The sequence below is a fragment of the Rousettus aegyptiacus genome, unplaced genomic scaffold, assembly GCF_014176215.1.
Source record: "Rousettus aegyptiacus isolate mRouAeg1 unplaced genomic scaffold, mRouAeg1.p scaffold_m13_p_6, whole genome shotgun sequence".
NCBI lineage: Eukaryota > Metazoa > Chordata > Mammalia > Chiroptera > Pteropodidae > Rousettus > Rousettus aegyptiacus.
Window position 1 is genome coordinate 44633228 of NW_023416309.1, and position 288358 is coordinate 44921585.

Sequence of the window (288358 nt, forward strand, 5' to 3'; positions counted from 1 at the left end):
CAGTTCCAGAGGGCTTTTTGTATCTTTAGACTGCTTTAGACCTTGTGGATTCAAGATTCTAAAGTAAGGTTTTAATGTCCTTTCTTTACATGTATTGTCCTTATGCTGAGTCTTATCATGAGTGTTATTTTTGTCTCTCCACTCAGAATACATGTTAGTTTTTGAAGGCCATGGTAACAAAGAGCTGTAAACTGGGGTTTATCATCTCACAACAGACATTCACCATCTCAAAGTTCTGGAAGCTAGTAGTCTGAAACTAAGGTGAAGGCAGGGCCATGCTCCCTCTGAAATCTGAAGGGACTGCCAAGGCAGGCATTCTTATTATAAGGGCACCCATCTCTTATTATAAGGGCACCAGTCTTATTGGTTTAAGACCCACCCTAATAACCTCATCTTAACTTGATTTAATCTGCAAAGACCCTGTTTCCAAATAAAGTCACAATCACAGGTGCTCAGGGTTAGGTCTTCAATATATCTTTTTTGGGGGACAGAATTTAACTCATGACAGACCAACACACATTAGACCATAAGCCCTTTATAGGCAAATAAGGTGCTCTTGTATTCTCGTAGGTCACCTCTGTTTTCTAGCATAATGTCAGTCACACTAATATTCATTATTTGGTGCACTACATTGATTATCATTTGTTGAAAATCAATTTATGGAAAGGAAAAGGACTCATAGATGAGAAAACTGCTTTGGATAGGTGAATAACAAGTTTGGGGAATGCTCAAGTATATAATAAGGTACATCCATTAATGGGAGAATCAGAGACTTGGGCAAGGGATCAGCCAATCAAGGCTTTGGCTCTGTCTGTGGCACTAATTTGATGACCTTATCATTATATTTCTTCATCAGTCATAGGATATAATATCTCTTCTGACTATCTTCCTCGGATATTGGAAATTGTGAATAGGAAAGAATAATGGATGTAAAAAAAAGCTTAATGCAATGCAGATTCCCAGGCATCAGTAGTAAGCTGCTGCTGATGCCATAGTACTTTCTGGATGCCAGGAAAACTATGAAAGTATGGCAGATGCTGTTAGTGCTCTTCCCAGGTTCATGTTGATCCCCTTTTCTGCTCCCTCGGAATCATATCCCAGCTTCCATGAGCTTTCTTGTTAAAAGCTTCTACCCACAACTATCTTCAGAACATGCCCTTGGGCTACAAGAGGCAGTTTGCTTTTCTGGAGATCTAGAAATTTGCGGGAGGCATACCACTCACTCTGCTCCACAAAAGCTGACAACCCAGTAAATAAATGGTAAGGGGTAAAAAATCTCAACTTCTTTTTATCGATGTAGGACAGATTTTGAGTTGTTTAGATTCTAGAGTTCCTTGTAAGATCAGACAGAAATAGAATCATTAGTTGGCTTCTTTCATTGATGTGCTTTCTCCACTCACTCACTAGTTTCACCTGGGAACACGTACTTAATATATCACTTGAATATGTATTCTAACTTTAGACACCCTCTTAGAGCATCTGACCTAAAATGTCCTATGGATACTGGAGTTGTAGCACTCATTATCTAACTGGCAATGGGAAACCCATTACTGGTGGAGAATGAAATGTTGATAGCCATAGGCATGTGATAGCATTACAATTGCTAAGGCTTTTATCTTCGCTGAACTGAAGAGGGTTAGTGATGGAAGGAGTTATCTTCCTTCCAGGTTTGAGAGGTATGGGGAAAAATATAATGATAAAGGCAGTAGGACTGGGTGATTGCTCCTGAGCACCGCTGAAGCGCCAAAGAGAGAAAATGACAAATGGGATAAATACCTCAAGGTTACATATGAAATCCTAGTAGTTTATGTGACAGCATTCAAATTTCCCTTGCCAGTAGCCAGAGAGCAAAATGTAGTGACCATCTAGGATAGGACTTAATTATAGAAGTCGCTGAATCTCAGAGAAGACTGAATTTGTAGGCTTGGTAAGTCCCTAATGCCAAAATCAGGGCAGCCCTGACAGGGAGTAAGTGGAACATTTAGAACCAGAGTAGGGATATTTGGTTAGATTTACTTATGAGCTTTAACCTTCCAGATTTCCCTGAGCCTCTTGGCCTGTAGAAGCAATCTGCTTCCCCTTGTTAGAGACTCACAGCACATATTTTGGCTGAAGACTGTAGAGACTTCAAATGAAGCAGATGTCTGTAGGGTCTTCCTTCAGGATGTCAGAACCACAGCTGAGTCAGGTCTCAGCATGGTTCACCTGGGAGAGACAGGGATTATATACAAGGATTATCCACTGTGGAAGACTTGGATAATAAATCCAGGCAGGAACTGAGAGATTACGTCTAGTAGTAGATTTTACCTATTTAGGAGTTATCTTCTGAATCTTGAGACTTGACACCCAGTCTAGCATCCCTTAAGCTGGTTTTAATATGCTTCTAGGATGGTTCTTAAAAAGCTGGAAAAAAAAAAAAATAGCCCACATTAAGCAAAGCAGAGATGCCAGAATTGCTTTGGCAGAGTATTCAGGAAGAGATTAAAAGTCTCAGAACTGGAATACTAGAGACTAGAAAGTTGTTATCTAGCTATGCTTTTTGAGAGGGCCCAAAAGATACTCCCTCTGCTAAGATGATAAGGAATATATTGGTGAAGAAAGTATCAACATTGGTGAAGTCAGCCATGGATATATTTTGCAGGCCAGCAATGACAGTAGGAAGTACTCTTAGGACACTAGGCTCCATGGTATCAATGGAGTTGATAGGATTCTGGAATAGCAGAAGCCAGGTGATTGCACATAAACATCAAAAGTAAAGTGGATATAATTATAGTAGAGGACATTCAGTGGACCCCGATCTGCAAGGATTTGTGGAGATGACCTAAAGGTGATATATTCTTGAGTTCAAGTTAAATGGGTCGATCACAAACCTTTATTTAATTTAAAAAAATAATAAAAAAAAAGGTTTTAACAATACTCCCTGTCAGCCACACCAATAAAAGGCATGATGCCTTGCCTTGTGTCCAAATCAGAGCCATGCCTCAGACATAGAATACATCATTTGAAAGTCAGGCAAAACCAACTCGAGAAAACAAAAACAAAACCTACAAATGGCACAACTAATGCAACTGTAGTGATTCTTCCTAAAAGGGACTTTCCTGGAATTATTCAACTCTCTGTACATAAGAGAAAACAGGATGTCCAGATCTTTCAAGAACTGTTGGCTATAAGAGGTGGCCTTACAGACATAGGGGGAAACAAAGTGCCATAGCGCTCTGGGGTCTGTAATTTTATATGTCAACTTAGCTGGGCACAGTGCCCAGACATTATGGTCAAACATTATTCTCGATATTTCTGTGGAGGATTTTTTGGATAATATTAACATTTGAATTGAATGTTGAGTAAAACAGATAGCCCTCCATAATATAGGTAGGCCTCATATAGTCGATTTAAGGCCTGAATAAAACAAAAGACTGACCTCCCCTGAGCGAGAGAGAATTCTCTCATTTGGAGCACCTTTGAACTTGAACTATAGCACTGGCTCTTCCCCAGGTCCCCAGTCCGGATCTCCTGAAAATTATGAACATCCTATTGGTTTTGTTTTTCTGTAGAACCCTAATACAGACTTCCTTTGAGAAAGTAACACACATAGGGTCAAAATTATAAATAGAGACCACGCCTAAATCTGTGTCATAGGTAGTTATTTCACTGGTTCACAAATGTCTATAAATCCGGAAAAACTGAAATTATTCAGGAGATGCTATATTACAACACTGATTTGATATGATGAGCTCAGATACTAGGAGAACCAAAGCACTGTTAGGACCTCTGGTAAAGTAAAAACCTATGAAAGTCAAATAATTAATAGATTCCAGGCCTAGACTATAACACAGTAGTAATTTTCTGTTTCCTAAATGCATAATCGTAATAGACATAATTAACATTTGGCAGAAGCCTCACATCGTTTCTTTGAAATATTAAGGAATTTTTGTTATAGGAAAGGTGGAAGCTTGTGAAAATATCCATTTTGGCCATATTAAATCAAAAAGAACTCAGTTGGAGAGGTAGAGATAAATGCCACCTTCAAGGAACTAAAGAATGTAGGAATGGTGTTCCCATTATATACATATTAGTTCACCTGTATAACTCCCATGAAAACCAAGTGATTCATGGTAGGTACTAGTAGACCACTACAAACTAATTAATAACTTCAAATGCTGCTTTTGTGCCAGATAATTTTTTTTTTACTAAAACTGATCACTCTGACCTATGTTATATAAAATTTGGCTGTTTATGTGCTTAATACATTATATATTCATGAAAGGGAATCAAAATAGAATCACATTTACCTGGGGATGGACAATAGTAACCATTTACTTTCTTGCTTAAGAACTTTGTTATTCTCTTCCGTTACAGTATACAGTCAGGTGCCACATAATGATATTTTGGTCAATAAGGGACCACATACAGGACAACGGTCCCATTAAATTACAGTGGAGTTGAAAAATTTCTATCATTTAGTGACATCATAGCTGCCATAATATTATAACATAGTGCATTACACAAATACCGTTGTGTTCAGTATTCAGTACAGTAACATACTGCACAGTTTTATAACCTCGGAACTCTAGGGGAATAGAACTTTTCACCCTAAAATATGTCTATTTTGTATAAAGATTATGATAGGCTGGTTAATTTTAAGAAATAGTAGACATGAGAGAAGCTCTGAAAACCAAGTAGAAGTTACCGTTTTATAGGATACAATTACATTGGTAGGGAAATTGCCATTTACAAGGGACTCTCCCTCCCAATATCAGGAAGAAGGGGGCGACCTTTTCTCTAGAAACTCTTATCAACGTATAAGACAGTGACAAATCTGCATAACTACCTTAACCTAGTTGATTGTCCTTTTCCTGGTAACCTCCCATAACTGACTCACCCCACTCCAAATATCTTTTGTCTTCAGCTGAAGACAGTATTTTAGGTGATGGCTCCAGCCATTTTGCCCAGTTAGGAAGTTTCCCTAGGTCTCTCACGTATACAGGAGGTATATATGTTACTCAATTTTTGTTTGTTTTTCTCCTGTAAATCTGTCTCTTACTACTTAAATGTTTAGCCAAGAACCCAGAAGGATAAAAAGAAAAATTACTTTTTCTTCTTCACAGAGTAATAAATAGGCTAGCAGGCTATACCATCTAGGTTTATGTAAGTGCACTGTGCAATGTTTGCACAATGATGAAATCTCCTAATGACACATTTCTCAAAATGCATTCCTATTGTTAAACAGTGCATGACTATAGTTTGAAGACCTGGATCATCTAGACATTCTCAAAACCACCATGGCGATCAACTCTATTAATAACCTTAGACCCATAGAACCTGTTCAAAATTCCCAAGTAAGACACATGTACTGCAGATGGTAGGAGATAAATCCTGTAATTATTTAGGACCCTGCCATGTTGGAGAAGTTATTAGGGATTGAGTGGTTGGGAGCATGCCGGGACATCCACCCTAAGCAACACACAAGGTACTGCATGTGGTGCCTCTTTTCAATAAAAAAGGAACACAAACTTGTTAGGCCAATTCAGGTCCTATATACTGCACTGTGGAATACTGCTATGTCTCATTTACTAGGTGACGTGGATGACTGTCAGCTTCTCACAAGAGCTAGAGAAAGGAGGAGCTGCAATAGGTACAGACTGTGTTTCCCTCTAGGGCACTTCTGGCACCTCTACATTATTCCTCATCATTGGCAACAGTCTGTGGATTCACAATCAAGCATCTGGTGATGGGCCTGGAAATGTTATTGAGGAGGGTAATCCATCTAGAAGATTAGGGGAGACTAGAGGAGAAGGAAGCTGGAGCAAGCTAGAACCTGCAGGGGCATTCTCACATCTGTCCATCACCATGACTAATTGTGAAAACTCCTAAGAAAAATATTCGTTGCTGTGCTTCTGCCTTCCAGATGCTATGCAAGTTTCTTTGTCTTCTCTAATCCAGAGTGAAGCAGCAAAAAGGGGTTCTGTGAAATACAGTTTCTAGCCTTAGACAAGTTGTCATAACATAATCCAGAACACTGATGTTTTATCTTGGCTTGTTCCATCAGCTGTTGGGAGAGATTTGTTTTGCGTTGCCCTCTTTGATTATGAATTTTTCCATTCTTCCTTTTAGTTCTGTCAATTTTTGCTTAATATATCCCCAAACTATGTTACTGGGTAGATTGGAATTTGATAACATTATGTTGTATTAGCCCTTTATCATTATACCTCTTTGTCTTTAGTAATCATTCTTAACTGAAGTGTATTTTATCTGCTAGTCTCCTTTTCCTATTCTTATAAAAAGTGGTCTCAGTCATCCACTAGATGTTTGACAGTGGACCCACAGAGATGTTAGCTTGATCGTCATAGGTACGCAATTTCCCATAGACCTCTCCATGAACTCCTTCTTCGTGGTCCCATGTCAGGGGGTGTAAATGGTTTTTAATTTTTTCCCTGGATGTTTCACCTCATCCACCTCTACCAGTACTTGACCCATACAGTTTAGTGACTCTTTCTCTGGTGCTGTGAAATGCTTTTCCAGATTTTATGTCCATTAGCTTCTCCCACCTTATTCCTCTATGTCCTTAAGACGTACAGTGGCTTTCTCTGATACAATCAATAAAAATATCGAAAATATAAAACTAACATGCTTGGCCTAATTTATGTATAAATACGTGTATATATGTATAATACTAATCCCTATTCCACAATGACATACTTCACACAATAGGATCATCTCAACAGATAAAGCTGAAACTTTTGGGAAAGTAATACTTATTAAATGTAAAACTCTTTAGCAAACTAAAAATAGAATAGAACTTCCCTATTTGATAAAATATATTTATTTTTAAAAATCTGTAGCAATCTCTTACAGTCATACAATAATTAAAATTTCAGAATACAGAATTTGCCATTCAAAAAAATAACAAATCAGGCTATATAAAATTTAAGACATTTATCAAAAGGCATTACTAAGGAAGAAAAAGCATAATCCAAGAAGAGAGATAATATATTTATAATATATATGAAAAAGGCTTGCATTGATTATATATATATATAGTGTGTATCTATATGTATATATGTACACACACACATATATGTAATTTATAAATCAATAAAAAAGAAAACAGTTGAAGAATGAGCAATAGCATTAATGATCGTGTCACAAGGGGGCATTTTAATAACCAATAAACCTATGGAAAGCTGCTCAGCTTTAGTAATAAGAAATGCAAATTAAAAACATTGAACTAGACTTATTGTGGTGATTATTTTGCTATGTGGGTATCATATCATTATGTTGTATACCTGAAACTAATAGCACATGTCAATTATACCTCAATAAAAAATAACCACAATGAGACGCTACTATACAACAGAGAAAATACACAAAATGATAAAGCTAAAAATAGCAAATGTTATAGAAGAGCTACTAGAACTCTCAAAGGGGGTTAAATTGGTCCAATCACTTCAGAAAATTTTTTGGCAGTATCTACAAAAATTGAATATATATATTCCAGGTGACCCAATAATTTCACTATTATGTTACTCAGAATAAACACACGTATGTATAAATCACAAGACATCTACTAGAATATTTATAGTGGCAGTACTTAAAATAGCTACAAACTGGAAACTACCCAAATGCTAATCAACATTTAAATGCATAAATAGCAAAATACACTTAAAAGCATTAAGAATGAACAATCAACAGTTACACACAGCAATACCGATTAACTGTATAAACTGTTGAACAAAATAAATTGGACACAAAGGAGTAAATACTGCATGATTACACTCATGTAAAGTTCAAAAACAGTAACAAATAATACATGTTATCAGAAGTAAGGGTAGCATTAATTCAAAAGGGCCCAGTGATTGGAAAAGAACACAAGGGAAAAAATGCCAGTGCTAGTGATGGTCTGTTTTTTAATCTGAGTGCTGATTGCATGGGTGGGTTCAGTTTGTAAAAAATTCATGAGCTCTGGACTTCTGTGTGTAAGCCGGTATCTATCTTCATTATATGTCTAATGTATATGCCATAGAGTATACACACATAAAAAAAAATTAACTGACTTCCTAAGCATTAAGAGACAGAATAAATCTTTTGTAAAGTAAATGCAATGCATGCTGCACTGCATTTCCTGGTTTTCCCTAAATGCAAAACTGCATAAAACAGCTTCAGTCAGTTATTGTGAAGCTAATGGAGTTAATGGGATTCTTGGTCCTACAGCATAAGCCTTTCTGATGACATCAAGCTTGCCCCAAAACAAATGTTCAAGTGGCTGAAAAGCAATACTCTTAGATTTTCTTTTCCCTTATAGTCAAAAATCAGAATAAGAAAATGCACCTCATATCTCTCTGCCATATATTATAAAGAGAAGCTAAATCTGCCATCTTCCAACCTTTTGTTTTGAGCTAGATAATTTGTATTTCTTCTGATTACCGCTCTTATTTATGCTTTGCAGCATAGATGAAGACATTTATATATGAGAGAGAAGGGCCACTATGCCCCTAGAAAGGGGTAAGCAAGATCTGTTTGGAAATATTTCCTGAATAGGTGTCGTGGTTGATGAATCCTTCATGCAGTAAACAGCTACAGCACCTCTCATCTTACCTAGAGCGAGAAGCCATAGTCTTCATTTTCTGGCTTAACTAAACCAAGACCCTGGCTGCCAGGAAAAGAGAAGTCATCTTATTTTAGAATCATTCTCTTTCATGAAAAACCTAATGAAAGTTTAAATCAGAATTAGATGTAGCACCCTGAGAGCAATCTCCAGTAATTTGGCAATACTATACATGTTCGTACACAATGGGAAACACTTTTCTGTGGAAATATGAAGACCAAGGGTCCGAGCTCAGTGCTCTTACAAATTGGTTGTCTGAACTTGCTGTTTACCCAAACTGGGTCTCAGTTTCCATTTCTGAAAAATGACTAAAATTTAGAGTAGGAGATCCATAACATCCTTTCTCCTTTTCTATCCATGAACATGAGAAGTATAATTTAAGAGCAACATGCACAGTATTAAATAATGTACATGCGAGAGGATAATCATGTTAGCAACAATAAGCTACTACTATAAGTTCCATATGTCTAACAGGCATTTAAAAATAGAATGGCATTAGTATTGGCATAATCCATTTGGGGGTTATCTGTCTGCCATTTAATGATGATGGATATTTTAAAAAATATTTTTAAAAAGTCACATGTACTGCACTTTATTCTCTTTTTGGTTTTGCAGATGAATACATTTTCTCATTAGTATTATACAAGCTGTAAAAAATAGCTGCACATTTTTCAGATATATTCGAGTGAATGTTATTTAATATGTGCTCTCTTTTCTTTTCCTTCTCTCTGGTGTCATTCGTTAAGCAGCTGAGAGACCTTGGGTAAATCACTCCATTTCTCTATGCTTTAATTTCCCCTTTTCCTTATTAATAAGATTGGCTTAAGCTGGTATATTTCCACATGTATTGGGCAAGGTACAGCAATATCTGAAAGAATTCCTGTGATCAAACAAATCTGGAAAAAAATGTATTCAATATCTCCTGTATATAAGCTTAGAGAGCAGCCATTAATATTCTAAAGAAAGGCTCTGAAAATTTCTACAGCACAGAAACATTCTTCATATTATTTCACTGAGCTCATTTCAGGCTCATTTGTTCAGGGGACCCTTTATCATTGGCTGACAACAATTAATAATGGCTCTCAGATGAAGTGACCTAATGGACTTTGTAACAAATGTGAGGTGATACCGCATTGTGGTTTAGATCTACAGTTCCCTGATAATGATGCTGTTTTTGATTGCCATTTGCATGCCTTCTTTGGACATAAGTTAATCCAGATCCTTTGCTCATTTTTTAACTGAGTTCTTTTATTTGTTTATTTGCTATTGAGTAGTATGGGTTCTTTATATATTTTGGATATAACCCCTTATCAAATATATGATTTGCAAATATTTTTTTTTGCTCATTCTACCTTTGCATTGTTTATTGTTTCCCTTATTATGAAGAAATTTCATAGTTTGATGTAGTTCAACTTATTTATTTTTGCTTTTGTTGCCTGTGCTTTGGTATCATATCCAACAAATCATTGCCAAGACCAAAGTCATGGAGTTTTTTATTTTCCCCTATATTTTCTTCTAGGAATATTAAGGTTTTAAGTTTTAAGTTTAAGTCTTTAAAATACTCTGAATTGATTTTTCTGTATGGTATAAGATAAAGATTCACTTTTACTTTTATTTCATGTACATATCCAGTTTTTCCAGCACCATTTATTGGAGATGACCCTTTTTCTATTGTATGATTTTGGCCCCTTGGTTGAAGATAAGTTAATTATAAACACATGGGTTTATTTCTAGGGACTCTAGTCTGTTCTCTTGTTCTATGTATCAGTTTTCATGCCGGTATTTACTCTTTTGATTACTATAGTTTTGTAATATAATTTAAAATTAAGAAGTACGATGCCTTCAGTTTTGTTCTTAAGATTGCTTTAGTTATTCAAATCTTTTGTGGCTTCATACAAATTAGATTTTTTTTTTGTATTGCTGTGAAAAACACTATTAGAATTATAATAAGAAGTTTATTGAATCTATTTTGCTTGGAGAAATGTGGACATTTTGACAATATTAATTATTCTAATCCATGAACATAGAATTTCTTTCTATTTGTTTCAATTTTTATCAGTGTTTTATAGTTTTCACTGTACAGATATCTCACCTCTTAAATTTATTTCTAAGTATTTTATTATTTTTAATGCTATTGTAAATGGGACTGTTGTCTTAATTTGTTTTTCAGATAGTTTGTTTTTAGTGTATAGAATTGCAACTGTTTGTTGTATGTTCATTTTATAGCCTGTAATTTTGGTGAACTTGTTTATTATAACAGTATTTGATGATATCTTTAGAGTTTTTTATATATATGTTATGCTATCTATAAGAGACAATTTTACTTCTTTCTTTCTGAGTTGGATGCTTTTTATTTCTTATCCTTGTCAATTGCTCTGGCTAAGATTTCCAAGACTATGTTTGCATAGGAGTGGTGAGAGATGGCAATATTGTCTTGTTTCTGATTTGAGAGAAAAAGCTTTTAGCTTTTTAACATTAAGTATAATGTGAGCTGTGACTTTGTCATATATGTTCTTTACTGTGTTGTGGTACATATATTCTATACCTAATTTTTTGAAAGTTTTTATAAAAAAAGAATGTTGAATTTTATTAAATGCTATTGGTATAATTATATGGTTTTTATCTTTTTTCTGTTATTGCGGTATACCACATTTATTGATTTGCATATGTTAAATTATTCTTTCATTCCAGGGATAAATCCCACTTGATTAGGGCTTAAGATTCTTATAATGTGTTATTGAATTCAATCTGCTAGTGTTTTGTCGAAGATTTTTACAACTATGTTCATTAGATATATTGGCCTGTATTTTACTTTTCTTTTTGTTTCCTTGTCTGGCTTTAGTATTAGTGTAATGGTGGCCCCATAAATTGAGTCTGGAAATGTTTACTCCTCTTTAACTTTTTAAGAAGAAATCGAGAAGAATTGATATTCATTCTTCATTAAATATTTGGTAGAATTCAACAGAGAAACTATTCAGTCCTGGGATTTTCTGTTTGTTGGAAGATTTTTGGTTATTTAATCACCTTATTCATCACTGGTTTGTTCAGATTTTCTATTTCTTCGTGATTTGGTCTTGGTAGGTCGTATGCTTCTAGGAATTTATCATTTTTTTCTAAGTTGTTCGATTTGTTGACAAATAATTATAGTAGCCTCTTTTGATCCTTTTTTATTTCTGTAGCATCAGTTGCAACATTTCCTTCTTAATTTTTAATTTTTTTGAGTTTTCTCTTAGTCAAGCTAAAGGTTTGTCAATTTTGTTTCTTTCAAAAATACTCTTAACTTTGTTGATCTTTTAAATTATTTTTCTAGTCTTTATTTCATTTACTTGAACTCTGATCTTTGTTATTTTCTTCCTTCTACTAACTTTAGGCTTAGTGTGTGCTTTAATAAATTTCATGAAGCTTAAAGTTAGGTTGTTTATTTTTGAAATCTTTGGGGATTTTTTTCTTAATGTAGGCATTTATTGCTATACACTTATGTCTAAAACTGCTTCTACAGCTCATAAGTTTTGGTATTTTTTTTCCATTTTTGTTTGTTTCGAGATATTTTTTGATTATGCTTTTCATTTCTTTTTTGACCCATTGATTTTTTAAGAGCATGTTGTTTAATTTCCATATAGTCTTGATTTTTTTCAGTTTTCTTCTTATTATTGATTTCTAATTTATTACAATTGTGGTTGGAAAACATGCTTGACATGATTTCAATCCTTGTAGATTTGTTAAGGCTTATTTTGTTGCCTAACAAAGATCTCCCCTGGAGACTATTTTGAGTACACTTCAGAAGAATGTATGTTTTGCTACGGTTTGATTAAATGTTCTGTATATGTCCTCTTACTTCTATTTAAAAATATGTAGTTTAAATCCAGTTTCCTTATTGATTTTCTGTCTGGATGATCTATTCATTGTTGCAAGTGGGATTCAAAATCCCTTAATATTATTGTATTGCTGTCTATTTCTCCCTTAAGATCTATTAATATTTGCTTTATATATTTAGGTAATCCTATGCTGGGTGCATATATACTTGCAATTATTATATCGTCTTGATAAAATGACTCATTTATCTTTATTTTAAAACCTACTTTCTTTCTTATTACAGTTATTGACTTGAAATATATTTTGTCTGATGTGAGTATAACTTCCACTGCTCTCTTTTGGTTTCCGTTGCATGAAATATTTTTTTTTCATTCCTTTATTTTCAGTCTATATGCGTCAAAGCTTCAGTGAGTCTCTTTTAAGGAGCATATGGTTGATACTTGTTTTTTAATCTATTCAATTTCTCTATGTCTTTTAACTACAGAACTTAATTTATTTACATTTAAAATAATTAGTGATAGGTAAGAACTTACTGTTGCCATTTTGTTATTTATTTTCCAGCTTTTTAAAAGATCCTTTTAACTTTATCTCTTGATCTCTTTCTTTGTGATTTGATGGTTTTCTGTAGTAGTATGCTTGGATTTCTTTCTCTTTTTGTGTATCTGTTTTTTAAGCTGATCACCTCTGAACTTTGACCAAATAAAATAACTCTATACTTTACTTTCTTCTTCTACATTTCTTATATTTATAGCCATAATTTTCACCTTTTATATTATGCATCTATTGGTAATTATTGTAACTATAGTTATTTTTAATACTTTTATTTTTAACCCTTATAGATAAAAATGATTTGTACATCAACATTACAGTATGAGTATTTGGAATTTGACCATAATCTTCCAAAAAAACAGTGAATTTTATACTTTCATATGTTTTCATGTTATTAATTAGCATCCTGTTTCAGTTTTAAGAATTTCTTTTAGCATGTCTTGTAAGACAAATATAGTGGTGATAAACTTTCTCATCTTTTGCCTGGGAAAATTTTTATGCCTACTTTATTGTTGAAGTACATATAGTATTGCCAGATAAAATATTCTTGGTTAGCTTTTTTTTTTTTTTCTTTCAGTAGTTTGAATATATCATTCCACTCACTCCTGGTATTTAATATCTCTGCTGAGATATGTGAGGTCCCTTCATTGGCGTTTCCTTGTATGTCATGAGTTTGATTTTTCCTACTGCTTCCAAAAATCTTTATCTTTCATTTTCAACAGTTTGATTTTAACATGTCTATGTTAAGTCTTCTTTGGGTTGAACCCCATTAGGGACTTTTGATGTTCATGTATTAGGATGTCCATATCTCTCACCAGATTTGAGAAATGTTTGGCCATTTTTTAAAAAATATGCTTTCTGCCTCTTTCTCTCCTCCCTCTGGGATGACCGAAATGTGAATGCTTTGTTGAAGGTGTCCCATATATATCATAGGCTTTCTTTATTCCTTCTTTTTTCTTATTTTTCATTTTTCTCCTCTGCCTGGAGAAACTTGTCTTCAGTTTCACAGATATTTTTTTCTGCTTGATCCAATGATCCACTGTACCATTAATGCTCTCTATTGTATTTTTCATTTTATTCACTGTATTCTACAGCTCCAAGATTGGGTTCTTTTTAAAAAATGTCTACTTCTTTATTTAACTTCTCATTTTGTTCATGTAGTGCTTCTTTAATTTGGTTGAATTTTCTGTATTCTTTTGTAGTTCATTGAGCTTCTAAAACCAATGATTTTGAATTTTTTGTCAGACAATTTACAGATCTCCATATCTTTCTTATTAGTTACTGAAACATAAGTTGTTTCTTTAGTGTCACGTTTTCTTGAATTTTCATGTTTCCTGAAGTCTAGTGCTGCTGTATTTGCAATGAAGAAGCAGTCACCTCCTCCAGTCTTAACTGATTGTTCTCAAAAGAGAAACTTTTTCAACAGCAGACCAAATGGGGATTCTGAGGCTCTCTAATACATATTTCATTGATGCGCCACTCCACATCTCTTGGGGGAGATGTCTTGAAATTTTATGCCTTCTCTCAATCTTACAAAGCAAGGATGTGTATGAAAAGTCTATTTATCTTTTCTAAGGTAGTGTTGTAAAATGCTCAAGTTTGTGTACCTTCTTCCAATCCCATAGAGTCAAGCTGACTCTGAGATACCTGTGCTTGCTTTCCATGGCGGCATACTTCGGGAGTTAGCCTTGGGGAGGGAGAGAGTGAAGCATGCAGAGGATCTGGCGTATTCGTGGGAAGGGTCTGTATTCAAGGTGTCCTAAGTTGTTGGTGAGTAGGCTCCTCACTGAAGTCTGTGACATAGATGGCAGGGTATCTGGCCTTTCTTTCTTAGTCGCAGCCTCTCCAACCACTCAGCTGTGCTAATCATGTCAGTAATCTGAGTGAGATATGAAAGTAGTAACATACTGGCCAGAGTCCTGTATGGCTGAGGAAGCTGAGTACTCACTCACTACACTTTCATTTTCCCTCGAGGGAGAAACCATAGGCTGAGGGGGTCGCTCTTGACACTGAGCTGTGTTGCCTTAGAGAAGAGGTGACATAGGTAAAGTAAAACTGTTTTTCCTACCTTCTCTGAGCTGTTCTCAGGTTTGTTTATTGTTTTGGGGAGGCAGGTGACTCCAACAGTGCTCTGGAACTTCTCTTCTGGGCTACCAGACTCCCACAAATGTGCTTTGTGTGTGGGTCATTTTCAGAATTGATGCTTCTGTAGGGAGATGATAGTAGAAAGCTCCTATTCCGCCATCTGGCTATCACTTCTTGGTTCCTATCTCAATATAAAACTGAATGATAGTTCTCTAGGTGGATTAAAAACCTGGTAAGGAAGTCTTAAAGCCAGGCTTTCTGATTCCAAATTCAGTTTTGCAATGCTACCATGTGATGTGAGACAAAAATCATAATCTCTCTGGACCTCAGTTTCTTCATCTAAGCCTCCCTACTTAAACAGGATTTTATAAAATAAGAATAAAAATATTAACACATATTTCAAATATAACTCAAAATTAAATAACTTCCCATGCACTAAAAGTGAAAGGAGAGGGAGTAGCTGGGTTTGAAGCTATGACAAGTATGGAAAGCTTAATTAGATAATCTCAGACATGTTCACCGGCCTCCAAACATTTTTCAGAGAATTTAAAGAATATTAAAATATTAGAACATTAATGTTTCCTTGAATCTTAAACTAAATTATTTGGGGACAGGGAAAAAATAAGCCCTTCCCATCACTGTCATGTGAATGGAGGTCATTTTTGGAGATTGTTACTTCCAGGGTTATCCAAGGAATATCTTACATAAGCAATAAAACAATAACAGTGTGACAGATCATGAGGCTTAGAGAGACTCATGGAGGGCAATATCACAAACATTCTCAAAGACAGTCAGGGACGTTACAACACAGCCCTCACCTCTGAGAGCTGAAGCTAAGGGATATCAATATTGGTTGTTTTTCTATGGTCTTTTAGCCTTTCCCAAAGGAAGTAAATCCTATCTTAGGTAATCCTTAAGAAGTAGTTATCAAGGACATAGACTTTTCCTGAGTAAATCACTCGGTTCTCCTGTGTAGAGAAAGATATGTTCTGGTATGGCCTCATGTGTTCTTATAGGAAGAAAAAAAAGTTCTTTGGTTAAAAAAAAAGTAGCTCAAATATTATCTAACACAAATTATAATAATGATTAAAACAACTCCTATCACTGGTATACCTCCAAGAGAAGAGTTGTGATACTTAGACAAAGCACACATCATAGATGGAAACCACTCTTGGTACAGGATTTCAAGCCATTGTAAGAAATAAAATAGCAGAAGCTGAAATGTAAGCGCTTGTCAAGTTAATAGATCCTTCTGCATTCTGCAAAGGAGGGTGAAACCCTCAGCAAGGATTTTCTTTTTCCTGTGTTCTTGTTTCACACCCCTGCTTTCTCTTATTTTTATCCAGGTCCTTGAGAGACAGTCTTTATTATGAACTACTGCCTAAAGCTGCATCTTTACACACAGGTTCCTCCGTATAAATCTTACAATATTATCTCAATTTCCTGTGTACTGTATTCCCAACTAGAGTAAAGCCCTTTGAGAGCAAGGGCCATATCTTATGCTTCTCTTGTTTTTCTCTTAGCATTTAGAAGGACGCTCATCTCAGAGTTTGAGCTCCGTTAAAAAAAAAAATACATACATATATATATGTGTATGTGTGTGTGTGTGTATATATATATATATATGAATAGGAATGGATGGACAAATGAATATATGAAAAATTCAAATGCTATTTTTTCAGAGTAAATTGTTAAGATTCTTGAATAAAATATATCAAAACATTTGTAAAGAATAGTGCGAGTTATTAAATGTGCCATCTAGACACCTAGATAGTAAACATCTATGTATACCTCCCTTTGTACGTAGAAGTAACATAATTCATTTGATGTTTTCATTACCATTCACCTTTTTATATGTTTTTTTCCCCCTTGTTAATGAATGTCTAACAGCATATATCACTGTTTTTGCACGTTCTTCAATGGTGTACAGTTATTATGTTGCATTTTTTGATATTCTTATGCAACTTGCTTTTTGCATCAACATCATGTTAGGAAATAAAACCATATTGATACATTCCTATTCTGGATGCTCTAGTATGTTGCTCAGATTTTCTTTCAGAATACTCAGAATTGAGACACACATTTTCTCAGCAGCTGCACGTGTTGGCTACTGATCACCTTCAACTGAGACCTTTTCTAGAGTTTGACCTCAACAAAGGGTACTTACCTTGCCACAGGTTACACCTCCCAAGGGGTAACTATCCGATGACTGACTGATTAAGGTATAAGGGTCTGGCCCCCTTGTCTGGATTTTGTATGACTTTGAAAAGCTGTCCCCATTTCAGAGCTCTACATGGGGTTAACTGAGGTCTTCGTCGTGTCTACATTACAACAGAATATCTCCTTCTGCCCAGTCCTGTTCTTTATTCCCTTGCAGATATTCTCCCCAAGAACAATGCCTACTAAGCTTTCTGTGTGCAGTGTGTAAATCAGAGTCCATTTTCCGGAGAATGGACCCAAACCCAGATAATGCTCTTCTACTTAGGTTGTTTTCACTGCTGAAATAAGCTCCATTGTATGACCATGCTACAATTTATTTATTAATTCTACTATATATGGAAATCTAAATTGCTTAAATTTTTATAAAAATATTGAACACTCTTAGATGTCTTTGTATGTATGTATATGTGAGCAGATTTCTCTAAGAATACACCCAAAAATTTAATTGCCAGGTAATAAGTTTTTTCATCTTCTACTTTTCGAGGAACTATGAAGTAATGCTTAAAAATTGTTGCACTGTTTGCTTTCCTTCGAATCCTCATATTTCAAACTTTGGTTTTCTAACACTATATCTTGGTACTTGGGGCATAGTCTTCTGTTAGTGGAAGCTTGCCTAAGCACGGTGCCTCAAAGCCCTTAAATAATATTTGGTATCTGTTCAGGGATAGGGGATTTGTCCTAACTTGATCTAAAGGATTCCAATTCCTCCACTACAGCTGCATGATATGAGACTACCCTGGTTGCTCATTTACTGGGGTGTTAAAATTTGTTTTTTTTTAGCATCAACCATTCAGTGAATATTCATTTTATACACAGATTTTGATATAATTGAGTTTTGCCTTTAAGAACAACAGAAAATGCTAAATGCTATCCGTGTTGGCAGAACTTTGTGGAATCCAATTCATATAGTCATGGCTTTCCTGGTATCTGACACCCTTAATATCCTGTTTTATTATGTCAGATCATAGAACCCCAAGCAATAACAGGCTGTTAAGAATCTGTGGTCATTGTAACTAACTGGGTTTTCAACTTAGTGCCTCTTATCCTCAATTTATTAATATTTTAGTGTTCAGAATATAGTTTATTAAAGCAATTTGAATCCTGTAATAGTTAGTCTATAATTCAAAGAGAAACCTATGTTAACTGATCATTTAAAAATTTACTGCCAGGAATAATCCATCCTGTTTCAGAGCTAAGATTATTACTGATATTTCTTTCTTTACTAAGTGTTCATTTTGTTCCCAGAGTTTCTATACCAACTGATAATACCTCCAAATAAAGTTGAAATTCATATAGAATTTGAATAATTTTTATTTTACATTTATTTTTATATGTTCATATTTAAACTTAGCCTTTTTTTTTTTCAAATAAGGTTTTGTTTGTTAGTAATCTTGTTTAACACTTGAATGAATGTATATGGGAATTAAACAAATTATTTCTTCTACATGTGACTACACTGAGACCCTTGTTAGGTCCCTTGGGGAGCTCATAAAAGATTTAGGGGTAAATAGTTGGCCTCCCGATAGCCTCGTGCGCTTCCAATTTGTTGTGTCTGGTAACCACTATCCTGACTTTCTCTTCCACTGAAATGTAATAAGAAATGCTCTGATCCCTGGAATGACACCATTGTACTTCTATACTATAGAGGCAAAGACTGTCCAGTTTTTTTTCTTGACTAGTTTCTCTCTGAGAAAGAAATTATCTTTCCGAGAAGGATAAATATAGCTTTTAATACTTTATGGGAAAAGAGTAAAATATGAAAAAAAAAAAACTGATACATTTTTTATTAACTCATATGATAGAAATACTAATGTAGTGTTTTGCTACCCATGCCTTTTTCTGAGAAAAAAGAAACATGGTAATTATTATAAAAAAATTTAAAAATACTTTTGATCTGGAAACAGGACATACACAATACACCCAATTTTTCTGACTCCGAACAAAGTCCTCACTGTGACACCAACCTCAAAGTGTTTCATTGATTGAGATGTGAGGGTACAGTGGTGCAATAGGCAATGTTAAAATTTCAGAGGCAGGTAAAATAGAGTCTTCATTCCAGTTTTACCATGCATGACCTGCGTGATCAGCTCAGATCTATAATTCTTGGATTCTTTTACCGAAAAACAGGAAAACATAACATTGACTTAAAAGTGCATAGATAAGATTAATAATAATATATAAAAGTAATTTAGCCCAGTAACTGACTCATTAAAATGTGTTGGTAAATGAGAAATATATCTAAAATTAATCATGTGAATACAAATACTTCCATTGCTTCAATAAATATTCTAAATCTGTCATTGAAACTCAAGTAGGATCAAATAGTCTCTATTCTTAGCACTTGTCTCATATAAGACAGTATAAGTATCAAGGGCCATTTTCTTCTCCAACAGAGAGATTCAGCTGACAGAGATATATTCTACATAAATGAGCGATGGTATGTTTATAGTGTCTCTAGGAACACTGAAGGAAAGAAACCTCATGGAATTGTTAACAAGTCATGCTTGACAAGAGAGCATACAGAGACAGTGTCTGACATTCTCTCTGAGTGGTTCTTCCATCCCCTAAATAAAAATGGCCACCTGAGCTGCTGGGGGCCCCAACATTCTCCTGTAGTCATATCGATGTTGGAACCTACACAAACTCCCAAAGAAGTGTCTGACTGCCAGAGATGACTCACTGCTGTGTGTTGATTTAGATGTCCAGATCAAGTCACTGAATAGTTAGAGACTTTGTATACGGCCCTCTTTCTCCCTTCTTTTGCACTTTATTCCCCTTTTCTCACCCTTCCCTGACTTCACAATTGCACCCTGCATCCACACAAAGTGGACATAAACTCCGCCAAGAAAGTCATTAAGGACTGGCCGGAGTGACAAGGCAGCAACAGCTCACATTCAGGAGGGAAATATTCATTTCCCACCTTACCTGCTCTTGCTGTGATTTCTCTGGGACACAATTCATACCTCAGAAAAGGGAGATACCCAGAGAGTTTAGAAAGACTTACAGACTGTTTTTTGCTAAGGGCACCTCCTACGGCTCAATTCAGAGCAGGCAGAGTCAGGAGTATTTCTGAGTATTTGCTACTAAGAGTTTTACCTCCTCCCACCATTTCCTCTCGATTTTCAGAAAAGACAGGGTCACTTTAGGACCAATAACTTTCTTTTCAGAAAATTGTGCCTTTTCTATACTACTGCCTAATTAATCTTTCTTTAAAGGGCCAGCCCACCCACAAGGTAGTTGGGGGGTATAAGTTAAGTGTATAAAAGATAGAAGATACTTTATAAGAATTAGCCAAAGTTAGTGTCATGTCACTCTTCTGCTGAAGAGCATATAGTGGCTCCTGATTACTTATAGGTATGGGCTCAAATTCCTTTGCTCTTCTCTCTTCTGACACAGGCATCTACAACCTCTGTTGCTTGTACTTTTCTGACCTTGGATCTCACATTTCTCCAATACACATATTACTCTCCACTGGCTGATCACCATTGTCTGCCAAGCATGCATACTGTGCTCTGTTTCCCCTCATGACCTTGAATGACACCCCCCCACAAGGCTGACCAATCCTGTCAATAAATTTATTGACTAAAAATGTCACAAGGCCAAACTCTCCAGTCACTTCCAGAGGGAGGTGTTTCCTTAATTTAATCATTAACTTTGCATTTATTCATCTACTCATTCAATAAATTATTTCCAGAACTATGTCCCAGACACACTGCTGAGAAAACAGGGGTAAGGCAGACACAGTACTGGCTTTCATGTAGCGTGTAATCTAAGGAAGGAAAAAGGAAATTTGAATGAGGCAGAGAAAATTGCTTACCTTGATAAGCACCAGCTTCCCTCCTATTGGGAGACTGATGTGTTGGATCATTTTTGTTAGGTGTTCCATGTAAAAGGTAAAACTCTCAGTGCCTGAGGCCAAGTGAGAGTCATGCTCTGCTTATAAAGGAAGAGGATTTGGTACTCCCAGGACATTCCCAGAGGGAGGAGATGAGAAACAGAGTAATATGGAGCTAACAGAGATGGCAGACTGTGTCTTCAGATCTCTTCCTCTAATTTCCCTCAAGCATCCAGTAAAGTATATTTTACTTATAATGTGTATGGTGAATGTTTTTCCCTAGTGATGCTTATGCTGCTGGTCTGGAAAACATACTGAGAGAACCACTGTCTTCTGAAGGATTACAAATCTGTTTCTAAAAGGATGAGCCATGTAAAAGCCTTGGGAAGAATTATCAAGATAGGAGGCAGGGGTGGCCCCAGTGGTTTTGTGAAATTAGCTAAGTTTGTTTCAGGTTATCCATTTCTACAAGTATTATCCACTAACAACTGTGCGGCGCCCAATGTTTGTCCATTGTGGTTCCCAGAAGTACCATGAACCCAAAATTTATGATTTTGACATGTCAATCCTCGAAGATCCCATGGCCCCTGTAATTATTCTCCACTGTTGGCAAGTACTAAAAACCTGGTAGTTATTATCCCATTGAGCATTTGGGAGTTGATCCAAATTTTCTGTGACTTAGAGAACACACTTCTCTAAGGAGTATTTCTATTTAACACAAAGACATTTCAGGTACAGAGTTAGATAGGGATATTTTAGGGCATAAGTTCAGTGTAGGAAAGTATTCATTCCATAAAGCTGACTGACTACCTATTACAACCTCTTGCCACTGAGACTCCTCAACATTAGGCTACATGTTAGTGAGACACACTTTTCTTTTATGATAAGCCAAACTCTATATGCTCCCCTGCTCACTTGCTCTCTCTTTTACACACACAAACATACACAAATACTGAAATCACATGCACACATACAAATTAAAACATACATGCATGTTCACACATACTCATACTCCATAGGAAACAAGGCACATGATTGTGTCTCACTTCTTGATGACAGATTGATTCTGATTTGTGACAGATGAGAGCACATCTAAAAATAAATACCAGAGGTTCTAAGCCCTACTAACATTTTTACCCTGTACCTTAAATAATTTGAGAGGAAGTTACTGTATTTATTAAACAAAATATATGATTTATCAGGCATATCTTAGACTTTGAGCATTTTAAAGCTTGTGATATTTAATAAATAATTTTTCATTAGGAAAATATTATATCTAATCAATATCTTTTTAGCTAAAATATTTAGAAGACTTTTTAACTAGAGAAGCAAAAGAAGTTATTAAAAATTTTACTGGATCAACTATATACTTCAAGTTTTATGAGAGAAGAATAAAGAAAACTTAAATATATTTTGTTTTATATGCCAAAAGTTTGTTTTAAATAGCAGCAGATAATGAGTGTGGGGAAAGGCGTGATCTGGTTGGCTTCTCGCTGCCATCCTGGTACAGCACTAACTTGAGATTCAATGAACACAAAGCTCTTTTGCCTCCTCCTTCTCCAGCAGCATCCTCAGCTTCAGCTTAGGATGGATATATTTTATTTCTATCTTTGTTGCCACCACTCCAGGCAAAGCCACCATCCTTATGTAGTTTGACGGCCTCCTCGCTGGTGTCCTGTAACCATTCTTACACCCTCCAATCCATTCTCCTCACTGGGTCTAGAGTTGCATTTTACAAACACAGGTATTGTGATAGGAGGAAGAGCTCTCTTTAAAACCCCTCAATGACTTCCTATAGTTCTTAAGATAAAAGTTTCTATTTTTAATAAGTACTTCAAAACACACACACACTCTCTCTCTCTCTCTCTCTCTCTCTCTCTCTCTCTCTCTATATATATATATATATATATATATATATATATATCTCCGTTTCTATCCTGAAATTGCACAAAATCCTCTGGTATGCGATAACTGCTCTCTTTCATCATCTCCGAGGGAACTTGCTGTAGCCTCCTTGTGACCTTTCAAAGGATCTTTCCACTGCTTTGAGGAGTACTTTTCATTTAGCATACCCATTTCCCCCGTCGAATAGTTATTTTTGCTTTATCCTTCCGATCTTTGTTTAATCATCCCATTTCAAGATAAGCTTTCTCTGAATCCTTTGCCTAGGTCAATATCCCAATTACACGTTCTTATAGCACTTATAACACATATTTACATTTAAAAAAATAACATGCTGCTTCTCTCATAGACTATAATCTCCATTAATTCAGGCACAAGTCTGTTTGTCCTCCTATTGAATCCAATTACCTAACATGATGGTTGGCAGAGAAGGCATCCATAAAGCATCATGAAAAGAATGAAACTCCAGTTAGTCCTCTCATTGGCTTCTTATGAGGATGAGCACATTGTGATCGTATTCTTCATCCTTGAGAGACATCTGAGGGAAATCCAAGTTAACAGTTAAGTATAACCTCTCTTAGTAACTATTCCCAGTACTATTATTTATTAATGCAATATATGCTGCCCAAAGATATTACAATAAGCATCAATTATCTCTTTCTATGTATGAGGAACTTCCAACCTCTTAAGTCCCGATGGAAGGCAGATTTCACTTCCCACTGTATAGATGAAATTGTTAGATGCTCACTCTCCCAACTTCTTTCACAGCTAGGAATCAAGGGTGTGACCTAGATTCTACAAATCAGTTGCACCCACCTCAACTTTGATTCTCAATCTAGTGAGCTGAGAAATCAAGAACACAAGAACATTTGGGAGTCCGTTTTGGTGAGGGCAGCAGCAGACAAAGCCACGTTCAGGGTCCAGAAGCAGTCAGTGGTGGCAGCAGTAGTACCTGAGCACATGGGACAAGTGGCATGACTTTGGTCTTTTTTTAATTGTTTTTGGAAGAGGGGCTCTACATTAGGCCCAGCAGGCTAGGAATAATAGGGCCCACATGCCCTTGTGTAGCTCACTTAAAGGATAGAGTTCCATACTGGGAGAGGCAAGCTGAGAAGACCGGAAGCTACTGACCGCCCTGACACAGCTCCTTTCTCATAAAGCACGGATGTCTCCGTAAGCGAAGCAGACCCCTCTCCCAGCACCTTCAATTCCAGATCAGCAGCTCTGAGAATTTCCCCGGAGGGTGGAGTTAGTCTGCAGTAGCAGAAAACCCTGAAGCTGTCCACAAATAAATGCAATATTTTTGAAATACAATGTGGGACAGTTCAGGCTTAAGGGTATATCCACCCCATCCCCACCCTCATCCCTGCCACCAAAAAAAAAAAAAAAAAAAAAAGATGACTATTTTGATGGTAAGTAAATAAAAGGAGGCACATACTTCCATGAGAATAAGAAGCTAAACCGTAGGCCAGCTAGTTTACCAGAGAGACCCACAGAAAAGAGATAGTTCAGAAGAGCCCTCCCTGCATCCCCCACCCCCCAAATCAGAACAAACCTCAAAGATTAGATGTAAAAACTACCTCAATAAAAAGACTCGAATTTAATTGGCTCAAACTGCACAGCAATTTACTCCCCTGGCATTGTCTATGACAATAGAGCAATCAAAACAACAAAGACTGGAGACTAACAAGTGGGTGTGGCACTAAAAGAGAATTTAACAAAGAAATCAGGGAGAGAGAAGGAGACCTGCTAAAATCATCCCTGGTGACTTTGCACATGCTGAGTGTCCTCAGTGAGCAACTTCAGAGGCTTAGCTGCTTTTGTTTTAAGCAACTGAGTTTAGGATGGTTTGTTCTGCAGCAAAATATGAAAGCTAGAGTGTTCATGAGAGTAAATCAGTTTGTAAAGCATTTAACACAGTGCCTAGCACAGAGCATGGAGTCAATAATGTGAGCTGCTCTCTTGAATCACTGAAATAAAAGTTTATAGATTCCATGATAAATACTAAAATATTTATCTATGCGTGTGTGCCAAGTCTTAGGTTGGATTGCAGAGAAAGAAATAATTAAGACGTTTGGTTTCTATCATCTAAGAGCTCACATTTAATCCAGGATGAGAGTAAGTGGATATTAATACAAAATGATAGGTGCTAAGAAATAAGTATAGAAAGCCATGAAAATATGGGAGAGAAAAAAAAAATTGGCCAGGGAATACATGAATTGTAGGAGATCTTAGTGGGTTTTGATTTGGAACTTGAGTTGTATAAAAGTTGTTGTCAGACAGAAGTGGAACACACTTTTTTTCATTTTTGATCCTGCAGACAGTGTCTAGGTGATTATTGAGATGGAATAGAGCAGGCAGAAATCAATAAGAGTAAGGATTACACAAGAAAATTGGAGACTGCACTTTTATGCTCATAGTGCGCTTTGGCTGATACTCATTAATCTCTGCTCCCACCTTCAGGTGATCTAAGTGTTTAATGCCTAGAGGAGCTGAAATATCCACCCTCTATACACTTCTTTCCAAGAGTCAGCCTCAGGAAGGTCAACACTTTTTAAACCTGCACAGAATTAATTTCAGTTTGTATTATTTTCATTTTTCATCACTGCTCATTTTCAGTGATTAGAAATGAAAATGCAGAGAGAAAAATGCAACTGTCAGACACAGTTACCTTATCCTTAATAACAGACGTGGAGAAAATGTCCCTTGTGTTGCTATTGGTCTTGCTGAAGCCTGAGATTCTCAATCTCTGGTTGTGTAGTGCTCTATATGTAGCTGTGATTCTTCCTCTAGGGGAAGAAAATGGGATAGAAGTGATACAGGATTATGAATCATTCTTCACACTATGTAATTAGTGTAACAATCAAAATAATAATAATGCCAGGAATAAAGATAATTGTCAAGAATTGTGCTATGTTCATCAAATATACTCTTCCTAATTAAGATGTGAAATAAGTATTACATCTGAATGATTAAAAATGATTAGGTACTTGTATAAGTCTGCTTCCCCCAGAAGCAGACCCTGAGACAAGTACTCTAGGCGAGGAGTTAATTTGGGAGGTTTTTCAGAGGAGGGAGAGTTAGAAGGAAGGCAGCTATAAAGGAAAATTTGCCAAGGAAAGTATCATATTTCCATTTACTATATCCTATTATATATAAAGATTCAATCACATGTAATCATCCAACACACATAATGATCTCTATCTCTCTCTCTCTCTCTATATATAATATCTTTATGTTTATATTATATCACATATAATCACATATTATTCAAAACCCTACTTTTTGGATATGTATTATTTTTGTTTAATATCTTAGCAAAATTGCAAGGAGAGGCGAAATGATTTGTACAAGATCAAGTTTATAATTAATAACAGATGAAAATACTCTGAACCAGTAAAATTGTATGGTTTTAAATTTATAAACTTTCTAGTTATTAGAATTTTAAGCTACACTTTACAACCATTAGAATCACTACTATAATAAATAACAGAAAACAAATGTTGACTAGAATGCAGAGAATTTAGACCCCACTGTTGGTGGAAGTGTAAAATGGTACAGCCACTATGAAAAGCAGAATGGTAGTTCCTCAAATGGTTTTAAAAATAATTACCACATGATTCAGAAATCCTTATCTAAAAGAATTGAAAGCAAAATTTCAGAGATATTTGCACACCCATGTTCATAGCAGCATTATTATTCACAACAGCCAAGAGGTAGAAGCCACCCAAATTACCATCAATAGATGAATGCATAAACAAAATGCAATATATACGTACAATGGAATATTATTCAGGCTCAACAGCCTGTCATACGCTACAACATGGATGAATCTTAAGGACAGTACACTAAGTGAAATAAGCCAGTTACAAAAAGACAAATGTATAGTATCCATTAATATGGGCCATTTAAAATAGTCACATTCATAGGAACAGAATGGTGATTGCAGTGTCTGGGAGGAAGGGAGAAGTGAAAAGTGGCGTGATGGGTGTAGCAATGCAGTTTGGCAAGACGAAAAAGCTCTAGAGATCTGTTGCACCACAGTGTGAATATACTTACTACTACTGTACAGTATACATGAAAATAATTAAGATGGTAAAATAAATTTATCAAATTATAAATTTGAAATATGTTCAGTTTTTTACATGTCAATGAAACTTCAATAAAGCTATTTTTTAAAGTTTAAGCTAATTTCCTAGTTAATGTCTTAGAATTGGACAAGGCCTTACTTGGCAGCTATTCAAATTACCCACTGGATGCAGGAAGCTTTTCTTAATTCCCTGCCTTCAAAAGAAGCTAGCACATTCTGGACAGCTTCAATTACCTGGAAATAAAAGTTCACCATTATACTGAGCTGACATTTGCAAGTAGCTGACAATTGCTGCAAAGATGAAGACCTAAGAACAGTGCCATAATCCCTGCCCCATAGCAAGGCTGGTCCTGTTGTAGCCTAACCTCAGAACACATCTTTTGTTCTGTGGCGTAGCTACTATAACAACCCAAGCATATGTGGGACTCACTCAAAAATGATAGATGTGTTCAACTGTCTAAGGATTGTTTGGGAGTTGACCAGGATGTTTAAAGTTGTTCGGAAAATAGACACACCTTCCATATTTCACACATTTCTCCCTATTTCACAAATTACACACTATAATTGAAGCCAGAAAGTAGAGTAGAAAAGAATATTTTGATGTGTTTCTTATATAGAAACATTGATAAATGAATAATTTACAGGACTACTAGGATATGTAACAGTGCATTGTTACTGAAATGTCAGATCACAGCGTTTGCTGGGTGTTGTGTTCTGTTCTCTCTTTTAACGGGTCTTCCTCATGAAACATTACCATCAGGCCATGACTTCAACCCTAATACCTCAAATTTGTTTTCTATGCACTATGCCTGCCTCAATTAAAATTGACATATTATCTATGTCCTTAGTACAGTGAGGATTAATTAAAACACGTACTTCACTGTCTTCTTAAAGATACGAGGTGAGCACATTATTACTATAAATACAATTGAAAAATAAAATCACATCCTATCTTTAGTTATCTTAACTGGAGAATGCTGCTTCCCGTTCTACAGTGCCCATGATATGGTGACAACACAAGCAATCCGACATCAAATTTTATTTTTATCTTTATTCTGGAGTAAAGATTTAACCTCTTTACATTAACCATTTTAACAACCCAAAGTTAAAATGAATATACAAATTTTTTCCACATGTCAACTCCATGTAGTTAGATTCAAGATGATAGATTTTTTTCATACTTTCAATTTCCTACAGGCAGAAATAAACCAAGATAGACATTGGGTCTCTCCTGTACAAAATATATTTTAGTATCTAATCTTAAAGCCTGGAAAATGATTTGTGCCAATGCCGAATAAGTTATTCCGACAGCAAAGGGTTCTGTGCCTATCGAGATGAACTGAAAATGCAATATCATAAAAGGAAACAAAAAATAAAATCCAGAAACTGATCAAAACTACTCTTAAAGGTATTGAGACCAAATTTTCAGAATTTGGTTTAAAATTAGGTAATATTATCAGGGCGATTTGGGACAAATTGCAAAATCCACAAGCCTCATTTTCCTCACCTAGCCTTTTGTGTAAAAATGAATTGAGGAGATGCTTGCCATGGCCCAAGGGCAAATGCTCAACAATGGTAGTAGCTATTACTGTGGAGCAGTTTATGACACCGATTACAATGATAGGTTCTGAAGCCAGACTGTCCAGATCCAAATACAGGTTCTGACATCCTGGGGAGTTACTTAATATATTGTTGCCTCCTTTTTCTCTTCTATAGAATAGAATAGTAATATCGCTTATTTCACATGATAAAGAAATGAGCTAGGACAATTCCTAACACAATGAACATTTCAATGAAGTCATATGTCTTTATTATCATTGCCATCATAGCATTACAGATGCATTGTTTTTAGTATAAACAAGATATGGTATTTTATACAATGGAATAGTATTCATCAATGAAAAATAAAAACTATTGATCCACACAATGTAAATGAATCTCAAATAATTATTCTAAGTGAAAGAATCCAGACCCCGAAGTTTGCATACTGTATAATTCCACTTATAGAACAGCAGAAAGCAAAGCTGTTACTGTTTGGGGTATTTTTGAACTCCAATGTCAGCCCGGTGGCATGGGGAGGATAATTACACAGAGTGCAATTAACATTTTTCCTCGATTTTTCTCCAGTGATGCAGCAAAGAATTACAGGTCAGGAAGATTTAGAAGAAGTAAGATTTATTAAAAGTACATTTTAGAAGGAGATGGGCCACACTAAGAAAGCTACGGCCCTGCGGAATTTGGGAGGTGTTAAGATAAATAAAAGTCAGAATACACTCCAAGGGAGGAGCGGGTTTTCAGCCAATAGAGCTGTAACAATGCAGAAGTGTAAGGTCTGTTTATATTTGGGCCCTGATAGGAGATCCTGGATGATCCATATGTGAGGTTACCTTGACAGACTACATAACACATTGCCTAGTGCACATGTGCTTGCCTAGAATTCAGTCTGTTATAATTAGATTCATGAACTTCTGGGCATAAACATGGTATTATAATGAGAGTGAGGTGGTGGGCAGGTTAGGGTAGTAACTTCTGCACAAGGGTCTATGGCCGAATTAAACCATGTATAAGTTATGGCCCTCCCATAACCTTTGTCTCCCGGGCTGCAGGAGGGATTCTTTAACTAAGATGGGGTGTGCTTTAGGCAGTCTCTGTGCTGGGCCTCCATTCCTTTGTTCCCCTGTCATTCATGTCTGACTAGCTACCTAACAAAACTGTAGGAACAGAAAACAGATTAGTGATTGCCAGGGAGCTTGTGTAGGGAAAGAGGTTGATTATAAAGGAAAAACAAACAAACAAACAAACAAAAAAACAAAGGGATTTTGGGACATGAAAGAATTGCTCTGTATTTAAATGGTGGTTGTGAGTACAAGACTGAATGTGTTGGTAAATCCTCATGTTAGTCTATACTAAAAAAGTGAATTTTACTTTATGTAAATACATTTTTAAAGTCAACTAAAAAAGTAAAAATCTCCCATTGTCAGCGTACTTTAGCTCCAAGAGAAAAGTCTTTAAAGACAAGGCTTTAGATTTGTTTAGAAAATAAACATAAAATAATACATGTCTGTTTCTAGAGGGAAAGACTCCTTCCAAATAATAATTGACTCACTTCCTAAATTCTTTGCAGTTCAGTTGCTGACTATCTGGGCTCCAAGTATCAGACAATAGATCCTTAGTGCAACCCCCTTTTCTCCTCAATATCCTTCCTACATTGGGACTGAGGTATTGAAACAAACATTTCGAGATGAGAGAACTCTCAGGTTATGGCATTTCATATACTCAGTGAATTAGCCATTTTTAATATAGAAGTTCCTAAATTATTAACATTTCTGAAAGTGCTATTTGATGGCAAAAGTAATATCTTTGTGAAGCATTAAGTGATTTTTATGAAAAAGTAGAATAAGCTGACAGAGAGTAATAATTATACTGTCAGAGAATACAAGAGTCCGTTTTCTCAATCTATATTGCTTAGTTTCGGTTGCACAGGCTGTCATCAAGATGGTAAGATTTATTTCTCGTTTAATTGCACCATGGCAGCCAGTTTTGTGCAAAAGATATCTATGGTGTTCACTTTTTCAGCAGCATGTAATTCTGTGGCGTCATTTATGTAGAAGATTGGGTACACAATTAAGACAATGGCTTGTATGCCCATGGAACTAGAGAATAAAGCCTTTACAGAGCCCTGGGGTGCTGTTCAGATGTTTTAAAATCTCAAACAACTGGTGATATACCTATTAGCTATAAGATGAAAACTATTCTCCTTCCACAGTAGTTTGTTCCAGAGTCTAAGCTCAAAGAAGCCGTTCACCAGAAATGTGAGTTTGACCTCTTTTGTGTAATATCTGGAGTTTGCTTTCTCATGCATTAAATATGGAGTATGCATTATTAACCCATTATGGTTGTATTAAGGTCTGCATGTGGCCTATTCTTATAACTTTGGAAATTTCACACATAAATTATTAGAGAAGTATAATGAACTATTGCTTGAAACTGGGTAACATAGTTAATGACTGTATTGCTTTTCAGTCTGCTACTTGTGTCATTGCAGGACAATCTGGCTGGTCTGCCTTTAACACCTTAAATGCTCTTGTCTCTTTAATATAACTTATTGAATAGAATTGACAGAATACCTATACGTACCTTGTTCTGGGCTAAAAACTCGTGAGAACACACAGAGGCATATGGCATGTGTCCGCCCTAAAGATGCTTCAAAACAGCATTGGATAATTAAAATTTGTGTTTATAAAGATAAATGGAGGGCAGAACAAAACTCTATACTGTCAAGTGCTGAATTGAAAATAATTCGATGTGTCATTGGATGGCACAGTAGAGCTTAGTTACTCACAGTGCAGTTTTCCCCCTCAGCTTTTATAGTTCTAAATCTGAGTTTTACCCCTAACTAGTTGTGTGCTCCTGCATCAGTTATTTAAGCTACTGTTTCTTCATCTGTAAAATGAGGATTGTATTACTTGCCTCATCAGCTGTTGTATAAACTAAATGCAATTTTCCTTGTAAAGCAAACTGCTCTAATTAAGGCTATGGATTCCTTCCTAATTGCACATCTTATCAATACGAGAACTTCATCACTTGACCCCTCATTTGCATCTGGTGGGGCTAGAGAGATGACTTTTCTATCAATATTTACTAATATGCTATTCAATTAGAGATCCATATCTTCAGCTGAGAGATCTCTCCTTAGAGACCAGTGTGCTCAACACCCTGCTGAGCACCATCACCCAGAAGTCCTAGAGTGACCTCCAATTCAGTGTGTTCCAATTGCTCACCCCAATCCCACAACAGGCTGCACTGTCTTCTGTTTTACCTTCCTCAGTGTGTGCTATTTCCACCCATCCAGTGTTGCAAGCCATCAAATTGAGAATCATACTCAATTTCTTTGTTCATCATTCTCCACGTCAAATCGGTCACAGAGAACTGCTGATACTACCTCCAGATTGATCTTAATCCATCTTCTTCATCTTGAATATTCTCTCATGGCTGCCACCATGTCACAAGCAACTAATCTCAGCTAGCGACGTAGCCACTCCTTCTCAGTCTCCAGACGACTAATTCAGTGGAAGCACTCGGCCGTTCTACGTGGACTATTGCAACAGGCTTCTCACTGAGCTTCTGTTTCTTAACATTGCCTCTCTCTGTTTCCTTTTGCAGAATAGATGCTTCAGAGATCTTTCTAAGGTTCCATTTAAACTATTTTAAAGACTTCAAAGACTTAGAGTATTTATAATAAAGTGAAAAAAAAAATCTTCATATCCTGCATCCTACAATCCCATAAACTCCCTGGGAGTGCAGATGCGTCTTCTTTATCTTTGTAGTTACACTACGTGACACAGACTAGATGCAAAATAAACATTCTATTGATTGTATTAGAGAGTGAATGCTCACCCTTCAATTCAAACCCTGCCTCTCCAATTCCACAATAGGCATCCTTCACTTCAGCTATAAAAACTACTTGCAAGTCTCTTACATTCCTTGCTGTTTTCTTTCTGTCCATATCTTTGCATATGATACATCCTCATTCAACAAATGGGCATCATAATATATCTTGAGGACTAAACAAGTGGGCCTTAGGAAGATTATAGTTTACTGGGAGAAAATTAAATAGGTACTTAAAATATAAGTGAAAATAATGTTATAAATTCCAGCAGATTTGGTTACAAAAGAAGGAAAGAATGGTAATGCCCTAAATGTCATAAATAAATAATAACTTAGTGTGCTTTATTCCAGAAACTACTATGTACCCAATAAAAAATGATGCATATCTTTAGTAATTAACATAAAAAGATATTTTTGAAATCTTATTGGGGAAAAAGATTAGATTACTACCCCTATCTGTTTTATTTACTACTCATTTTAAAAAAACTTTTGATTTAACTGCCACTTTCTCTTGAAAATGTTCCCTCACTATCCTAGTCATTCTCTGTACCCTTGCCACACTAACCTAGAAAATTTATGAGAAATTTTAAAGTAAAATTCTTATTTTTGAATAATTTTAGATTTACGAAAGAGTTGGAAAAATAACACAGAGGGAATTCTGTATGCACCTTTGCCACATATCAGCTTAAATTACCACGGAACATCTGTCAAAATAATGCTCCAACTGAGTGATGAACATTGTTGTTGTAAAAAAGAGTGGAATTCTCTGAATTATTTGTGTAGCCTGGACCCTCCCTGTACTACCAAATGCAAAGCCTGCCCTGTGTTAGTCGCCTGTTGAGAATTTCAAATGTTCTTTCACCATTTGGATCAAATTACTTTAGAGCATTTTTTTTTTCTTGACCTCAATTAAATATGTTTTTATAACAAGTGGTTGTTATAAGACAGTTTGTGTTTTCCAGGTCTCTGCCTTTTTTACCATATCCTATGAAGGGGAAGACCAAGATACTCTCATAAGTGTACCTTATCTCAAGAGTTAATTACCAAGATCATCACAGTCATTCTTGCCTGTCAAGAAGAGTCTGGGCATTTACTTCTTTTGTCCAGCTCTCTTAGTATTGAACACCAGACCTTATTGGACTTTCCTTAAAAATAACAAAAGCAAGTAAATTAAAGTTATTTGAGGATATTTAAAGGGTCAGTGGATATTTAAGACCTGTGATTTTAAGCAAAGCTTTTATGAAGTTTGTGCAGTATCTATATTTAACGAGTCCTGTGTTTTATTTGTATATGTTTGAATCAAGTTATTAACTTCTTTTCGATAGTAATACGAATATTATCCTTGCTTTAGACCTACATGGGCCTCCAAACCAAGGTTTTACTATGGCCTCTATAAATCAGCTACATAAGCATTTAACAATATCGACCAAGCACCTGCTGTGTAAGCAGGCCTGCAGTAGATAGGGCTGGGGGAAGTAATCTGAAGCATTAAAGTTCTCTGTCCTTGAGCTCAGGGTTAAAAGCTAGCAATCACTAGACTTTTGCGAGATTTGGTATTTTAATCTGTTCATTGGAAATTTAAAAATCCACTGTGCCTATTTCACAGTGTGTTGTTGTAAGAATTAAATGAACTAACAAATAATATAGACAATTACATTAATACTAATAGCATCTGAGATTCATGTAGGACCTATCATGTACCAAGCTTTCTTTCTAGTGTGCTGTATTTATTACTGGATTTAATAAGAAAAAATTTCTGTGAACCACCAAATATAATGAAATTCAAACTGTGGATATTATCCCTGAGTATGAGAATACATCAAGCAAAAGTTAACTCTTCAAGATGAATGTGCTTCTTGAATGATTTTTGCACAGATTTTATGTATTGTGGGAGGTCTGACAAAGCAGAGGTTTGAGTGGCCTGTAGATACTGGCCAGGCCTCAGTGCTGTACTTGGAATATAGAGCTGGAAGCTCCTGCATCTGCAACTGACCTAAGTCACCTCTACCATGCTCATTATCCTTTCGTTAGTTGTCATTAGCACCGTCATTATCACTGCTACTGTCATCAGGCTTTCCCCATGTCATGATCACCAGTTTCATGTCTTTCACTTTGCATACATTATTTCATTTTCTCTTCACAAAAATCTTGAGAAGTTGATATTATCACCCTCATTTAATGGATGATGCGGAGAGAATGTTACTTGCATAAAATTCTAAAGTTAATAATGGGTAGAAGAAGAATTTGTATCTACACCTGGATGACTTTGACTCAAAGTTCATTTTAGCACCTTGTATGGCCTTTTGTGCATGAGGAAGGTGATAATTCTCAGCAGCTAATTATAGCTCCAATAACAAGGTCGTCATCCATTCTAACTTTCCTTAAGAAAGCTAAAGGATGCCGAAAAGAGCAAGGACTAATGGATGTAAGGTGGTTTGTTTTTCTATAAAAAGAATGGCATTTGTCTTAATAAGGGGTAATTAACTCTCCATAAAAGACTTCACAGAATTTGCATTTACACCATCATCATCACAGCCTTGCAATTTTAAAATGTCTCTTCCTTTCTTTCATTTGCTTTTCCCAAATAATCAAAGATGCAGAATAACACCTAACTCTTAATTTGCTGCTAGTTACTTCATATTTTCTGTCATATCAATGTGAGCTTCTTGAGGGCAGGTATAATGTCTTCTTTTATATCTTTATTATTATAATATCTGGCAGAGGGCTGGGTATATATTGGATGTTCCCATCAATCTCTTCTATAAAAATTAGATAGGTGTAGCATGTGTTTCTGAAATAGGGCTTTTGAATTAGAGGTCATGAGGTTAATCCTGCCTTTGCCATTTATTGTGTTCTTATACAGGAAGATAATTTAACAATCTCATTCTCATATGAAAACTAAATGGGATTGATTCACAAACATTGACCGTAAAAGTTAAAAAATAGACACATAGTTCTAACATAGTACCTTACGTATAGCAGGTGCTCAGATAAATATGGTTCAATCATGTCTTCTAGTATAAGGAATACAGAAATGTGTCTCTTGCTGTCTTGTTTGGAGCAGACAATAATAATCTTTTTTTTTTTTTTTTTTTTAAGTGAGTCCAGTCATTCTTCAAATACCTTGCCAACATAGAGCTTCAGACAACATCTACCAACTGATTGGATATGGTGAGTGATCATCTTTATATTATCCCTTGTCTAATTGGAGAAACCAGCAAGCAAATACATAATTTTGACACTGTGAGTAAAAGGAAAGAAGGATAGAAAGGGATACTGAATACATAGTAGGAAAAAAGGGAAAGAGGTCAGGAATGGCTTGCCAAGCAGTTGACATGTGAAATTCAAAATCAAGGCAAGTTCAGTGAAATAAAAATGATCCTATATGAACACAGGAAAAAAGGGCACAAAGGGAAATATATAAAGAAAGCTGTGGGGTCAATCAAAGGCCAGATGACAAAATATTTGTAAACCAAGTCAATATGTGTTTTGTAAGCAAGAGAGTGGATCATAACTGTGCTTTGGTAAAATTTCTCTGGCTACAATGTGGAGAATGAACTGGTTGTGACAGGATTCAACCTTGCAACAGGAATATAGGTAAGAAAGGAATTATCGCCTCAATTGAGATGATAGCAATTGTGGAAATAGGAAGAAATTATACTTGAGAAATACTAAGAGGCAAGAAAAGAGTAGGTCTCGTGACTGATTAGCTCTGAGAAGTATGAGAGGCGAAAAGTCAAAATGAAGGCGCTGGTTTAATGCCTTTAACTCCAAGAGGGGTGATAGAAATCAATGGACAAAGGGAACTTTTGTTGGAAAAAGACAATAGGATCTGCTGTGATGATTCTGAGGCAGAGATGCCTAGGTGACAGCCAGCTGGAGATGCCCAGCAGTCAGGTAGAGAGATTTGTGTGAAATCGATGAAAGAGATTGAAGCCAAGATATGCATCACTATGAAAGTGGAAGAAAGAGGGAGAAAGAGCATGTAAATTTATGGAAATGAAGACCCTTACATGTGTACTATGCAAATAGAGTATAAATATGCAAGAACAACAATTATACCAAGCCTGCTTCATTGATTTATATTTCCTCATTAGTCAGAGTCAGTGAGGAGATGGAAAGGATACAACTGCAATAAGCAGTTGCCACCTCTGAGGCGGGGAGGAAAACAAGGAGGAGGTTGGATTTGTTAAACTTTAAGGTCTGTGGGAGGGTCCCTGCAAAACTCAAGTGAACCTCTGCCAAGCCTTCTGAGGCTGCAGTCTAGACTCTTGCATGAAGGTCATTGGCCAGTGTGGATATCTTTGAGGAGGTGCAATGATGCTCATTCTGCAAAAGGAAGGACAATCTGCAAACGCAAATCAACTGCTTGTTCTGGAATGTGTACTTCTGTTAGTGGGGAGGAGAAATGTTGTCATGCTCATCGTGATAGAAACGGAGATCCAAAAGGTGGAATACAACAAAAACAGAAACGGAAATAAAAGAATAAAAGAAAGCAAATTAACAGGAGAAAGTTCTTTCATCCTCTTTTAGCCTTGCCGCCTCCCTCTAGTGCCCTCAGTAGGCAGAGTTTATAGTGCTTTGCTAAGCCAAAATGTGGTTTTCAGACTCTTCTGTCACAAAACAGTGTAGAGAAAGGTGGATTGGAAGTTAACTCAATAGCTTAATAGATGGTACACTCCTTAACTAATCCTTTAACCACTGAAGTTAGTAACCTTTGCCTTAAAGGTACCATTGAAATTTGAATTTCAGATCAATTAAAGATCAATTGAAATATTTTTTAAAATTCTTATATTTTATATAGTACATTATCGTCTATAATGTCCTTTAAGAACTTTTCTTTTTTGGGAGGGGGTCTATTTAATGCATTTCAGCTCCACAATTATGAAATGCAGAAATGGCAATAACATTACCTCGAGTTTCATATGAGGAAATTGTAGATAGAAGGCTATCGATATGCTAAAATCACAAGTCACAAGTGAGAACTGGAATCAAGGCATCCTGTTGACCAGCCCATTGTCTAATCACTATAGCAGGGGACTTCTATAAATACCCAAGTAACTGAACTCCTAAAACTAGTGAGGTATGTGAATCCCAGTGTCTTGGGGAAAAGAATTCTGGTGTTTGACATGGCTCATTGTCCCAGGTCAGAGATAAAACTCATTTGTTTGCTGACTGGTTTTATTACGTTTTGAGGAAAGGAAAAAAAATGTGTTTCCAGTTGAAAGCACTGGGATATTTGAGGGCAATTGAATTTTACGTTTCCCGGAACACCAATTTTATGTCTTTAAAAAACCCTGAAGAAACACAACTCAGCTTATTATCTTAAAAGAACCATGTCTTGGTTTGCAGTATATCTTCCAGTGCCAGTGAATAGTATGTCTCTGAGATGAGTGATGATATTTTTTCTAGTGTCTATAAAGGGTGAATTTAGGCGAATTAGGAAAAAATAAGCTATCCTATCCTTAAGAAATGTATTGCTATCTGCTGGGTAACTATAATAACAGCTGCGCTAATCTGTGAGAATGAAGAGGTGAAAGGCATCTTCTGGACCTGTGCAGTTTACAACTTGAACAACGGTAAGTGGAAGCCTGTACTTTCTCAGACTAGTTCCGCAGACTACGGGAAAGTTTTATATGGGGAAATGCGTGATTCGTTGTTATGCTTAGTGTTTGCTTTACTTCAGTTGTCGTACTTCTCATACCCTGTAATAGGCTGATGGGTATTATAGATTTCCAAAAAGAAAGATAACTGCATTTTCCATAGTTCCAAGCCCAAGGCGAGAGGGAATAAAACCTTTTCTTCAGGGACTTATTACAGGGAAAATGTCCTGTGGAACAGATCTGAAAGTACATTTATCAAAAAAATAAAACCCCCATCTTCCCTTTCATCCACCACCCTTTACTTGAGTTCTGCTAAGGAAGAGGGTCCACACTTTTTCCCAAGTGATGATGTGTATCTGTCGGGATGTGGGTAAGATATTTTCTTCTTGTGCTTTATGACTCCCTGAGGAGATTTTAATTTCAGCTTCCTTGATCTACAAACATGTGCAGGCACACACACACGTGCACAGACACACATTTACATGCCAAATTTGGCAATTCTGAGTGAACAATTTCATTTGGCAATTCTCTTATCTCTGCCCCTTCAGAAAAAAGGAATTTCCTATTCTGAGAAGGGATATTGGGGAGAATCTGATATCAACTGGGTTATCTCAAACAGAAAGGCGTGGGTACTGAACTGAAATATGGTATGTGACGGAGGGCGGGGGTGGTATCTAGCTGGCTCTATTTTTTTCTCTCTTGAATGTGGAACATTTGCCCCACATTACAAAGCTTTCCAGGACCAGATCATTTTACTCTATTGTCCTTCACACAATAGAGTACATCTCTCATTCCCAGTCTCTTCACTTAAGATTTGGCAGGTAAATTTAAATCAAGGTCTGAGATAGGAAACCTTAAATGTTTCTTCAGTCCGGCATTACCAGTAATAAAATAAGTGTACTGTTAACTTCATCTTCATTAGATTCTTGTTTTTGATTACCAGTTTGCTGGTACTGAGATGGGTGACTGGAAGATTAGCATACCTGAAATTCAGGAGGATCTTTTGGGTTTTGACTTCATTATGATTATGAAATACTTTTCTACCCTAGAAATGTCATGGGCTTTCTAGTAAAGTTGTTAGTTCCTGTATTACTGAATGGATTACAAAAATAACCAGGTGAGTCCTTGTCAAGTATACTGTTGAGAAGTTTCAAACTTTGGATGTTAAACTAGATGACATTTAAAGTTGTGTGCAATCCCGAGAATCTATTTTCGCAGATAAATTCCGCTAAATTTTTAACTTCAAAATTCCAAACAAATCTATTTATGAGAGCCCGGATGGCATAGTGCTTAGAAAATAAGTTTGGAATCAGATAGTCTAGTTTAAGTCCTAGTTCTGCAACATAACATTGAAAATATTACTTAATTTTTCTGAGTCTCAGGATCCTAGCCTATGAAATATGAATAACAATATTACTACATAGAACTATTTTGAGAATTAAATGTAATATAAAGATATATAGCATAGTGCCTGCCATACTGTAAGCATTCAACAAATGTTAGCTGTTGCTACCAATATCATTGAAAATAATTAAAAACAGAAGGGACAATAAACAATTTCTCCAGCAGACAATTTACAAGCAAACAAAACAGAAGCAGATTGTTTTGTTTGTTTTAAGAAAGCAAAGGGATAGAGACCCTTCCTTGAATGCGAACATGAGATTTGGAAGAAGATTATCACCTTAGCTCAATTTGTTTGTAACATCCATCTGTGTTTATAACCTGCACCTCTACCCCAGGTTCTTCCTTCTGCATATCTACAAAGACTGTGTTCTAGGGCCATTTTCCAAGTGTTGAACAGGAGTTATGAAACCCAGGCCTAAATGCATTTCAACCATTAGCCATCCATTTTTTCAACAACATATTTATTGATATTTATGTTACAGTCACTAGAGGATTAGGCAGTAGAGACCAATGGGAAAGCAAAGTAGGCTTGGTTCCCCTCATGAGGTACTATAACTCATAGTTGTCATGGTGGCAAATGAGGGGATGATATACTATACAGGTAAATAACTCTTTCTCTCTGTATTTAGTAGGAACATCCCATTGTAATGTGAGTTTGCATCTCATTTTGACAAGAAATGGATTCTATTTCTCCACTCTTAATCTAGGCTTGCTTATATTACTTGATTGGATCAATGTTATATTGGAAAAATGTACCTCACACAGAGCCATGTAAACTGCTTGTCAATGAACCAGGCCATCTCTTGCTGCTACTGGGAGCCTTGCAATATAATGTTTATAGAAGTGAGAGTAATGTTTGATTTTTTGAGCATGAGTGTATTAACTGGGAAGTAGCATATGGGAGCCTTGTGAAAATATTCTATAACTTTATCTGGGCGATAGTTACATAAATATATGCATATGTAAAACTTCATTGAGCTAAAATATTTACTCTTATGTATATTGTCCCTACTATATATACATATGTGTGTACAAGTACATACACATAACTAAGGGGGGATGATCCATGAATTATAAAAATAATTGGGTGAATGTAACATCACAGGAGCTAGAAATAATAATGGTCACCAGTGTTGAATGTTGTCAAAAGATTGAGTAAGATAAAAACTGTAAGTTTGTTGGATCAGGCAACATAAAGTTATTGATATATTTGATGAGAGCAGTTTTCATAGAAATAATGGGGGGGGAAATCCCAATTTATAGTAGGTCTAATAATGATTAAGAGGTAAGAAATTCGAGATGGTATTATGTTTAAAAGACTCTCCTGAAAACTTTGTCTTTTGAGAATAATAGAGAAATAAATTGATGATGAAAGGAATTCCAGGACAGTGTGTTTTAGATTGGGAATACTAACACATGCTCGTATACTGATAAGATTTAAGAGACAGGAAGAATTTGAGATAGATAAAGACAATAAGCATACACAAAGGAGAGGTATTTTTCTTTAAACTTGAGAATGTTAAGAGAACTCATCTTTATGTTATATTATTATTGGTTATCTGCTTGTAGGGGATTAATACATGTCAGGTGTTATTTTTAATAGTCCTGATCTGCACTATAGTAACTGGGAAACCTAGACCTAGTCCACTCCTCTGTAACCCCTGTCAAGGAAGAGGCCTGGCATTAGGATCTTTTAAATTTATGACAGAGTCATAAACTTTAGTTTTTTTATTTCATCTTGGTTACTGTGGGTAACATGCAGCCAGTTTTCTCATAAAGACCATAAAAGATTACAGACAGAAAATAGGCTAAAGAGCTCCCCCTGGAAATCTAAGATTTATCAGTCAAGTTATCTTAGGGTAGAGTTGTCTTTAAAATTCTGCAAAAGGCCCTTGTGGCTCTTCAAGTTTTAATCTCTCTCTTTCATTCTCACAAAACAAGTACGTGTCCTCCTTCCCCTATAAAATTGTCTTGTCACTTGTGACATGAATGTAGAAAGGAAATCTGTTAAGGCAGTCTTCGCTTCCCTTGATCTCACAGCATGCCTCAGCTCAGACTTTGCTCCAGTGCAGACAGAAATACAGGGACAAGAATAGATTTGCTTCCTGGATTTCAAGGAGGGCAGGGAAAGGGAGTGGGGAACGGTGTTGACCAAGACGCCTGTATCTTTCCATTTAATACTGCTTTCTCTAACCTAGATCAAAGAATATTAGGGCTGAACAGGACTTTGGAGATCAGCTAATCCACCACCTCATTTTTTTCTAAAAAAAGATGAAGAAACAGAATGGTGAAGTGATTTGCCTAGAACCTTAGTTAGTTATTGTTAGACAAGGGTCTTCTGTCCCATGCCTTTCTGTGTATTCCTTGGAAAAATTGCTTTAGGTGGCAGGGCTCTGATGAACTGCAAGCGACTTAAGTCATCAGACTTAGCTATAAATCTTTTAAAAACCTATAGATTGCCAAATCCCACTCCATGCCTTGTTATATCTGAATCTGTGCCAGTGTGCCCATTCCAAAATCTGTAATTAAACTGGAAAGAGCTAATATAGCAAGATAATCTTTAGAAGGATCCACTTGTTTGGCTGGTCCTTGCTTGGTGTCTGAGTACTTAGATTTTGTAAAGTTCTCTAAGGGATAAGAATATTTTGTCTACGTGAGGCACCAACCACGATCACAATTTTCTTCTAGAACTCTGTAGCTTGATAGTTATGACTGGCTATTGTGCTTATGTAGCCAGTCTCTAATAAAAATCCTGGGCTCTGAGTTTCGAATGGCGAAAGAACTGCATATGCGTCACTGTATTTCAGGGCCAGAGGGAGCGTGCACTCTGCGTGGCCTCTCTAGAGAGAGTGAAAGAGTCCACACGAGGATTTAGCAGTAGCCACTGCTCAGTACGTCCTTTCCCCTTACTGATCTGGTTGTGTATTCTCACTGCGTCACTACAATAAATCTTGGCCATGAGTAAAATTATATGCTGAGTCCCTTGGGTCATTCTAGAGAAGCACCGTACTTGTGGTCATTGGCCTGCTGAAATAAATTGTGTTAGAAGTAGTTACATAACTGTTGACAAAGAGATATAAAAATGCCTCTGTGTCTTATGAGCAACTAAGTTTGGAAACCTGTGGAAAAGACCATGTAGTTTGAGAGTCATGAGGAGATACCATTTGCCCCAAACTTGTCTTTACAGAAAATTATTTAATCGTAGGAGGAATCAAGGTGATGTTCTTCACTTGATATCTTAGAGAAATCTCAAAATTAATAATTTCGACAATGAAAAATTTTGATTTTTCACCCCAAACCATCTCTGCTCAGAGCCTCTCTCTTTCAGTAAATGGCATTTTTAGTTTTCCGTTCTTAATTTTCTCAGACTTGGAACTTTAAAATTACTCTTAATTCTCCACTCTTTCTCACACCACATGTAAACTATCACTATTTACTTCAAAATAGATCACAAAATGTCATTCCTTCATACTAACTCCACCTCTGCGAATCTGGATTAAATTACCCCATCTCGTCTGAAGCCTTACACGACTGTCACACTCATCTGCTCCCACTTACCATTCCACCGTCGGCCTGTACGCTTCACAATATCCCATTAAACTGCTGATCACGTTATATCTCTCCTTATAAACCATCAACGGCTCCGCGTATATAATCTAAAAAAATTTTAATGACACAGGCTTCTTCATACATAATCTGATCCAAACTATTGCTCTGACTAATCTCACACCTCTTTCCGCCACCCCCAATCCAGCCATATTGTTCTTCCAGTTCTCAAACCCCAAATGTGCACTTATCCTGGTGTCCTTGTAACTACTGTTCCCTCTGCCCAGTTAGTTTGTTTGTTTGTTTGTTTTCAAATATTGCCTTGTTTAATGACTCACTTTCTCTGGCCTCAGCTCTGATGTCACCTTATTAAAGAAATATTACTGAGCCATGTAAGCGAACTAGCCCCCTCCTCTCCTGCCCTTATCTGTTGCCTCAGCTTTCTTTCTTTTTCCTCAAAGCACATTTGAATTCCTGACATAGTGTATATGTGTTTGAGTATTTGAATATTGACTTCTTTCTCCTAGAATATAATGTAAGCTCTATGAATTGACACGTGGTTTGGTTCCATGTACTACCGTCCATGTCTAGGACAGTAACTGACTCAGAGGAGGTGTTAAAAAGTATGTTGAATGAATGAATGAATAAAGCAGTGACTGAGCCAAGATATGGAGGGTGAGGAGAGATTTTCCAGTAAAGGGAGATGGTAAAGGGAAGGCTTACTGAAGCAATGCTTCAGTGAGAATCAGGACCCAAGGGAAGGGCACGTGAGACTGATTATTTCAGAGACCAGAGGACAAAGCAGTTAATGCAGTGACATTGCCCCAGAGAAGTCCAACTCTTTTTGGTCCTTTTTGTTTTCTTTCACTATGTTATCCTTTAGAGTCATAAAGATTTCCTCAATTCTCAATTTTAAAGCTGTGACCTGACACAGTTGATTGACACAAAGGACATGGGAACAGCTCTTTCTAGCATGTTTTTTACTATGGGGCCTTTGGTGAGACTGTGAATTTCTCCTTTCCAGGGCTTCATTCATCCATTGATGATGTGTCTCAGGCTGCTCCTCTGGGGTCCTGCTGAGCTATATTAATTAATGAGAGGGATGGTCTGTGACTCTCCAGAAAAAAACATGACAAGAAAGTGTATTTCTCTTTCTTTTTTCTTCATTTTTTAAAAATAAGATTTTAAATTCCCCAAATGCCAAGGCTATAAAGAAATGCAAGTGATTATAAAAAAATCTGGGGGACAGGACCAAAAAACTCTTCAGATATTGACACATCAGTTAGAAGGGGGGAAAGTGGCATGCATTTTTAAAACAGACTCTCTCTCTCTCTTTTTTCTCTCTCTCTTTCCCTCCCTCCATCCCTCTTTCTCTCCCTCCCTTCTACCCTCCTTCCCTCTCTCCACTTTCCTCTCTCTCCTCTCTCTCACTGCCTAAGGGGATAATAGGACAACTGACATTTCAATTGCAAATAAAAAAATGAGTTTTAACCGTGTTCTGGAGATACTTGCCAGCTGGCCTATTATGGCTAAAGGAAACTGTCATGGCAAATGAAATTCCACTCAAGTTATTTGGACATTTGCATGTTTTGCAAGGAAGATACATGTATAAATATGAAAAGGGGATTTGGGGCTAAACTTGATGGGAGCAAGTATAAACCGAGGTGTTTGAGGTCACTTTTTCTTTCACTGTAGTTATGGCAGAATCTAAACTGGATCACACATTCTCTATTCAAATACAATTACATTCCAGGAATCCAAGATGGGAAGAGCTTTCTTCCATGGCATCTTGCCAGTTAAGACTGTGATCAACAACAAAGCCCATTTACGAGTACCTACTGCATGTAGAGAGATGCCAGGGTCGACCAAGTACCAAAGAGTAATATAAAATAATAGTTAAAAAAGAAGTCGGACCACCCGATATCGGAGCTCAATTGTACCACTTTACCAGACGTGTGCCTTTGAATGGCGTACTTAACCTCTTTTCCTCTGTTTTGTCATAGGTCGAATTATTGTAATTATAAAATCAATAATCTCTGCAGAACATGTAGAACAATATGTCAAACAATGAAAGTCCAATAAATGGGCCCTTTCATTATAAACTACATGGTACACTAATTCTGTGCTAAATCAATCACAATGCCAAGAAACATTATACTCCTTTTTAATTGAAATGCTGTATTTAATAAATATTTATCAAATTCTTAATATGCACTAGGCACCAGTCTATACAATATAAGTGACAACAAAATAAAAATGATTGTTCCTTTCTTTAAGGATCAGGCAACAAACATCCTTAGGACAGCATGACATGAATATATGTTAGTAGTGACAGAAGCCATGCTATGATAAATTGCCAGACAAATTGTATGCCATGGAGGACAGATGCCATGGAAAAAAGCTCTTCTCACCTCCGATTCCTGGAATGTAATTGTATTTGAACAGATTTCTAATCCATTTTGGATTTTGTCATATCTAAAGTGAAAGAAAAATATGTGTTTAAAACCTTCAAAGGAGAAAGAGATAGGTATGAGCTAGGGAGGGACCACCTATGTGGAAAAACTTAAATTAGACCTTATAGGAGGAATACATCTGGTCTGGATGAAAGGGAAGACAAGGACAGTCCAAACTGAGGAATGAACTCAGCAGAATGTGGCCCTTGGGAAGGTGGCTCTTTAAACTGTCACCAGTAGATTCTCTTGGGTGGAGCAAATTCCTCTTGTTGATGAATAGAGGAGAGAATAAGGTTGGCTTTGTAGATTGATAGTGGAATTTTGGCCTAGAGGCATGTTTAAGCACCATTAAGCAACAAATGAAGAAGAATTTTTTCAAGGAAAGGGCTCAGTAAGACTGTGGGGAGATCCCCAACACCAAAATCATCGCAGTGGAGTAGTGGATGCAAGATTGGTGGATGACTTCCAACCTTGTCCTCAAGCTCAGATTCTGTGGCTTGGCTGTAGAGGCTCTGCCGATAGGGGCATATTAGGCTAAAAAAGGTGATTTCTTGGCACTCCATATCATTCATTCCATGGGTTTGTCCCTCTCCCTGTCTGGAGGGGCATAGCAGAACACACAGTATGGGTAGTATAGGAGCAATATCCCTCCTTCCAGTATCTCATTTGAATGGCCGTGAAGATTTAAGAAATCGATTTCCCTGAAAGTCTCTTCTAAACTGTCATTGACAGTGTCAATGTAAGATTGAGAGGATGCAGAACAAATTTGACATTTAAACTCACAATCACTTCTGGGAACAAGAAAGTAGGTACAGTTAGACTTTAACCATCTGCATACTTCTTTTCGGTACCAGCCCACACATCATCACCTCCATTTGTACACAGACCCTCACTTCATTCACCCTCTCTTTAGAGGCAAATACTGTATGAGTTTCTGACGTGTTTACTTACCCCCCACCACTGACTTCTGCAGAAGTAGGTCTTATTGTTTCTTCATTTTCCAGGTGAAGAAAGTGGTACTGAGATAACGGAGGCAAACAGTCCAAGGTTGTACATCTTTAATGAGCAAAGTCAGGCCTTGAGTTTAGTCCAATTCTGTTAGATACCGAAGTCAGATTTTTGCTGCACGACTTCTTTGGCTGTACCAGAAAGACTTTGCAGCCAGGAGCCTGCAGCCCACATTCTGCTCCTTGGGACCTGGGCTTCAAAGTGCTCAGCTCTCTTCATTGTGGCTACCTTCCTTTCACCTGCTTTATCCCTGTTCCCCTTAAATAAACTTTCCCCACTCTTCTTAGTCAATTATGTGTTCCTTTGGATGCTTGTACAACCACATTTTCTTGCCATTGACAGAAAGAGACAGTATGAAATGTAACTTTCTAGAACAAATGGCTACATAGTAGTGCACTGGGAAGAAGAGCTTTAGGTCGTGACTCAGCCACTCACTTGCTAAGTATCCTCAGATGAATATCTGCTTAAATGTTTTGGACCTCAGTTTCTCTTCCTGTAAAATAAGAGAACCTACCTTCCCTAATCATCAGGGCTGCTATGAGGATAAAGTCAGATAATTTATATGGGGAAAATTTTAAATTTTAAAGCACTAAACAAATAAAAAGTATTATTTCACAGGCACCTTTGCTATAGAGGAATACTCAGATTAACAGGAACTGAGTTCACACCCTAAATGATGCCACTTATCATCAGAGTGAGTTTGTGCTTGTCACAGTCCCTGAGGTTCAGTATTATAATCTGAAAAATAGAGACATGGGGTCATTCACAGGATTTCTGTGAAGATTAATTAGGGTTTTCTCTTAGAACTTGGTTGTTTGTAAATCATCCTAATCTTTACCACAATCAATTATTTGTAGAAAGTAGATATTTATAAATTCCAGTAAATATATACAAAGAATAGAGATGAGTGTGATTTGTTGAAAGAACTTCAGGCTACTGGGGGCCTTTTGGAGGCTGCCAGATAAGCCTGTATAAATCACGGAGTCACCCGGCCAAAATGGTTATGCTCCACAGTCTGAGCAACAAAAGGGTCAACTGCCTGAGGTATAAACTTTCCTTCGGTGACTTGGCAGACAGATCATTTACCACCACTGATAACATCTTGACAGGAGCATGAGCTAGGCAAGCTGTTCCTCTTATCAAGAAGAGGGCAAATGGGGAACCTGTCTTTATTCAGCCTCGGTCCTTCATCCTCCGGCAAGCAGAGGCAGCAGTGTCTTGCTGTGAGGGATGAGCTGGGCCGCCAATCACTTGAAACAAGGTCAAGGACTTCCTTAACACCTGTGGCACCCACTTCCTTAATTTCGTGTACCCCAGGCTTACTCAGTGGCTGTGTCCTGGAAACCCACTGGCCTGTAAAAGGATAAGTCTGTCCCTGAAATCCAGATTACAGAAATAATGATAGTAAGAACGATATCATTCTACCAGAAAGAAGCCGTACAAAAAACTAAACAGGGACTTAGAATCTAGTATCCAAGGGTATAAAACCACGCTCTGCTGTTCACTGTCTTTATATTTCTGGGCAAACGACATATCCTTACCGAGTCTCAGGTTCCTCATCTATTTATGGGGATAATGGTGCCAGCCTTTCTTGTCTGTGGTGACTAAATGTTATTAAGTGGGATAATATGTATAATGAGATGAGTATTATGATGAGCACATACTAAAATTTCAGCTATAAAAGCTGTTTCTTGGACGTTTCTCTCTTTTTTTGGGGAACATAGAGTAAAACATGAAATATGTGTTAGGACTCTGTCTGCTGCGTCAAAGTGAGGGCGTTTACTTAGTGCTAATCTTGGGCAAGGCAGTTCAGTGGAAGCTGTGGGGAGACAGAGATGTTTGCTTGGTGGCGCTTGTCTTTAAATAGCTTCCGAGCCAGTAAAATAGAAGCAGGCAAAAAACGAGTTGTGAAAGGTTAGAGACACATGAGGCCTAATGAATGGTCCAGGAAGCAAGTGCTATAGGAACTGAGATGAGGAAGTAAAATGATCTGGAAAATCATTTCACAAAAAAATCACTTTCTTTGTTTTATTAGTTTATCAGTCTGCCAGTTAGTCTGTCAATTACTAATATTAGTGAATGCCAATATTGTCCCAAGAACTGTGGTAGAGATCATGTTTGAGTTGGCCCTTTAAGGGTAAATGGAAAATACATAGAGAAGAAAAAGAAAGTGAGATTCATTTTTTTTCATATGTTTAATTGAGTAAAATAAACAAACAAACAAAAAATCTAATTGATTTTTTCCTTAACCGTGGCCTATTGATAATGTCTGTCTTCAACGCAAAACTCTCTCTCACTGGTTCAAGGAAAGTAGCTGTCTCTAGATGTCCTAACATATCTCAAATTCAACACATTCTGACACATATTGGGACAATGATCTTACCTTTAAAAATGAGCACTACATATAATTCCCATTCTGACTAAGATCAACACTATCTGTTAGGCAAGTTTCCCTGTCATGGCCTGAGTGTCCTTGCCCATTCCTGCTGGGCACGCCAAACCTCAAGGCCTAACTGTTCACTCCCCCTGGGCTATTTCATGTTGCAGTTAATTAGGCCAAGATGACTGTTGTCCTGGGTTCTTTAGCTGCAGTACAACCCATGGAGTACGTAGCTGCCAGCTGGCCACATCACATCATTCTGTGGGCCTTGGGGACCAGGAGGTTGGTACTGCCATACTCACACTCGTGAAAATTGCTGTACGGTGATTAATATCCCATTTATTCTGGTTCAACTGAGTCTCATTGTCTACTTTTTGTGCCTGTAGAGGTGTTGCAAGCCAACCTCCTTAGCCATGTCCTTTGGAATCTTGTTACTTCCTCCTTGCTCTATGAGGTTAGGGCGCTTCTCTGACGTCATCCATCCAATAGTCCAAGTTCCAAACTTAAAATGATCACCAGTTCTGTCTCCTCCCTGAATCTAGCAACCATAGTGCTATATAATGAGAAAATCAAAACCTTGCCACTCCAAGATGTACCCTATATTTTGTTTGTCCACATTTCTCCTAAGGTTATTCTCCTTAGCTGAGGTCTAATTCATCTCAGAGAGGTTTTCTAATTTAGTGATTCTATGTGAGGTTTGAAGAAAAAGAGTCTGGATTTGAAACTTGGCAACCTTGTTTGCAATCTTTATGACTATGAACTGTTCCATATTTCTTAGTGCCTTGTTTTTCTCCAATACAAAATGTTTGTAAGAGTAAAGCATAACTAATCCATAAGGTTATATGAGAATTATATGAGCTAAAACATGTAAAGCACCAATGCACAGAAAGTAGGAGGAGCCCAGTAAATGTTTACCTTCATTATTTTCATCTTGAACTCTAGCCTCATGGTAAACCAGCCACCACGTAGTCTTCAGAACCATATCCTCACATATTCAAAGGCCTTCCTGCTGACTAAACTATAGATATGAAGGCAAAATTCCAAATCTTTGACTTCACAGAATCTTCTTTCCTTTAAATATTCCCTACCTTCATGCAACATTTAAGTCATAATAGAATTGTTCTTTAAAAACATGACATATCCTTTTGTTTTCCTTTCAATTGTCTCCTTCCTGGTTCTCTCATTTTTTTTTTTTCTCTTTAAATGCTTATGACCAGTCTGTGTCTCAGCACAGTGAATGAAACATTAAAGATTTAATAAATATTTTCTTAATAAATGGAAAAATTAAAATAAAAAAGGAAGAAGGAAGGAAGGAAGGGGAAAAGGAAGGAAGAAAAAAAGCAAGCGAGGAAGGAAGCAGCATTAGATTTTCCAGTTAAGAATCTGTGCATTGAAAAAGAATTATTTTCCAGAGGAATATTACAATGACTGCAAAGTTTCTTATAGCCATTATCCCCATGAAAATTTAATGTTTCATATCTATTCACAAATTATTATTTTTTCCTTCAGAGAATTAAAAAACTCACTGGAGAATACTTATTTATGGTTTCTTTTTATATATTCATACTTCCCTTTATTATTTACTTTCAAGAGAGGAGAAATCAAAATTGTGTATCATTCCAGGGATTTGAATAAATAAGTTATACATGAATTTATATCAAAAATCCATATTTACATGTAGGGAGAATACATACATCTTGAGTTTTGCTCAAGAAAGTCCCAGTTTATGCATGTTATTATAGTATAATTACTAATATCACCTCCTTTACCTCTTAAAAGTTTCTCATTTTGATGATAAATCATATTGTCATCTGAGTCTTAAGGAAGTTTTGATTAAGATTGTAGGAAAAAAATCAAAGAATTATATTCAAGTATTATTTACATGATAAAGAATATGTAGCTGATGCACCAAAACATTTATTGAGCATTCTCTGGGTTCTAAGATCAATATTATATGTTCCTTTGACTTATAACAAAAGATGACAGAGAGATACCCTGCCACACACCTTCTCTTTCCACATTTACCTTTATCTGGGTCCACTTGATTCTCAAAAAGGCTACCTGAACTTTCTTGAAAGAAAAGTAAATTTATTTCTTTATACATAAAGAAAAAATTCAGAGCTACCTTAATTTAGGAATAATTGGGTTTGGATGTTCAAACAATGTCATCAGGAAGCTGTACCTACAACTATCTCAGTTTTGCTTTCTACCAAAAGGAGTCTTCTTTCACATTGATTCCAGCAAGTCTCAAAATTTATTTTAATTGAACCATTTTAAAGTGATGAATCAGTATATAACTGGGAGGCTGAGAGATTAAATACTCTGATTTCTAGACCTGAGTCATGCCACAACTGAGTTTGGAGAATTTTGGGGTCAACCAGTCCAAATAACATGAATTGACACTGGGAATTGTTTTGTAGGAATAGTGAGGGGCTTTACCAAAAAACACACTGAAAATGTCAAAACTGGAAAATCACCATCAACACATGTTCATTTTGAGCAACCTTGCTGCCAACTATTCTATGATCCTATTTTTGTCATGTTAGACTAGTTTCTGTCCTCTGCTTATTTTCCTCCTAACATGAACGCTTATCTCTTATTCAGTCTGTAGCCTGACCAAGGTTTTCTCTGTGATTGTGATTGGGGATGTGTCCATGTGCATGTTGGTCCACATCCTTTTCCCTTTTCTCGCAATGACGTTCAGGAGTAACTCAGTTTCCAGACTTCTTCTATCTTAAGACCCACTATTTTCTCCAATTAGCCACAGTGTAGGGGAAGGTATAGAGAATTGGAGTATAAATGGGAGAGCTTTATGAAGCAGGCATGGAGGTACGTATATAACCTCTACCTATATTTTTTTGGTCAGAACCTAGAAACATGGCTAAACCTAACTGCAAAGGGGACTGAGAAATGTAGTTCATCTCTGAGCATAGTAGGAACTTGACCTCATTCACTGAATGTAGTAAGTGTCTTCTTGGGTCTTTGAAAATAATCTATACTTCAGTCCAAAAAAAAAAAATAGTGTCTTCCCTTTTTCTCTATTTCCAATACTTTAAGACAGGAAACTCTGGTAGTGTCTTCCATTTTTCTCTATGTTCCAGTACTTTAAGACAGGAAACTCTGATAGCTTCAGAAAAATCTTTTAGCCACCACTTGTCCAGGGACCAACTGTCAGACCCCCCATGTTGCAAACTGTCATCCTGGACTCCTGACCAATCTTTGTCTTATCCTGAAGGTCATGTCTCCGTGCCAGGTGAGAGTCTATTGTGACAGTCCTAACCTTGTCACAACTCTATCCCCAGACTGACCACAGTAACTCTTATTGTGTTGGTTGCTGTTTACCAACTTGTTTTTGCTGCAAGAGCCATTAAGTATTTACTCTCCCATGTTCAGCAATTCTTATGGCAATATTTTCAGCCTTGCTTTAGTTAACAAGCTGTCAACCCCTTGATAACAATTCCAATTTATCACTCAGCTGTAAATATTGTCTCTAGGCAAAGCTTGGCCTATGTGGTCTGAGCCCTGAAGCAATTTTATTTTTACTCATTCTAAATAAAACTGAATTACTCATTGTGTGTGGGTGGGTGAACAGGAGAAGAGGAGGATGAGAATGAGTAGGGGGTGGGGAGCTGACTGCACAGCCAGAGAAATTTTTTAAAGAAGGAAAAGCAGAAAAAGTATGTCACTAACTTCAAAGGATGGAAGGAAGTGAGAGAATGAAACAAATAAAAAAGATAAACTATAGAGCCAAGAAAGGATGAAGAACAAGTCATAACTGAGAAATCATTCAGAGAAAATATTAAAAGAAATAGGAGATGGGTCAAATAACAAGCCCGTTAAAGTACATATCTCTGTTTTCCCATTTTCTCTTTTTCACTAAGTATCATTCAATTGATCAGTAGGCACTCAATGAACATCTGTTATCTGCTGGGCATATAGGTCTTCATAAATGCATGTTTTGAAATACGTATACAGTACTTCTCCAATTATATCCTTGGAGTAGAATTCTTAGGGTAGAATATTTTAATTAGAATTCTTAGGGTAGAATATTTTAATTAGAATTTCAGTTTATTAACATTTTTAATTTTCTTTCTTTACCATATGCTAAATCTATAGCTTCAACTTATGTCATGAATTTATATACATGTAAAAACATGAAATATGTAAAACCTATAAATATAGGACTAAACTTTATTTAATTTCCCTTGTCAGATTAAAAAGAGCCTTGGTTAATATACTTCTGACATTCATCTCTCATTGTTAAATTGATTAAATGAGCCCTATCCTACTAGCTGCTGAAATCACCAGTACTTGTAATAATGTATGGACATAAGGAGCTTTTGGAAAAAACCTTTGACCACCTACACCTGGACTGCATACGACTTGTGACTCAAACTTTCAAGAGCTGTATAAGTTTGAAATTTCTGCGATATTAACACAAAACTCATTGAGGGCCAATGAATTCCTGGATTTCTGATAGAAGAAAATTGAAAACTTCTGAACAGAAATACATGAATACACGGACCAATTTATTTTTTACCATAGTATAGTACACAAGCATAAAATTTACATCGTAACCATTTTTTTTTTTACACCTACAGCACCAGGTCTTCCTAGGTGGTTTCCCATCTCGCTTCTGACCTTGTGGTCTCCCATCTTCCTAGGTGGTCTCCCATCTGACTTCTGATCTGCTTAGCTTCTGAGATCAGGCTTGTTCAGGGTGGCATGGCTGTAGACCATCTTAATCATTTTTAAGTGTGTAGGTTGGTGGCATTAAATACATTCAAAGTATGTTAATATCTCTATCATCCATCCCAGAACTCTTTTTAATTTTGTGAAACTTCAACTTTATACTCATTAAACAATAAGTTTCCATTCTCCCCTTCCCTTCAGCTCCTGGCAACCAATATCCTATTTTCTGTATGATTTTGCCTACTCTAAACACCTCATATGAGTGGAATCATACAATATTTATCTTTTTGAGACTGGTTTATTTTACTTAACTTAATGTCTTCAAGGTATATCCATGTTGTAGTGAGTATAAGAACTTCCTTCCTTTTTTAAGGCTCAATAATATTCCATTGTGTGTATATGCCAAATTTTGTATATCCAATCATTCTCGATAGACACTTGAGTTGCTTTCACAATTGTATGGTTATTTTTGATGAGATGATAAATGATATGAGATAAAAATATAAATATTAAATAAAATGTGTAGGATGTAACCAATCATTATTTTAGTAAATCAAAAGAAAAAATACCAAAGGGGCTATAAAATAACTCTTAAAATTTCAAATGGATAAGAGAAGAAAAAATGGCAAATATCTATAGAAAAGATAATGTATTTGAAAAAGTAGAAAAAAATACAGCACAATGCAGGAAGAAGTTTAAGATAGCAAAATGAAAGAAGAAGAGGAAAAAGTGAGAATAATAAAGCAAAATAATAAAGTAAAGATATAAATGCAATAGTAAATTGGTAAATGTAAATTGATTACACTCAAATGTTTAAAAATGTATCCCAGATTTTTAAATGATTATTTTATATAATGATAAATAGGAGAAAAAAATAAACCAAATAAGTATTAAGCAGAAATTCAGTTCATTAATATTTGATGTCAGAGAAAATTGATTTAAGTATAAAATTTTTCAGTATATAAGATGTGCATTATAAAGCTGCATATTTTATGTTCAAACACACTCTTTAGTCCCAGGGATCCCGATATTACTTGTATTTGTGAATAGTCTCGTGATAGTATCTTAACACAAACACACACATTTACTATCTCATGGCAAAATACATTGCACGCTCCAGGGGATAATACATATTGAGAAATCAAAATGGGAAAAAATTAAGAGATTAATGGAATCGAGAATGATCTTCTTGATGACATCTGAGTATTCCGCCCAGCCTAAGAATTATTACATAAGAAAACACCTCAGGCCCAGGATGCCAGAGATGGTGTTCATTGTGATCTGGACAAACCACTCTCTCTCAGTATCACTTAAAACAGTGTTGTGTACATAGACCTCTGAGCACTCACTTTTTCATCTATTTAATCCTTCATTTATACATCCTGGTCTTCAACTGTGAAGGACTATTTAGGTGTTTTCCTTAGTGAACAGAGTAGAGATTTAAGCAGCCTCTCTGCAGAAGTTTATAGCAATATAAAGGTAAATGGTTACCTCTGAATAGGATCAGAGAATCTGTGTAGTTCATTCTCCTCAATTTACATATGGCGTGAGTCATGTGCAAATCTCTCTCTTATTTACAATCTCTCGCTGAATCACATAGTTGATTTGAAGCCACATGTGGAAAGATCCTTATTATGAGTTCAATGATGAATATGATGATTGAGAGTTTCAACAATGAACCTGAATTTAAAATCTGTCTCCATGACTTGAACCTTGCTTTGTGACTTCAGTCATTATCTCTATTTCCATTTTCAGATTTATAAATAGTTTCAAGAAGTTTGCACAATTTATAAGGTAACGATGAAATGAGTTGAGCTTGTAAAGCCTGGGGGGGGCAGTGTATTGACACCATAGTTAATAGCCCTTCATAAATGAGGGCTATTATCAATATGATTATTATTTTGTTGACATTACGCCATGACGTCAGCTGCACGTCTAGTTGGTTTAATATCTTACAGTAATCCGCATTCAGTGTTTCCCTTTTGTTCCTTCTCACGTACACACTGGCGCATGCTTTCTCAGCCTGATTTCCATTTCTGAGTCACATTCACTCCCTTTTATAGTCGATCCCATTCGTGCCCCAGTATCAGCTCCTGAGCTACTGTGCTTCTCTGGGGCTTATGAGTTTTGCTGGTTAGATGCTAAATTACTGCCACCAGAAAGTGACAAGTCTCAGTTTGCAACCTTTTTGCCACAATAAACTTCACTCAATAAAAACAAAAGGAGCCATAGAGATTCAGGGTTTGGGGGGATCATAAAGAATATATATATGTCTGTTTCTAACAGTTTGTGTTTATTCAAGCGGCAGCATTATAGTGAGTTAATGCTAAGAAAGTAGACAGCCCTCGTTAATGAGACAGATTATTTAGGAAAACAGAGCTGTCACTATTGTTTGCCATGTAAAGCAGTGGATTTGTTACTTTTTGAATGCTGGCTGCATTAGCAAAAACATCATTTATTCATATTGAGATGTTCCCCAGAGCCGCACTTTGGTTAATAAAGATAAAACCCTTATGTTAGTTGTCAAATGTTATCTTTCTATCCTGGGAACCCTCCCAACATCAACCTGAGCACTTACTATCTGAGATGATCTGCTACTTGTGGCATTTCCGTTTGTATTTCAGAACCCAGGTGGGGTTTTTTTTTAACTGATGTCTGGGGGATGCTACTATGAGAACCTAAGATCTGCTCTTACGTGATTTGATAAACATAGAACTAAAGGAAGAAAAAAAAAAAACTTAGAATCTCAGACCCAGAACACATTTGCATGTTTTCATTGAAAAAATAAAAATTATGCAGCTTTTAATTTCCCATTTTTCCTTGTGGCAGCCAGACTTCTCCATACCCTCAGTCTCTTCTCTTCTTCCTTAGTCCCCAGTTTATATACACATACACATACACACGTACATCTCACAAATGAAGAATTAATATCCTTAAATATAAACAACTCTGAATATGAATGAAAAATACCAAAAACACATTGGAAAATTAGGGAAAAGATATTAATGGATAATTCGCAAGAAGGATATAAATATATGAAAAGATATTTATATCTCCCATAATAGGGAAAACATAAAGCACAACTATTTTGGGTTACCAGTTCTCACGTATTAGATTAGCAAAAAATAAAGAGTACGGCATTCTCTCTTGGTGAAGATGTGGCAGAATAGTCACTCCAATACTCTTGTGTTGCTCTTTGGAATACAGTTGGATGATAAAATTATGGAGGAGATCTTTGTCATATTCAACAAAACTACATGTGTGCTCACATTGTGTCACAGAAATTCAATATCTAGGAATTTACCTAGAAGATATATCTTCAAAAATAAAATGCACATGTATAGGGTAGTCATTGCCGACTTGATTATAAATGTAAAATACTGGAAAAAATGTACATGTTTGTACATAGAAAAGAGGTTCAGTAAACTGTGGTATATCCACATAATGGAATACAATGCATACAGAATAAAATAAAGAGGATGAGAAAGATATCCATGATATGGAGTGATTTTCAGGACACACATGAAGTGAAAAAGACAAAACATAAAAGATTACACAAAGTATTCTATTCTTTGTGTAAGAAAGATGAGGAATTGAGAAAATATGTCCATATCTTTTCATAGTACTTGTAGAAGCACAGGAAGAAAAAACTAAACTTAATGAAATATGACGTGGGTGAGAAACATGGATAATATCGAAGTACAGGATGGGAAATGATGATTCTCTGAGGAGAGCATTTTGAGCTGTTTAACTTTTAGGACCATGTTATAAAAATGTATGAGGGGAATATAAGGCAGAATACAAATAGAAGCACATCTTATAAACCATATTTGGAGAAATAGTGTAACTACACTGGGGGGAGAGAAAAAAAGGAACTAAATTCGGTAACTTTTCTATAGTATTTAGATTATGTGCCTCAAGCTAAATTCAAAATTCTAAAATAAGCTGGACTCTGATTAGTAGGTTTATTTTTTACAAAGTGAGGGTTTAACAATTCTGAAAACTACTTTCTGTGTGTCCTGGGTCTAAGCAACAATATTGTAGAAAATGGAAGCCAGGTTTGCTCATTGTTATAAAAAGAAGTTATAAATATTTAAAGCAAAGATATTATAAACTCTCTAGCATTCGACTGGAACTGGAGGTGCCGGTGTGAATTTATCATTTCAACAATAATAGGCAAAGAAATAGTTATATTTTTGGTTGTGTATGTATGTTTATGCCTACATGTATGTGTGCATATAGTTGGGTGTATATACATATACCTAAAAATACAGATCTGTGGAGAGATAAATAGAGATACAAATGTATGAGTGTATATGTATGTGTGTGTACATATTTATATACACATATAGTTCCTAACTCTATGCCTCAAAAGAGCCTGGAAGCAATGTTCCCCTGGTGGCACACTTGGTGAACAGATCTTGATTTTTCATATAATTTTCCACTTAAGCAATCTAGGATTCTTTGGAGAAATGGCTGATATCAGAGATATGGTGAAACAAAACAAGATGTGTCTAGAATATTATTTTGTACCATAAAGTGAAAAAGTGCTCAAACAATACCAATTTCATGGGGCTTCAGTTGCTAAATCTGGAACCACTTGAGCACATTTAAATAAATAATGATAGTAATGAATTTTTAATCCATACAATAAAATAATAATTCATGAGCCCACTTAGATATAAATACATAAATAAATACGAAGAAATAGTTTTTGTTACAATAAGAATCCAAATGGTAAAAGGAATGAGGAAATGTAGAAGGAATGAAGAAATTAGAAAATCACTAATTGGCAACTGTTGTTATAAATCATTGTTTCTAGCAAAAATCATTAATAGATGCTGACACTGGTGGAAGAAATATTGATGAGTAAGAGAATATTTGCATAGTTTCTTTTTTAATCTGCTTGGGCTGCCATAACAAAATAACAAAGCCCGGGTAGCTTAAACAACAGACGCATTTCTTACAGTTCTAGAGGCTGGGAAGTGCAAGATCTAGGTGCCAAAAGATTTAGCTCCTAGTGAGGGTCACTTTCCTGGCTTGCAGATGATCATGTTCTTGCTGTATCCTCACATGGCTGGGGAGGAAGAGGTGGAGGAAAGAGAGAAAGAGAATACACTCTTGGTTTTTTTCCCGTTGCTTATAAGGACATTTACAGTTCCATCACGAGGGCTGCACTCATTCCCTCATTTAAACCTAATACCTCCCAAAGGTCCAGCCTCCACATACCATCATACTGGGGTTCAGGTGTTCAACATATGAATTGGGGGTTGGTGATATAGTCAGTCCATAATAGTTTTCAAACATCTCTTAACAAGTTACTAATTAAAAAGGAGGAAGAATAGTAACTACTTTGGAGATACAAGTGATCCTAGTAGCAACAGAAATGTAATAAATCCACCTAATGTGTCTCGGGACAGGATCTGAGAACAACAGTATATTGCTTATATAGAATTTTAGACAATAATTATCATATCTAACTGTTTGGAAACATCAGATGCCCACATTTAGAAAAATTCAGTAAAATGCCACTTTTGGACTCTTCAAAAATGTCAGTGTCATAAAAGAAAAATGTTAAAATACTTCCAGATTAAAGACAACTAAAAAATATGACAACTAATTACAGTAAATGACATAACACTTAACTTTGGACATTATTGGGGCAATGATGAAAGTAAAGAATATTGTATCGATATTAATTTCCTGATTTTGATCACTGTATTGTGGACATATAAGAGAATGCTCTTGTTCTTAGTGAATGTACTCTGAAGGAATAAAAGGGCATCACATCTGCAACTTATTTTTTCCCAGCTTTATTCAAATATAATTGGCAAAGAAAAATTATATATAATTAAGGTATACAACATGATGGTTTGATATACATTTGCATTGTGAAATGATTAGCACAATCAGGCTAATTAAAACATTCTCAAATCACATAGTTACCATTTTGGGCGTGTGTGGTGAGAATACTTAAGATCTATTCTCCTAGCAAGTTTTAAGTAAACAATACAGTATTATTAACTATAGTCACTGTGTTGTATATTAGATCCACAGCACTTAGAACTGAAAATCTGTACTCTTTGAGCAACATCCCCCTATTTTCCTCAATCCCTGGTCACTGGCAATCACCATTTTACCCTCTGCTTCTGTGAGTTAGACTTTTTTAGATTCCACATACAAGTAAGATTATACAATATGTGTGTATCTATGTCTGGCTTATTTCACTTAGCATAATGTCTTCCAGATTTATTCCTGTTGTCACAAAAGGCAAAAGTCCCTTCCTTTTTAAAGCCAAATAATATTTCAATCACATTTTCTTTATTTATTCAACAGACACTTGGGTTGTTCCCATATCTTGGCTACTGTGAATAATGATCCAATAAACTTGGAAATGCAGCTGTCTGTTCAAGATTCTGATTTCATTTCCATTAAATATACCAAGAAGTAGGACTACTGGTTATTTGGGAGTTCTATTTTTATTTTTCGTTCTTGAATGTTTCAAAATTATACACATGTATAACTATGCGTGGAGATAGATAATAGGCAGATGTATAGATAGAGACATGAAAGAGAGAGAAGAGAGAAGATATAGAGGCAGAGACAGCAAGTGAGAATAAGAACACACTTGTGTGTGTGAACACATAAAGAGAAAACAAGAGAGAACATGTTAACATTTAGGCTTCTGTATAAAGGACATATGTAAATTATTGCATAATTCTTACAACTTTTTATAAGTTATAAACCTTAAATTATGTCAAAATAAAATTTAAAAGAACATAAAAATATTCTATGATCATACTATTTACATTAGTAAATAGTCTTCTACATACTAGTCAAACCCCAAATGATCACATGACTTGACCAAGTTCACACAATTTGTCAGAAGCAGAGCTAGACATAGAACTGAGTCTCGGATATTATTTGTACTAAAAAAAAATGTATTCTTTCTATTAATCCACAATCTAAGACATCAGTTTTCTACCTCATTCTTATGCTTATGGCAGATGTTGATAACTGATTGGCTCACCCACCCCTGACCCATAGAGCCAGGACAGAATCTCAGTATCCTCCTAACCACATTGCTTCAGGCAGCTATTAATGACCAGTGAAGGCATTCAAGTTAAAATCTCTTTCCCATTCTAAAGATCAAACTGCCCACTCTAATTCATATTGAAGTGGAGAAACCAGAATCTTTAGAGAAATTTTCTTTCTATGGGTGACAGAAAAAAAGTAGAAAAAATACAATTTTCTTCTTTGAAAGCAAAATTTCTACTATGACCAGAATTCTGCTTAGAATTCTGTTGGCCTGAACGCATGTGAACCACCCCTTGTCTTGTCCCACCGAGGCAGCCATGCCACCCTATGGCTCTCCCCTTCCCCACTAATGAAGTGGAGAGAGGTCTAATAGAAGTCCTTTTGAAATTTGGCTTAAAGTTCTGAGACAGTAGAGATTGCTTTTGTGAAGAAGGGACGCCTAAACTTATAGTAACCATGGGTAATCGATAATTGCATTTCCTTCACAGCCCTTTATTTTCCACCACAGCCCCTACTTTGAGTCTAGATATTACTTTGGAATCTCTCTAGCGCCTCAGATGAGGGGTTCCCAACCCCTGGACTGTGGACCATTACCGGTCCATGGAATGTTAAAAACCGGGCTGCACAGCAGGAAATGTGTGGCAGGCGAGTGAGTGAAGCTTCCTGTGTATTTGCAGCCACTCCTCAGCACTAGCATCATCACCTCAGCTCCACCTCAGATCATCAGGTATTAGATCCTCATAGAAGCACTGGTCCCTGGTGACAAACACATTGGGGACCACTGACCTAGACCATCCCTACTGGTTTTAGTTGACACTCACAATAAAACTCATGCTTTCACAGTGATTCTACCTTCATAATTCAAAGTCACTATAAAGGATAAATGACATAAACCAGATTCTTGGGATGTTATTTCAACTAGGTGTAGGGGCGAGCTCAGTGAGAGTGTGTGTGTGGGGTGGGGTGGGGGCGGAGGGAGGTTAAAGAGGGAAGAGGAAAACAGCTGGAATTGTTCTTTCATCAATGGGAGGGACATCACTGATGGCCCGGAAGGGAGCATCTGAGAAATGTGCTTTGGGATTTCAAACAAATCATCTGCTGATTTTATAATATATCAGGATGTCTGTGGTAGAAAACTCCATTTACATCTCAAGATTGGGGATCTTTTATCTCAAAAGCTCTCCTGGACTAGGGCATGTCTTTGCAGCATATTCTAGCCTCAGGCCAAGGATCGATACATTGCTCAAGTAGCCAAACCTTAAAACAATCTGTAATGGGTTTCTCCCTGTTTCACTGGGGGTCATATTTTGGCAAGGCTGCCTCAATGGGACAAGGCTATAGTTGTTTACATGCATTCAGTAGAATGGAATGCTATGTGAATGAATGAGACTAGTCCTTAGTTATTGAAATGTATTTAATAATAACATGAGTCTTGCAGGGAAATAAACACATTTACTTATTGTTTAAGTGGTGGTCTTAGTCTCTAGAAGCTTGGAAAATGCAAATTGGCAGACCTTATTACTTCAATCCAATTTCCCAGTCTGATTTTCCAATTTCCCTCCATTGGCAACTGCAGATGCCCCAGGTTTCATATTTCACATAATTGAGCTTTGTACCTGGAGCTTTCTTTGAGAGAGTTAGCTGCTTGAATCCTATTAAAAATGCAGAGAGAAGAGAGATCGTTTGGTAGATTCACACTTTGGGATAATCAGAACTGCCCTGGTTGCTCTATGATTTACAACTGGAAGGGAGACTCTAGTTCTGCATTGAAAAGTAGTCAGAAGATAGGAAACCTCACCTGTGAAAAAGGAAGTAAACCTCTGACTAGGACCCATGTAAAATTAAAGGCTACTATCCCCCTCTTCTGAACCTTTTACAGAACACACTGTCTAAACCAGGGATCACATATATTATTATTACCAAAGTTTGCTCTACATTTTAGCATTTTCCTGTATCTTATTGGATGTTATCTTAGATGCAAGGCTGTAATTGCTACACCGCCCATTTTTCAGATTAGAAAAATTAAAATTAGAGAAGCCAGTGGCTTAAACTGTATAGTCCTTCTAGTGTGACTTCAAGGTCATCTTTTTGACTCCAAGACCAATGAGTTTTTTTTTATTATACTTTCTAATAACTTCGTTTTCCCTAACTCCTTAATATTTTCACATACATACATGCACATGCACGCACACACATACACAACCTCTCTCTATATAGACTATAATCTCCTAAAGTGCAGGAATAGTGTCCAATGATTCCATGTTAGGTGAGATACAGCTCAAGACTGATGGTCTTAGACTAGAAAGAATGACACATGTAAAGCTGGAGACAAGTGCCCGATATCAACAGATAGTGGTTCTAGTGATCAAAGGATAGTTAGCTTTGGCTCTAGGGCAAATTTGGCCATTGAGTGGATCTGAGTCCACAGATTTAATTGTAACTTGGATGAAGAAAGAGTTTCTTGGAACATCAAACACTCTCTATCCCCTACAGTACTAGCACATGGCAGCCCAAAATAAAGATAGTATTGAAGCAAGTGGAGAGATTTCCAACAAAGCATGTAGCCAAGGTTTACTATTTTAAACCTAGTATTAACTGAAGCCAAACTTTCCTTGGAAACATAAAAGAAAAGACATATTCACTTTTATAAGGATAAAAATGATGGACTATCAGATGCTCAGGTTAAACCTTCCATACACTGGGGACAAGATTGCAATAGCTCCTCTCTTATCCCTAATCTCTTTTCTCACTCTGGCTCTCATAGTGTGGTCATACACTATCTTTCCTAAGGGTAATAACTTGATTTTAGGGCTGTATGTATGTATACTTTTTTTTTTTTTTTTTTTTTTTTGGCATGAGGAAGGATCGTCATCATTTAGCACAAGGCAACCAAATATATTTTAAAAAGAAGAAGAAAAAAAAGTCACTAAAGACTTCAGATAGCACAGGTTTGCTGATAATGGGGTCTTCCTAGACCCCAGGATCATCTTTGATTTTATTTGATTTACTCTTTAATTTTACCTCTATGAAAAGCCATCAAGGGTGGATCAGCCTCCTAAAAGGCTGACTTGAAGGGAAGTAATTGAAAGAAATGTCTGAAGCTACAATTATCCTTATACCAAAAAATCCGATGGAGGAAAAGTAAAGCTGACAGATTTATGGGACTTCTCTTAGAAAACGAGATCTAACTGGGCCACAGGTGGCAATATAATCCACTCATTTCTCACACCTCAGGGCCTTTCTTTATACTAGAGTAATAGGTTTTATAAACTGAATCTCACCTCCATCATGGTAATTCACTAAAGCAATTCAATATTTGAGAAAAAAACTGCAGTGAATATTCTGAACATTTAAAGACTCATTTTGTTTTTATTATTTTTTAAATAAAAGATATATCTCTTATTGAGATATAATTCACATACCATACAATTCACCCTTTTGATGTGTATACTTTCATGGCTTTTATTATATGAATACAGTTGAGCATCCATCATCACAATTAGTTTTAGAATATTTTCAATGCCCCAAAGAGAAATGATATACTTCTTGGCCATCAATCAGATCTCTTCATTTTCTCCCAGCCCTCTTCACTAATCTAGATCTGTCTTTATAGATTTGTCTGTTCTAGGCATTTCATACAAATGAGATTGTAAGTTAAGTGGTCTTTCGTGTCTAACTTCTCACTTAATGTAATGTTTTCAAGGTTCATCCATGTTGTAGTATGTATCAGTGTTTTCTATCTTTTTTATTACCAAATGATATTCCATTGGGTGATTATGCCACATTTAATTTATTCATTCATGGACATTTGGATTATTTAGAAATTTTGACTGTTATAAATAATGCTGCTATGAACATTTATATGTACATGTTTGTGGACCTATAAAAATCTTAATTCTCTTGATTATGTACTTAGTGAAAGCACTGCTGGTTTATATGATAACTCTATGTTTAACTCTTTGAGGAAATTTTAAGCTGTGTTCCAAAGCAGCTATACCATTCCCACCAGCAATGCACAGCAATTCTGATTTCCCCATATCTTTAGCCAACACTTGTAATCTGTCTTTTTAATTCTTTTGTACTCTGAGGAGCAAAGACCTTAAAAATGTCTGTATTTGGTTATGCAAGTTTAGATTTTTCCAGTAGAGTGAGAGTGCCCACTGAGCTTTTTGTCAGATCTGGTGTGCTCATTTACGGGTTGAGGGTTAATTGACATGTTTCTTTCTTTTGTGGTCACATGTTTGTTTGCTTGCAGAAATGCAGTCCTTTAGGTTGGCATCAGTGGCAGGCTCCCATTTCCCTTTAGGACCCAGAAGATTACAAGAGAAAATTATTGATCCCACTTGAAAACAAGAATGAATTTCATGAATGCAGGGACCGTGCATATTTTTGTACATCTTTGTGAATTTGTCAGTCAGAATTGGGACTGTTAAGGCAGATGTGAAGAAAGAGCAAAAGAATCAAATCAAAAGAGGCAAGAATCTGAGAGCCTAACAGAACGCTGATGATGTTGGAGCAGAGGGAGAGTCTGTGGCCTTAGGAACAGGGGCTGATCAGTCATTTGGGCTGGGACTGTCAGAGCCAGCCTCAGGCAAGAAGCCCTTTATGTGGTTGCAGAAAACAATGATCCACCCTCTGAACCTCAGGCTGCCTAGTGCCTAGCATAGGGCAGGATTTTCAGGCCCAGTACAGTTTAAACACATAGCAGAACCCTGGACAAAGAGAAAATGGGATGTTAGACTAAAAATCTTTTACTGAAAAATACCTCTGTCCGGTCAACCAGATGTATCCAGATGGATCTCAAATGTAGCCTGTAGAAGCTGTGCAAGGGACCGTAGTCCATAGTTCTACTCTTATGAGTAAGAGAAGTCAACACCTGATCAACATAACACCTATATCAGAATCCTTTTTTTATTAAAAAAAAAAAAAAAGTTAAATGAGTGTTGAAGGGACTGGAGATTGTGGAGGCAGATGAGAATCCTTTTATGATTATTTGATGAAAATGCACTTGAATATATTTGTTCTTCTTTAAGGACTAAGTTGCCCACTATTATAAAAAAGAGTCATCAAATGAGCTCTCAAAAAATAGGAAAAAATCATTGAGGGAAACAGAGAGCAAAAGGTCCCTGCTCTGGGCCAGGATTATAACAAGTGTATAGGGTGGGAGTTAGCCACGGACCTGCCTCTTCCAAGGGTCTGCATGGTAATCACTCTTTCTAAATGACAAGACAGAGTCCAAATAAAAGCTGCCTCTAGGATAGTGATATCTGTCTTCTACCTGCTTCAGAACACATAAATATATGAATAAGTCATATATAAACATCTGTATGCACAATAAAACATAAAAGCCATATTTTCATATAATCAAACATCTGTATAACTGAATTTTTAGAGCTTATATTTTCATTATCTTTCCTATGATTTTTATAGAAAACTCCAAAGACGATTTAAACATTAAAAGAAGTTGTATCAATCAGCAAAATATTTAAAAAATCAGTGAATCGAAACAACAAGCATTTACTATTGCTAGAGTCTATAGGTCAGTGGGGAGTTCCTTAGGGCTCACTTATACAGCAGCTGGTGTGTCAGCTGGTGGCTGGTTGCCCTGGAATGGCCTGGGATTTTTCTCTATGCCACCTGTCATAATCCAGCAGATTAGCTGTGACTTCTTATCATGACAGTGGTGATGTTCCAGGAGGCACAGCAGAAGCTTGCAAGGCCTCTGGAGACCTTGGATCAGAACTTCTAAAGCATTCTCTTGATCAAAGTAAGTCAAAAGGTAGCCTAGATTTAAGGATTGGGGAAATATACTTCAGTGGTTTATGATGAAAGGAGCTATAAAGAATTCACACACATCAGATGGTGTGAATTCAGGGAGACGTGAAGAATTGGAATCATTTTTTAAAACGCTGTATGTATATTTTTATGATTATTAGGTACATATGTAAGCAGGTATATTACTAAGTATTCTGGTATTGTTACTTAGCTTTCCGAACATAATTGGTCAATATTTGTGGAATATAACCTAAACACCCATCTGATAATTAAATTCCTTCTTTACCAAGGCACTCTCTCTAAAGGTAAGAATTTTAATACATCCTGGGTCATCTCTCAACTGAATCCTAGATCCACATATTTCTGCAGATATTTCTAGACAAATTACTTAGAAACCCTTCTTGATCTGGGGGGCAAAAAAGGTAAATTCATTATTTCCTTCACAAAAATATCTTTCTCCTTCCTGTATTCCAGATTTCAATGATGACCCAATCAATTATCCATTTTGCCCAATCCTGATACCATGGAAGCATCTGAGATTCTTACTCTCACTTATCTTCTGTGTACAACCGTTCAACAAATCCTAGAATTCTTCTTTTAAATGACTTTTATTTCACCTTTACATTCCACTCCTCTGCTTTATTTCAGGCTATCTTTATTTTAAATCTAGATTATACAACAACTTTTGGACATGTCTCCCTACCCCTGGTCTCATCTGTCTCTAATCCAATTATCCACAATTATGCTGAATTAAGTTTACTAAAATTAAGATCTTGCCATGGTGTCTCTTTAGGTAAGTGTCAATAGCTTTCAATTGCTTTTCTTAAAAACCCAGGCTCCTTACTGTGGCATCATTTTTTTTTCTGATCTGATTCTTTCCTTCCCATCTAGTTTATTGTCATTCTCTTGCTTTATTTTATTATTTCCAGTGTATTGTCATTTTCTTCTTATCACAGGTTTTTCTATGTGCCTCCAGTGTTCTTCCTCCATTGCAAAATGACAAGATAGGGCTCAAGATATTTAAGAGCAGATGTTTTAGAGTGAGATACCCTAATTCTGAATGTTGAGTTCACACTTAATCTCACTGAACTGCCCTTTTCTTATCTGCCAAATGAAAATAATGACATCTACCTCATAGGATCGTTTAGGGTATTAAATGTCATAATGTATACCAATAAGTTAGCGTAGTTATTAGCACAAGCACACCACAATGTTAATTATCAATACTAGTATTTCTATTCACTCATTTTTCTATCTCTGAAGAACTTATTAATATTTCAAGACTTAAACCATAATTTTTGAGGACTCATTAGGGACCAGAATTCTACCATCTTACCTACCATTTTCATTCCTCCAGTGGATTCCCATCGAACCCTAGGTTTACCTTTATTATAGCCTTTGTTACACAATATGAACCTCCCCTCCCTGCCCCCCTTTTTGTATGCCTATCTTCCATCAAAAGACTGTTAAGCATCTTAAGGGAAATAACTGTGCCTTATTCAGCTTTAAATCTCTTATGTCAGTGTCTGGTCCATTGCAGATGTTCAATAAACATGAGCTTCCTTTGTGAAGGTATGAAATATCAGGGTGTAGCTTTATTGGAAATGAGTATGTGTAGCCATAGACAAGGAGATTGCTAGGGCATTTACATTTCGTGGCTCAGTGGAGTTATTTACTCAATTGGCTTCCAAGTCATGTCCTGACAATTAAGAATTGACCAGCATAAGAGCTGGTAACTCAGGTAAGCCTCAAGAACCTTGGATTAAAACACTGTGATTTAGCCAAGCCTTGGCTCAAGATAGGGACAGCAAAATTTGATTCTAAATTATTTATTTGATTCTAAACTCAGTATTAATCCAAGATTCCTGTATAGGTTGATTTATTATGAAAAATACCAGCACGGAAAAAAACAAAATTTGGGGAAGTTATCACCATCAACATCTGATGGAAATGTGATAGACAAATTTCATTGATTCTGACAATTTAGAAAAATTTCCGAGAACAACAAATATGGGAAAGAGGCCTACTTCTCAACTTAATCATGCAGGATTTTGAATCAGTTTTTATGAGTTTGATCACATTGCTCTTTCTAAAAAGATCACTATGTTTTATGTTAAGAATATGCTCTTTAACCTTGAGACAATATCTATAATTTGTGAAGATTGTTTTCTCCTATTTTTTATTTCTTATTCAAAAGACCTGAACTTGCTCATCAATCAGGAAATACACTAGAGGGGCAGAGTTTTAATAATACATTCTACCTCCAAACTTCCTAGCAGGATTTTTCATCATGACAAGTCTTATTTCATAAATTTTTGCTTTTGATTCCAAATTATTTCTGTAGCTCTTCCTCATGATTACTCTGGATTATCTGGCATTTAGTAGTGTGCTTATTTGTAGATGAAGATGCTTGAGAGAAACCCGGAATTTCTCCCTGCCAATTTGTTGTTCGATTTTCAAAATCTGGCCTTTGGTTTCCTTCTTATTAATCTCTCTTAAAATATTTCCTGTAGAACCCATTTTTTTCTATATGTCTTTATTTCAGAGAACATGGTTCATATATAATATGTGACTATTACAAAAACACTTCTGATTCCATTCATTTCCTGTAGAGGGATTAATATTTCACTGTCTCCAGTATATTTTGATGGCTTATACAGGAATTATAATGAGACATAGAGTGAGAAATATCAAATAGCTCCACTCTTTTATTACTGGACAAATGACATTGCATTTAAGTTTTCATACATTGTTTCATTATGAAAGATAAACCATTCAGAAAAAATATTTCTTATAATTTCAATAAACTCTTTATCTATTATTTTTATATTTTATATTTGATACCTTTTTATGTAATGACTAGTTTTATTGCTTTAACTTATACTTAATAAGAATTTTATTACAAAATATATAAGAATTGATTCGATTTAGGGTAAATGTATATACAAGGTAAACTCACTGTTTAAACTCAATATGGGAAGGATAAGAATACAGAAACATGCATGTACAAGTATACCTAGATTCTTGGACACACACAACTCTGTATCAGGTTTTTTTAAACTAAAGTCATAGAATAATAAAACCATACCAACAGATATATTATACCTCCATACTGTATATATATATAATGTAAGACTATATTTATGTTTATTCTCTCTGCTCTCCCATACACAACTATACCTCCTTGATACTGTCTGTACCTTAAAGGTATATATTCCCCTAAAATTTCACACAAAATATGTTCGAATGTGATACTAAGCCTTTTTTAAGCCCAAGTATATTAGAAATTATTATGCTAAATAACAGTTAATTAATTACCATTATTTACTCTGTGTTATGATGTTAGAAATTAATATGTTAGATGGCTTGTAATTATAAGAATAAGAATTAGATCGTACTAGTAGAAGTGATGCTCCAGAGGGAGAAAGAAGGATAGAGTTCTTCTTTAATCTGCGACAACTGTCAACATTACCCCAACCAAAGAATTTAACCCAGTAGCAGCACTTGATTTCTGCCTCAACTTTTTTCAACACTCTTAGAACCTGCCTTCTCTCAGCCTCAGGAGTACTAGTACTAGTTAGGCTAAGCAGCACTCTCTTCTTGGAGATTTGAACCCAGATCCACAGGACCTCTTCTTAAGATCTCCCAAATTTGAACAACAGTTAAGAAATGATTATTTCAGAAAGGTTTCATTCTCTGTTTGGAGAGGTCTCTTTTTCAAGCTCTTATGATAACAGGAGCAACCAGGGGACAACCCCTCCTCATTGGCTTCAATTTCATCTCTTCAAGCTCCCTCTTCTGAAGTCCTAGATTTTGATAACTCAATTTTCCTCCATTTGTTCCCCTCGGGGGTATAATGAGTGATCACTACTTTCTACAGTTATTACTTCTGTGTGATCATAATTCCATTTCTGCTCTTTCATTATTTTACACCTTATTTAACAGTGCTCTAAGTTAAATGTTCAGCATTAAATTATCTGATGCAATTTTCATTTTTTCTTATTGGACCCTGATATATACTATCCTAGTACAAGTAGTGTCCCTAGAGACCAGATATTCAAAGTTTGGGATTCTGGATTTGGTGTGTCAATGAACACAGAATTGACTTCCTTACAAATATGAAACTGGATGCTAGTGATTCATGGCAAGCAGTTTTATTGGAAATTATTTTGTCATCAGTATATTCCAAAATTAATTGAGATGTTGGGAATAGAAGCAGCATCACACCTAGTCTAACAATAACAACAACAACAACAAATACCTCAGACAAAAACAAAATTACATAAGTTTTTTTCGACTTCATCAGAGATTTAGTCTTTAGGGTGAACAAATACCTAGCCCCAAAATGAAGGAAGGACAAATGCCTATAGGGAAAATTGAGATATAAGCATGGGCTCACCTAGGATAGGGACAAATGGACACCAGTCATAAAACTCAGCAATGATCATTGATTAAATGGTAGAGGCTGGTTATAAACTATTGAGAGAGGGTAAAGTCCCTGGGAGACACTGAAATTGAGGAATTATATACCCTTTTCAAGGATATAATTTTTCTCTATGAACCTCATTGGATGATCACAGAAAAGACTGAAAAAAAATTTTTTTAAGTGTTCTATGTGGTACAGAGTTGGGGGAAGATAGTAGGAATTAAAGCAGAGCAGTGAATTTTTCCTCTCTATCTTCTCTGGGGGAACAAAAAGTTTAAACTGTGTGGAAAAAGGCAAAACAAAATAGTAAAACAAACTATTGTACTTAGGGCACTGGTGAAGATCCATTGTAATTGAAAGAAGAAAACAGGAAAAAATGAGACAGGAATGTGTGCTGGACTCAGAACTATAGCCAACATAAGAACAGGACCACAGTGCAGGCTATCCCCCCAAGACCTCCTAAGACACAGTACCAGTGAAGCTAAGCATAGGGCAGCATTGAAAACAAAACAAACAAAACCTCCAGATATCAGCCACCTTTTTAAATAAAGGGTATAGCTACAAGGATCTGAAGAATGTGATGTACTAAAAATAACAATAGCAGCAATAATCTCAATATTGGTGAAATTCCTACCTACATTAAATCAAAACCCATCAATAAAGACCAAGAAGAAACAAAAATGTTCTCATTTCCAGGCATAAAAGCTGTTTATCTCAGTCTTTATCATTCTTTGTAAAATTTCTATATTCTAAGAACAAAACATATTGAAAGGTGTGGAAAGCAAGAAAAAACAAGCACCACCAAGAAACAAACCAATCATATGACTAGATTCATATATATAACACAGATGTTAGAATTATCTAGGATTTAAAATTACTATGCCTAATGTAATACAGATTCTGATGGAAATATTGGAAAATATTTAAGATCAGATAGGTGGTTTCAGCAGGAGATGGCAACTATAAGACACAATCAAATGGAAGTGATAGAAATGAGTAGTGTCTTCTACTGGCTCATCAGTAGACTGGACACAGAAAAGAAAAAAATCAGTGCGCTTAAAGATTTGTCAATAGAATTTAAAAATGAAATTTTTCTAAAAAGAAGAGACAGACAGAGACAGAAACAGAAAAAAATCAAGACATATATAGAACAAATTCAAATGATCTAACGTGTAATTAGTAGAATCCCAGAAGGAAAAGGGGAAAAAAAATAGGGCTGAAAGGATACTTGAAGAGATAATAGTTGAAAACTTACCAAAACTATGACAAACATTAAACAACAGACCTGAGAAGCACAGAGAACACTAAGCAGAATAAACACCAAGAACACTACATCTAGGCACATCAAGTTCAAATTTCTAGAAACAAAAGTCAAATAGTAAATCTTGAAGGAAGAATGAGGGAGGAAAAACACATGGCACATGGAATAACAAATATAAGAATTATAGAAAAATTCTTGTATGAAACAATGCAAGACAAGAAAATAAAAATAACACCTTGAAAGTGGTGAATTGAAAAACAACACAAAAACAACAGCATGTCAATCCAGAATTCTATGCCTAGAGAAAATATGTTTTAAAAATGAAGGCGAAATGAAGATTTTCTCATACATGCACTGAGAAAATTCATTTTTACTAGACCTCGTACAGCATGCAAAGTGGTATAAAAATACTTAAAAATCTGTTAAATTAAATATGTTCCATGCGTTAAACTCTAGGGAAACCTCTAAAAACATTTTTTTAGAAAGTTTTTTATTTAAAAAATATGATTTACTATTGTAATAAAAGATGGATTCATTATAATCCTGCAAAATATTTGTAATATGGATGCTGAAAACAACAAAACTCTGATGAAATAAATCGAAAAGACTTAAATAAATAGAGAGCTATCCAAGATTTAGGTCATTGGCAAAATTCAAATCTCCGTGGTTGTAGGGCTGAGATCTCTGTTTCTCGCTGTCATCTAGGAGTTTCTCTTTTCTCCTAAAACCACCTCAGTTCCTCATCGCATTACTCCCTCTTTCATCTTCAAACAAACCTTTGTGTGTCAAGGACTTCTCATGCTTCAACTCTGTCTGATGTCACCTCTGCCATATCTTTTCTACCTCCAGCCAAAGAAAGTTCTCTGCTTTTTAAGACTAATGTGATTAGATTAAGCCCATTCAGGTAATCTAGGATATTTTAAGGCTCTAACTTTAATCACATTTTCAAGGGTCCCTTTCATCACAAAATATAACTTTGTCATCTGCTCTGAGGATTGGATTATACACATTTTGGGTGGTTGTTATTCTACTCACCACAAAAGGAATCAATTCAATAAAAAGATTGAAATAAAAATGCTAGAAATAACACAGATGCATGCACATACACTTTCATATATGTTAATGCTTTCAAAGAACTTTTCAATATCTGATCACAATGGAGGAAGAATTAACATATTTGAAAATAGGCCAATATGAATTAATTAAAATAAAACAAAAAGAGAACACAAAATGTGGAGAAAGTACCAAACAGAACATTTAAGAATTGGATGACAATACCTTACTTACATCTACTATATATGATTGGAGTCCAAATGAAAGGAAAAGAAAGATGTTTGTTCAAGAAATATTTGAAATGACAATGGCCAAATATTTCCAAAATTAATTTATGACAGCAAACTTCAGATCCATGAATTTCAGAAATCCCTATTCAGAATTTAAAAAACAAACCACACCATAACAAACAAAACAGACATGTACACATAGGCATCTCATCCTGTCAAACTCTTGAAATGTATAGATAAAGGAATAACCTTGAATGTAGCCAGAATAAAAAGAAACATAAAATATAGAAGAAAAAAACATGGATTACTACAGATCCCTTTTTCATTACTTGGACAAACTAGAAAAAAATAACATCTTTGAAGTTTTTAACTGAAAGGATCAGTTGGGGAAGGTAGCAAAAAACAGAAAAGATATTTGGTCAGAGTTTTATAATCATAAAAAAAATCATTAAAAAAATAAATCAACTGAAGATTTTTTCAATCGTTAGACCTAGGGGAATTAATTGTTAGATGACTTAACAATAGATAATGTTGCAGAAATATATTCAACCATGTGATTATTTTAATGAAAGTTAACTTGAATAGCTCTATTTTTATACATTATAAAAACTCTTAGAAAGTAAGAATAGAAGGGAATTTCTGCAATATAATCTAAAGCATTTATGAAAAGCCTACAGTATCATATGCTGAATGGTGAAATACGGCGTGCTTTCTCCTTAAGGTTGGGAACAAAGCACGTATGCTCCTTCCCTATTCTTTATTCAGCTTTATACAATAATCAAACTAAAAATAAATAAATAAAATTATTAAAGTAAATAAAATAAAAGTGTTTTCATTAACAGTTTTATAAAACCTATCAAACAATTGCTAGAACAAGTAAATGCATTTAGCAAGACTGCAGGATGATGTAGGTATATAAAAATCAATAGTGTTTTATAGTACAACTGTAAATGAAGCAAATAAGATATTTATGCAGGTTCAAGTAAAAATTCAATGAATGTCTATTTAACAACATTACATATATACATATATACTCTCTCTATATATACACATATATATGTATATATATGTATGTAAGTCTTACCTAGAAGCAGAGAAAAGTATTAAACTTCAGTTAATATTTAGAGTGATGTATAATGTATGCAGTTTATTTAAATGCATCAACAATGAGATGGATAAAGTTATGGACTTATGGATAGATACATGGTAAAGTATATATAGTAAAATGATTGTGACAGAATGTAGATGAATATACCAAATTTCACCGTAAGCTTGAATTTAATAATGCTCTTACTAAGCAGGAGCTTTGGAAGACATAGTGAATAATGTACTTCACCATCACAAATGTAATAATAGCTATAAAAATTGAGGAAGCAGTATGACAATTACACTGGAGAGCTCACAAAAAGAAAATTACAAGCTTTGACTTTTAAGCCTTTAGCTTAAATCATTATCAAGAAATTAGAGTGCATCTTTGATGTTCCCAAAGATTCTCTACATTGTTATATCTGTAAGGATAACTTTATTGATAATTACATTAAAAATATATTAGTTTAGATTGCAGAATTACAATATTAGTTGGATTCATAGATTTGTTGAGTCTGTTATGTGATAATTAAGGTGTTGATAGAGATGGAGAGAGGTTCTGAAATTTGGTCGGAATATAATAGTTGGATGGATTTGGTGAGGCCGAGAATCCTGAAATTTTAAGCCTGAGTCTCTTCAGAAACATCATGCCTTCCGATATCAAAGGAGCTTTGCCTGTCCTTTCTGTGCATAAATATCCTGTAATAAATTTACTCTCTTGCAATAGCTAATGGGGTTTTAACTTCCTGATAGCACTCTAACATGCAATTCTGATAGATATCTTTTTTATTCTTCATAAAACAGTTTCAAGATATGGGGAAATGTGATAATAATTATTCATTATCCTTTATACCTTCTGGGTGTGATTTATTTCTTACTTTCAGACCACATTGTAAGATCACATTTTATTAAAGAGACTAGTATTTTTTTTAAAAAGTTCCTATTTCTTAAATATAGAGATAGTCTTTTGATATAATACTAACAATATGTGATCTATACTTTTATGCCCTATTTTATATGCTTTTCTTATAGTGATAGCAGGCAGCTATTTGTAAAGCCAATTAGTCAAATTTAACTCATTACCTTCTACCCACTCTCACATTTCCTCTTGTGTTTTTCACCATCACTATTACAAACATGGAGAACAGGAACCAGTAAATATTTTATGAAATATCAGAGAGTAAATATTTTAGACTTGTAGTCTTGAAAGCCACGTGGTCTCTGTTATAACTGCTCAAACTCTGCCATGTTACCACAACAGCAGTTATAGGAAACATGCAAACAAAGGGGCATGGTTATGTTCCAATAAAACTTTATTTACAAAAGCAAACATCCAGCTCCTAGGAAGTAGTTTGCCTACCCCTAATGCAGGTACTATACCTGATAGTAATTTTTCACTTCTATGTCCAATCAAATTCTAAATTCATATCAGTTTGACAAACATTTATTGAGTATATGCTATTTATCTGACATGCTGAAAAAGACAAATCTTAAGTCTGAAGCAAGTTTCATAGATGTCTACCACTATACACTATTAAATGACCTAAACGAGGAATTCATTAGACCAAGGCGACTTTAATACCTTAGCAGCCTATCTAAAAGCAAATGAAAACTGAAGTCTGTAATGTCTCAATGTTAAGAAATAGAAACCTACAAACAACCTATCACAACCAACTAGGCTTTCCCAAATAATGCAGCCACTTAAGCTATAGCCAATCAAATAATTTCCTTGATTTATTTCTTCCTCGTCTTTAAAATACTTCTCCCTAGCTTCTGCTGATGGCACGTTTCCAGTGTGACTGAAATAAATTTTGACATAAATTTTTGTTCAAATAAACTTTAATTAAAATAAATTTTTGTTCAAATAAACTTTAAAAAATTTTAATATGCCTCAACTTATTTTTTAATACTCTTACTGTCCCATTATAAAGAGCCTCCCACATGGTGTCATTTTTTCTACACCATCTACATTGTATTATTGACAAGATTTGTAGATACTCTCTTTTGATATCTCATAAATATTTTGTGCCACAAAGACTATAGCAACACAGCCCAATTTGTGGTTAAAGAGAGAACTGTTATGCCATGCTTCGGTTACCATCCGACTCCCTTTGTTGTTATATGATGAAGAATACAAAAGACCCAAGTAAACAGAATTATACAATACAATTGTTCCATTGTTATCATTGTTATTTGCAGAAAGGTCTATATCTTTGATGTAAATGGTATTGTTTAAAACAGTAAAAATATAATTATGATGCTATTATATGAATATATATGTGATGCACACACACACACACATGCATATATAAATATGCATATATAAATGTGGCTCTTGCCTCCTCTGGTTATAATTCTGATAATGTAATGCAATCCCCACTGGGCCCCACTGATGGAATCTGCCAGCATTTCAATTTGATTTAAAAAAGAAAAAAAAAAAAAGAAAAGAAAAGCCTAAGGCAACAACATTGGATGTTGATTTTTGTTGTTGTTGTTGTTAACGAAGAAAGAGGCCCAAGGCCTGACTGACCTTTACTTATCAGAGAATGATTTTAATTTCACAAAATTTGGTCTGCTTTGGAGTGAAAAAAAAAAAAAAAGATTTTATTTTCATTGTCCTCTTCTGAAGAGAAAAGTAAACTAAAGAGGTGAATAGAGCAATCACATCGCCACAAATTCCTGTGCCGCCATTCTGCATCTGAGGAGGCATCAGAAATTGAAATTATAACACTACAGGCACTGCCCCTCCTCTGAAAAAAGGTCACCCTGATTGTGTTTGTATTATTGAATTTGCTTTACATATTCACCACATTCCTGCTCCATCAGCTCCTTTTGAGAAAATTCTGTGTGGTTCTAAGTGCAGATGAGCATGAACATAGGCAAGAAGCCAAGGCATTAATCAGATAAATATCATAGCATTTTGGAAAATACTTTTCCTCTACAGTCTTCTCTCACACCCACGTCTCCATTATTCCTGTACCTTGAATCAATTCCATTCACATACTGTGAGAGGCACTTAGTGCTCAAGGGAGGGTCCAGAGATCAGTAATCACAATCTCTCTGTGAGGTAGAAGACTTTACAACAATCATTGTTCACAAAACTTGCATGGGTGTTACTATCTTCTTGGAGGTACCTCCTTTCTGCTATCACAGATCCCTTGATTTTAGGGGTGACTTTTCGTCGGCACAGTGCAACATGTATTGGGGAATATGTATAGTAGTTTTTCTACTCTGTCACTATATAACCTCATAAAGCAACACTGTTCTCATTTATAAAAAATAACCAGCCTTTTATAACAAATATAACTGTGCAAATCTTCACTTCTTTGAAGTGACTTTTTCTCTTCTCTTTCTCTTTGATTCATTCTGGCCTTATGCTCAATTGCATCTTTTTAAAATTTATTCTTCTACAAAATGCATGACATCTCCCTTAATCATTAAGCCTTTAGGTCTGCATTAAACAGTCTTAGGACCTTAGCTCCAACCAATCAGTACAACCCATAACCCCAGCTCCCTTTGCTGTCATGACTAATGAGTTTTCCCCTATATAATCTATCCTCTAGAGGTCATCAGGGAGCCAGGTCTTTGAGTGCTAGTTCACTTGTGTCTCTGAGCAAGGCACTATTTTCTTAAACCTCTACTTTCTTTGCTGCAAACTCCTGTCAATATCTCTTTAGGCTTTGATGCATGCAGGCAAAATGAACCCCTTTAGCTAGGTAACCCCGTTAGAAAATATAATAAACAGGATGCATATATCATAGTCCATTGCACGGTGTGTGTGCTCAATATAAGGTAAATATTTTGAAAGCTATTTTAAAGAATCCTAAACTTGAAAGGACACTGTTGGAGACTTTAGTCTATTGGTTCCAATGGCAGGAGTTACAACAGAGTAACTGGACATTGCCTGCTCTAAACACAAATTCTCAGATTCTCCCTACACCTAGTGAAGCAGATTCTCTTACACTCGCATTGAAGAGGAGCGGAGTTTGTTATTCCAAAGTATGTTTCTTTGGAACACTAATTATTTTAAGCTGGTTATTTTTAAGGCCCAGAAGGCTCAGGAAGGAACTTCAACCTTCCCTTTAACTTCATAACTGCCTGAAAACTTTTAAGATAGAAGGCCAGGTCCAGGAAGGAAGTATTCATATAGATAGCTGTAGTTTAATTTAAACTAGGTGTTATAAACAGGGAGGAACCTACCAAGGCCCCTTTGATCAAAGTTCTCCTGTGTCCCATTGTCACTAGATGGCCCTGCAAACATCTGTTCACTCAACACATACTCTTTATCTACCTGTGAACTGCTGCCTTTTTGAAGTACCACACCCCAACCTCCTTCCCCTTAGTCCAAAACGACATGTATACCTCATTTTTTCTGTCTTTGGAATTCTTCATGCTTCTGTGAATTCCCCATGCACATTGACTAAAATGTGATTTTTTTTTCCCTGTCAATTTGCCTTAAGTCATTTTAATTATTTGACCAGTCCTAAGAACCAAGAGGGGAAAGGGATTTTCTGCCCTCTCCCACAGCGCGTTTAAAACTCTCCCCATTCTGATGAGCTATCAGGGGCACTCTCCCTGACTGTTAATATTTAAATCCTTCCAGCAGCCCCATTATTTGTTCCACTTGTTTCTCTTTAGATATTTTCAGTAATGAGGAACTCACTACCTCTCAGAAGCAGACTTGTTTACATGGGATAAGTTTGAGAAGTGTTTTTCTTCTCCAAAACAAAAACTGTCCTCTGATGCTAATTATGACCCTTGGAGGTAGAAGGAACAAGTTTAACCCTTTTCCCTATTAGAAAATCCTATGGTTAATTTGAAAAAACCTATCTTCCTTAGTCTTCTCTCCCAACTGGCTATGCGTTCTAAAGGAGTCTGTGACCCACAATCCCAGCTTTGTGTTTCTTAAATTTTGCCAAATATACTCCTACTGCTAGAGCTAGCTTAATCTTGTAGTTCTCTGATAACTGTCCCTTTTGAAGCTTTTTAAAATGTTTTACTCTAAATACTTTTTTTTTCTATACCAAGTAGAAAATAGATTCTTTGAGTAAGCTTTTGGGAAAAGAATCTCAGATCTTTTTTATCTATGTGATTTCCATAACCTGTTTAACGTAAGTTGCTCAAGCTCAAGGGTATAATTTTTCATATAGAATCTGAAGATTTAGAATGGGATAGAGTTGAAGGCATTGAAAAAACATGCCATACAACTTTCTAATCTCAGATCTATTTTAGAGATAAGACATCAGATACCGGGTAGGCTAAGTGTTTTCCTCCTCTCTTCTAGCACAAAGCTACTTCTATTAATAATATTATATTTGAGTTATTCATAGAACTCAGGCTAGCATTCTACAGGTTTGGTGTTTTTTTGTTTGTTTGTTTTTGTTGTTGTTGTTGTTTTTAATCATAGCTAATTTTTAGCTATGTTTTGAAATCAAATAGTTTACTTACTACTCTGGAAAAAATATTGAGAGATATTATAATTTCAAGCCAGCCTTCCCACATAGTAACAGTGGGCTGGAGGTAAATGTTGCATACTCATTCGAACAAATATTACATGTTCCACATTACCTGTCTGAACTTTGTAGGCATTTACATTTACCAATCTCTTCTGTATGCAATAAAAAAAAGAAAATCTCATACTATAGATTAATCTTATTCAACCCCCAGCATTGGCATATACATACACATATATTATAGTTGTGAATAGATTAAGTTATCTGAGATCCCTAACATAAGAAATTGTGACAAAGTATTGTAGTCGTTGGGAATAGTTTTCAGAATTAGCCTGCCTGCTTCAAATCCCTATTTTACCACTTACAAGCTTTGCAACATTAGGCGAATCATTTAATCTTCTGTAACATGGTTTCTCAGCTGCAAAATTGACAATGTAACATTGGGATGCTCAAATGAGAAAATGAATGAAAACTTTTAGCAAAGGGTTTAATAAAGTTAGCTGTCATTGTTTTGTGCTGACTAGGCACCGGAAATTGTGTCTCCTGGAATCACAATGGGGCTATTTCTGTTGCACCATTCTGCGATACCTCCATCTCTCACGGGCCTCTCTAGTCCACACTTTCTGAAGGTTCACAAGTAAAAACCTCATTGGGACTTTTAGGGAAACTAGATGAGGCATTGAAACATCTCAACATTTTGCAGAATAAGTATGCAGAAGGATTTATCCGTGAGATGACAATCGATCATATAAAAAGATGGATCGTGTATTGCATTGGATCCTTTTATGAATATTTAGCATCGATTGGTAAGGAATCAAAAAAAAAATCAAAATTGCATGATTTGTTCAGTTAATGATAGTCTCGAATTCCAGGTCATTTATTTATTTTCTTTTGCAAATATTGGCCACCAAATATATGTATGGCTTTGCTCTGTGGAATCATCAACCTAGAAAATTCACTTTTGAGAGAAACCTGAGCTACTCAGCGTCTCCAGGCCCAGTAGTTAGATGTCTGCACATTCTCAATAGAAAACTCTTCTATTTCCAATCTTGTCTTTCTTTTAATGCTTAGAATGTTGGAGGCTGTGTGGCTGTGTGGAGAATAGAGATGTTCTCATCTTTTAAGACAGCATTTACTAATGCCTCAGGAACAGACAAGAAAGAATCAGCTAAAAGTTCTTCATAATCATTTTTTCAGTTTGTCTTGCCTCAATTGCTTCAGAATAATTTGGGTTAATTTTATGAAAAAGAAATCTAAGTTTCTGAATCTGTCCATGATCTTCTAAATTGAAACCTAAGGAACAAATCTCAATAATGCATGTGTATGCATTATATATATATATATATATATATATATATATATATATATATATATATATACACACACACACACACACACACACACACATATATATATATACATACATATATATGTATATATATGTATATATATATATTTAGAATATTAGATAATATTGAAATACGCCAAATTTGAGAATTAGAAAGATCAGTAGTTCAATAAATGTGAGGGAAAAATTAGAATCTCTATAGCAATAAGTGTCACTATAAACTTAGATACATGAGGAATATAAAGTTGTGGTCTAAGCTGGTTAGGAGTATATAGGTTGCTTTTGCTCTGAAAATGTAAAAAAATAAAAAACAACAAAACAGAAAATATGAGAAATATCTAAGAAAAAAAGGACTTCTATGACTAAGTGTTAAAATGAATTATGCTGAAATAGTAAGATACGAAATAGATCTTAAAATGTGATCTAGATTCAGACTGGATGGATGAAAGAGAAAAATTTTTGGCAGGAGAGGAAACAATAGAAATAAATGTGAACTTGTAATAAATATAGGGTTTAGTTTAATGGAGAGTTAAGAAGCTGTATTGAAGATAAAGGGTACACAAACTTGTGTGTGTCCAAAAGCAGTAATGAGAATGTCTGAAATTCAACAATTTCAAAACTTACACATGTATTTGAAGAAAAAGGCGATCTCTCTTGATTCGGCATAGAGAACATAGATACCTTTCTATAACAGTGAAATTACACCAGGCATTTGACCAACAGAGCCTTACTCAAGACTCTGGTCTGGAAATTAGTGCACCAGCCTCACTTTAGGCACAAGGAGTTGGCAAACATGTCCGAGGCAGAATGTAGCATTTGTGACGGCAGCGCCCTATTCAACGAGCAACGGGAAGTGTAAAAGGGGGGAAATACGTTGAAAGCCAGAGATTTCCCTGTCTCTGCTTATCTCTTTTTCTGTGTCTCAAAGGACTACTTCACTCTGAAGACCTGAGTGCTACCTCTCTGATAATCTGCATGTGCAGTGGGATCGAACTACAAAGCACAGCTTCATAAAATATTGTTCCTGAAATGGGAACTGGCAGCCTCATTCATTTTCAATTAGACTAAAACATAAAATCACATTCTTTCTTAAGGTTTCAGGTTACGTTTAATATTTCTTATGCTAAATCCCAGATCACTTACAAACCCACAGATTAAACATGCCCCCCCCCCCGATACTCTTATAACATTAAAAAAAAATAAAGATTTGTCTTTTCTTTTTAATTTTTTTCCTCCTTAACAAGGTCAATGCCCTGGGAGTGTGCTAGGTGACCAGACTGCATTTAAGGCACTGTGTGGACAAGATTTGGCTGGTAAGGAATTTGGTTTAGATCCTACTCAGAAAGTCCAGTGGTAAGGAAAGTGTTGTATGAGAGAGGCCTCCGGTGGGCATAAAAATCCTGCGTATTGTAGTAAGGCCAACAGTCTCTGTAATGTAGGAAAGATATTTTCAACCTTACTCCATGTGTTGGTCTAGGGATCACAGTGTATTCTTATTTCACACCATAGTTTAAAATAGAATGCCCATGGACATGCTGAGTATAGTGGGTATCAGTTATTGTTTTCTCCCTGCACCTTGAAATCTTCCTTCCTTGATAAAAATGTCCTCATTTCCCTCTGAGGAACTGCAGCCCCTCTAATCTCGAATTGCGTGCTCCAAGGGGACCTGACCACACTTCCACCTCCAGAGAGAGGCCTGGGACTTAGGCTGGATCTTCTCTCTTGATCACAAAATTGGATGTACTGGCAGTAATGGAGCCAAATTGAAACCTATCAAACTTAAATCTCGGGGTGTGGTTAGGACAACCAAGAAAGGGACATGCTTCCTTTTTTTCATTTTTTCTTTCTCCTCCTGGAATCTCTGTGGCAAACCTTTTATCACAAAGTGAGATCCTGCTTGAGAATGGGGCCAATGCAGAGAAGAAGGTGGCACCCACATATAGAGAGAAAATTAATTGATGATATCATGTGCTCCTTGATTTATGCTACATATGAAGATAAATTTTATCTTTGATTTCTTTTGTTTGTGTTCATAAACAAATAGGTATTATTTTAAGCCATCAAGGCAGGATTCAGTGGTTTGTTGGTAAATGTTTTAACTGGCTCTCCAGGGCACAGGGGAGAGGAAGTAGGATGGATTGAAAATAAAACTCGAATCTGCAGTGTTCTTTAATCTCTGTACTGTTAAATTGGGGGTTCCCAACCCCCAGGCTATGGACCAGTACCAGTCAAAGGCCTCTTAGTAACTGGTCCATACAGCAGGAGGTGAGTGGCTGGAGAGTGAAGCTTCATCTGTGTTTGCAGCTGCTCCCCAGCGCTGGCATCACCACCTCTGCTCCACCTCAGATGAGCAGGCATCAGATTCTCATAGGAGCACAGGCCCCTGGTGCCAGAAAGACTGGGAACTGCTGGTGTAAATGCTGTCTACCATGCCAAGTTCAAGCTATCAACCTAATGCCACTGAACACGGACCTAGAAAGAGATGTGTGTAATTAGCTCTTGCAAACTCATACAAAATGGCTTTAAAACAAACTTTTTTTAATATGTAAAATGTTGCTATGACATGATGATGCCTGAAATAGTTCCTCCTTAGTTTGTCAGTAGAGAATGAAGAATAACATCCTCATTAAAACTGGAGTAGAGGTAGAGTGATTCTAATATATCTTACCTTTAATACTTAATATTTCAAGTATTAAATATTTCAAGTATTTAATAAAACTCTTATTAATGGAAGGTAAGATATATTAGAATCACAAGCCCAGGATCAGACATACTTAGGATATGTGTGGGGAGTATTTAGGTTTCTCTGTCACTGTGGTAGTTTTGAAAAGTCGGATGAGTTCTCTGAGTTCTCATTTTATACATTTTAAAAATTGGGATGTACGAATACCTAACACATGAAATTGATAAAAGAAAATGTGACACTCTGTATGAAAGGGCTTAGCATAATGCTTAGAATTTGAGATGTACTTAATAAATATAAGTGATAATTATCATCACTATTAATAAACAGTTGACTGCGTTTTTCCTCCTCTCTTTCTAGGAGTGCTATTACACATACAGTAAGTTGACTGAGCCCTGTCTCACAGGTTACCAAGGCTTTGTTGATCTACTTTTTACTCTTTTTGAATGTGGTCATTTCTGTTGATCTATTTTCATTGCCGCCAACCCTATTTTCTTTTGCTGTTTCAGCTGGCTTTAAAACCATCAGTATGTTTCTCAAATCATACATCTTACTTTGAGATTCTAGAATTTCCATTTGCTTCTTTTACAAGTAATTAATCTATTGATTTTTCACCTTGAGATCTCTCCTTTTCTGCTAATTTAACCTGTGTCATATAGATACTCTATTGACTTTTTTCTTTTAATATTAGCTCAAATCATCCTGTTTCTTCACATTCCTAGAAAATTTTGATTGTATATTGGATGTTTTAAATGTCTTCAGCTATCTTCCTCTAAAGAGTGTTTGTTTTTATTCTAATAAACAAATTATTAGTTAATTACATTGAAATTGTAAATTCTTAGGTTTATATTTTGTAAGAGAGTGTTGTTTTGTTTTATTTTCTTTTAGATTTGTCCTTAGTCTTATGGTGAATTCTTAATGCTGGGACCTAGTTATTCTTAAAGCTTAGAACCTCTTGGGTTCCAATGGAAATCCAATGGGTTCACCTCATCTATCTAATTTGGTAGTATTCATACTCCAAACTCCCTCCCCTCTCCGTTGATTAGTTGAAAGTTTTACTCGGCAGTTTTAGTTTTACAGTTATGGTTTTCTTCTGGGTCCTTTGTAGTTTCTCCCAGACCTGTAAAATTTAAGAGTGAGTTAGTTATAGATTGGAGAGGAGTTTCTATGTAAGTTTTGGGGCTGCCCCAACTGTGGTTCTTTCCTATTCAGTATTTTTTTCTCAATTTTCAGCCACTATGTCAGCTGTGGTCTCCGTCCCCTACCGCATGAAACCAATAAGTCTTCAGCTTTCAACATGAGTTACATACCATAGTAATGCGAAGTGCCCCAAGGGTAAAATTTGTAAAACAGATCTCACACTGTGACATTTCCTTCCTTCAAGAGTCAAAAGGCCTCAAGTTTTTGCTTACTTTTTGCCATTCTCTAGTACCTGCGAACGGTATGTTTACAATTTTCCATAGTTTAAAATTTTTATTTAATGAGAGTTAGTATATGACCAGGCACCCTTGTATTACTGAAATTGTATTTAACCCATTCCCTTCTGATTTCTGTCATTTATAGGGTGTCTCTATGTTTCTCACCCTTTGAAGTCCCTCCTTCTTGTAATCAAGAAACATTATGTTTTTAAAAATATTGTCTCTGACATTTCTGATGACTTAGAGTAGGCAAGGTGATAGCTTGTGCTTAGTTCTTCAGATGAGATAAAACTTGCTAAATGTAGTTATTAAAATGGCTCTGTCAGGTAAACATTTGCCCTTAATTGCACTTAAATATTTTCTAGTAATGAATTTAGTTTATATAAAGCATCAATTTTTTTTACTACTAAGAAAATTTCCTATCTTTTTATTATAATCCATGGTCTTTTTAACTAGCTCCTGAAGAATGAGTTCCTAAGGGTTTTAGTGGAGCAATAATTTTACTTGTGATGTACCTTAGGTTCAGAAGTAGCTGACATTATTATGCGTTCCTGACTTATTTCTCAGAATCAGTGACAGCTGAACCTGTATATAGATGGTAATCTAAAAAGCAAGGCAGTAGCAGGTTCAGGCTCCCAGAAAACAGGTGGCATTTTGCGTAGTGTCAAGGCCGGCCTCTTGTTATGCAGAGATTAGAGCTTGGTTTGTGCTCTTCTATCAGCCTAAGCTTCCCAAGTCACCCTCAATAAACCTGAGCTCTGCCTCGTCTGCTTTCAAACTACCCAGATGTAAATCAGCGCAGGCTGTTAAAAGAATAAAATAGCAGAATGTGATAAAGGAGCAGAAAAAATTCTTCAAAACTTTCCATTTCATTATATTTTAGGAACTATAGCCTCTTCCACCTTTGTGGTTACATAAGAGAATGCATCAGGTCTACACTGTAAATGTTTGATTTTCAGACTATCAGGGAAGTTCTTATCTAGCTGTGATCTTAATTAAGATTGATTTGAAATCTGTAAGCGTTCTCCTTGATGGGAGATACACAGTGAGAAAGGTCCACAGGTGCAAAGAGAACTTGGTGAGGTTGAAAATCTCTTTCTAAGTTCTTTAAGGCATCATTAGCAGGGGAAAATGATAGCAACTTTACCTCCTGATGTTTTGTTTAGGATCCATATGCACTCTGGTATGAAAGTGTGGACTAAACTGTGTCATCTAGGGCCTTTCAAAGGGAAGTCCAAATTGATATTTTTGAAAATCTTGCATGTTAACTATGATTGGAGTTCTTATCCTATGATTCTAGAGAACCTCCAGAGTCGGATGTTACTGTAGGTGCTTTGTGTTTTCTAAGTAAAGGAAATTAAGAGATATTTTGCTAAAAATAGGAAATGAATTTATAGTCACTATCACCTGCATGGTCTGTGGTTTCCTTGTGCATCCTGGTTGTACATTTTATCTATTTTTTTGTGTTTGCTTGGAGATGTAGTCGATTCAGCTGTAGGTGCACTAAAGTATGTGCATGTGGGCATATGATTTGAAATCCATTAATTACATGTGTATACATTGCATTCCATTTCCACTGATTCATTTCCATTCATTAATTCATTCATATTTGATAAGCACTTAATAAATGCAGGACACAAGAGGCAACTTGGACAAACTCTAAATTTGATTAGAAGAGATAGCTGGTTATGATGGTGGGAAATATAAGTGGTCCAGACAGTTTCACAAATTAAATATTATTTTCCTGATTGTCTCTCCCTTGGGGCAGATTTTTTCATTAAAGTTTATTTCTTTTGATGAAGTCATTTGAAAAGAACATTTTTGGGACTGTGGTGGTAGTCGGGAATTTGGAATAAAAGGGTGACCAATTTTATTTTTAACATGTTTATCTTGAATTGTCTGTCAGCATTCAGATGGAGATGTCAGGTGTATATATTGTTCTGGCGTAGGAGGCAGATTGGGGTAGGACATATCTACCAGATAGCAAAAGCCATGTGTGTTGACATAACTGACTAAGGAGAGGATTACAAGGGAAATAAGATACTTGTATCGGAGCTATGAATCAGATAATATTATTGCATTTTCAGTAGAAGAAAATTAGTCCCATGGAGTTTACTTAATTTTCACATGGTCAATAAGTTGTGAAGACAAAAACAGAAACAAGTTCTTTCTCTCATCCAAAAATAATTCAGTAAGCCATGTTTCTGTCTTATCCATTAGTATGTGTTAAGGGCCTACCAGGTGCTCAGTATGTAGAAGGCATGATAGGGGTAAGAAAACAAATACGAGGATGGATCATCTGAGCTGCCAGCAGTCAAACTGGGACTGTTCGTTTTATGAGTTTAGATTGAGTCTCTTTATCTCCATTTTCACCACCCTGTATTTTCAGAGCCTTCATCGTGCTATTCATGAATTATTACAGCTTTTCAGTATTTTTTTTTACCCAGACTTGGTCACCTTTCCACTTCATGGTCCATACACCCTGCCAGAATTATCTTCTGAAAATACCAAATAGTTTACTTTTGTCAAAGAGAAAAAGTTGAACTTTTCAGCCCAACTTTCAAGGTTCTCTTTCAAGTTTCCCCTTAGTCTTGCCGAGCCATGATTTCCAGTTTAATTTTACTATTTCCCTCTTATCCCCAGGATGAAGAGGTATTTTTCCCTTTGTTTGTTTTGTTTCATTTTTTCCTCTCCAGCCAGATCTTGTCGTTGTTCTCCTGTTTTAGTTTCCTATGTAATAACATATCACCAATTTAGAGGCATGAGCTACAATAATAATTTACTGTTATTATCTCTGATGGCTCTTGGGGTTGTCCGAACTAAGGTAGGTATTCTTTGCTCATGTTTCTCATTGAAGACAGGTAGCAGCTAGGGCTGAAGCCATCTAAAAGGCATTCTATTCATATGTCTGTACATAAACTAAGAACACTGTAAGACCTGGGAGATGAGTCAGCTGGGTCTCCTAAGACATTTTAATCTTTCTTGATGTAGCTTCTCCATGTGGCTTTCCCCCATAACAGCTTCAGGGTAGATGACGTTCTTAGGCTTCCAAAATTGCATGTACCATAAAAGAGAAAGCTTAGGCTGAAGCTATAGCACATTTTATGATTTGGCCTTAGAAGTCATACAGCACCATTTTGCCACATTCAATTTGTTATATGTAAGTCACTAAGGGCAGGCCACAGTCAAGGGGAATAGAATTAGACTCCCGGTCTTGATTGGAGATGTAGAAAAGCATTATGCCACCAAGCAAATCCTTTGTGCTTCAAGATTCTCCGTTAAAGAGATACCATTTCCCAGGACTACCCTGTTTTCCACTCATCTAAGTCCAATTTATTTTAACATTGCAGTTAACTGTCACTTCCTCTAGGAAACCTTCACTTATTACAGAAGCCCCTGGTGATGTCAGAACTATAGTATACAATACTAGATATAATTTGCATGTGCACGACCTTCCTCCCCAACTGGAAAGACATAGTGAGGCCTAAAAGAGAAGAACATCTTTATATGGCTAATTCATTGGTTCAGGATATCGGAGGGTCATTTATTATATCAATAATAGAAACCATTATCCTGTAATTGATAAAAAACATAAAAATATATTAATTACCTAGCTGAGTGGAGCTGTAGGTAGAGGCATAGGTGTGGGAATCAGGAAGCTCTAATTTAGAAACTCTTGACAGAGCAAATCTCATCTATTCTGTCTCAACTCTACACAATCATAAAATTCAAATAAGATCCCTTGGGTGGTTACTTGGAGAAAGATGAACTAATTACCCCAAACTGCAGTGTCATTTTTGGTATGATATCCCTTTTGAATCCAACAAATCTTAGAGCCTGTTATAGTTTCAACTCTTCAGCCTTCTTCTTCTTCTTCTTCTTCTTTTTAAATGTAACCGGATGGCAATTGCTTCGAAAACCCTCTAATCTTTGCAAATACTCATTAAAATAAAAGGTCTCTCAGAGCCCCTGGAGGAAAACTTTATTAGGAAACCAATTAGTTTAGGTCCAACCCTTGACTCTCTCTGTTTGGAACTTTAAAACTACTCCCTTATTTCCTATTTTATTTTCTTAACCTGTAATTAATTACTGCCCATTATAAATTCCCAGATGACAGGAAGTATTTATCTGCAACATTTGGTCACTTGAAAGAAAGATTAAATCTGTAAAGAGAGAATGCTGAGTGGTTACAGAATCTCAGGACAAAACATCCCAACAGAACAAAAACAGCTCCCTGATTTGAGGAATAATTCAAGATATCTCATCATCCATCTACAGAGAACCCTTTCTTCATGACTCTGTGACCCAGAGAAGACTAGAGGTGCTCCTGAAAGAAATTCACTACCAGAATTGGATTCTGGGTGGTGGAGGGGTTGTCAAGTTTTGGCCTTGATTCTGAAATGAATATTACTCCCTCCAACAACAAAGAACTTGATAAAGATAGAAAAAGTCACATCTAGGATTATGACACATCAGATTAATCTTTGTTAAATAGTAAATTTTATTCACATTTGATTTCAGAATCTTGATATCTTAGAATCGTGAAGATTTTTGAATATTTATTATTCATCCCTTACCTTACACACAAGCTAGGCTATTGACATGCATCACTTTATTTAATGTCCACCATTAAGAATATTGTTACTCTATATTTAAATGGAGAAATATGAGATTTGGTGAAGTTAAATAATTTTTTTAAGATTGGAAATTATCGGTGGTAGAGATCTGATTTGGCCCCAGGATCTGTTGTTTCTAAAATCTTTGTTCTTTTTACAACATCCTATGTTTACAAATATACACTTGTTAAGACATAAAACATTTACTCCATAAAACATTTATTCCACAGGTTGGAGCATAAGGGGAAGTTCTTTTTCAGATTTCAAAGAATCCTGCTCACATACTTTGGAGAAAACCAGTACTCAGAAAAATGAGCTGGAAAAAGTTCCTACCACTTTAAACCACTATTTTTCTCTCAGTCTGTTCCTCCCTTTCTCCAATTTACTAGTAGATATTTAGGTGTGCCCACTGCATTAGGTCTCAGAGCTTCATAAGATGACAAAGTGGGTATAATACCTAAGGCTACTGTCCCAGGAGAGGAGCCCACAAGAGGTTAGTTGGTGACACAAGGGAAGGAAAGCTGAAGTTGAAATCACATTGTATTACTGGCTGTAAACCATTATAATATCTGGTATTTCATGACACTTTATCGTGTGTGTGTGTGTATATATGTATGTATACACACACACACACACATATATATATACACAATAAGTGAATGAGTAAAATGAATAAATATCATTTTGCCCCCTTTCCCCCCTTTCAAGCACATTAACTGAGCACCTACTCTGTGCTGTGATTATAATAAATAAAACTTTATCCTTGCCCTCAATGACTGTACAATTTAAGAAAAGACAATGTGAAGCACTGTGTCTCAGGATTCAATGTACAAGGGAAAGAATGATTCTGAGGGAGGTTGAGAATAGAGAGTGATCACGACAGTATGCTCATAAAACCTGGGTAAACTCTCAACTCAATAGTTCAGGAGTATTACCTGCATTTTCTAGATGAAATGATAGAAACACAGAAAAACTAAGTATCTTTTTCTAACCAAAAGCCTACTAGCTGGTAAATAAGAAGTAAAAAGCCATCATCTGCCTTCTATTTCATTACTACATATCCTTTCTCAAAAAATAGAAGATCTAAAAAGAAGAAAAAATCTATAAACAAAACATCCTAACGTTCGAATATCTCATAATGTAGCAATGAACAGAGAATGCTAATTGATATCTGGTTAAAATATTCAGAGGTGATAAAGTTTGACTTACAAATTATGACTCAGACCAATCTATTAGTGCTAGAACAATTTAGAACTTCAGCATTAAAGATTCATTTCACAGAAGGTAAAATCCTTTCTCTCTTTCCAGATAACCACCCTACATTGCAATCAAAAGAGACAATGAAATATGAACTTATCAATATTTGCTCACACTATGGATGATATGACCTAATCTTTGATATCCTCTTGCATGTTGGCACTAAGCCCCATCTCAGGAGTTCAGTTCTGAGAATTGCCCTAGCTCTATAATTCAGAGAAAGTGAGGGCTCAGCTTTGAACAAATCAGGGTGTTTAGAACCCTACTATTCTTTGGATTCATTTTCATAGCAGACATCATGAGGAACCCAGTAAGCCTGATCTTCACCTCCCAGGCAACTCTACCTCTCTTGTAATGAAAATGACCTGTTCTCTTTTCCATAAGGCATAAAATGGACAGAGTAAGTCAAATATGTTTGTTCATGTTTTAAGTGTTTCATTGTGGGTTCTAAACACACACCCATGTGTTTGCTTCTTGAGATTAAGGACTGAATCTTTTATTTTCATATCCCCAGTGCTCAGTAGTCTGGGCTTAATAATTGCTTACCGAATAAATGAACAAATAATTCAACAAGAAAAATATGAAAATACCTACAACAAAAATGCTCCACCACACATCTGCCCCAACAAACTGTATCTCCAATCTATCTTAATTTTTTATCGTTGCTCAAATCTCAAACTTCTTTCATACTAACAGCGGTATGTGTGTGCTTCCTTTTCAAGGCTCACATTACCTGCATCGTTTTATTGGCAAACTCTGACCAATCACTTCTCTCTAGGAAGACACCTCTGGCTCTGGGAACCCGGTCTGGGTCAGGTGTCTCTTATCTTTTAGCATCTTGTGCTATATATTAAAAGGTTCATGCTTCAAACATTGCTGGGTCTAAAGTTTCAAATCATGCCACCAAAATCCCTCTTTTTTCTCCCTCTCTTTGTCTTAATGTTAAACTCATTCTGGAGGAAAATTCTTTTTAATGTTGGGGTGTGGCCTAATGTCTCTGAAGAAAAAATAGTCTCCTTTAAAATTTGATTTAACAAGAACAACAGTGAAAGCTTTCATTGGCCAGGGCCTGAATTATGTGCTTACCCCTAGAACCAGCACAATCTGCCCAACCTGAATTAAATGGGGAGAGAATGGAAAATGGATGATTTCTCAAGAGCATATTGGAAGTGGGGGAATGCAGGGTGCAATTATCTAGAAGAAAGTATAAGTTAAACCAATAAAAGGAGTTAGATGAATTAAAGGCAGAGTGACCTTGAAATGGTTGGACAATCTTTCTCAAAACACACCACACACACACACACACACACACACACACACGAAAATAAAATACTAAATACCATTTCTGATTTCACTTGTATTCAACAAAATAGAAGCTTCTCCTGTAGAGTCAGTTTTTTGGCAATTAACAAAAGGTCTTTGCAAAAATGATGGGTTTGGAACCCAAATTAAATCCTTTTCTGTTGAGAGGTGTTGGATACTAATCAGTGGACTGGCTTTTACTGAACACCTACTTTGATGTAGACATTTAGCCAGAGTGCTGTGCATATTATCTCATTTAATCAGCACGGCAGTCTGGACTATCATTATCTCTGTTTCACAGATGAAGAAATAGTCTTCACGATATTTAGTAAGCTGCCCAGGGATCTCACAGATGGTAAATGGTCATAAGAGGATTTGATTCTGAGTCTGTGTTTGGAGCTGCGCTGGCTCATCCCACTGCACCACGAGGCTACTTTTCCTGTCTTCTGTTTCATTTGTGGGTACAGTTCCAGCTTTTCACTTGGCATATTGATATATCCTCTTTTCCATCATTTCTTATATATAAACCTTTTGGACTCTAAAAAGTGGTACAGAAAATGAACCCTTTTTCTGCCAACTGAGGCATCTTTCTCTGAAGTTCACTATGTGGTGAAGCAGCCGTGCTAATTATAGGATGGAATCACATAGCATTAGAAAGCCTCGTTGTTGCCTTTCCCATGGGGACTAATGTGGAGATGTGTACTTGCAATCAGCTTTTATGCAGAATTTTGGCTTTATTACCAAGATGTGCTTGTAATAACATGAAGGCTTATTTACATGGTCTGTTGCTTACTTGAGTGAACTATTGACCATCTGCGTGTGTTGCCTAGGCAATGGATTGGAAATGAGGAGACCAAGATTTATCTGCACTGGTCATAAGCAGAAAAGGGGCTTTTCTAAGCAAAGGTTTGATAAAAATAAATCAACCTGAAACAGATTCTCTAGTCACAAATTACTTAGAGGAAGAAAAAGTGGCTGATGGAAGGTTTTGCTAATACTGTAATTTTTATGAATTTTTTGTCTTTTAAAATAAAGCATAAATAACTGACAGACAAGAAATGAGATACACAATGAATTATAAACACAAATGAGTTCATAAAATATTTACCAGCAGTGAAGTGGATTTGATACTAGTTGACAATAAATATAAACAAATAGAGCACTCTACTTCAACCAGAATTCTTTTTTAACTTGTGCTTTTCAGTTTTTTCTTTATTGAACCTCACCATTGCTGAGACTTAATAGGGACTCGCAGATGTGTTTGGCTTCATGTTTCTACCGCACCCTTCTCCAAATGCCGATATTGTAACTATACTTAGATCTCTCCTTGCTATTTATGGTTGTTAATGGTCACAATATTGACTATTTGCAAGCAGTTCTAAAGGTGCATATATAAGAGTAATTGCAGCTATCCTACTGTTGTAGAGGTAAAAAAAAAAAGACAATGAGAGAGCTGAATCAACTAAACAGTGAGGCTGATATGGAGGAGCACATTATGGAGCTAATAAAGGTCTCTACCTGATTGTCCTTGCTTCCATGTCTCAGGGTTGATTCCCTACACTCTGGAGCCCATATAGCACAGGGCTTAGAAGTACAGACTCAGATTGTCTGGCCTAGATTCTCAGTCCCACTGTGCCCTAGCTATGTGATTGTGAGAATGTCACTTCTCAATGCCTCAGATTCCTGACCTGTAAGGATAATAGTACCTACTTCATAGGGTAATTAGTGGTGTGTGAGAGAGAGACAGAGACAGAGAGACAGAGACAGACACAGAAAGATTGATTGTGTTGAACACAGTTATATATGTTGAGTGTCAGTCATCTTTAAAATGATTTAATGGCAGTATGCAACAACAGCACTACCTCAGACTCCTTTTCATGAAGGAAGCAGTGTGCATTAAATGACATACAAGTTGGTATTCTCTTCTACTCTAGGAATGTCAAGGAATATCAACCCTTAAATTCTTTCCAAATTGAGTCTAGATTAAGACCTCAGAATCCTTCTCAACACATATTCTAGATAGCATTATTAATCCATTCCAGTACCTAAGACATAACCAATTTCCCATCCCTGTGCTGACATGATTCTGAGTTGCAGCTCAGATGGAGTTTAGCTGGAAGAAGGAGGGGAGATTGGCTAGGAGAACGAGGGGAGGAAGAAAGTAATCAGGAAGAGAACAAAGATGGACTGATATTTCCTGTAGCCTCTGCTAATCTCATTCCCTGTCATTCTTCATTAACCCAGAGTGGTGATTTACAAGACTTTAAAATGAGCTAATTTTGGAAATATATCAATGTAAAAGCTAACATAATAAAAGATTCAAATTCATATAGATGTTTCCATAAAAATGACAATAGAATTTATCTGTGCACCTTAGGATGTGGAGGAGGAAAAACGCAGACACTGTCATCTGGCAGTTAGCCTAATGTGTGGGGAAATGGTATGAAATTGGTCCTTTCTCTTACGGGAAGGTTGATTAACCCTCAATGCAACTAATTACTAGATTAATGCTAGGTTTACTTTTAAGTGAACGGGATTTTGGGATATTTCCTCTAGCTACAATTTTTACTTGAATGAGATGTAATGGGAAACTTCTCTCACTATGACTCTCCAAGAAAATTCTTAGCCTAACGTAAAAAAAAACAAAAAACAAAAAACATGTTTCTGATGAGAAATTAAAATATGGAAATAATGATGGAAAAGTCTCTATTACCCTACTTTTTGACTGACAGGTGAAGACAGTAGTCTACCATATTTCTTCTTTGTAACTTCTTTTCTTCAGCACTTTCACCTCCTGTCGCTTCACTTGAACCAAGACAATGAGTGAGAAAAATTGCCACTCACTGAATGCCCTTCGTAAAGTGGGAAACTGTGGGACTATCTCTTTAAGCACTTCTTGCTTATTTATAGTTTATGGTATCTACCAGCTTGTACTGATTTCCATGACCACAGGATAACCCTGACCCTCTGGCCTTAGTTGGTTGACCCATCTATTGGCATTTTATACAATTTGAGTAAATACTGCTTTCTCTATTAATAGATATTTTGAATGCAGACTGGAGATGATTTGGATAGAGGTAGAGCAAGTCTTTGCTTATGTGTTATATGTATGTGTTATATGTGTATTTTAGAATTGTGGCAAGCTATTTTCTGCCAATATATGGACTCCATAGCAGAGAAAAGGATTCTGTAAAGAAAGGAGAGGACAAGAGAGGAAAGGAGAGGAGAGGAGAGGAGAGGAGAGGAGAGGAGAGGAGAGGAGAGGAGAGGAGAGGAGAGGAGAGGGGTGGAAATGAAGAAGTGGAAATGAAGAATGTAGAGAAGCTAAGTAGCCATGTCCTGTATATCCTTGGTTCCTGAAAGTTTTAATTTCTTGAGGTCTGGAATCTTCTGGAGATCTGGCTGCATGTACAGGAACACAGGTCAGAGTAAACCTGACAGAAGCAAACACTGCTTGTTAGGGCGATTATTTGATAGGTTTATTTTGTATGCTTGTCTTGCCTTTTTTACGGTATAATCACGTTAGTAGTTGTTGGCTCTGAACACTTACCAGTTTACCCTGTTATTTTCATCATCTCTAACCTTTAGACATTAATTCCATTGCTGATGAGAGATGTTCCTCAAGTCTCAATGAACATATCACAGCAATTTCTGCATCTTCTTATCAGGGATTGATAATCTTCACCTGGATTTCTTATTATCATTACAATTTTTGTAGCTTAAGTCAAGAAGGGGGATAAGATGAACCAATACTCTTTCCGTATCTTCCCATAAATCATCCCTCTTAATGATTAAGCTGTTCTTTCCTGAGCATTTTGAATAATCTGTATACAAAAGTCACAAGGTATTACTACTATTTCCATTTGCAAATAGGAAAACCGAAGCTCAGGAAATTAAAATGGCAAAAATTAAATAAAAATAGTGGTATATTGAAGGGTTGGAATTTTAACTTGAGGACTGCCTGTCTCCTAAGTCAAAGCTTCTCTAAAACAATATGTTGCTTCTTTCTTTTCCTCAGTATCAAGAATTTAATCTTCAATTCTTTATTTGCCTTCTTCCCATGGAACTTTATAATATTCAATGCTAAGAATCCTATAAAGCATTTTTGTATTTTATTCTGTATTATAATTCTAATATGGATGCACTTATTCACATTTTTAAGATGAGGAAACTGAGTCTTGGAGAGCTTAACAAACTCGGTAAGGCTGAGTGTCCTGTAGGACATCACACTCAGATGTATCCCAACCCGTATCACATGCTCTAGGTCCTTACTCCCTCTGTTTTCCACTCATAATTAGCATGTGTCAAACTGAGGCACTTGGCCCAGCCTCTTGCTGCTCTCAAGACCAGATGATTTGATGCACTGATTTGGAGAAGTAGAGAGGAGAATGGAGGGATAGACAGAGAAAGGTGCTACTACAAATAAATCACAAGAGGAATCAAGGACTCACGTGATAAACGAGGAATTCTTCAGATCTAATTCATTCCCCAACCTTTAGGAAAAAACTGGGATGGCTGCCTTTGTAGTAATATCCCTCCCTAATGTCATACATTCCAGCTGCCACAATGAAGATTGCCACCTCATAGCATGGTTTTCTTACTCCTTAAATACTGTCGATGGTCATTTCAACTTGATTACACCCATCCTGCAGGTCACTGAATGACTGATGCACATATGTGCACTTTTTTCCTGCCTTCCCTGTACCTTCCTTCTTGTCATGCTCTTCCACATTCATTCATTCATTCATTCATCAGCCATGATCTCCTCCACTCTCCTTATTTTCATCTCCTCTTTTTCTCCTCTATGCTGTTAATTAGAGACAGGAAGAGGAAGAACTAATTTATTCTTCCTTATGCCTTCTTGTCAAACACATTTATTTCTGTAGTAAGAAGTAATCATGCAAGGACATTGTGGGACTTTTTACTGCAAATGAGAATCTCTCCTGTCCAGACCTAGAGAGATGTAGCTTCAATTACTACCTCTTGGCCTCCATTCTAAAGCTCTTCACTCTGCCCGGTCAGAAGATTTTACGACCACCTAGGGTAACTTCTTTCAGTCGCACGGCCCACTAATTTCTCTTGCTTGGACATCAGCATTTATTAAGGTTAGTGACTGAACATTTTATTCTACATAAGAGTCACTAACAGTGAATGGGAAGCTCTTCTCAGAGATCCACTTTGCCCTTCTGTAATAGCTGTGATAGCTCCCTCCAGACCTCTCTTCATTCCTAAGGACACTTGAGAACATAGCTGGCCATCAACTGGGACCTCAGCATACTTAACCCAACCTCCTCCCCACTAGGATGATTTCCGAAACTGCTTCATGACAAGAAAATGTACATAGTTATCCTAAGCTCAGTCCCAGCCTAGCTTCAATAAAGAGCTGTTACCGTCAAACTTGTTTATGTTTTTATAACTTCTGAGGGACTTATTTAAATACTGCCTACCCAGAGTTCAAGACTTATTGGGAACAACAAAGGATAATACTCATTATAAGCTTGCATTTACCTCTATCCCACCCATCACCTGAACTTTTATTAGTATAAATTATGATCATAAGAAATCAAAGGTAGTGAACAAAGATTACTTCCATTTAAGATATGGAGGCAGTTAAGTAGTCAGTGCGTTCTGTTTTGTTGTGGAATGAGAAATAGAAAATGTCATTCAGTGGGCATGTAGAAATAATTGAGCCCCTTTAAAAGTATAATTTTCTAGGTCACCTATCACTTATGCAGTTCAGAGTTAGAAGGTTCTCTCTCTGAGATGGAATATGAGGAAATGAAGGGGAAAAGAACGACAGTCACCTAGGCCGAGTGACTGGCGAAGGGATAGAAGAGATCAGAGGAGCGAAGATGGGAGGTAGCAGCTCTCTTGAAGGCAGCAGTATGTGAAATTACTCCTATAAAAGGAATAATAAGCTAGCGGTGCAAGTTAAATAAATGATATTTGGTTATTAAAAAATGCATGTCTTCCCAGTTTCTAACATACTTTAATATTTCTAAATAAGACATAGTGGAACAACACCCATGTTGAATGTTCTATAATAAATATTCATGTTCTCTTGATTTACCTTTTGTTTAGAGATTCCAAAGTTTTTTTTTTTTTTTTTTTTTTTTTTTTTTTTTTTTTTTTTGCTCAATGTAGTTAAAGTTATCAAAAAAGGTGGAGGTCGGGGAATTGAAATTATACCTATGGGCAGGACTGTATCCGGTGACTCCATTACTTTGTCAGAATTCCGTCCCTCTCTGATTCTTGGCTCTGTGGCCTCTGCTTGAATTCCCTCTCAGGCAGCTTCTGTCCAGTGGTAGTAGCACCCTGACTTCTAACAGCTGTAGCTCTAAGGAGTCTTTAATACTCATGAGCACAAAATTGGTCTATCCACCTCAATCTTCAGAGGACTGTGATTGGCCACCCTGGGGCCAGCTTTCTTTCTTAGGGAAAGAATTGTGGAACATCCCTTGATTGTCAGTCAGCCGTAGCAAAGATGCAGGAAGGGAAGGGAATGCTCACAAAAGAGTAATGGTTTACAACACATTGTTTTCTGGAGAATTTTCCCCCAGATTAACTCTCTTTCACTTCAGTCCATCCCTCCAAATATTTGTGTACAATACATAATGCAAATCTTCAAACACATGATGCCATTATATTTCTCCACCCGAATATTTTTGTTTGTGCCCCTGTCCCTCTTGAGAAATATCATCCTTTATCATACTCCCACTAGACCTCCCCTAAGGGAAAACTTCTTGCTTAGAAACTCTTGAACAGCTTGAAACACCCAGCTTTGTGCTTCACTGTATACTCTGATTATATGGTTAAAGGCTATACATTTTGAATCAGTTGTTTAGCTACCCATCAAATGGGAATAACAATACCTGATAGGGATGGTGTGAGATAATGTCTCTAAAGCACTTAGCACTTAATAGGTATATAACTAATAAGTCATGCACATACATATGCATCCATATTTGAAATGATAAATTACTCAAGAACAGGGCTTTTAAACCCAAAGGTGACATATACTGACACTCAATATGTGCGTGTTATTGCTTGATTCTGATACATAGGTTCTGCTGCTTTTATCAGGTTTCTCATGGCTATTACAAAATAACTGCCACCATAAATTTAACTTCTTAATTTCATTCCTCAAAATGAATTGAAGTCTCCAAATTTTATTTGATTTTTGAATATGTAAGTCAAGGTTATAGGAAAATATTTGGAAGTGCATTAAATAAACACAGGCAAGCAATATATGCAAATTCTTCTAGCATTTCTCCCTCTGGTTCCAATCTCTCGAGAGTAATTTAAGATTCCTATGCAGTTGTCTGTAGAACTGTTTGCTTTCCTCATCTTTTAGTGATGCCTGTAAGGGAATGACAAGCTCCAATTTTTTGTGAAGGGATGCAGCGGAGGAGTACATATGACTGATTTTCATTTTCAAAGGTTTCATGTTACGGAAAAAAACGTTCATGGGTCTTGTTCCACTTTTTGTTTGCAAGTTGAGAACATCAGCATGCTAGTCACTGAATTTTAGTTTTTAGTTTGTGGATAGCTATATCCATAAATTAAATGCATGGATTGCTAAGTTTATTTATATTTGAAAAATTGAGAATCCTATAAAACCCATAGGGGTTCAATGAAGCAACAATTTTATATATAATGTGTGTGTGTCTGTGTGCGTGCATATATACATATACATATATGCACACACACACATGCATATATTTGTGTATATATGTGTATATGTGTGTGTGTATGATTTCTAGCACAGAAATCAAGGTCAGAGCCAGTAACATCTTAGTGAGAAAGATCCAAAACTAAAATTGTGTAAGGGAAATCTTTTGAAACTATGAATACTGAAATCTTTATATTATCAGGTCTCTGAGATTATTTTCAAGACAAAGAGGACTGATTTTAAAGAATGCAGTGGATATATATTGGTTGGGGTAGAAATGGCTAACATTGAGAAAATCTGTCCCTCGGTATTTCTGGATCTTGTAAGAACCCTGAAAAAGTCCAGTCATTTGTTGCTCTTACTCTGCATTCATGGGGGATTAGACCTAAGTGAACAAGAGCATGATCTTTAAATTACATAGATCAAACCTAATAAAGATTCAATATTTTTATAATTATGAGATTTTGTGCAAGCTTCATCCAGGTTTCAAGGTATTCTTTGTTTTTTTTTTTTGTTTTTGTTTTTTTTTTCATTTTTTTTGACTATCAGTTGTAAAATTAGGATAATCGTACATCTCTTACTGGATTACCCGAGGGGAAGCTTAAATGAGATAATGTATTCCTGATACATCAACAGCACTCAAGAAAAGACTGAAATAATGGAAATGATGATTTCAGATATTGCACCTACAATACGACACACCACAAAGATTTTTAAGAGAACATTATAAAATTTTCTGCTATCTACAAAAAAATTTTATGACAAACTACATAAAGGTTCTAAATCCCAGAACGAACCAATGTAAAAACTGGAAAAAGCAAAGTCCAACATCTTTATTTACAGTTGTTAAAACCGAGTCTCAATAACGTAGTTATCACTGCATGACTCTAGACTCTTAGTCCTGTGAATTATGTCACATTGAAAAATTTCTGTGAGTTTCTACCTTTCCCCCAAACTCTTTCAGTTTAATAGGGACGAACCTATGACCACGCAGATGGTGACAGTATGGATAGACACCAGAGGCAGAAAGCAGAAGTGCACAGGCAGTAAACCAGTTAGCGTGGTCTCTGCACTACGCAAAGAGCGTTGCCTACTTGGCTGCACACGCTGGCTATAAACACAGGGAATACATTAATTTTTTGAAATTTTAGCTAAGTTAATATGTGACCAATGAGATATATTTTATTTAATTAAGTGTTTTCTACACCAATGATTAGGAGAAAATTTCCAAATGTGCTTTTTCAAAAATCCACCTTCCTGAATTACAGAAAAGTAAATCTTGGTTTTTGGAAGAGCCTGAAAAATAATATATACTTATATATTACATAGGATTACAGACCTTCTGGGATTGATTGACTGACTGCCAAAATACCTTGGTTTTCTAACCCACATCAGTTTGCAAAGTGACTTGCATTCCACCACATCTCCATATTTCCACCATTAAAGGTGAAACTACTGGCACACTTTTTGGCCCCATTATAAAATCCTTTTGTAATTTGGTCAGTAGAATGCAGTGGCAGTGACTGTGTGCCAATTCTGAGATTTGGCCTAAGGAGGCCTTTTCTGACTCTCTTCTGACTCTCTGACCCCTGAATCTGCCGTGAGAAGAAGCCTGAGCTAATTAACTGGAGGATGTGGGAGTACTTGGATTAGAGCAAAGTTGTCTCATCCAAGGCTATCCCAACCCTGCTATCCCAGACCAAGATGGCTCTCATCTTTCCTTCAGCTCACGTAGACTTTAGGCAGTCTTCTTCCTAACTCTAGACTTCCGGCCTCCTTTTTCTTACAGCACTTTTTTATTAAAAAAAAAACATATAATTGTAAGTTTTTTACAATTTGAGACACATAGCTTTTAAAAACCTCCTTGTCAGTTTTACAAAAGAAAAAAAGTTTCTCAAGGATTTAGGAGCCATCTCTTTAAAAACAATCATCAAGTAAGATAAATCTGCCATCTCTAAGTCTCTCAAGGAGAATGGGAACCTAACTCTCATGGGCAATCTTTCTCCAAGTTACAAAGCTACTTTCTGTCATAAAGTTATGAGAAGTTTATTTTTTCCTTGAATAAAGCCAATTAGCAAATACAGAAAGCCTATGAGTTCCTCCTAACATCCTTTAGTACATTTTTACTAGCTTACCCCAGGGTTTAAAAACTCTCCTCTCTTTAGTTTTAGCAAAGTTAAGTTTAGACTGATTTTTTTTATCTTCTCTCTCCTTTTGCAATAGCCTTGAAATAAGTCTTTCATGCTTGTTAAACTTTGTCCAGTGCAGTTTTTGCTTTGACCTTTCCCAGTTGACATACTCATTGACTGCAGACCACAGATAAGTAAGTCCCAATGAGATCAGTTGAGCCTAGACCAGATCAGCGAAACTTTTCAGCCAATCTGTAGATTCATAAACAATAATAAGTAGTAATAATTAGCTGATACATAATGAGATCATTTGTTATACAACACTTCACAGCTAGATAAGAGGTGCCGCTATGATCAAAAATTAAAATATGTTGCAATGAGCACCTCTGAGACCAAGCAACAGACATGGGCTGAAAATTAGGTAAGGAAATTGTTATAAGTGGCCAGAAAAAAATGTCAGCTTACATTATATAGTAATGAAGCTATTGGTAAATCAATTATCTGCAATAACTTGGCAGAAAATGTACCTAATGATCTTCTAGATATGAGTAATGAGACTTTCAGGGGGAAAAAAACCTTACTATGTGAATATAATAAGCAATTAGTAGAACAAATTAAGGAAGAAGGATGAAAGGGAAAAAGGGAGGAAGGAAGGAAAGAAAGGAAAGAGAAAGGGGTGAAAAACAGGAAGGACAAAAAAAATAGAAGGAAGGAAAAAGGAAAATATTATAATAGAAGAAGGGACACATGTAAACTTTAAAATGTAATTGATTTATTTATGCATTTATACATTAAAGTAAATTTTATTAAAAATCATTTATGTGAAACATAGTGACAAAAGTTAAGTCTAGTGGGGAAAAATAATAAATTTTAAAAGTGCCTTTTTTAAAAAATTGAGAGCTGCAGATGAGGGAAAGGGTAACATCTGCTCCAGAATTGGTAAGGTAACATTTTGATTGGATAGAGGATATCAACAGTCAGAAATGGTCAGATATTGAACTAAACACATTTGTAATGGCATCAATGAGCATAGTATATCTGGGAGATGGCCAGAGTGTGATTGTAGCTATGGTTGGAATGTCAGGCTGGAAGAAAATTCTGAAATTTTTAATATGACAAGAAAAGAATTTGGAATGGAATCTATAGGTAGGATAAAGCCAAGGGAATTGTTTAATCATGATGCCGATAGAGTGTAGAATATTTAAATATGATGTCAGTGTACATAATCCAGTTTGGAAAGAATAAGCATTCCCAGATATACAGAATTCTTTGGAATATTATTCTTCTGATAGAGCCACTTAATGAAGATCCTAAATAGAGCCAGAGAGGAAACCAGGATAAACTCTTTTAAGACTTTTAGAAATCTGTCTTTTTTTCTGTAGCTGTGAAAAAGGGATAGAGGTCCTGGCAAGTCCACGAGAACACCTGTCCATCTGCCCATGCCTGAACCTTGGTCTAATTGCTAGATGTTTTTGTTTTTGTTTTTCTTTTTTATACATATCGATGCCCATTTTCATTAGGGTAAGTCCTTATGTACTGACCTAAATATAAATATGCTCTCTTTGTTCATATTGTGACAAAGCGATACCACTTTATAAAATGATTAGGAAGAATTTCGTCACAGCCCAAGGATAGGAACTAAAGTTAACTAGGACACCCAGGAAATGAATCCTTCACTGTAGTCTCTGCATTGGACACCAACCATGGACAACTTAATAATATTGTTGAGGCAATATCTTTTAATTCGTCAGTCCCTTTGACATGAGTAGATGAAGTGGCTGATTCAATCAAGGATAGCTGAGTTTTCACCACTGCACAGCTGACAAGCAGCAGAAAACAGAGACCACAACTTCCCTTGAGATTCAAGATAGAATTGTTGCATGAGCTCTTGAAAAACAGATCCCTTTTCAAGGCCTAACCTTGTGCAGTAAACATAAAAAATAAGAGGCTCTTGCTAGAAATTTTTAGTCATGTGTCTCTTCCTTATCCTCTCAGTAGTCCCTCCATCACCCCATCTCATACATACATCCTGTTAGTTCCGTGATGGATTGAACAGTCAAACGTCTCAGCCTGCTTCTCTGTTTATTATGGAGACTCCCTGGTATTGACAAAATGCCTCAGTGAAATTCCGATGACCTCGGTGCTCCTCCCTTGCTGCTTGAATGCTCACACACACACACAAAAGCAAACGGCATCAAAGGATATTGATGAAATGAGTGACTTCCCCTGAATGATGGTCCTGTAAAGTAAGGGAGAACCTCACAGAGAGCACTGGAGATGTGTCAGCAGACCTTAGGGAAGCTGTTCAGTACACCCAAGCACAGAGGCAAATATAAAAATTAATGGAGGGTTTGTAAAGGGACTTATGTTGACCAGGATGAATAGCTGAAGAGAAATGGGTGTCCCAGCAGGAGGGCTGTGTGTTTCATTTAGAGATAGAGTTTAACTCAGGGAAGGACACAAGCTCCTTGAGTTTTATGAATGAAAAGGGGCTGGGGATTAAGACTGAGAGGGTTGAATCATGTTGTAGACGCTTGAGGTTTTTGCCTGCTTAACATCCATTTCCCTTTTAGTGGTCATTGCTTCCTCCTTTTCCTTGGTGAATCACCCCTTTCCTGCTTTCACGCCATGTTGTTGTGTTAGGAACTATGTGTCCCTCCCCACCCCCTTTGGTCCAGGGACTGAAATGTAACTCAGAAACCATCAGTCAGAACATCACATCATCCCAGGATATGATTTTTTTCCTGGAGTAGGTACAACTCAGGCCCAGCTAAAACAATATGAGATCCAATTCCAAGCCTTTTGCTGAAATTTCTGGGAAAGAAAACATCGTTTTACGCTGAACTTGAAACTATTCAATGCCTGTAGCTGCAAGGGGCCACTGGGCATGGGAACCTGCTTCAAAATGAACCTACTATAAAAAAGCAGCAGAGCAGAAAGATATGACAGGGCCAATTACTGGTAAAATGATCTGAGCCCCTGGATCCAGACTTGCCTAGATTTAACAGCTAATTTGACTAATGAGTTATATTGTGTGTTTAAACCAGTTTGGGTTCAATTTCTGTCACTTGCAAGCAAGAGTTCTAATTTGCATAAAATATTAAGGCTTTTGTTTAAGGCTAGCTACTCCCCTAAATTTACTCCTACACCCTATAAATTATAGCCTGAAACAAGGCTAGTGTGGGTAGTTAATTCTGGTAATTTATCCTATGGAACGAGAAGGAGGGTAAAACAGTGAAGGAAGGGAGGCAAATCCAACAGTACCGTCAAACTCATCACCGTTAAGGGCAAATGGAGCTGGATTTCACATGGGATTTTATGAGAATCCATGAAGAATAAGCATCAGTATTTATGTGCAAGGAATGGGGAAAGAGAATTGGCTCCTGTCCCATGGGTCACAGATCCTCTCTTGGGGTCTTAACTTCTTTCCACTTCCAGACTTGCACAGGTATTAGAAATGGCTAAGTAGAGTCCTGCAGGTGTTCTGTCAGGCAGGGCTCAGGAAGAATACCCGATATAGTCCTGACATAGGCTGCTCAGATCCACTAATGTTTACCTTAGGCCCAATCCATGAAAAGGCTCTTAAGCTATGACAAACCATTCACTTCTTCAAAAGATGAAATACACCAGTGTTGGTGAAATGAATTGCAGTGACAATTGCCTCTTCGAAGGAGAGGAATCAGATTGAGTTGACATTCTGTGAGTGTTGGGCAATATTTTTAAAACAACAGTCATTATATGGTGTTGTGGTTTTTATAGGTAGACTATATGGGTCTGGGATTTAAGCAGTAAAGACAGGAGCCAGTTTCTACTTCCCAACCCTCCTAGTGAACTTTAGGCATTGGGTATCACATCGCTATGAATATAGGGATATATTCATAGCGATGTTGTACTTCTTCCTCATCAGGGAACAACTTGGCCAAGGACTGTTCTAGTTTGCTTAGGACTACTCAGGTTTTAAAATGACAAGTCTTGCCTTTCAGAATCCTCCTCACTGCTAGACAAACTGGTTTGTTGCCACCCTAACCAGGCAACATGACTTCCACTAACCTTAAAAAATTCAGCTACATTTGGTTACTTTTGCCTTCTCAGCAGGCAAAGAAGTTTTTATATAGGCACAGATAACTGAAAGTGATCATCAAGATATGGTGCTGCTTCATTATGGGGACATGGAAGCCTGTGGTTGACATTCAGTTAATATCCTGGGACACCTATTGCTATTTTCATGCCTGGGTTTAGCTGTAAATTGGCAATTTCAGCAACTATGACCTGATAGTGCACGTCACCATGGGCTCAGACCGCTCAGGAATAAGTGTCTGGGTTGCTCATAGGTGACAAAACTATAACTCAAATTAACTTAAGGACACAATATTGAACAAATTAACTATTAAATCTAATCAACTCTGGATCCGCGATCAGTTTTACTTGTATTTTTTTTTTCCGTATTTCTGTTTTGCTTTTATGCTGTGATGACTTTATTTTGGAGCAGTTCCCCGTGGATGGTGGCCCTTCCTCTCTACAGATGTGGAGAAAACATGGCTAAATTTGCAGCGAGTGAGGTTCTCTTTCCCCACAGTTCCAACAGATCTAGAAATGAGTTCCGACTTATACAGTGCATTGAGGAATTGGTCTTAGACTAAATTCCTCTCAAATGCCATAGCGTGATATAAGGACTTGAGTGTGGATAATTTACTTTGGAAAGTGAACTCATACAGCAGGAGTGGGGAACTGGGTCTTATTCCACAGGTTAAGAAACTGATGATGGGGTTTTGCCAAGCACTGCTTTCCAGTTGTGCACCCAGATTCTAGGGGTTTTCATTAAGCTCTCTGAACCTACCATGAAATTAACTTGGGCCAGTACTGTGTTTATAATCTGATTTCCACAAGCCTGCACTCTATTTTGGATTCTCCTCTAGCTGTACCAGACCACCAGTATTGATATTAATTCAGACCCTTTATCAACCACCATTGGTAATCATGGGCATGATTCTCTCTCTAGAGTACAGTTTCTTCTATGAGGAAATAATGGACTGTTATACATACCATATGTTCAAGCAGTGCCATTGCAAAGTTCTTCCTAAAGGGGGCACAGCCTTCCTTTCAATCAATGAGAACTGGCTTACCTCTGAAAACTCAGCGAGAGACCATGATGTTTCATTGTGACCCCTGCAGTCAGCCTTCTGTTCACCAGCTCTCGTGTCTGTCTCCTATTCATTATTTTGTTGAGCCTTACTGGTCCAACATCCTGACACATACTCTAGTTTCTTCCAGTAAACAATAGCCAGTGATTTCAATATTTGGATGGGGGGAGAGAAGCATACGCCATTTTCTCCTACAATATGCACTGTGTTTTTTCTCTTTAGACTGTGCTGAAATGTGATCATAGCCATTAGTGTTGATGCAATTAGGGAAAATAGGGTCAATATTGAGAAGAAAAGCTATCTTTTTTTTTTTTTTTTTAATGCATCTGACTTAGGGGAAATATTGGCCATATCTCAAGGCCACTTATATGGAGAAGATCTCTGCTTTTCTGGCCATATGGATTTAGGGAAATGTGGGCATTTACTTTACTAATGCTGGTCTATTTAAATGTCCTTTTCTCAGATCTCGGAGTCTCACTGTTCCCTCCCATAATCCTGATTGTATCATATCAAATGTATCGAGACTTTGTACTTACTCTACTTTGTGGCTCTGCTAGTTTTACAGTTGAATCCTGAGTTTAATATTTAGCACACTTACCCTGCTACTGCTGAAGTTAAGGGTCTATTTAAATACTATCATGCAGGCACTCTAATGCCCATAGTAAGCCTTGAGTTGATAGTTGGCTAAATTTGAGCATGTTATATTTATTTTTAAAGGCTTGTGAAGCTGTCAATCAACCTGAAAATATTTATAATCTAATTGCCCATATATTGTTTAAAAAGCACCATTTAATATAAGCTAATACTTCACCTTCCTACCTCATTTAATTTCAATTTACCCCCAGTGACAACCTGGTTATCACAATGCTTTCATATGCCAGGTGCTGTCACCATTCCACTTATCATCAGCACTGGGAGCCTTATTACTGTGAGTGTTCACTTTCAGAATTCTGTCCTGAGAGTCTGCTTTCCAGGTTACTACTCATTCAAATCATCTTAAATTGAGTCCCACTTAAAAGAGAGCTTGAGTTAAAGATGTAAAAATACAGTTAGTTTGTTTTTGAAAGTGACCCCATAAATTGGAGATTGGGTCTTTCAAGAGTGAAAAATGGAAAGAAAGGAAATCAATTAAAGAGATAATGTTGAATTTATCACAACTATGATTTAACCCACTATGTATCTTCTGAGGTATCATGTAAACTAAACAAAGAATTTTCCATCAAAAGGACAGAGAGGGACTGTTATTTACTAGCTCTTTTCCCTATTTATCACAAGATTTTCATTGAGGAGTTAAATACCTTCCATGTCTGGGTTTGCACATGCATCAAAATGGCTGAGTGGGTTTCTATAGGTATCAAGCTCAGAGTCAACAGAAATGTTCTGGGAGAGAAGCAAGCAGCTCGGAGGAAGTGCTCTCGGCTTACACCTGCACACAGCTGACTGCTGCAACAAAGACTGGAATAAAAAGTGAGTTGAGAAGTGGTGAGTGTGGTTAACACTGGCATCCCATCGAGTATACTTACCCATCTATGTGGAGAACACTGGGACAAGTACTTTTCCCTTCAAGTTCTTTATAAATGAAATTCCCAGGACCTGTTTCAGGAGTTTACAGCCACCTATGTAATATGAGGTCAAGAAACCACTCTCTTCCTAGTTGCCTGAAATTCTTCATTTCACTGTGTCAGGATGTCCACATCCTTCGTGATTATTGACTTTTCTCCCACCGGTATTCATTTATCCTTTAATAATTTCTTTCAAAAATTACTTATGATAAATCTTAAATGTGCAGCTATGTTGAGGAGGACATAGTAATCAGCCAGAGATATACCTCATCTTCGCATTGCTTTGAAATAATTGTGGGAAAGAAACAGGTATCAGGACATTCACTGTCACAGTCTTTTCATTCTTAGTTCTGAAAACAAGTTTTGCATTCTTGAGTTACAAGATATTATTTCAGTGTTTCTGAGATGAAGTAAGAAAATAAATTGGACTTAAGAAATTGAGACATAGTTCTTTATCTCAGAGGTCTAGTTTGGTAAAAGAGAAACTGAAAACTTTGGGATGTTGAGTCACTAAGTTGTAGAAAAATACTCAGGTAATGAAGGCAGACAAAGTTCTAGAACTCAAAAATGCAGGTTTTTTTTGGGATAACCTAAGTGCAGAGGTCAGGGAACAAATGTTCTTGGGAAATATTTTTAAATGTGAGAAACATGTTATTTTCTGACTTGACATTGAAGTTTTGACTATTATCGATGGCTCTGAAAATCCAATAGTGTTGATACTTTGTGAGACCGAAAATTTAATCCAAAATGCCACTGGCTGACATGTAAGAAAGAGAACTGAGCTAAGGAATACCCAAGCCACTACCCTGCATTCACACTGAAATACGTGGAAGGACTGTATGGTGGGTGATGGAGGCCTTATATATACTAATAGAAAGAAACTGATTCCAGAAAGAGTATTAGAGGCCAATGTGGATGCTGAATCCCCTTTGGAGCAGAGGCAGAAGCCCCAAGGCAAGGAAGGTTACTATGCACCAAATTAAACAAATGATAAATCTTTTTGGCCCTTCTACTGAAAGGATTCGTGAAGCCTTTCCTTGGCTGACTGCAGTTGAGTTCCAGGATTCATTAGTACGGGTTAGGGAAGTGAGAACATCAGCACAAGTGACATAATTAATAACTTTGGAGAAAGGTAAAATAAATGTTGTTTTTGTCTGGGTTACCCTTAAAGCTAAGCATGAGGAAAAGGCTTCTGAGAAGGTAATTTACTTTTTAACATAATCTCATACAGCAGGTATGAGGAACAGAAGAATAAAATGAAGCCAAAAAAAGTCAAAACAAGGACAAGTTCTTGATTTGGCCACCGTTAAGGGTGCTCAACCTTAATGCACCTGCTATGGAGCTTTCAATATGGCTCTGTACATTACCTGTCTATGAAACTAGAGGTGAGAGTATGTGTTCTCCAGCTGCCAGCCTGCTGGTCACACACTGACTAAACTTCCACACTGTGCGTGCGCAGATGCCAACTTAGTCCTTATTAGCTTCCGAGGCCATGACCTCATTAAGCAAGGGGTAGGTGGCCCAGAGCCTGAGGCTGAATTTGAACAAAGCTGGTCAAAGACCGAGTTGAACTGGGGATCACAACTGTTTCTGAACTCAGATGAAGGAACTGAAAGGAAAAAGTGTTGCACGGGGGATGCTTGAGATTATGTGTGTGTGTGTGTGTGTGTGTGTGTGTGTGTGTGTGTAATGTGTGTGTATGTATATATATACACATAGATATACATATATATATGTGTGTGTGTATATCTGTGTATATATATATGAAATCTGACATCACTTTTTATATTTCTGTGTTCTGAAAGCTAATACTGACTCCATAAATAAAACTCAACCAAATCTCACCAACTCGAGTGGTTATGCACACAAGGTGTGGCCTTCTCAGGAATATTATTGACTGAATTTTTTTCCAAGTCCATGTTTAATCTTTGATTAGTAAATCCTGCCATTGAAGCTTATGACCCAGCTACTACAAAGGCAATAGTATCAATGAAGTAAAATTAACAGTGTGGCAGGCTAATAAAATGAGGAAATCCCAGTGTTCCCTATTTAAAAAAAAATGATATTAGCCTTGCCCATATTTATTATCTTTTTTTTGCAAAAATCAGTTTTCTCAGAAGCTTTCAGGAAGCACACTTATAGTAATGAAGCAGAAAAATGATGGATGTTAAGAAATTAAGGTGCTCCAGAATGGGTTATAAACTTGTAGCTCGTTGTTGCCCAAGCACTTTTCATGTGCTTGCGAAGTTTTAGACCTTTTTAATTTAAGATGGAGCAGTTTTATTTCTTTCAACTACAGTGGAAATAATTTCCTTATCTATCATTAGAATGGTTTAATGCTTTCATTAATGCTTTCACATCATAAAGCAGAAAGCGATTTTTATACCTACTCCAATCCCTCACTGTGCCTGATTCAGAATAGAAAGTGGTTGTTTTCTGCTATTCCAAAGATAGAGACTTAAGGCCAGTATCTTCATGAGATCACAATTCTAGGGACAAGACCAAGGTATAAAAATGGTGGTGTCACCACCTCTCCCTTGGCATAATTTGAATTATTGCTATGAGCGGCAGAATGTTTACAGATATATCAGAGACCTTGACCTTATGGCTGTACACAGAGGTGGGACATCGGGAGGCACCAGCACTGCCTCTGGGGTGCAGAGAATTTGTTTCCTCATCGCATCTATAGGATGCCTTTGGGGTTTTGTATCTCATCTTCTTGCTCTATCGATGGCCAAGAAGGTGGAAAGCTTTAACCGCTGTTCCGAGATCAGCCCTTCCTACATTTCACTCATCTGCTGAACATATTCTGGAAAGTCTCCCTCTCCCTACATAGAACACTTGGTTTTCTATTTAAGACGTGCTAAAACGAGGGACAAGGCATTTGCAATGTCATAATAGTAAATTTGTCAGTCTCCAGTGATATGGATCCCAAGGGAATTTTATCACTTCAGGTGATGATTTAGTCTGATGTAATTTTAAGAAAGTGTGGTATGGAGAATACACACTGAATAGCTGCCAGTCTGGGCGGAAGTCGCTACAGCAAGGCTCTGACTCCTGAGACACAGCGTGTGTTAATGGTCTCCTGAATGTGTATTTCCCAGTCTCACTGGGCAATTGTGAATCGTGTGCCCTCTGTATCCTGAAAAATATAATGTATGCCAATATCGAGGAATAAAGACTTGGGAAAAAATGAGAGGGAAGAAAGAAGAAAATCTAGGGTAGGGTTGACAAATACATGGCATTTTCCTCTCTCATACATGGCAAAAAGAATGCACTCTTACCCTCTGACCCCGGATGTGCTAAATCCTAATCTTTGGCAAAGAAGAATGTCTAGAAAAGAGTCATTATATAAAGGACCAAAAATATTTCATTTTATCCATTTCTAGAATCCTCCTGGTTTATAACCCAATTGATTGCTTTAAAAGTGTGCTAACTTACATGTTTTCATTTTCATGCCTTAATAATACCTTAGACACATATGATATTTTAAGTTATTTTTTGCATAAGTTACCTGTTTGAGTCTTTCAACCACTCTATGAAGTAAGGCAGATATTATTCCATTCAAAGATTAAAAATAAGTGAGGCACTGAGAAGTTAAGTGACTTTTCAGTTTCACATTTTTTAGGAAGTGGAGGAGCAAGACCGCTCACCATCGGCCTTGTCCTCTGCCACTTCTTCCATTTTTCTCCCCATGTTTTAGCCGAAAAGGGCCTGATGGGAAACTAGTTGCCTAGGACACTAACATACTGCTCAACTAGTTAAAATAAGAAAAAAATTTCAGTGACCATACCTCATTTTGGGTAATTTTACAATGGTTTTAAGTAATATTTTGCTGGGCTGCTTTGGGTCTACAGTGAGACTCCCAAAGTGCAAGCCTGAATTTTATCATTGGGTCATTATAATTTCATCTAAGGCAGATGTAACCATGGAACATAATTTTGGCTAGAGGTGAAGTTAGGGTAGAGATGTACTTCTCACCATAATAGATGTCAGGCAGTTTCCCAATAGGTTTTTTTTTTTTTTTTATTGGTCTTTATCCTGACAATAAGCCACACTTTTTAAAATAAATTAATATTTGCTTGCGTATATGTGTGTGTTAAGTGTGTGTTTGTATGTGTGTATTTATATTGATATCTATTTATAATAATCTAAAGGGTCACATGGATGTTAGCTCGCTCACATCCATACTTGTTTTTGCTGGCCCTAATCCAGTTACACTGAATGCTCTTCTGTTCCCTCAACACGCTGGACACTTTATGTCCTTGGCCATTCTCTTCCCTGAGACTGGAACACATTTAAATACCCTTCTGCTTCCCCCTGACTCACCATTTCTATCTGCAATGACTTAGCTTAAAACACACCCGTTTTCCTTTGGTCTCTAAGCTATTTGCTTCTTCCTCTGTAATAATCACATTGTACTTGGTTCATACCTCAGTTTTATCACTTACCATGCTGATTGCGAAGTCTCTTTTCTGTAGCATGTATTCAGCCCTTATGACCAACCAGAATATTTTATTAGTCTTTGTAATGTCAGCACCTAACCCAGAACCTGGCTCTGGAGAGGGGCTCAGTATATGTTTGTTCAATTACCTCATAAATTCTGTGGTGTGGGTTCTAGTTCTGAATGAGTTACTAAGTAGCTACTTAATCTTGAAAACAGTAGCTCTATTTTTGAGGCTTAGTGCTTCAGAAAAATAAGAAAAATTTCACTATCCTACTTACCTTGAGGCATCCATTCTAAATTCAAAGGAAATATGCTTTAAAGAAAAAAAAAAGTAGAAAGCACTTGCAAGCTGTACACTGAGTAAAATAGAATACAGTAGATCAGTTGCTGATCAAGGTCCTGGGCTGTTGCAGAAAACATCACTTAAAAGTTGAAGGTTTAATTATAGGCCCTCTCTCTCGACTGAAGAAATATGAAATCTATAAACACCACAATTTGGAATCTTAATTCTTCCAAGGACATCTCCAAAGGGTGGCATTCATTGTCAGCGAGTGTGTATTGTTCAAAAGGCCGAGCAACACTTCTGTGCTTGAGCATTCTTTGGGACACTGGAAAGTGAAACAAAATCTTGGGTACTGAATTTTAAAACTAAGACTCAGTATGAGAAAATCTACTAAAACTGTACCTATAGTGACATTCTATTCAGAGGGCATATTATTTTGTTTCAACATTTCTAGATTTAATTATTTGTTTTTTTTTTTATTTATTTTATTCGTTTCAAGTATACAGTACATTTGTTAGACATTTATACGGTTTTCAAAATATTCCCCTGAATTGCTCTTTCTCTCCTCTGGCTTTCCACCTAGCCATTGCATTAAGCTAACTGCATTCCCTATGCCATGCTCCCCATCCCTGTGACCATTTATCAACTACTAATTTGTACTTCTTTAACCCTTTACTCCATTCTCCCAGCCCTTCAACCTCCCTCCCCTTCTAGATTTATTCATTACTTACATTCTCTATCTACCTTGACCAACCCTCCCCCTCCACCAAAAATTTTAAGAAATCAGAAAACACACCTGTTCCACTCAAATCACTTGTATTCCTTGTCCACTGGTGGTAGATACATATTGCTTTCTTAGTCTCAAACTGCAAATTTACAAATTTATTTTCTAGTTTAAATTGTGTAACAAATTACTACAAATGCATTTGTTTAAAAATGATCATTTTTACTATTCTTGTAAATTAATAATTGGGTTATTGTTCAGTGAGGTATCTTGTCTCCTTTTCATGACGTCTGGGGCCTCAGGTGGGTAATTTCAGAGACTGGCAGTGACTCTATGGCAGGACGCTAGAACTATCAAAGGAGTAATTTACATGCATTCAGATGGCTGAAACGACTCCAAGATTAGAACTGCCAACCTTAGAGTTTGCATGCGATGATCCTGTTTGGTTTGGCTTCTTCAAAGGATGGATGCTTCAGGGTAGTTCAACTTCTCGTTTGTCAGCTCTAGGCTCCAAACGAAAAGGAGATGGAAGCTGCTATTAACCTGAGTCATGCAGTGTCCTTTCTGCTGCACTTTATTGATTACATACAAGTTATATGCCCACCTAGATTTAAAGGGTAATGGGTATCTCAGTGGAAACACTGTCAGCACACCTTCTTGGGGAAATCAATCAGTTTGTCCTTGGGAGGATATATGTCCATAAATCTGGCACTGCATTTTTATCACTCATATGCCAATTTTAACCCCCTCTCCCATCTCTTGCCGATTCCTCCAAAATTAAGGCGTTAAAAATGAGAATTTGCCTTGAATATGAAAATTAGGAAGTTGGCATTTTTTATCAGCAAATCACATATCCTCCAATGTACTGTGTGTAAATTACAGTTTATTTTATTTCCCATCTCACAAACCACTTTCTTGTTTTTGATTAAATTTGCACTAGCTTTCAGAAGTTTGCATTCCCAGCTGTTCATTAGTTAGCTTCCTTAAGACTTCTGTTTTTTGGTAAACTCTGTTATTTTATGGATTCTTCTGATAATGTGTCTGGTAATGGGACCTGGAAAGTTCACATCACAGCATGTGTTCCACTACAAAAAAAAGCTCTAATTGCAATGTAATTGAATACATTTAAAAAATAATACAAGTAGAATATTTAAAGACTTTGACTAAGGATATTTTGAATGAATTTTTAAAATATGCCATTACTTTAGAAATTAATGCACTTAGGTTAGTTTGTGAGGAGATGAGTTTTCATAAGCTAGGAAATTAAAATACACTTACAAGCAGAACAGAGAAGCCTAGAGTCTTACCCAACTGCAAATATCTAATGAAAGTAATTTCTTCTGCCTACTTAGACATGGTTTATGGCCTCTACATTGTGCTAGAGGGACAATAACAAAGTTTGCAGCTCAATAAGAACATTAAAATTGATTTACACTCCTTTTTATTGATATATGCATTTCTTTCAGTCACCATAAAAAAGTTAGGGCTTACATTTTCTAAATTAAATTTTTCAAAGCGTTCAAAAAACTTTTTGTCTTCTCCAAGAAAACTTCCTAGTAATTTGCAATGATGTAACATTTTTCTTGGGGAAAGTTGAATGTAACTTGTATAGTTTATCTGGGAGATAAGATGGTGGAAGAAGATTTCAAGTGAAAGAAATTGGGAAAAATCTGAATTCTCTATCAAACTAAAGTTCTAATTGATAATGATTATTATCAACATTATCATAATTAGTTATTATGCTATTTTAATCACCTGAAGTCTTTTCACAACAAAGGTTAGAGAGGGAGTAGAAGAGATTAGAAAAGTTGTTGACTTTACAGTTCCTTACCCCTACGGTTATGTACGTAGTTTGGTTCTAAAGAATTAAAGTGTGAGGTATTAACAATAGAATTCAGTAAATGATAAAGACATGGACATTAGAATTGTCAGAGGCCTTTAGAAGGAAGAGGAGAATAACCTTGAAAAAGCATACATACAGTTTGAACTGAGTATGGCACAGAAGTGAGGCATGAGTTTAGAAATCATCAGGGGCACAGAGAAACAAGAAGGGAGTGAATAAATGAAAATTAGTTTCCAATGATCATAATGGGAATCAGTACTTTTACTGTACTTTCTAAATTTCTGAACATAAAGTGACACTAATTTCTAGACTGAAACAGTTTACTGTTCGCTCAGCACAATAAATTAAAATAGATCCAAAGCTAGGAACATATTTTGGAATTTTAGAATGCTAGGGATAAAGAGAAGATCCTGAAAAGTCCCATAGTGGCTAAAAATTATGGAGTTCAAGATGTCATCAAGCTTCACAGCAGCCTCAATGTCACAGACATCAGATTTATAGTTTCAGTAACATTATGAGGGAAAATATAGTTAAACTAGAATTAGACATTGAATCAGAATGTCAAGCAGGTATGAGGATGGAATAAAAACATTTTGAGATATGACTCATTTCTTTTCCTTCCAGAACCCTTTCTGAGAAAGCTACTGAGGATGTTCCCCAACAAACTGTAGGTAATAAGTCTGATATAAGAAAGAGACAAGTCTCAAGAAACAATAGCTCTGAAGTAGCAACTCATACAATGGAGGATTGTAAGCTCCAGGAGGGAAGACCCTAAGACAAAAAAAAAGAAATGTATAGATTCTCTGAAAGGTTTAACCATATCGAGGGGGAACAAAAGAGAACAGAACAACAATAATAACAAAATGACTGGTTGCCACATGATAGTAGTGATAGAAGTAAACATTGTTAAGTACATTACAGACTATGCAAGTGAAAAAATGATTGGTATTAACTCTGGGAATTAAAATCCAAAACTTTTCAGAGAAGCCCATGATCATTATGTACTATTTGTCTGTTTAGTGAACAGCTGATAGGTAGCAATATTATTGAGTAACAGACATATAATATATACAATATAGTACATGATGTGTATAATGTAATATAAATATAACATATACATTATATAATGTATTGTATATAAATACAACATATAAATAGGTATATGGTAATTTAAGCAGTGATTATCTATTTAAAACATTTGACACAATTCTATTAGAAGAATGGGGGGAGGAGTTGGCGGCAGTGTATGTAAGAGTAATAATTCTACATAATATAAGTAAAAGTATAACATGGAACATAATGTAATGTAGAAATCCAACAAACCAAGAAAATTAAGACATATCAATGTGCATATATTATTTAGAAATACCAAGATAAATAAATCTAACTCATTAAAAAAGACTCCCTTATTGGATCAGAAATGGAGATGGAGAGGTGTCATAGGAGAAATTTTCGTTTTGTTAGAAAAATTTTTATGCAGTCATACACCACTTAATGACAGGGATATACATTCTGAGAAATTTGTCGTTAAGCAATTTTGTCGTGCAAACATCATAGAGTGCACTTACACAAACCTAAATGGTGCAGCCTACTAGACACCTATGCTATAGCGTATAGTCTGTCTCCTAGACTACAAACCTGTTCACTGTGTTACTGTATAAAACAACGTGAGATTCAATCAAATGTGAGAGTAAATGATGCAATCAAGAGACATGAGCCTTCATTAACTGAAATATCATTATGCAGTGCATGCCTATACTTAAATTTTAACTTTACTATTAAGAGATTTTTTATAAATTGAAATGAGAGACATTAAGGATTCTATGATTAGTGAAAGCTCCCAAGAAAGTATGGATGATTTTCAGTTCTAAAGTGGATTAATGATCTTCCAAAGTTTGAAAATATTGCAAGATGGAGAAGAGTTGGGGTCTGATTTTTCACAAAATGACACAATTTGTTGCCTAATCCAAAGAGATATGATAATTGTAGGAAGGACTTTCCAGTTTAGAGTCCTCTAGTTGGTGCCAAGCCAGGTCTGTAGGGCAGATATTTCAACAAAATTAGCGCGCGCGCACACACACACACACACACACACACACACACAAATCAGCATCGAAACAGATTTTTGAGTTTGTTCACTGATCTCTCTACTGAATCTAGAGTGCTTGCGCAGGTCACTCCCATGCTTGGAGCCTCACAATGTGCCCAGCCCTAGTCTGCTTGGAAATTTCATGTTCCCCAGATAAAAATAGGTCTTTCTCGGCTTAACTTTCCTGTGTGTTCTGATCACTGTTGTGCCACTGCCCCTACTAGATGACACTTTGATGTACGAGAGAACCTGAGATCTCAGGTATTCTAAGCAGGTAATATCCAGTGTGTTTAGATCATTCTTCATTGAGAAGCACATATTTTATTAGTATCTAACATTTTTTTTTCAATTTCATCGAGGTATAATTGACTAAATTGTATGTGCTTAAAGTGTACTATGTCATGATTTGACATGCATGTACTTTGTGAAATGATTACCACAATGAAGTTAATTAACAAATCTATCATCTTACACAGTACATGACTGATAAGGATGCTTATGGTTGACTCCCATAGCAAATTTTAAGTAAACAATATAGCGCCATTGACTATGGTCACCTGTCCACATTAGGTCCTCAGAACTTATTCATCTTATAGCTGAAGGTCAGAACCCTTTGACCAGTACCTCCTCCTCCCCTCACCCCTCACTGCCTGGTAATCACCATGCTCCTCTCTGCCTCTTTGAGTTATATATATTTTTTTTTGTTTTTTGTTGCAGTGGTTTTCTTTTTAAGATTTCATATATAAGTGAGATCATGCAATGTTTATCTTAACTGTCAGGCTAACTTCACTTAACATACTTAACTCTAGATTCATCTATGTGGTTGCAAATGGCAGGATTACCTTCTTTCTTATGGGTGAATAATATTTTATTTTATGTACATGTGTATGTGTATATATATAATATGTCTATATGACATATAGATACATAATATTTTCTTTATCCATTCATCTCTCAGTGGGAACTCAGAATGTTTTCATATCTTGGTTATTATGAGTAGTGCTGCAATGAATATGGAGGTACAAATATTTCCTTAAGGTACTGATTTCTTTTTATCTGAGTATATACCTAGAAGAAGGATTGCTAGATCATATGGTAGTTCTATTTTTAATTTTTCGAGGAACCTCCATATGGTTTTCTGTAATGGGTGTATCAATTTATATTTCCACCAACATTGTGCAAGGATTCCTTCTTCTCCACATCCTTGCCAACAGTTATTATGCCTTGTCTTTTTGATAAAAGCCATTCTAACAGATGTGAGATGCTATCTTATTGTGGTTTGGATTTGCATTTTTTTCTGATGATTAGTATGTTGAACACCTTCTTACATAACAGTTATCCATTTGTATGCCTTCTTTGGGAAAATGTCTATTCAGATCCTTTGCCTATTTTTAAATCAGATTATTTTTTGATATTGAGTTGTATGAGTTCTTTATATATTTTAGATATTAACCCTTATTATATTTATGGTTTGCAAATATTTTCTCATTCTATAGGTGGCCTTTTCATTTTGTTGATAGTTTTCTTTGCTGGGCAGAAGCTTTTTAGTTTGATGTAGTCTGCTTGTTTATTATTTTTGTTGCTTGTGCTTTAGGTATCATATCTAAAAAAAAATTGCCAAAACCAGTGTCAAGCTTTTTTTTCTATGTTTTCATCTAGAACTTTTACAATTTCAGATCTTACAGTTTTTAATTCATTTTAAGTTAATTATTTTGTGACTGGTGTGAGATAGGTGTAACTAACTATTTTTAAATAACCGAAGGAACTCAAATACAAATTTTCATTGTGATGTGGTCTTCAAAAGTGTTGATAGGATCTTAAGAAATAATACAGGTATTTTGCATCATCTTCCTTGTTGCTATTCATTTTATACCTAAAGTTCTAATGTCAAAGTCATCTGTTTAGTGAACTGAAATACACTGTCCTGTATTTGGAGCAGAAAGGTGGGCATGTCTCTAGACCAACCAAATGAGGGAAAGTTCAAGGATTTAAGGCTGTTTCATCTGAAAAAGAAACTTTGATGGATTGTGGAAGCTGAGTTTAAATACCAGAAAGAGCTATCCATGGGGGAAAATGGGACCTAATTTTGTAGTCTGGAAGGGCCAGAATTATGAGAAGCCGGTAGAGGTTTCTCATCAAGGAGATGTCTTTCATTAAAAATGTCTAAATAAGATCATAAACTCTCTATCCTTAGAGCTACTCAGAACCAATGGATTCTAACATCAGGACTGGTCTAGAATGTTTTACAACCTTATGGAACTACTTAAATGTGAGAACAGATAAATAAGTATTAGAAAGTAAAATAGGATTATGTATCAGGACCTTTAAATTACATTGCTGTCCCTTGCTCCCTCTCTCCAACAAATATCTCCTCCTGACTGAGTCGGAGTGAGAATACATAACTGATGAAAGGAGTTAGGTTTCAGTTGACGGGGATATCCCGCTCCAAAGAGTACTTAGCACAGTGAACTATCTTGAGGAGAGAGATGGAAAATTACATGCCACCTCTTCTTCCTTCCACCCATTGTTAAATACTCATAAAATAACCTTCTGTTGCTTGGTACAACTTCAGAATCCTCTTTGAAACAATATTTAGACACTATTCAAACTGGCATGCCATATGGGACATGATATCATCTCTGCTCCAGGACAAGCTTGACCTTTTGCCATATCTCCCATCAGCGTACCGGCAACTTTGTCCATCTGCCTGAAATTCTCTTTTATACTTCTTTCTTCACTTTGATGCCTATCTCATACCTGAGAATCCTTGCCTAGGGGTTACTGGCATACGACTTTCATTTTTTTTTTTCTTTTTAATGCGGCCACTGCATCCAGTTGTTTAAGTTGAATACCTTAAGTTGAATACTGAACAACCTAAACAATTGTGTGCTTATAAATCACCCAGAAAAGTCCCCAAAGATTTGAATATGGTACAAAATGAAGCAAAACGTCAACTAAATTTTTTTATGTATTTCATACCAAACTTTATTCTTAACAGTGAAAAATGAATCTTTTATTTGGACTATAATAAGCCTAATGTAAATATATACTTAAATAAAGTTAATTTTATTCTTTGACCGAGCTGCTGGCTGGAGAAGTTAGGCTTTAACAACTCCTTCCTTTTTCTGCCACAAACATGAATGATTTTGTAAGAGGGAACTAGGCTAATAAATTCACAAAGATGAGCTGAATACCTTCTTTTGTTATTTTGCCAGATAAGCAACCATGCTGTCTTACTTTAAAAACAATCTTAACTGTACTTTTTATTATGTACTTCCTGTTGTTCCAAATAAGATTAGTTTATTTTATTCAAGTCACTGAGCAGTCACCACAAAAATAAGATTGATTTTGAATCTCTCTTAAGCAACCCCTCTTTGTTTTTATATTTTTAAAATCAGTGTTAAGAAAACCGGAGTCTTGCAAAATTTAATTTAAGATTATTTTTCACCTGGAGATGTTTAGACGCCTAAGAAAATCTTCAGTTTGTGGAACATAAAAGTAAGAGAGGGAATTTTTTTTCCTAAAATAATTTTATAAAATAAAAATATTTAAAAATTATTTGGAAAAATTAGAAGCATTTTTCCACATGTATATTCTCCTTGAGGAGTAGGTAATAGTCATTATATTTGAAGAATTTCATAATGATTTTTTATTCAGCCTTAATCTAAAATGAAAGCAAGCCACTGGAAATGTTTTTATGTTGTTAATGAAAATTAATATTTCAGTGAATGATTCAAATGCAGGATTGTTTTTTCCTCCTGTTTTCCCCAAAATGAAACATATTTTCAGATACTATTTCTTGAATAAAGTCTCAAGATATGACATTTTGCCAAGACTCAATAAAATTTTACACCATGGTAAATATTCGTGTACTACAAAAGCAATGGTTTAATTCATTACCATTGTCATTTAACCATTCACCAAATATTTGGTTAGTGCCTACTATGTGCTAGTCACTCTTCTAGGTGCTCTTTATTTTTACTGTGATGTTTACTTTTCTAATTGTCCTTTTCATACCTAATATAATTTACTCCACTTCAAAACCAGTTTCATAGTCTATTTACATAATGCTTGAGAAAGAAAAATAATATTATTTTGTTCTAGACATGATATATTTCCTACTAACCATATTTATTATAAAAATAAAATGGGAAATGAGACAAGTATATACTAGAAAGTATGTATTCAAAATCAGTTCTTTCGTTTATGAAGTAAAGTATGAAGCAAAGTAAACATTTTAAAGCAAATATTAGTAGGATTCTGCTCTTGTCCTGGTGGATTTCTCTGGTTACTTTCTAGTGCTTCTCTGTCTGGGCACAGGGAGTATGTTATAACTTTGCTTTCATGCTTTCAATTTGGAACCTACAGACATGGTTCGTAATTGCTCTTTGTGACAATCACTAAAACATTTCAGAATTAGGTGGGAGAAAGTTAATAGACCCACTAGCTTTAACCCTCATTAATTTATCCTACTAGGATGCTATTTTTTTCTGTTCCTTCATTACAATTAGCATCAGTGCTGCAGCAATCTTCCTTGCTGTGCATATGTGCATATGTGTGTGTGTGCATGTGTGGGTGTGAGTGTGTGTGTGTGTTTGCGCGTGCACGCATGTCCACACATGGTCTCATTGAATTGAATAAAGCTTAGTTGTAGAATAACAAAATAAACCTCTGCCTGAATCCTGGTTCAGTAACTTCCAGAGCATAATTTATAAGCTTTTTGGTCTTTATTTTCCATGGTTATAAAATAGGCATTTTTAAAACTTCTTAAGGACTGTTTCAAGTATTCTGGATTTTATACATTGGACTTCAATCTCCTCAGTAAGTGACAGGTATTTTTATTTGTGGGTAGGAAACTGTAATCTGAGTTTTGTAACTGAGTGGCTGGATGTAGGTGGGTTCAGGAGGGATCATTTTCATAAACACAAGAAAGACCTAAAAAATATACATTCCATTGAATTTCTTGACTTAATAGTCTATGTAAAGAATTGTCAGCACTCTCAATATCAGAAACAACTCCACAGATTACCCAATTGCTAATGAATGTATAAAATATGTTCCCATCCAATTCTGACACTTCACCTTCCATAATTCTTCCTAGGAAAAGACATTTTAAATTTAAATAATTGCCAAATGATTTCAGCATTTAGACCTCATTTTCCATAGTTCATTAATGATCATATAAAGGTTATATCCATTTTAAAAAGTTAATATTTTTAACGGCTAGTTCAGCAAAATTGTAAAAATCATTTTGAACATCTCATTTAAAAAATTGTGTGAGGACACATACTTTAACTCCATGCTTTTATAAATTTGTTCTTCTCAACATTTTAAGAAAAATATTGTCGAGTTCTGACTTGGCTTAAGATTGAAGCAAATTACTCTGTCATAATTAATTAAAAGAGAAGACATTTTGAAACATACTGTTTGTTTATCAACCTTAGTCTGACGTGATGCTGAAAGCAATTAGGCAGTGAAACCTGCCACCAAGAACAGCAGCCCTGGCTAGGGGACACAGTGCATTTGTGGAGAACAATTCACTAACTATCTTCCCCTCATCTCCATTTAATCAGGCCATGTTCTCAGAAATAAAATGCACTTTTTAATTATTTTTCAACAAAACTATCTTTTTTTTTTTTTTTTTTTAAGTACTAAACCAGAGCAGTACATTCAACATGGTTAGCCACAGCTGATGGATAGATCACAGTAAGATTCCCAGAGATCAGTGAGTGTGAGGCAAAAACCAACTTCAAAAATAATTAAACAAATGTAAAAGTTCTCTAGTGAACAAATTATTAAGAAAAGTGCCCTTTTGCAATTCCCAGAATTCTCAAATAGTACTGGGACTATGCATGAAGTTGTTCTGAAGAAGATATCCGTGTATTACAGGATTCTGGGGGAAAGAAACTACTATCTTTTGGGGAATTTCAATACTATTTGCAAGAGATGGTTTAGGGGCACACAGATAACTAGAACAAGGCAAAGGCCACAGTTTAGATATGTGGTTATTATTGCTTTAATAAGTTCCCTAGACTTTTGAGTGCTTCTGACAAGAGCCAAGAGCCAAAGAATACTGCTACCCAATTTAGCCGCATTTACGTGGTCAGCTCACCCAGAGAACCAGCTCCAGGAGTCATAGCCTTTCTGGCTCAAATGTCAGAGTTGAATGAGCCTTGAGTGTCACTAGTCTTTATTGTAAACTATGATTTTGTAATTAAGTATGTTTATATTCTCTAGACCTGGAATATAAACTTTCTTTTACAACCTCTCCTAGTGCCCAAATTTTATTTGGTAGTATATCTACCTGTGACCAAATTCTGTGTTTTTATACAATTGCAGAATTAATAATTCTGACTTATGTTTTAAAACTTAGCCATTTCATGTAATTTTCACAGTTCAGTTTCATCTATGACGTCTAAAATTTCCTGCACCTGTCAGAAATTAGGGAGAATGTACCACCGGTCTTCCACTATGGCTATGAGTTAAAACATGGTACAAAAGGCAGTGGGGTGAAGAAACGCAAAGAATTTATATTGGATTTGAATTGAAAACATTTCATCTGTAACTAATGGAATAACCCAGTTAAAAATGGCTTCCAAAATTGGCTTACCTCTTTTATCTTACCTTCAACCACCCTTGATCTCTCTTGGTGTATATTTTCTTACCTCTTCTAAGTCCCGCTTGACCTACTTTACATGCCAGCTAACCTCAAAGGAGGCTAGGTAATCAAGTATATTATCTGAATTTGCAGCCTTAATAAGCAATAAAGAGAGTTCAGAGAGAGTCGAAAGCCATAAAATCACTTTTGTTTGAGTGGTAACATCTCTGAGCCATAACCTTTCAAACTCCAGCAGTCTGTATAGTGGATCCTGTACATGTATGCTGAAGTGGGAAGAGTGAGAGGGAAAGATCTAAATGGAGAATGGAGAAGACATGGAGGGATCTTTAGGATGGACTTTTCCCATAACACAATTTTACCAATGGACAGCCATGAACTTGTCGTTACATGTAGTTGAGTCAGCTCAGACTCCTGGAGACCCTATGAATGAGTGATGTCCACAGTGTCCTGTCTGCAACAGCCTTGCTCAGTTCTGTAGACTCATGCCTGTGGCTTCCTTTATAGAGTTGATCCATCTTATATTTTGTCTTCCTCTTTTCCTGCTACCTTCTATTTTTCCCAGCATTATTGTCGGTTTTCAAAGAACCCTGACTTCTCATGATATGCCAAAAATAGGACAGCTTCAGTTCTGTCTTTTCTACCTCCAGCCATGAACAAGCCAGGGGCCAAATGACAAAGTACTTTATTTTCTTGGGAAATGATCTGGGAAACTCTGCATTGAGGGATGCTCAGCAATGCAGTTTGGAAGTTTCATGACTGCTTCGCAGCAAGTGTTTTAAAAACCTGTGCAGTTACACTGGGATGTCATATATAGGACATCCAAAAAAAAAAAAAAAGTGTCTGAACTTTGGTGCTTAAATGGCCAGAGTTTAGTGAGAAAAACTGTACCCTTTAGAAACAGACACAAAGGAAAGAACCATTGTCCTTTTTTTTCAAAGTGAGAAGTTTTGTTTCCAACATTTTATAGTTTCATTCGGATTACTAAAGAGTGAAAGAAAACTTTCTTTGTTTACATTACAATTTGGGAGTCATTTTGGAGTTCAAGAGCTGCTCTTTTCAGATTCTTCATAAGTGTTTTTCCACAAGAATTCACATAATCATAGAATATAATCTGGGAAAGAAAAACAATATTCATATTCAACCCCTCTGTTCCCCAGAGGAGGACACACTTAGGCCCAGAGGAATGCAGTAATTTCCCAAAGATACCTGAACATAGATTGTAAAGTTGGGATCTGCAGTCTTGGTGGTTCAGTATCTTTATGTCCTGACGAAACCAGCACTACATTGGAAGATGCGGCACTCACCAGGCTGTATGTTCTACCTGGAGACATTAGAATCACACAGGAAACAGTTCAGTCATGAACCATGTATGACCTCAGAGAAATTCAGTGGTGTAAGGAAAAAGTATCTGTTTCTGTGAGGTCTCCACGGTAAAGGAGAACAGTAATACAAAATGTCATAGTATCCTGTATGAAAATCATAGGCAATGAGAGAGCTATTTTTTATGTGTAAATTTTTGATTTATTAACTTTTTTTCTCCATAGGCTAAGTGTATAACAAGTATCATAATGAATATCTTATACTTACTTCCCAGCTAAAGAAACAGAACATTATCAAGAGAGTTTAAGCCATTTGTAAACCCTCTTGATATTCTGTGTGATAATTTCCAAAACATAGCTCTGACCACACAGTATACTGATAACAAACTATAGAAATGATCCCTGAAAGCGTAGTCTTCTAATACACTGGATACTACTGGTGTCAATGTCATCAAAGGCAGGCTTCCCCAATTGCTTGGAAAGCACGAATGGCTGATTAATTACTCATGAATATGTTTTACAGTGCAGCAAAGTAGCTACAACATGAGCAAAAACTATGGCCTTCAGTTTGACTTTTGGTACAGCTCTAAAGTTCAGGTTAAGGAATGGTTTCCTACCTTTATACCAGGTAATGTACTGTGAACTTTTAACAAAGGTTTTATATCCTCTTCCAAGATAAAAAATACTATACCCGTGAGGATTGAGTAAGAGTGACATGAGTATTGGGGTGATTGAGACTTAAACTCTGTCCTCCTGGCTCCAGGAGGCTCCAAACCCAGGGCTGTTTTTCTATCTGTTACCATCTTTTTCATAGATATTGCAAAGCTTACGCTCTGTGGTCATCATGAACTGGCTGCTGATACTGATTTTATTATACATGTATGTTCTTGGGCAAGCTAAGTAACCTATCTAAGCCGCAATTTGATTACACGATAAATAGAGATAATATTATAATATATATCTTTGTTATAGAGTTGCTCTAGATAGTAAATGGAATTGTTACAAAGTGCTTAGCCCAAGTGTTTGTGTGAGAAAGTCTGTCCGTGGTGTGAATGATGTGCATGTCAGGTGGGGACGGTCATTTGGGAGTGCCAGGAACCAATGGGACCTGAGTTGACATAATTACAACTATGTTTGGCCTATAGTCTTTATGCATGTGGTGTGTGTGTATACACACGCATATGCAGATGTATATATATATAATTTTATTTATAAATTATGTATTCACATGTATATTTTTATTACTAAAAGATGAACCTTAGTTCTCGCTTATTGTTACTTCACATCAGAATTAATCCAGGCTGATTCAGTGTTATGGTAGAAGACACATTTATCTCCTCAAAGCAAGAATTCTCTCAAGGTCAGCCTACAAAACGAGGTCTTAAAGTCTATTCTAATTGATGTTTTGGATGCAAAACCTTTCACTCCCAGGCTGGCTAAGAAGATTGTGGTGCCCTTAAATAACAAGTTGTTTGCAAAAAACTTTAAGGAGAACAACCTCAGGATGCAGATACTAATATTTGTATTTAGTTTTCCTTGGAGGGGGCTCTAAAAATTAGCATATATAAAGTCCTCTCATTCACAGTCCAAGTGACCAGTGAAAGTAGGTTTGAATCAACACTGAGTGGCAAAAATGCTGCAGAACATTTTTACGTGGAGCTTTAAAAATTAAATATTGTGAATGTCAACTTCTATAAACCCCACCCACTGGCCTTTTTTTTTTTTACCCAGCCAAACACAATTACTGAAATGAAATAGAGCATCTGGATAGAAATAGTTTGGAATATTATTTCATATGGAAGGCAAAAGATTTATAAGCAAAGAACTGGCCTTTTCCAAGATACTTTTAAAATTTAATGTTTCACATTTTGCTTTTCCAAGGGAATTCTTTAAAAATCTCTTCAGTATGGATGATGATAACTGCTGATATTTGTTGGAACTGTAGGGGTCAAAAAAATAACTTCCTTCCCACCTTTCTAAATTCTTTTGTTTAGGCTAATAATCAATTAACATGAGACAGATTATAAAAGGAAATGTCCAACATTTGTTACGGAGGTACATATGAAGGTACCATAACAATATGAGACCCAAGGAAGTATTGCACAGTTGAGGTTCACAAGCCATCCTGGACAAAGAGAGGGACTTCAGGGGTCTGAGCTTTTAAAGGAAAAGCAAGCAATTTACAGGTAAACGAGGAAGAGCAAATATGTGGTAAACAAATTCTTGTTGGGCCACCCCAAAACAATGAGATACAGAGGGAAGTCTAATAAAAAGACTTTGCTAGATTTCTCCCTATCAGCCAGATTCAGTTTATATTATGATGCTGAGGTGAGTCTCCCTTCCTTTAAGCAGGTTTTTCTAACTGAATTCCTTTAGGCAGAAAGGGGGAGGGTCAAAGGTTCTGAGTCTTTTATTTCTTAATAACCAGCTTAAAATTAATATCCCAAAAGGCATATGTTGGGGTGGCAAGACTGGTTTCCTTCAGGATCATAGACCAGGTCTGGGCTTTATGATACCTCCAGCAAAAACATGTGTAAGGGAAGCTCAATCTTGTTCACCTGTCACAGGAGACATGCTTTCCATAGATGTATCAAGACTCAAGCTCCAACTTATATAAAACTCCTGTAGCAACCTTCTCACCTTTAACCACACTTACTTTTTCTTGGAGCATACTGTATGCATATTTATCTTCTTTCTGTTTCTTAAATGTACCAAGATCCTTTATCTCTTGGAGTTAAGTTCTATCTTCTTTACAGAATTCCCCTTTTCTTTCTCTATTTATTCTCGGTGTCCAGAATAAAATTCACATCTTCAGAGAGGATATCTTGGGAGGCCAGTATAAAGTCCCCATGTTTTTCTCCTTTAAAGTAGTCTGGGCTAGTCCTTCATAGAAATTTGGTATTGCATTATTTGTTTGCTCGCTGACTTAATGTTTGCCCCTCATCACACTGGAAGTTTAAGGAAGGCAAGAGTTTTATGTGTTTTATTCATTAACATAGTTGTTGAATCAGTACATGAGTAGGTTCTGTTAGCTCTTACTTCCCAGCGCTCCATTTGGTAGAACTGGTTTGTTATGATTGCCCTATTATACTTTGTATTAGGTAAGCTCCGCGATAAGAGAGATGCTATTTTTAAGCCCTTTGGAGACTAACACTGTTACTTTCTCCTACAAGAGACCATCATTATTTGCCAATTGAAGGGTTGTTCTTGGTATAAATCTTAAGTATCTCATAGAGTAAGCTTATAAACATTATAGAGTTCTGGTTCCACTTAGGATGTTAGAAACTGATGAAAATACGATACAGTATAGCCACATTCAAACAGAGTGAGTGGAGGCTCCCTGATCTTATATGTAGAATTCCAAGATATTGTCATAAAATCTGAATTTATAGTGGTTATAGCTTTCTGCTTGGTTGATCTATGTGTATGATGGTGAGAGAAGGAATGCTACAGGTATGAAAAAATAAGAATTTATTCTTTAGTGAATTATAATTTTTTTTATCATGATGATGAAGTTGAAATAGAGTTAGAGAAATGTTCAGGTAAGCTAGAGGTTGCAAGACATTAAGGGACAGATCTGGAGAAGCGGAGACCAAACACAGAGCCAAGGTTTGCCACTGGGCCCTAACTTACACATCGACGGCAAATAATCTCTTCCTCCCCTGACCCCCTGCACCCGATCTTTCACATTGAGGCAGTTTCTAACTCTCGATTACATGGGTTTAATAAGGTGCAGGTCAGTGATTCTGCTGTCTCCCTCAGGAGTTCTCTGTTCTGAATAGTGATGAATCTGCTGAACAATTTATCCAGGCATTTGCATGTCAATTGTAAGTCAGAAATGCTGTGATGGAACTGTCAGTGTTGAAATGAGATATTTTTTTTCCTCTCAGAAATATATTAAAAATACAATAGTAAAATACTGTGTCTTATTCACATGAAGCTGAGATTTTTGTTCGGTGATTTTAATGAATGTGTAGACTTTCTTTAACTGCTTCTTTGGCATTTGCCAAATAAGACCACTTCCAAGTCTCTCCAACATCCAGTTCTCCAATTACATAAACACAAAAAGAATTCCATTTCTATTTCTATTTTATTGGTGTAACATTTCAATGCTTCATTAAGAAAACACAAAAGTTGTACATACAAACATATTCCAATGTTCTTGAGGGTTTCTTCTCTCAAAATAATTCTCCCTTGAAGAGACATTGCACTTGGCAGTTTTCCACGTAAATAAATATGAACTTTAAAATGGTAGGATGTCCAGAAGAAAAGGGTAAAATTAAGTACCATCTGAAGACAATTCTGACCTGATCATATATCAAAGGTTTCTGTATTTTTCTTGTTGCTTCATTTCAGTGAAATTGGCATAAAACAATTATGTTACTCCAATACCCATGGACATTGGGGAAGAAATGTTTAGAAAGAAAATTGTGCTAATTAAAGGCAAGACGAAGGGTCCAGCCCCTTTCTTTGGGATGTAATTGGTTTATTCTTTGCAGATAGCTGCCTGGAAAATTTTAGCTAGTGCTAGAGGCTTGTTGGTGTCAAAGAATTGGCCCAGTTATAGATTCCTTCTTATCCAGAGCAATGGACACATGCGCTCCCCTAAAGGCTCCTTCATCTATTCTGTGTCTTAGCATCAAGCCACTTTTGGTCTTAGGCATGTCTATGGACATGTTACCTATTTTAAAACAATTTTTCTAGAGATGGATATGTAGGTCATCTGTATTTTAAAAATGCTTGTAACCTAAAGTTTTATAATTAGGCCATGAAGTGCCTCTTCCACAGTCAAATGACAAACTTCCATGATTTTAAAATTGGTAAAACACATTAAAATCTGGCTTCAGTTCCTTTTATTATGCAGGAAGAGTCACTTTTATTAAACAATAAGAACTCTGTCATATGTCCTATTTTATGGTATTTTTTTTTTTTTGCTTTGTTTCTCAAGAAGATCATTGCTGAGTCTCATATCTCATTATCTTACAGTTCTTAAATTTAGATTTTCTGATTTCACCTCTCATTATTATTGTTACTTAATTCCTCCTTTACCTTTAGCTTTGGTTGAACTTTGTTGTTGTGGATTTGACTATCTGGGTTAGTGAGTTTTGCCCTATTTTGGTATATATAAATTTTATTAAATACTGTTTCAAGTCTTTTTTGAAAAGCTCTTAAGGAAAAAAAAAATCTTACATTTATAAGTACTCTAGACATTCATAGAAAGCAAAATACCCTCACATAAATGAAAGTTCTATTAAAGAGAGCTTTGGCTTTGTATGTAGTGCATTCATTGTATCTTTCACAGCACTTTCAACATAGGAGGTATCCTATTATTATTGTTGGAATCTGATCACTTAGATGCGACATGAAGGGAGAAGGCCAAATTGCCCTAGCTTGACTTTGCAGAACTAACATTTTCTTCACAGACACTGTGTGAATGTTACAATACACAGTATAACCTGTGCTGTACTATTGGAAAATTCCTAAATCACAAGGTGGAGGTGAGGAGGATGCGAAGCAGGTAGGTTATAGGGTCAGATGTCTTGTGTTGGGAACTTCAGCTCTTTCACTTGCTGGCTGTGAGGCTGTTAACAAGGTACATAACCTTTCTGAACTGCATTGTCCTTGTCTGTGGAAAGGAAATAGTAGGTGAATCTGCATTCAGTGTCGTGTTCCATCAACCTTGATTTGGTATTTACTGATGCAAGGCAGTTTCATTTATTCTTAACTTATTTGATCTTTATATTAACCCTACAACTTTAGTAACAATGGGAGAAGGAAACCGAGGCTCAGAGAGATTAAGCAATTTAGCTAAGATCGCATAGTTCACAAGGGGCACATCTGCTCTGAAATATCCTACCTTTTAATTGACATGATATTCAAGGCCAACCTTTCGATGTTAAAGTGTGTTTCTTTAGAGGCACTTCATGTGGGAGATTTTCACTCACCTTCTTTCTGGGGGCCCAGCACCCTTCTTTCATGCTCCCTTCGCTATATAAGGTCTTCTTCTTCCCTCCCAAATGGTATCTCACTGCAGTGAAGCCACCCACATGTCCTCTTTTCCCTGAACATAATGTGCTTGAAGGAAGGGGTTGTCTGTAACCCTTGTACCATCAGTACCACTCACATAATAGCTCCTTAGTGGATAAATGAGTAGAGGAATGACTTAATCTCATTTGCTTCTTGACTTAGATTCCTCCATGATAGAAGTTCATTTTCATGAGACTATCACACTTGTAGCAACCATGGCTGGTTGTCTTCCTTCTAGTTTTCTTTTGTCTAACTTTTATTTTATTTTGGTCAGTGATGTATGCAAATAAAATATTAAAGTTTACATTTTTTTTTTCTTGAAGGCAGGAGAGGCCAAATGACATAGGGCTCTTCAAGGAAATATAGGCAAATACCTCCGGGAATTCCTGGAAATATTTTGCTTTTCTAATGCAAGCATTGCCACCTCTTATTTCTTTTTTTTTCTTTTGCCTAAAATACTAATATGAGGCAAGAGGAGGAAAGGCTTTCCTACAAGTTGAGAAAGAAAGCCATGGCCTAAGGTAGAGGGGAGTAGAAGCAGGCTGGTCCTTTGAGCAGCAACATGAGCTGAGGATTATCTAGCCTTGGGTTCTTGTACATAATGAGCAGGAACTTCCATTTGGCTAAGCCATTATAATAGGATTCCTGTTACATACAGTTTAATAAAACCCATAATTGACAGCATCTCAAAGACTGTTTACACTAATTGCTTTGGAGAGAACAAATGAATAGGTGTAGTAAACAGGAAGCTTTCTATTTTGTTTCTAAAACTTAATTAGTGCTCAGGATGTATTTCTAGTAAGAAATGATAAATGTTGTCATGCAGTTTGCTGGGATTAAGTGATTCATTTGTGTGAAGTTGCATAATCCAGGAATGCCCATGGATTCTTATACCAGTTACTTCTAATATTCTAAGATTTTTCTTTTAAACATACATAAATTCATGTCTAATCTTTGCTCTTACTTTAGATAGAGATAATATGTGCGGACAAAGGCAACACTGGATGAAAAACTAGACGTTGTCTGTTCCGGCCTTTAAATTTTGCCACTTGATAGTCAAGTTATATAATTTTTAAATGAGTTTAAAATCTCTGTGGGGAAGCAGCCACCACCTGTCACCCATTTTCTACTGCAATTGTGACCTAAGCCTAAAATTAAAACTCCCGTGTTTCCCCATTTATCTTTCCAACTGCTGCCTACTGAGACTCATGGAACTGGCATCTTAAAGGAACCCACACATCCCTTTACACTCCTGAAATCCATTGCCAGCCACCCCTGCTTTCTTATAATTGTTTCCCAGGACTGCTTGTCTTTAGCTGTCACTATTATTCATGCAACACCCCCACTAAGCTGGGATCAAGAAAGTGATTGTCTGAGTTTGCTCATGAGTAAGTTGAATTGTAAATTCAAGGAAATTAAACCTCTCAAGAAGAGAGCCTAGAATTTTGTATACTTCTTCTGAGATGGCTTAGAGTAAGGCGCATTATCTCGGCTCATCATTTGGTGAAGGAGAAAAACATCTTCTGTGAAGAGGACTCCATAGAGGCAATAGCTGCTCTAGTCATCCTCCCCATCACTGTCTGGAGAGCCCATGCTTTTAACAATATGGCATACTTAGGCAACACACTCTCAATAGTCAATGCCTTGAATATTATAAATTTATAACTGTAAACCACATGGTTGCCAGGGAGTCTGACCTAAAGATCTAGGCAAAAATCACCTTAAATGCAGGATACACACAATTCCATAGCCTGTGGGGATCTACAACTATCCCAAAGAGTTTTGTTGAATTTTGTGGAGGCCTTAGTTACATTGCCCTTTCTTGCTTCTTGGGGCTGGTATCCTTATTTTCTTTTTGGAGCCAGATCCATCAGTGGGACAACAATATACCTATTTCACTCACTTTTTTTTCACTGAAGATTCAGGGGTAATGAAGAAATCATCAGTCACATGACAAACCATATAGTTATTAATTTATTAGTTTTCATTAGACATTTATCGCTCCCAAAGGCCTTTTTAGCATTCTGTTGCATTCACCATCAGATATTCATCAGGGAGTATTCTTGGATAAGAACACTGCAGCTACGTATCACCAAATCTCCGAAAATGCATAGACCCCAAAATCCTGAGTATGCACACACATGTGTTTTGTGTGTGTGTATGTGTGTATGAGAGAGAGAGAGAGAGAGAGAGAGAGAGAGAGAGAGGGAGAGGTGTGTCAGTAAGGATCTCTCCAGTCACAATCATCTTGAGTTTTAGAAATTGTGATTAAAAAGGTGCCAGATAGTTTAATATGCTGGCATCCAAACAACTTTTTTATAGATTGACTTTTACCTCTTAAATGACATCAAATCTATCATCAGACCAAAGTTTTAACATTAGAACAACCACTGGCAATACTTCTGAAGCCTGAGCGTTTATATAGCACTCCACCTCAGCATAAAGCAGAGATACAAAAGTAATGTCTTACTGGATAAACATGCATTATTGGAATGGGTCATTTTTCTATATCCTAAATGAACATACAAACAGTCTACTTTAAGAAAATTTCCAACCAAAATCCCCAAGCTTACATCCTGAGGAAGATAAGACATAATACATTTAATGTATTTCTTTTCTTTATAAGAGTATGTGATATTTTTTACCTTATAGCTAAGTTTATAACGATATGCAATATGAACACATAATAATGTAGCCATAAATCTTATGATCTAAAACAATAATTGTAGCATCTACTCTGTGCCAGCATTTTCCTAAGCTTTCTTGGTAGTCATCTCATTGATTGTCACAATCCAATGAAATACTCTTAAAACCCCTATGTTTCAGATGAGAAAACTGAGACACAGTCATAAGAAGTCAGTAATCTAAGGTCATAAAACTAAAATGTGAAAAAGTACAATTTGAATGTAGATTGGTATGAATCACTAAGCTAGATCTAACATTCCTAAAATTTGGTTTGCATGGAATTTTCATAGATGGAACTATTGAATAAAGGTAGGCCACATGGTCAAATAAGAAAGGATATGATAGTCAAGGTAATTAATGAATGGGGCCAACAGATAGGATATAGGTTCAAACAAAGCCAACGACTGTGTGCCCGATGGAACATCCTTTTCTATACATCTTGCTCACACTAATACTTATAGGCCGGATAAATTTCTAATCCAAAGTGAAAAGATAGTAGGTGATTGATACTTACACGCTTCCTGATTGTTAGACCCAATCTTCAGCGACCACCCCACCCACAGCCCTACCACCAACTGCATTACTTCAATGGAAAAACTGCTCAAACGTAACGGTCCATCTGTTCACTTGAGAATAAAGGACCTATCTTCTCCTAATCCAATGTGTGTTGCTTTTACAACTTCTAATGGAGAGCCCAGTGGCAGGCTCTGATACTTCCCCAGTCTTTCTGACATTTCTACTTGAAGAGCGGTCCTAAAATGAGTGTAATAAACTTTATTATCCATCTGCATCTTAGATCCAGTACACATTAACGAGAAAATGTGCACACATTTCTAAGTGTAATTCCATTTAGTAGTGTGGCTACCTGAGAATTCTTAATAGATTGTACCTAAAAGGTAACAGGTTTTACTCTGCTGTGATCATACCTTATTTTTTAAAGCTTTCACTCTACACAGGCCTTACTCCTTCACTCCGCTCAGTTGGGTGAATAGTGTCCCTTTTTTATGTTTTCTTTGAAGCATAAGCATTGTGTGTGAAAGTGGTTGTTGTGGTTGTTGTTATAGTTTTGGAATAAAAATTATTTAGTGTTTAATTAATGAGATAATATATTTATTTGTTATGACAATAAACACAGCTGCAAAATAGACCATAAAGAAATAGATGACTTGCAGATTTCTGTGCCCAATGTGTCAAAGATAATTGAGAAATAAATTAAATGACCCATCTGCTTCCCATCATCTACTCTTTTTTTAGTCACTATCCATGATTTTTAAAAGCAGCCAGAATTATTTATACTAATTACTCACTAAAAAATCCATATAGAAATTAAATGACTTTGTAATATAATTTTGCCAACCCCCAACTTTCCAACACTCAAATGTAATGACTATGATGAACTCTTTCTCCTTATTAACAGTTTTCACTTTATCATGCCAATACTATTGAATTATTTCTTTATTACTCTCTTATAGGCACTGCTAAAATAATATATCACATAATAAGCTTAACAGTAATCTAATTTATTGCCCTCATAGCACTTGCCAAGGCAATGGAAAACAAACAAGGAGTAAAAACAAAATAGACAAGTGGACAAAAAACTGTTTTATGTAGGTTATAACATGAGATACCATATGCTTGCTAATAATATTCATAGGTGAAGGTTAAAATAGCCAACAGCCACTGGAACTAATTAAATATAATGGCACCATTTTTCTTCCTACTTAATTGTTATAATTATCCCACTGAGAAATCAGAAGTCAGTGCTGAGGAGAGCAGCAAAAACTTCTCTATTTTCTCAAACGTTTTCATGGTCATGTTTCTCTGCTCTGGAACCTTTCTTTGTTTACTTGAGGCTTCAGGGACATCCCTGAGATAATCGTGTGAAACATTTGCAGTGTGAGTGGTGGATGCAGGGCATGCTGAAAGTCAGGCCACTTCCATGGACGAAGCCCCTGCCCTTATGGTCGCTATCACCTCTGCCCTGATGCCCTGCAACAGAGCTTCTCCACTCATAATTTCTGTGATTCGGAGCAAATAGTTTAACGTGTCTCTGTCTCCTTTTAGCCATTTGTTGTAATGGAATAATAGTAGTTCCTATCTTATGAGATGTTTATAACAAATAAAGTAATTCATAAAGCACCTACTGAACTGTCCCGACTCTTAGAAAAAGTACTCAAAAAATGTCAGTTCTCATCATTCCAGCCCCAAACAGCCCCATTCTTTAAATTCCAGCTCAACCTTTTCCTTCAGGAAAACTTTCCTGTGCCCTCAGCTAGATATGAGCATTTTCTCTTCTGACCTTACATTTCTCTGGCATCTGTTTGTACAAAGCATTGTAATTAAATATATTAATTTCCCTTACTAGACTGTATAATTCTGAAGAAGCAAGCTATCTCCTTTCCATCCATGGTCAAATAAACAGTGCTCCCCCCACCACACAAAAAAATATATACTTTCTAATCTCCCAAAGCTATAAATGTTACCACCTTACATGGAAAATGGATTTTGCAGATGTGGTCAAGTCGAGGACCTTGAGATGGGGAGATTTTACTAGATGAGCTAGGTGAGTCTGATAATAATCACAAAGATCCTCAGAAGGAAGGCAGGAGATCAGAGGGAGTAGTAGCAGGGGACTGATGACTTAAGCGAGATCAGAGTAATGCACTAATGAACCGAAGCATGGCAGCAGCCTCTAGAAGTGGAAGAAGCACACGCATTCTCCCTTGGAGCCTCAAGAAGGAACCAGCCCTGCTGGCACCTTAATTTTATCCCAATAAAACTCATTTCAGACTTTTGACTTCCAGAATTATAAGAAAATAAATTCGCTTTGTTTATGCCACTACATTTGTGGTGATTTGTTACAGCAATGATAAGAAACAAATGCACTATCCAATAAGATGCTTAGCACATTACAGATGTTCAATAAATAGTTAAGTAATCAACTAATTATAAACACAACACAAATAATAAAAGGATATGGTCCATTAAAACATGTCGATGCAAAAGGTCTTAACCAGCTCACAAGAAAAAAAAAATAGCAATTTCAGAGCTGTATTTTTTTCTCCAGGAAATAAAACATGTTTTATAAACTCTGGAAGGTAAATTACAATTTGGTTTTATCTGCCCATCATTTAGAGGTCAGGTTGCATTCTACTGTGGTGCTTTATAAAACAGGAAAAATAAATCATGAGAAATGAGAAGACACTAGTTCTTTGTTTTATTTTGTCTTAATGGTACCACAAATCCCTATGAAAATGTGACAATTGATTCTTTGCTAGGTTTATAAAATACACCTCAGCTCTAAGGAGCCAAAACAAAACAAAACAACAAAAAAAACTACTGTCATCCGACCACATGTCTCAGTTTCAGCTTTATAATTTATGAGATGTTCCTTATTCTTCCACTTGAAAACTCAGGACCCTAAGTGCAAGTCATTGCCAATCTCTGAGACTAGGCCTGACAGTGTTTCAAAGTAAAAATTAGAATGATGTTTCCACCACAGGAATTGGCCAGATTTGTCTCTTTTGTCCCTCCTTTCCCCTCTTTCCTCTCTGCTTTTTGATGCTTGTTTTTGCTGAACCCCACAATCAACCAAACACCATGTACATATATCAAGTGACTACACACCTGTCACCTACTCCTACCCAGCATTGCTAGGATGAGAAAGAAAAATCTGCCATGCCATTAGTCTGGATAGGTCAGCTCTCAGGCATATGGTAAGTATGAAAGATACTTAAGGACAGAAACTATATTTTGAATGTTGTTTTATTGTTCCCAGAATATCTAAACACTCTAGCATAACTTTTCTTAAGCATTAAATTTATTAAATGGCTGTCCAGGTGAGCAGTGTTCTCCATCAGCTTAGGCCAAACTCACAAATTACACTGCTCCCATGATCCAGACGAAGTTCTTTCTTGCTAAATGTTAACGATCCCTTGGAAAAATCCCTGGGCTGGGAATCCATAAATCCACATTCCATCCTGATTCTGGTCATCAGTAAAGATGCCGTTGGCTATAAATAATGCAAACCCCAGCACCAGCTGGCTTAAACAATGAACACATTTATAACGTAAAGAGTTTGGCAGTTAAAAAATTAGAAGTTTAACAGCATCATCACAGCTTGTGTTCTTTCCATCCGTGCTCGTCCAGCCTCGCCGTGTTCACCTTATTCATTAAGCTAGCCCCTCTAATGGCCACAAATTATGTGCTTCAGTTCCATGTGCTCAAAAAATATGAAAACATCTCACCAAGGAAATGAGACTGTCTCTTCTCATGTTTGTGTTGTCATTGTTGTCTGTCTGTTTTTTAAGAACAAAGATACGTTACTCACAGACCCCTCCAGATCTCGCCTCACACATTTTTGATCAGTCACATGGGTACCCTTAAAATAATCACAGGAGAAAAGAATAAAAAGAGAGATAGAAAAGAAAGAAATGGCTAATAATTTGGCTGAAACTACCAATATTTCCTCCTTAAATCACATGTGAAGAAGTTAATACTCAGGACCAATTTTTAGGTTGAAAAATACAGTGTTTATTACAATATGTCTTTGGCCAGTGGTATGAATTTACATAAAGTCTTCTATAAAATAAAAGATATATATTATTATATTAATAATGTATTATGTAATATAATAATAATTCCTATCTTATAATCATAGGATCTTTGGGTTCATCCCATTTAACAGATCTTTACAATGTATCTGCTAAGTACAGATTACTGACCTAGATCAGCAAAGACATTACAGATGACTAAAATGCAATTTCTACTTTTGAGTGGTATAAACACTTGTGGAAAATTTAAGTGCAAAGACAGCTGTAAGATAGGCTCATTATATAAACGCACATGAGAAAGTTAAAACTCATTTTTACCTAAATTGAGAAAGACATCTAATTCAGGTAATAGAAGGGGTTACTGAGTCAAGACAGATTTGTAGAGAAAGTGGCATTTTAGACAGACCTACAAGGTTGGGTAAGATTGAGCGGGTAGAGATGGTGAGAGACAATTCTACATGGGAAGGAAAAGCCTAAGTGTGATGCAAAGTTGTTGTATCTGCCTTTTGGCATCAGGTCATTATGTTCTTGGTAAAAATATCCTAATCATTTTCTGTGAAAGCACCTGTGCCGTGCTCATGCTTTCAAATTCAGATGACTTTACACACACACACACACACACACACACACACACACACACCCCTTGCTCCAGGAGCGTTGTGGTCACAGGCGTGTGATCTAGGCTTATTATTCTATGTTTCTATTTACAATCGTTGATTCAGTTTTAATCAGAGCTAATCCCATCTTTTTTTGAATTATTGAAAAAATAGGCATCTTTGCCACTGGATTTAAACATAAGAATATATAGAACTAAAAAACTTATAGAAATTTTGCCACTGATTAGACCTGAGATTAAATCAACATAGAGTTAAAAATGGGGATACTGAAACCTGGTGATAATATTGATCTTCTAGCTTAAGCCTCATCTGAAGTCAGCCACCACTCATTTCTTTGATTACTTGAGTCAGAAGAATTGTTCTTTTGACTAAGAATTTTTATTAATTTTTTTATCTAAAGATCAGATTTTAGTTAGATTTTCAGTCACTTATAGCATAATGAATACAACTAATTGTTGAACAAATACATAAAGTTGGGGAAAAGCAGAGGTTTCAGAGAAAAAACAGGTCTGAGAATGGAAGAGCCTCCAAAGGACAAAAAGTTCTCTGCAATGGACAGTTTTATTTTGTGTAAGCCTAGACTTTACATTCCCATTAAAAACAATCTACAAGGAAACGCTTTTATAATTAAAGGTGGCTGAAAAATCATTTGCCATTTTCCTGAAGAGAGGTGGAACCTAATCTATTCTATTGGATCTAGAATGGTATTAGTGACTTTCTTGACCAAACATGTATGGAGAAGTAATGGTCATGAGACAGCTGATGCTAGGTCATTGGAGGCCTCAGAACTCCCACAGCTAGGAAATCCAAATCTGAAACCTCCATGCTGAGGAACAGAGTACACAGCATAAGTGCTTCATTCAAGACTCCCATATGATCCCAGGCTTCAGCCACACACACACAGGTAGGTACAGCAAGAGTAAATGAAGCCCTCTTGGACCCTCCAGACCAACTCATTCTGCAGATGAATAAAATCCACTGATCTACATTAATAGCACATGAACAGAACTATCACACAGCTAATGTCTTCACCCACCACTGGGCTTTGGAGTAGTTTGTTACATAGTAACAGCTTATTGGAATAGAATTTGTTACAGGGAAGTGGGGTGCCACTGTAATAAAAGGTTACAAAATATGGCCAGGAAGAAAACAAGCTAAAAATACTTGGGCAAAGTGATAATGAAGACTGGCAAGACAGGGAGAATAAGCTTCAGATGCTTACTGAGACACCACCCATATATGTGCCTATTTAGCATGTTACCTGATACATAGTAGGTATTTAGTAAGTATTAACTTGAGTCAGAGATGGAAAGAGTGTTCCCCAAGTCAGGTTCTACTAAAATGCTGCCAACATAGACATATGTGTGAATTTCCATCACTCTTTCTCTTCTTTATGGGATTTAAGGACTGATGTAAATGCTTTTGTGATTGATAAACCATAATAGTGAATCTTAGTAACTCGCTGTGTTCTGTACTTAGAATGCCTGTTGCTGAGAAGTTTAAACAAACCACCGAATCTATAGGAGAGGAAAAAAATTGAGAGCAAAGGCAGCCCTGCCATTACTATAAGCACAATGCCCCTTAGATGGGCAACTTTCCTTGGCACAGATTTGTGGCCTTCTGAGGATGGTTGATGGAATTTATGTGTTGCTCTCTGGTTCTTTATGATAAAGCAAAGTGAATGTTGTCAGTGGAACTATGAGCTCTGAATGTGAAAGACTAAAAATAGGCTTTCTTGGGTTAAATAACTTTAGGAATCAGTGCATATATTAGACTCCTTGAAGAGCCACAGTGAGCACAAACACTTTAAATGCAGAGACGTCTTGCTATCTGAATGTTTAATTAACTTAGAATCTGAACTACTGATGATGCTAGAAATTTTTCATAAGTAATATTTAATACTGTGAGAAATTAGTGCATATGATAAGTAATGGCAAAACACTGACAATACACAGTAAACCTCAGATATTAGAGCAATGGTTCTATAATCGATTGTGAGAAATGTTTTCATTTCAACTGGGTTTTCACTAGAAAAAACACACTTTAAAAAAAATAAGAAGATATCATTTGGTTTGCCATACTATGACTTTAGTTGTTATAGAAGCAGTGCCAGTTAGAGGTGGGAGGGAGCCAAGCATCATCTATTTAATTCACGGTGAGAAAACGAGCCAAGGAAGGGTCAGTTATTTGTTTGAAGTTCACAGCCTGAGTTCCTGAAAGAGTCTGAACTAGAAGTCAGAACCCCTGACTCCAAGCAAAGGAGAGTTCCTGGAGCGATTAGGCTGCTCGAATTTAAATCCCAAACTCTGTGACCTTGCAAATGGAATTCATTCTTTATGAGCCTCAGTTAGCTCATTTGAAAATTCAAGATGGTAATAGCGCCTTGATCATGCTAATAGACTTTTGCTTAATGTCAACCTTATAACAGGTACATTAATTAATGCTTATTATTTTATTAGCAAACCTCATGTTTTTCCAGCACATGACATTTCATAAAACATTTTATCTTAGCAGTTTATTTTTCTGTGTTTTCAACAACTTATTTCTCATGTGCCAGTCTGGTGTCCCTCCTCTTTGCCGCCAGGAAGAGTGAGTTGAATTTGGTGATGTGGTTCAGCAGACTGGAAGGGACGGGTTGAAGCCAGAAGCCCTCGGTTCCCATTTCAACTCCACTCTTTATAAGCTCTATCGTTTGGGCAAACATTTCATTTTTTCGAGACCTAAATGTCTCATAAAAGGAAATTAAAAAGTGTTTCTCGTTTAATATGACACTGCTCGTGAGTGTGCCTAGCATGAAGAGCCGATTCTGGGGGCGTGCTATCCAAGCCATCACACAGGGCCACAGGCTTAGAAGGTTCTCACACTTGCTTCGAAGCTCTGCTGTCACCGCTACCAAATTCCTGATGATTTTGAATAAAAGAGCTCCCATGTTAATTCTCTAGCACTTAAATTATGTAGCAGGTTCTGCTAGCACATAGCCTTTCACGTAGTAGGTGTTCAATACATATTAACCCAAATCAGATAGATTTTGAGCACGTCTCAATTATCCTTTGGTAATGCAAACAATTCTTTGAGTGTTTATTATCGACATTCCCTTTATGAGATTTAAGACCCCTTTAAGAGCTTTTGTAATTTATTACAATGTTAGTGATTTTTTAGTGATTTAATCATTCTTCTAATTAGTTGGAGAGATTAGAGAAAGCTTTTCTGTTACTGTGAGATTTGATTTTTAACAAACTGCTAAAACCCCAGGGAGGTGGGTTGAGAAAGACAGCCAGGCCTTCCATTAATAAAAACTCATCCTCTCGGGCAAAGGCAGGGCCCTTTTGGTTGGCACATAGAAACCCAGGGTCTGTTGAGGGTGTAGCTGAAATTTCTGCGTGCTTATTTGGTGACTGTTTGCTTACTTGGCTATAAGTACCTAGTGAGAATAGCAAAAATCCACTTACCCCAGCATTTTTCCAAAAGCATATATTGTAAAGAACTCATCCCATAAACAAGCAAACAAACCTTCCAAGTAAAAAGTACACGCAGTCAAGTAATTTGGGGAAGATTTCTCTAGTCCTTACAAGGAAAGTCCTACTGCACACGAATGTATGAAAGACTATGGTGTGAGCCATGCATAATAAAACTTTGGTTGAATGCATATTTAATTCTAGATTTTATTCAATTACAAGCTATTAGTACGAGAAACATCCAAAATAACGGAATAAAGATTGCCAAAAATCCGCCTGCAAGCCTCGGTTTCTTCACGCAGGGTTCAGGAATTCAAAAGTAGCAACAGTTGAATCTGCAGTGACGACTAAGCCTAGAACCTGCTCTATCACAGCAGCCAAGCCAAAACACCACAGCCCAGCAGAACGTCCTGGGAATCCAAACCCCATCTTTTAATTAGAGCTGCTGCAAAAGATTGTGACCATTTTTATAATCTACTACAATCCTCTTGCAGGTTTTTCGGCACACTCTGCAACCAATATTTATTACTAATTGTTATTTTTATTTGCTTCCAAAGATGATAATATTTTTAAATTAAGAAAAGATGAAAACAGTAAATTATGTTTCTGTTGAGAGACATGTGCATGAGAGATGAAATAAACAGGCAGATGTCCCGAATGGCACACAATCATTTCCAGGCAGTTTAAGGAATCCTCAGCAGGTGCTATTTTTAAAACTAACTTGTTCTTCTGTGGCAACAGACAGCGCTGCTCTGGGGATGTCTTCCAATAATAGAGTATTTCCATCAGAAAAGGGATTTCAACCAGCATGAATTTGTCCCCAGAAAAAGGTGTTCCAGGAGCTAGGAGGCCCTAAAGACGCTGCTGTTACTGCTCTCTGTTTACTCTGTTAATGTATCCACAAGGAAGAAAATGCACGCATATCACAATATATAACACTTGCATGGCACTTTGGAGCAACACTTTAGGACCATTTAACAGTACAAGTTTTATTGATGATGGCCTGGCTTCCATGGTGTATTCCCTGACAGAAACTCCACAAGGAGCCACCATTTAGGAAGAAAATTGTATTCGGTTAGCCTCTAGTCAGGGAGGCTCCTACCACAGGTCTGAGAAGCCTAAAAGTTCTGAAATTTATGTAACAGGGTGAGATGATCTGAAAGGAGAATAAAGGAAATGGCTTTTTAGTGTTTTTAAACCATCATAAAAGGTTCAGCTCATGGCCTCAGGATAAGAGATCCAGCTCTCTTATCTCACGTTTTCCAGGGAGGTTCATTTTTGCAGAATGCTTTATAGGAGGTGGAGAAGATTTTCCTAGAAATCATGTACAGAGTAGACAAATTAGGTGCATAAGTTTAATGAAATTATAAAGTATCATGGTCAGAATAAGCAAATAGTTGTACATATTATACAGTTCAGCCTCTCCCTGATGCGTGCATCATTGTTATAAGGGCCACATTGTATAACCATTTGGGGAGTGCCAAAAGAATTCCAATGATGTGGAACTCACTACTTTCATATTTGAAAAGTTCTAAACTTTTTCACTTATGAATGTGTATAATTTTTAAAAAATGCCTACTATTTAGCAGTTACTCTGATAGCAAGGGAAACACAACAGTGATCAAGGGATATGTAATTCCTACACCAGAGAAGCAAGAATATATTGAGAGAGAAAATTAAATCAGCAAAGATAACAAAACATTGTTCATTATTGGAAACTGTACTCTCCTGCCTCAAATTACACTCTCTGTTCTTGGTTAACACCACTAACATCAAACACTACAAGTCTAATTTTCTCCCATTGAAATTGTCCACAAGGAATTTGAAGACAACTATCAAGTCCCATTTTTAAGCCAAAGATTTTCATTGATGTTCATTTGTTTATTCATTTATCTATAAGTCAGTTTCTGATCTTTACTATGTGCTGAGCCTCTACAACATGTAAAAGCTGTAGAGGCAGAGGCATAAAAAGGTTTTTTTGTTTTTTTTTGTTTTGACCCTCTTAGGGTCTCTAGCTGGGTCTGAAAATTAAGCTGAAAAACACAGAATACCAGGAGGAGAGTATCTACATTTACATAATAGAAGTCTTATGTGACATGAAAGCCTTCATAAGGAAATGAAGACCTGGATAAATAGTTAGACCTGAGTGTTTTTATGCTAGGTTTTGATGAAGAGTGAGCAGTCATGGAGAAACATAATAGGGCAAAGTGTAGTAAAGTGGAGAATCTTAACAAGGCCTGTTCTACAGATTCTTCTCTGTGTCTCCTTCCTGGAGACAAGGATGTCCCTTTGCTCTGGGTATAGGGAGGACAGCTATTACATGAGGGTTTATGACCTGCTTCGGGGGAAAAGGGTGGTGGGGGGACGGTCAGAGAAACCTACCTTTTCCTGCTATTTTCTGAAACTCCTTCAGCTTAAAATATTCAACATGGCAAGGGGTCATATTTGGGGGTAGCATATACAGTCATAATATGAGCAGTTTCCATCCTCAGTAGCTGTCTTGCCAGCCATTCTTGCATACATCGTTCCGTAGGTGTAACCTTCATTCCGATGTCTCTCCATTTTCTGATTGAAATACTGACCACAACACTATCCAAAAGATTTATTTACATCAGTGTTTCTTAACTGAGGGATAGTTTTTCTCTTCAGGGGCATTTGGCTATGTTGGGACACATTTTTGATTGTCACAGTTGTGGAAGAGAGATGCTACTGGCATCGACTGTTTAAAAACCAATGTAATTTGTTCTGCATGAGACCACCTCATTTTCCTGAGATTGTATTGCAGACATGAAGCTTACAGTCACCAGGAAAACCCTCTCAACAATGTCCCGATCAAGTCACCTGCCCACCTCTCAGATGCTGGCCGAATCTCAGGTTAGCTGTCCCAACCTAGACCTGGACGTCTTCATCTCCAACCTTTAGGAAACCAAAAATTATAATTCATTGTTTGCTTCCTTTTTTCCACCCAGGGTACCATGCACCACAGAAATCTTTGAAAATATACCCAGCATGCAGGTAGAATATTCTACTTTGATTCTTTTCTGTACCTCTCTGTCATCTTGATGTAGGCATCGATTGAATGACTTTTTCCATTCAATTTAAGATCTTTCTGGCTCTTGGCATGAAGAGTGATTTTTGATTGAAACCTAGACATGTGATTATTATGAGAATCTAGATCTTATTTACATCCTCATTCGAGCAAGGGAAAGACTGTGACTGCTTTGTTATTGCCAGGTGGGAGTAAAAGTCCACATCCTCTGGTCTGCCTCCATTGGCACTTGCATGTGGTGAGCACCTCATTACTTCCCAGTAGGCATGAGAGGTCGGGCTTCCACTAGCCTTTGCCGATACCACCGTCCCTGGGAGGAGTAAAAGAGCCTTGTTGCTGCTCCATTTGCGGCCACCACTGACATCATGTCTGCTTTACTGCAGGGCAGTAGTAAAGGTCATAGTAAAGATCAAAGTCCTGCCTCTCCACTAGGCCTCTTTGACCCATTTTAGCTTGGAGGAGAAGGTGGCTCATCACTTCCAAGTGGGTGTAAATATCAGGCTCTCCCTGTGGTTTCTCTCATACTGTAAAAGTGGAGGGGTTTCTTATCGCCCAAGAGGCATGGAACCCTTCATCGCTATTCATCTTTCTCTGATACCCCACTGCCGTCAGGAGTGGGAACCATCAACACAGCCTGGTGAGAGGGGAAGTCCCAGCTCTCCCCGCAGCCTTTGCTGGCCTGGTCATGGAGCCACATATTTTTTGCGGTGTTTGGTTGCAGTAGAGTGCTTACTGACTGGAAGTGTGCGGTCTTGCTAGGCTTTTTCTTTCATGGCCTCTTGGCTAGAGAAAACAAGGTTACTCAGTCTGCATTCATTAGCATTCGTGGGTCGCCTTTTTTTGTTGTTGTTTATTTTTCTCTTTTTAGCTCCAAATATGTGATAAATGAAGCAAAAAAGACAGTCCAGGGAATGCACCACCGCGTCATTGCTTAGATCCCATGGTACCTGACCAGTGTTCCTCCTTACCACTTTTCAGACACTTCTTATGTTCACTTCATATACAATTTCAAAGGTCTCAGCTATAGTTGGTGGGAAGAATTGGAACAGTAAATCTATTCCATCATCCCAGAAACAGGAGTCTAAAATATTTTAGTGATAATAATTTTCACAGAAACATATGTAGATATGCTCTAATAATGAAAAATTAAAATTTCAGCTATTTTTTTTAAACAATATATTTTTTTAAGTGCATCGTTATTCCTTTTCTGAATATCCCTTCATCGCCCTTTCTAAACCCAGGGTTAGAGTTAGTTGAGTGGGAGATCAGGGATCTTCTGGCTGACAATGAAAACCACACAGGGTACACAGGGTATGCTAACAGAGAACATTTATTTGCTAACCGGTATCAGAGACCTGAAAGTACCAAATGGCAACAGTTTATATGATTAAGTAAGGAAAGCTGCTACCACCTCTGGGGGCTGGGGGACAAGAAAATGAATTAGAATCACTAAAACTGAAAATCTTATACAATCTCACAACTTATAAATATGAAGTGGGGATGCCGCTTGGCTGACCCTAGTGTATTAGGGTTTGGAAGTGGGGCTCAGAGAAGCTACGATACGGACCTCTGGAAAACAGGCACCGGACAGCTGATGATGAGGCCCATCTCAGAAGCATTGGGGATAAAGTAAATTGTTGTATTCTAGAGTAAACCGTTACTACTAGGATGAACTCCCAGTACCATGATGAAAACCTTTGGCTGAGGCGATGCTGACAGCAACAGAAAGGAGTATGCCTCTAGCCTTCTAGAGATACTGATTCCTTCCAGTGACACTTTTTGGCAGAGATCAATAGGAGCAGCTAGCGGAGTAATACACAGTTTGCAGAGTTCCAGTCCCAGCATCCTGATGAAGAGTAGAGAAGGGTGAGTTCAAAGCTGAGAGACACGAGTTAAAGCAGCAGCCTTCTCAAAGAGGTCTCAATCTGACAATAAATCCTTGTTACTCTTTCTTACATGATCTTGTCTTATTTTCTTCATAACAGTTTTCTGGTGTCTGGATTGAATTCATACGTGTGTGTGTGTGTGTGTGTGTGTGTACACATTTAATGTGTGTGAGTGTGTGTAATATATATATAATGTGTTCATTATTTTATTTGCATGCAATTCTACACCCAGCTAGAGCATATGCTGTACAAAGCATATATTATTTACCAAGGCACTCCTAGCTGACATCATCAGAGAATATTTGTTGAAGGCACGCTTGAGATGGACATATTTGTGCTTTAAAATTTACTTATCTCAGAAACAGCTATCGGTCAAATCAGTCTAGGTAAATTGCTCACTCTCAGAATTCACTCATACCTTCAGTAGTTCTATCTCATGTTCTGATTTATTTCTGACAATAGTTATAGAGATATGTACTCAATAACTTTCAATTAAATAATGAATCGATTTTGCTGCTTAATCACTAAACATATTCTCTTTTCAATATGGGAATCTAGAGTATGGTTATCTGTGTTTCTGTGGAGTCCCCATCATTTTTGTGAAAACATACTCATATACATAAATATAAAAACAAACACACACACACACATACATACACACACACGTGGTAAGTAGAGGGGGAGGGCAGGTAAGGTCGTTTGTACCCCAGGTTATCTCTTATTCAGAGTTTTAGCCTTTAGAAGAAATCCTCAATTAATTTCCTAAGAAGTAGTACTATACTTTCAAAAATATACGTACATCATCTTTGTTAAATAAAACTTTAAGAGTGAGCATTTGAAGTCCAGGGACCATATAAAGGACTAAACAGTTTTAAAAGATCTTTCTGGAGGTAACCTTCATTTATAAACTGTATTTTAAATCTTTTTAGGTTTACAGAAGAGTTTTATAGATAGTACACAAAATTTTTATATAGCTTCCACCCAGCATCTCCTAATGTTAACATTATATATAACCTCAGTACACTTATCAAAACTAAGAAATTCATATTGATACAACACTATTAACTAAACTTCAGACTATTTGAATTCCAAAAGTTTCTTTGCTTTTTTTTTTTTTAATTTTAAAATCCAATCTAGGATACTTCATTGCATTTAGTTATCATGACTACTAATCTCCTTCAATCTTTAATTTCTAAGGTTTTCATTTTTTTTAACGAACTTACCATGTTTTCAGAGCAATGGTCAGGTGTTTTATGGCATGTCTTTCAATGTATTTCTAGCTGAATACATTTCATGATTAGACTGGGGTTACAGATATTTCAGGAAAATAATACACAGAAGTGAAGGGCTCTACTCATTGCATCGTATCATATACAGCAAATGTATTTTGTTTTTTAGATAATATATAGTTTTTTATATAAAACATTAATTCATTTATATTAAATATATAAAAATATACATTTTTCTGGTATTTATTTTGTTTATATTGTTCCAGTTTTGGCCATTCGTTCTTCCTGGTTGACTTCTGTGTCCTTCTGGCATTATATCAGCATGAATGATTACTGGTGACATTAACTTTGATTGCTTAGATAAGGTGGTGTCTAACCAGTCTCTTCAAAGTTTCTTCAGAGATTTATTCATAGTAATATTTCCTCCTTTTCATACACTATGTGGTAGAAATAGGTCACTAAATCCAGCCTATACTCAAGGGCAAGAGAATTAAGCTCCACTTTTAAGAGAGAGAAATATCAAATAATTTATGGATATAAGTTAAAGCCACCACAATTGTTAATAAATATTTGATTAGGGATAGTTTCATACTATACAAATATCCTGTTTTTTGTAAAGCTTTGCACTCCTCACAGGATCTTGTCTGCAGTAGTTATTACTGAGATATTCTAATGGTAGTTTTCTAGTTTCCTCATTTTTCTACATTTATTATTTGGAATTCATATATAAGAAAGATATATCTCTTTTCCACTATTTATTAAATTGTGCATATATATGTATGTGTGTGTATATATATGTATGTGTATGTATATGCATACATATATAAATATATATATATGTACTCATACTTATTTTATTTCATGTGTACTATATTCCAATACTGCTGTTACTTATTTTGTTTATATTGCTGCAGCTTTGTCATTCTGACATATATCAATTCTTTCTTTTACCCAAAGTACCTATTTACTTTTTTGGTGCTACCAGATACTAGGGGAGTATCATACTTTCCTTTCCCAAGCCACAGAGACTTAGATCATATTAGTGTAAGTGGGCTAAAATTTGAGTTTTTGTTTTATGCCTTTTGAACATGAAACAGAACTGTATTGATGAACTAAAGGAGAAGTCACTTGTTGCATAAATATCTTTTAAGTCTGATTGGAAAAGTTCACTATCAGTTACTTGCCTCTCTACAATCACTAGACTTTTTCTTTTAATACCCTCCAACTTATTCCATAAGACACACAAAATTTAACCCAGTAACCTTAACAAAGTAAGTGCCTGTTCTTTGACATGCAAACAGATTGAGTTCTTGGATTTCATTATTGTTTAAAATGTCAGCGATATTTTGCCTGCTGGGAGTACATATTTTCTTCCTGTTTTTCATTCTTTTTCAAAACATTATATTGTGTATTTTATGAATCATAGTGGCCAGGGCTCTTAGGTAATGTTTTTTTTTTAAATTATAAGTTCTGGATCTCATAATGGCATTTCGTTAAGTGATTGTTGTACATGTAAGGCTTTCAAGCATATTGAGAAAAAAAATGCAAGGAGTGATACACTCTTGTAATAATTATTCTCTTGTATGTGACCTTCAGAAGCAGAAATAATATGAATTCATTGAAGGAGTAAGCTCAGTTCCCCCAACAGAATATCAGTTGTCCATTTAGTCTGTAGACATTAGATAGTAATATGATAATTATTAATTTTTACCTTGAAGAGGTCCTCGATGACATGATGTAAATCTGCCTATACTTCCATACATAAGGGGATACCTTGTATACCCAGTTCACAGGCTCTTTCCTTTTATTATGTGTGGCATAGTCCACAATCTATTATTTTCCTTCTTTTTCTCCTTCTCTTTCTCTCTCCCCAACCAAAGTTCCCCCAGTTTGAAAAATTCTTTAGTTAGCATCATGCAGACACACTTAATAAGCACACATTCTCTCTCTCTCTCTCTCTCTTTCTCTCTAATATATATATATGTATATGTATATATATACACATATATATTATATATATACATATACATATGTGTATATATATTATATACACACACATATATAAATATGCATATAATAAAATATATATAAATATAATATAATAAAAGTAGACTTCAGAGCAAAGACTATTACTGGGAATGAAGAGAGCCATTTTATGATGACATTTATAATGACAATTCACTAAAAAGACAAAACGAATTTATTTAATCAGTTATTCTCCTCTGTGCAGATCTCTCCTCTCCCGTATTCTTCCTTATGAACTTAAGCTGCCCTAGCCTCCCTTAATCCCCAGCTCTGTCTCCTCAGCCCAAAAAAATATCACCAGGCAATTCCTTGGTTTTCCTTATTGTGCCATAGCTTAGACATGCTCTTCAGACAGTAAGTTGTTAACTATAGTTAATTTGTTCATTTTCTTATTTTCAGAGACCACTGTCTTCAGCTGCCTGTGTCCAATGTGTTAAAACCTATTTTATGTGTGTGTGTGTGTGTTTTTTTTTTTTTTTTCAGTTTATTGGGCTCTGGTTACTCATGTTGGGTAGAAGTGGAAGTATCCTCATATATTTTTAAATTTACTGTCATTATGAGCTTACAGTTCTGTGGCAACATCAGAAAATATTGGATTAGAGTAAAAATTGAAACACAAAGAAAAAGTCATTAGTTCATTTGGTGGGGGAGAAGAAGAGGGGATATTTGAGTCTGGTTTTGAGGTTGCAGTATTGATTTTTAGGGAAAGAAATGTGAGTGAAGCATTTTAAAAAAACAACAGTGCATGCACTACTGCAGTCATTTGGAAGCATGACACTTTAAATGGACGTGGAACCGAAGGGGCAATGGGGAAAGGGTAGCACCTGATAAGAGAAAGCTGAGAGGTCGTGGAGAGCCTGATAAGCAATTCTAAGTCAAAAGTTTAAGCTTTATATGCTGAGACTTAGGAAACCTGAGACTGGGAGGTTTAAACAAAAATGACACAATATTTAATTTGCATTAGTAAACTCATAGTGGTGACAGTAGGGATATTGATGATAAGGGACAAGACTGGAGTCAACAGCTTTATGGATCTTGCACTAATTCAATGGGGCAAAAAAATTTACGGGAGACTTCCCTGGTTGACAAGGCATTGACGATTTGGGAAATAATATTGAGTGCAAAGGCAACAATTATTGGCTACAATTAGATGTGAGATTTGAGAAAGACACAATGGGGAAAAAAACTCATCAGTGCTTGGATGGCGGGAAAATGGTGATGCCATTTACTGGTATGCTGAATAGTAAAAGAGAAGATGGTTTGAAGAGGAGAAATTCCAGGTAGGATTGGTTGACTCAGAAAGTTAACGGACTTTCTGCTGAAGATGAGCAGGAGATTGTTAGAAATATCAAGTATAGATGACCCTTTAAGACCAAAGCTAGAGACTTTCTTCAATAGCAGTGGTATATACTTCACAGCAGAGGGGACACAGGGAGAGGGCAGGTGGCAGGGTGTTGCTGGGTACATGGAATTGGGAAGGATCACAGGAAAGTAAGTTAGAAGGAGGAGAACAGGGACACAGCGGAGAGAGGAGAAGAAACGACAGATAAATGAGGAAATTATATTTTTCACAAATCCTTTTCTGAACTGTCGGGTTTCGAAGGCTGTGAAACAGTTTTAATAAGTGCCCTGTTCTCACCAGCAGATCTCCTCTAATTGGGCTCTCACTTTCTCTGGAACTTTAAATTTCAGATTAATGGGATTTTATAGAACAGAGCAATAAATTTTGGGTAACTGTTTAATTACCCCGAGGGAGAGATATCTCCATGATGAGCTGTATCTTTGCTCGTAATGGCTCCATATTGGCTACAATAAGCAGCACGAAGTATGGATGAGAATCTGTACCATAAAGTTTGTTCAGCAATCAGATATAGCTCAGTGGTTAGCATTAAAACCTCATAAAAATCAAATCAACTGACAATTAGTATATGTCACTATCAATGCCACCCTCCCACCTCAAATCTTTATTGGGCTAAGCTATTTGGAGCAAGGCCAGCAAACAATGCCAGAATACAGAGCTCTTGAGGGGAATCAAGCATGTGCTCATGTGAAACCAGCAGCTCATAAAGTAAAAGAATGATTGAAGAAAATTACAGTTATTATAAATGGTGGGAAAGAGTGAAGGGGGGCAGATTTCTTGCCTCTCAGCCACAGCTGGGACATCAGTCATCTTGCAGCGTTCCCTAAAAGCTTGAGAAGCAGCAATGGCACCTGTATTCAACCATTAACATGATGTATTTTCTAATTCCCACTTTAAATTAGGTACTTTCTCCACAGTAAACAAATCAAAGCAGTTACATCTACCCCTTTCAGCTGTTTTGGTTGGTTGGTGAGCTGGGAGTGGAGTGAGAAGGGCATATTGCTTCTGAACTATGCCATAGCCAAAGGCCTAAAGAATAACATAAACCTCTTCTTTTCTTCCTCCTTCCTCCCTCTCCTTCTCTCTCACTTCCTCTCTCCTTCCCTCTCATTTCCTCTCTCCCTTCTTCCCTCTCCCACCTGCCTGCTTTCCTTCCTCTCTCTCTCTCTCTCTCTCTCCCCCCCCTTCCTCTTCTTCCCTTCTTTATTTTATTCCTTAAATAAAAATACTATCTCAAAAGAGACTGAAATAAAATATGCATGGTTTAAGTAGCGACATATAAGTTCTTTGAATTTCCTCATCATGAGTATATAAAAATAAAAAATGATGAGGTTTGTAATTCTCAAAAGTATAATGTATTATGCTTGTAAGTCTCAGTCCATCTAGAAGCAAGCAGCTGCAAGGTAGGCAAAAAGAGTATAATGCATCCTGTTTTCTACATGACAAAATAAAATTAGAGCAAGAGACAAGTGGGAAAATGTAGTGATAGGAGATTTAAAATGGAATTAAAAGTAAGAAGCAGTTGATTATGAACAAGTGCTTTCAACCAACCAGCAACCTATACATCAGAGTCAGCTAAAACAGGCTCCCAAATAGCACTTCTCAATGGCAGGTACAGGAGAATAGTATAGAAAGAACAAGTAAACATTCACCAGCCTCTTTACACAAAGATTGGTGACAAATGCATTATAAATATGTATCCTGGACAGAGATCAATAACCAGCTCAAGAATGGAGCAGAGAAAGATAATGACCAAATTTCTTAGGCATAGTTCTATCCACCAAGGGTAATAATTGTTTAACAGCGTGGTCTTTCCTAATTAAGATATTAATGACCATTGAAATGTATTTCTTTGCACATTTCTGCTTTAACTTCATATATCTTATTTCATACTAAGACTTCCTTTAAGTTATGTGTTTACAATTAACTGAGCATATGAAAAATGAGTTACTTTTCACAATTTTAAGTATAAGCGGACCCCTACTTTGTTAATTTGTTGACTATTTCTTTTCTCTCTAGTTCATCTATTTACTGAATGTTTTTGACTAAAAGCTTCAATATTTTGTGATGTCGAAATATGGATGGACTGATTTGTCATTGAATAAAAGTTGGCAAAAGTTACTGCCATTGTTTTATTTTAGAGTGCAAGAGCAGAGTATATCTAATGGAAAACAGCTTGCACGTCTTATACTTTTATTAAGTAAATGCTCAACTAGCATTTTTAGCACTCCAGGCAATTTATATTCTCAGGCACTACTGGCTGCTTTTTTTTTTTTTTTTTTCCATATATCTTCATAATAAAGCGTTCAACTATTGTTGGCTGGTTTTCTTGGAAACTTAATGAGTGTATTTATTATTTTTAGGATAGTCATTATTTCCTTGCTTTGCTTTCTAGAAATGCATTTTAAGGGAGAGGAGAAAAGTAAATCTCTCTAGTGGAATGTTAGCAATAGTAAAAGTAAAGCAGGTCACTGAGATATTGATAAGCAAAGGGCCTCATTACTGAGGATCCTGTGTTGCGGATTTTGGCCCATGTACCTGGAAGAACCAAGCGGCACTCAGCGAACTAAGAATCAAATGAGGTTTATTTATGCAGGCGGGCTCAGAGGAGTCACTCTCCAGAGTCTGAGCCCTTATCAAAGGCAGGCAGGTAGATTTATACATTGCTTACCTCTGCCTACTTGGCGTTCTTTTGTTCCATGTGTGCAGGAAAAGGTAGGGTTCCAGAGAGAGGAGGTTGGAAAAATTCCTCCAGGACAGGTAGCCGTATTAGATTTCTTTACGTTTCCCATGTCACCTGTAGACTGGCCCTTCACCTATCTTTCCTCCTCCACTGTTGGCACATCTTATGTGAAAAAAGTATATCATCTGCTTTCATTCCATTGGGGAAATACTGTCTAAGTGTAGTGACAATAATTTAATTCTGGCTTTCATGCATGTACAAGGAACCAGTATCATTGACAGTGAGTCTGTACTAAAGCAATCCTTCCCTCCCCAACTGAGTCCACCACCAACAGGACTCTCACTGATTTTTCACAAAGATATATCTAAATACTCCTGAAATACAGAAACCTCAGAAAGTCAATCTCCTTCCTGTCTACAGAAAGTTTCAACGTCCTATAGAAAGTATATGTGTTTATATTTCTGTTTTCTGAGATGCTCATTTTATAAGTGAATGTCATAGAAAGCAAAAGAAAAAAATGAAGATGGATCATTGTTTTCGTTCTTTCCCAGTTTTCCGTCTCCCTTTATTCTGGTGACACAGCTTTCATCAAAATAGAGCTCAGGCTGTAACTCAGCTTCCCTGCTCCCATCCTCTTCATGAATATTTCAGCATCTGCACTTCTGCTTAATGTCCTAGGATGGATAACGCTATCTTTTGATAGATACCAACCTAGGGTCTTCTGCTACTGACATGTTTATTCTTCCTTCTAATTTTCTGTTATATATAATGTTCATTTCACTGCTCATAGCCTTATAGTATGCTCATTTTTCAAAAATCCATCTTCTAAGATCATATTTTCAGGGTAACAACATTTACCCAGAGGGATTATTTGATTGGTGAAAACAGTGTGCTGTTTCAAATGCTGCAGCCTGCTCAGGTCAGTCTGATTCTAACTTGCTTTCTCTCATGTAGGACCTCTCTATGAGTTAACTATGACCTGAGAAAGAACTCAGACAAGGTGGGCCAGAGTTTAGAACTATAAAGAAAGAAGAAAGAATAAGGGAAGTAGAGAGACAGGGAGGCAGAGAGGAGATACAGGGAGAGATACTTGGAGGAAGAGGGGGAGGAGAGAGAGAGGTAGTTGGGGTGGGGGGGGGAGAGAGAGAGAAAGAGAGAGAGAGAGAATGAGAAAGGACCACCTAGTGAAAAGGACTGCTTGTAGGACACTCTTAAAACCCTCATTTTGCCAAGCTGCTCTTTCATTTTAATCACAACTCTCAAGTTAAGAAAGCAAGATGCATAAAAATAAATCCAAACACACCTTACATATGATTTATCTGAAATCTAATTTTGTGAATACTGGAGCAAAAGACAATGAATGGTACCAACAGAAAATATAAAGATAAATACAGGATAGCAATGACAATATACTGCTTAGACAACCCACATACCTTGAAAAACATGTAGAATCACTAAAAGAAACAGTTTTAGAAGATGTAAGACCAGAAGAAATGCCTGTAGAGAAAACTCTATGGGCACAAGTGCCATTGTCAATAGGTAAAACGAGTGAGCTAGTAAAGTATTTATATTTCACGAGATTCATATTTCACCTCTTATTATTTACCAATGATGAGATGATAGAGAAGTAAACAAAGACAGAAACTAAGGGGACAGAAAAGCACAATAGGCAAATGGGAAGAGGCCAGAAGCTGTGTACAGAGGTATGTGTGTCGACCATGATGACCATAGAGGCCCCTCGGCTTGACTACATTTTGGACAGGATTCTTCCTACCCCTAGGATCCTGATTTCTCTTGTCTTAGAGCATTTCTTTTTGAAAAATTGTAACTATAAATCCTCTTTCTACCTCTCTGAGATTTAAATCTTTTTAAAAGTCTCTCTCTAGTTCTACAATCCAGGAAATAGCTTTCTCAAGGACCTGGGAGCCATACCTTTGAAATATCACCATCGAGGGAGATAGAGCCCCTATCTCCCACTTTCTGTGGGAGGGTGGGAGACTAACTTCCTGGGATGGGGTGGGGGAAATGGGCAGCGGTGGTGCCTTGCCCCAAGTAAAACTACTTCCTGTCATAAAAATGTGAGGAAGTTTACTTTTCCTTTGGGTAAAGTCAAATAGCAAACACAGATGACCTCTAATCTCCCCATCCCAGCTGTTAAAAACACTTTTTGTTTGTTTGTTTCAGTGTGTTTGAGTCCTGACTCAGTTCTGGCCTATTTTCTCTATTGCAATAGCCTTGACTAAAATCTTCCTTGCTTGTCTAATATTGCTCAGTGCAATTTTTGCTTTGATATATACGATGAAGATAACCACACATGCCTTCCTTCTTTCTATTTTTATCTTGATGCAATGCAATCGAGAATGCAGGAATTTTGAATAAATATGTAACTCGTGGAGATCCCTGCTGTGTAATATGCCAGCTGTACAGCCTTAGGCAATTTATTTAATGTTTTTGAGCCTCCCCCTCTTAATTTATGGAATGAACTATTTTACAGTGTTTTTATGAGAATAAGTGTAAACTTCATGGCAGGAAACAATCAATAAACAGATCCTGGCCCCCTATCCACTCAGCAACTGTGTCATGAGCCCTAGGGCACATATTAACAATATAATTCTTCATAAGTATCTTTTTGGTGTTGGTGATGCCAGAAAGGCATATGCTGACAATGAAGATTTATCGAGAAAAAAAAAAACATACATTCCTCAAGGAAAGTTACCTTTTCTGGAATTAGAATAGATATAGTGTTAAGATGAACTATCTGAAGTAGACATTACTTTATTTTCTGAGTATCATGTAGAAGTCATATGCTGATGATCAAAAACACACCTGTTCCAAATGAAAAATAGGCCTTATGTCTGGTGTTTTGTTTATGCTGTATTTTACTTTGCTCACAGATATTTACATACATACATACACATGTATGCATACACATGCATATATACATATACATACATATATACATATGTGAATTCACATATGTATATATGTATATATATATATAAGTAATATGAAAACCAAAGTAAATTAGTTATAAAAATGGTCCCAAAGCTTGCATACTGATTTTGTATAAGTAACTAGCTCCAAATCTGACAAGTGTATTGCAGCAGCCCAATTTTACTCAGTAAGAAATGTAAACAGTTAAACAATATCGTCTCTACATCTTTATATTTTTTATTTAAAGCAAATTTTTTCCTATATATGTTTTATTCCAGCCATTGTAAAAGAAACCACTATTTCTAGAACACCAAACTATGGCTTGGTGTTTGACCAGGAGTATGTTGGAAGGTTGGTGGAGTGAGCCTGGTTGTTACATCCTTTTTCAGGGAATTGAGATCAGTTTATTCATGTGTTAAAAATTTTCTGTGTATTAAGAGCTGAACCCCTTCTGTGAGCTGCTAGCAATTGCTGTGCCTGTAGTTATTATGTAGTCTCTTTCCCTTGTATGAAGCCTTGATTTTATTACCAGGTATGTAATCAGAGGCTACAGTGTCTTTGGGAACAGGAGAGGTTCCGTGTCTGACTCTTTGAAGCATTAGCTGGAAATTTTCTGGGAGCCTCGAAACAATGTACCTGCATAACCACCCTGCTTGTGGTTTACCTGTGAACTAGGTAGTGGGACGCATACACTGTGTCCACAGAATATCTGGGTTCTGAGAGCAGGTAACTCCATGTGACACTTTATAGCCTTAATAGCACCCTGAAGGAAAGAAGAAGTGCCTGAAAATAGAGGAAGAAAGTCTCTAATGCATTTGAAGTCAGTGATAATCACCTACCTAATGATTAGTCTGATTTGGAACTTTCTATGTATGGCCCGAAGATTAACTAGTTTTAAAGGAGCTACTGAAAACATCATCTCTTTATTTATTTGTATTTTTAGTGTCATTTTTCTGGGATTTAATTTTGGTTGTAGTCCCAGGAGTAACAGTATATATTTACATGTGACTAAATGTTTAACGTGGCTGTCATGAATGGCACCCACGCAAAGACATCACAATGGTGTGGCAGATATTGTCCCTGGTGAATTACTGCTACCACCTTTCCTGGTATTTAGTTTTTCCTTGGTAGAGAAGTAAAGTTATACAGCACAGTAGTAATAAGCTACATAATGTTCATTGCAATGGCAGAGAAAAACCCTCATTAAAAATTAAGTTTGCAAGATCCCATCCAAGGCATCTTATAATATTTCTTAATGGTTCTTGGCACTTTATGTCTTCTTCCCTTCCCCCCTTTTCTCTTCCTCTTTCTGCTCCTCTTTCCCCTACTTCTTTCTTCTACTTCGTTATACTGGTAAAATGTGTGTACCATATAACAGATACAGCACATACTAGGCTAAGTATTTTACTGGCATTATCTCACTTACTTCTCAGAAAAAATTCCTATGATGTAGGCACTGTCACTATAGCCATTATATAAATAAACATTAAATAGCTCTGCAACTTGCAAAGGGCTAAAATGTTTGTGAAGGCTGGAGATGGAGTCGTCTGTCCAGATCTAGAGCCTGGGTCTTTAACCATTACGCTCCACACTCCCTCATCTGAGAGCATGTCTGAACTCTGATGCAGAGGTTTTGGTACATGCTGAAGTGATTAATTAGCTTCATGTTTTGTCCTTGAATTTAGTAGCATTTGTATACAGAGAATAAGACTAGCTTATTAATGCACAGAAGAAATTTTCCTAACCAAAGGTAACAAATCAGTGTCAGCATTGGGAGGAAAATCTGGGGAGCTAATGGCTAATCTGTTTTAAGAAACAGATGAAAAAGAGAAAAGTGATTGTTTTTGGAAGGCTTGATGAGAAATGTGAAAGGGTTAAGCAAGAGACCAATGATGCTTTGCTATTATTGTTAATAAATCTTGTACTGCATTTTAAAATTGTTAATTATCTAAAGTATATGGGAGGAAAATGCCAAGGAATTCAAAATCAGCTAGAAGGTACTGGAACTTCTCCCAACCTTGATTCTGTAACTGGAATTGGATTCACCTCCTTCTTTTAATAATGAGAAAGCAGAACGAAATATGTAAAATGACTTTTCAGATACTGACCAACAAGCAGTGCAAAGCTATGATAGCTGCAAGAAAGGAAACTAATAATTTTAGTTCTACAATTGTCTTGGCTGGAAATTTTTTTGCAGATCGTAGTTTAAGGGGTCCAGGGAGTAACGCAATAGAACTTGGCAGGTTTGCTGAGTTGAACTCTGAGATAGAGTTTAGAATTTAGGGTGGTCGAGGCAAGTGCAATTCGAGTTGCTGAGTGCTAAAGAGATTTCTTCCTAGAGGAAGAATATCAGAAATCTATATTCAAGTTCCTTTGATCTTTGGATTAAATACTAAGAAACCTATGTGAATTCCATAATACTGGGCAAAGAATTATCAGAGAGCTGCATGCTGAACAGTTCTTAGAGTTCACACAGGAGTAGAAGGCTTTCGAGTTCCAAGTGTCCAGAGTGAGGAATCATTGCTAAACGTCTAGCACGTTCCATAGAAGGCCGAGAAGTGTCTGTTGTGTCAAACTAGCATAAAATAAAGGCTACTCTAAACTTATCATAACAAAACTTAAAAATTAATCTTGAAAGTCTAAAGTGGTTCCATAAGTAAATTAATTGTCTTCTAGATCAAAGTCCACTAACTGTAAACATAGATAGAAAGTAAAGCACTTCAGAAAAATCACAATATACAACATTAAAACTGTTACCCACAAAGAGAAAAATTAATTATTAGAAACCTACTAAGAATGAGAGAGAGATTGGTATTTTCAGAGAAAGGCTTCACCGTATCTATTATAAATATACTCAAGGAATTAAGGAGAAAACACAAATAGAATGAGGAGAAAAATGGAAGATTTGAAAAGTATCCTGATAGAATTTCTTGAAATAAAAGATATCTCAACATTAAAAAAATAAATCACCAGCACATCAGCATATTAGACATGCTAACTTTGTAGTTATAAAAACTATACAAATGGAAGCAATTAGGAAATGCAGGGATTAAAAACAACCAAAGAATTCATGATAGCAGTAGATGTTCTACATATATGTAATTGGAGTCTAAGAAGGAAAGGAGAAAAGGAGGGTAACGAGAGAGAAAAAAAGTGGTCAACAGTTTTCAAATTTAATGAAAAAACACTAATTTATGTAACCAAGAAACTAAAATAGCCTAAATAAAGAAAATCAATCAAAAAGGGCACGTCATAATAAAATTGACAAAATAAAGATGAAAATTTAAAAGAAGCCCGAGGGGGTATAAAAAACATTATTTATAGGGAGTTTAGAAATAAAAATTACATCTGGGTGAAATCAGTGAGAATGGCAAGGTAAAGACTTCTGAAAATTCTTTTCTCCCTGAAGTAATGAGAACAGTGGCAAAATTGTGAAAAATATTTTTTTTTTTTTTTAGAATTCTGGAAATTAAGCAAAGGCCTATAACAATCTGAGAAACACTATTAGGAAAAAAAATGGCTAAACTTTGGCAATAATAGGAAACTTTGTTGCATTTTACTTGCCCTATTTTCATCTCCTTCTCTCCAGTTCTGTGATAGCCTTGAAAATCAACAATCCTATAATCACAGTGCAAGAGCTCAGCAGCCCTGTAAGGGGCAGCATGAGTCGGGGGGCCTACAAAACCCCATTCCTAAAGAACCCTATTCGACCTGTCTGGAATTTCCCTAGTACATCCCACTCACTTGTCTTTGACCTGACTGAGAGTTCACTCTATGTGAACACACTTTCTCCCAGGGGTGCTTGTAAAACCAAACAAACAAACAAACAAATAAGTTATCCGTTGTTTAATATCACAACTGCTCAAGGTGAAAAAGTTGAGGCCCAAAATAAACTCTCATCAAAAAATAGAGTAATTATAATAAAGTGAAATGCTGATGAAAAAAATATTTAAATAAATAATATTCATGGGGGCCATCTAGAAATCTCTGATATATTCTTGGAAATATGGAAGACCATGTACATAAACAGGGCTATTGTCATGCCCAGGGCTATTTACATGTACAGAAAAAGACCTGAGAAGACATTCTACTCTTGCCTCTGGTTGACCTTGAGACTGTGCAATCAAGAAGGTAAGGCTAAGGTAGAGTTGAAAATTCCTTGCCTAACCATGGAAGATATAAACCACACATGTAAAGAGACCCTTGGCAAAGCCTAGTGGGTTACTGCAATCTTTAATATTCTTTCAATAGTGTCTAGAACAAAGAGACAGAAGATCAATTAGATAAAAGAAGACTGGGAACACACTATTGACCAACTGAACCTAACAGATATCTACAGAAAACTCTACCCACCAACAGCAGGATTCTTCAGGATAAACTGTATATTTGGTCATAAAACAAATATCAATACTTTTGAAAAGATTGAAATCATACAAAGTATTTCTCTAAATACAATGGAATGAAATTAGGAATCAGTAACAAAAGAAAATTTGAGAAATTCATAAATGTGTGGAAATCAAACATGTTCCTAAGTAAGATGACAAAAAATGAAACAAAAGGGAAATCGGAAAACAGTTTGAGGTAAATGGAAACAAAGTTACAACATACCAAAACTTACTGTATGCAACAAAAGTAGTGCATAGAAGGGAATTTATAACCTGTAAATTTATATATTAAAAAAGAAAAAGTACTCAAAATCAATAACATTACCTTTTATCTTAAACTATAAAAAGAACACAATAAACAAATAGCAAGTGGAAGTAAGGCAATAATAAAAATTAGAGAGAAAGTAAAAAAAAGAGTAGAAAAACATACAGAAAATTAATGAAACCAGAAATTTTCTCTTTGAAAAGATGAACATAATTGATAAACCCTCAGCTAGAACGAAGAAGAAAAAGAGAAAACAAACTGCTTAAATCATAAATGAAAGAGAAAGCATTGCTACCAATCTTACAGAAATAAAAAGAATTATAAGGGAAAATGTCAACAATTGGATGCTAACAGGTTAGATAAACTAGTTAAAAGGTGAAAATTAAAATACACACACAAATACACAATGTACCCAAACTGCAGAACTTACATACTATAATTTATAAAGCTTTTTTAAAAGGAATTAAAGACCTAAGTAAATGGAAAGACAGCAAATGTTTATGGATTAGAAGACTTAATTGTTAAGTGTTCTAATTGTTAAGAGGTTCAGTATTATTAGTTACAAGCAGAATCCAAATCAAAACCACAAGATACTACTTCATATCCATTATCATACCTCTAACCAAAAAGGTACAATGATAAGTAAGAATTTTAGAAGTTAGAACATTCATTTATTGCTGATCACAATATAAAATAGTAAAACCACTTGGAAAACAGTTTGGCAGTTTCTCAAAAAAGGTAAATATAGAGTTATTTATATGATCCAATAATTCCACTCCTAAGTATATAGTCCCCAAATTAAAACATATGCCAATACAAAAACCTATACATGAACATTCATCACAGTCTTATTTATAATAGCTAAAAATTGAACTATCACAAATATGCACCAGCTTGTTAAATGGTAACCTAAGTACTCTGACTATACAATGGAATAATGTTGAGCCATAAAAAGGAATGATGAACTAATTCATGTTTCAACAGGGATGAACCTTGAAAAAAACATCATTCTTACCCAAAGAAGCTATACATAAAAGGCAATATATCATACGATTTTATTTATATGAAATTCCAGGATAGATAAATCCATAGAGACAGAAAATAGAATTGTAGTTGATAGGTGCGGGATGAAGGAGAATAGAAAGTGACTGGTAGTGGGTGTGGGGTTTCTTTTTTAGAACATTTTTGTTTTCATGGACACATTCTATATCTTGGTTTGTTTGGAGCTATAATCGGTTCTCCTTCTTTTGACAGTTACCTAAGCAAGAAGTACTTCTTCCATAGTATATGAGCTATTATGGATTTTGGGAACTATCTGTTACAGCAAATGGCTTATCTTAGTCATTACAGCCCTGACCTATTCAGGGACTCTTAGATTGCCCAGAGACTGTGCATAAAATATACATAGATTGATCAGCAATAAATAAATGTGTACTAAATACTGTGCATTTTTTCAATTAAGTGCACATAACCTTTCTCTTGTTTTTACCTGTTTTATCCTAACCATGACTTGAATTTATTTAAAATTTCCATACCAGCTTAATTCCCAATTAATTAAAAGTGGACTGAATTTGTATAATAAGAATTACTTAAATGAATCACCCCGTCTCTGTAGCAGCATATTCTCTTCACCCACCCAAACTGGACCCATTCATTTAGCCAAGCTCAAGTGATACTTTCTCTAAAAAACAAAATAAAACAAACACCAACAAAAACAACATGAAATGACTCCCTGTATTCTCTGACACAGGGTTCTTTGTATCCTCTAAAACTTATAGCACTGAGAGTTTGTTGCTATCGCATTAAGGTACCTCACCTACTATTTTCTAAGAACTATAGATGTGTCTGCGGCATGGTCCCCTGCATTCGAGCAGATTACTTTCCAAGTCAGAAGCAGTTCTCTATAAAGTCACTATTCTGCTTAATAAATGCCATGGATAATGCTGTGACAGCTAAGTTTATGTGTCAATATGGCTAGGCTATGCTGACCAGTTGTTTGATCCAGAGTAAATATTACTGTGAAGGTATTTTTTATAAGTATAAAAAATAAATTAAAATGAATAAATTAAAATAACATTTAAATCAGTAGACTTTGAGTAAAACATATGTTGCATAATGTGGATGGGTCTCGTCCAATCAGTTGAAGGCCTTAAGAAAAATGACTGAAGGCCCCCAAGGAAGGATTCTCCTCCAGGCTGACTTTGAGTTCAAGACTACAATTTGAAATTTAAAGCCTGCTGGCCTGTCCTCAGGATGTCAGACCTGCCAGTCTTCACAACTGAGCAAGTGAACCAATTCCTACACACACACACACACACACACACACACACACACACACACACACACATCCTATTGGTTGTGTTCTGTACTGAGACATTAATGCAAGCTTCAGAAATTGAAGTGAAAATAGGCAAAAATTGAGTTGAGGCTCAATTACAGTTATAGGTACTTAAATTCTTATTATGTACCAGTCACTATTCTCAATGCTGCAAGTATGATATTTCATTTAATCCTCATAACTATCCTGTGAGCTATAAAACAATTTGCAGGTGATGAAACTAAGGCATAAAAATTAACATAATTTATCCAACATAGCTTGTTGGCTGAGCAAAAATTTAAACACAGGCCTTTTGATTTCAAAGCTCTTTAACACTAAGTACTCAAGACCCCATTTTGAAGAACAATTACCAAGTGCAACAGAAAAGGAGGGGTTTGGCGAATAGAAAGAATAGTAGGCATGAAAAGCCTCGCTCATAGTGACAGAATGGCGAGGCGTTCTCTGGGCCCAGAGTGAATGACAAGGCAGAGATATGAAGCAGGAGAGAATGGTGGTGGCTGAGAAATGTGGAAGCAGAATTTGAATGGTATTCAATGTTATAATGGAAAGCCTCTTATAGTTTCATAACAACCCTGCATGGTAGATGCTATTTGAACCTTCATTTCATGAATGAAGGAGGCAAGATCCTGATGAGATAGACATCTTGAATGAGGTTGTACTTGAGGAGTGACAGAGCCACGATTTGAACTAAGGCAGTCTGACCGTAGAGCTATGCAATGCCTACCATGACTGAGCAAAGCAACTCTAGCCACAGAGCTCAAGGAGACAACATCAAGATCAGAGGTACTGAAAAGCTATCATCATAATCTGGATAAACAAAAATGAAGATTTAAACAACTACTCTGAAGATAGAAAGAAATTATATTTCACAAGAGGCAGGAATTATGTCTTCAACTATACTTTCCACCTGTCCATCACATAATTGCTTGGTTTCATAAACCACAAGCTGCCAACATCCCAATGAGACTGCCTTCTTTATCTTTAAATCTGTTGCTAAAGAATTTCTGTTCTCAGTAAGGTCATTCCTTCTTAGTGTCATATTTAGTTACCCTGCTGGATAGCTACACTATAAATAAAATGGGTTATTCTATTCTTGAGCTGACAAGATAAATTATATTCTTCTTTATAAAAACATTTAGAAATTATGAAATAATTTATGCTGAAGAATTTACCCCACTAAGGTTCTCCTCACTACCCACAAAATATAATATCCTGGCCTTTTCTCAAGCATTGGAGAGAAATTCCTCTGTTTATAGGGGCCTAAGGGTATAACCAGACCTGTCCAGGAATAACCATTTGTGCTGCAAGTGTTCTATTTGTATTATGACTTCGTTTGGAGCTGCAGTGTAATATGTACATACCAATTTTCAATTTCTCTAGGAACATTATTGGATGTCCAAGCTTTGTGTAACTGTCAAAAGTATTCATGACTCAGGAACCAAGTTACAGTTTCCTACTCAGAATATTCAAATCATAAGACTAAAGGAGAATAGGACTGCCTCTTTTTTGCACATATTTTCACTCATATCCATTGGTATTCTTCATTCTCACTGAAAAAAAAATTCTTCTGTTTAAGTTATCGCAGAGTTTATGCCGCCAGTGTTCATTTAACGTCACGTGTAGAAATGCTACATTTTCTAGAATTTGACATTTTCAATGATAGAGAATTACTATGTTTTGTAAATGGAAATACCACTACTAAAAACAGAATGCGATACTTTGCAGAAACATGGCGGTGAGAGAGACATCTCCAGATCTCTCCCCTTGCAGCAATAAACTGAACATCTAAAACTCAACAAAAAACACCCAAACTGCACACGAGCATGTCTGAGCACGAGATCTATGCATAAAAGCTACCACAGGTCAGAAGCCTGGGTGTCAGACAGTGGACTGGGACAAATAAATAAGTTTCCTCTCACAGCCTCGGGAGCTCTCTGCAGGAGGAGGGGGAGCCTGGACAGCCCTGCCTGGGACTGTAGAGAGTGTCAGGGCCCAGTCATCAGGGCAGAAGACAGAAGTGGGACAGAGAAACAACAGCTGATTTTTACCAGCCCCTGTTGCAAAACCGAAGCTGAGCCACAGCTCTCAATTCCCAACCCAGAGGGCCTCTCCTTTCATACCCTCCCATACTGATCACTGAGGAGCCCCAGGGGAATCTGAGCAAATGCTGCCAACTCTCAATGACACTGACAAGTACTAAAATTGAGGGTAGAAAGTGTGATTAAATATCTACAAGAAAAATTTTTAAAAAGGTGTTTTTAAGGCTTTAAGCAGGGATCCAAGAGGGTTAGACACCACCTACTAGAAACTAAAAGAAAAGCACCTTCTTTGCAACAGACTAAAGAGAGACCTTTATATAATAAACCTTCTTTCTGGATAAACAGCAGAATACACTTCCATTAATGCCCAGGCAGAGAAATAGTCTGTTAAACACCATGAACAACCAAGGTGACAAGCATCTCAGAAAGAAAGAGACAAATTTCTAGAAAATAAGCTTACAGACATAGAAATATGCAACTTAAATGACAGAGACTTCAGGATGGTACTTCTGAAAAAACTCAATGAGTTCTAAAATGAGTCATATCAATAATTTCAGGAATTAAAAATATACCTAGATGAGCAGAGCAAGGAGATTGAAAACCTCAAAAAGAACAGAATAAATCTTCTGGAGATAAAAGAACACACTGCAAGAGTTGAAAAATGAAATAGGAAGCTTTGGAAGAAATAGAGTCAACCAAATGGAGGAAAAGATCAGTGATATTGAAGACAGAAATCTAGAAATAAATCAGAAGGAAGAAGAGAGAAACTGAAGAATGAAAAATAATGAAAGAGAAATACAACAACTACCTGATACCATCAGGAGAGGAATCATAAGAATAGTGGGCATTTTTGAAGGCAATGAAAAGGAGCAGGGACTAGAAAGCATTTTCAGACAACTAATGGATGAGAATTTCCCAAATCTAAGGAATGAGCTGGAGCTTGGAATTCAAGAAGTCAACAGAATACCCAATTATCTCAACCCAAAAAGACCTTCACCAAGACACATTGCATTAAAGTTATCAAAAATCAATGCCAACGATAGAATTCTCAAGGCAGCCGGGGAGAAGAAAATGGTAACTTATAAAGGAAAGCCCATTAGATCATCATCGAACTTCTCAGCACAAACCTTACAAGCCAGAAAGGAATGGAATCAAATATTTAAACTATTTAGTGAAAGGAATTACCAGTGTAGAATAATGTATTTAGCTAAGCTTTCCTTTAGATATGAAGGAGAAATTTAGACCTTTCCAAACATACAAAAATTGAGAGAATTCTCCACTATGAGGCCTGCACTACAGGAAATACTGAAAGGTGTCACTCACTTAAAACAAAATAACAACAACAGAAAAATACACAATTAGGAGTAAAGTGACTATCAAGCAAATAGAAGCAGAAGAGTGCAATCCTTATTAAGAGCAGGGCATTATAAGCTTAGATAATAAGAAGTGACTTGTTATAAGAAGATAGTAATGAATGTTCAGCATACATAGAGACAAATTGAGACAACAATGACTGAAAGGGGGAGGATTCAAAGATGCAAATTAGTAAAGGGGAATGGAGATAAGGCACAAGCAGAAGAAAATGGATGACTGTATATATATAACTATTCTTTACATATTCATAATGGTAACTACACATCTAAGATTCAGAACTGAAGTATATAACATAAAACAAGAAGAACCAGAGGGAAAACCCACAAAAGCCAACCAAAATAAAGAAAACAGAAACACAAGGACAAGAAAGCAATGGAAACATGGAGCTACCAGAAAACAAAAGATAAAATGGCGATAAGAAGACCTCATATTTCAATAATCACCCTAAATGTAAATGGACTGAACCACCAATAAAAAGTCACAGAGTTGCAGAATGGATCAAAAAACAAAACTCAACCATGTGGCTGCCTCCAGGGGACACATTTTAGCTCCAAAGACAAATATAATCTCAAAGTGAAAGGGTAGAAAATAATAGTTCAAGCAAATGGCATTCAGAGAAAAGCAAGAGTAGCAATACTAATATCAGACGAAATAGACTTCAAAATAGAAGAGGTAAAGAAAGATACTGAGAGACACTGCATAATGATAAAGGGAATCATGCACCAAGAAGAAGTAACACTTATTAATATCTGTGCTCCCAATCAGGGAGCCCCAAAATATGTAAAGCAATTACTAATAGAACTAAAGGGAGAAATGACCAAAACACTATCATAGTAGGGGACCTTAATACCACACTGTCAGATATGAACAGATCATCTAAACAGAAAATCAGTAAGGAAATAACATCCTTAAATGATACATTAATCTAACTGGCCATAACTGACATTTACAGAGCCTTCTATCCCAAAACAGCTACTGAATACCTTTTTCTCTAGTAAACATGGAACATTCTCAAGAATCGACCACATACTGGGACACAGAGATAGCCTCAACAAATGTAAGAGGGTTGAAATCAACCATATTCTCTGATCGTAATGCTCTGAAACTAGAGATCAACTTCAAAAGGAAATCAGGAAGAATCACAAATACATGGAGATTAAATAACATGCTACGGAAGAATAACTAAGTCAGAGAAGAAATAAAAAGAGAGCTCAAGAGATACATACAAACAAATGATGATGATAGTACAACATATCAAAACTTGTGGGACATGGCAAAAGCGGACATAAGAGGAAAGTTCATATCATTACAGGCCTACCTCCAAAAACAAGAATGAGCCCAAATAACCTAACACTTCATCTTAAAAAACTAGAAAAGGATGAACAAATGAAGCCTAAAGTCAGCAGAAGGAAAGAAATAATCAAAACTACAGCAGAAATAAATGAAATTAAGACTTGAAAACTCACATTGAAAAAGATATGTGCACACAGATGTTTATAGCAGCATTATTCACAGTGGCCAGGATATGGAAACAACCAAAGTGTCCTACTGTAGATGATTGGTTAAAGAAGCTGTGGTACATACATACGATGAAATTATTCAGCCATACGAAGAGATGAAATACTGTCATTTGTAACAACATGGATGGACCTTGAGATAATCATGCTAAGCGAAATAAGTAAAGTTTCTGGATACATAATCAACATTCAAAAATCTATAGTGTTCCTATACTCTAACAATGAAGTGTCAGAAAAAGTGGAAAAAATAATTCCTTTCGCAATTGCAACAAAAAGAATAAAATACCTAGGAATAAATTTAACGAAACATGTGAAGGATCTATATAAAGGAAACTACAAGACCATGTTAAAAGAAATTGAAGAAGATACAAAAAAATGGAAAGATATTCTGTGTTCTTGGATTGGAAGAATCAACATAGTTAAAATGACCATATAACCTAAAGCATTGTACAGATTTAATGCAATCCCCATCAATATCCCATTGGCTTTTTTTTAAAAGAAATAGAACAAAAAATTATCAGATTTGTGGGGAAGCACAAAAGACCCTAAGTTGCTAAAGCCATCCTGAGAAAAACAAAAAACAAAAAACAAGGCTGGAGGCATAAGTCTACCCAACTTCAAATTATACTACAAAGCAACAGTAATCAAAACGGTACGGTATTGGCAGCAAAACAGACACTAGGATCAGTGGAATAGAATCAAGAGTCCAGAAGTAAACTCATGTTTATATGAACTAATAATTATTGACAAAGAAGCCAAAAACACATAGTGGGGAAAGGAAAGCCTCTTCAATAAATGATGCTGAGAAAACTGGAAAGCCACTTGCAACAGAATGAAACTAGACTGTTGTCTATCACTGCACACCAAAATTAACTCAAAATGGATTAAGGACCTGAATATAAGACCTGAAGCAATAAAATACATAGAAGAAAACATAAGAACAAAACTCAAGGACCTTGGACTTAAAGAGGATTTGATGAATTTGACCTCAAATGCAAGGGAAGTAAAAGCTAAAATAAATGATTGGGACTACATCAAATTAAAAAGCTTCTGCTCAGCAAAAACAAAAACAAAAACAAAAACCAACCAAACAAACAAAAAAAAACTGTCAGCAAGGTAAAGAGACAATCATCCAAATGGGAAAATATATTTGAGAGCAATGCCTCCGATAAGGGCCTAATATCCAAAATATACAAAGAATTCATACAACTCAAATCACAACAAAAAATAAATAATTCAATCAAAAAATGGGCAGAGGATCTCAACAGACACTTCTGCCTAGAAGACATACAAATGTCAAACAAATATATGAAAAGATGCTTAATATCACTAGCTATAAGGCAAATGCAGATCAAACCCACAATGAGATATCATTTCACACCTGTTAGAATAGCAACAATCAATAGGACAAGTAATAACAAATGTTGGAGAGGATGCAGAGAAGAAGGAACACTCATACACTGCTGGTGGGACTACGAATTGGTACAGCCACTATGGAAAACAGCGTAGAGGTTCCTCAAAAAGCTAAGAATTAATCTACCATATGATCCAGCAATCCCTCTACTGGGTATTTACCCCAAAGACTTAAAAACCCATATCCATAAAGATATTTGCACATCGATGTTCATAGCAGCGTTATTCACAGTGGCCAGGACATGGAAGCAACCGAAGTGCCCGATGATAGATGAGTGGATTAAGAACCTGTGGTATGTATGTATGTATGTATGTATATATGTATATATGTGTGTGTGTGTGTGTGTGTATATATACACGCACACACACACACACACACAATGGAATATTACTCAGCTATAAGAAGAGATGAAATACTGCCATTTATGACAACATGGATGGACCTTGAGATAATCATGCTAAGTGAAATAAGCCAGATAGAAAAAGTTGAAAATCACATGATATCACTTATATGTGGGATATAAACCTAAAAGCAACAAATGAGCAGGACAAACAAACAGAGACTTATGGACTTGGATTATAGACTAGTGGTTAACAGAGGGTAGGGAGTGGGAGAGGAGAGGGAAGGTAGGCAAGGTAAAGGTGGGTCAAATATAGGGGTGTAAGGAGGAGGGTGAATTGGGTAAAGGGGATCAAATCTATGGTAGCCGAAGGAAACTGGACTTTGGGTGGTAAACACACAATAGAATATATAGATATTAAATTATAATGTATACCTGAAAATAATATAATTGCATTAAACAATGTTACCCCAACAAACTTAATTTAAAACAAAAAGGCCATCATCACTAAAATAATAAATAAATAAATAAATAAATAAATAAATAAAATGAAAACAATGCTATAAAAGGAATGACATCATTTGTTTCTAAAGACTGTCGATATACTTGAGCGATGCAAAAATAATAATAAAAGCATGATATTTCATGGCAAATTTGGGGAGTTAAAGTTTACGACTGTGAGTTTTCGCAGGGTGAATGCTGCAGCCGCGAGTGCCACCCGTGAGTATTCTCCGGATAAACGGGAAATGGGTTAATTTGCACAAAGGTGTTATGTGGAAAAGCACAGACTGAACTTTGTATTTCCAAATCATTTGTTAATTTACTATCTTAGCTTGTGTGGGCTGCTATAACAAAATACCACCTCTTGGGTGGCTTATGAACAACAGAAATATATTTCTCACAGTTGTAAAGGCTGGAAGCCCAAGGTCAGGGTGCTAGCATGGTCAAGAGAGAGCCGTCTTCCAAGGGCAGGCTTCTCATATTCTCATTTGGCAGAAGGGTTAGGGAGCTCCACGGTGCCTCTTTTGTACAGATACTAATGCCATAAATGAGGACTCTGCCCTCATGACCTAATCTCTCACAGGCCTCACCTCCTAATATCAATTTTCTGCAGGTTAATGTTTCAATATACGAATTTGGAAGAAGGAAGGGCATAAACATTCAGACTGTAGCATCTGCTAAAGAGTAAATATTATTTGGCTTGTAAGCACTAAAAAACTGAGAATAAGATTATGGTTGGACTTCAAAAATAACAGAAAAATCAATGTACTCAGTATGATCTCTCTCTCTCTCTCTCCCCTCCCCCATCTCTCCATCTATTTTTCTCTGTCTCTCTCCCCAACCCCCACACACATCCCCCCTTGTTTCTGTGTATCAGACTCATTTGTCTGTGCTACCCCAGAGGTACTTTCTACACATGGCCACACACATGATTAATAAGAACTTCCAAGTTTCACATCTATGGCTGTAAATGGAGAAACTGACCTAATGATCTCCGCTGTTCCAAGATCAAATATCCTGGGTAGGTGACTCATTTGTTAAACTTAGGTGAAGGTCCTCTTCTGGAACGATCAAATATGGCCAGCAGGGTGTGTGTGTGTGTGGTGTGTGTGTGTGTGTGTGTGTGTGTGTGTGTGTGTGTGTACACAGAATTCTTTAGAAAACATACAGCTTGAGCTAAGGATGAGTATTCCAAGAAGTCGATTGCTATTTCAATAAGAAGGATTAAAGATCAAGCAAAACAATTAAGTGCCATTGAGACTACATACATTAGGAAAAGCCCAAATCACTGACATTTTTGGCTTTATCTTCATTTAAAGCAAAGGATAAAAAAAAGTAGCATACTATAGTCACTCAACCAAAGGCATCAATAGCTTGGCCCTCAAGTCCCACTTGAAACCTCTGTCTAAAATCTCTCTTTGCACATTTTGTTCTATTTATATCCTAGTCACCCTCATTCCCAGGCTCAATGCATGTCTCACCTCCCCCAAGAAGTTTCCTTTAAGTATTATATTCTTTCTTGTCTTCATTACCATAACACTGGCAACTAGCTTCAAAAATTGCTTTCTTTAATCATACACTGTCTTGTATTGTTCATTAATTGTTTGGGGCTTATGGTTCATCTCCCTTACAAGACTGTAAACTCTATAAATCTTTTATAATGATGATTATTAGTTCACTGACTAAAATTACCTTTATTCTGCCTCCTACAGTTTATAGCACAATGCTAAGTGTAATCTTGGTAAACACATCATTCGGAAGAAATTTGAGGAAGATTAGGTTAATACTAACTGTTCAAAGCACATTAAAGATTCTCAAAGGAAGCAGAACAGAGGAGTAGCAGGAATGTGATCTCTTTCTTGAGACATAAATGGGTTAAGAAATACTGCATAATTTGTTAAGGGATAAACTCAAACACACAATTTGTAAAATGCTCCATTAGAAATGATTTAGAGTGAGGGACTGGTATTCTATTTCTGCTCTTTCTTATGTAAGGAATGTTTCAGAAGCAGAGAAAATTAATAAAATTTACAGAAAGAAATTATTTTCTAGAAGAAAAATGGAATTTGTGCTTTTAAACAAAATTCCAAGTGTGAGACTTGTTAACTCAAACCATGAATGTGGCTGACATACAAGCTCACTAATTTGTACTAACTGAAATAACCAGCAACTTGTATTGGGGAAAGTTCCAAATATGAGGTGTATTTAAAAGTCACAACAATTAGAATCCAGATAGCCAAAATATTACCAGAAAACACTCAATGGAGGGAAATTTCTACTGAATTTCCCATGAGTATTTGCCATTTGAAAATTCATTGTTAGTACATAATTCATGTTCTAACAGTGACTAAAAACAATTGTTTTGGAAATAAGATGTATTTTCCTTTATACTGAATTTGCATTATCATTTGTTGAATTCCTTTATATGATATTTTCCCACATCTCTCTATATTTCACATTTTAAAATTCCACTCATACTCATTCATGACCTCATTAGTTAAAAAAACAACAACATGATTTTGACACCCTTTCAGAAGTGAGCAGTATAAGGCTTCCTGACTTGCCCTCAGGTTGCAGTGTGAATGAGTCTAATGCGACCAGAAATCCAAGACAAAAGGTATCTTTCTAGAACCTCTGATGAGATAACTACCATTCTGAAAAGACAACACTTCTAAATCAGTAAGGTCAGAAAAAAAATATGATTTTACTATAGTTTCAGTTTTTAGAGAGAAAAATATATGCTGATGTGCCCAGAGGAGAAACAATTACCCAGACAAAAGACACCTCATCTCCAGATTAATGCCTGGAGATATTAGATGCAATGTTTACCAGGTGTCTGGGCAGAAAAGCAGGAGAAGAATCTCTCTGATTTGGGCTGAGCTTGGCTGCAGTGGAAAATGATTTGTTTTTATTTTTTGTCTACCTGTTTCACTTGGAAAGATATATAGATGATAGATACATAGATATACATTCATTCTCTTTCTCTCTTTTTTTCCCTTCTTCTTCTTCTCTTTCTTCTTCCTGAATTATCAGGATCACATACTTAGAGCCCAATGGATAAATGCATAAACTCCAAGACTCACATTGCAGAATCCTCACTTCTTCCCCTTTTATATACACCACTTTTGCAAAGGGATGTTTATGTAGAAAATTGGATTCACTGTTTGCATACAGCAATATGTTTAGCTGGTGGCAGTGCGTGCAAGTCCAATTAACTCTTTTAACAATATGGGTGAAATGAGGTTATTGGATTATGTTTCTAGCCAATTATAATTGTTTTGGTTGAATACTTTCTCTTGTAACCTTATTTACAGTTAAGAAAACAACATTGAAAAGTATTTTTTAGTGTGGGGAAAAAAAGCCTGGGGAAAAATTGGAAGAACAATTTATTTCCTCTAGATATGAAACATGACCTTTTATTTATGTTTGGACAAAAAGAAAAGGCTATTTTTGCAGAAATAAAAATGAAACTGTCAGACATGGAATACTTTGAATCCATCTCATTATCATCATTATCATTATTATCTCTATCTGATAAAAAATAATGTCATTAATGGGACACAACATGATAGGAAGGAAGGAACACAAGCCTGGGACCACAATGACCATAGTTCTTGTGTTACCTTTGCTGCTAGTTACTCAGAACTTCTTTGAACTTAATATCCTTTATCTAGAAAGTGGAAATAATAAGCCTGTTGCAACAATAATCAAATGACATAATATTCATGATGTGCTTTAAAAAATAAAAACCCTAAGGCATTGCTTATAAAATAGTGTTGAATAATATGTATTCTTTCTGAAGTTATTTCAAAGTACATTGTAAGATTTTGTTTCATATGTTAAAACTTTTTTTTAGGGTAATATTTAGATAATTTTTGTTAACTAATCATCTCTTTCTTACTTGTTGCAAATATGTTGTGAATGTCAGAAGGGTTTTCTATTCAGGCATGAGAAAGTCCATGACACTTTATCGGAAAGACCAACAGTCATTGTGATTGAAATATCACCAGGAGAAGAACAAGTGGCCATGTAAGGAACCAAAGTCAAATGTTAAAAAAAGACCATGCAAATGAGTGACTTTGAACCTCTGTGCCTGTTTTGAAATTCAGATTTTATTATTATTCAGTTATGGTGAGGTCAACAGATGAGGAGACAATTGCCATTAAAAAACAGTTTGTTATTCATAGTGCCCAAAAGGAGGGGACATGCCACCCCACTGCAGGGCCATACAGGGAACCGCAAGGTCAGCCTAGAAACAGACGGATTAGTCTTGAAAATAAACATAGTCTGTGCCCAACCCAGCTTTCTTACTGAGAGACCTGGGTTAGAAAATAAAGATTATTCAGAGCAAACCCATCCCTATTAATAGAGGAAATCTTCAAAAGAAAATTCTACTGGCAGTAGTGACAATAGAATCCTTTTTTTAAAATATAAAAAACATTTGTAGGCCTTTTCCCTACAGCTAGTTGAAGCCATGAATGTGTGTATATGTGTATGTATTATGTGTTGCCGTTGACAAGAGGAAAATTCCAAGATGTTCTAAATTAAAGTGGGACTCAGAGTGAAAGAGACCATGAGAGTATTTAACCAGTTAATAGCCGTGGGCCAGCTAATAAGAAACAGGTCATATTCCTAAATGTACATTGGAGCTTTGAGTTAACTTTTTAGGGACCACCGGATGCTGCTGCATCCTGCATATGCGTGAACTTTCAGCACTGTTGCCTCTAAGTCTCCATCGTTGTTTTTCTCAGATCTGAGTTCCAAGGTCTCTTCTTCCCAGAAAATGTCTCTAATTTTCTTAGATGAGGTTACATTCCCATCTCCTCCCTTTTTTCCCTAGAGCATCTATACCTTTTGTACTTGTGTGTTTGTGTTCACCTCTGGTTCCTGAGCTCTTTGAGGAAAGAGGATACTGTGTCATACATCTTTGTATCCGCAGTTTAAGATACTCTCCAAGATGGAGAAGGCATGAGGGATATGTGTTTAATAAATAAATTATGTCTTTACCACTTTATTACTCTTATGCTTTCTGATTGACTGGGGCTCTTCACATTCTGTACCCCATTGTGCTGGCGTTATTTCTTTTAAAAGGTGTTAACGGAAAAGAAATTGCTATTGATGCATTTGTTATTTATAGTGTAAGACTTGCCCTTTAAGCCTAGCTCCATGCTAATAATGTTTAAAGACAATTAACTGTAGAGAAGAATTTCCCAGAAGTAAACTCATCATTGTCACATGCTTTGTCTAACATTTTATTGGCTTTTATGTGCCTGAGGTTTTAAGTGAATCTATATTTTTCATGCAAAACAGTTGACTGACTACCAATTGTTTAGCTAATAGTTTGTTTAAAAATGCAAACAAAATTAAGGTCAGACAGATGATGAGAGGCTTGCAAAAAGTAAAACGAAAGAAAGAAAGAAGGAAGGAAGGAAGGAAGGAAGGAAGGAAGGAAGGAAGGAAGGAAGGAAGGAAGAAGAAAGAAGAAAGAAAAAAGAAAAAGAAGGAAAGAAAGAAAAAAAACAAACAAGCTAAAACATTGAGCTGACTGTACCATCTAAATTCAGCACTGCTGTATACATATGTTTATGGTAAATTATTTACTCACTGCATAGAAGAATTCAGCTAAATTATCTTCTAAAGACACCCAACCAGCCTGCCCCAGGGACAATCCTCCAGTGAAGAAAAGATTCTATGACAAAGTAGACACTGGATATTCCTTCGTGTCACTTGGTTAGAGTCCTCCAGCCTACTAGTGCCTCCAACTCCTAGGGGAATTTCAGACGGAAGTCAATGGTTTCATTAGGCATTCTTGGACATGTCAACATAGAAATTATCCTTGAACAAATAGCTGTATATTCTCATGGCTACAGAAGTTGCTGAGGAATGAATTTCTCTCTATAAATATAATAGAGCTCCAGTGCTGTGGATGTAGCATCTCTTAGCTGCTTCATATCATGTGGACTGGTGATCCTGGGGCCAGTGGAGAGAGTATGGTGTGGTGAAGTGAAGGAAATAATTATCTTAGTCTCAGAGTTATTTAACAACTCTGTGTAGAGCTCTGTACAGAACATGAGGCAGCTAGACCATGAAGTCTAACAGTCACTAGGGGGTCCATATTGTGTGCTTGGGATTGAGCACAAAGCTGGGCACTCTACTGGTATTTAATAATTATAAGTAGAATTAATTCACTTCTTCTGTTGTTCTTGATTCTATAAGGGAGAGATATTGGCCCCGAAAAATTGTCATGCGTAGATTTCTGGTTACTCTTTTACCTACCTGCTTCATTTTCAGCCTACTAAATAACCAACTTCATCCAAGATACTGCTTGATATCACCATATTACGAATGTGGCCATTTTATTGTTAGTGACCGAGCTGAAACTCTCTCAACAAATCATGTTACTTTAGAGTTGACAATAGTATTGTACAAAAGTCCTCTAAAAGCTTTGGTGGGCCAATCAATACTGAGCAAACCAAAACAGGAATCCAGAGTAGACTGTGGGGCACTCAAGGAAGTGACAGGCTAATCAAAAGACAGTTATTTCAGGAAAAGAAAAAGAAAATCAAGGCAGAAGCCAAAGCTGCCATTTTATTTATGCAAAATTAACTTTTATTGCTCTGAATATAAAAGATGATTCTAATGGTTGCTTTTTTTTTTAAGTAGTTATTTAAGCTCTACAGCGACAAAAGGGCTTATCCATAAGTTGAAACTATACCAATTTTAAACCATGTTTGGAAGACATCAAAAAATGTGAATAGAGATTAGCTCTATGTGAATCCTGGGCTACATTTTTGACCCCAGTGGTCCAGGCCAACTCCCGGGACAAAGACTTGATTCAGTCCTAGCCCTTCACGAGGATAACTTGGTCTCATAGTAGGGAATGTCTACCTGAAAATATGACATTTAAGTTAATATTTGAAAGATGGATAAAAGATAGCCCACGTAAAGGGGACAGGAAGAGTGATGGAAAGGGAAATGGAGGACAAGCCCAGGCTGAGGGAGCAGAATGCTATTTGAACTGTATAGAGTAAAATCAAAGAGGAAGAGGTCCATTGTGGAAAGTCCATGTTAGGTAAACTGGACATAAGGGAAAATGACCTCTCTCAATAGCTTTCTCCACATAAGGAAAACTTCTTACAAATTCCCTTTGGCTTCTAGTGTGTTTGACCTACTGCTTATGGGAATGGACCTTCTGCTCACTGTCTCTCCATTGAACACGGTCACTCCTAATTCTAAGTACTTACTCATGGAGTCCTCTTTCTTCTTCTCTTTCTCTCTGGACCACTTCCTCTAGCACTGTCAATTAGTGTTCGCCTCTTCCTCGGGTCCATCCATTCCATGATTTCCCATTGCTTTATTATTCAATATTTAGAGTAAGCATATACTTTTTCAGCTAAGCTAGGAAACTTGAGAGTCCATGGAGTGCTATTAATAATTGTTCTAAGAAACAGTCATAAGCCAGTATTGTCTCTGGGCAAGCTCATATGTATGATGACCCTCTCATAGTGAAGGGCACATACACATGGGCATATAACATGGTAACTAATTACCATAGTCTGTTGATTTTCGTTGATTTTTCTTTTAACCAATTTATTTGTTGGACTTGGGACTCAATCTAAAATGTCACCTCCTAGAGTATATTTCCCCTTTTGTTCTTATTACAGCTTGACGCTCTGTTAACAGGTGCATAGCAGCTACACAGTGACCATCTAGTGTGTGAATTTAAAGCAAAATAAATGATCTGTGACTAATGACCACATAGAGGTCATTCTTAACCTTAACTGCCCATTAGAGTAACTTGAGAAATAAAATATAAATAAATATATATAATATATAGATCTATCTATATATGTATATATGTATGTAGATGGGCTGAAGATATGTATACACATACATACAAACTTTCAGCCCATCTACAGATATCAGTTATTCTAACTTAATTTGTCATGGACTTGGTTTGAGTGTCAGGGCATTTATTTATTTATTTATTCTTTAAATTTTTTTTTTTTTAATGACAGTTGACATACAATGCTATAGTAATTTTGGATGTGCAACATAGTGATTAGACATTTATATATCTTACAAAGTGACCGCCCCATGAGTTTAGTGCCCATCCGGTACTCCGTACATAGTTATCACCATGTTATTGACTATATTCCCTATGATGTACTTTACATCTGCATGACTCTTTTTATAACTGGCAATGTGTACTTCTTAATCAGAGGTCAGGGATTTTAAACACTGCTGGTTGGTTCTGATGTCTAGCCAACATGGTAGACAAGCCCAAGGGAGGTCATTTGTTAAGCACTGTGGTGATGAAAACACATACTTTGTGAATAGAGATGCCAGGAAAAAACAACCCTACAGAATCATATAATGTTAGACCTAGAAACCATGTCAGAATTGCAGCAGTACTATTAAGTACTGAGACTTTAAAGCCAGATAGATATATATTCAAATTACCTGAATAGGACAGACTCTGTGGGACAGAATAACAAGAAAACAGTAATCCAAATTGCTGCCCCTAGAAAATACTAAAAGGTGATAAATTATCCTAGATTCCCACTAACCATTTTAATTTAAAATATGTTGGCTTGCACTCAGACATAAGTTCAACATTTCTCTGAAAATATGATCATCAAATTCCTATACTTTTAGTGAATCACTCTTTTACCCCCCGTGGTAGTATGAACTGTTGTCAGAACAGGGCAGTATAGAAAGATGGCTAATTTCATTGACTGCCAATTACAGAGATTATAAAGTAAGCAACAGAGGTTAAAGTTTTTGCCTATTGTTTAAATCCAAATCCTTTGATGTTCTCTCCAGTTATATCACCTGGCATCCATCCCTCATGCATATCTCAGGCATTTAGAATTGCTGTCTAATACTTCTTCCTACTTCCAGCAAGGCAATCTGCTTTTAATGTATCCTAAGTATCCTTGACTTAAGTAGGCAGAGGTATCAAATATAACTTTTGTCTCCTGATATTGTTATTTTGGCCTCCATAGCTGTTTACTCCATAAAATGTGAGACTTATAAGGGCAAAGAACATGTTTAACCTTTCTCTATATCTCCAAGAAGTAGCAGAGAGCTGACCAAGTAAGTTTTCAAAAAAGTTGAACAAGTGATTGAAAGAACAAATGTTGATTATGCAATGCTGATGAAAAAAGCAAAACACAAAATTAGATCACTTACATCTATGAGCAAGATATGTCTGAGTATTGATGATGAGAAAGAAAATGTCCTAACCAGAAACTGAAAATAGTTGATACTTTTGTTAGACACTACTTTTCTTTCTTTGGAAAGAAAGCAAAAACTTTCAGCAAAATAGTTCCGTCACTACACAAAAGACAATATATTTGCTTACCTTCGTGAATAATGAAAATAAATTGGTTAGTGCAAGACCGTGCATCCCTCCTGTTTTTACAACAGAAATAGCAGTATTTAGTTTACACTGAGAGCAAGTGAAACAGAGCCCATGATTTAGAATCCAGTGGCTTCTACCATCTACCACCTACAGACAACTAGAAAATTTTAAATATCCCTATTTTCTCATCTTTAAAAGGTTACAACAACACCTGACTTCGTCTAAACTGTAAGTGAAGTGACCAAAATAGTTCCGCGCACAGGACAGATAAATCTTTTGTTTTTCCTACTCTTCTAAGTCAGAAGGGAGCAAAGCCAGTTTAGAAGAAAATAAAAGAAAACACAAAAGACTTGTTTCCTGCATGTCCTGTGAGTATGTTGCTTAATTGAAATTCTACCAAAGTATTTAAGATATAGTTAAATAAATAATATCAAGTGAACCCCATGAGAAAATATTTTTCAAGCCAGAATTTTATATTTAAACAAAAAAAACAATTTAATTTTTGTAACATCAACATCAACATAAATATAGAAGGAGATTTGTTTTTGATAAAAGGCAGAGTATCTCTGCTGAGGAAACATTTGTTTGTTTGTTTGTTTACTACAGTATTTAACTGATCATACAGGAGAAATTTTCAATGTGTCTCTAAAAGTGTAATCCTTGTGAACTAGTTTTAATTCCTTCAAGTATAACCTGACAGAAATCAAATGACCCTATTTTCCCTCGCAAGGTAAAAAGGAAAATAAAATAGTCCTCATCAGAAAATCAGAATATCTCCCTAATTATCTAAGTTTACCAGAGCTCCTACCACAAAGTAGCACAGACTGGGTGACTTATACAACAGCAGTTTGTCTCACAGTTCTGGAGACTAAAAGTTCATGATCAGGGTGTCAGCAGAGTTGGTTCTGAGGACTATGAGGCAGATATCTGTTCCAGGCTTCTCTCCCTGGCCTGGATATAGCATCTTCTCTCTGAGTCGTACACCATCTTTCCTCTGTATGTATATATGTCCAGATTTTCTCTTCTTGTAAATACAAAATCAACAATATAAGGTACGTGGTTTCATTAGGAACCTCTAGATCTATAAAAATAGAGTCACAGAGATGGAAGGTACAAATTCCCCAATGAGTCACTGAGACAAATGTGTCATGGGAGCCCATCGTACATGCTCTACAATCTGATTCTCAGGGTCTCACCCGTCAGGGCAGAGACCTGATGTTTTTGAGAATTCAACCTTCTCTGAACTTCTGCTCTCCTTATAATTGAGTAGCAAACTTGATCCTCAAGTATTTTCTGTCCTCTGATTGCAAAGCCAGTTGCCTTATCTTTAAACTGGTGATTAATCACCCTCAGCATTTCATTGTCTTTCTACAACACATTCAGCAATCTTAGCCACAACCATCCTGTCCCATTGTTCCTATAATAACTACTTTCTCTGTACTTCTCAGATACCAGGGATATTCAGCCTGCCAGTGCATTCCCTTTCACAATTATCCCATTTCACCACTGTGAAAGTTAAACACATGCCTCTCCATGACTCTTGGGAATTCTCATGCTTAGTAAAGGATAGCAAGAATGTAGACTAGGAAAAAAGAAAAAAGAAATAGTAAAATCTGGTTAATTCCTAACAGCTTAACTCGTTCCTGGAATATTGATTGTTTTGCACATGATAATGCTAAAGAGAGAGACAGAGTGCCTCACATTATATTGAGCCTTAGAATTCTGGAAGCCTAGGTTTGAATTCCATGCCAGCTACCTTGGGCAAAGGACATTTATCTCTAGATTTCAGTTTCTCCCTCTGTATAAAATGGTGTTTGTAGTAGTACCTCTCCTGAAGAACTGGAACATTTTTCTGGAACCACACATCTAAAAATCTCTATCCCAGTCTTCCTTGCTAATTTGACAAGAGGAAGTTGATAAAGTGGATTTCTCTCTTTCTTCTCCCAACGAGCAATCAGTCTGCCAACAGCATGGGTGGGTTTGAATTGAACCATCTACTCCCTCTCATATATACAGAAGGCTGGTCTTGATTTGGGGTGCATGTATCTGTGCCGGTGAAACATGAGTTTTTCTCTATGTGAAGCTGCTTGCTTAAGAAACCTCACTCTCACTTTATTATGTGTATGTTCAACTGACCATCCTTGATCAATCAAGGGTGACTCAGCTTGGACTCAGGGGAAAAAAAAAAAGAGTGCCTATATGTGTGTACTTTTCCATGTGACAAATGCTCTCTGTAAAGGCCTCCAAAATTTTAACACTCCAGAACATGAGGGCCTGTATTACAATTTCAGGATCACTAATGACAGGAGTCAGTTTTGAGGAACAATGAAAGCTAAAGAGAGCTGCCTCGATTTTGGATCCCTACCAGATGTTCAAGAAAAGCCTACTGCTTTCTGAGCAGGTCACACCTGTTTAATTAGCAGTAATAATAGCCTTTAGATGATCACAGGGAAATTAAATAGCTAAAGATAAATGACCTAAGAGGGTTAACAATTTAATCCTTACCAAAGAGCAAACAGAATGCAATCTAAAAACATGATCGCAAGCAGAATTGTAGGTTAATGACCTTGTACTTTATAATTTAATCGAGCACACATAGTAACAGCCTGGAAGTAATGGATTATAGGAAATAAATACATATACTGGCATTTTATGAATAAATTATTCTAACACTAATTGCAATTAAATTGCCTTGTTTTAATATGATCTAGTAATTAAGCCACAAGTGGCTTGCTGCCTGGTTCTTGCCTGAACAGGCATCAAACAAAAGTATTTGACTCAGCTAAAATGTTTTTGAATAATATACTCCCCAAACTTTTCCTTTCATTAGGGTGGAAGTTGATGGGAATATTAATTATATGTAAAAGGATCACTTTGTTCTTGTTAGTTTCCCTTTTAGGATATGTATCTGCATAGTAAAATTATTATTATAATAAGTTGGTAAACCTGGGCCCTCTTTCACGCCAGAAACACTGTCAGTGCTGAAGTGGCACTGTTTCCAGGAGGAGGTCATTTCCAAACCATTCAGTTTCATTTGTCATCTATTCCTTAATACTGTACAAGTGTCACTATAGCATCATCTTCACCACATTTCCATAATCCCTTCCTGAATCCACTTATGTGAGTTTTGTGGTCTGAATCATGATACTCTTGCTGAAATTCAAGATGTTGAAATACACTGGACATTCAATAAGCATTAATCCATTGAAGGAAGGAAAGAAGGAAGAGGAAGGAAGGAAGAAAAGGAAGGAAGGAAGGAAGGAAGGAAACAAAAAGGATATAACCTGTAGTTCAGTCAAATCACTGTTCATTTGTACTGTTATTTGTTTTAAAAAAACAAATAGTGGCTATTTCGTGCAGAGATCTATAAAAATTAAAAAGGAGACGTAAACACACACAATCACAGAAAGAGAGGGAGGGGGTCGAACATCCTGCCCTCAAAACTTAAAATTGATTTGACAAAACAAGTTTATACACACAAAACAAACAGACTACAAAAAATTACTTGCTAAGCACAACAATGATAATTACATTAATTTGTTTCAACTCACTAGAAGCCTAGGCTACAAGTACTATTGTTATTACCATCCTATAGATGATGAAACTGAGATACAAGAGTTTAAGAAACTTTCTCAAGACCTCTCAAAGTCTAAGTAATAGAGCCTGTTCCTTAGCCTACACAATAACCACTACATAATATAATTACCATACACATAGATGTTAGATATTCAGAGGAAACAGAAGTCATTGCTAATTAATAACTGTAGTGATTAGAGAAATTTTCATGGAAATGTTAAAAACTATAAAGGGTTTGAGGTTTTACCCTCCTTGCCTGCTAACAAGTTAGCCAGTCAGAGTTTCATGGATGCTGGTAGAAGATATAAAACTTCTGGGCCAGAGACAAGAAGCGGTGTATTACTCACAGCAACCATCATTTATATTGTTATTTGTGAGAGCACACTATAGAAGGAAGCCTTAAGTTTGGGAAATACTAATCTTTTATAATAGGTAGTAAGGAAACCAGAATTTTTGCGTCAGTGGGAGATGTATCTTCATCTTCCAAGGCTGTAACTTAACTTGTTCTTTGTTATTTCTATATTTCAAAACTCTTCATTTACAAGCATGTTTCGAAAGATAGTCCAAGAAAAAAGTCATTAGTAACTGCTTACAAGACACACACGGAAACATAAGAGAGTTTTGGGGAACTGTCTCGCCCTTTCTTTCAGAAAGTTAACGTTAACAGAGAAACCCAATATATAAATTGGACCTACTAGCCTTGAAAATCTTGGTCAGGGACCCTCTGCCCTGTAAGAAGTGTTTGTGCTAACTAGCAAAGTACCTTCTGCAGACAAGCAAATGGGCAAATGGCTTGGTGAAGCTATGACACCCTTGTGTGAGTTAGAAAAAGGAATGCCGCTGAGCAGAGACAGCCCAATGTAAATAGCTTGGCAGGGGCAATGCTAGCTAGATTGTAACTCGCTTACTCCCTCACCCCGGGGCCTTTGTGTAGTGTGTAAACTTCATGAAACTGTCCAGAATAGCACTGATCTCAAAGAAAGGCTTCAAAAAAAATTGTCAAATTTTCAAATATTTATATACTTTTGTATATTTACAAAGATGACTTATAGATATGTATCCTCTCACTTGATGAACCCTCATCTAAGGGTAAGGAAAGGAAGTTCCTGCATTGTTGAGAAATTTATAAAAATAGTCACATAATTAGTAATAATTTTAACATAGTAACTCTGGTATGGGAGCAAACACTAAGAAAGTTCTTTTCTCTAAACTTCTAAAAGCCTTTATACATAAACATGTTCAATGTAGTCTACAGTCAAATTGGAAGTGATAAATATTTGTTAGTAAATCCACTGGAATATAATTCAAACATTACTTTTTAAAATTTTTATGTTTATAATAATATTGGGCAATGTTCATATTATGATAATTTTAACTCTAAAATTATATTTATCTAACTTGTTTTTAAATTGTTAAAATATAATAGTAAAATGGTGTATCATTTTTTTAATTTTGTATTTCCATAATTTTTATAATTATATGTATTCCTTGCATGATTACAAATAATAGCAAGCGATTCCAAGGAATTTCACGTTAAATATACATTTGTCACACAACAACTCTCTTTCCCTAGAATTACACTAGATTCTCAAAAGATTAAAGGGAATAATAATGTATTTAAATTTAGTGATTAAATTTAGTGATGGAAACAAAATATTAATTTCATAAAAAAGTGCATGTAGCATGCTTTGGGAGGTGAGTGGAAAGAGCTGATTAATTAAGGGAAGGATAAAACTCCATGGAAGGGAACTGATTTGCTCAGGGCCTTTGGGAACTGTTGTTTCTCCTGGCTGTAGTGTCCCCTGGGATTGGGTCTGGAGTACTGGAGTGCTCTGAGTCAGGTCTCCTACTTTGACACAAATAAATAAAAAGTTTCTGATTTAAATTAATACCTAATGAAAAGAAAAATTATCTTTCTGTTTGAAGAACAAATTCTGTACTAAAATACAAAATAAGAATTGTGATGAGACTAGACTGGAGGAGTGAGAGTTGGCAGAGAAAAGAGAGGTTGTAAATTATAGGGAAAAAATGCCAGTTTACACTCTCTCTGGGGGAAAAATAAGGTTGTCAGTATAAAGCAGGTACTTCTCCAACCAGGGAAATGAGTGGAGATAAAAAGATCAGAGAAAACAGGTTGTTTTTGGAGAATTTTTTTTTTTTTTACATGATGAGTGAACTCAGCAGAGAACAGAGGAAGAGCCAATAAAAGGTGTCAGAATTTTTGAGAGGCCCAGTAAACAACATTCTTCTGCCCAACTCAGGTTCTGAAAGAATTGAGCAATAAAGTAAAATAGTAAGGCAGATTAGAGCTCAAAATATTTTCTACATTATAAAACGGGCTAAATTGGAGGATATAGCCTATATAGGAACCTACTGATTTTGACAACCCCTGAAAGAGAAGATTTAGGCCGATTTATAATCCAGTCACTTTGGGCCAGGGCAGTAGGACCAGAATAAGAGCCCGTTCAGGAGGACAGCAGAAGAGACCTCGTCCCCAGAAAGGTCTCCCCAGAGAGAAGAAAATAAGTGAAGACAAGCATGCCTAGTTGATTCTCTGCAACTTTACAACTTTACCAAAAGACATAGCATTCGATATCCTTGGAGTAGAGGGAGTAAAGGGGCAAGGAAAGAGGTCAGAGGTTACACTGATTGAGATTTTATCACAGGGAGAGAAATTGCCATTCTCAGTGCACCAAATCCCTTTTGAAGTTTGTTGAAAATGCAAATTCAAAAGCCAAACCCACAGATCCTTTGGTCAATTCTGGGATGTAGCTGATTAATTTGTTTATTACATTCACCTCCTCCCTCATGAAACTGGAGGCATTGACTTTTGGACCATACTTTAAAAACTGTAAACCACCTCGTGTCACCTATTTCAGATTTTATTTTTTTTGAAAGAGAACCTAATAAGATAATGGAAGTGAAAGATATAATTACATAGTTATTTATTTTTCCTAGTATTGTTATTAGTTCATCAAATTGCGATGCTGCTCATATTCTAGTCCACAAAGTAATTTTATTTTTGAAGGAAATTCTCTTACCTTTATTTGGTTTGAAGGATCACACATTCAATATATAAAGTGTTTCACGGCCACTCAAATGAACAGAATATCTTTTGCCTTTATTTCTGAAATACTAGTTAGTGAAAACATACACCAAAACTCGGTAGCTAATGCTTCAGCAAGAGATCATCCCAGCTGGACGACATAAGAAGCCTTCCAACCCTGGTGTTCATATAACCCTCATCCCTGGTTTGGTGGGTAGAATTCTAAAATTCCTGGCACCTGATGTACACATTTCTTCTCCCAGATATCCGAACACTAACGTCTATAATGACATAAAGGACTTTGTAGATGTAATTATGACCCTCAATCAGTTAGCCTTAAGAAGAAAGATTATGTAGGCAGGCCTGGCAAAATAACATAAGCCCCTTAAATCTGAGTTAAGGAATATGGGTGGCCTCTAGGAGCTAAGAGTGACTCCCCACTGACAGGAAATGGAACCCCAGTCCAGTCCTACAGCTTGCAAAGAACTGAATTCAACCACGACCTGCATAAATGGGAAGTGCCTCCAGATCAGAATGTAGCCCGACACCTTGATTTCTGTCTTGCAAAACCCAGAGCAATGAACCCAATTATAGTTATCTGAATTTCTGACCTTCAGAATTGCAAACTAACAACTTAACATTGTTTTAAGTTGTTAAATTTGTGGTTATTTATTATGCCACAATAGACTAATACAGTGGGTTTCTTGTCTAAGGTACCCACTTCTCGCCAGGTCCATCAGGTAGTTTTTCTAATGATGGTTGAATTAGGCGAGCTCTGCCCCTTTTTTCTTCCTCAGCCAATGGTAGGGGGGTGTAATCCCAACTAGGAGCCAAGGGCTTAGTATCTCTCTGTTTATTTTCCTCTTTGTTGAAGTTTTATAAGGAACATTTTCTTGGTTCCCTGGTGCTTAAGTTATCAATGTCTGGTTGCTTTAAGAAATCATGACACTATGCTTCAGATGAAGCAGAAGGACAATTGCTTGGAGGTTCACCTCATTTTGTCAGTAAAAATTCCCATTCAGAGGAAATTAGTTTGTCCTCAGATGAAAGTTGGAATCAATAGCCATTTTGAGCATCACTGTTTTAGTTTACGATATATTTCATTAAATTAGAGCGGTGGATGATGGAGATGTCCTTGGATCTTATTAATTATGAATATGCTGTTGTTTACAGAAAACAAGATGGGTCCCATCTTGGCAGAGATCAGCTAAGCTATGCCTCTAGAGGGACAGCTTTCTGAGTTAGCCGCTGATCAGATTTGGCCTTGCTGATCCAGGCGCCAATCTAATACAATCACAATCTCCTATGCCCAGCCTGACTCAGAGAGACAGTTACCTACAAGATAGGCCCTGACCTTCAGGAAGTCCCTGAGTATATTCAGTGAGAGAAACTAAATGGGACAAAGCTCATATGGGGCTAAATGAAAGATTGGAGATAGTGGGGTATCTTGGACAGACAAAGATCTTTAACCATTATATAGAATCATTGTGATTAGTCATTACAGCTACTAAGGATAGTGATGTTATTGTATCAGCTCTAATTTGGAGAGCACTTTCTTAGTGCCAGACACTGCACTAAGTGATACATTTTTTTTTTTTTTTTTTTTTTTTTTTTTTACTCCTACAACAACTCTTAGACATGTAACTGCTGGAGAAATAAGTGGGTTGCTCATTATATATAGGAGATTCAGTGCTGGATGTTCTCCATTGACCCGTGTAGTGTAGTGCATCAGAGCAAAGGCTCTAGAGTTTGGGTTTAAATCTCATCTAAGCTTCCTAGTTTCTGAGTATCTCCTATATTATATTGTATATCTCTAAAACTTTAGTTTACCCTGTAAAATAGGGATAATGATAGTAGCTATGATGCAGGGTCTTTTTGAAGATTAAAAGAGTTAGTGCAGGAGAAGAACTCAGCAGAATGTCTGACTTAAGAAAATACTCCATACATATTAGATAAAGGAAGATAAAATGGTGAGCCCAGACATAAAAAGATAAGCTCAAGGATCCAAATAAGAAGCCACCTCTTAAGGGTGTTCCAGGTCAGAGCAAAGATGATCATCTGAAATTTGATTGCCAGTCACATAAATAGGCTACCCAAGAACTGTAACGCAAAGGGGCTACTTCAGTGAAGCTGGAGACATTGGCAACCAAGGTGGCCAGATGACAAGAGCGGTTTTAAGCAGAGGGTGGGAATTGGAGCCTAGTATTATATCAGATCTGACATGCAGGTAACTGAAGGCACTGTAGGTCCCCTGGCCAATGATATTAATAGGGTTAGAGTTTTAAAAGAGGTGGTATTAGTATGGACACCAAAAAATAAAAAAGAGACAGCCAGATCTTTTTTCCTTGAAATCTAACAGCCATTTCATTCTCTTCATCCTTAATGTAAGACTCATCTATACTTTTATCTTGTCAAATTTCATCCTTGGAATAAGACTGGTTATTATAACCTTGGTCATAGATTGGACGTGTCAATGATCCTATATTAAATGTAATATCAGCTAGAGAATCTGAAAAGTACATTAGATCTATTTTAGGAAAATGCCAATCTGTGCTCACTATGGTGGGTTCTTGACTCTTGGCACCTTGGAGTATATGTTTTACTATGTGTCCCAATCCTAAATCCCTTCACCCAGCCCTCAATGACAGGAAAAGATACCTGAGGAGAATATCTAGCATGGAAAAAATAGTAAGTCAGTGGGATCCCCAATGCTGGGAATGTGAATCAGGAGACACAATTAAATTCTAAGTGGTGGATATGAGAGGTGCTATGAAGTCAAGACTTGGGCTCCCAGTGTCAGAACATGCACACACAGAATTATGAAGGATTAGAGTTCCACGGGAAGCAGATAGGGAAAAGAGCATGGAACCTATGGGGAAAGAGACTCTTGAGAAGAAGCGATTAAGCTAAGAGAAGTTCAAGTCGTAATCTCCCACAGCTTGGCACTCAGCTTTCTTTGTGTCCCAGTGAAACCTTACTGTGGTCCCTCCTTCCACCCCCTGCATTCGAGCTACTTGCCTTTCCTGGCACAAAATAAATCTTGACTAGAAGAGTGGCCCTGTGTTTATTCTGAAAGTAGAGTTTGAACGGTAAACTAACCTCATTCATTCATTCATTCATTCATTCATAACTTGAGACACTGCACAGTGGTTGATGTTGCGAGCATGATTCAAGGAAATAAGCAAAAATTCAATAAATAAATAAATAGATAGATAAATAAATAAATAAATGATATTCTATAACTGGCTGGGGAAGTCACAGAGAAGCTGCGTTTCTTCCACTTTATCGAAAGCGTGGTACAGCACTTTTCCCTAGGAAACCATTTTTGAAGTGCAGTATTGGCCTCAGTATCCAGTGGAATAAACACAGGGTTTGAAATCCAACACATCCCCCTACTAGGTAATGGTACTGGCTTAGTTGTTTCACTTCTCCAAACTTCAGTTCCCATATCTCTAGTTTTGAGAAACATAAATATTTCCTATGGGTTTTGTGCACAGTAAATATAATACAGGCTATAGAGCTTCTAGTCTGTTCCTGCTACGTGGTAGCTAACTTTGGTTTCTCGTATGGTGTTTTTGTGCAAATTAGAAAAAGTGGCCACTTTTTTTGGGTAGCCAAGTTGACAAGTAGAGTAGGGCAGGATTCCACACATCATTTTTTTCTCCTTGGCTGAGTACTCTTGTGAGATATATAACCTGCATAGTCGGCAATCATTAACTGACCACTATGCTGATGTTTTTGCGGATGACGTATCTCCAAGTGCATTTCCTTCGGGAAAACAGCACAGATAGCATAGAAACATGCATGAAACTGATGCTTTTTCTAATTTTTTTTTTTTTTGCTATACTAACTTTTATTTAAAAAGAGAGAGAGAGAGACACATAGTGCAGGTGAAAATAAAAGTGTCATCAAGGTTTCAGCTGGATAGAAAAATCAATGAAAGTCACAGTGTTGTCAATATCACCAATTATATTTCATTATATCTAATCAAAAGTGGTTTGCACTCAACTATTGCAGATTATTTGTTTACCCTGATGTTTGATCACTTGTCACCCTAACAACTGACTCAAAAGCAGATTAAAATTTTTTAAAAATCCATGTCTACTACATCTGTGGCTACCAGCTGAGAATTAGTTTGTCTATAATAGAGTACATAATTCAAATTAAAATTTGAGAATAAAATAAACGTGCTTAATTTTGTGTACATGGAAAGTTCAAGTTGCCGATAGATTTACGAGATTAAACATGCTGACATTTTTTACTCATTGACATTTTTTACGTACTCCCTATTGAGTAGAGGAAGATCATTTGGTTAATCTTCAGGCCCTCAGATGATCTTTCTTTGAGTCTCAAGAGACTAAATCTGTCAATGAGGAACTTATTTAGTCTGATTTGATGTTACAAATGGTAGCAGTCTGAGGCCCTGAGTTAGAGCAGCTCTAAAAGTGACAGAGACTCTCTCAAGTGGCATTTACAGGAATGGCACTATAAAACAGGCTTGTGATACACAACCCCAGACCACTGAGTACCTTGTTCAGCCACATTGTGTTCTGTTTTGACTTTAGCGGGAAGAAGGGGTGGTAGTAAAAACAACTCAAAGCGACATGATACACCTCCAGATCCAAGGTGACAGTAATAAAGAAAAATACTTCAAGTTCATGCTTAGAATTTTGGAATATCATATGGGTGAAAAGACATGATATTCCAGAATAGGGAACTCCCAGCTGTGTGTGTGGAAGCATCTTAGAGTGGAGAGGTTCAGGAAGGCTTTAATCTAAGTCCTTCACTTGGGCAATGAAGACAACGAGAAAAGGAAAAATGGCAATGCTTCTGCAAACTGAGCTTTCTAGGGTTTGTTCCCCTCTGTTTGTCCCATAAAGCCATGTTTTAGCATCCAACTCTAAACAAACAAAAATAATGGGTTGTCCATGAAATAAGTCTAAAAATGCCTAGCACACAGTAGGTGATCAAAGAGGAGCCCTTCCTCCTTCTTCATAAAAATCACCCTGGTCTTTTCCTACTAGTATTGAAGAAGAGAAGAATTAATTCTGCCCAATGAAGTGCTACACCTGCAGATTCTCTGAGTCTGCTATAGAAAACTGCTATTATTAATATCTAAGGTATAGAGATGCCCCTCATCCATTATCACCTCACCTCTAGAAGCCCGGTAAATACTCATCTCAATGGGTACAGAAGTACCTCATTAATCTACCATACCAAGTATGAATCTATATCCCCAGTCACCATCCTATGTAAGAGAAGTGATTTGGGGAACTAGAGTAGCCAGACTTAACACAGTAGAGAAAAGAGCAAATAAATAGAAGGTTACAATTTTCCAAATTCCAATGAATTCATATTTTTTATAGAAAATATGAATGCTGTTTGCCAGATATTATCTTATCACAAATATATCATTACACAGCAACACTCCAAAGACACTTGAATCCTATTAAACTGTGGGGTAGAAAGAGCTGAAGTATAAACTCCGAATTCTACCTGAACAGGAAAAGCCTAATGCTGAGAAAGTGGTACTCATTCTTGAAAGGAAAAAAAATAATGGGAATAAAAGAAATGGGAAGACAGAGAGGAATGTATTGGTAGGGGTAATTCCTAGACTTTTAGCTGTAAATATGAGAACAATCTGAGTGTACGAAATAAATTGTAGATGACTGTTTTCCATTACCAATATGAAATTCTCTAATTGTGAGACTCAAGTGCTTTGAAATGAAATTTAAGGTTCCTGGTTGTTTGGAGTCCATTTTCCCTGGGTCTATTTAGTAGAACTAGGCTTTCTAGATATGAGCCCAGAGGCATATCCTGTGAACTCACTAAGTTTCAGGTTTTTCTTCTCTAAAATGGGGATGATTATGGGGATTAAAAACTTAAAAGGTTTTCTGAGGCATAAAAAAGACAGTATATGTACAATACTTACCCAACTCCTTGGGTAATACTTATTATTCTATTATTTTTATTTACATTATTATCATCATCATCACCACCTAATACATAGAAACTTGAAGAGTCATGTTTGGCCTTCAGTGGAAAGAAGCGCCATACTCTGCATCTTATTCTGTATTTTTCTAGATCGCTATCAGCTCGGAGTTGTTCTGTCAGAACTTAGGGCACCTCCGGAAAAGTCTAAGACTGTTTAAAGGGCTTGGAGGCCAAAGAATTGACAGCCAGACATAGAAACTTCTCAGGAGAGAAGCTGCCCTGAACAGAGCCACTCAGTGAACCAAATAAAGCTAGGGCACTATTCCAGTCTCTACCAACAGAAGATGAGGGTCCCTGATTCCAAATCGCCCACCCAGCTGGTTAGGAGACTTGAGTTTAGGATTCTCTGAAGCACCAAACCACACAGTGTAGGCAGCTGCAGGCTTTCATGAGCATTAATTTTACTTACTATTACAAATTTTAAATGCTGCAAATACATACAAGCATAACAAATAGAAAAGTACAAAGTGATCATTAGGGTTATAATGTGTGTGTGAATATGCAATCAGAATAGGCATGCTGCAAATAAAGTACTATGTAAATGCTAAATACCTCACCATTTGCTACTACAATAATTTGTCATAAGACTGGAGTTCTTAAGTACTTTATGTTCTCTGCTAGTATGAAGTCATTAATCTCATTTATATAATTAATGAGAAAACCCTGGGCCCAAATTAGGGACCAGAAGAAAAAAAAACTGGAATTAAAGACAAATTATGGGTTGTTTTTCTCTAAAGCTGTAATGATGCTTCACTAAATAACACATATTTCTCTGAACCCTATTTCTAACACTGCACAATTCACCCTGAAAAGAACCGATTATTACCACAACATCAGTTATTTTGAGTTGGAAAACCCACACATCACCATGACCCACATATCTCCACGACCCAGCATGAACTTGGGTCTTTTAAAGGCCTCTTCTAGAGCATTCACTTTTTAATCGCCCCTTATAAGCCGAGTCGGTTAGAATTCTAAGTGTCAATGAGACAAGATCGGAACAAAGAACTTCTACTTTGCAAGGCTGACCATTTTAAAACTGTGAACTTTTCATCAGTGAAGATAGTTGTATCATAACGGTGAATGGAATAACCTCTGGAGCCAGGCAGACCTGATGTGAACCCTATTTCCATCCTCAGCTGAATGACCTTTGGGCAAGTTATTTAATATCATTGAGGCTAAGAGTCTTTGTAATTAAAATGGGCAGAATAGTATTACCTACTTTTAGGGTTATTGGCAAGGATATTTATTTTTTTAACAAAATAATAAATTTAGAATAAGAAAAAAAGTTGAATGTAAAAAAAGAAAAGGGAACAAAATCAGATATATCTTTTAATAAAAGACCTGAGATAGAATAGTCTGAATGAACCCTCTCCGTAACTTGTGGTTTCCTTCTAGAAAACAATTTAAAATGTCTCAATCAAGAAAAACATAAATTTGAAAGAGACAGAAACCTCCTTCGAGGGTCCTGATCCCCTAAGACTATCAGGGTAACAACAATTCACTTTTATTTTTGATATCTCGACATTGGTATGTTGGTGCCAGTCGTGTTAGTCTCATATGTGTGCACACGTGTGTGTATGTGTTTAACAAACAACCTTCCCAGAGAAAGAAATGGGGAACAGGAACTTTGGCTCTTCTCTCCAGCAGGGAAAGTCTGCGGACGGAAGGACTTCAGAGAAAGCCTTTAGCCCTTTTGTGCAATTACAAAGCATAACGACAGAAGTTACAAAAGTGACTTTTATTAACCACTATGACCACACATCTCCTGAGAACCATTAGGCAAAGTCTTTCACTCCAATCTGTGTCTGCTGGAATCCCTTCTCAGCATCATTAGGTGGCAATTGTTAACTAACTCTTCTATTCACTGTGGTGAAATGAGACAACCAATTCGCTCCCTGGAGAGGTGCTTGGACCTAATGAAACTGTGCTTTAGTTAGAGTAGAGAAATGCCACCCAGATCTTAATGCCACCCAGATCTCCTTTTAATGAAGATCTGGGTGTCCAAATGCTATGAGTGCTGTTAGCAAAGGGACCATTTAGTAATTTCTCCACCCAAGTCATACCTCTATCAAGGCGGTCCATATCCAATGACTGATCAGTGCATTTCAGCCAACTTGGACAACCCCGATTTGGGGTATGGGACATTTTATGTCCAGAGATCCTCATGGGATCAGCCAATGCTGCCACTGGGCTTGCAACTCAGCTTACTTTCTGTTTAATCCTGCTTCTTTCCTCTCCTTTTCACAGGTAATGATTACGGAGGCACTTTCATATAAATATCCTGCACTCTAAACCCTTCATCAGTATCTATCTCTCGAAGAATCTAACCTGCTAAAGAGTTCTTATGTTTATCTTCTAAACAAGGATACTTTAAAGAGAAAAGATGATGCTGTTATAATTTTACTGAGATAACAGACTTAAACTAAGATTGTTCTTGGCAGAGAGGAAGTTATGGTAACCCTAAGTTGTCACAGCTAAAGCGGGAACAAACTCGGGTAGGGTTTCTTTCATACTGTAGGCACCCACACAGGAAGCAGGGTATGCATCCTTCATTAAGTCACCTTTTCCTTTGAAAACAACTTTAACTCTTTTTTTTTTAATGTACATCTTTTAAAAAGTTAATATGTTCATTTTAAATTTTAAGTTATATTGAGAAGTACAAAATAAAATAGAACAAAGAAGAAAATACGTAAAATAGTGTTACCCAACCAGGAAGAAATATTAGTATTTTTGTTAGACATCACTTTGTTTATAAGGAATAAATGGATAGATGAATGGATGTTATGTACACACACTAGATAATTTTATGACAATGAAATCACATAATGTAGTTATTTTGAATTATATGTATATAACACATATTTATACATAATGCACATTGTATGTATAGATCTGACTTTACCTATCAAAGAGAAACTAATATGAAATCAAAGAAAATTTTGAATTTTAAATAAATATTTTTTTAACACAGAGAAATGAGTTCCTCTTCCAAAATCTCCAGGTCCCTACAATCCTGCATACCCAATCTCATTGTGACATGACTCCAGTTCATTCGGCATGACTTGGGTCTTTTGCTAGCAGAAAGAGATAGCCCTGATGCTGTGACTGCAAGAGCTCCGCAGACACTCCCCTACCTGTGGGTCTCCTCTACAAACTTGCTGTGAGGTCTGTAATTTCCACCTTTGGTCACTGTTTGAGGAAATGTTCTTCCAAGCATATTGCTTGGGAGAGGTAATATGACGCCATTATCAGAACACTTGACTCACAGTAAGGGACTCAGTCCTTGTGCCGGCTGGTAAAGCCTGAAGGTCTCTTATGCATTTGGAGCCCAGTGTTCTATTTTCCTCAGAGGGCTGCTGTGAAGATCAGAGGAGTGAGTACAAGAGAAAAGTTTCCATGACTGAGTAGACTCTAGGTAAAATGACAACATGTCCTGTTTTGCTTGGGACAGTCCCAGTTTATCCCTCTTGTCCAAGCATGATTATTAAAACTCCTATTTTTCACTTTCAAAAGGAATAAATTATAGCAGTTTTACCATTAAGTCATTGTCTGTTCTGAGGAATTCTTCTCAGATTAAGCAAGAGGGAAAAAGAGCAAATGTGTGGACATGGTTGTATGTGTCCTGTCTCTGTGACATCTGCCAAGCGATTTGTATCTCAGGATCCTCAGTTTTCATATCTTCGAAATAGGGATACTAATATAAGCTACCTCAGGATTATTATAAATATTAAATGAGACTCCTTATAAAAGATTATAGCACAAAGTCTGTATATCATGAGATCTCTCTCTCTCTCTCTCAAAGGAAGTTATAGAAAGTACTAGATAGGGCACTTCCTGGGATGGACAGGATGGAATGGATAAGGCAGCCCAAAGATAATACGATGCCAGTCTTGGAGAGAAATGGGAAAGTGGGGGCCTTACTGTCCAGTGAGGTTTGTAACTCTGAAAAATTGTGGTGCAGATTGCCCTTGTACTTCTCAAGCTTTTTACTGCCCCAGATCGAAAAGTTCTACAAGTGAGATCAATTATCCAGAAACCTCCATCACTCCAAAAGTCAGGAAGATTGGTTTCTCCAGAAACTCACTATCTGTTTGCCATCCTCCTCCAGGGGAATATAACCCGCAGAATTTACAGAAAACTCATAGCCCGAGAGACTTGATTTGCCTCCATAAATGTGCAGCAAACAGTTCTTAAGGCAGAGATCCTGCTCTGTGAAGGGTCTCAAGATTGCAACATATGGCTATACCATCTTACCTTCGTGTATTAAATTCTCAGTTCAAATGATTCAGATCTCAGGGATGAAGAGGAGAGGGGGAATCTGCTCTGCCACCTTGTATTTTATTTCTATATTTTTGCATTGTACCAACTTCTCCAATCCTTGAACTGTTTTCACTTTAGCTTAGAGTCAGAGAAAAGATAATGTGAGTTTCCCCAGCCTTAACCATTAAATGATGGTGAGGAAAATATTTAAATAGTAGTTAAGGGTTTTTACTAATGATGAGGTCCTTACTCAGACTTAAAACATAGTAATGTGTGCCACTGGTAAAAGTACAAATTAAAAATAACATATGAAATGACTAGAATGAACTCAAAATATAAGGTATGTAACTGCAATATGAAGTGAAATGAACAAGACTTAGAAGAAGCATTAAATAATTAAATGCAAACCATTTTTGCAATTTAGATATGTTCGCATCAATATTCTCTCTGTTTTGGTGTCTCTACACACGCACACTAACACAAAGGACAGAGTCTGCGTATTCTTTGGCAACTTTGTCTACATTTGTGTGGCCCTGGAATGCTGTAATAAAAATCATTGGGGATGCTCATCTTTAAAAAAAGAATTCTGAGGCTCTAACTCAGGCCATCTTGGAGAAGAAGAACAGGAATTTACATTAAAAATCATTCTGTAAGTGATTTTTATGCTGATGGTCCACAGACCACACTTCAAGAAACAGAGAAACACTATTATTCTTCTATGATTTATTTGTGATCAGCAAGATTAAAGATTGCATAGGAAGGATGGGTAAACAAATATTAGGTCAGGTGTTGCTAGTGTTTCTGGCTAATCATGTCTTTTTGAAAAGCTGTGAGACCTGCCATATCAAGGATAGAGGATATTGTCCTCAGCAAAAGTTGTATATTCTATTCAATCTATCTCAGTTTAACTGAATAGGTGATGTGGGCAGGTAAGAGAAAAAGAAATGCTGCCTCATTGTATGCCAGTTGCTTTGAATTGGTAATTCAGGGAGCACCAACACTGGTCCCAGGAAAACCTTTTTTATGTTCTGCGTCTTTAGAACCAGGGGTTGTCAAGGAGGTGAGAACTGATCACTATAGCATCTCAGCCCTAAACCTAGGGGTAGACAGAATAACAGCCTACTAAAGGGGTCCATGTTATAGTGCCTTGAACTTGAGACTATGTTAGGTTACATGGCAGAGAAAAGTAAAATTGCAAATGACATTAAGTTTGCTAATCTGCTAAATTTGAGATTATCTCGGATTATCCCGGGGGTGGGGTGGGGAGACTCGATGTACTCACAAGGCTTAATTTTTCTTCGTCATTTAACTTTAAAATGGTAAAAAACTGATATAAGCTTCAGATCCTTTATATTCACATGTAAAGGGTAAGATGTAAAGACTCTTGAACCAGTACATGCCAGATTCTTGCTCCAACATTCTCCTAAGAATCTCCTAGAAGGTTTGTTTCATCTGAAAAGTAGAAATAAGGAAGCATGCTCTGACTAGGATCCTATTAGACTTCACATTTCCTTGCTTAATATCTGGCTTTCATTAAACTATAAATGCATTGCAAGCAGAAAACTACACTTCCTTTGTTTATTGCTGAATCCTAGTCCCAGGCATAGTACTTGGCGTTTAACAGGTACTCAGTTGATATTTGACAAATTCAATAAATCTAGGCAGTATATAATATGAGTAGAAAAGGAGGAAATGCAAATAAAACTATAATTTAATTGACCCTGACCCTGGGCTCAAAATAATGGAGAGACCAAAAGTTCACTTAAGAGAATGTCAGGAAATCTGGATTTTAATCCCAGTTGGCATTGACTAGAGTTATAACCTTAGTTAATGATTAAATTTCCTGGGTCCTCTAATTTCTTACTGCAAATAACAGAAGTAAAGTAGGTGATTACTGCAATCCCTTATAGAACTAACCTCATAGACCCAAGAATGATACACTTCCTTCGCTTGAGCTATTACCATTTATTTCATAGATCAAAATCTGATATACAATAATTGCTCTAGAGTTACAGAACATGCTTATAAATCCTGACACTTAAGACTATTTATTTGCCCCTCTCCTTCCCTCTCTTTCCTTCTATTCTTTCATGTATTCACATAGTTATTAAATGCTTACACTGTATGTACCTACCCTAGGGAAATTTAAAAATATTTTAGATGCTTGCCTTGAATTAAGTACTCCATATTCTGGCTGAAATCTCTGTCTTTAAGAGGATTCAAATTCTAGCCATGTGTTTGTTTCATTAAGTGGTTTAAAAAGAGATAGATGGGATAAAAGGGGTCAAATATGTAGTGATAGAAAGAAATCTGACTGTGGGTGTTGAACACACACACTAAATGAATGAATGAATGAATGAATAAATGAAAAGTTGTTTTCTGATCGTGATACATTATGTAAATGGCAGAGGCTAATTGTTTTCGAAGCATAAATTCTGGGAATTAGTACTTCGATCTCAGTGAGGTAGACTGACACATGTTGGAGAGGGCCTTGCCGCACGTAATCCTTTCTCCAAGTCTTTTGCTTTTCAAGAAGGGGTAAAGTCCTTGTGTTTACTTACCTGACAGATTTCTTTATCTTCAACTCTAAAATCAATAGTTATTATATCAGATTGACTTCCATGATGTAAAACAGTATCTCACCTCATATTCTCCACTTCCTTCTACTTTAAACCTGTAGATGTAGCTTATTCATTGGTTTACTGTTGTTAACACAACCATGATCAAATGGAAAGACCCCAGGCAGAAACCTGACAGGAGAAAGAAAAGAGATGTTGGTTGGAACTCATTTGTAATATAATAGTATTCCAGCGTACAATAGTTTTTGACCTTAAGCAAGGAAAAGTTGATGACTTTAATAGAGTTTTCTTTATGAACGTTTTTCTTTTTCTTTCTGCTTCAAAACTGCTGACTTTTTTTTTTTAAGCCCTGCCTTGCCTACAATTGCTTTCAAAAGCATATTTCTAAGTTTCAAAGCCAGAGTTCTCCTCGGTAATGTTTTGTTAATTGTATGCACAGTCACGCTGGATGGCAAGCTGCCCGAGGCCCTCCTCGACAGCATGAAATATAGCTCTGGAATGCCTGCCTCGACTCTGTCTCTCATCCACGTAAAGCACTCAGCCCAAATGTGAGAAAATATTTCTTTGATTACAGCTGTCTCAAAAGTAGCCTAATAATAACAATAACTTAGTTCTATAGTTCAAGAAGTAGGGCGTTTCTGTTAATATACATCTGGATTCAAACACCACCCCTTATAGACATAAGTAGTGATATTTTAGGCAAAATTTTAACCTTCTCTAAGGCTCGGTTTCCCCTTCTCTCAACATCACTGATAATAGTGCCACCTCATAGATCATGGTAAGAGTTACATAATGCCCTTATAAAGAAATTTATAGAGATCTTGGCATATACCATGGACTTTGTAAATGATGGTGGTGATGGATATGTGTGTTATTGTATAGCAACCTGCTTTTGCTGAGTAAGCAAGGAAATATCTTTTGTCTTGGGCTGAAGACAGTAATCAGACTACTGACAAAGAAAATGCTGCAGTTTGAGGTATGATAAGGGCTGCTGACCATCTCGAGCACCCTCCTCCCTTCCATTTTAGCCTGCCTCGTAACCACGCTTTTTATATTCGTGGTATGCTCCCTTCTCATGGTTCCAGCCAGTGGAGTCCTGCTTTTGCTTTCTAACTCTCCTTTCTTAAGATCTCTTATTACTCAGTGGTCTTCTTCTCTCTCTTTTGTCCAAGTTCATGGTTCATTCAAAACAGCCTTTCTCCACCAACTTTCCGCATTTTCTAGAGCTGCCGTCAATATAACACTAAAAAAACCTGACCTTACAGAAACTATAAATATGGGCCCTACAAATAAATTTTTGAAGTTATGTGGTTAGAAATAGCAATCTGTCACCCAATGAATAGAAATCCGATACTCTTTGTCCCAAGATTATTTTTTCCAGAAATGGCATTATGTAATTCTCAGCAATCAAAGCTGGTCTTAAGGTCTAGGATGCGATAATGGGTCCGAGACCCCAGAGCTAGAACTTAGTTGGCAGCATTGAGATGTTAGTTAATGTGACCCCTCTCTCCACCTGTGACAGTTTCCAAGCTATTCCAGTAATACCCTCCTTTAAGGATATCTCCCACAGGCCTATGGTGAGTAATCGTGACTTTCGAAAAACTCTTCTAGAGGCAACTTACTACAGACTTCAATCAGCTACATCACCAGGTTCAGCAATGACCAATTTCTCTGCTTCTGTGACTTAATTCTGATCTCACTTCCTTCTTTATTTAGTCAAATTTATATTCTTGTGATTAGGGATGTATATGGCTTCATCGTCATATCACTTCGAAATTGCATACATTGCCTCTCATGTTTCTCTATCCTATGCATGTAAACCTCTCCTTCTCCTTCTATATATCTATATATCTCTCTCTATCTATCTATAACTATATCATGTATATTTATAATCTTCCTAATTCATTTGTCTATTGTAACCTCCAGCGTGGTAAAATGTGAAATGTGGCTTTCTCCCTCATGGGTTAGGAGTAGATATGGGAGCCCCAGCTACATCATTTTAAATGAAACCTAGATGTCATCTGTCACTTAAAGGGCTTAGCTATTAGAAATTCTCTTTCCCAGGAAGGCCATTCTGGTGATAGCAAATGAAAAGAAATGAATATGGATGTCCAGGTGCTAAATTAAAATGTCAACCTTGACCTTTGTAGGGCAGAGCCTTCAAAGGCAGCTATGATCAATTCCCCTCACAGGGAAAGGAAACATTTTGATAAATCGAAGTCTCAAAGGGAATGGAGGAAGGTGTGTGAATGGGTATGGGGCAGAGTGTCAAAGGCATCCAGATTCAACTCTCTACCCGGGCCTCCAGGTTGGCATCACCTAATTGCACCAACTTAAAATACTGATAAGAATGTGGTTTTGATTATTTATTCATAAGCTTTTTAGCAAATTAAATTTACATGACAGATTTTTTTTTTTTTTTTTTTTTTTTTTAATGCATTAGTGGCTTGGAGTCTTCCAGGAAGTTACAGGGGGAAAAAAAAAAAAAAGCTAGGCAGACATACAAGGTATCACAGCATACACTTCCTGTCTGCACCTGAAGACATTATCTCTGTCAGTCCCAAATCAAGTTCAAGGGGACAACAGATAGACTCTTTCACCTCAAGCATCTTTACTTGTCAGAATTCCCTATATAATAACAGAAACTTCACAGTCTTCTGCATGGTATTTCCCCGTTTCATGAGGTAACAAATCAAGAAGGAAAATTGAAAGCCACCAGTTACTGGTTATTTTAATCCTAGTACCTGCCAAGTCATCCCCATGTCTACCCGCGCTCCCTCCACACATACATAAAATGCACACATCAAGGATAGGAAAAGGTCCTAAAGGCAGGGGCAGGGGCCTGACTCCCCGCAGTAGAAACGACGACTGCTTCTTAAACACTCCATGAATAGACTAAAACTGCTGTCAACCCATATTTGGCTACCTGGTTAATTTTTCTGAAGTACGGATTACGTTACCTTTTATTTCTTCAAACTTTTTATGGTTCTCCACTACCTAAAAATTCTAAACAAATGCCATTTTTGATCTGATGCCAATTTACCTTTCCAAATTTACTTCTCCTTGTTCCTCACAATGTATTCTACATCCCAGTTAAACTAGATTTCTTTTCATATGGGAATAGTTTTCTATGTTAACTTTTTTTCCCTTCAGATTTCCATTTCCATATTGACCTTTGTTTAGGTCATCTCAAGCTAGTAGGAATCATTTCAAATATTTCCTTCTCCATGAATCCTTTCCTGCCTAATTCCCTCTCAACTACATGAGATCTTTCCTTATATTATGTTCCCTTAACATTAGTGTTATTTATATTTTTGAGAAAAATATTTTCTTCTGATTTTTATTGTAATTATTGACCTACTGTTTTATCTCTAGGTTAGTTCTTTAAAGACAAGGGGTGGCCTTAAATATTTTTGTGTGCCATGCAGAGTGTCAGACAGAGTACCTTACTCATAGTAGATACAGAATATATATTTGTAAAATTAGACTAACTTTAAAAGTAGCAATAAATCACTGCATTGCAATTGGAGTTTATTGACTATGAAAATAATTTATATACCATAAAATTCCATATACTTCAGTGGCCATGAAAATAGTCATGCACCTTATAACAATGTTTCAGTCAACAAAGGACCGCATACACAACAGTGGTGGTATACCAGATAGCCTAGGTGTGTGGCAGGCCATGCCATCTATGTTTGTCTAAGTACGCTCCCAGATGTTCATACAATGACAAAAATCACATTTCCCAGAAAGTATCTCTGTCATTAAGCAGAGTATGACTGTGCTATATTTTATGAAATTATAGATTAAAATCCACATGACATGCTCAAGAAGGAAAGATTCAGAAGGCCTCTAACCATACCACTTTGCTCTAGATTTCTTCTGATTCTAGGAAGAATTATAAATCAGAAAACTGTATTGGCCAGAATTTCAGAAAGGCCAAGAAGGTGAAGAGAGATGCTTAATTCATATCAGGGAATTTCCCTATTACAATAAATGAATATCAGGAAATGACTCACCAGAAATGTTTACCAAGGTCAACAGCATCTGACATTTGTTCTGACTTTACCAGTCCCTTGCCATCTTAATTCCTGCCTCATTTTCAAAATATCAGGGTTAGGTTTATTTATCAGGAGATTTGATTCTTTGTAAGATGAATTAATATATTAAATGGTTTGTAGAATTTAAGGTTTCAAAGTCCTGTGATAATTGAAAAGTTGAGTAAATATTTCTTACCGGTTAGCTTTGGTGTCTTCCAACGATTCTTTCAAAAATTATGTCTTCAAGCAGCTTTCTTCTCTCTTCAAGCAGCTTCTTTCTGCCATCAAAGAGACTAGTCTCTGCTTATTTCTGTGATATTCTGTTGCTTGATGTAAAAATATTTAAATAAGAAAGGCTATATATATATGTATGTATACATACATACATATATAAATAAATGTGTGTGTGTGTGTGTGTGTATTCAGCAAGTAAATCTGAAAAGGGAAACAAACAAACAAACGTCAACTGTCAGGGCTAACTAACTGCCAACTTCTGCTTTTAGTCCTTGTGATATATTTTTAATAAGAAAAAATTAATCTAATGACAGTTTTAAAACCTAGTGTAAATGATTTAAGACAATGATAATGTACAATAAAATATCTTGAAATTTATATTTCTAATTATCATAAATAATACTAAAGGACGTTAGATTTTTTTAAAAAAGCAAATAAACATGTAAATAGGAAAATAAATCTAAGTCCAGGCTAAAGGTGGTAAATATTCAAAAGACAGGTGAAAAATCACGCTCCAATGCTAGGTGACCTACAGCTTGGCTTTAGAGGTGCCTAATAGCCAAAGAAAAGAGATAATGTGATTAATTCATGAGTTATAGGGTTTGGGAGATATAACATTAGATGATATTTAAGAGATTCAGAAGCGTGTCTCATAAGAGGAGCTTAAAGAAAGTTTGCCCAAATAGTTTTTACAAAGAGAATATGCTCACCACCATTTGCTAAATTAATGTAACAGATTAGTTAACAGGAAGGTGTGCTATCATACTCTTCAGTGGCAGCTTTATAATACTTTTTGAAAAGGCTTTGCTCTTTTTTTTTTTTCTTCTTCAGAATTTTAACTTGAAGGGTTGGATAGAGGGAGATTCCAGTGGATTTTATAGAAATATGTAGTAAAATATTACTAATATAGTAATGTAGTGGTATATAAAAGTGGTCCCTTGGTACCTGAAATTTAATTAGGAACTCAGGAGACAAACATAGATTTTGTCTTTATCGAAGAGGATTACTATTATTTCCCCTTCATCAACAGGAGAGGGATTATGGGTATGATTAGAAAATATTTACTATTTTGAAATCAAGAGTGGTAACAAAATATAACCACTGATTACTATGTCTGTTTAGAAATACATCAGTGCATAATTGACTACTAAATTCAATGTAACAGTATTTACGATATGGCAATGAAGTGTAATTACATTTCTTCACAAGTACTATTATGAAATAGAAGAACTTTGCTTAATTTTATTATGTGTTCCCTTTGTATTATATTTCTTGAAAATCAAGATTTACTGACTTACTTAGTAAGAGTTGGCAAACCAGCAATCTCTGCACATAAAGTAATTCCGATTCCAATAAATGTATTTTTGACAAATGACTTTTGGCTACGTGATTTGTCAACTTAATGTGGGCCTAAGCAGCCAAGTAGTAGGCCCTTTTTGGGCTTGGTCCTATCTTTGCAGACCAAAGGGAGTAATCAGAAAATAATAAAAAAAAAATATCTAAGAAATGTTTGGAAAAATATTATGTTTGTGTTAAATTTGACAGCATATGGATCAAACAACAGAAAATAAAACAAAAGCAATAAAAACACACGAAGTTTAGTTTATTCAATCATGGAAATCCTTGATGTTTGCTGAAGAAAGAAAAAAAGCACCATTAGAGTTAACTGAGCATATTAAACAATAAACTACAAAGTGACTTCTCATATCATAAACTTTGTTCCAAGTGGTTGCAGTCGGTTTAGATTTAGAGGTCACAGCACCACTAGCATGGATTAAGACGTTAGGAGCAGTTTGGATGAAAAATGCTACAGCTGGAAAGTGTAAGTGTATGGAGTTACTTACTCGATCACCACTCTCAGATTTAGGGTGATCTAATTGCAGAGGTTTATATGTCTTGAGATCCTTCATTACCTGATCTTTCTCTACAGCACTTAGAATTACATGGTTGAAAGCATCTGCTCAAAACTTTATGGAGACCTCGGAAAGCACCTTTACCCATACCTTCAGCCTTGTGAGGTCATAGCACGGACCAGGAAGTGGTTTCCAGATGCTGAATCTGCTGACAATTTGATCTTGGTTTTTCCAGACTTCAGAACTATGAGAATTAAATTTCTGTTGTTTATAAGCCACTTAGTCTATAATATTCTGTTACAGCAGCCTAAATAGATAAACAAACACTTGTCACCCTTGAAGAAATGATGTGGAAAAGAGGAAGCATAAAGGCAGGAAGGACTATGTAGCTATGGCAAAAGTTAAAATAAGTAATGACGATGGCAAGAACTAGGAGGAAAGGAGTATACATACAGAGAACTGGAAAAAGTTAAGAAATATTTAAGTAGTAAAATAATGAAGACTTATTGGTACCAAAGATTGGAAGAGTCAGGGAGAGAAATGTCAAAGTTGCAAGGCTTCTGGGCAGTGAATGGCAACACTACAACTAGATGATGTTATTATTCACCAGAAATATACAAGAAGCCCAGTTAGGCGTAATAAACATGTGTTTAGTTCTATACTTGTAGAATCTGAGATCCTAGACCAATGTGTTAAGTTCGATGTTGCTTTGTAACATCAACATAGGCATGCTATATATAGGTCATTTTCTATAACAGTATGACGCTCAGAAAATGGGTCTGGTCTGGGAAAAATAATTGTATAAGTCCTGTAAAGATGATATCATCTAAAAATATTTATATCCAATAGAGCACCTACACTTAAGACCTAAGGAACTATAAACTATAGTGTACTAGGAGATGTGCTCTGCTTCAATGTAGGATAGGGTAGGCTGTAGCAGCCACCTAGTTTACTCCCTATGACAACTATATAAATTGTATGAGTCTATTTTAAAGAGCGGATTATATGAGCAATGAGGTAAAAATGAATTTAAATTCTAGAATCAAGAAATCTCATTCAAGTTGAATTGGCCATTACTAGGACCTTGGCAGAATTTGGTCATAGACTAAGTATTGTTTGGTTCACATAGATTTAATATAACAGGAGAAAAAATATTAGTAAGACATTGGTAGACAAATGGGCATGATGTTATAGATTGAAAACTTGTAGACCATTGAATAAGCAGCCAGTTTTCTTCATGGGACACTTTCTGGGCTCTGAGTCTGTACTCAGTAGGCTTGAGGACTGAAAAGCATCTTCTAAAAGGCAGAAAAAAAGCTCTTATGATTTTTCAGTGCTTTGTCGGCATAGCACTGTCAGAGGTAGAGGCCTGCCTCAAACACACATTCTATCTCTCCATAAGACTCTTTGTCCTATTGAAGCTTCAAACAATGGGGCTAAAGGGCAAAGTTCAAAACATCAGAAGGTCAGAGCTGAATATTCTTCATTCTTTGTGAGATGAAGAAATAGAGACATACTAGATTTGAATGAAAAGTCAGGGAAGTCCCTGCATGAGGAAGAGAGACAAATCAGAAGTGAAATGAACCTTAATAAAACATCAAACATACCCTGACCCAAACTGATACCTTTTCTCTATTTACCACACTTTTATATCATTTGATGTAGAAAAATCATTTGACAGAGTCCAACATCAATTCTTGATAAAAACTCTCAGAAAATTAGAAATAGAGGGGAATTTTCTCAATTTGATATATATGTTAATTAAAACCACCAGCTAATATAATACTCAATGACTATGTAGGGCTTGTAAGAAAAGAAACCAAAAAATAAAAATAAATAAACTATGAGCAGAGTTTTTTCTCAGTAAAAATTCACTCATTTCTTTCATTCACTAAGCCAGTATAGTCTCTGTCTTGCCCTTTTCCCAAGTTCTTGTGGCCACATGGTATGGTGATAACTTGCTACAAGTAGTCATTGAGAACCCCCTGCTGTCCTCCCCCACCAAGTCTGAAAGCCAGGCCTTAGAGCCGATCCTGGACAAATGTGATAAATATGTCTAGGAGCACTGCTTTCCAAAGGTTATATCATTGAGTCAAGCAAAAGAAGAATCGAATACTATGATCTAATCATCACCATTCTTTTTATATATCATTTCAAGACTTATTAATAAGGGCATACGCATTTAGAATGAATGCATATTTCTTTTATCATCATTAAATGTTCTCTTTAATTCTAGAAATATTTCAGAACATAAATATTTCCTTTTTAATAGTAGTAAGGTAATACTAGCTTTCTTTTTTGATTAGTAGTTACTTAATGCATCTTTTTAAACTCTCTACATCCTTTTATTTTCATCTTTTCTATGTCTTTATATTTAAAAGTATTTTTATAATGAAAATTCAGCTAGTTTAGCCTTGTCTTTTAAAAATATTTTCTATAGTTTTTATTTTAATTAGAAAACTTAATCTATTTTATTTAGTAATATAAGGTTAAATCTAACATCTTAATCTTTGATCTATATGTTTTACATTTTAATAGTCTTGTTTTTTTGAAATAATTATAACTTTTAAAAATCATTCCATTTCTTCTCTAATAGAGTGACTGTTACTTATTTCTTTAGTTCATTTACACATTTATCCTTGTCTTATTACAGTATATAATAAATTATTACTTTTGTCCCTTCCCCAACAATAAGATTTTACTTACAACATATATTAAAACTCAAGAACCATTATTACTATTGTTTTAAAAGTCTTTATTTATTTAGATCTACTTATATCATATATTTTTTTTACCTCGCTGTATGTTTTACCTGAAATTATTCTACCTAAGTAACTTTCTTTTATATTTCTGTTAAAGTGATTTACTATGATATAGGTTTCTACATCATTTCCAGAAGCAAAAGTCTTAGCCATTGTTTGTTTATGTTGAGCTCAATAAATAATTATTTGATATGCCTCTTTCTCCAGCTAAGAGGGAAGATAGAAGATGAGAAATAACTGCTTATAGCATAACAGGGAAAATAGACCTGCAACCAACTAATTATATTTGAAGTTGAAATAAGTACTAAATAGAGGCACAAGTACTTTGAGGTGGATATAAATAAAAGGAAGAGTTATAGTGAAAATTAATAGGGGACAATGATGATGACTTTCAATTCTTATGTCTGAAGTTTAAGTCCAAAGTCCAAGCCATTCATTATAAACTTGTTAACATTAAGGGATAAACAAATAAAACTTGTCTAAGCTTCCAGTCACAGTCCTAAAAAAAGAAAACTAATACTTAATGGGATGAATATGATGATTATAATAAATAATAATATATTTAACGTAGAATAATGCTTCTTACCTAATAGAAGCTCTGTAAATCATGCAATTACTAAAAATTCAAGAAAGGATTCATGAAAATTGTATCATTGGGGTTGACACTAAAAAATAAGTTGATTTTCAACAGAAGTAGATCAGAGGGAGTAATCAGCTTGGTTAAGAACCAGCAGGAGCAATGTCCTGGAGTACGAAAAAGACAGCCATGATCAGGGCCCAGCAAAGAGCTAACATTGCTGAGGCTCTGGTGCCCTGAGGTACCCCATGGAACACAACTCTGAAGTGAGGTGCTTTGGAGCATCATCATGGACTGCTTTGGGTGCCATGAGAAGTCAGCAAGTCATGGAATAGGCAGGTAGCCTACAGTGGGGATGAGTGCTGAGTGGATTAAACATCATTACGGATACTTATGCAGTAATGTACCATCTTATCATCCAAAGTCAGACTTGTTTTATTAAATGCGTAACCTCTGACTCCACTGCCAGACACCTTAGTAGATTGAATGACAATAAAAATTTCACCAGGAACAGAATGTTTCATTTGTTTTCCCTTAGACCATTTCCCTTAAACCTTGTTTAACTTGTTTCCAATTTTTCTTCCACAATACCTTTACTTGCTAGGTTGTAACAGACATTCTCTTTACCCTACTCCATATTCCCCTGACCTCTTAAAGAACAGAGTCTTCAGTCTTGTTTGTGGATGGTGTATAAAAATCTTGCAACAGTTGTTAAAATATAATTTTTCAAGTTGCAGATTCACCGAGGAGGTTATGTGTTCTGTTTTGCCAACTCTGTAGACAGTATCTACCATGAAGTGACAAATTTATCATCTCTGTAATGGGCCAAGTTCTATGGAAGCAGGACATGACAATCCAGATACATGGTTTTGGGCTTGCAATAGAGGTAAAGCCCTGATGTTTGCAAATAGCCTTTGCAATTTCCCTTCTCTCTACTTCTGGGCACCTGTGGGATCCCAACACATCCAGTTCAGGTACACATGAAAATAAGTTCTGAGAAGAATTTCAGGCAGGTTAGAATTGGTTATCTGATTCCGGATCATTCCATTTGGAACACACACAAGAAATAGTCATTTCTCCAATCCAGGTTCGTTTGCTAGTATTCTGTAAATGCACTAAATCAAGTAATAGGGAATGATCTCAGGAAGCAATACTCCCTCTGTACTTTGGGAAAGGGGCAGCAGATGTGGGTATAAAACATCAGTAACGTTGCTCTCCTGGGAGCATTTGAGAAGACCCTCTGTAGGGCTTAGAGATTTCAAAGTACTATGACTAGGAGTCATTATTAAATATAATGGGGAGAAAGAAGTTGTCTTGTTCAGCATTGCTAAAAGCCAAAAGACAGAAGGTATATATTAGTGGATCTGGTAAGCTGAAGGAAATGGTCAGAGACATTCAGAAATGGACATAGATGTAGGGCACTCTTTGAGAATTTCAGCCAAGGCTACATGGCCATTCTTTTGTAATGTTATATGTGATGTTAATACATTTAATTGGATCAAATCACCTTGAAGGCCCTTTTCAACACTAATACACTGCCTTTAAACCAAGAGATACTTGGGGACACGTACAGTCTCTTTTCTGTTATGCCTAAGCCTTCTGCTCTTCTGTCCATCTCCTTGTTATTTCTCAGAAGTATCTAAAATCCAAGAAACCCTTTGATTGGCATCACTTGAGACCCCTCAAGCCCCAGTGCAGTGTTTTGTTTTTTCAAACTCTGTTCATAGATTCCCTACTCAAAAATCACCCAAAGAGCTTATTGAAAATATACATTTCTATGCCCCTCTGTAGATATACTAAAACAAGATCCCTGGGCATGAGATGTAGGCATATGCATTTTAACCAGTGCTCCAGGTAATTCTTATACCCATCTAAGTGTGGGAACAACTGCCCTAATCTATTTCTGTCCAACATTTTCTGTACTTGTTAATTTATAGGTCAGCAATGGCCAATTCTTTCACCTCAGATTAAGGACTCGAGATTCGGAATGATAATGTCCTGGTCTCTGAATACATCTAGTTTTCTTCCCCTCCCCTTCCCTTCCCCTCTCAGACAGGCAGCTCTGTGCTGATATTGGGCCTTGTGTTCTATCATGATGGAATCCTGAAATCTGAATATGAAAAATTTCCATTGCCTTATCCCTGGGGGAGATCATAAAGCCGCTACTGTTAAGAAAAAGAAAGCTCAGCAGGACTAGTACCTATTAGGTGGCGGTTCTCCATCTTGGCTACACATAGACATTATCTCAGAAACCTAAAAAAACAACTACCTAAGTTAGGTCCCATAGCAAGACAATCAGATCCAAATCTCTAGGGCAGAGGACGTATTTTCTTTCTAAGCAAGACTGATTCAAGCATCCCAGTTTCTGTACTCCCACAAACTTTCTGTAGAAAGTTACTTTTATATTGATCACGGTTTTTGGTAATTATCTGTAAGTGTCTTCAATCCACCTCCTCATTAGTACCTGGAGTGGGGACTGTGTCATCAGTACAGACATTAGGGACCTAGGATATATGCATATTTAAAAGTAAATGAAATATTGTAGAAAAGCCTTGTAGTTGCACCTGCTTTAAAATAATCTGTGGAATATCAAGTTTACTTTATGCCCCCTGGAAGGAGATTTCTGAATGTATTTTGCAAGCCTATCTCCGCATTTCTGAAGCTGAAGAATTACTCTAGCATATTTTAGTTGCAACTCAGAAGTAGTCTTTTGACTAAGCATTAATAAAATTCTAAGTCATAAACAAACTAAGATTTATCACTTGTCCTAAGGTTGACACTGCCATTATTCTTAATTATTCCTGAACTCTTGCACATTATTCACGATGTCCCCAGAGAAGGGAAATGAGCAGGGAGTTCTGCTTTAAGAAAGAATAAATTCTTCCTCAGGTTACATCTTGTATACTCAAAATATCATATCTATAGCATTCTCTGGGGAAGGTAATGGCATGTTCTGGTAGGCAGAATATTTAGAAGAAGATATAAATCTTTGGGATTCTTTTGGGGAGTTATCACAGCCTTGAAATTGCAGATCAAAAAGAGAATTGCTTCACATTTATCTCTGGTCCTTAGTTATAGAGGAGAGAGGTGCACGGGGAACAAGAAGCAGAATCTCTTCACCAGGATGCCAGTTGGTGTTACCTGGTGGACTGGGAGAGAGACTAGACGTTCTAACTCGGAACAGCCGTCCAACACCCTAAATATATCCCTTTGATAATACTGGAGACGATTGTAGCCTCATGGTTAAGGGCCATCTTGCAAATACTTTTATTCTAATAAAAAGCCTTAATTGAGATGCCCATTTAAAATAATTGCGATATTATTATCTTCTATTTGTTGAATGACTTACATATACTAGATGCTGTTCTAGGTACCTTAGCATATTGATTTAATTCTGGCAATAATCTAGAAATGTAGCTATTAATATCCCAAGTTTATAAGTGAAGAGACTGAGGCCTAGGGAGGTAAAGCTTCAGAGTGCCTTATAGATTGGGCCACCAGTGTTTTATCACATATATTTTGTGTGTGAATATAATTAATTTGCTGGGGCATATGGTGGGAGGCACCAGAAATACTTTAATAGGGGTATTATCAATGGGTAAAATGGGGCCTACAATGACTCATAAATGGGAACTGACCTGTGAGGCTGACCAAAGGCACTGAACACATAAGTGTTCAATGAACTATCAGACCTCCCCACCACTCATCCTACTGTAGAAGGCTTTCAATTTTCGACCATTGACTCCATCTATTGGAGACTGTTCCTATCAGGGAAGCATCCTAGGCCCTCAAAGATTGGCCGGAAAATTCGGCTGAGGACTCTCCAAGTAAAAGAGAGACTTCTTTTCCCTGTGGTAGAGTGCCCCCTGGAGCACCAGACAGAGAGCATCTGAGTGAACAGCCCACACGTGCCATCTGCTCACCATGTGGTGGGAGGCTCAGCTATCATTTTCACTGTTGGGCCAGAAATGTGTTCACTAGAATGGTCAGGCGAGGAAGCATAAAGCAAGCATCTAGGATGTGACCATCTCTTTGTAATAATAGAGAACTTGAGCTGGGGGAGGAACTTTGACTCTACCGAATGATCCATAGGATAAGACATTAGATAAATACCTTGAGTGCAGGAGTTTAATTGCCATTAGCATCTGTGACGCTATAGAGCCACCTTTCATGTTTGGTCTTCCTTATCTCTTTCACTTATTTCCTCCTCTGTGTGTGTGTGTGTGTGTGTGTGTGTGTGTGTGTGTGTGTGTGTGTGTGTATGCTTCCTTCTTTTCAAGATCCTTATAATTGACAGTTGCCATCTTTTTTTCTTTTTATAGAGTTATGTGAATTAGTCTGCTAGGATTGCCATAACAAAATACCACGGGCCGGGTGGCTTAAACAGCAAAAATGTATTTTTTCATTGTTCTGGAGGCCGAAAGTCTAAAATTGAGGTGTCAGCAGGGCAAGGTTTTTCTTTGGCCTTTCCCCTTGACTTGCAAATAGCCACCTTCCCGATGTGCGCCCTTGTATGACCTTATTTCTGTGCGTGTGCATCTCTGGTGTCTCTTCTTTTCAAAGTCCTCTTGGATTAGGGCCCCATCCTTATGATTTTATTTAACCTCATTTCTTTAAAGGCTCTATCTCCAAATTGGAATGCAGTCACATTGGAAATTAGCATTTCAACATATTAATTACAAGGAATAAAATTTAGTTCATAACACTATGTTTGGATTCTCAATTTTAGGGTTTGTGTAATTTTGTTCTATAACTTGAAGCATTACATACAGAAAAATACCCATATATGCAATCTAAATTGAATATGTAACCTTATCTTAATTTCCCATTTTATTTTTGTTTGTTGGTTTTCTTAATGAGAAAGACAAAACTGGAAAGTAACTGGAGGCACCAAAAGTCTAATTTTTGGTCTCAGAATGAGAAAGGAATGAAAGCTGTCCTCTTCCACAAGGATAAGTGGGAGGAGGCTAAAAGAGGTGAAGCTGAAGAGTCAGAGGTGTGGTGGAGCGAGGGGCTGGGGTGCAGGTCATTGAAGCAGACAGTCCTAAACCTGAGTCCTGGGTCCACCACTTACCAGTTGTTTGACCAGAAGCAAGGTATTTCTCAATCTCAATTCCCTCATTTGTAAATGGGTCATACTAATCTGTTTTTAGGGGACACCGCAGAGGCACAAAGGGGCCAGGCAATACTGACACACTTCTGTGTTAACACACATTAAAGTGCCTGATACAGAAAGAGGAGGAACTCTATGCACCACACTTTTAGAAAACCATTTTTATCTATCTATCTATCTATCTATCTATCTATCTATCTATCTATCTATCTATCTATCATCTATCTATTTATTCTTAAAAACCATTTAGATGCCAATGTCTCACAGGTATAAGTTTGACACCAAGCTCGCAGGCAACACACATGCAAATCTAAAACCATAGGGGAAATATCAGACTTTCACATTCAATAAAAACAGACTCTTAAATGCAGAACTTGGAATATTCTCTGCATCTTATTAGGGGCTCAGCCTAGTGAAGGAGCTTAGAGGAATTGACTTTTGCTCACACTAGATTGAGACTCTTGGGAACAAAATTCCATCATTTTTGTTGGCTATTTTGTGCCTAGAACTCAACACAGTGCCTGGTACATAGATGATGTTTATTATTATTAACGACTGGATGAAAACACAAATTATTGCACTTGTCCTTGTAGGTAGATACATCAGAAGTCTATAAAATAAAAATGTGAAAAAGGCCTTTCTCCATCCTAAAAACCGGATGGCACTTAGAAATTGTTCAAAGTTGCTTTAGAGTTTACTTCACAAATAAAATATAACCTAAAGGCTACTATAAAGAATAACCAAGAATAACCAACTAATTCTGTTGATTTAGATCTTTCACATCCCGTGATGAATGAAGCAGCAAAGATGCTTCTTAAAATAATCTTAAAAGCCCTACAGCAGGGCTGGAGAAAAAAATCATGTTAGAAAATAATTTTTGATTGATGAGAGTTACCAGTTTCCTAGCAATCAGAAAAGAGTCGCAGAATTATAATATCTGGTATTAAACTATTTTGGCCTAATATTCCTAATAGAAGACACACGTATCAGGCAGAAGTGATGATTCTGTACATTTTACGTGGCTAAGACATTGACCTCAGCAACAATTCTTACGTGTAATATAGAAGAACAAATTACAGTTTGCAGGGATGGTTGCCTAGAGCTCAATAAAGAAAGGAAATTTCTGCAGCTGAAAATTGCATATACTCTTACTAGGGAAACAAAACATCCATCTCTAATTGCAACTTTTAACGTAATTTACATGACCTAAAACACATTTAAAAGACCCAGATGGCATTTTCAAGCCTTTGATTTTTTTTTAGCTAAAAATTTTTAATGTCTTTTATATTACATTTGGCCATAAACACAAGATAAGGGTAAAGGGGGTCAAATATATGATAACGAAAGGAAATTTAACTTTGGGTGGTGAACACACAATGAAATATACATACGATGTATTACTGAGTTGTCCACTTGAAACCTGTATAGTTTTATTAACCAATGTCACCCCAATAAAATTAATAAATAAAAAAAGTATTCTCCACACAACAGCCAGGATGAGCTTTTAAATGAAATCCCTTCCAATGATTTCCCCCAACATTTAGAATAAAAGCAAAATTTCATACCATGTTCTATATGGTCTCTATGATCTAGTTAGGATTTCTTGGCTGGAACCTTACAAAATTTTTGAAAGAGAAAGAGTGTAAGCTTTGGATCTATTTATATGGCAGTAGTTGAAAAGGTTTGACCTGGAAATGTTCCCAGATTTGACGAAGATTCCCAGCAGCCACTATCCCAACAGTTTCTCTTTTTGCCCTCGACCTTTTTTCTCTCTCTCTCTGGCTTCGTATTTAGAAGTTTCAGTCCTCTAAATCTACACCTGCACCAGCAAGATTCTGCTACTGGCTTGCTCAGATCTGAGAAATCTGAAAGGGGTGTAATTTCCCCTCCCATTGTCTTTGCATTGGATATTTTTGCTTTTTTTTCTAAATCTCAATATTAAAAATTCACAGCCTAGGTCAACATTATTAAACCAGTCTGACTTTTTGAGACATAGCAAAAGCAAGCAAATGCCAGCCATCTGTGGATGCAAGCAATCACCTTGGTGTAGGACAACTCCAGAAATGACCACCTCAGAGTTGCTGTCGCCGCTAGGCTCACTGCGGTCCCTCTCAAAAGCTCTCTGTCTCCCTTTCAGTTGTGTCATAGACTCATTCATATTATTCTTCTTTACAAACATACTTTCAGATTTTGATTTTCTCCATTATATATTTGATTTTCTTGTATTTATCAATTTCTACTCCTATTATTCTTATTTTCCTCTACTCGTTTAGGACATTTGTTTCATGTCCCTTTCTAAAATTCTGTAAATGAATTATTAAATAATTACTTCCAAGGTGTCATTTACTTTCTAATGCATGTGCTTAAGACTATAGATTTCTCCTATTCACAGCTTTATCTGCATTCCTTGAATGTTGTATTTTGGTTGCAATGTAATACTCATTATCTTTAATTAAAATAAAGTTGTAACTTTATTGTGACCTATGAATTAGACACATATTGCTTAATTTCAAAACTTTTGGCAATTTTCTGTTAGTGCATTCTAGCTTAATTTCAAAATAGTCAGAGAGCTTACTCTTTTATTTTTAACAGTACATATAAATTCTTTATTTAATAGCAGTTTTCCTATTTACACCATGTACCAGCAGGTGTATTTAAGAGGAAAACCTTGAAGAAACTCCTGTTGCAGCAATAGTTGATTAGAGAGGCTGCTCTTCTGTATTTCAATTATGTGATGTTTTTTGAGAAGTGGTTTTAATATATAGTCTATTTTGTTAAAAAAAAACCATTTGAAAATGACATGCATTTTTAAATTTCAGCTCTAGGGTTTAGTACTCATCAATTTGTACAGGTATATCATTTGTTCATTTTTCCTAGACTTTCCATAATTTATTGACTTCTTGTTACTGTTCTATCATGTAGAGAGAAAGTTGTGTTAAAGTTTTCTATCGAAATCTTAGATTAACCAGGTTGGCCCTAAATTTAATGGTAAGAATCTTTATGGGACACAGAAGAATAGAAAACACAGGAAGAGAGAAAGACACATGAAAACAGAGGAAGAGATTGGAGTTACGTAGCCAAAAACCAAGGACCATCTAGTGCCACCAGAAGCCGGACGAGGCAAGGAAGAATTATTCTCTAGAGTATTTGGAAGGAGAGAGGCCCTGCCAGCACCTTGATTCTGAATTTTGGGCCTCCAGACTGTGAGAGAAGAAATTTCTGTTATAGTAAACAAGGGATTTGTGGCTTTTTGTTATGGCAACTCTAGGAAATGAATAAGTGAATAAACTTTTTTCCCTTAAAATAGGAATAGTAAGTCTATTGTTTATTAATATGGTTATCCATATATTCATATAAAAATTTCCCATATTTTATTTATTAAACATTTCGTGGTGCTTATTCATGTTCCTTTTTCTCTGCTTCCTTGACTTCTTTTAGTTGAGTTAGTACACTTTGATTATTCATTTTACGCTATTTTAGCCTAGTATAGAATTTTCATGCTTCTAACAAATATACCAAAGTAGTATTTTACTGCCTTCCAAACAATTCAGTCTATAGAATACTTCAACACTATGTATCCTCCTTCTGGCTTTGGTCCTACCATTGTTATGTATTTTAAATCTCACAATACATTGTCTTTTATAAATTTTGTTTTTACCATTAATACTCGTTTAGATTTACTTGTCGTACTACCTCTCATGGTCCTTCTTTCTTTCATGGTCTTCCATGTTTCATCTAGGCTCTTTTTCATTTTGACAGGAGAATACTTAAATCTGGTGATTTTGTTGTTGTCATTGTTTCTATTTTGTTTCATTTTAGTACAAGTGTGCTAAATATTTTTGCCTCTTTTTGAAAACTACTTATTTTTCTTGTTTGAATTTTTTCTGAATAGATGATTTAAGATGTAAAGTTATAGTATTTTAACTTATTAAAGACATCATTTACCTGTTTCCACTCTCTCAGTGTTTCTGTTATGAAACATACTCTCACTGTGGATCCTTTGAAGATAATACAGAACTTTTTATGCCCGTTTATAAGATTTTTTTCTTTGTTTTTGTCTTTTACCAAACTTATGATGTTCTTACCTGAATTTTCTTGATATTATTCCTGATTTGATATCTTGTTCTTATTGAACATGTACCTCGATGACATGTATCATTTTGGAAAAAATTCACTGTCACTGTCTTTGCCCCTTCTCTCTCCCCTCACTATTTTGGATTTCATTTATAGGCATGCTACGTCTTTGCAATATTTCATATGGGCCATGTGCTTTTTCTTTGCAATATTCATCATTTCATCTCTATTTGCTTCAGTTTGAATATTCTCTTTTTATTTCTCTTTTAGTTCAGCAGTCCTCTCTAGGTCTGTGTCTAATATTGGTAAATCTATTGATTTTTGAGTCGAGTTGTATTTTTATTTATATGATTTCCCTTTGTTTTTATTTACAATATTTTATTTTTCTGCTGAAATTTCCAGTACTTTGATTAATTCCATAAACACATTAACTATAATGTATTAGGAATCCCAGTGAGTCTGTCTCTTTTATAAATATCAATATCCTTTGAAAAATAAAACAAAAAATGTCTTGTCTTCTTATATGCCTGAGCAGTTTTTTAGATTGATATCCAGATGCTAAGTAGGAAACTTATAGAGATGACATGATGTTAAATGAACTATTTTCCTCCAGAAAGAATTTACTTCTGCTGCTGAAAGACAGGTAAGCTAGTAGCACTGCAAATTCCACATAATCTTAATCCAATTTGGAATTAAAATATCTTAAAACTGAGTTTCATTTACCGTAGGGACTGAATGACTTCATTTGTACTCTTCCCTTATTTTAGTCACAACCCAAAATGTGAGGTGTTTACCTTTTTTCCCTTTTGATGTCACACAAACCCCACAAATATATCAGAAGTTTTTTTCAGCTTTTCAGCCACTGCTTTAGGAATTGGAACTAAGTAGCCCAAACTCCCTGGCCAATATCACTGGGTTTTCTCCTTGCATATCTTGGCCCCATTACTCCTGACGGCCTTAGCAGCTCTGCAATTCATTCAGAGACTGTGTGTGCCTCTATCTATCATCTTTCTCTGCCCCCCCCCATTCCTCTCTCCCTCTCTCCTTCTCTTCCTCTCTCCCTCTCCCTCTCCTGTATCATCTATCTATCTATCTACCATCTATCATCTATGTTATCTATCATCTATCTAGCATCTATATAATCTATGATTTTCTTTCAATATTTTTAGTTTTTATTAGAAGGCACACTGTTCAAGAATAATGAATCACACCATTATTAGGAGAGGAAATCACATTACTGATCTTACTAAACATGGTATTGTGCCCATTTAACTATTACATTTTCAGCCTCCTTTAAGTTAGGTTTTTGACTAATTAGAAGTCGTTTTTTACAACTCCCAGGAAAGCTTCTTAAAAGACTTGGGCCATCTCCTTTTGTCTTACTCCTCTATGCTAACACGTAGGCGTGATTTCTATAGCTCCAAAAATCATTTTGAAACATAAGGCATATTTTAACATGCATGATATGTGATATGAGCATCAGGAAAGAACAGTTTAAAAAGTCAAAGTTATATCTGAATGCAATTGCACAGAATTGTTAATACTTAGCTAAATATTTTATTATTATTCTGATATAAATGGACTTTTATATATATATATATATATATATATATATATATATATATATATATATATATCAGCCTAACAACTAATAACACTAGATCTCAGGATATATTTTTCCACCAAAATATCTAAGTACAAATCAACTTCTGAGCATCAACATAATAGTTAATTGGAAGAATGCTTATGCAAAATTAGGTTGAACATTATTATATTTTATCTGCTCTATCACTTGCTATTCTCCTACTAATATTTTTATCCACGACTTTGCCATCTTCCTTTCTTCCTTTTTCTGTAATATTAGGTGCACTTAGGGTTTTATAAATATTCCTTCTAATGATATGAGTTGCGTGACAGTTAACAGCTTATATTACTTATAGTCTTTGCTTTTTAGAGTAAAACAGAAAGCTATGAAGTGTAGTGATTTACTCAGCTGCAGTACACAAGGTACTCTAGTCCTTTTGAAGAAGAATAATTGTTATGATTATTTAATGATATATACAATGTCTGTTATTAGCTATTTAGTGATCTATGAGTACTTGAGATCTGATGCTTCTAGTGCCAGTGAGAACATCTCATTTTTCAATCAAACCTAATTGCCAGTGCTGGTAGATGGAGAAAAATTTAACTCTTCTCATCAGATTTATTGAATAGCACCATTCTTGCCAGATCTCATATTGACATGTAATCTATATTAATGTCAAGGTATTTTATATATGTAGTTGTGAGATAAAGCCTCACCTCTAACATGCCAATCTATAGGAGCAAGAAAATAGCAGGAAAGGAGATATGTTGAAAAAAGTAGTTTGCATATTCTTTTGGATTACTCTTTCAAGGACTTAGCAACCTGAAGAGAGCTACTTCTTGGTAGTTTTGTCTCCTATTGTCTCGGAGGAACAGCAACCACCTGTAAAGTATAGAACTTATAATTTACCTGTATGCCTGCATGCAGTCTTCACTGCAGGGCAGTCAAGTGGATAAGTAAAAAAAAAATGGAATGAGGGAGCTGAGCAGAGTGTCTAAATCGTTCATCCATAGTTACTTGGATTTAGGTATACATCTAAACTTGTTGAAGGAGAGTACAATCCTTTAACTCCCTACATCCTTAATTTTGTAATTAGTGCAAATTATATTCTATATTGAACAGCATATGACACCAAATAAAGAGTGAGAGTTAGATGGGTTCTGGCATTATAGTTTTAGGCACAGAGGTCCCTGAGAACTCCATCCCTCTGTTAGACATGGGTTTGAAATGGCCTGTCTTCTAAAAAGGATTCATCAGGAAATCTGTGCTACTTTGGGGAGGGGGAAAATCTACAGAAATTCTCCAGGCTTGTTGGTGCTATTTTCTACCCTGAAGTCTCTGCTGTTGCAATTTAGAGCTTTTTTGAGGAGAAGGGAGACAGATGGTATCACAATTAAGACAAATTATTTAACCTTTCTTTGGCTTAATTTCCTTTCTGTGAAATATGGGATAAAAATAGTATTTATTTCAAAGTATTATTGTGAAGATTACATAAGTTATATGACAGTAACTTAAAATAAAGCTCGAGGGAAAGAAAGTAAAATCTGAGTGTTATTAACCACTCCCATTATCATTATCATCCTAATCACCATAACAGTCAGCGTTATCTATCTATTGTTCGATCGATCAATTGGTCAGCATCCTCATCATTGATCCTTCTTCTTGAATTCTGAGTTTTATGTAGTTGATTTATAAAATTGAAGATCTCATTGCCTCAGGAAAACATCCTTGACATGTTTCTTCCTGGCTAGGTGGTAAAGCTTTATTATTTATGCCTATATTGAGTGAATGAAACTAAGCCTGCTGGTTTTGTTCACAAATAGTTGAATCTGGAAATGGTCATAAGTTGAGGTTAAAGGAATCCATATCCTATGGAAACCAGAGAGAGAGAAGGGGAGGGGAGAGAAGCCCAGCTTCAGAAATTCTCTACCTCATTTTCTTTTTTCTCTGAAAAGTTTTCATTCTAACCCTGTTCTTTCCTCCCATTTTTTTTTTTTTTTTTTTTTTTTTTTTTTTTTTTTTTTTTGGTCACTGCTTGACTTGTACGTTAGCTTAATTTTACAATCCTGAATCCTGATGCAATGATGACAAAAAAATACAATGATCACTCCTGGCCTCCACAAGCGTCCCTGCATTTTAGACTTCTCATTAGCCCCACCTGTTTAGGCCAACAGTCAAATCTTCTTTTCTGGGACAACAGTGTTGTCTCATTTAGCCAATTTGTTATACCTCCTTGGAACTCTGTTTTTGCCTGCACTAGCGAAAATAAAATACACTCCCAGTCTACATCACGAATTTTTAAAGCCACATCACCAAATTCAGTTTTGATGCCTTCAATCACACCTCATTGATTCAACAGAGGAAATATTTATTTTGATTCTTTGTTTTATTCAGAAACCTAATGATATAGTTCTTTGAAGAATAGAACACTGTGAACCAACTTATTTTGAACCTCTGAAGAAAACATATTTTAGATTAAGATTGAAGTTCAGTTCATGTAAGTTACTTCCTCACACAGAGAGAGCAATCTATTCATCTTAATAGCCATTATTTTAAGATAAAAATTTAACATGAATTAGAAATTTATTTTTAAAATGCTTCTTGGCAACACCGTAATTGAACCTGAATTAAATTTTACATGATATGTCATTTCTATTTCTTTCCTTATTTTCTCTCTTTATTTGGCAGATGTATTCCAAAGAAGTTGTTATACTTCCCCCAAATGCCTTAGAACTTAAAGAGAGAAAGCAGTAGAATTTGAAGTCAGGCTTGGATACCCACACAAGCTAACATGGACCCCCCCCCCCACTTCAAATATGGCAGAAAAATGAAAAATAACAAGATATTCAACAGAATGTAGGTTACTTATGGTTGTCTAAACAGGGCAAAGCAAAAAATATTAATTATTTGCTGATGGTCACTTGTGTCTCAAATCTCACAAAATAAATTACAGAGACCAAGACAAGTCCATGACTTGAAATGTCACAACTTAGCTTTTTGTTCCTTCACTAGCTAGTAGAAAATAGAAAAAAAAAATGGGGGAGAAAAAAAAGACATACACACATACACAAGATTAGAAGATTATGTGGTTGCTTCTGTTGAGAAAGCTGTATATAGAGAGTACAAAGGAACCATAGTGGCAGATATCTACAAAAATATCTAGTGCATCAAAAGATAAAGATGTGTTATCTAACTATTGTGTTTACTATACTGTGATTAGGACTACGAAATAATTCAAGTCTATTTTAAAATGTGGTATGGTCTAGGTGAGGTGGCAAGACTAACCTGTGTGAGAACAATCAGGATAAAGAATATGTTTCCAAAAATATCATCTTAAACCAGTTCAGTAGACCATCTTGTGTGAAATATACTAATTTGAAAAAACAAAAAAGTGAATTCAGATGTAAAGAATCTGTTTGTCTGACAAACAGATGCAATGGAGTTAATCTCAACCTTCAATGAACGATATGCTTAGTTCAGTGTTGAAAGGATTCTCTAAAAAGAATGCATGTAGTTTGCTACGTGATTGTGATGACTATGTGTTTGGTGCTGGGTTTATTTGTGCGGAGTCTAGGTTTTCACAGTTCTCAGCTATCTAATAGGAAATTTCCCTGCTAGATATTCCTCTGGACATTTAGTTGTGCCTGTCACCTCATCCTGAATGCCTTCCTCTTTTTTCCACTACAACTTTTTCTCATCTTGCACATTCAAGTTCTTCAGTGGCGCTTTCTCCAATAATAGCAGTCTTTATTTTTCATTTGTTTGATTTCTAATCTTGCCTCCCCCAAATACATTTTAAAAAATTTCCTGTTTATCAGATTATTTAATTTTACTAATGATCACAAACAGAGGAGGCCTGGGTTTTTTGCTTGTTTGTATGGCACAAAGATGCAACAAGTTTAGGCCAATAGAAGGTAGACTGGGCAATGAAGTAGACTCATTTGTAGGTCTGGTCCTAATCAAAAAATAAAAGAAAATCCTCTTTATAATCATTTTACCTCTTCCCTCCCATGGTGTCCTTGGAACTACTTATTAAGGATGTGTAGTACCAAGGTCAAAGCCTGGAGCCCTGGATCAGTACTGTCAGAAGTGCTGCTGAGGAGACCTCTCCAACCAACAACATCAGATTTAAATTTTTAGGCTATGGTATATAAACTTTTATATTTTTAAACCATTACAATTTTTCAAATTACAGTAGCAAGTTAATTATCCTGAGCAATATACTACTTCCTCTATTTATTTATTATATGATTTAATATGTGCATAGCACTTGGAACTGTATTAGGCACATAGTAAGTGCTTACTAACACTAACTATTGTTACAATTGTTACTACCACTATAGTTACTACTAGAACAATCCTTTCAACTAAAATTGAATGGGTACTTACTAGGGACTAAGCATATTCTGAGTGCTGTAGAAAAAATCAGTCAATAACCATTGTTTTCTTTCCTGAGAATTTCACTGTCTAATATAAATAAGGTAATAATGACAGTAATAAAAAAGCTAATGTTTATTGACACTTGCCTGAAGTGCAACACTTTTGTGCATCTTTCTATGTAGTAAATCTTTTGTTCCTGAAGACAACTTTATGTTATACCCATTTCGCAGTTGGGAAAATTGAGGCACAAAGAGGTTTAACACAGTGCCAATGTTGCAAAGCTGATAATTGGAAGGACCAGCATTTACATGTGGCGAGTCTAACTTAGGTGCCCATGCTTTGTCTTTCATGCCATGATGCATAGAATTATGTGAATTGATGGAGCTGTGTATAGAATGTGATGAAGACATTCCATTGAGTAGATGACACTGTAATAAATTTTGACAGATGAGTAGAAGTTTACCAGGTATACTATAATGTTAAGGATATGATTTTTAATTAATAAATTCTTTCCTGTGGATGTATTGATTGATTGATAGACTGATTAATGAAGCTAATTTTAGAAAGCATGAGTTAGGTAGTCTGAAAGCTCTAAATTGGTGATAATTGTTGGTTATAGGGGGAGAAATTCAGCTTAAACTGTACTTAGAAAAAAGAAAGGAAGCGCTTTAAAATCATATGCAAGGCTCAAATCATATAATCAGGACAATGCTTCTCTGTCTGCTTCGATTCTTATGAAGGATGTTTTTATCATATTGAGTGAAAAAACAAAACAAAAGAAAAAACTAGACACCAATTAGTTAAGGCTTATATTTTATGGAACTCTTAACCTTTATAAAAAGAGCACTGAGATGAAAACATTTTTATCACCTCAATTCTCCCTTTTAGACATGCAGGAATACTCATTGTCTGGCCTAATCTTCACATTGTTGTAGCCATATACTGAGCTCTAGCCAATGAGATGAGAGAAGAAATGGTTTAATTTCAACCAGGCCCGGCTGTTAGAAATATTATTTTCTGTCTTGTAGCCTTCTTTCTCCCTGGTTCAATAAAGTTGGAGATCACATCTTTCATATGGTGAAGTCACAAGCAAGAGTGTGGCCTTACCAAAATAAAATGTTTTGACCTATAAATATATCTATTTTGTTCAGTTACTGAAATGCCAGGGTTAATATATTGCTGCAGCATTTCCTAGCCCACCCTGATTAATACAACTACCTGATTAATGCAAGGCTCAGAGATATATTTTGATGTACTAACTTGTCTTTTATGCCAATCTCTGAATTAACTACTATGACAAGGGTTTAGAATAATCTGAATGGCCAGACCCAACTTGGAACCACTCAAAAGTAAACTATATAGAATATCAGAGGAGTCAGAAATGCAGAAGAACGGAGGTGGAAAAATGAATTAAGTGTCTCTATATATACACAGACCACATATATATGTGTATATATATATGTAATGAATTTAATATGAGTTCTCCATAAGACAAAAGCTATATATATATATACATATATACATAAATTCATTACCAATTTCTTAGACCATCAATAATTGCATCCATGTCTACCAATATCTGAAAGGACAATTTTTCTGAGAAGAAATCTATGATCTATTTTCATCACATAAATCCCTTTAACATTTTAGCTCAATAACCAACCTTTTTTTCCACCTAAAAATTCTCACCCACATCTTATTTCTTGTCTAGGAGTTAATGTTCCTCAATTCAGTCATCTTATGCAAATACAAAAAGGCTTTATGTATTTTTTATATTTTTTCACTAACACTGGCTTCTGACTTTGTTTTTATTAAATATTAATACATTTGTCTTCAGGAAAAATTAAATTTCTTTCTTTGCAAATCCCATGAAAGTAGAAAGTTAAATTGAGGGGATCATAGTTGGTCTTGTGTTTGAGGGATTCTCATCTACATTAATCCTATTTTGGGGCCAATTTTTATTAAAGAAAATATCTGTGCTCTTAGGAGGTAGGCAGGGAATATTAGAATTCAAAGTGCACGGAGAAATTTCAGTTCTTTGTACTGTGGGTTGTATAATACAATCAGAGGGATTTTTAAAAGCATATGATTTTCCTCACTTTAAATTTCAGACTTTTTAGGAAAACTTTACTTTCACAATTGGGCACGATCTTAAAGGGCAACTCCTGCTATAATATATATTATTCTTCTTATCAAGCTGCATTTTTCTTTATGCTCTAAAATTATATTTGACTTTATTCTACAAATGAGTACTGTACTGAATGCTGTGCAGTATTTTAGAGTTGTCAGAGGCAGGGGAAATGGTGATGCACATCTAAATGCCCAAATCGATAATATAGGCAAAAAGTTTGTTTGTACACATTCAGAAGAAAAAGATAATCTCAATTGAAAAGAATGCTCTTGATAAACCTCATGGACGAAAATGCTTTTAAATGGCATGAAGAATAGTTTTGCGCAAGAATAACAAAAACAATACAATATTCTTATTTGAGGCATTCAAGCACAAGTGGAGAAACTGTATGGCAAGACTGCTTTAGAAAGACATAGATAATACATGGAAGATTAGACTAAATTATTATTATTAATGTTGTTGTTATTGTTACTCATCATCATCATCCATTAGAAAATGTGTTCTCAGTACTTTTTTTACCAAGATTCTATGTGACTTAATATTAACTAACATGCAGTTAATAGCAGTAATTTATCATACATAGTAGTAATCTCTTTACATGGATCAGCACATTTAGTGATCATAATAATCCCGTGGGGTAGGAACTGCAAGTATCTTCTGTGTGTACATATGCATGTGAATATTCAAAAACTTTTCACACAAATAAAAAAGTTAGAAAATAATTATAATAAATACTCCTGTATTTACTATCCACTCCATTTCTCTCTCTGTACACACTCTCTCTATACACCCAACCATTTGAAGATAGAGTGCATCATAGCAATAATTCTAAATGTTCACCTCAAGAATGAGAATATTGACAAATCCATCTCTCAATATCAAGGTTATTCCCCTACAAAACCACAACTCTACTACCATACATGAAGAGATCAATGTGAATTCAAATATATCCTATAATATCTATCTCTTTTCCATCAACCAATTATCTGAAAAAGCATACTAATGTTTTCCTGTAAAAATTCGTACATTTAATTTAGCTGTTATTGTTCTTTTAGTGTTCACAATCCACAGAAGACCCTCACTAGCCTGTTTGTTTTTTTTTTTATAATATTAAATGCTTTGATGTCTACCAGTTAGTTGTTCCATAACAATATTCCACACTTTTGATTTGCTGACAGTTTCATAATGATGAGATTCAGATCACACATGGTGCATGTTTTGACAATGCTCTTGACAAGAGTGGCTCAAAGATAAAAGTCTACCTCCGAAACTAAACTTTCTATTTTTCCCTCATTATTTAAAATATTGTTTTCTCTCTCTTTCTTTCCTTCTTTTGTGGTTATTCTTTAGCCCAACCATGGAAAGTTCTATTCTTTATCTTGTACTACAGAAATATGCATAGTGAGTAATTGTAGTACACTTTTTAAAAGCTGAAAATATGCACCCTTCTAAAATATAGAGAAAACTAAACTAATATTTGGAATAATGAAATGATGAACACAAGATACACTGACCAACTTCATTACCTATTAAATTCTGCTTCATTATCTATTAAGTTTTGAACATAATAATGGTAATGAAAAGGTAGATAGATTCCTTTACACAAAGGCTTGTTTTAAAATAAATCCTGGATGGAATTGAACTTTAAAAATAATAATAAATGTTAAACACTCACTGACAATAACTGAATAGCTTCATAAATATTAAGAGATTTTCTAAAAATACATGCAATTAAATAAACCAAAGAGAAACTTAAAATTTTAAATGCAAATAAATGTCTTTCTGTACCAAAACTTTATGTAAGCTAAATTAAAAGGCAAACAAAGTCAAGAAGAAAATTTGCCAAAATATTAAAAAATTGATATTATTCTCTAAAGACCTTATATATTAATAAGAATTATACTAAAATCCCAACAGATAAGTAGGAGAATTTACAGAAAAAAAGTACATATGAATAAAATATATTTAAATTTTAATGTTAATGTTTAAAAATATTAAAATTAAACAAAATGTTTAGCAAATGTTCAAATATTTTTAAAATCTCTCGTTTGCAAGTATGCAAGCAAATCGTACTTTTATTTATTCCTGATGTGACCTTAAATATTCCTAGTGCTCTGTAAGAAATACAGTAGAAATATATTAGCAATAACTTTAAGAAAGTATATATCATTGGAGCTACTATTTCATTAGAAAAATGGTAGCATAGAACACATTTCAAAAAGACCAGCTTCGAAGAGGCCAATCAATATGCTCTCTAATAATAGTCTTGGTAGTTCCTCTTTAGGCACACAGTGTAATCTTCAAGAAATAAATTATCACAGGGAAGTAGGGATAAAAGCTAGTGAACGTAACTGAGATTAATGTTAAGGGGAGAATGAGAGGGAAATAGTTTAGAAAACTCTCCTGAAAAGTATCCAGTGCAGGAAAATGAAAGCTAAAAGTATAGCTTGAAGACATATCCAATTGGAGAAGATCCTGCATAGGAGAAAAAAGTCAGGTTAGTTTATAGATGTGGGGAAATAGCTAATAAACACAGAGTTATGAAATGTAAGAGAGACTATTGACAAATGCTGGAACAAGGCTTCAGAGAAGTCAGAAATAAGCAAGACAAGAAACACTACTGAAAATGTTTAGCAGGTAGTTAAAGACATAGAAGCAACATTTTGAGGCACAAAACAAACAAACAAACAAACAAACAAACTTCATATGGTTCGAACTTGTATCTCAGAAGAGAAGGAATTATTTTACAAGAATAAATGGCTCAAAAGTGAAACTGATGACTGCAGAATAGTGAAAAACTCTTGTAGCAGCAGTTATGGAGACAGGAAGTTAGGAAGGGATGAGTAAAAGGATGGCAGAGCAGCAAGAAGAGACCAGATAAATGAATTTATATTAACTCGTAAGTAGATATCAAAAAAGTTTAATAATTTTATACAGTGATATAGTAGTTTAGGCATACTTGTAATATCTCCCTTGAGAACCTATATTGATAACTATATCTCTATCATCTATCAATCAATATATCTATTTATACGTATGTTTTCTAGTCCAGCCTAGGAATACATATTTTTCTCTTTGACTATATTAAACTAGTGAACTTATCATGTATAAACATGACTGGAGTGGGAATAAAATGATGTAAAGACACATATCAAAAAGCTGAGTTTAGAAGACATGGGGAAACAAATTAAATGACACCTTCAGCGTGACAACTCTCTCCAACAACTGCAGATGGCTAATCACTTACAGCCAAAAGAATGCTGGAGGTGGCTTATACCAGTTTATGAGAGCAAAACATATATCTCTCTTTCCAACTTCACATTCAGTGCGTGATTTTAGTAGCTTTTTATCTTCCAGGGTGGGATTATTTATACCCTAGAAGCTGGTAAACACTACATGTTTTTTTGTTTGTTTTTCTCTGAGATCTGGATTACCAAGATTCTGCTGAGCCATCATTATGCAATTATTTGCTGCACTGCAATAATGGATTTCTATGTTGATCTTCACCAATTATATTGTCAGATGCAAAGGATATAAATTTATCTTTACCAAAACCCTAGTTTCTATCACAGAGCCTGGCACATACTTTCCTTCCAGAAGAAAGGGACTTAAAAGAAGGCACTAAAGAATGCAAAGACAGAGGGAGACAGAGAGGGAAGGAAGTTGCACATGGGTGAGTCTGAGTTTGATATTGTAACAAAAGATCTAAGTAAGTTGTTCTTGAGGTAAAAGTGTGAGTTCAGTTCATCAAGCTAACATATTTGCTAGATTCTCTAAAACACTGAAAGCTGGGAATGTGAGGGTGGGTGGAGATAGTGATGGTCATTGAGGAAGGTAGAAGAATATGCTTCAAACTAATAAATAATAACAGGATGGAAAAAAACTATTTTTAACATATGGGATACCGAGCTTCACTATGAAGATGAAGGGGTTTGCATCCTCCTCCAAATAGCAAGCATCCTAGTTTTGCAGTTAGGTGGAAGTATACATTCAATCATTTTGCAAATGGAGACAAACTGCTTTTGGATGACCATTATTTTTTCTCTCTTGAAACAAGTCCATAAACAACCTGGCTACAACTCTGAGAGAAAACAGCAGAACCCCTTATCTAGACAAATACAAAACAACAAGGATGAATTCCATTATTGCTCTCAGATAGATGAAATGGTACTTGGATTTAAATAACCAGGAGCTGTTGGGAGACAAGATAAAAAACTCATTGATAAGGCAGGTTCTGTGGTTGTTTTATCTGAGTTCATATCCTAGCTCTTATCTTTTCTATCTGTGAACTAGTAAATGTTATTTGTAATTTTCTCATCTGAAAAGTGGAATTAAAACTACTTTATTCATTAGGTTGTTTAGAGAATCAAATAAATGAATAAGCAGATTATTTAGCTGACATATACTAAGTACTCAATTAATATGATATAGTGCCTGACATATTCTAAGCACTCAATTTAATGTTTATGATATTGATCATGGTTGAAAATGCTAGTACGGATATGGTTGGCTAAAGAGGGGACAGATCTCTAGATCTCTCAATCTATATTTCGTGCCCATGGGTACCTCTGGAAAGATATGATTGCCTTTAAGAAGGAAATACCATGCACACTTCCTAGGGCCAACAGTGAGAGCTCATTCACATCTCCGTTCTGCTCTTTTTAGTGAGTGCTCAAAAAATATGTTATTCCTTCTAAAACTCTAAAGAGTTCAATCTCTGGATTTAATGGGAAAATTACCAAAATTCCTCCATATCTGATTGAAAATTTCACACTTAAGCAAAAATATTTTCCATGAAGTACTTAGATTCTTTATTTCGTTCCCTTCTCTTGTCCAAAAAATGCTTGCCTAACTAAATGTACCAAAAAAAGCCCCACTGTATTTATTATATGCTCCCCAATAATGATTGTCTGAGTACTATTAATATTTAAAATGATTGTCCAAGGAAAGAATTATTATTCCCTTTGAGTGATTTCTGTTATATCTAGAATTACTTGTTATTTCCTGTAAGAGCCTTAGTCAACCTAGTTCTTTTTGACTTCAAACTCAAAGTTATAAGTAACTAAACTTGAGAGAAGTTTTGTATTCCTTACTCAGACTTTTCCTAAAGTTTTAAAAAATTTGCCTAAAATTGAAGATTGTTTATACTTTAACAGACTGTGGTACATGTAGGCTTACAATAATAATAATAATAATAATAATTAATAATAATAATAATAATAAAAACTTTCATGGACTCTGATCACCAGTCCTCCAGAAAGTCCTTCTCCCTCCCCAGCCAAACATATCTGGGATCCCCCAGAAGATGAATGACAAGTGCTCACAAACAAGCCAATTTTCTGCTGCCTCCCATTGCTACTGTTCCATGGAATCCCAAATGCCTGTGGGACCCTGATGACGAATCACTTGCCCACCAAGTGCTGCTGTTTCCCCTAGGAATATCCAAGTCTTCCATCTCTGCCCACAGCAGTAGGGTGTACTGTCCAGAGAAGGAAAATATTTCCTCTCTCTCCTCTGGGGTCATGCCAAGTGAGAGGGACCCATAAGAAATGCTGCTTATACCTCAAAATGTTTTAGAGATTCCAGTACAATAATTTCTCCTGTTTTGTTTTTATTTTGTTTTGTTCTTGTTTTTAATCTGAAAATGTTTCACATGCAATTTAGAGATGAACTGTGCATAGGACAGACCAGGAACACAGCCCAGTGATGTACATAGAATTATCCCTCCTTTCCCACAGAACAGGTTCTCTCCTGAAATGTCTGGAGCCTTCATTGAAGCTGATATTGACAGTCCCTGTTATGGGTTGAAAGGTGTATGTGATTATCAGTTAGACATAATTCTCACTCGTTCTTCTCCCTAACTGTTCCCCCTTCTCACCGTCCAGCACGTTTCCTACTCCACTACTGAATCACCAAGCACTGTGTTTTTCTTATTATTGTTTCCTTGTTTAGACCTTATCTTTGCTATTATAAATCTAAGGTTAACTAACTTGGTTATTATGTGGGGGCAATAATGAAGCATGCATCTTGAATTCCGTTGCAAATATTCAGCCTAGTCTGACCATGACCTATAGATTAAGTCGCACTCTTTATTCAGATGCCATTTATAGAAATAGTATTCTTCAGACAGTTCCAAAGGTGCCCGATCTTTAACTGGAGACACTTTTACTCATCACATGACATCGCTCTCTCTGCTGCCGAATGATTTTCAGTTTATTTGGGAGGACAAATTATTACCCATGAGGTTCCAGGCAAGAACTGCACGTAGCACAACGTCAAGGACTGAATTTATTAGGACAGAGTTTGCCATAGGAATTCACTGGGAGTGAGACTAGCCATGGAAAAATTCACAGAGGGTAAGCGGTAAAGCCAAATCTTTAAATAGCAATACAAATTGGTTATGGGGAGAGGTGGTCATTCTGAGAAAAGGACACTCATATTACTAATTAACTTTCATTGATGCAGATTCTAATGGAGGGTTCTAATCACCAGTGATGAATTTTGTGTAATAGAAAGAGCAGCTTTAAATGGAAACCTAATGAGAATTAAGACAATGGTCTGCAAACAAATGATGCCCAAAGTCCTGCCATTTAGAAGCCAAGGCTATATAAAAGACAAAAACAAAAACAAAAAATATTTCTTCATATGCCATTTTGGCAACAGATGATTTCCCCACATGCCTCATCTTTTCGCCCCAATTTAGGACAAAATTTTCTTATCAAAATAGGACATTTCCACATAAAGTGCATTATTTTGCTAAGAATTCTAAAGATGACACTAAAGCTTTAATCATTTTAAATCAAACTAACTTACTTTGACAAAAAACTAAAGCTTAAGGTGTTTTATTTAACATTTTATACCTTATATACTTTCCTCTACAACATTGATGCTTTGGCAAGACTAAGGAAACGCTTTATTTTAATAAATTTTTGATTTAGCAGTCCAATAAACTCACTAATACCTTGCAAAAATAAGTCATTGTTGGAGTGAAACCAACATCATAATTAACTTGGTGTGCCTCTGGCTTCTTTATCATGGAATAGTTACTTCATAAGGCTTGAGAGAATTGAATATTTGAACTACAAGAGATTTTCTATGAAGGAACGGATTTTTTTTTTCTATGTTACCTTCATTCTTATAACTTTTTGTAAACAATATGAAAAGTGCTTTCTTATGAATAACTGCAATGTTATATCATCCCAAGCATAATCCAATTGTGGTACAATTTTTCTTTCTTGTTACCCATTTCATTTTGTGCTCTCACTGTTTTATCACATAGATGAAAATGGCATAAACCATGGAGAATTTAATAGCCTCTCATTATATAGTCACTTCTATCAATCAATTTACCAATTATATTTCTATAATTTCTTTAATGTTTGTTTCATTTAAGATGGCACTGTGGATAACAGAAATAGTTAATATCACTGAAAAACAGAAAGTTCTTAAGTTTAGAATTTATTTTCTATTAAAAATAAAAATGGAAGGAAAGTAAAAAACAAAAAAACCCAAACAAACAAAAAAACAAATTTGGACCGTTAAAGCCTAGTGATTCTTAACAAAGGTAGATGCTTCAAAAACTGTCAAATTAAGGGAATTGTCAAACAAATGTGGACACTTAACAACAATCATTGTACAAGCACCTGGATATTATGTTTTATGATTTTGACCTTACCTCTGAGGAGGAGAAAAAACCACACTGAAAAATCCCTAACCTAGTCACTTTGGGTTGTTCTAATTGCTTTCATTTTTTGAGAGCCTATTGTAAGTCAGGCATTCTGCCAGATCTGAGATGCGATATATTGCCTCACGATAACCCTAAGTAGAGGTGCTGTGATCATCTTCACTGCACTGATGAGGAAGTCGAGCTTAAGAGCAATAAATTGCTTATTTCAAACTGCTTATAAATTGCAGGTCAAGGATCTAAGAAAACAGACGTATCTTAAATCCCCACCCCTTAACACAAATTCAAAGTTGAGTCATGAGTAGACTGAATAACTGCAGTCAATAGAGGAAGGGTATCTCAATGAATAAAGGACCCACATTATAATATGGCCAATGGAGCTGCTGAGTATGTGGCAGACTTCTTCATTCACTTAGTGGATAAAGCTCTCCACAGATAATCTGAAGGCCCCTACATAGCCAGAAAGTTCTCTCCACTCAAGGTGCCCAATATTGGTCTCACCAAAGAGGTCCTTTTAGGACTTAGAAGCTTCTTATCAGAGAAAGGTTTTACAGTTGAGACCCAGCAGTAAGAAATTCATTCTGCAGAGAAGCGTTCTGATTCTTGGTTCCCATGTAAGCTCACAAAGACTGGAGTGCAGAAATTTTTATAACTTTTATAGTGCCTGACAGACTGAACATTTGTTAAAACAGTATTAACATTAGACAATATATAAACATTAAAGTGTTTTATGTTTATTATTTACTCCACTGCATTCTGCTAATGTAGATACTATTCTTACACTTTTAAGTAAAAAAATGAGGTGCAGAAAATATGTTTATTTGTTCACATACACATGAGTTAGTGACTGAAATGTTTTAAGTGGTTTGTCTTACTCCAGAGCTTTTAAATACTAAACCAATTTGTTTTTCTTCTATAATTTCAAGACTTAGCGCACAATTCTGGCATATAATTAGTGCTCTTTAGTGCTCTTTTATCTTTTTTTTTTTTTTTTTTTGAGAATGGCCAGATAGATAAGTACAGAGTGAGAATCAAAGAAAGCAATTATGGGCAGGCATATATACCACCAGAAACTAACTGCTACTATCATGGAAAGTTTGCGCTCCTTCTTCATGGCTGTTTGAGAGGTGGTGATGGTGGAGATGGAAACATTTTCTTCTGTGCCTTTCCCTTCTTATCCTACCTTTTTCCTTAGCTACTTATAAGGATTGAAATCCAGATGAGAAGTCTTAGTGGGCCTCAGCAGGAAAGCCCTGGAATAATATGCTCAAGGCTAAAGGTGAGAGCAATGGCAAGTGAAAAGGTTCCCGTCCACCCTTAGAACTAGATCTACATACTCTATTAGTAATTAATGGGGCATTTTATGTTCTCCAATTTCTCTGTACTAATTGCCTGCCTCAGGGTTATAATAGACAATTAGAAAGAACCACAAAAGCGGCAGAACTCCCTCCTCTTAGCATCTTGTGCATCATCAGGAAAATTTAATTCTATCCTTAGAAAGAGATGGGTACTAAAATGTTGGAGAATCTCAAAGTCTATGTCTTATTTTCCTTAATTTTATTCTTATCTGACTGTCTGACAGACATGCATTCCCAAGTCACCAGTCCCAGGAAGTCCAACCAAGATGCTTAGTGCTTGCTGCCATGAAATTCGAGTGTCATAAAATATGTGCAACATAAGAAACGACAAAGGATCAGATCTTTAGGACATCACCTTCATCCATCTTGCACAGTGGGCTTGGCCCCAAAAGAACTTTGATCTTAATATTGTTAAAATAATTGCATATGTCTGATAGGACACATTGCTTCTTCTGTTTAGAAATAGAAAGCAGTATCACTTTTGGATGCAGTGGAAGGATCTCCCCTTTTTGCTTACCAACCAACATCTGACAATTTATCCCGTAAACATCATTTATTATGCTTACCAGCACTCTCATAGATTTTGGTACATCTGGCAACCAGAGAACATGAGGTGAAAAATACAAACATAATTAACTTTGAAATGATTATTTACTGGGCTACAAAGTAAGTGGCTCTATGTACCCTTTTGTGCTTATCCAGAAATCCATGACTGTTTTAAGAGTAGATATTCCAGTAAGTTCTCATGTTTAATTCCCAGCCTGTCCTAACCATTTTAACTGCCCATTCCTCTAAACTTTCTGCGAGAAAGGAGCTGATTTTGAGTTCATACTAGGTTTTAGACATTCAAAGAAATTCAAAAGACTGAGATGTCCCAGAAACTGCATTCAAGAATACTATTACCTGGTAGTACAACTAGGCACAAGAACGTCAGGTAACCAAAAGACAGTGATAAAACCACTGTAAACAATTTAAAATAAGACACTGCAATTCAAATATATCAGTGTACTCTTAATTACTTCTCTTTGTAGTCTTTGTAATTTTTGTTCTACCCCTTGTTAGCTAGTTCATTCAAAATTTACAGAAACTTCAAAGAGAGTGGCTAAGTATAACTAGTATCAGAAATACATGCAGATTTTATCAATAATGAGAGCTTCATTGCTTCTCTTATTTTATTTGTGCAGCAGGTGACCATTAAAATTTAGCCCTTGATAAAATGAAACTCAAGGCAATTCATCTTGGGTTGCATTTCATGTATAAAGGATTTGAGTCATGAATAGTTATAGGACTCAAGCTTTTGGGATAAAAAAAATGTAGTATTAATGGGAAGATGATAATAATTAAGTGGAAGCCAACTCTTGGATATCAATAGCCACTCATAGACACACTGGCAAAGGTAATGAAGGAATTATAACTATCATGAATATTCCATGTGAAGCTTTAATTACCGGGACAGGAGTCGGGGCCTTGATGATTTTTTAATGAAAGATTTCCTAATTTAGCATTTTTCATTTTAAAAGCTTATCACATTAGCCCCCATACACACAAAATAAAAGTATGTGAGTTATACATGTTAATTAGCTTGACTGTAGTAATTATTTTATGATGTGTGCATATCAAAACACCGTATTGTACACCATAATGTATACAGTTTTATTTAAAAAGTTTAAATAAATAAATGATAAAAACCCAGGAAATAGTTCTTAAAATAAAAAAAAGCTCATTGTTTCATTGTAGCAACAATACTTAGCAATGCAATTTGACCTAACAAAATAAAAAGCAGGAGTGAAGGTATTCAAGTTACATTTTCAAAAGTAGATCTCTTCAAGATTTACATTTATGTTTTTTGTTAATAAATGATTTTTTTGCCAATTTTCCCCATACTTATTGTGTTATAAAATATTAACCCTTTACTCCTTCCCGAAGAAGGAGAAGCAACTAAATAACTGTTACTTATTATTAGGAGTACTTTGGATGCTGAAAACTCTGGAAGAACATGTTTGGGTAAGAAAGAGGTAGCTAGGTCAATTGCCTTGAGGATCTCAGACAATCAATACTTAGCTTAACATATCACTAGGCCACTGGGTCTTTGAAATAGTCACTCTCAGCGGCAAAGAGCCAAGATTGTCTTCAAAATTGAGTACCAAAACCCACAACGGTCTCAGTTGGTTGATAACTAGCACATAAAAACAAACAAATTCTTACTGTTTTTATAATAATAAATTCAGCAAAGGAGAAGATGCATGGGTTACTGTTAAGGGAAGAAAATGTTTAGCAAAAGCTGATGATCTAGTCAGTATATTTGGAAAAAGCACTGCCTGGTATTTCTGCTACTAAGCTTTTACTCTTTAATTTCTCTGAAATTTGCAGGCAACACTAGATTTTTAAATTACATTACTGCAGACTTTCATTCTTCATGGCGAATGCATTAAAGGTAGCCACTATTAAAGTTTCTTTTCATATCTATTGAAAAGGAAATGAATTGCCACCCTATTAGTGCTGTTTTAATGTTCTCCAAGCATATTATTTGCACATTTGATTGTAAGCCATCAATAAGCAACTTCCTGATTGATTTTTTTTCAGTATGAATAAGACAGTTTGGGATGTATTTTTAATTACAGTGACATGCTCCCTCTATCTTAAACACCCAAGAGAAGCATAATTTCATAAATTCATGTGCTCAGGGGAATGTGGGGCTAACTGCTCTTTTCTTATTAATAATTTCTATTTCTATAAGGGAGATAGATTGAGAATCTTATCTGGAGGTTATACTTTTAAATAGTCAGACTAAAAGCAGTTATGAAATAGCTTTTGAAGTTTAGATGCTAGTGGAGTTCATTTGCAGCCCATTTCCATCATAATAGGATTTTAGATGTGAGTGCAGGGGAAAAAGGGCTGATTCAGCCCTTGACACAAAGTGGAATTGTCCTCTACAGTAAATCTATAAGGTTTTGTCCAGACTGGTAAGACGCCCAGATATCTAGGCCTTATTATTTTTAACTTAAACCCTGTTTCCTAATAGCTGTAATGACTATTCTACCAAACATATTCTCTCTCATTAAAAAACGAAAAGAACACAGTATTTTAGGAAACTAAGCATGAAGGGGATTGGCACAGAGGTCCTCGCTACAGTAAAGCAATACCTGAGGTAGCAAAATGTTTTCATTATCCCAACTTAGTGCTGTCTTGTAAAATAAGCATTATTTAAAAGTGGAATTGAAACAATTAGGGAATGCTGAGGAAGCTGAAAAATGGCTTGGAATGTCCATGCGAAGGGTCTTAAAGATACACTAGAATCATAATGATGTATACCTAACTGTGTGGCTTATCTGTGGAGAAGACCCCTTCTCTTAGATGAGAACATGGATTGCTATCAAGTTTTCCGCCATGGCTTCTACATGTCCTAAAGACAGAACTTAGATTCACCATCATAAATTAATTGTAATTACCCTACATTAGAAATTAAATTATTGGGAAGATAAAAACACTGAAAATACTATAGAAAAATATCAAAACTTAATATGGTATCTTCCAGCAGGACTTTTTAAATACCAGTTATGGCCAAGGCACGTTTTGTGAATATTTTCTTATCTCATTTAGTACTTGCTGGTGCTATTTCCAGGAAAGAATAACTTAGTTCACTTGCTTTCATAAGCAAGTGAACTAAGTGAACACCACTGCAGTCTGGATAAAACCTTACAGATGTTACTGTAGGGAACAATTCCACATGGTGTCTAGGGCTGAATCAGCAAACTGATGATGAGATGCTGAGTGTAGCCCCTGGGGAAGGAGTTTCGTGGGGCCACTCTCACTGCTTGGGTGTGCTGCCTCTGTAAAGCCTCCGGCAAAACGCACACTGAATGCTATTTTCACTTTTCACTCATTTTCATAGAAATAAAATCCTCTTAGAATTTTTTTTGGTTAGCAAAAACAGGTACTAGCGAAGGTCTTTTGTAAGAGCGGAGTGGTGTCACTAAACTTTCTAAAAGTGGAGGATACCTGTGCACAGTACTGAATAATGAATGATGAAGGTAGATACAGGAAACTTCCATTTCTAGGGGTGTCAGAATAACTGAAATTGAACATGGCTTCTTATAATAAACAATTAGAAAACAGGACAAATATATGAAACAACTATTTCAGGTATTATATAATGGAACCTCAGAACTGTGATCCCTGAGAATAATAAATGAAAACAAATAAGTTGTCCCTGCAATTATTCCTACTGTTTTGCTAGCAGTTACTTTTCCAACTGCAGGCATGACAATTTCTGGAGAAAGAACCACAACAAGGGATCGTGAACTTAAAAAAAAAAAAAAAAAAAAAAAAAACAATAGCATGGATTTCTGATTTCTGTGAAGTTCAAGGTCCTATCTGTCAGGGCAGAAAGAACCCATAAAACGTCCATGATTTTCTGAAGGATCAAACCTTATTAGCATAGATAAATTACCTTAAAGGCTATTTTAAACTTCTATTAACAAGCTTTTAAAAGCCTCAAAAGAATAATGCTGATTAGCATGAAAGTTAACTGCCAGCCAGAAGACCTAACACTCTTAAAAAAAAAAGATAATAAAATCCGTTTAAAAATAGTATTCAAAATATCCAGCATCTAATAAAAAATTTACTAGGCATGCAAAAAAGCTGGAAAATGCCCTCTAAATCATAGAAAATAATTTTTATAAATGAAACCACAAAGAATGTAAATGGTAACATTAGTAAATAAAGACTTTAAAGAAGCTATTATAGATATGTACAAGAAATTAAAGAAAAACATGATTAAAATAAAAGACAAAGAAAATGTGAAAAGGAATCTTCTAGGGCTGAAAAATACAAACATACACAGAGTTGGGATTTTAAGCTTGTTATTTTACCACCATTTTATTATAATATTGCTTTGCGTAGATTTGCTGAACTCAGATATTAGAATGAAGCAATATTTGTATAAATATTTTTCTATCTCACTATTTTTGGAGGACTTCAACTAGACATAAATTAGACAACTTGAAATTATCTCACAGGTTATTGAGAATTTGTTCATGTTGTGCTTTATTCTCCCTGGGATTTAGTTTGAATATTTTCAAGTTAATTAGGTTCAGACTGGGAAGAGTGGTACAAAGCCTTTGATATACTGATTTGGGGCTATCTTGTAGGTGTGAGTTTCAGAATTCAGACTGAAAACATGTGGACCTACACATAGAATCAGGTACCATCTTTTTGGCTCTCTCCTCTCCTGTTTTCCCTCACTCTCTGGATTACATCATCTCCTTTCTGTGGTTCTTTTGGCCATTAAGATGGCTTGGTTCCTACCAGAGTTTTAGCTCTGCTGCTTTGCTCCATTATTGGGAAACATGTTTGTGATAAAGCCACAAGGGTAGGAAAAGTAACAAATGCAATTTAACATGCTGATTACTTCTCCACATTTTAAATTCCCTCTAACAATCTGCCTAGTTTTATTTGCTCTCCTTAGTTTTCAGGTAGTCACTTTTGATTTTCAAGTTTTTGCAGTTAGACTTGTAATTAGATAGAGAGCTAGTCTTTTAGGGTATTATACTAAAATAGTAGACTGAAATTACATAGGTATATTTTAATAATAAAGGTAAAGGATTATATTATATATTAGACAGTAATTTTTAAAGAGAAGGGATTCAAGAGTGAGTTCATGGATTCTAATCTGACAACAGGGCTAATACCACTGCCATTAGCTTAAAAGTAGAATATCTCAGAAAGAATAATTTTGGAATAAAGGTGTCAAGAAGTTTAAACAAGTTGAGACACCTATTACACATCTCATTGAAATTTTTAAATGAGACATTCATTGTACAAGTTTCATTTCAGTGGAGATATCAAAACTGGAGATAACTTTGTGAATCATCAGCATGTCGATAATATAAAAAGGCATGGAACTGGGTGAGATCACCAAGGGAGTGGGTGTGATAGGGAAGGGAAGAGACTAAAAGAGACCCGAAGGCGAAATTCTGACTCACTTAAGAAGTAGTACAATAAAATGTGAAAATGTGCTCAAAATAATATGTAAAAAAAAAAAAAAAAAAGAGTTATGAAAAGGAATCACTAACCCAGTTTGAGGTGTCAGGGAAGTTACATACAGATAGATAACCCTTAAAATAAGTCTAAATGTATGAGTAAAGATTTACTAATTGAAGGCAAAGAGGAAAGACATTCCCAGGTGATAGGACTATAATGAGAAAACACAAATTACAACGCCATGACTGGAGTTCAGTAGTATTGGAGAAAGAGTAAGGCAGGGAGTAGTAAATGTTAAGAGGAGAGGATACAATCAACCACCATAGACTTACTTTTCATGTCAAGAAAACATCCTTTATCAGGAGAGTTTATTGTTTCAAATTATTTCTAAAAGGAGAATATTTTATTTGAGTAACCTGAAGGAGAATTTAAATTCACAAAACAAATAAAAAAAGAGTTTCCCTGTTGAGATTGATGCATAAAGAAAAGAGAAGAGACACTATTCACATTATGCTCACTCCAGGTGGCAGCCTCTTCCTAAATCTTTAGGATTCGAACTTTGGAATACAGTCGTGCACTGCTAAAGGACGGGATGCATTCTGAGAAATGTGTCATTAGGCAATTTTGTCATCGTAGAGTGTGCTTACACAAGTCTGGATGGTGTAGCTTCCTACACACATAGGTTGTACGGTGTAACCTTTGGCTTCTAGACCACATAGCATGTTCCAGTACCAAAGAACATGAAAGTAAATCATGCACAAGAAAAAATGATGCAGTCGAAAGATGGGGTAAACGTGAGATATATAAGGCTGCTTCCCGTGTAACACGCCATATTGTTTTACAGCAAAGTTTTCTTTTTTATAAATAGAAAGAGTACGTTCTAAAATAATGATAAAATATACACTCTAGTAAGTCAATAAACCAGTAATATAGTCATTTATTATCATTGTCAAGTATTAGGTACTATACATAATTGTGTGCTATCCTTTTATACAACTGGCAGCACAGTGGATTTATTTACATCAGCATCACCACAAACACGTGAGTAATGTGCTGTGACATTATGATGGTTATGACATCATTAGATGTTAAGAAATTTTCAGCACCATTGTAATCTTATAGGACCACAATAGTATATGTGGTTTGTCATTGACTGAAGGGTCATGACAGTATAGGGAGCTAGTGAGCTGTTTTCAATAACCTGACCAAGTTTTCACTTTAAATATTATACTATCATTTATGTGGAATGAATTAAAAGGAAGTATTGTTGGAAATGAAGGGAAAGAAGAGGAGGTCATGTAATAGGAAAGCATGCAAGAAGTGACAAAGACCTAGGAGAAGCAGCTTCTTACAGAAAATCATATGAAATCATTGAGGATAATGAGATCCAGGAATTGTGTTGTGAGCTGCATTGTCTTTCTATAAACCAGAATCTAGTACATAATGATGTGAACTCTGCCATTCGAGTTAGATTTTTTTTTTTTAAGAACTCTATAACACAGATGCAAAAGGAGTTTTTCTGTTGAATTAAGATTTATTTGGAGTGGGCAAAAGGACTCTTCTCAGTTTCCTGACTCGTAGTGTCAGCCCCTATGTCCTTTTGAGGGACTCTCTGGAATATGACATAGTATTTTCACACAGTAACATTTACTGATAAACAGTTTACAGTTCTCATGAGTTTCGAGAAACAAATTAATCGATATAATCACTGTCACAATAAAGATATCGAACAATTCTATTACTGCCCGAAAATGTTCCTCTTGGCACTTTGTAGTGAACCCCTCCAGCAACTCAGCCCTTGGAAAGCATTGATATGACATCAGACCTTAGAATGTTGTCTTTCCCATCTATAGAAATAGGCTCATATAGTATATAGCATTTTCAAAATGGTATTTCATTGTAGCATAGTGCATTTGAGATTTATCCGTATGGTTGCATGCAACAGTAGTTCCCGTTTATTGCCGAGTGTTCTCATTGTCAGGGTGCACTCATTTGTTAATCCATTACCTCATTGTGGAACATTTCAACTGTTTTCAAGTTTTGGTAATTATAAATAAAGCTAGTATAACCATTGGAATACAGATTTTTGCATGAAGTGAGAGAGAACTGAGATTATTGAGTTAAATGGGTATGTATATGTTTAACTTTACAAAAAAAAATATCAAACTGTTTCTGTATTGTTCAGAGGTGCTTTCACATGACAGTAGCAAAGATGTGTTGTGAGAGAGATAATATTGCTCATAAAACTTACAAGATTTGTTTTACTCTTTATAGAAAAAAAAGTTAAATGTTGGCCTAGAATGTAGTCTGTCTTGGAGAATGTTTAACGTGCATTCGAAAAATCTTTAGTTTTTGCTATTATTGGATGAAGAGTTCTGTAAATGTTAATTCGTTCACATTTGTTGATAGTAATATTTGGGTCTTCTATATTCTTACCAGTTTTCTAGTTATTTGCTATTAATTACTGAATAGTAGTATTGAAGAATGTTGAGATTTCCAACTATAATTCTGTATCTACTTATTTTTTCCTTCCAGATTTACCTGTTTTTGTGTCATGAATTTTGAAGCTCTTTTTTTTAGGTGCACACTCATTTAGGATTTTTATGCCATTTTGTTGAATTAAACATTTTATTGGCTGCCACTCCTCCTGATCTCCAGTAATACATTTTGTTCCGAATTTGATTTTGTCTCATATTAACATAGATATACCAGCTTTGATTACTGTTTAATCAGTGTTTGCCTGGTATATCTATCTCTATCCTTTTTACTTTTAATTTATCTGTGCTTCCATATTCACTCTCATTTATTGTTACTAACAAATAGCTAGAATTTGCCTTTTTAAATTGACTGCTTTAGAGCAGTTTTAGACGTGCAGAAAAGTTGAGAAGAAATTATAAGACATTCTCGTATAATTCCTCTCTCCCTTTCCTCCCCCAATCTTTCCTATTATTAGCATTTTACATTAGTATGGTAGATTTTACATAAGTGTGGAGAGCCAACATTAATATATTATTAACTGATGCCCATAGTTAAAATTAGGATTCATATTTTGAGTTATATACTCTATGGGTTTTGTCAAAGGTATAATGACATGCATCTGCCACTACATAATCACCTTTCTTGAATTCTCTCTCTCTCTCTCTCTCTCTCTCTCTCTCACACACACACACACATACACACACACACACACACACAAATATTGCATTTTATTAAATTTTGTTGGTTTAAAATTTTGCCTCTTTAGTATTTAATAAATTATGTCAGTATATTGAAACATTGACTTTATTTTAAATGATAATGAGTATTGGATAATTTTACATCATATAATGGAAAGTGGATATATTTCTGAAAGTTATATATAAATTAAATTTTTGTATGTACAAATGTATATAATTTAGTGAATATGAAGAATACTGTGGCATGCCCTTTGGGAAATAAATAATCTCTTTGAAACACAGTGCATAAATTACTTTTTTTAATGCATAATTTTAAAAAATGTATATAACTCATAAGACATTTTATCAAAAGGACTATTATTCTTGTGCCCCAGTCTCATTTTTAGTCTTTTAGGGGTTGTATTAAGGTATTATTTAAAATGCCTTAATAGAAAGTTCTTTCTAATCATATTCTAACAACAGTCTCTTTTATTGCAACTGCCTACTACATTTTATTTCTGAGTAGGTGCAAAGTTAAAATAGATTACACATATCAAGTAAGAATTTCACTCTAACCTACAATCATCAGAATACATTGAGTGACATACTTTGTTCTATCAGTTGAAAGCCACTGACAAAGTAAGTATAATGTAATCTATAATGTAGACAGACTGCCAGGAGGCTCGAGGCCATCTTCTTTAAGAAATAATTAATGGAACAGAAAATCAAAGTACAGATTCAGTATATACAGGATAAAACACTTTCCAAATATGTAAATTTTTTCTGAGAAAAAAGGACGTAGGCATTCTAGGAACTGAACTAGTATTCACAGATATGAATTATAGTAAGCATGATTTATCTTAATTAAAAAAAAATTAATGATTGGAACTGCCCACTCATTAAACATCTACCTGCTTCTTAAAGTAATGAACTTTCTCCCATTCACCAGTTGTGTTTGAATGGAATCCGGGTAACTACCTACCTGGATCTTAGCTCTTATTTAATTTCTAAGCTCCCTAACTATGTCCCAACTCTTAGAAACTGAGTATAGAAAAATGCTCAATAACAGTTAGGTATAAAACAATTTAATGGAAAAAAAAAAAACAGAAAAAAAAGCCCAGTGTTATTAGTTTGCAAAAGTCAGGAGGAGATAGACATGTTTTAAATGAAGTGTAACTTAAATTGGACCCTAACTCTTGGGCAAAATTTACATAGAAAGAACACAGAATTGCAGAGCAGGCTATTTTGTGAATAGAGTGTATCAGTTAGGGCTCTTAGTTATATGAAGCAGAAAGCAACTCTGGATATCATAAGCAAAAAAGAATTGATTGGATAGACATGAAGTAATTTATTAAATCAAGAGGGGGAACAGGACAGGGAAATGGCAGCTGTGAAGATATGGGAGGCAGAGACTCAAAGACAGCCTCATCAGGCAATGATACTTAGTCTGATCACTTTTGACCACTTGCTTGTGGTATCTTTCTCAAGATTAAAATTCCTCAGAAAAATACAATTTAAGAAACATGCTTCTAAATAACATCAATATCTGCTGGATACAGCTAAAGCTATGTTGGGAGGAATATGTTTAGAATTATATAAAGTTGAAAATTAATTATCTAAGATTCCCTCTTAAGAAGCTACAAAAAACAATAAAGTAAACTCAGGGGAATAAAAATATTAAATAATAATAGAGGAAAAAATATTGAAATAGAAAACATGAAATAAATAAAATCAACAAAGCCAAAATTTGTTCTTGTTCTCCTTTTTATTAAATTATGATTATTCAACACTAGTTAGAATAATTTTAGAACAGAAAAAAACAAGTTATTAATATCAGGAATAGAAAAGAGAATATGCCTCAAATCTATAGACATCAAAATATACAATGATTTTATTCTAAGAATTTTGACAGTTTAGATAAATCAGATAAGTTAATTAAAAAACATATGAAAGAAATAAAAAAGAAAAATAATGACCATTTAAACAGTTTAAGAAAAAGAATATTAGTCATAAGAAGAGATGAAATACTGTCATTTGCAACAACGTGGATGAACCTTGAGGTAATCATGCTAAGTGAAATAAGCCAGAAAGAAAAAGTTGTAAACCACATATCATTTATATGTGGAATCTAAACCCGAAAGCAACAAATGAACAGGACAAACAGAGACTCATGGACATGGACAATAGGCCGATGGTTACTAGTAGTTGGAGGGAAGGAGGGAGGGGAGGGGGGAGGTAGATGAGGTAAAAGGGGTCAAACAGGTGGTGACAGAAAGAAATCTAACTATGGGCGGTGAACACATAATGATATATATATATATATATATATATATATATATATATATATATATATACACACACACACACACACACACACTTTACTGTTAAATTGTACACTTGAAACTTACTAGATTTTATTAACCAATGTCACCATAATAAAAATAACTAGAGCATTAAAAAAGGAGTCAATACTCTTTATGATAAAAATTTTCAGCAAACTAGGAATAGAAAATTACTTTTCACTTTCTCCTTGAGATTAGGAACACAATAGTAATTAATTAATAGTTCTAATTAACATTTTCCTAGATATTTTAGCCACTGTAGCATGACATAAGGAAAAATGCTATAAAGATTATAAATTTAAAAAGAAACCTCATAACTATGCATATAAGAAAAATAAAAGATTTGTTTGCCATAAAGTCATTATACAAAAATCAATAGTACTTATATAATAGCAATAAAGAATAGAATATTAAATATAAAAAAAACATTTTAAATACTACCATATAACTATTTATTTATCCAGCAAAATATATGCAAAACTTTCTACTAAAACTTACAAAATATTTAAGGAAAATAAAGAAGATAGAAATAAAAAGAAGGTTATGCCATGTTAATATTTTGTGTAAGAATCAATTATTTTGTTATGTCAATTCTTTATTTGTCTGTAGAGTAAAAAAAGAAAAAGATTTTCCAATCAAAATCTCAGTTATTTTATTTTTATGGACATTGAGAAGTTGAGGCTAAATTCTGTACAAAGATACAAAGGAACTATACTAGCCAAGACATTTCTAAAGAAGTAGTCAATACTGTGGGTTTAAAAGCACCAGATAATAAGATAAATTATAAAGCTGTAGTAATTAAGACAGTGTAAATGGTAAGCTAAGGATAGAAAAATAGCTCAATCGAATATAATTTTAAAAGTCCATAAACAGAATCAATATATGAGATCACTTGATTTGCGACAGAGGTGCCACTGTAATTTAATAGGAAAAAAATAATCTATTTAATAAATAATGTTGGGTTACACGGTATATACAAAATTTAATTTGAAGTTTATTATAGAGAGAAACATGAGAGGTAAAAGAGTAAATCTAGAAGTAAACATAAAAAGTTACTTTCATGACTTTGGGGGCAAGTAAAGATTATGCAGAACACAAAATCCTAGTGAGAAAAAAAAAAAGATAAAGTGGACCCGATTAAAACTGAGAACTTTTGTTCCTCAAAAGATTGCATTAAAAGAAGAGATAGTTACAGTGAATGTTTCAGCAATGGATTCATTTTTAGAATATATAAAGAATTCTTTGACATTATTAAGAAAATGACATAATATAATAAAAACTAAAAATCCTTGAATAGGTACTTCACAAAAAGAGATATCCAAATGGCAAAAAAAAAAAAAAAATTGTATAAAAAGTAACTCAGAATGAATAGTTTTCAGTGAAATAAAAAAGCAAAATTATGAAATATCGTTAATTCCCACTCATATTAAAAATTTTAAAGCAACAATTAAAAAGACTAACAATACCAAATATTGGCAGGGATATGGAACAATTTTAATTCTCAAAGATGTTAAAATATAATTTAACTTCTTTGGAAAACTTTTTTGCAGTGTTTATTAAAGGTGATTTTCTATATCCAATAGACAATGATCCAGTAATTCAACTCCTAATTATATACTAATGGAAATGATTGCATTTGCACATCAAAAGATATGTACCAGAATGCTCAGACAACTTTATTTAAACTTAACATATCTAACATTCATCAATAGCAGGCAGAATGGTTAGCTATATATGCTATAATCCTATAATCAAATAATGCATAGCAATGAAAAAAATGATCACATACAATGTGGATTAATCTCAGACATATTGCTACCCAAAAGTGATATAAGGGTTTACATTTTATGATCATGCTCACAAAAACTTCAAAAATATACAAAACCATCCTATAATAATTGAAGGCAGAATACTGTTTACCTTAGGAGTAGTGACTATGGAGGAGCATGAAGTAGAGTGTTATGGTATAGAAAATATTTCTTTTGTCTTTATCTTTGGGTGGTTCTATGGGTTTATAAGGGTGCAAAAATCCATCAGTCTGGACTCTTAATATTTGTATACTCTTTTAAGTTTGAATAACACATCAATGAAAATGGGTTTGTTTTTTTTTTCCCTTCTAAATTACATGGTGTGAAAATCTATCTGATTGGCCCAGAAAGCTGGTATGCTCACTTCTTAGCTTGGGTAGATTGGTGCACCCCGAGTGATTTTTAAAAGAAAACACAGTAAGAGAAAGGGTTTTCCAAGAAAATTACAATAATTATTACCAAGGACATAAGAGGAATATTGTGCAGGCAAATATCAACAGATGGCTACCAAATATGGTAAATGGCAGAATATTAATACTAAATCTATGCTTATATTTAATGAAGTGTTTAATATAATGTCTCCCTTACCCTAATGACAATCCTATAAGCAAGTACTATCTTTATTCATATGTTAAATTTACCGGTCTCAAGAGTCTACGTTATGAACCTCTATGCCATGCTGCCTCTCAAACATGCACTGTATGTTCAAGTGTATCGAAGTAAACTAGGCAAACGGAGCAAAGGGAAGCAGGAAAGACAAAAGACATCGATGCATTAAGCTATTTCTTTGTTCCATTTTATTCCACTATGGAAAATGTTCTCAAACTCTCATTTTATAAATCAGAAGCAAATTTACAGCTGCAAAATCACTAAAGCCTGGGAGATTATAAACATGCACATGCATAATGAATGGTTTCATTTTTAATGACTTATCCCTTATAATTGGAAGTTGAGAGTTTTTGTGTTTTCTAAGGTTCAGTGTCTTCTTTCAAAGTTAGGGGCTTCAGTGTTTGTGTTACCAAAAGATTCATTATTCTATTCATTCAAATATTCGGCCTTCTACTTGGAAGTGGATGAGATAACAGAAAATGTCATTCAGGTCTCTCATCATAATACTGAATGTCATATAATTGGAAAGTTATTTAAGCATAGCAGGTGGTATTGGGTGATGGTACAGATACCACGGTTATCTCCCTGTTTGCAAACTCAGGTCATTTTATAGTGGAAAGGATACCAGTCTCGAAAGGGACAAAGAAAAAGAAGTCTCATGAATGAAATCATTCTACAATGCCAAGTAGACCAATGCCCTCAGGAAACTGTAGCAGCGATCCGGGTTTAATGCAGACTGCAGGACACAGGAAGGTAATGCTAAATAAGAGGCTTTATTGGGTTGGCCTCTGAAACAGATAAATGTGCAAATGCAAAGCTGATGAAAAGAAATAAGTTTGCAACTACACATTAAATGGATCAATATGAATCTGCTAAATCTAATCTTTTTATGGCAGTTTTCATTATAAATCATGACCTGCATATTTTAATAACCTGCTATCAAAAGTCTAGCTGAGTGAAATTAAGGGTTATCTTTACATATTATTAATGCACTTGCCCCTGAATATTAACTCAAAACAAATTTGTCATTTTCCTCAAAGGCTGCTCACCTTCATGGCCTTTCAAGATCCTTATATTTGTATTATTTTATTCAGCTTAACATATTCTGATTTTTTCTAAATGGGCAGAAACCATAGCAGAAATTCATGAGCTTTAGGAAATCTTTACCACCATTCAGATGAACTCTTCTTACGTTTGCCTTTACGGCAAAACAATTTCTCAGTCATTTCCACATTGGTGCCAATATTCTCATTCATACCCCCCCATGGGCAACTTGGAGAATGGGGTCAATATCTGTCAACATAAAAAGCTTCTTATAAGGAACTGCAGTGGATGATAAAAATAAGATGGAAAGGAGAAGAAGAATTTCATTATATTAAAAAAAATCTGATTCTAATAGAATATTTTCAAAAAGCTTATTTAGCACAGTAAAATAATAGGAATTTTTACAAAAGTGATTTATCTATTCTCAAATATAATTTTCTCATGATATCTTTCCTGAGAATAGGGAGCGATAGCAGAACTTATTTGTTAAGCAGAGAGAGTCTTTGATATGTGGGGGAAATATTCCACTGGTGGGGAAGAAGCCAGGATAATCAACTACCTTGTGCATTTCAGCATTTTAACCTGTTGTTTTAAAGTCGACATTGTTACTCATCCCTAACCTTTGAATAAAGTTTCCATTGATGATACAGGCCTACATAGCATAAAGAAGACAGTGCATTAACCTCCAAGAAGGGAAGAAGAGAAATCCTATAATAAAACAAGTTCTTGTGAGACAAATTTAAATAAAAAGAAAACTATCTAGGACCAAAAAAAAAGCAATAGAGTTGTGGAACAAAGGTAAGTTGAGGCCAGGTATAAGAAAGACAGAGCAACATATAGAACAAATAGAACTAAAATGATTTTCCAAGGGGGTTTTGTAAAGCTTCAAGATAGATAAAATATATTAATATTGGAGAAGGGAAGTAATAGACCCTCTTTAACATCAGCCAATGCATTAATGAACTTTTTAGAAATTAAAGAAAGAAAAAAGAAGAGAGGGAGGGAGGAAGGAATGGAGAAAGGAAAATGGAGGAAAGGAGGGAGGAATGGGAAGAGAGAAGGAAAGAGAGAGAGAGAGAGAGAGAGAGAGAGAGAGAGAGAGAGAGAGAGAGAGAGAGAGAATGAGAGAGAATGAATCATTTGATTACAAAAATAAAAGATAAAAACTCCTTGTGGGACTGCAAATATGCTTGGTAACACACATATGTATGTATGTGTGAGTATTTAGCACACAATTGGAATCTTCTATATGCCAGACATTGTGCTAAATTATGAAATCTAAAATGGAAAATCAACATACATCTTCTCAAAGAATTATAGTTCAGACTCTGAGCCTTGTATTAGCAGTGAAAATGCCCAGCTCTGGGCAGATGAAGTCCTAAGGAATGAACAAAACACTGATCTGAGAGGAAGATGGGCATTTATGTAAAGGCAAAAACTGAACCAGACAATCCTGAGGATGTCTCTGATTTCAATCTGTATGTTAAGAGAAAGAGTGGTTGCAAAGGAGTTGAACATAGGATGTTTACCAATCAAATCTTTTTAGACAGCTTATACATCTCAAATTTAGTATTCTGCATATGGCATTTGAATACGGTCATTTAAATAATCTAGTCCTAACATCTCTGCCTTGTTCTTTCAGTTTTTATTCACATTTCCAATGTAAATGGGTGTTTTAATTTGGAACCAGGCAAATTTGAGTAACTATATGTATAATATACATATATTTACTTTAAATTGCATGCCGAATGACACATATTAGTGGAGTAGGGACGATAATGGATGCATGCTGGAATAATACAGACCTGAAATTTAATCTAAATCCTGCTCTTTATTCAGTATTGACCAATTTGTTAAATTCTCTGCATGTTTATTTGTCTTATCTGTAATGTGGGTGGGATAAAACTATCATGTTTGGACGAAATATGTTAATGTATGAACAGTACTAGCCTAGTATCCGTGATAGAATATACCCTCAAAACATTGATAGCTAAATTCTATTATGCAATTTCTGTATTTCAATATCATTCAATATAATTTCTATATTATGCCAAATACTTTACATACAGTATTTCCTTTATTCCTCAGTACACTCCTGTAAGATAGAAACTATTATTTTCCCCCATATGTGAATACATAGAGTTCTCAGAGTTAAGTAAACTGACAAATCCCAACAGACCAAGAAGGAAGCAGCAGTACTGAAGTATGAACACAAGTTTCTCTTGCTTCAGAGTTACGACTTATAACCCCAATTGTCTACCATACTGTATACCTGATGTGTTACTTGCCTTTTTCCTTCCCCATCTGTTCTTTCTTTTCCTTCTCCTATGGTATTCTCATTGTACATATATTACACCTGTTATAATAATCCCAGAGTTCTTAGTATCCTGTTCCATCTTTCTCATTCTTCTTTCTGTTTGCAATTTAGTTTTGAAAGTTTCTCTTGACATATCTTTAAGCTCAGTGGTTCCTTCCTTAGCTGTGTTCAGTCTACTGGTGAGTGTATCAAAGGCTTTCTTAAATTCGGTTTGAGTGTTTTTATTTATAACATTTTTGATTCTTCTTTAGAGTTTCCATCTCTTTGATTACATTATCCATATGTTCTTGTGTTTGTCTATTTTTTCCCATTGAGTCCTTTGTTTATTAATCATAATGTTTTAAATCTATAATTCCAAAAACTCTGTTACAACTATATCTGGTTTTGATGGCTGTTCTGTCTCTTCAAACTATGTTGTCTATCTGTTAGTATGCCTTGTAATTTTTAGATAAAAGCTGGACATGATATACTGCGTAATAGGAAATGAAGCGAATATACCTTTAACGTAAAGTCTAATATATTTCTGGCTGTGTTTACTGTTCACTGTAGCTGTAGGTTTCAGAGACTAAAGCTTCCTCTGTTGCTCTTGACTTTGTTTTCCCTGTTGTCTTTGTGTTTCTCTAGAGAGTTGAATAATTTTTGAGATGTGGTTCTTTTCCTTATTTGTAATTCCTTATAAAGAAGTCTTGTTGACATGGAGGTAAGATGTGGAAGGAAGGGGAGCATTTTATAGTCCTATAGATAGATTTCAATTGTTTCGTGAGTCTGTGCCCCTGGGTTGTATCCTTCATAAGTGCTTCTGAGATCTCTCATCCTCCCCAAACACACACACACACACACACACACACACACACGCACGCACACAGGCGCGCACACGGGCACACACGAGACAGGAAGACTAGAAAGGGCTGGAGCTGGGTATTTCCCTTCTCCCATGTCAGTTAATCTCAGTTAAACTCAAGGTGGTCAGGCTCTAGTGAAATACTTTCTCATAAGGGCAAGTTTTTATTAAGGCAAACAAAGTGCATTGGGTATATTTCAAAATGGCTACTTTTCCCCTACTCATGCCTGAAGCAGAAGGCATTTTTTTTTTGTCTGATTTTCACTTTGATAACTTGGACTTTGAAAGTGTGAAATCCCCTTAAGACTAGGAGTTTTTAACTATCAGGGTTGTCCATACTGAGACTCCAGTAGTTTATCAATGAAAGTTTAAGCTTTTGTACGCTGCTATTGGCTGAAGTGGTTGGCCTCTGATCCCGTAATTCTCCTTCAGTAATCTGTGATTCTCTGTATCTGCCTAGCTGTCCCTCCAATTTTTGGGATAGTATTTTTCCTTGTGACCTCAATTTTCTGATGAATCTAAGAAGAGCTGTGGATATTTAGTTTGTTCAGCTTTTTTTTTTTTCTTATTGTAACAACAGGAGTGACAACTTCCAAGCTCATTCAATGCCAGATTAGAAATCAGAAGTACCCCTTAACTTTTTAACGCCTTCAGATACTCACAGTCATCTCTTTCCCTTTTGCCTTCATATTTCTTTTCCCAAGCTATCATTTCTTCCACAAGAGTCATCCCTGATTCATTATTTTGTTGTTTCTTCATCATCAGAGTTTTAGACACTTTCCTCCTATTCATTGTGATTCATAAAGATAAGCCTGTGTTCTAATGAAAGGATGATAGACAGTTCTATTTCCACCCAAGATGAGCTGATGGAGCTTATGGCTTCTCAATTCAGCAAAGACTGATATTAGGAAACAAAGCCTTCAGAAGACACTCTTTAGTGCTGCTATAGTTATAGTGAAGATCATAGATGTAGGCTTTCATGAAATCCAAAGGAAAGGTAAACAGGGAGCCTAAAGCATTTTCCTGGAATAGAAGCATAAAAAATGACCAACTAGAGAACTGGTAAAATAGAGAAACACTGTCCCACTTGTCTGCTCACGCACACACAAAGGTTTGACTAAAATGCTAAAAACTCTGCCAGTGTAAAGTTCCCATCTTAGTGACCTGTCAAAGGAAGCATCAAATAAACAGGAATGCAGAGGTACTGTCCTGGTACAGAGTATAAATACACACTTTTTTCAGAAGTGATATGAATACTTTGAAGTTATACACCACAGAGAAATAATTAACTTTGCAGGCTGGCTGGACTTAAGCAATCCCAGGCATATAATGAAAGCTGAAAGAAGACAGGATGATAAAGGGCCTCAGCACCAGTCTGAAGAGGTACATTCTGTTTACCAATATTTATTAGATATTGGGCACTACTGGGAACTTTATGCAGAATTTATACTACTTAATCCTCACAACAACCCTATCAGAGAAGAATTTTATTCTCATTATAAAGATTTAAAAAATGAGCTGCAAAATATTAAATCACAGTGTCATGGTAACACTGCTACTAACTTTTATAATCAGGACTCGCCCAGGCTTGCATTATCTCAAAGCCTGTGCTTTTAAACCACTCTGTTCGCCCCTACAAAAAGCCACTTTTTGTTATCACAGCACCCTTGTCAAATGAGTAACTGAATTCTCTACCTGGGACCCTGTTCTGAGGATGCAACTGAGAATTCTAATCCTCTGGAGGAGTGGCCTTACTTCCCAAACTGAAAAGCAGAAGTTTGGTATGTTATTAGTATTTTTTTTTAATCCACTTTGCTCTTTATAGACATATGACTTTTAGCCATGACCTGTTATAAACACATCACAACTTTCTGGGTCTTGGAGATCCATTTGAATATGAAGTTGAGCTTTATTTTTATTTCAGTTTTTGCTATTGGCTTTACCTACCACTCACTCTATAGTATTAAGGCAAATATCATATTTAGCTTAAAAGTTTATAAAAATATTTCTTTGAGCAGATGAATCTAATTATGGTGAACAGGAATGGAGACATTTTCTCTTATGACTCAGTCTCCTTTATTAGCTCAATCTCTTTCTGGAATATATTGGAGCACCATACTTTCTTAGGACCCTTTAGAATTGTATAAGGATAGAGGAAAGCCTGGCCACACGTAGGGTAATTGTAAAGCTGTGTAATTTATTTCCAAGCAAGAACACTTTTGAGAGAGGAAAGAGATCCCAATTAGTCAGGATGTTGGGACATCTACATAAGTAGTGTTCTGGGTGAACTAGGGTGTTTGCTGACTTTTTATTTGTAACTTTATACTTGTATTAGTCAGTATTCTCCAGAGAAACAGAACCAGTAGGATATAAATGATGATAGATAGATAGATAGATAGATAGATAGATAGATAGATAGATTAATGATAGATAGGTAGGTAGATAGATAGATAGATAGATAGAAAGATGATAGATATTATAGCAATTGGCTCATGAGATTATGAAAGCCAAGAAATCCCATGATCTGTCCTCTGCAAGCTAGAGAATTGGGAATGCTGGTGCTATAAATTAGTCAAAATCCAAAGGTCTGGTGATTGGGGTGTGGACAATAGTATAGCCCCAGTTTGTGTACAAAAGCCAGAAAACCAAGAACACTGATGTCCCAGGGCAAAAGATGGATATCTTAGCTCTAGTAGAGTGAATTCACTCTTCCTCCCACCTGCTCCTGCCTTCAGGGGATTGGATGATGCCCAGGAGCATTAGTAAGGGGGGATCTTCTTTACTCCAATTTAAATGCTAATCTTTTCCTGAGATGCCCTTATAGGCATACCCAGAAATAATGTTTTACCAGCTATTTGGGCATACCCTTAGCCCATTCAAATTGGTAAATAAAATTAACCATCATAATTTCCAAGGAAGTGTGAAGAAATTTGAACAATTTCAAGTTCTTGGAGATTTCTTGGGCAAGGCCAAGACTTATCTTTCCTCAGTGAGTTACTTATTTGCAATTCAAGGAGATAATGGTTTACTAAAAAAAAGTCAGTATGTTCAAATAAGAGCAAAATTAACACTGGACATCTGTCCTATATGAATAGGAAAATAAATATATTCATCACAGATATTAAAAGTCATGACTGTGCTCCACAGTGGATCGACCATCTTCTCTGCTTATAAATTATTCTAAAATAATAGGGTCTAATAAGATATATTAAATACAGAATCAGTAATACTCTCCCTCTCTCTTCCATCTCCAACTACATATGTGAATATTATTTAATGTTTTTCCAAATCAGCCATTTTTATATTGTTAAAGAAAAAACAAACAAACAAAAAAACCCCCACAGACCCAAATGGCATCACTCACGCTAAAAGACCATGATACCAAACATAGACTTAATACTTGATTTAATTGCATTTTCAACCTCTCCCAGAAACAATCTCAATCAACCAATATGGAATATTCCGGTCAACCACCAGTCAGGTAACATGATACCTGGGCCCTCTCCAACCCACATAAACAAACAAACAAATAAATATATATATATATATTTTTAAAGAGGAAATCTGCATGATGAAAACCCTTTAAGTTCTTCTCCTTCAAGGAAAAGGTATCCCCTGGCTCCAAAATAATGTTTTATTTTCTCTTGTTAATAGGTCCTTGCTCCACCCTTCTCCCTACAAAAGCCTTCCATTTTATACAACACCTCAGAGTGCCCTTCCTGTTGTGAGATAGAATGCTGCCCAATTCATGCAAAAGTCAATTAGATCTTCAAATTTATTTGATTGAATTTTGTTTTTTGATACTATATTGTTCCAAAGATATTAGTTCTTGTGATGTCGTGATTTATAATAAATGTATATTTGGTCTTTGTCCTGTTCTGCCACAGAGCTTGTAAAATCCTTGGAAATTCATTAGTGAGAGGCGTGGTAAAGGTGCCTTCTTTATATTAATGAGCAGACTTTTAAAATGCCCTAAGGTCATCTAAGGATGGTTGGCTGGTTGCCAGGGGAGCCAATGCTAGGGGAGCCAATCGCTTGATTCCAGGGTTGGAAATTTTACTTCAAGCCATAACCTCCATTAATGGACATAAAAAAATAAAAATAAAAATAAAAATAAAGTAAAAGAAAAGCCAAACAAAGAGCAAAATAAGAGTTATTAAGGGTAGAAAAAATATGGTTTGAGTTAGTGGCAGAAACTAAAAGGCATAAAATATTTTGGAGCCTTATTGGTGTAGATTGCTTTAGCTTATAGGGTCCTTGGAGTATAACCTTTTATTCTACAAATAAAGAAACTGGGGCCCAGAGAAGGGAATGAATTTGTCCATTTCTCATGAATCAAAATGATCATAAATCCAATTATAAATCCAAGTGATCAAGGCAAGCAAAAATACGTGTCTTTCATCTTTAGACAATGTACTCTATTAAGATAAAATTTTTTATCTGCTTTTCTGGGTTAAATATAGCTGCAATTTTGAGTAACGAAACCTCTCTGTCTCAATGCAAGGCCAAGTGAGGTATCACATGCAGAATATCTTCCACAGCCTGGAGCGCACAGGAAGCATTCAATAAATATTCAACATGAACAATGCACATCATCATTCTCTATTTCCTCATAGATTGTGTTATGACAAGAATAGTTTTTATTTGACTCTAACAAAAACTTTAAAAATGGGTCAGAAATATAGGATGGATTATAAAACTCATCTTCAATAATAAATGATTTGTGCAGAGTCACACAATTCAGTGAGGCAGGAGAGTTCATCAGTAAATAAATATGAATTTCATTAGAGCCGTCCCTCCTACAGTTCTTTTCAATATTAATCCTGAAGCAGGACACCGAACTCCATATGAAAAATGTCTCCTAATGTTATTATATAACTATATTTTAATAACTCAAAATGATTAAGTGAGAGAATAAAAGGAAAATTATACAAATTGATTCTGAGTTCTGACTAAGATATCTCATGAGCCAAGAAAGTTAAACATCTAAGTGTCTAATCACAGAATAATTACTAGGTAAAATTTAGGTGGCTCATTTTTAAAAGTACAGACCAAAAAAAAAAAAAAAAAACCCAGCAATGAAAAAGCTAGTATGATACTGGTATGGAGACAAATACAAAAAAAAAATGTAGAAACTGGGGAGGTTCAAAAAAATTCATTACAAACAAGAAATGTTTTCCTGAAAGCCATATTTGAAAGAAAACACATTGGGGAGATAGAACAGAGAGTCCCAGAGTACTATAAAAAAGAAACAGAGACCCGGAACTGAAAGTTAATGAAAACATTACTAAATTGCTACCATCCACACATGCAACATCTCTGTTTTCATTCAATGTTTAGTTCACTTTTGTTGCAAGAAGAGCAGCCACTACCAAAGTAACACTCTTGAACACATTTAACTTTCCATAATGCAAGGTTTATTGAGTGGAAGCTCCTCAGATAAGTCCATCGGGTACCCACACAGGTTAACACACAACACACAGAGAGGGGAAGTACAGGCTTATGCGACAGCAAAGGGATGAAAATCCTTAGCATCTCCAAAGCGAGCTCTACTGACTAGTGACGTGAAGATCTGCACTTCTGTCCCAAAGCCAGTGGTTCTGATGAATCGGAAGGTCAGGGTCTTCTGCTCTAGCACACTGGTCCATGATGTTATCGAGTTAGGTCTGAGCATCATCTGTCTAAGTCGTTCAGCTTATATAGACCTTACAAGGTGGGAACCTCGTGCTTATCACCTCCTGCAGAACGTATATGAGGGTGTTTCCCTTATGTGCAAGTTGACGATATTGTCGTGGCTCCCATGGAGTCCAATTTGTAAAGTCCAAAAAATCTTTCTTTCTTTATGCTCTATATACCTTAGAAATCACAATTTTAAGGTGTGGACTCAGAGCCCTTCTGCTTCCATTACCACCTGACTCCCGGTTATGCCTGCTACCCCTTCAAATAGGTTTTAGTAGAAAAAGTTAACAGATAATGGTTAGGAGTATGGACCTGGGAGTCAAATAGACCTGAGTTTGAGTCTTGGCTCTACTGCTTCTAATTGCGTGTACTTGGACACGTTTCTCAACAACTCTTCCTTTGCACACAGTAGCAATAATAGAAACTACTCTCATGGGAGTATTGTGAAAGTAAAGTCAGATGAAGTATGGGTGGCTTGGCACAATATCTGGCACATAGTAAGTGCATACTAATTATCAATTTTTATTATTACTGATCGTACACCCTCCACTCAATTTGAAAGACAAAACTGTAGCATGTACAATTCAAGTGTTGTGTTCCACAGTAGTCATTTACTTCCGTTACCGCCAACCATTCAGTCCCAAAGGGGGAAGAGCGGTGTGGAGAGAATGCTGACCTTGGGCAAATCGCTTAACCTCTCAGAGCTTTTCTTCCTTCCTTGATCCTTCTTGTCTCAAAAGATTATCCTGAGCTTATATGCATTAGGCCATTATTAGACTACAATTGAAAACCTATAAAGTGATGAGTGCTAAGAGAATTGGTCTAGGATTACAAGTGGACAAAGTGGATACAGTCTCTGCATTCCAGGAATTCTAGTTATCAAAAATGTTTTAGACTCAAGGCAAACTAAAAAGTGTTGGCACTGGGCTAGGCACAGATGTGACCAATAACCTCATGACCTAGCAGAGGAAATAAAACAGATACTAAAGAAAAGACCTAATATTCAAAAAATATATCAGAAATATCAAGAATTTAGTAAGAATTTAGAGTGTTAAATGATTTTAAAAGGAAAGATATATTTACAGTCACTGAAAACCTACCATCTTATTCAAATTAAACCAGTGTTGAGATTTTACCTGAAGGAGAGTCAGACCCCCAGGTAGAAACTTGGCCCAGCTTAGTTATCAACAGCATCCTCTTTTTTCCAAAAAATTTATTAGAAGTCAATATTTCAGCTACAAGGTGAGTCACTAATAATATTTCTTAATTTATTGGTTGAAAACAGATCTGCATATTGTAGACACACTATGCACCAGGCCATGTGTTCCTTTTCACCTCGGAACAATTCCTCAGTTTGTACTTGGCTGCCTCCTTCTCATGCTTCATACTTAGCTTAAATGGCAGTTTTCTCTGATCCCTTTCTCTAATTAAATCACCTACACTAGCCCTCTAACCTATAACACACATACATTTTATTTTCTCTCCTAACACCTTGACCTTTCCTGTTATGTTTCTCTGAAAAGTGATGTTTCCCTAGAGAGCACTTAACTTGGTTGTGTTAAAATTCAAAACTCAGCCTCTTTGCAGGGGTCAGTAGCTGAAACTGTCTCAGTTCCATGATTTTCCATCTCTTGTTTTTACATCAGACCTCTGGGATTCTGTTGGTACATGTATAGTTTAGTGTTCAGACGAGTTTTTGTGAGGCATTTATATGCACATTTAGGGGTTCAACTCTTCTGTGGGTCCCTGTTTTCGAGGACCTTCCCTTTGTCTGCTATCCTATAAGCCTCCACATCTGTCCTCCAACACCCCAAAATGTAGCTACTTTTCCTAACAAAATAACCTGTCAATTTTTGACTGCTCACAGGAAAAAGTCTCAAATTTGCAAATCTCACCCTTTTGCAGTTTTCTTCCAATGCCTGACTTTCCTCCGCTTTATCTTTACTTTTGATTTTTCTTCAGAATTTTTTTTTTTACTCTCTCAGTTTTATAATGGTATCTACAGGAGGTTTAGTCTATCCAAATTATGCCACCATTAAAATTTTTCTGGATTAAAGGATTAAAAAGATCTTTCCCTTTTCTTTTCTTTTTAAACTGCGTTTAGCAAAGTCCCAGACAGGTATAGGATAGGAGATAGTTATTCAGAGAGAGAAGCAGGGCCCTGACAGCCTAAAGGGAAGATAAGAAGCAACATGGAGAGAAAGATGACACACAGCTGAGGGGGTGGAGAGGAGGATGGGCACAGAAAATGATAAAATCTGTTCCATTTCTAGTTTCTAATGAAGACTAGTCGTGGATGTGGCTTTGCCCAGCAGAACATCTTCACCAATTAGCCCAGCTGGAACTTCTGGAGCCTCTCTCACCTGATGTGATCTCTTACTTCCCCTGATGTCTACCTACAGAACTGCAGCTCTAATGTGTAGTTCACCTCTTTTTCAGTGGCTGTCAAATTCTGATGTCAGTCTAGTCAGTGCTCTGATTTAGGGGAGGCAGAAACCAGTCCCTTGTGTATCTGCCCAGGCAAGCTGGAACTCTGGGTGTATGGTTCAGGAGCTGGTCCACACATTTTTCCATCTCGAAGGATGAGTGCTGATGGGGGGCGTTTCCTCCCAGCTGCCCTGCACTATGCTGCTGGAGGGGAGAGGCATGGACGGGTGTGCTACACCTTTCACTAGAATTTATTTTCGGTTTTGCGATGACCTTGTTGCTGTAACTTCTCAACTTGTTTTTAGTGTTCTCGCAGAGGTGTTCTGGTCTACATTTTGTCATTAACTCAGTTTCTCTGTTGAGGAAAGACAGGCTGCAATTTCTTGGTCCACCATCTGATTGATATCTGGTCACTAGAAGACATTTCCAGCGAACTTATTTTGGTGATTTTATTTCTTTCAGTCAATGATTTACTCAGCTAATTACAGTTGTTTGAGGCTAATATTAAATTTATTTTATGTATTCTGAGAACTCATTTAGTGAGAGTGGAGAAAGATGCTGGCTGTCAGAAAGAGATGAACCTGCCATTAATTTTACTGTGTGTATTCGAAAGGTAACAGTACATTGAATTCAAATCACACTTTTATTTCAAGACTTACAAAGCTGAGATCACATAGTAGTTTTATTCAGACTTCCAGGAATTGACTCCTACCTTAAATGTTTATTAACTATGTATTCTTGGGCAGGTTATTTAAAAGGTTCTTGGCCTCATTTCCTCAACTCACGTATAAGATTATTATAGTACCTACCATATAAGATTTTTGCCAAGATTAAAAGAGGTGATGCATGTGAAGTCCTTACCATATTACCTGGCACAGAATAAGTGTTTAATAATTTCTAAAACCATTTCCTTCCTGATAACTTGGGAGCTACAGGTAGTATAGCTGAGGACTAGGAGGGTCTTATTTTAATATATAAAATAAAATATGCTGATGCCACTATTAAATAGCATGGTGACATGTAAGAGTGTAAATTTGCTTTTCATGGGTAGCTGAGGTCATGATAGGTCCTAGGTTATGGTTTCACTTACTCTAATGGCATCTTCATGAAATTCAAAGTATATAGCTCATTCTTGTCACATTTTCCCCAATAGCAAAATTAAGGCACAGGGATAAAGGGAAAACGTGGCCCAAATTATATAACAATTATAAAAATTTGTATTAGAACTGAATTCAGTCTTCTAATCAGAGGTATACCAAATAGAATTATTATTTATCAAAAATGAATCCTGAATTAACTACATATGAAAATAGTCACAATTTTCCACTCTTTCGTTAAGGAAAAATATATAACATTTCTTAATTTAAATGACAAAAAAGAATAATACAAGAATAATACAAGATCTAAGTGACAAAAATGAATAATACAAAAAATATATATTGCTACTAGTAGAATCAAATGTCACTTTTGGCCTACCCAAATTTTAAAATATATGTAAGTGAATGTTGTGTTTGCTAATAACTACTTTGTCCATACAGAATGAGCTTGGGCATTTACCAAAGTTTCAAAAGCCAAAATTGTTCCTGTACTTTAGCCTAACAATTTTCTATGTAGGAATTTATCTTATATGTGTAATTATAAACACACCAAAATATTTATAAACATCATGATTTGTAAAAACCTCGAAAAAATTCAAATTCCAGTAAGAGGGTATTGACCAACTCAATGCCAGTATATAAGAATGAATAACAATATTCACCAATAAAAATAAAATTTTAGAAGAATATTAATTATAAGAAAAAAATAGTCACAAATCACTGAGCAAGAAAACAGGTTAAATAGTAAACATATGGCACAATTTCATAAAATACACATAAAAATCATTGGATAAATAAGAAAATATCATTAGCTTTCATCCAGAACATGAATTATAAGAAAACTTTGAGTTTATTATTTGGTACTCTTATTTTCTAACATCCATTGACAGGCATGGGGAGTGAGAGTTGCAATAAGAATTATTACGTACCGCATGATCTGTGCTAAATTTCAACAGAAGTTTTCTTAAAACTGAGTCATGAAAAAGAAATTATACTTCATGGCTATGTCTTTAGCTGTGGAGTTCAAAATAAAACTCTTCTTTCTAGCTTTCTCTTTCATGCAGTAATGGCATCAGTCTGATAATATGAAGAAATAAGAATGCATAAAACACTGTGTACTACTTACTTGATTGTAACTAAAGTAATTGAGAGATAAGTGTACAAAATTTAAGAAGTTTCTTAGCACACAAAGGGAGTACCTTTCTAGTATTTGGTGAATTTTGTGATCTCTTTCCTTGCTTTGGAGAATTTTACCAAACTCTTCTTTAGCCCTTTCTTCTAAATTTAGCAAGCTAAAATTAAGATCGCATCATTTCTAGTTACTTTTAAAAAGTAATTTACATGTATAAGGGAACTTTTTTTATTAAATAGACATTATCAAAGTTAGAGAATTTCTACTTTGTTCTTCTCAATTATCAGTATGTTAAGAATTTAAAAGCATAAAGTCTCCGGCAACTATCACCCACACTAAGAAGTCCCAGTCTCTTGGTTTCCATAACTTTTACTATGATGTTTTCCTAATAATAAAACTATAGAGAGTTATAGGTTGGCATATATGGAAAGTTTTTAAGGAAATTGACAAATGAACGTAATAAACAAAGTGAGGATTCTCTATTCTAAGTCATACTTTCTATGTACCACCCTGAGCACAAGATAACAGAATGCCACCAATAAAAGAAGTACAAGTATATGATGCACCAAAGATAATTGTAGCAATAACAAAAGCCCAAACCTGGCTCAACTCTTCCCTAGACTGACTCAAATCTCCACATTGACATTTTGATAGAAAAAGAATGGTGTTCATATCTGGTTGTAAATACTATTAACATCAGTTTCACAACATACATGAAAAAATGAGAAATTTCAACAGAAACATAAAAACTCTAAAATAAGGTCAAAGTGAAATAAAACAAAAAATTTTAAATTATCAGAGATCAAGAAATCTTTCAATGTGCTATCAGCAGAGTAGACACAGCAAAAAAATAATCAGCAAAATTGAAGACAGATCAATATAAATTGTCTAATCTAAAACACATACACACAAAGTGAAAAAAAATTAGTATGTAAGAACTATGGAATAATATCAAAAGTTGTAACATGTGTGTGTTGGAATCACAGATGAAGAAGAAAGAGTTAGAATAGAATATTTGAATGGATAATAGCTGCAATTTTCCAAAATTATTGAAAGATAATAAACTATAGACAGAGAAGCCTTGATAACCGGGAGAAAAATTGATACAAGTAATACAAAACATACAACTAGACACATAATAGTCAAAATGATAAAAAGTCAGATGTGAAAAACAAAATTTTTGAGACAGCTAGAGAAAATAAGAAATGTTATGTATAGAGAAACAACAAAAAAAATGGGAGTCTGTTTGTATTAGATTTTGTCCAGAAGCAGAAATATATTTTTTTCTTATATTCTAAATCTCTTTAGAAGATAACTGACTACTTGTATTAGTCAGATTTTTTCTGAGAAATATAGATTTCTGTGGATCTGAACTTTTTATTCTTTTCCACTGATGTGTGTCTACCCTCTGCTAATATCATACTGTCTTGATTCCTGTGACTGTATAACGAAAACTGTTGCACACTTTTTGCCAAACTTTTTACCTTTTATTGGTTATGTATCCCACAATATATTGATGTCATTTTAAGTAGGTAATAGTTAATTTTATGTGTGAACTTGACTGGCTGTGGGGTGCCCAGGTTAAATGTTGTTTTGGGATGTGTCTCTGAGGGTGTTTCTGAGGATGCGACTGGCACTTGAGTGGGCGAACTTGGTGAAGCAAATGGTCCTCACCTTTGTGGGCGGGCCTCATCCATAAAACTGAAGGCCTGAATAAGACAAAAGGCAAAAGAAGGAGGAATTTGTCCATTTTTTTCTGCCTCATTACTTGAGCAGGAACACCTCATCTCATCTTCTGCTCTCAGACTGAGATTTACACCATCAGCTCCCCCGCTTCCCAGGCCTTTCTCAGAATGAATTATACAACCAGCTTTCTTGTATTTAAGACTTGCATATGGCAGATTATGGGACTTCTCGGCCTCTGTAATCACTTAAACCAACTCTTCATAATAAATCTCCTTCTCTCTCTTATATATATATATATATATATAATCTCCAATTGGCTCTATTTCACTGGAGAAAACTGATTAATATAGATTTTGGTGTAAGGAGTTGTTCTAGAAGAACAGAATGTTAAGGATGAATTTTCTGAAATGGTTCCAGGGTTTCTGAAAAATTGGCTCTCATCTGATTTCTGATTAGATAAAGATGCTAATAATTCTATTTCCAGTAGCAGTGATAGTCCATAGTGTGATCTGGAATAGAAATATGCAAAATATCTTCGTAAGATACATCTAATCTACCATGTATAAGAAGCAAGGATCTGGGTAACACTGTATATAATACTTCCAAATATATTTGGAAAACTAATGAATATAATGACCATAATCAATTAACCAATTCTAGAGGTCTGCATGAGTCAGACTATTCTAATTGCTGCTTTGACTCTGCTGTCCATCGTACCTACCTTGTCTTTGGCAGTTGAACATCACCACTTGGCATCTGCCACCCGGGATCCAATTACCCCACATTCCATTTAGGTTCAGTGACTGCAATTTCAGAGTGAGGTCTTGTCTCCAGAGGAGAGCATTCACAGAGCTCTTCAAGGATGCTAAAGTTCTCCTCATGAATTTACTTCTTGCAGCCCTGGAAAGAAGTAGTTCTTCTAGATGCCCCCAGTGCAAGTGAGTAGGTCTTAAGTGATAATTCCACTCTAACATTCCAGTTTGCCTAAGGCTTTGAGTCCCTCGCTTTTCATTAAACCAAAACATTTCCAGTATTTCCAGTTCTCTCACAATGGACCATATTTTCGTCCATGCTTTATCCAACCAACTAAACTGTTAAGAGTACTTTCTAACTCTCCAAGCTACAATGTTAAGTGCAGAATCTCTGCTTAGTGAGTTCATGTCAACAAATCTAGCCTGATACAACTTTATGTTCCTTCCACACCATTAGTATCCATTCCCATACATGTTGCCCAGATTTCTGTCTGTATACATTAGGGAATTCCAGTGGTTCTTTTGGAGTGTAACATATCTGCTCACAGGTCACACATTATCCCTTACCTTTAGGGGCCTGCTAGAACTTTAGCTTAGTTATAGGTCTAGAAGCAAAGAGGGGCGCGGGCTGGATTGTGAGAAGAGGCCATTACAGGTTCTTCAGACAAGGCAGGGTTAATGCCCTCAGGTAAAGCTGGAGAGACCAATACCACTGAGAGCAGGCGGGGTGGGGGGGACTTCTGCTGGTGATGGGGAGTCTGCTTTCACTAGCAGTGGGAAGTCCTCTTTCACTGGAGAAAACTTTTCTTCAGAATTTAGTGGCTCAATGTCTCCAGGTTCTTCAAGGTCTTTTCACAGGTCTCCATTGTAATTTACAGGATCCTATTGTTTTCCAATTAAAGCCCTCACTGTCCAAGTGATATAGGGTCATATGAAAAAAAAATCTATAAAAAATAAACACTTTTGATTTCCTGTTAAACTTTGTTTTAGAAAAGGCTGTATGTGGGAAAAGGAATACCTGTTTCCTGTATGTCAATCAGAGGTTCTACATTCAAGAGATGTAACATGATATGTAATAAAAGGTTCTAGACTTAAGATCATAGGACCCAGGTTCATCTTTCACTGGATAGATATATGATCCTGAGATGTATGATCATCTCTCTGAGCCTCAGACTGCTCATCAGAAATATGGGGATAATATTACTTTTCTGTGTTTCCTCTCAAGAATGTTGTCAAAACACTTATAAAAGGAAAAAAATGGTTAAAATACAAGGGATTATAATCACACAAATTTTCTCTAAGAAAACTGAAAGGAAAATCTGATTCTTTGCTAATAAATTTATTACTCATAAGTCCTAGTCTTCCGAGAGATAACAGTCTGTTTTACTGTCAGTGATTAACTTGTTTTTAAAATATCAGATACTCTGAGTTCAAGAGCCATTCAACCTTCACTGACGTATGTAATATAGTTGTTTCCTCATGGTAAATAAGCTTTTCAAAAGCTTTCTTTCATTAGTTTCTGTGATCCATTATTGGCTTATGTCTTAAAATGTTCCTATCATATCTGGAAACTTAATAAATCAATTATTAAAGCCATATGGAACTAGAAGAGATATTTTAAAAACCCATAACAATAACAACAAAAATCACCCTCCTGAATAACTGGTACTATGATAGATGGTATGTCACAGAACAGTGATGGAAAGGAGAAAGTTTTACATAAAGAGAATACCGATTGCTTATTATCAGTCATGATGGAGTCCGTTGTTCCATAGTAATTCATTCCTAAAGCAGTCTGAGCACCCATATCTATTGTTTACCTGTGTATAGCTGTGGGACCCTTAGCTCATTTATTATAGGACCCAACAATGATAAATGGAAATACTTTTAGTGACCCTGGACAAGTTATTAAAACTCTCAGGGCACTAGAGTCATTGATTAAAAAGGTAAATTTTGCCACAAACCCACTCTATGGACTTAGCTGGATTACTGGAAAAAAAAAAAAACAACTGATGGTTGTTTTAATACTGAGCTTCATCCATGTGTAGTTGAGATAACAAAGCAGAACTTAAACCCACAACTGAGAATATTTTACTAATAATTCTGGAATATTCTTTGTTGATGCTATTGTATAGTTGTACAAATATGTTAAATATGGGGTTAACTGATTTGGTGTCTCAACTATCCTGTTTGAAATCCTAATTCTACAATCTATAAACTATGGTATTGGGATATTATATCACTTCTCCAAGCTTCTTTCTCCTCAATTCTTAAATTAAAAATATCATATGATTGTAGTTGGAATTCGGTGATATAATGCAGAAAACACTTAATATAGTACTACATAGTACTCTAGTACTCAATAAAAGCAAAGTATTATTATTATTACGTCTTATATTTATTATAACTTGATGTAATATCTAAGCTACTGAATTTCTTCTTTCTCCTTTCTTGACATATTTCCCCCCAAATTGTAATTAACCATAAAATACTATGAAAATTGGACATAATCAATAATAATTTTAAAACAAAAGGAAAAAAAAATCCTTCCCCCTTGCTATCCTATTTTATAGAAAAATCTCGAGACCAGAGGTTTTTGTTCCAGTTCTGTCCCTGGCACTTTGTTTACTGGACCTTGAGCAAGTCAATTAATCTCCTTAGAAATTCAGTTTCTTCAACCAAAAATAGAGCCATGTTTGACTTGCTCAGTTCACTAGGCACATGTAAAAATTAAAGACTAATTCTATCAATTTAGAAATTTTATTTATTATTGAAATATTTTAATCTACTTATCCCATTTCTTAGAATTTATTCTTAGAAAAAAATTCTAAAGAAGAAAGAAAAAGCATATTACAAAATGCTTACTTACAATTACCTTTTCTCAAAAATGTATTATGATCATTTCTAAAATTACAGAAAAATTTGATAGAATTTTACAATGAATACTTACATAACCACTAAATAATATCCGCTATTAATGTTGAATATATGACCTTTATCACAGATGTCCCTATCTAGTCATCAATTTACCCAATCATAGACCTATTTTACTTTTTGATACATATATCGAGATGGTCGTATAGTTTTTTTTTTTTAATTCTCTTAATATGGTGAATTACACTGATTGATTTTTGTATTCCTGGAATAAACCCTACTTTATAATAGTATATTATATTTTTTATATGTTGCTGAAATTATTTTGCTAATATTTTGTGAAGAATTTTTTATTCATAAAGAATATTTGTCTGTAATTTTCTTTACTATAACCACTTTTGTCAGAGTTTGTTAATAATCATTTCTGGTCTCGTAAAACAAATTGGGAGGTGCTCCCTCCTCTATCTTTCAAAAAGGTTTGTAAATGTGGGTATTACTGCTTCCTTAAATATTTGATAGAACACATCTTTATATTTTTTTTCTAAAGAAAAGTCTATCAGTCATTTTGTTCTTCTCTGAAATATAGCTATTTTCTAATTAATTTTAAGATTTTCTCTATCTTTGAATTTCATCAGTTAGGCCATGATGTGCCCATATAAAATTATTCTTGTATTTATTCTTTTTCGACCTTCTCGACTCCAAGAATTTGGACATGTAGTTTGATGTTTTCACCAAACTTGAACATTTTGTCTATATTCCTTGAACAATTTTTATGACTTGTTCTTTCTCCCCAAAGTTATTGGGAACCAAGTTATCTAGACTGCTTAATACTGTAGCATAATTTTTACTAAGTCTCTAAAGTTCAGCCCTGCACCTCTCTTTAGTATCAAAATTGTGTTGTGAAGAAAATATTTCAATATTCCAGCTTTCCTCCTACCACCCTAGCCTAATTCAGTGAATCTTAAGGTTTAGTTGTTTCCCTGTGGAGCTGATCATAAATATGGCCCCAGTGGTGAACTTTGATTTTTGATCTCCTCAGGCTCACTCGTCACTACTACTTTAACCATGAAAATCATCTTCACATAGTTCACCATCTTCCAGGCCTATCCTCTATAATTTTTCTATACTACTCCCAGAATTCATGCACTCAAGCTCTTCAGCTATATTCCCTGGCTCTGCATTTCACTTAAACACCATTTCTTAGTCTTGAGCTTCTTCACTAATCTTTTCAGAAACGAGACCAGGAACTCTCAGATTTCTAGCTTCATTCTCGGAGTCTTGAATCACATGGAATGCCTCAATTCAAACATGTTCATCCTTTAAATAAGATATCTAAGTTACTTGGCTCCACAAGCTGCTTATATTAAAAAAAAAAAAATGTGCGTAGCCTAGAAGCAAATGAACATGGTCCTTAGTATTCATATAAATTTGATATGAAACTATAACTGCAACTTTGGTAGTTTTAAATAAATTCAACAAAACTAAAGATGGTTTTAAATGTTCTTATTTTGATTTCTGACAATAAAACAATCAAAATACATGTTAAGCCTCCATATAAAAGGTTCTATTTTATCGCTTTGGATGCAGAAGAAAAACATACCAGTTTCTACCCTTGAGATGATAACCAGTGTGAGACTCAACACCAGTAATCCTAAAATTATGACATTTTCCACAAAACTCTATGACATTTTATGTAGCCCAAAAAATAAGGGTTTATGGTTTTAGAATACACATTGCTCTTTCATTGGTAATTTACTGAGAGTAAATGGAATGAGACAATTTGTCCACAAAATCGATACCCAAAATCTATAAATATATGCATATTTATAGATACAAAATATCTATAAAAATGTAGTAGTTATACCTACTACAAATGTATAATCAATTTGCTACAAATTCGCAAAATGAGCCCTGCTCTATTTCACTGAATTTTGATGGTAAAAGATAGAGTAATTTCAAACACACATATTATACAAGCTGCTCATCATATATTTTCATATAGTTTATCTAATTTAAGTATCACAATAATTTAAAATCAGGATGGAGCAGATATATTATTTACCAACAAGAAAAGCGAGGTTCAGTGTGGTCAAGTGGTTTGGTGAAGGTCATGCAGCTAGTTAAATATTCTATCCAGTGCTTTTCTGATTACACCACTCTAATTTGGCTCCTCCAACATGACTGAGATGTCAAGACACTTCACTAAGTGTTTGATCAATAATTCAAGGAGCTGCTAATTGAATGGGGCACCATTTATGGATGCATTAAAAGGTATCAGTTCTCTAAGAAGCCCTACCAAAGGTCATGCGGTAGCTGCATCTCAACCCACCTTGTCATAATCATCCTTCTAAATAAATTATTCGGATTAGAAATTACATGCCCATTAGCTTTCTGTAAAATGCTGATAAGCACATTTATTTTCAAGCTGTTTACTAAGCACATTAATATGTATTTTCTCCAAGTATAATAAACCAATATACTTCAACCATGAACAGGTGAAGGCATAAGGAGAGTCCATTTGAGAATAGAGAAAGAGCAAATTAGTTTGCAGGTTTCAGCAGACTTACACTATGAGGCCTGTACTTCCAGTATCTCATTTCAAAATAAATATCTTCTGGGAGGCAGTTACACAGACACAGGCATGGCAGAGTGAGCAGTGTCTGATGGTGATATCAATAAACAGCATATGTTTGCTGGGGAGCTGGGATCAGTGACTTCAATTTCAAGAGTAAAATGATCTTTGAAAAGGATAAAAGCCCAGTGTTATCAGTCACTTTTGTGAAATTCCTACACACTGCGTAACTAATTGTGTGTGAGAGCCAGCTCCATCTGAAGGATGTGGAAGGGAGGAACCACAGCACTTACCTGCTTGTGCTGTTTGAATCATTTTACCTTCTCTAGGAAACCTCTTGAAAGGAAAAGCCAAAGCTGGCAGTTTTCAAACTTTCAAGACAGTCTTTTGAACTTACTCATGTGATAATTGGTAATTAGAGTGGGAGAAAATTTTTGAGTGATCATGATGTCTTTTCTTCAAAAATAAAATAAAAAATACAAAGAAAATGAATTGAATATACCGATTTAAATAAACAGAAAACGAAGAATAAATTACCAAAATCTCAATATTATTCTTCAAACCAAGACTATATAGGATATTATTCTTAACTGAGAATGGTTATCACTTAAACTGTTTTGGATGTGAGAAGAAATAGTTCTAAATTTTGGGATCAGATAGATCTGAATTCAAATCAGCAGCTAATTAATAGCTGTGTGGACTTCAGAATATACATTAAGTACTTTGGGTCACAAAAGAAGCCTTCCTAAGCAAATAGGGAAAGCTGCTGGATATCTTTTAGTCTAGGCAAGAGGCAGCATGCCTACGTACAGAGCTGCTATATATATAGATATGTGCATATTTTTTTCCCCTTTTTCCTCTATAGCTGACCAGATTTCCTCTATCATAGTGATCTTTCAGGTACCCACTATGAATGCCCTTTTATAAATCATTGTCAATTATCATTTCTGGTTCTCTTTACTGATTTTCAGTGTTTATTTTATTTTATTTTATTTTATTTTTGTGATCAAAATACCAAGTAATAACAAATTATCTAATTCCTTTCTCTGTACCTGTGTAGAAAACTCTGCTAAAAAGATAATTCCTCCTGTCTCAAGGAGTTGAAGATGATCAAGGTTCAGCTTGGGAAACTAATAGAGAAGCCACAGTAAGCTCATGTTAAAAAAAATAAAAAAATAAAAAATAAAGCAGTTAGCTATCCTGACATGTGATCAGAGTCCCATTTTACTTGTAATACTAGGAGTTTATATGATTTTAAATCTTAATTGTTTGTGATCTTTATTGTATCCAGCCATCACCAATTGAAAGGTTATTGTTTTCTTCTATAAAATATGAAGGAATATGTAAACAGCCAGTCCCTTCTATATGAGGCAGAGAAAAGCCACTGAGATATAACTCTAGGAGTACATTAATACTCTCCAGTGGATCATGAAATAGTTTTATTTGTCTCAACAGAGACAAAAATGACTGATAATGTACATTTCCACATTGGCCATACATTCTTTTAAAGAGACAGTCTCAGCTAACAGATGAAACCTAATGTTAATTTTCATAACTGTCTGGTATATGCCTTTGAGGAAATTTTTCATTCTTCCACTCCAAGAACATTGCTATCATTTCACTGGCAAATAACAAGTCAGGGGAAATTCAAAATTAAGCAAACAAGAAAGCCACAGATAAGTCAATTAAAAAAAAAAAATTTTTTTTTTTTTGGTAATAATCTTAAACAGGATTTCCATCTTTCTCTTTTCCACTGTAATGCCTTGTTATGGAAAACCTGTTATTTCCACGCATTGACTAACTGCAAGAAAGCAAGACATTTAACAGGCTCATTAACACATTTCCGATTTGATAGTTAGTCATACAAGTTGACTGGTGTCCTTGTCAGTTCTTTTCCTCTGGTTAATCCCACCTCCCCGAAGTAATCCAGACCAGCATGTAAGGCAAGAGGTTGTAATGCCAAATGTCATTTTCAGTGTATGGCTATAAAGCTCATGGTTGCATGACATGCTGCACCTTTAAGTGCTGCATCTGTGTTCCAGGCGAGAGGGAGATGGGCAAAAGACTGAAGGATCACACTAGTATATTTATCTTAAACGTCTTTTTGGTAGCCTTAAAGCCTTCAGTTTAAAATACATTGGCCCGAACTTGGTCACAAAGACACCTCTAACTGGAAAGAAGTCTAAGAATTTTAGTATTTTAAGTTTCTTCCTCTATAACAGAGAAAAGGAAGGGAGAAGCAAAAATCATTCATGTCTTTAATAGCTGTATTAGTTAGGCTTCTTTGGAGAAACAGAGAAGCAGAACCAATAGGATATCTCTTTATCTATCTGTCTGTCTGTCTGTCTGTCTGTCTGTCTATCTATCATCTATCTATCTATCATCTATCTATCGAGATTTATTATAAGGAATTGGCTCAATGTGATAAGGAAGACAGACAAACATAAGAGGGAGCTACCTATGGTTGCACCACCAGAGAAGGCCTAAGGAAGAGCATTGGTCGATCCTTCTTGAGTCACATATCCATCCTTGTACCAATGAGCACAATCATGGGGTTGTATTTCTCTAGTTGTTGTCTTATATCTTATGCCTAAACCTAAGGCCTAGAGGTGATTAGAAGGTTTGCCATAATAGATTTGATTGGTAAAGGAGGCAGACAAAAGAAAAAAAAAATCAGATAACCACTACAGGGAGGTATATTTAGTTAACTATTTTCTAAATAAATAAAACTGAAGTTTAGCTCAATTAAGTAAATTGTGGAAGATCATTCAAGTATAAGTGGTAGAACAAGATATGATTGATATACTCTATGCTTAATTCAGACAGCCAGACTCTCTTTTTTCTTAGATTCTAGGAGTGAAATATATAAGGAATATTTTAATGGAATGAGTAGAAGCATATAAGAATTCTTGAAGGAAAGGTCTTACATGGATTTGAAAAGGAGTATAGGATTGGCTAAACAGAAAGGCAAAAGAAATGTAACTTTTGTTAATTAGGTTTAACCAAACATTTTTTTCCTAAAGCTTTATTTTTCTATGAGACTTTTGGTAACTTACCGTTAAAGAATAAGGGGTTCATTTTTCCTCGAGTTGAATCAGAAGACTGGAAGTTAAGGAGAAGCAGGTTTGAGTGCAGGCTCAGCTGCTGACTTCACATCCAATCTTGGACAAGTCGCATGTCTCCTGTGCACCTCACACTTCTCATCTAGAAATTAAGAATGTTATTACCTGTCACATTACTTCGCAGAGTCTCTTGAGATTCAAACTGGGGAGGAAATTTAAAAGTGTATTGAAAACTTAAAAACAGAATACAAATGGAAAATGGTATTATTATTTTATAATATGTGCTTCCTCTGGGCATGCTATGCACCATTGTTTACTTCTATCATTTCAGAGAGAAAGTAGGCCTTTAACACTGTGAGAGTTTTATAATTTTGTAATGGAGGGGACATTATGAACCAACTAATTTTCCTATCAATTTCTATTCTCATATAACATTATTATTATTTTTTAATCTGGTGAAGATAACTTTTATAACCAGCACTATGGAACAGGATTCTTACAGATTAAGAGTCATACCTAACCAAAGGTTTTGCTTTCGTCCAAATTAAATGTATTTTTCTTTATATTTATTAATCTTCAGCAAATGGGAATATCCTACTGGCTTTCTTCTTACTCGTTCTATATTTATATTCCTTGGTACCATTTCTCTTGCACCTTTTCCACTACAAACTAAGTGTTCCTTCTCGCTTTTCCTTATAAAAGATCTCCTCCCAGACCTCTCAATCATCTTCAGGACTCTCTTCCTATATAATTCTAGATAAGAACAGCGTATTGATTTGTAGTGCATCTTTGTTCACCACCATGGAAAAACAAAGTGTTACAGCTTGCGAATAATTACTTTAGAACACATGCCCAAAATGCAGAAGGATAAGCAATGGAATTCACGTTTCATCTTATTCATTTTGACAGTCTCAGGAATACACATCTGATTGTGCTGCTATGAAGGGACAGGCAGAGATGGGCAGAAAGGGAAAGACTTGTTGTTGTCGAAACAACTCTTATTGCAGTCGAAAGACCATTAAATGTTGCCTGAGAAGGGTACCGTGCTATGTTCTGTGCTTTTGGCAAATTATTGATCATGAAGGGGATTCTGAATGATTTTCTATATGTAACATCACCATTGAATAAGTAAGTAACTGATTCATAGCTGTCACACAGGGACCCCACCATTCCACAGACACCCACCATTCCACAGATACCCACACTTGTGACTGCTGCAGGTCGACCTTTGGTCTCAGGTCAGAGCTGTCTCTGGGCAGGGACAATGATGCTGTAGAGCCTCAGGTTATTGGGGAGGAACAGGAAAAGATTCTTCTTGTTTTTCACTGTTTCTCTTTGAGGCACAAGTTTGGGATAGAAATACAATTTAAAGTGTTCTGAGAAGTTGAGGGGGAAAAATAGAAAATATAAACAGAATATTTAAATATAAGCAATTAACATATAAAGTTGTAAGAATATTGCTTAAGACCTACGAGTTACAAACCAAAACACTTAAAAATGGAAATTATTAAAATTGAAAGCCATAAATAACTAAAAAATCTTTTCAAGGAGTGGGGGTACAGGTAAGGAACAATGAGGTGAGAAATTATTGCTTTTCATAATAAATCCATAGATTTTTTTTTTACTATGCCATGTATTACTTTGATAAATGTAATTAATAAAGATGATATAAAATACAGCTATAAAATAAAAATGATTTTGCATAGAAAGTTCATTAACTAATAGTCTTAATCATCATACTTTTTAACTGGGACACTATGATGATAATTGTGGGGTGAGGTCAAAGTTTATTGCTCTATTCGTTGAGTGAAAAAAATTGAGATTCAAAAATAGTGAGGAAATCCCCCCAAATTACTCAGAAGTCAGGGACTCGGTGACTGGGAGAGAAACCAAGTTCCTGACTCTTAGGTCACTGTTCTTCCCTTCCCCCCTCACCTAACAGAGGGCATGCTCATGGCTACTACTCACAAGACCTAAACAATTTTAAGACAAGTGGCAGGAAGAGAAAGCTATCTTCACCCACAGAAATGCTTACCTAAGATTTAAAACAGGTGGACAATACAAACCAACTTAAGATTGTCTTAAGGTATAAGTGAGCTACTGAGCAACAGAGGTTAAAAGATATTAGACATCAGTGGGACACAACCCTAACACTGTGAGCGTGACAAATATGCCATTCCATTGGTCATCTCTGACAGAAAGAGAATACTAGAATTAGTGAACCGTAAGTCAGGTGTAGCGTGGCAATGCTGAGATTTACGGAACAGCATTGCTCGGGAATATATTTGTCTCACGAAAGTTGAGTCAGAGGAAGAAAGTAAGAACGATGCAGACTGGTATGTAATTTGTATAAATAAATAGCAGGGACAGACCTAGCAGCCTGGACCTCTCTCCCATCGTTCATCACAGCATTCTTGCTGGAGAGAAGCGGGCGTGTGCGCCACCCGGGGCTTTTCCGGTTGTCTTGATTGCCGTTAAGTGTAAAGCGTATTGCATTGAGCTTTCTGCAGTGATGCTTGAACGGTTTCCTTTTGGAGATTAATTCAGAATGTGTCTGTGATTTGGTTATTTATTCTCTTGATAAATGATAGATGATGATGATAGATAGAGATAGATATCTATACATATACACGTGTCTACAGACATATATATGTGTATATAGCTACATACATATGTATATATGTATATATGTTTATAAGTATATATGTATATATGTGTATATATGCATATATATGTATATAGATATATATGTGTGTATATATGTGTCTATAGACATATATATGTGTATATAGATACATAAATGTGTATATTTATATATAGTTATGTGTGTGTGTGCGTGTGCGTGCGTGTGCGTATGTGTGTGTATGTCAGTGGAAATGAGCCTTTTGGGAGAAAAGGTTGGAGTTTAGACCTATTTTGCTATGTGTGTGACCCCCATCTCACTTTTAAAAATCTCGATACAGTTGTACAAACTCTGCCCTGAGTTTGTACAATTCTGTGCAGTTCATACATTTAAAAATAATATTATCATGAGAACTTTTGATGAAAAGTTACATGGAGGTAGAAACTAAGTTTGGCTATGCCAAGATCCTTTCCTTCCCCGCAATCCATACTGTCACTCCATTGTTGAATACAGGAAAGGAAGGAAGTTGGGAGTCTGTTCTGGAAACAAAATCCCATAGATTAAAAAGGGGGAAAAGTCAACATCTTTTCATTACCAATATGACACATGCACACACACCCCTCGTGTCTCATTCCCAAGGACCCATCCCAAGAGAAAAGGCCTGAATCTCTTTTCCAGTGGAGAACTCAGTTAGTCATCGATCAGTTTACAACAGTCCATCTGCCCTGTGATTTGGTCTGAGTTCCAAATCATTAGAGGAAGTGTGTGTGTGTGTGTGTGTGTGTGTGTGTGTGTGTGTGTGTTATGAGGAGTGGTAGAGATGACACCAATAAATGCCCTTCTGTTTAAAGTTGACATTCTTCCGTGATACAGGTTGTCACCTCTTTGTATTTTTGTAACTACTGTCAACCTCCACTCACTTAGAATCAACACTAAAAATTATAGAAGGATGAGAGAAAGTTCATGAGTTTTCAGGGGCAAAGTCAGAGGTGGTAAATAAAGCAGACAGCTGTGAACTTTTCACTGGGGATCTATATCTGGAATAGCAAAAAAAAAAAAAAAACAACCATTATTCCTTGAAAAAAGCCACTCCCACACAACCAGCAGTTTGTCTTGTCCTCAGGCACAGCGAGGATGACAGTTAGGTGAAGACAGGGTCTGAGATAACAAGCAAGATGGGGAGGTAAATGAAGGAGCAACAGATGCAAAGCATGAGGGAAGAGAGGCAGGCACGGAGCACCCAGGGACACAGAGAAGGACAGGCAGGCAACAATGATATTGCCACAGACAAAAAGGAAGACAGACCTAACCTCAAGGATCTATAGCAGCTCCAGAGTTCGGGATGACTTTTCACTCACCACAGCTGTTCTTCTACCACCTTCCTGGTTTTTGCAATAGTTATGATCCGTCTGTTTTATTACTGTTGTCAATACTTTCTTTAACTCAAGTCATTGAAAGTACTTTTTTAGGTAAACGTTTTAGTAGAACCACCTGTGAAAAGCCGGTATCACTTTTAAAATGTAAAATGCCAAAATAACAACACTTCAAGTTTTATGTGATGTTCTAGCTAAGTGCTGCCGCCCCTAGGAAGGAAGGAGGAGGGGCGGAGGGAAGAAAACAGAGGGACTAACGAGTGTTGAAAGATGGCAACAGTAATGAGGCTGGTTCCTTGGTGAAAATCACAGAAGTAAAAATGTAGAATTAGAAAGTAAGTAAAAACTGCTCTGTGAGATACAATGCACTGTTACATGGTATTGTGGCTCTGTGCTTTGTAAAATCACTTCAAGCTTCACCTGAAATCACCTGCAAGATGCACGCCTAACACACTTAGATGCAGTCGTTAAGAGCATGGGGCGGGGGAGGGGCTCTGGACACAGAACTCAACTTACTGTTGACTCATTTATTCCAAAATGTGTGTTAATCATCTGCTCTGAGCCAGGCACTAAGCAAGATGCTAAGACTCTAAAGGGGAAAGAATGAAAAAACTTCCTTCATGGGCCTTCTTATTGTGGTAAATAAATGTCATATACATTATAAAATTACCATTTTAACCATTTTAAATGTACAAGTGAGTGGCATTAATTACATTCACAATGCTGTGTAACCATCTATTTCCAGAACATTTTCACCACCCCAAACAGAAACTCTGTACCCATTAAATAATAACTCCCCATTCTTCCCTCCCTCAGCTCCTGGAAATCTCTATTTTACTTTTTGTCTCTATGATTTTACCTGTTTTAGGTACCTCAGATAAATGGAATGACACAATATGTGTACTTTTGTGTTCGCCTTATTTCATTTATCATAATGTTTTCAAGATTCATCCATGTTGTACTATGTATCAATATTTCATTTTTAATGGCTGAATAATATTCCATTATATGTACATACTACATTTTGTTTATCCATTTATCTGTTGATGGGCTCAATTTATATCCACCTTTTGGCTATTGTGAGTAATGCTGCTGTGATTGTTGGTATACAAGCCTCTGTTTGAAACTCTGCTTTCAATTCTTTTGCATATTACCTACACTCTTCATGAGTCCTGCAGTTTAACAGACAATACAAGCAGGCAAATAGCAACTTTTGAATATTCTATCACCAGGACACATATTTTGCGACACAAGAACACAAAATAGCCAAACAAAACCTGGGTATGGGGAATTTCTGGTGAAAATTCTAAATTAAGAGGATGACTAGTCCATTAGGAAACAAAGAAAAATTCAGGACTGCTTAAAATAAGGGGTAGAACAAGGGAAAAATGAGATTATAATAAAGAACAAGAAAGTGGTCCTAAAGAGATTTATAGGCCACATTAAGGTTCTCGAATTCTCTGAATACTCCCTTCATTCCTTCACATTCTTGTAAATTACTTTTCTAATCACTATATCCAAACTAACATGTCACCATCAACAGCTTTTAATCTTTATCTTGTTTTATTTTTCTCCACAGCATTTATAGTCCATATGCATGTATGTGTGTGTGTGTGTGTGTGTGTGTGTGTGTGTGTGTGTGTCCTTTTCTCTCTTAAAATGAAAGTTCCATGAGGCAGAGACTCTGTCCTTTATTTCTCTTCCTGGTCCCAGAAACAATGACAGTGGCACATAATAACTGAGCTATAAATATTGGTGGAATTATGAATGAATGCTTTTATTTACTAGCCTTATGACAAGTAACTTACTTCCTTTTCTAAATTCAAGCACTTCTGGATAGTTATGTAAAGAAATTAAATTTCTTTATAAAGCCCATAGTATGGGGTCTGGAATGTACTAAATGTCTAATAAACATTAGCTCATAGAATTTAAACAAAGGGAGACAGGCATCAAGCAAAAGGTCGAGGAGGCTAAATATAGAAAGACAAAACAAGACAAAATGATCCAGCCATTATTTCCATTTTAGTAAGTGTCCTTCCTCTATTTTAGACCCTTCTATCACAAATAAAAGGAAGCAAAACAAAAGCAAAACCAACGACAACAAATCTAAGACTTTTGATTCTTTCAAGGAAAATAATAAAATAAGAATTAGGCTGACGCTGAAAATTTAAACTTTTATTTCATAGAGCCAAGTGTCAGTTCAGTCATGAACTTTGCATTCTCACAAGGATTTACCAGTTTGCTCACACTTTGGGGTGAGTGAGGATGTGGTATGTGTTTGTGTGTTCTGTACATGTAAAAACATACCTGCTTCAAATTGTATAGAGTAAATATGACAGACGTAGAGTGAATATAAGCAACATGACCCATGTGAGGATACTTGTTCATTTCTGGTTCCCTGCATTCCAACTAGAGACCCAGAATCATCAGAAAATCAGGAAATTTGAAGATAATTTTTGTACCTCTCTGTCTCTCTCTCTCTGTCTCTCTCTCTGTCTCTCTCTCTGTCTCTCTCTCTCTATCTATCTCTATATATGTAATCACTCCTTACTCTTAGAAACTGGAAATAAATTTAATTTAATGAAAAACAAACATCAATAATGCAGCACTGATCAACATGAACTCTAGGAATGAAAAAGAATCACATCATGCTGGTGTTAAAACGCATGCAGAAGTGGTAATAATGAATAAGGTGTTTTAACTGGAGCTTTTGGCTCGGAACTGATAAAAGATAATGCTCTCCCAGAAAGGAAGGCTTTCATTTCACAACTACTTTGTGGTGCTGGCAATAATTCTGAGGCAGGTTGCAAGGACCATGACTTACTTTGTCAATTTTACAGCTACTCTTGGATCTGAGCAATAGAGGCTCAAGGCTCCTTTTAGAGCTCATCAGGTTGTTGTTGATTTTCTAATTTAGTTATTCATAAGTTAAACCTTTCTACTTACAAGGGAAATTTGCAATGGTTTAAAGCACACTTGCTTCTCTCCTCTCCAGGGCTGTGTTTTACCACTCTCCCATACAGGGAGAGGACTTAGAGCCAGTTCTGTTTAGTTCCAGTAAGAAGAGCTTGGCTATAAGTGTGGAGAAGAAAAGGGGAAAGGGATTTTTATTTAACACGTTGAAATGGATAACCATTTATTTTAAGAATTTTAATAATTTGCATCCCATTTAAAACTTCCATGGCAATAGGAGCGCAGTAGGCCAGTGGTCCTCACTCTTAAATGATTGCCAGCCACCTGGGAATATTGTTTTAAAAATAGCTTCCCAGATCCCAGCTCCAGATCTTTTTATTCTCTCAGTCTAGAGTCAGGTCTAGGAATCTCAATATTTAGCTGAGGTGAGTCTGCTGTGCTGGAAATCATATATGGAGAAATTATGTAGTAATCCAAATTGGCAGATTGATTTGGTTAATATTCTGCATATGACTTATAGGTCAATTCCTATTCCTTTACCCACCGATCTTTATTCCTATTCCCACCATCCATTTGGAGAGTTTAAGGTGGTCACTGGTGGAGAAGTTTTCTTATGAGACCAAAACCATCTGTCCCTGCATCTCTCATGAATTAAGTGATAGTTATAGAAGTAGCAGAGTCTTAGAAAAAGAGATATCATGATATTGTTTAATCATCCCAATGATATGAGAAGGCCCATATTACAATTTATTACAAATGCCCTTTTAACAGTTGAGGGAGCTACTGTTTGGAGAGGGTGACGGACTGTGCCAGTGGCAGAGCGGGCCGGGAGGGGCCGGCAGGGCACAGCGTGTGTGGATCCTGTTACGGTGGTTGTTTTGTTTAGGGGATCAGTGGTCATTAAGAAACTGACTGTGTTAAATCACATGCTCTTGGGAAAAAAAATAATATAATAAAGAAAGCTGAAAGTTATGTTCTGTCACCAAAGTCACAATGGGGAAGCCATTGGGAGGTAAAGCATGAAAGAGCCAAGATGAAAATAAATATAAAGATCTGGTTTCTCTTGTACCCACAGTCAGGCCATGTGGGAGAGATGGGCGTGTGTGTGTGCATGTGTGTGTGTAACTACCAGGAAAGGAGATTAGAGTCTTCTGCAGAGAACAAGGTGAGTCAGTGGTGATCAAAGGCAACATCGAACATATGGCCTCCAGAATTAAGCCTGCTGTTTGTAAACTCTTATTAGAAAATGGAAAGATCATTATCATTATGCATTTCTTAGGTTACATATATTAGCACCACATCACTTTAATTTCCAGCCCTCAGTCTTTTTCTGCCACATCCTTTTGCTGCTTCTCAAAATCAATATGCGATTTAATATTGTAGAGTTTGCCAAAGAAGTAACATTATTACCCAGGTTGTAAGTAAAAGTCATTAGTGTGTGGAGCACTAAAAATCAAGGTGAGACGATAGGGTCTGGTTTCATTTCTATCCACTGGAAGCCTTTGTGAGGAAGGGGGCCCAGTCTTAGGGTGTGTGTGTGTGTTTGTGTGTGTATGTATGTGTGTAATAAACCCCCAGGAAAGATCAGTGTCTTCTCCATAAAGGGATCAAGTCGAACTGGAGCTACTTAAAAGCTGATATAAAACGTATACCTTCAATAATGAAAACTGCCCTCTGTAAACTCCCTTTCAAGAAAAGGAAACTTCTCTGTGAGTTTTGAAGAAATATGTGTTAGCTCCACGGGGTTTCAACTTCCAACATTCAGTCAGTCTCAACACATCCTTTCTCTGCCATCTCAGATCCAATTTACAATTTAATGCCACGGAATCTGCCAATGATGGTGTCTTCCACGTTCTCAGACCCATGTTAAAACATGGAGTGTTCTGTGCAGAAACCTTATCCATAAAACACCAGGGGCATTAAGCCATCAGACTGAAAGAAAATCACATTTCATAAATTCTAAGTTTAATCTATATGTAAATTTAGCCAACATTCTTAAAAGAATAATAATTCACGAGTATTGATGTTTACACTGCTTGGCAACATTTTTTTTTTTATTACTTTAAGTAATGATCTACATACAAAGAATGTTCTTTTATTTTATAAAAACAGCTGATTGGTTGTCTGAAGAGATTCGGAATAGAGACCCATCTTATACTTTCAGAGAAACAAAGCCACTGGGATGTTCCCTGAGTTCACGGAAAAGAGTGATTATACTAGAGCGATAATACTAAAGAGAAAGTGACCGGTTTTTAGTAAGTTATTAAAATTTTACCAAGAAAAATGTAAAGGTTTTCTCCAAATGCACTTTTTTTCCTAAATAAATCAACAACAACAACAACAACAACAAAACAACAACCAGTAACAACTGAAACACTGAGATTGTTCAGACAAAGAGTTATGTTCCAGGAACCAAATAAGAGCTCTTTCTGTTCTTCATATCAGAAGAGTCTAGTATGTTGATTGCAGTGGAGTGATGCAGTTCATCAAGAAGCTTTATATAAATGTTGCCTTGGAGGAGAAACTGCATGTTTAAGAGCAGTGACTAGGGTAACAACAATTGCTACTGGAAGTAATTTCTAACATTTCCGTAATGTATCAGAAGGTATTTTTCCTCAGTTGTGTAACCTTTTTCCTCATTTATATCATCAATTCGGTACCCCAGATTCCTTTCATCTATGTCTCTAGCATCACCTAGAGCTTGTTGCCCTCTGCATTGGTGAACCAAAAGGGAACGAGAATGTGGAAAGGGTGTGACTGCTTCTTAGATGGCTTGGCCCAGATGTGACAAACATCGCTTCTACTTACATCCTCTTGGTCAGTACTAGTCATATATTCGTACCTGGCTTGAAGCATGCTCACTGGCTGGCCGATCACTTCCCGGCCAAATAATGTCCACTGTGAAAGGGCGCTGCACATTTTGGTGGCTCTCCAGCCTCGACATGATGAGAATCACAATACCTTTTCTAATATAATCCCTTTCAAGCATGACTATAGGTCAACATTGCAAAGAATGGGTGGGTTTATTTAAAAATACAGATTTCCAGACTTAAGAAACCGACTTAATAAGTGTGGTAGGCTACAGGATTAACTGAAGCATACCACTAAATTCTAATCCATCCTCTCTCTCCAGTCAGAAACACAACCAAATCCACATTGAAATGCCTGCTCTATCCTTTAACATGGCATTTACATCAAAATCCTGGGTTGGGGATCCGTGAATCTGCACTTTAATAAAATGTCTAAAAAATAATAATGACTAGATTAGCCCCTTTTGATAGCTAAGTTCCACTAAGCATTCTAAAGGCTTTATAAAAACTAACTTATTTGATTTATTAAATTATTTTCTTATTTAATCTTCAAAAAAAAAAAAAACAATGAAGTAAGTAGTATTATCTCCATTTTAAATAGGAAAAAAACTGAGGCACAGGAGCTAAGGAGGTTTTTTCAACTGATTCTAGATAGTGCCTAGGCTGATTGAAACCAAAGCAGTTGGACTCAAAAACTTTTGTCTTCCTCACTACACTATACCTAGGTGATTATGATGCATATTAAAACCATTGAGTTATGAGACAGATATGCAAGGGCTTCTGACATAAGTTGTCTAAAGAACACTGAGAAAAACTGAAATAATATTTTTAAATGTTCCTTAATTTTGTTTTCAAAAGAAAATATCTTCTCTGAACACCATACCTATATATTCAATATCTTTTGTACATATCTCGGTTCAACTCTTCATGTCTTAGAACCTATTTAGAAATTTCTCTGCTAATTTCTCTTTCTCCAGTGTTTTCTGCTGCCTTCCACACAGCTGAGTAGGTCTGAAAATCAGGAAATCATCCCACAGCTTTCCTTCCCTCATCATCAACCTTCCCTGCAATCAGTGAGTGATCTCTATCACCCTTGCCTATTAAAACTCTCACCAACTCAGCTTTTCCCTTCTGCAGTCCACAATTGCTTCTTCCTCTTCTTCTTCTTCCTCTTCTTCCCCTTCCCCTTCTCCTCCTCTTCCTCCTCCTCCTCCTCCTCCTCCTCCTCCTCCTCCTCCTCCTCCTCCTCCTCCTCCTCCTCCTTTTTCTTCCTCTTCCTCTTCCTCTTTTTTTCCTTTTCTATCTCCATCTCCCCAGGACTTTTGCAATTGCTTTGCATCTTGTCTCCCACTTGCCCCATTCAAGCCAATCTTCACACTGTGTGGCAAGAGTGTTCTTTTCAGAACCTGATGCTGAGGCCCTAGATCTTTAACATTTCCTGGGAAACCCTGCACACATCATTCTTACTACTCCACGGGCCTCAGCTCAGGCTACTTTCTCCCAACTCTTATACCCCAGGCATATCAACCTGCCTTCAGTTTCACCAACTCCTCATGCTCCTTTGGCTTTACATTTTCACATGTGTCCCCTTACCTGGAATGGTCCCAGTAGGCAGCAGCAT